The following is a 288,358-nucleotide window of genomic DNA, read 5'->3' on the forward strand; positions in this document are numbered from 1 at the left end:
GAGTAACTGTCATGAAACTAAAATGGTCTCAGATTCCCTGAAGCTGGTCTTGTAGGCAGCACATAGTTAATTGCACCTTATTTTTTTATCCATCCGGTGGCTGGCTGGAAGCACGCTGTGCCTTTTGATGGTGATTTCAATTCATTTACACTTAGAGTAATTATTGATATGTAAGGGTTTATTAATGTCATCTTACTAGCCACTTTCTGGCTGCTTCATAGTTCCATTATTCCTTTTTATCTCTTTCTGCCTATCTTTGTGAACTGGTGACTTTTCGTGGTGGTATGCTCTGATTTCCTTCTTTTTATCATTTGTGAATCTACTATAGGTTTAGCTTTGTGGTTACCATGAGGCTTACATAAAACATCTTTTAGATAAAACAGTCCATTATAAGCTGATAGCTATTTAACAGAATTATATATAAAAGCTCTACCCTTTTATTCCTCCCCTTTAATGTTTTTGATGTCACAGTTTACCTCTTTTATATATTTGTTAACAACCTATAGTAGCTATAGTTATTTTTAATATTCCTTTTTTTTAACCTTTATACTAAAATTAAGTCATTAACACACCATCATATTACAGAATTAGAGTTTTCTAATCTGACTGTATATTCACCCTTACCAGTGTTTTGTATATTTTCATATGCTTTCTTGTTACTAATTAGCATCTTTCATTTCAGCTTGAACTCCTTTCAGCATTTCTTCTAAGGAAGTCTATTGGTGATGAATTCCCTCAGCTTCTGTTTGTCTGAAAAAGTATTTATTTTTCCTTCACTTCTGAATCATAACTTTGCTAGATAGTTATCTTGCTGGCAACTTTTTTCTTTCAACACTTTGAATATATCATTCCACTCTCTCCTGGTCTGTAAAGTTTCTGCTATGTAACTTGCTAATAGCCTAATTGGGGTTCCTTTGTAGGTTACAATCTTTTTTTTTCTCTGGCTACTTTTCAGATTCTCTCTTTTTCTTTGATTTTTGACAGGTTAATATATCTTGGAGAAGTTTGTTTTGAATTGAGAAAATGGGGTGAACTGTTAGCTTTGTAAACTTGGATGTCCAAGTCTTTCCCCAGGTTTGAGATGTTCTCAGTTATTATATCTTTAAAATTTCTATCCCCTTCTCCCTCTTTTCTCCTTCTGGATCTCCAATAATTGTGATATTTGATTTTTTAAATGGTGTCTCATAGATCATGTAGGCTTTCTTTACATTCTTTTTTCTTTGTTCTCCTCTGAGTTATTTCAAAGTTTCACTAACTCACTAATTCTATCTTCTGCTTGGTCTGTTCTGCTGGTGATGCTCTCTATTGAAAGTTTTTTTCCCCATTTCATTCATTGAATTCTTCTGCTGCAGAGTTTCTGCTTGGTTTTTATAAGATTTCTACCTTTTTTGTTAAATTTTTCATTTTACTCATATATCTTTTGCCTGATTTTGTTGAATTGTCTTTGTTGTTTTATACCTCATTGAGTTTCCTCAAAACAGCTATTTTGAAATCTTTATTAGGTAAATTGCAGAATTCTGTGTCTTTGGGTTCAGTTACTAGATGATTATTGTGATCTTTTGATTATGTTATGTTTCCTTCATTCTTGATGTTTCTTTGAGTTTTCCATTGCTGTTTTTTGTATTTGAAGTAGCAAATACATCCTCTAATTTCTACTAATTGCCATCAGGGAGGAGATACTTTTCATTGATCTTGCTTATATCTGGAGCTTTCTCCAACCTTGTATGGGTACACCTGCTCCATGCTTCTTGCTGCCTCTTCTGGCAGAATTCTTTTTTTAAAAAATAAGGGCTTTTAAAATCTACTGACTTAACAGCTTCCAAATATGCAATACAATATTAACTATAGTCACCATGCTGTACATTATATTCCATGACATTTATTTTTATAGCTGAAAGTTTGGTGTTTTGTTTTTCAGATTCCACACATAAGTGATACCATACAGTGTATGTCTTTCTCTGTCTGACTTATTTCACTTAGCATAATGACTGCAAGGTCCATCCATGTTGTCCCAAATGGCAGGATTTCCAGGATTTCCTTCTTTCTCATGGCTGAATAATATTCCTTTTTGTGTGTGGATGTATGTATTTATGTGTGTGTATATGTATATATTATATGTATGTGTATATATTATATGTACGTGTATATATTATATGTACATGTATATATTATATGTATATATGTGTATATATGTATGTATATGTGTGTGTGTGTATATATATATATATATATCACATTTTCTTCATTCATCTGCTGATGGACAGTTAGGTTGTTTCCATCTTGGCTATTGTAAATAATGCTGCAATAAACATGGGAGTGCATATATCTTTTGAATTAGTGTTTTCATTTTCTTCAAATAAATACCCAGATGTAGAATTACTAGATCATATGGTAGTTCTACTTTTAATTTTTTGAGGAACCTCCATATTTTCCATATTGGCTACATCAATTTACATTCCCAACAACAGTGCACAAGGGTTCCCTTTCTCCATGTCCTTGCCAGCACCTCTTATCTCTTGTCTTTTTGATGATAGCTGTTCTGACAGGTGTGAAGTGATATTTCATTGTGGTTTTGATTTGCATTTCCCCAATTATTGATGTTGAGTATCTTTTCAAGTGCCAATTGGTCATGTGTATATCTTTGGGAAAATGTTTTTGATATTAACTCTTTGTTGGATATATCATTTGCAAATATCTTGTCCCATTCAGTAGATGGCCTTTTCATTTTGTTGATGATTTCCTTTGCTGTGCAGAAGCTTTTTAGTTTGATGAGGTTACACTTACTTGTTTTTGCTTTTGTTGCCTTTGCTTTTGGAGTCAGATCCACAAAATCGCTGCCAAGACCAATGCGGAGGAGCTTACTGCCTATGTTTTCTTCTAGGAGTTTTATGGTTTCAGGTCTTACATTTAAGTCTTTAACCCATTTTGAATTAAATTTTATGTATGATGTAAGATAGTGGTCCACTTTCCTGTGCATGTGGCTGTTCGGTTTTCCCAACACCATTTTTTGAAGAGTCTTTTCTTTCCTCCCATTATATACTCTTATTTACTTTTTCATAAATTAATTGACTCTTTATATGTGGGTTTATTTCTGGGCTTTCTATTCTATTCCATTGATCTATGGCTCTATTTTTATGCCAATACCTTGCTGTTTTGATAACTATAGCTTTGTAATATAATTTGAAATCAGAAAGCATGATGCCTCCAGCTTTGTTATTTGTTCTCAATATTGCTTTGACTATTTGGAGTCTTTTATGGTTTCATGAAAATTTTAGAATTACGTGCTCTATTTCTGTTTAAAATGCATCAGAATTTTGATAGGGATTGCACTGAAGCTGTAGACTGGTTTGGGTAGTATGGATATTTTAACAATATTCTTCCAATCCATGAGCACAAAATCTTTCCATTTATTTGTGTCTTCAATTCCTTTCATCAGTGTTTTAGAATTTTTGGTGTATGTGTCTGTCACCTCCTTGGTCAAATTTATTCCTAGATATTTTATTGTTTTAGATGCAATTGCAAATGGAATTGTTTTCTTAATTTCCATGTCTGATAGTTTGCTCTTAGTGCATAGAAATGCAACTGATTTTTGTGTATTGATTTTTGTATCCTGCAACTTTAATGAATTTATTAGTTCTAACTTTTTTTGGTAGAGTCTTTTAGGATTTTCTGTATATAGTATCATGTTATCTGAAAATAGTGACAGTTTTACTTCTTTTCTAATTTGGATGCCTTTTATTTCTTTTTATTGCCTAATTGCTCTGGCTAAGACTTCCAGTAATATTTTGAATAAAAGTGTTGAGAGTGGGCAAGCTTTTCTTGTTCCCGATCTTACTGGCAAAGCTTTCAGATTTTTACCATTGAGTATCATGCTATCTGTGGGCCTGTCCTGCATGGCCTTTGGTATATTGAGGCATGTTACCTCTATACCTACTTTGTTGAGAGTTTTCAGCGTAAATGGGTATTGACTGTGGCAGAATTCTTAAGCTTGTATGTCTTCTCTCAATCTTACAACTCATCAAGCCAGATGATGGAAATCTCTTGTTCCCAAAGGTGGTGCTACAGCTCAAATCTGTGGTTTCTCTCTTGCCTACAGATTCTGAACTGCTTTCCATGCTCATTCCCTGTCTACCAGAGCTTGCTCTCGCTGCTGCCCCTGGAGCCTCACAAGGAGCCAGAGCTCACATAAGGAGATAGCCTCAGAGTGGAGAGGATGTGGGTTTGGCACTTGGAGCTTTGGAAGTATCCATGGGCCAGGTGGGGTGATTCTTAGGTGAGGTTTTTCCAGCAGCTCATAGGCAGGCTTCCCGTCTGAAGTTTAGAATGTGGTCGGCAGAAACCACTTCCCTTTTATGCTCTCTGATATATTATCTGCCTTTTCCCTAGTCTCCTCCCTCCTCCAGTCATGAAGGTTCTACCTCAATACTCTGAGGTTTCACAGGGGACAAATGGCTTTCTTCCATGGTGTCAGCACAGTTGGAATAGCCAGGCGCTAGCTCACTGCTCTCCTTTTCCCCACAGGAAAGGTTGCCACCAGCTTCTTTAGCCTATGCCATGCTAATTAGGAGGAGGCACAGCACTGGCAAAGTTCTTTTTACCTTTTCTAAAACATCCAAACTTGTGTTTTTTTCTCCAGTGGAGTGCTGGCATTTCTACTCTGGAAACATGGAGTTCTACAAAGGGTCTCTCATGTGTGGGTGTCTTCCCTAGTCAGCACTCTCCAGGTGTACCCCGAACACAGCCAAGAGAGGCTGAGGCCAGTTCATAGGCTCCTGTTGGTTCCATAGCCTATACCAAGTTCTATCTGCCTATTACTCAGTGCCCAGATGGGCAAGACTTTTCCCAGGTCCTTTGGTGTGTGGTGATAGATCCCACAACTCTAACAGAGGCACATTTGTTCGTGTATAAATGTTGAGTTTTAATTGTTAAAATGGGGCACAAAAACTAGGGACATCTTATGCCACCATGACACTAATGTCACTCTTTCAATCCAGCCAGACATCTTAAAAGACAAATTCTCATGTCTGCTTTTATTCCTTTATAGTTCATCCCCTCTAAATATTAGAGAACTTGGTTTCCAACATTATTTCTGCCAAACTGCTTGACTGATAGTCACTGATGACTTCATAATCATCTATTTGTAGGCATTCTCTCATCCCTTATCCTATTTTATATCTGCTTATTTGATATTTCCAGATATTCTCTTCTTTGTTTCTTCTTCCACACCATGCAGATATTCTCCAAAGATATATCTTTGACTTTTACTGCACTTGTTCCTTGGAAAATCATATTCAATAAATATAATAATCATTTCTAAATAAATAGCTCTTAAATCTGCGTGTCCAACCTGACTTCTTTATAAAGCTGTAATACTTAATATTTAACTACTTACTAGCTTTCTTTACCTGTTCGGTCTGAAGGCAAATCCAACTCATCATGTTCAAAATTTAAACCTCCTCAGCCTCTGTTTTGTCACTTTTCTCCTAATGACCCAAGTTTTAAATCTAAATGACATCTCTCTACCATTCTTTGATCCTCACACCTCATCAAACACTGAGTTGTTAATTGAGCTTCCCTATTTCTCTCAAATCAAGATTTCCCTCCTCTTCTCACATTCAACAGCTCCTTCTTCAATCTAGTTTACAGGTGGCAGATTAATCTTCAAGCATAGCTCTAAGCATTCACTTCCTATTCTAAAACCTAACATGGCTGTATACTACTCATAGAATAATGTTTGGACTCCAAGTTTGTTATTCATCAATGGTCTGGCTTCAAAACATTTTATAATGCTATTTTCCATAATTGTTCTGTAACACAGAACTATTTGCTCCAAGTACCTATCCCGCACTTCCTCTCTCAGTGTATTGCAAAATGTTGTTCACTCTGCCTAGAATTCCCTATGCCTGCCAACTCCTCCATCCAAGCAGGTCTAGATTCTATTCATTCTTCAAGAGATTAGCTTAAATTCCATCTTTACTGTGAAATATTTCTTAGTCCTCCAGCTGGAAGTGAACTCTCTCTTTTATGAAGTCTTAGATTATTTTTACCTTTTTTCATCTATGGCATCAGTCACTTTTGGCTTTGTACTAGTATAATTTTAATGCAATTTAACAAATACTTATGAAACACATGTACAGGGCACATTGGTAGACACTATGGATGCAAAATTGTATTAAACAGTGTTCAAATTCTCAAGCAGTCTCCATCTGGTAGGTTTATGAATATTTCTTGTCTTCCTTGCCAAATGAAAACAAAAAAGGCATTTTGGACAGAACAGTTACTTCCCAGAAGATGTTTAAAAAATCAGCTGAGGAAAAAATAATAGGAACAAGAACATTATGATCAGGAGAAACCAAAAAATGTTCTTACCTTCAAGTCATTATCACATAAAAATTCTCAGAATATTCTGTTACTTTATATGTCAATCTATACAAAATTTTACCAGTTGAACTTTTTTTCCTCTTCTTCCCTAGTGGCTAAAGTAATTCTTTAATAAATGAAAAGGAAAATTGCTATAATGAATGGCTTTGAAAGTTTCCATGTAAGAGTAAATTGGGGTATACTGCTAAATACAGACTTAGTAATAAAGAAGTGTTTTGTAAAAGATTGGTCACAACTGACTTGTCTAATGAGACATGATATTGATGTCAGTATTCTCCATATCAGTGGTTCTCAAATGTTATCATGCTTTAGAAACACCTGAAGACTTTATTACAGCACAGATCAGTGGGCACCACTCCCAGAATTTCTGATTCCAAACATCTGGAATGGGGCCCTAAGTTTGCATTTTGATCAAGTTCTCAGATGATGCTAATGCATTTGTTCCAAGAACCACACTCTGAGAATCACTGCTCTACAGAATTACTCTGCTCCATGAATATTTTGAAAATCTTCCTAAGAGCATCCAATTACTTTTCATTCCTCATGGGATTTTAGAGAAGAAAAAATTGCTCTATATCATGATCATCTCCTGGCTACTTTGAGAGAAGGAGCCAGGAGATGATCATGATATAGGTCTCTGCGCAGTTAGTTACTACTAATACTGATCAAATTAATAAGCGATAGTTTTTGAAGGCTTATGTTATCACACCATTATGTAATAGCTAATCTCATTAATATAATAAATTTGAACAAATATGTAATATTATCCCCACCTTACAGATATGTAAAAATGTCACACAACATTTAGAAGTAGAGCCAAGAGTCACACAGAGGCCTCCTGACACCAGATTATGAGGCTATACTCCCTCCTTACTGTTTCCTTTGAGATAATAACTTTTATTCTGGTATGTATCACACAATTTAATTGAACAGAGATCATCAATTAATACATTTCTTGGAGATAATCTTCACTGCAATTTTTCAGAGACAAAATTATTTTGCCACTATGACTCCTTTCTTTAATAAACAGTCTCCCTCCTGTTTTGCCAGTGTTCTATTTCACCATTAATAGATAGTGAACTCTTGAAGGGGGCATGTGTTAGTCACTTTCATATTCTCAATGGTAAGCAAGCACATTTTCTGCTACACTGTAGGCACCTAAGAATCATTGATTGAGCTGAACTAAACTTGAGTTATCTCACATTTTATTTTCTAAATGCCAAGTCTTACCATGTAATATCAGCAATGATTAGGTTTAAACACTCTTAGCAAAATGTAAGCAATTTTCTGGAAAAGACTGAAAAAATACATGACTTTATAGGGCATGTATGTTTTTAATCACTTCTTAGATCTCAATCAATAACAACATTTCCTGAAATAATATAACAAAATAAAAACAGATACTAGAGTAAATAAGGGTCTAACCCTCTTACAACAGTGCTTACTTTATGCCCTGACTCTGAGGAAAATTTATTAGTAAGCATTAAATAAAACACTTCATATAAAAGTGTGATTTCCTCCCCCCATACCTGAAGAGCAATCACCATCTTATTCTAAGGGGCCAAAATGTCTATATTATTCATATATTGTCTATATTATTCAATATACTGTAGTAATTATATTTCTATTAATGAGGAATTAAAAAATTCCCTTCATGTCTCCTTTTCAAAGGGATGCCCAGAGAAAGTAGTAAATTTACCATCGGAAGTCACTGGGAAAACAAAGTTAAAATCTTGATTAAAACCCAGATGTTAAAATCTATGGACAAACTCCAAGGCAAAAAAAAAAATTGTATATACATATATAAAAATTTCAGGGGCATGGCTGCCAAAGGAATTCAATTTAAAAACTGGTGTTGACAGGAGACCAGCAGTGAAAGATCATAGGAGGCAAGAAAGCATATAATTAGATACTTGATCTGTGACATATTAAAGTTAAGATGATGTGAACAAAGTTATGGCACCGTTTGAAAGACCTACCATGAAACCAAGGGTAAAAACAAAAGGATCACACAGCCAAAGATCCAAAGCAGCTAATAAACCAGGACATACTCTTGGAGCAGAAATCTCCACTGGTGAGGGACTTGGGGTGTGGGGTCATCATGTCAAGAACAAGCACATCGGAACACAAATAACCTTTGCCAATTTACCTGTACACACATACATATGTACATTATGAAAGATGTGGGTTTTTTCCTTTTTACCTCTTATTTAACATACCCAGAAGTCTGAAAAATTGTAAATCCACCAAACGAAAGCTGCCCTGTACTTGGAACCTGAAGACTTCTGTAGTCATAATGCCTGTATTCGCCAGGCGTACTAAATATCAAACTCCAGGCTGGAGGCAAAAGTCAATAACCTGAGCCGACACTAATCAAAGCACAGAAAAAATCATGGTGCTCTGTGTGTCTACAAGACCGAGCCGGAGCTCAGGTGAATGACAAACAAGTCTGAAGCCAATATTTACACCAGTCCTTTGTCCCACAATATATAATTCAAGGACGAATTTTAAAAAAACATTTTAAGAACATTCAGTTTTCAGCAAATCATTGAGTGGAATGTTGTCGTTCACGTAACTATTGATAGAACTACTGGGGTTTTAAAATGCTATGCCTGAATATTACTCAGCCGTAAAAAGAAACAAAATTGAGTTATTTGTAGTGAAGTGGGTGGACCTAGAGACTGTCATACAGAGTGAAGTAAGTCAGAAAGAGAAAAACAAATACCATATGCTAACACGTATATAAGGAATCTTAAAAAAAAAAAAAATGGTTCTGAAGAACCTAGGGGCAGGACAGGAATAAAGACGCAGACATAGAGAATGGACTTGAGGACATGGGGAGGGGGAAGGGTAAGCTGGGAACATATATACACTACCAAATGTAAAATAGATAGCTAGTGGGAAGCAGCCGCATAGCACAGGGAGATCAGCTCCGTGCTTTGTGTCTACCTAGAGGGGTGGGATAGGGAGGGTGGGAGGGAGACGCAAGAGGGAGGAGATATGGGGATATATGTATATGTATAGCTGATTCACTTTGTTACACAGCAGAAACTAACACACCATTGTAAAGCAATTATACTCCAATAAAGAGGTTAAAAATAAATAAAATGCTGTGCCTAACCTGATTTTTACCCAGAACCTACTCCAAAACATAATTGTTCCCAGAATCCAGGTACAAGTCTAGTGTTTGTCAAAGAATTGGCTTTTAAAACGTATATCTATGGTCTAGATTTAATTTATATGTAAAATAAATTGTAAGGATGGGTGAAGAAAGAAGGAAATATTTCTGCCTCTTCATGTTTAACTGCAACTTATACGACATTAAGTAATGTTTTAAATTATGTAATAAAAATTTTTTTAAAGTATTATAAAAAGGAAATGAGGGATTTGGAACAAATCAGACTTGAATTATTAGATTTTTTTTCTCAGTTATTAGCTGTGTGACCTTAGGCAAGTTTCTTACCTTCTCTAAGCTCCCCCTTCCTAACTTCTAAATAGGATGATAATATGAAATATAACAGATGAGATAATAAAGTGTGTAATTCAATATCTAGCATGTAGTAAATGCCCAATAAATTGTGCTCAGAGTGGGATTTACCGTGCATCTTATAAAGTATGTTTCTGGTCACTTCCTTTGTTTGGGATATCTTCTAAGACTCTGGAGGAAGCCCTAGCAATGTGTAGCTTTGTGTGTATGTCAATTTTTAATATATAAAAACAATTTTTAAAATTATCTCATTGTAAGCAAATTTAACTTTATTAACTAACTTTGTCTTTGTAACATTGTATATATCTTTTTTTCTTAGAAAGCTTCCTAAATTAAAATTTAAGTCCCACAAAATCCTCTGTCTGCCTGTAATTGTGCCTGTAGCTATTACAGTCATTACTAATAATGAGAATCAATTAGTAACACTAAAATTCAGTATAATTTGATTACCTTTCCTAGCTCAAAATAATAATAATTGAGAAATATGAGCTCACAATTAAGGATGTATAACTAGTTCTGTTTTTAAAGTATTTACCATCAACAATAGATTCGTATTTAAGACACTGACTCAGTGCCCATGGGAAGTTAGAAGCCAGGTATTCTTCAAGTCTGTTGTTACAAGTAGGCACTTGTTTTATTGAATTGTCAAGTGTAGTTTTGAAAACGTCAGCACACTGTCAAAAACTGTATCTGGTGAAGAAAGGAGCCCATGTTGTTTTAACCTTTTGAGATGGAGAACAGACACAACACTGGGAGGGAAGAGGCTGAGTTTAAATGATATTGGATCCAGCCCAAAATTATCAAGCCAGGTAGGATGTTTACAGAGGCCACCTGCCCAGAGCCATAACTTGAACATCAAAACTTCAAGAATTAACATAAGAATCCAGTTGCCTGTGTACACTTTATTCAAATATACAAGAGTGAGGTGAGGGAGAAAGAGAGGGAGAGTGTAAGTCAAAGCCCATGTATGGGAGAGAGAATTAATGTGGGGAAAGGTGCAGTTAACGTGGTGCAAGGTGCCTGCCTTTTGCTAGATGAGCCAATGCCTCAGAATGGCAGGTGGGAGGAGTGAATCTGTCCTCCCTTGATGTTCAACCCCATGACCCTCTCATATTGAGGGCATCTTCTGCCCTAGTGTCTGGAAATCTAAAGCATACAACTTAATCCAGTGTCACATGAAGAAACAGCTATACTCCAGTCCTAAAGGAAAACCTGCCTGTGTGGGATTTATTGAATGAGAGCATGCCTGTGTACTGTCTTGTATGCTTGACTTAAGGGATTTTGAGTGATTTTCATTATAAACAATTTTGCTTTACACTCTTGTTTAAGAAACAAATCTTTAAGAAGTGATTCTACTATACCCTGAGATAGGATCACTTCCGATCAGTATTCTACAACAGAAATAGGAGGAAGTCAAGTATATGTAGCAAGTATAAATTATCAGGTCATAACAACCAAATATGCAAAAATAGCATGCCTCCATAGTTTTCTATAAATCAACTCAAACCCCCATCCTACCTGATTTTAGTTAATTCTGATTAAAATTAGTTTATTCCAAATTTAAAGTTAGCTACCCAAGGGGTTCCTCTTCCTGTCCTCCTTTCCCAGGTTCCTGGGTTCTTATATAACTTTGTGGGGATTGGTGAGTGGTGGTGGTAGGGATGGGGGAAGGTTGATTATTGTCATCATCTGGTCACTCATGGACAATTTCACCCTCCCTGGTCCCTGGCATCTCATCCTCCCAGGCTGGCATCCACTGAGATGCACTATCCCATTGGCCATAGTCATTGTTCTGCAAAGTTTATGTTCCTCTCTCCATATAGAGAAGACTTTTCTAGTCTTTTATCCTGCTTTCATCCACTTCTCTTCCACTCTTGAGGCCATGGGATATGTTAATACTTCCCCTGAACCTTTCTGGGGCCACAGGAAAATATCTTGTAGAGCTGTCTCAAGTCTGATCTGCCTATTCACATCATACCACCACTTCTACTTCACTGCTACTGCACCAAGTTGATGTGATATAAGGGCAATCTCAAATTTTTCTGGCTTCTTGAATTCCACCTTAGAAGCAAGCATAGTTCCTTCTTCCCCCCACTCAGTAACAAACTTAAATGGAAGGTATAAAATGTTCTATCATCTGCCTCCACTTGAAACTAACCAGAGGGAATAATAGCATAACCCACTTGTATCTCAGACACTTGCATCCAAGCTTCACTACGTGTACTTTTTTTCTTGACTATTAACTCCCTAAGTCCAACTCAAAGGATCGTTGTCAAGATTGAGAAAAATGTCCCAATTTTTTTATCATGAACTTTATGCTCTGAACTCTTCAGTTTCTGCTTCTGAAAAAGATAAAAGCCCACCCCCTGCAATTCAAAAGTCATTATTACTATTACCTTTGTCTTGAAGTTCAAAAGTCTATTTCAAAATGCAAAAGCTAAGCATCCTTCATTTCTTTTACTCTGCACTTCTGCAGTAACATCTCTACCATGAGGGTAATAAGCCCAGGATGACTTAGCGGATGACCTACCTGCTAAGACAGGGAAGATATTTGATGATGTTCTGAGTGAGGAAACATACTGCTAATGTAATACAATAGCACCTCAACAACAGTTCATCAAGAAAAATGCTACTTGAAAGAGAATGTCTTCTCAGATACATGCTGAGAGGGAATTCTGCCTAATGGAAGACATTTTTATAAGTTGCTTAATTGCACTTCTCCAGCAACCCTAGAGGAGATAGAACTTAGAACTATGATCGTAGCAGAGACCTCTGATGTGGCAAAGAAAACTGAATGAACCTCACTGGATGTTTTTTCTTAAAGTTGCTCAAATGTCAAAGTAATTGGAAGTCAGGGAATTCTTTACAGAATGATGTAAAGTTTTCTTTTATGGAATTCAACTATTAAAAATATCTTGTTTCGAACCTATCTGTGTAAATTAAGATCATGTTTATGAGCAGGCTCTCTCTCTTTTCCACCCTCCCTCCCCTCAAGTCTCTCAGTCTCTCCACAAATGCATAAAATACAAGTAGGCATAGATACACAAGTGCATAAGAAAGCAAATGACTAAAATAGATATGATCAGTTTTATCCCATTCATGTTGATTTGAAATTTCTTCATTCATTGTATCTCTATTTTGTAGTAGTGTATTCCATAACAGTAGCAAACACCACAGATTTAAAAAAACAACAAATGCAAGTAACTTGAAATTGGGAAAATTATGTCTGTGGATTCTTTCCTAGAATCTGGAAAAGGCTGCTGTTAATTGTTTCTTGGTTTCTTGGTTTTCTTTTGGAATCTATTCAGCTAAGAAACACCAGTGGTTTACAAGATTAGTTTGAGAACTACCATGAAACCATCTGATAATACTATATTAACTTCTTCCATCTTTCAAAGATTTGGAAACAACTGTTTTCTACATGTGTTGCAAACAGCTAAAAGTCACAAGTGATTGTGAGACCCCAATATAGTTCATATGTTATTATAAGCAAAATTCTGTGGGCTTTTGCAGATACAGTGCCACGGGGAAGTTTTTTGTGTGCATGTGTGTGCTTTTAAATGCATGTTTATTTTGTTTGTTTGTATTGGTTTTAAGTGAAAGACTGCCAACAACTATGAAGGAAATAGGATTTAGAAAGGATTTCCATCATAAAAGAATGTCTCCCAGCAGCTCTTAGTACAGGCAATATATTTCTTGCCAAAACTCATTCAAAAAGTATTTCAGTCATTCTTGTTACTTGAGAGTATTTGAAAGGAGTTTCAAAGGAGAACTGTACTTCCTGCAACACCCCTTCTTTTTATCAGTTTGAGCAATAGTAGATAGAAACAGAAGAGACAGTAAAATTACACTTGAGAGGATCCATGGAGTTCAGAAAGAAAGCATCTGTCCCTTACAAGCTGAGCTTTGAACAGTTGCAGGCAAACATTTGCTGCTCTCAACGAGCCCCAGATGTAGGATATAGGAGCAAACAATATGAGTCAGAGGCAGAAAGAGAACTAAGAAAAAAGAAGATGTAGAACAGACCAAGAATCAGATAGATACATTATTCTAAATAAGCCCAGTTAGGGGCTTCACCAGTAACAAGAAAAGGGTTGATAATCAGTGGCTGTCCATAGGTAGAAGAGCCATACGGAGTGGCACTTGTGCCATGGATTTGCAATCTGAAGCTTGGAAAAATGCAGGCAATCTGCAAGCAATAATTGTCTTAAACCTCTGTCATCTGTAAATTGAATATTTTAAAGAGTAGATTTTAAGTTTCAAATAATTCTTTTGTTGATCTTACAAAATATCAGGTAAAATAACCTGTTCAGACATTATTAAGGAAGGGCACGTAAATGAGAAGGATCCACATAAGACTGCAGTTACTATTGTGGATCACTGATAGATCTACAGAAATGGAACTGTAACGGGGAACACTTCTGTTGGAACAAGTCAACAAGCAGTCTCTTTAAATTGTGTCTGAACAGAGCCTAAATGTATAAAAGCCAACAAGTACCTGCCAAAAAGTTTACAAAATTATATCTTTGAATCTAAGGTATACAATTACTTTTTTTGTGTGTGGTACGCGGGCCTCTCACCGCTGTGGCCTCCCCCGCTGCGGAGCACAGGCTTCGGACCCGCAGGCCCAGCAGCCATGGCTCACAGGCCCAGCCGCTCCGCGGAGTGTGGGATCCTCCCGGACTGGGGCACGAACCCGCGTCCCCTGCATCGGCAGGCGGACTCCTAACCACTGCGCCAACAGGGAAGCCCTACAATTACTATTTCTAAAATCAATAATGTTAGAACCTTCATGTAGTAGTGGGTTTTTTTCCCCTGAACTACTGTAATTAGATAGACTACATTAACTAAATGATGGCATCTTAAAACTGGAAAAACATGACAGTAGTTTGATAATATCATCAAAAATAGCCCTAAATTTCTCAAAGGACCTTCCCCCCCATTTTATTAAGATATAATTAATATAGAGAACAGTATAAATGTGACGTGTAGAGCATAATGATTTGACTTACATATATTGTAAAGTGATTAATTACCACAATAAGTTTAGTTAACATCCATCATCTCATACAGGTAATTAAAGAAGAAAAAATTTGTTCTTGTGGTAAGAACCCTGTAGGATTTACTTTCAACAACTTTTGAATATACCATACAGCTGTGTTAACTGAAGTTGTCATGTTGTACATTACACCTCTAGTATTTATTTATCTTACAAATGGAAGTTTGTACATTTTGACCACCTTCATCCAACTCCCTCCCCCCACCCCCAGCTCTGGAAACTGCAAATCTGATCTCTTTTTCTATGAGTTGTTTTTTTGGTTTTTCTGTTTTTGTTTTTGATTTGATTCCACATATAAGTGAGATCGTATAGTATTTGTCTTTCTCTCTCTGACTTTATGTCACTTAGCATAATGCCTTCAGTGTCTCTCCATGTTGTTGCAAATGGCAAAATTTTTTTCTCTTTTACTGCTGTATAATATTCTGTTGTATATATGTATCACATCTTCTTTATCCATTCATCCATTGATGGACACTTAGATTGTTTCGAAGTCTTAGCTATTGTAAATAATGCTGCAGTAAACATGGAGGTGCAGATATCTTTCTGAGTAAGTGTATTCATTTCCTTTGGATAAATACCCAGAAGTGTAATTGCTGGATCATATGGTAGTTTTAACATTTTGAGGAACCTCCATACTGTTCCCAACAGTGGCTGCACCAATTTACATTCCCATCAACAGTGCACAGGGGTTCCCTTTTCTCTACATCCTCCAGAACCGTTGTTATTTCTTGTCTTTTTGATAATATCCATTCTAACAGGTGTGAGGTGGTATCTCATTGTGGTTTTGATGTGTATTTCTCTGATTAGTGATGTTGATTACCCTTTATTTACCTGTTGACCATTCATATGCCTTCTTTGGAAGAATATTCCAGGTATTCTGTTCAGGTCCTTTGCCCATTTTTAAATTCTATATATATGTAATTTTGTTGTTGCTGTTACTGAGTTGTATGAATTCTTTACATATTTTGGATATTAACACCTTATCAGATACATAGTTTGCAAATGTTTTTTCCCATTCACTACTTTGTCTTTTCATTTTGTTGATCTTTCTTTGTGTGTGAAGAAGCTTTTTAGTTTGATGTAGTTCCACTTTTTTTTTAGTTTGTTGCTTGTGCTTTAGGTGTCAAGTCCAAAAATTCATTGCCAAGACTCATGTCAAGGAGTTTTTTTCTGTGTTTTCTTTTAGGATTTTTAAGGTTTCTAGTTTTATATCTAAGTCTTTCATCCATTTTGAGTTAAAGACAGGGGTCTAGTTTTATTCTTTCATATATAAATATCCAATTTTCCCAGCACAACTTATTGAAAAGATTCATTTCTCCATTGAGTATTGTAGGCTCCTTTCATCAAATATTAGTTGACTGTCTATGAATGGGTTTTTTTTCTGGATTCTCAATTCTGTTCTATAGGTAAATATGTCTGTTTTATGTCAGTAACATACTACTTGGGTTACTATAGCTTTATAATATAGCTTGAAATCAGAAAGTATGATACTTCCTGCTTTGTGCTTCTTAAGATTTCTTTGACTATGGGGGTCTTTTGTGATTCCATAAAAATTTTATAATTGCTTTTTCTACTTCTGTAAAACATCTCTTTAAAATACCGATAGAGATTGCATTGTATCTATAGATGGTTTTTGGTAGTACTGATATATTAATTCTAACCCATGAACACAAATACCTTTCCATTTATTTGTGTCTTCTTCAATTTTTTTCATGAATGTCTTATAGTTTTCAGTATACGGATATTTCACCTTTTGGTCAAATTTATTCCTAAGTATTATTTTTGTTTTTATGCCATTGTGAATGGAATCTTTTTTAAAATTTCTTTTCAGAATGTTTATTAGTGTATAAAAACACTACTGAGTTTTCTGTGCTAATTTTGTATTCTGCAACTTTATTGAATACCTTGATTAGACTGATATTTTTTTTGGCAAAGTCCTTATGATTTTCTACATATAAAATCATGTCATCTGCCAACAGAGACCATTTTACTTCTTCCTTTTCAATTCTGATGAGTTTTATTTCTTTTTCTTGACTGATTGCTCTGGCAAGGATTTCAGTACTATGTTGAATAAGAGTGGTAAGAGTGGGCACCCTTGTCTTGTTCCTGATCCTGGAAGAAAAACTTTCAACCTTTCATTATTGAGTATGATGTTAGCTGTGGGCTTGTCATATATGGCCTTTATTATGTTGAGGTATGTTCATTCTGTGCCTAATTTGTTTAGAGGTTTTATCATGAACAGAGTTGAAATTTATCTTAACGCTTTTTTGTGTGTCTATTGATGATCATATGATATTTTCTCTTCTATTAATGTGTGTATCACTTTTATTGATTGGAATATGATAACTATCCTTGTATACCAAGGGTAAATCCCACTTGATCATGGTGAATGATATTTTTAATGTGCTGCTGAATTCATTTTGCTAGTATTTTATTTTTTTGTATCTATCTTCAGTATGGATATTGGCCTGTAATTTTCTTTTCTTCTAGTGTCCTTTTCTGGCTTTCATACAAGGGTAGCTCTGGCTGCCTAAAATGAGTTTGGGTCATGGGCTTTTCCTCACTGGGAGATTTTTTATTACTGATCAATCTCCTTGCTAGTAATTAGTCAGCTCAGATTTTTTATTTCCTCCTGATTCAATCTTGGTAGGTTGTTTGTTTCAAAGAATCTTCCAAAAAAAACCAAAGAATCTTCCATTTCTTCTAGGTTGTTTAGTTTGTGGATGTAAGTTGTTCACAGTACCTTGTTATGCTCCTGTATATTTCTGTGGTGTCAGGTTGTAATGTCTCCTCTTTCATTTACAGTTTTTTTAATTTGAGTCCTCTGTTTTTCCTTTGTTAGTCTTGCTAAAAGTTTATTAATTTGTTAATCTGTTTAAAGAACCAACTCATTTTTGTTTTTATTTTCTATCATTTTCCTGTTCTCTAGTTCATTTGTTTCTGCTCTAATCTGTATTATTTCCTTCCTTCTGCTCACTTTGGGCTCTGTTTGTTCTTTGTTTTCCAGTTCCTTGAAGTGTAGGGTTAGATTGTTTGAAATCTTTGTTTCTTAATGTAGGTGTTTATTGCTGTGATTTCCATCTTAGAACTGCTTTTGCTTCATCCCATAGGTTTTTCCATACTGTTTTCCCATTTTCATTTGTCTCAAGATATTTTTTAATTTTCTCTTTAATTTCTTCTTTGATCCATTGATTGTTTAATTTTCATGTATTTGTGACTTTTCTGATTTTCCTCCTGTTACTGATTTCTAGTTTCAAATGATTGTGGTCAGAGAAGATATTTGGTAGGATTTCAGTCTTCTTGAATTTGCTAAGACTTGTTTTGTGGCCTAATATATGGTCTCTCCTAGAAAATGTTCTATGTGCACTTGAGAAAAAAAAGTGTATTCTGATGTTGTCATATAGAAGGTTCTGTATATGTCTGTTAGGTCCATTTGTATAGTGTTGTTCAAATCTGATGTTTCCTTACTGATCCTCTGTCTCAGTGATCTGTTGTTGAGAGTGGCATATTGACGTCCCCAACTATTATTGTATTGCTGTTTATTTCTCAGTTTAGCTCTTTTATTGTTTGCTTTATATATTTATGTACTCCAATGTTGCATGTGGAAATATTTACAATTGTTATATTTTCTTAATGAATTGACCCCTTTATCACTATGAAGAGAGGGAAGATTGCTTGTTTTAGTGCTTTTAAAGTCTACTTTGTATGATAAGTATAGCTACCTCTGCAATTTATTGTTGTTGTTTTTTGGTTACCATTTGCTTGAAATATCTTTTTCTTTTTTTATTTATTTATTTATTTATTTTATTTATTTTAACCTCTTTATTGGAGTATAATTGCTTTACAATGGTGTATTAGTTTCTGCTTTATAACAAAGTGAATCAATTATACATATACATATGTTCCTATATCTCTTCCCTCTTGCATCTCCCTCCCTCCCACCCTCCCTATCCCACTCCTCTAGGTGGTCGCAAACCACCTAGCTGATCTCCCTGTGCTATGCGGCTGCTTCCCACTAGCTATCTATTTTACGTTTGGTAGTGTATATATGTCCATGCCACTCTCTCACTTTGTCACAGCTTACCCTTTCCCCTCCCCATATCCTCAAGTCCATGCTCTAGTAGGTCTGTGTCTTTATTCCCATCTTATCCCTAGGTTCTTCATGACATTTTTTTTTCTTAGATTCCATATATATGTATTAGCATATGGTATTAGTTTTTCTCCTCCTGACTTACTTCACTCTGTATGACAGACTCTGTGTCTATCCACCTCACTACAAATAACTCAATTTCGTTTCTTTTTATGGCTGAGTAATATTCCATTGTATATATGTGTCACATCTTCTTTATCCATTCATCTGTTGATGGACACTTAGGTTGCTTCCATGTCTTGGCTATTGTAAATAGAACTGCAATGAACATTTTGGTACATGACTCTTTTTGAATTATGGTTTTCTCAGGGTATATGCCCAGTAGTGGGATTGCTGGGTTGTATGGTAGTTCTATTTGTAGTTTTTTTTTTTTTTTATTTGTAGTTTTTTAAGGAACCTCCATACTTTTCTCCATAGTGGCTGTACCAATTTACATTCCCACCAACAATGCAAGGGTGTTCCCTTTTCTCCACACCCTCTCCAGCATTTATTGCTTGTAGATTTTTTGAGGATGGCCATTCTGACTGGTGTGAGATGATATCTCATTGTAGTTTTGATTTGCATTTCTCCAATGATTAATGATGTTGAGCATTCTTTCATGTGTTTGTTGGCAATCTGTATATCTTCTTTGGAAAAATGTCTATTTAGGTCTTCTGCCCATTTGGGGATTGGGTTGTTTGTTTTTCTGTTATTGAGCTGCTTATAAGTTTTGGAGATTAAGCCTTTGTCAGTTGCTTCATTTGCAAATATTTTCTCCCATTCTGAGGGTTGTCTTTTGGTCTTGTTTATGGTTTCCTTTGCTGTGCGAAAGCTTTTACGTTTCATTACGTCCCATTTGTTTATTTTTTGGTTTTATTTCCATTTCTCTAGGAGGTGGGTCAAAAAGGATCTTGCTGTGACATATATCATAGAGTGTTCTGCCTATGTTTTCCTCTAAGAGTTTGATAGTGTCTGACCTTACATTTAGGTCTTTAATCCATTTTGAGTTTATTTTTGTATATGGTGTTAGGGAGTGTTCTAATTTCATACTTTTACATGTACCTGTCCAGTTTTCCCAGCACCACTTATTGAAGAGGCTATCCTTTCTCCACTGTACATTCCTGCCTCCTTTATCAAAGATAAGGTGACCATATGTGTATGGGTTTATCTCTGGGCTTTCTATCCTGTTCCATTGATCTATATTGAAATATCTTTTTCCATCGCTTCACTCTGTCTTTGTGTGTCTAAGGCTAAAGTGAGTTTTGTATTCAGCATATCACTGGATCTTTTTTTTTTTAATTCATTTAGCCATTCTATGTCTTTTGATTGGAGAATTTAATCCATTCACATTTAAAATAATTATTACTAGGTAACAGGACTTCCCTGGTGGTCCGGGGTTAAGACTTTGCCTTCCAATGCAGGGGGTGCAGGTTCAATCCCTTAGCTCTCAGGGAGCTAAGATCCCACATGCCTCGGGGCCAAAAAAATCAAACAGAAGCAATTTTGTAACAAATTCAATAAAGACTTAAAAAATAATAAGATAATTATTGATAGGTAAGGACTTACTATTGCCACTTCATAAATTTCTGGCTATATCCATCGTTCCTTGCTTCTTATCCTGCTGTCTTTTTTGTGTGTTTTGATGTCTTTCGGTATCAGTTTGCTTTTACTTATTTATTATGTTCTTTTGTGTAATTACTACAGGTTTTTCCCTTGTGGTTACTATGAGGATTGCATAAAAATATTTTAAAATTATAACCCCCCCCCAAAAAAATTATAACCCCCTATTTTAAACTGATAACAAGTTAACTTTGATATCATTCCTAAACTTTTCACTTTCACTTCTCTTCCCTCTCACTTTTTAGGTTATTGATTACCAGTTTTTTATTGTGTATCCAATAAGAGATTATTGTAGTTATGGTTATTTTTACTAGTTCCTTTAATTTTGAAACTAGCATTGTAAGTGAATTACATGCCACCATTACCATATTACTAACTTTGACTATATATTTACCATTACCATTGAGTTTTAAGCTACCTTCTTATGTTTTTATGATGTTAATTAGTATCCTTTCACTTACACCTAAAGAACTCCCTTTAGCATGTCTTGTAAGACAGGCCTAGTGGTGATGAACTCACACAGCTTTTGTTTTTCTGGAAAGTATTTCTCTGTCCTTTATTTCTGAAGAACAGTTTTGCCAGGTATAGAATTCTGGTTGATAGGTTTATTTTCTTTCAATACTTTGAATAGATCATTCCATTCTCTCCTGGCCTGAACTGTTTCTGTTGAGAAATCCACTGATAGTCTTATGGGGGTTCCCTTGTAGTAACTTATCTCTTCTTTCTTGATGCTTTTAAAATTCTTTTTTTTTTTTTTTGTCTTTGACTTTTAACAATTTAATATATCTTCTACACGCCTATTTGGGCTCAACCTATTTGGGGTCCTTTGGGCCTCGTTGATCTGGGTGTTTATTTCTCTCCCCAGGTTTGGGAAGTTTTCAGCCATTATTGCTTTAAATATACTTTCTGTCCCTTTCTCTTTTCTCCTTCTGGAATTTTCATAATGTGACTTGTTTTGTTTTGTTGTGTCCTATGAGTCCCATTGGCTTTGTTCACTCTTTTTCATTCTTTTTTTCTTTTTGCTCCTCTGATTGAATAATTTCAAATGTTCTATCTCAAGGTCTCTGATTCTTGCTTATAAGTGGTTGAGTCTGATTTCCAAGCTTTGTATTAAGTTTCTCAGTTCATTCAATATATTTTTCAGCTCTAGGATTTTTTACTGATGGTTTCTACTTTGAACATTTTTTGTTCATGCATTGCTTTTCTAATTTTAGTTGTCCATCTGTGTGTTCTTGTAGTTCTCTAAACATCAAGATTATTCTGAATTCTCTGACAGTTCTTAGATTTCCATTTCTTTAGGGTCAGTTACTGGAACTTTATTAGTTTTCTTTAGTGTTGTGTTTACTTAATTTTTCATGATTCTTAATTCCTTTTGTTGGTACTTGTACATTTGAGCAAGCAGTCTCCTCTTCCATACTTTATAGGTTCACTTTCGCAGAGATAACTCCTCAGCAGTCAATTCAGTTTGGGTTTCTGCTAATGCCCTTATGCAGGTGGGGCTTGCTATCAGGGTCTATTTTGGGGCAAGTTCCCTATCAAGCTCTGAGGTGAGGAGGGGGATTTGTGCTGCTGGTGGAGAATAGTTGGATAGGACTGATAGCTTGGTTTCCTGCCCAAGCAAGACTGTAGGATGGATTTTGCTGTTCCCTGGGTCATCAGTTTAGGTTTTCTAAATATTGAGACTAGACACTATTCTCAGCAGTAGGCAAGGCTACAGATTAGTTTTCCTGTCCTGGCAGGGCAGAAAAATGGGCCCCAGGGCTCACACAGCTCATAGTTTGGAGACCCAAATCAGGAAAGATCATGTGCTGAATTCTCTGGCCTCAGATGAGGCCACTGATTTTGCTCGGCAGATGGAGGGAGCAATGACTTATGCTCGCTGTTCAAGTTCCACTGTACAGAGGGCTGCTGGATGGGCTATGCAGCTTTCTGTGTACTCTAAATAGGTTCAGTGGTTGGGTAGGCTGAAGGCTGTGTTTAGCAATGGGCAGGACTACAAACTAGTTTCCCTGTCTGGGAAAAGCTGGAGAACTGGCTTCAAAGCCAAAAAGTCTCTTTGTGGTCCTGACCAAATTCTAAGGCTGGCAATACTCTTTAAGACCTGAAGCAGACAAACCTTTACCCTGCCAAGTTTCCTGGTCATCCTGCTCCACTGTTTTGGCTCCACTGATGAGCGAAGATGTCGAGTTTGACACTTACTTGGGCACTGCAGGTAGGAACTCAGTCTACAGAGATGTGAGTGCTGATTGTTGCAAGCCCCTACCCACTTCTCCATCACAGTCAGATTTCCAGGGGTGAAGCCTCACAGATTGCCCTGCAATCCCATGAAATAAAACCAGAGTGGGAGTTTCCCTGGAGTGACCCACAATGCTGGGGAGGCAGGATGTCTACCCTGGGCTCTCATGTCCCTCTGGAGGAACCATAGGCTTAGGGGAGACTTCTTAGTGTGGTGCTATACCAGCCTGGAGAAGGGGCAATGTCATTAGTGTGGAGTTACTCCTTTTACACTTCTAATACAGTATCTTAGTTGCTGTGGTACAAGGGGCGCTTCAGCCTCACCCCTGTGTTCTAGAATTTTCTCAGGTTATCTTGTCTGTGAACAGTTGTTAGTAACTGTCCTTGTGAGAAGGAAGCAAAGTCAGGAATGAGTTGTGTTGCCATATTGGTAATGTCACTCCTCTCTCAGGATCGTTGGACATGAGGCTTAGTCACCTAGCATTAAGTCACATTTACAAGCTGATGCCTCATAAAGAAGAGTGATTGATGTCCTATTGTGGAAAAAAGTCCATGAATGAGAGGTCAGACAACCTGGGGCTTATTTAGGGCTCTGCATTATTTGAATTTATTTGGCTCCAGTCTTCTAGCAAGTTTTTATTAGATTAAGTTTATAGGTGTTCCAACTCTAATATTCTTGGGTTTTTCTTAGTAAACATCAAAATGTCCACAATACAAGAGCAGTTGATATTTTCATGCAAATCTTTTATAATTCGAAAAATAAATGTACAAATTATCAGATTAAATTTTATTCAGCATGATCTTAATTCTAGGTATGTATTATTTTCATATTTAACTTTTAAAATTGGCCATCTACTTATATAGAAGTTTTTCTTAAATATAATTTGTTATTGACTAGCTCTTTATTCAACCTGGTTTATTTTTTGGATATTACAGACTTGACCTGAGCATGAGCTACCACAAATACTTCATGAAAATTGGTGAAATTTACATTTATTTCTCGGTAAAAATAAAGTAGGCAAATAGTATCACCATAGATTCATCACGAAGTTGTCCAAGTCACTTTATATTCCAATCAGGAGTCTGTCCAAGAATAAACAGGGATCAGTATTAGAGTATATTCATTATACCTAAGGAAATACACAATATTTCCAGAGCACTTAGAAAATTTAATCCCCAAAGCTTGAAATTTACAAATACATCCTGATGTGCTTATCATAGATTGCACCATTAATCTAGCTTTAATCCCTGAAAAATATTAAACACTTAAACACCACTTAGTGGAAAAAAATCATTAAAATGGAATTGAAGTTCACATTGTTATTTGGAGAGGCTTGTATTTATCATGTCCTATAAAAGTTCCAAGAAGACTATAACAAAAATACAGATATTGGCATGGGGCACACCACTTCTTTGCCTGCTTTTAAACAGATGTCTGTGACGAAGTTAATTGACATGAAAGAGAACATTAATAATACCAAATTCTCAAAGAGCATAAAACATAGATCTCTAGTGAAGTGATTTATCAGTTGACGAGCTTTCTCGCTTACCAATGACCATTTCAGAGAAAACAGCAACACTGGCACATCACTGACTGCACCACCTCCATAATATGTTTTCATTCCAAACACGAACAGTTGTATCTGGGAAATATTCATAACATGCCCAAGAAGTCTTTTTTTTTTTTTTTTACAGATATTACAAATTTATGAGTCAGTTCCATAGCAGGGAAATGCTTAAAAGAATTATGAATAGATATTATATTTATAAAGAATTTAATAACATGGGGGGAGAATTCCCTGGTGGCCTAGTGGTTAGGATTTGGTGCTTTCACTGCCATGGCCCAGGTTTAATCCCTGCTCGGGGAACTGACATCCCACAAGCCACGTGACGTAGCAAAAAAAAAAAAAAAAAAAAAGGAAAATGTCATGATATCATGTCAGTGAAAAAGCATAATACAAAGCTGTATATATAGTGTAATGTCCACCATATATAACATCTATAAATATGAATACTAAAAGTACTAAAGGGAAGTTTATTAAAAGGAAATGTACTAAAAGATCATTCACAGTTACATCTTAGTATGACCTTTATTAGGTTCTTAATACTTTGCTATACTTTTCAAAGTATCTTTAATATTCATAGAAAGGAAAGGTGGGTAAGTATATAATACCAAATTTAAAAGTCTTTCTCATGCTGAAAATTTCTAGCCATGATGATTAAAAGTAAAGGCAAAACCATTTAAAGGAGGAAAAAGAGTACTTCCATGCTCAATTTAGATAAATGAGACAGAATCAAATTCAAGTTAGAAAAATACATTTTTTTAATTCAACCTTTAGCTAACCAGAGAAAAGTCTCTTTACTCAAAATGCTTTTCTTCACTAATAATATTCAACAAAAGACAAGAGTCATTGTCTATGCTCAGAATTGGAGTTTCAGTTTTTTCCTTTTTCTGTACCTCATGTTTCTTCCTACAGATTCCTACAACTCAGTGTTTTTCATGTTATTGAAGCTTGTGTCATCCTGCTGAGAAGCATTTGAGGCTATGTTGTAACCAGGTTTATTATGAGACACCGAAACATTGTTGTTAGGTAGAGTCAGGCGCCTATGTTCACATCCTCCATTCAGCACTGAATGCTACCCAGTTTCTTAACTTTTCCTATCTCAGTTTCCTCACCTGTGGAATGGGCATTATAACCTCAGAGGGTTTTAAGATGACTAAAGTGATAATTCTCATTAAGCTGCTAATACCCCTCGCATTTCCCCAAACCTTAATCTTCCCCATCTTATCTCATGCCAGTTCAGTCCTTTCATTGGCTTGGCCCAAGTCCTTGAAGTCATCCTAATCCCTCCTTTCTCCACACCCCACATTCAATCTGTCAGCAAATTCTGCTGTCTCTACCTTCAGAATAAATTCAGGCTCTGACCACTTCTCACCACCTCCACTGCCACCAACTTGGTGCCAGCCGTCATCTCGCTCCTGCACCAATGCAATGGTCTCCTAACTTTCACCCTTGCTCCCCACAATCTGTTCTATGGAAATCACGCTGTAAGCCGCACCATGTCACGCCTTTCCCAAAACCCTTCAGTGGCTGTTCATCTTGCTCAGAGGAAAAAGTAAATTCTCAACCAAGACCTGGAAGGTCTAACAAAAGCTGGTCCATCATTATGCCTCTGACCTTAACCCCTACTGCTCTCCCCTGTGCCACTCGTCTCCAGAACAAAAGGCAAGGCTTGCTTTAGGACATCTGCACCTGCCGTTCCCTCTGCATGGCTCATTCCTCCCCTAGGCATTTATATTGTTTGCTCCCATACCCTCTTCAAACCTTCATTCACATATAATCTTTTCAACAAGGCTTTTCATATTCAAAATTGTAAACCCTCCCTTAGGACTCCCCATCCCATTTCCTGACTCTTTCTCTCTTCAACTTGTATCATTTTCTCATTTACTGTGTAAATTGTTTGCTTATGCTATTTAGAATATCACTCTATGAAGGCAAGAATTTGATATACAAATGGGCCTTTAACAATGCCTCATACCTAGTAGTTAAACTTTTATGAATGAATGAATAAATGGATGAATGAATGAGTACATGCCCTTAGGACAATGCCTAGAGATAGCAAGTACTCTATACATTTTAACTATTCTCATGTTCTGTGAGAATATCATAGAATTGTGAAATCATAAAGTTAGAAAGAACTTAAACCATTTATTTAATCTACATTTTTGAAAGGTGATCATTTGATCTTTAAGTAATCTCTTTCTCAATAAGCCATTTGCTACCAAAGAGCACCCAGTTTCTTTTTTTCTATTTGTTAGCCAGTGACAGGCTGTAATGTGTCTCCTGGTTATATTCTGGTTATATTTATCTGGTTATCTGGTTATATATACTCTGGTTATATTCTGCAGCTACTCTAAGTGTGCCCATCTTCTACATGAGGGAGCATTCTGAATATCTGAAAGTAGTTAGAATGTCCCATTTAAGTCTTTTTCTCATAAATGTTGTAAGCTCATACACATCTTCCATTACACCCAGAAGTGAGCACAGAGGTGGCTACACCAGTATTTTCCATTATTGCAAACCAACCATTAATATTTTATCCAGTGTCATCACACCATTAGCTTATGTTGAACTGGTTGTGGTTTAAGATGGCCAGATGATGTTTATAATTTGTGTATTTTTCCCGACATTAGCTCCTTTTAAAGTTCTCTTCCATTCCATTCTATACATTTCCCACAAATACAGAACAATCTTCATTGAGATCCTGTCCTCTTAAGTTTAGAAATTAAATAGTGTAGTATTACAGTGGTAATGCTATAAACTCTCAGGCTATGAAAGAAAAATAATAAATTTTACCATCTATAATCAGAAACACTTGTTATATATTTAAAGCATCACACAGGTAACTTCCATAAATTATCTTTTTCCACCACACTGTCTTCTGCTAAAATTTTCAGAATTTGTGGTAAAAAGGATCCCATCTTCCGTGAAACATCTTCCCACACCCTCTCAGGAACTCTACACTCTAAACACACCTCATCGGTCTCACTGTGGTAAACCTGTCCTTCTGTCTACCACCAAAGCAGGATCTCAAGAACACATACAACTACAAAAAGACTTCTCACAAAGATTGTGTGATTAAATGATTCTCATGATGTGAACTGAAAATGTTGAGTAGAAACCTTGATTTCATAAATTGCTTTCTTGTGCTATGATTTCTGTAACCTCATTGTTCAACTCCTTTGTTTATCATTAAAAGCATGCTCATAGCATGATATCTAATAATACCAACAGTGGAATTAGATAGCTTTAGTAGGATGCATTTTGAACTCCTTACAAGACACATTATAAATGTATTTGTGAGTTGAAGAATAAATAGATAAATTCAAGCAGTTAAAAAGTGTTTAACAGCAGAACAAACAGCTTATTCCCTGTACTAAAATGCTTTTCATTTTATCATAACCCTCCCAAAGTCAGCTCTCAACATAGCTAAGGAGAAACAGACTTTATTCTACTCTGAAGATTCAATACACATGTTTAGGTACAAGACAAATTAGTAGCCAGGAAGATGACAAAGCTTACACACCCAGAAGCAGAACCATGTATGTTGCCATCAAAAGAGATTTGCTGAATAGATTTTATGCCTCTCACAGAGTTTACACCTAATTATCCAAACCGGATATGAGAGACATGCATACACGCATATAGCCCAGCAGATAATGAAATGTTAATCAAAATATTTTTCATTTTCATTTAAAGGATTTTGGCTAAGAGAAGTTCCCTAGATTTAGCAAATAAATATAGGATGACCAGTTAAATATGAATTTCAGATAAACAATAATTTTTTAGTTTACATGTCTCCAATAGTGCATAAGACATACACACACCAAAAAATTATTCATTATTTATCTGAAATTCAAATTTAAATGTGTGTCCTCTATTTTATCTGTCAGCCTTAGGCTAAGATCAAAGTAACATGACTGTGATTGGAGTCACATCAATGTAAAGGTGTGTAAATAAAGTTTCGGTCCAGGCAACAAAATACAAAATGGGCTGCATGCCAAAGCTAGGGGCCAGACAGAGGGCAGAACTCACAAATTAAAAAATCACAAAAACTGGTTCCACTCTTCTTGGGCCATTCAGTGAGATCAAGAATATAAAAAGGGGGCTTCCCTGGTAGCGCAGTGGTTGAGAGTCCGCCTGCCGATGCAGGGGACACGGGTTCGTGCCCCGGTCCGGGAAGATCCCACGTGCCGCGGAGCGGCTGGGCCCATGAGCCATGGCCGCTGAGCCTGCGCATCCGGAGCCTGTGCTCCGCAACGGGAGAGGCCACAACAGTGAGAGGCCCGCGTACCGCAAAAAAAAAAAAAAAAAAAAAGAAGAAGAATATAAAAAGGGGTCACAGCGTTCAGAGAAAGAGATATTGTGGGGGACTTTTCTATGGAAAAAGTTGGGCTTGAGCCCTACCTCCACTTCCCCAGGGGAAAGGAGAGGAGTTTGTAGCCCCTCATCTCAGTACAAGTAAGGGGTTCAGCCAGAGCCCTTGGAGGGCCTAATTCTCTCCATAGTTGGGGGATTGCATGGACTAATAAAGTGGCCTATTTCAGGACAAAAAAGAGAGGACAGAGCTAGGTTGGCAAAGGAATTATACTTCTACTAGCAAAAGTCAAGGAATGTTTGATTCCCATGGACCAAATTGTGGGCCTGTGGGGAAAGAGGTGCTCTGGAGCACAAGAGAACTTGGGTGCAGCACCAAGTTGGAAGATCACTGAACACTAGGGCTGAGGGCAGAAGGAAGACATTACTCACGCCATGACAGCTGCCACTACAAAGGGCTACTCAGTGGTCTTTAAAGCACCCACAGGAGAAAGTATCAGCTACAACCACCTGCCAAATTAGAGTGAGAAGCCAGCTTATGAAGATCTCAGTCCCCAGCCAGGAAAGAACTTCCCTTTTCTATTTCCCTTTCTTCCCTACTCCCTTTTCAACCATGGCATGGTCAAAAACTATAGTTTGATGAGTCCGAGTTCAGGAAAGTTACCGATAAGTTTCTCTTTCTTCTCTCCAAATGCCCCAGCCTACCATCTACAGGTCTCAGCCTCTTACTCTGGATTAAAAATCAAAATGCTAATTAATATCTTGGATATTGATTATCCAAGATATTAATGGATTATTTGAAAAATTTTGCACCGTGACTGTGTCATATCCCTTAAAGTAATTGCATACTGTAATAATGGGCATAAACACTTTGAGGTCTGCTAAGTTTTAATCTGATAGAGAAAAGTTTTCTCCAACTAAGTAAATTATAAAGGAGCAGTGGGAGACAAAACTAAAACTGCTTAGATTATATCCAGTGATTCAGGTGGTTCATATGGTAATATTGGGACAGAGATGAAAATGCCCTTTCTGTGAGAACCAGGTCGGCTGAAACAGCTTTCAGGATAACTCCATCTGTGTCTACCTGTCCACCATGTTGATTCACCAAGAAAAACACTTTTGTGCCAGTTTCACCCAACTCTTGAGGATTCCTAGATTCCTTTCTTCAAGAAAAGGAACAAATGTTCGACAGATTAACCTCCAAACACTGAGAACAAGAAAGACGTATAAACGTATCTGGAATCTGTACCAAAATCTATTGCAATCATGTATAACACAAGAAAGTCCTGACACAGCCAAAACACGATGCTAGCCAAACACTGCACAATGCTGAAGGCAGCAGTCGAGTTTGAAAATAAAAATAGTAGGTAGTATCAGCATAGACAGAATGCACAAATTCCTGTAATATAATTATCTTACTGGGAATGCAAGAAAAAGCCAAAAGTAGTGACCTGATCTATTACATGCATCTATCTTCTACAATTTGCAAATGTCCAAAATGGATAGAAGCAGCTATCCTGTTATATTTTCTTTGTTATTTTCTTTTATAATAAAAAGAATAATGTCACATTTGGGGGAAAAAAGGGCAAGAGGTACTTTTTAACAAAAGTAAGTTGTATATAATATCTTGTGAGTCCCTCAGTGTAATTCAGATTTATATATCTAAAAGTATTATTTTGGTTTTTCTAATTTTTCATCTTTTACTGAGATATAATTGACATACAACATTGTACTAGTTTTAGGTGTACAACAATGTTTTTTTGTTTGTTTTGTTGTTGGGGGTAGGAGTTTATTAATTTATTTTTGCTGTGTTGGGTCTTCGTTTGTGTGTGAGGGCTTTCTCTAGTTGTGGTGAGCGGGGGCCACTCTTTAGCGCGGTGCGCGGGCCTCTCACTGCTGTGGCCTCTCCCACTGCAGAGCACAGGCTTCGGACGCGCAGGCTCAGCGGCCATGGCTCACGGGCCTAGTTGCTCCGCAGCATGTGGGATCCTCCCAGACCAGGGCTTGAACCTGTGTCCCCTGCATTAGCAGGCAGATTCTCAACCACTGTGCCACCAGGGAAGCCCCCCCAACATAATGTTTTGATATATGTACCTACTGGAAAAGGAGTACCACAATAAGTTTACTTAACATCCATCACCACACATAGTTACAATTTTTTTCTTTTGATGAAAACTTTTAATATCTAATTTTCAAACACACAATAGAGTATTGTTAACTATGGTTGCCATGGCTGTACATTACATCCCCATGACCTATTTATTATATAACTGAAAGCTTGTACCTTTTGACTACCTACACCCATTTTGCCCACTTCCCATCCCCGACCCCTGGTAACCACAAATCTGTTCTCTGTATCTATGATGGTTTTTTTTCCTTTGATTCCACATATAAATGATGTCATACAGTATTTGTCTTTGTCTGACTTATTTCACTTAGCATAATGCCCTCAAGGTCCATCCGTGTTGTTGCACATGGCAGGATTTTTTTCTTGTAAGTTTTAGGGCAATAACCAAGAGGTGGTATTTATTGTGCTTTTAAACATTTCTGAAAAGCTATGCACTAAGAGAGGCCAGTCCTTCAGAAGAAATTTTAAAAGAAAAAAAAAAATACTGTTAGTGGGTTACAAATTAGAAGCCCTGGCTGCCATCTCATAACTTGAATCCTAGTTTAAGTGACTACATACAAACGTGAGAGAACCTGAGAAAATCTGGCGCACGCACACCCACAACCACACTTACCTTTGCTCCTTTCTAAACTGTTTATGGTACAGAAGCATTCATGGCAAAGACAAATTCCACCTCAGAGCCATAGTCTAGAAAGAGTGTCTAATTTAAAACATATTTGTCTGTAATTTCCCCTTACTTCCCACCCTACCCTTTCCCAGTACGAGGTTTTTCAGTGGAATAAGCAAGACTGGATGCAATATAACTGAAAATTCAAGTTAAATTCCAGCTTTCTTATGCAGGTTAATCACGACAAAGTTTTTGAGCCAACTGATTGCAAATAAACTAAGCTCTGCCGCATAACCCTTTTAGTTCTATTATGAGCTTCTCTTTGAAAGCCACTCCTATAACAGCTATAGTAGAACATTAAATTACACTTTTCAAGTGTTGGGACTTTCTTTTGGCCTTAATGGCAATGAGCTTAAGGGGCTCAGGCTCATTTATTACAATTCCCCTTTCTTTCTGATGGTTAAATTTACACTATTGTTATTGCATATAACTTATTTAATTTTTAAATTCAAAACATTTATGAACAGACTTGAAAATTCAGAGAAATAGAAACAAAGGTAAAATCAGTTTTCCTACCAACTACCTTCAATTACTTTTTCTAACAGTTATGGTCTTTTGTCTTTTAAGCCCTTGACAAAAATATGTGCGCTTAAAATAAAATTGTATATATGGCTTTATATCCTATTCTTCTCACTTAGCATTATTCCATTAGCATTTTCCATGTTCTTATATTATCTTTTTAAATATTTTAAGTGGTACATAATATTTTAATGAGTGAATGTATCATGGTTTATTTAATTTTTTCCTTGTTATTGGACATTCTGTTTCCAGTTTCTCACAATTATTAATGATGATCCTATGAACTTCTTTGAATGAAAGCTCCTTTTTATATTTAGGATTGTTTTATTATGGTAGATTCTCAGGGGTGGAATTGCTGTTCAGAGGACATCAGGTTTCTTAAGGCTCTTCGTACATATTGATAAATTGCTATCTAGAAAGGTCATACCACTTAACTCTGCCACCAGCAATAATTGGAGCATTCCATCATATACTTAATGTTTTCATACCAGGCTCATTAGCATCTTTGCTAACATGATAGGTAAAAAATTGAATATCATAACAGGTTTTAGTTCATCTAACAAAAATTAGACATATATGCCCATAAAGACTTAGAAACCTTACAAGGCCCTTTAAGGAAATAGTCATCTTCCAAATCCTTCCCTGCCTCACAAACACCCAATAACCATTTCCTACTTCCCAAAGACAGAACATGTTCTAGCCACTGTCGTTGCCTTGTCTTTTGACTGTGTAACCACAAGTTTATGGGCCTGGAGCAACATGAAATATCTCCCTTTCTATTTTGACTGCTGATCTATCAAGTGAGGCAGTCCACCTTGGCATGACAATGAGAGGAAGGTGTCCTTATGTTGGTGTGCAATAACATGCCCCCCTCATAAGGTCAGGATGTTAAAAAATCTTTTGTCTTGATTCTTGTCCCATGACGTTTCACTCAATCATCTATCCCCGGGCCACTCTCCCAGCCTTGTTCCAACAACCCAGTAACCCATAAGAACAATGATCGGGCCAATCGTCCTTGCTTAGCTCTGCTCGTGGAGCTGATTTTTATCATCTTCAACAGTCCAGATGCATTCAGTTAGTTGAATTACTGCTGCCTTCTCTCAAGAAAACCTTGTAGGTATTGGTCCTCTCCATCGTTTACCTTTGTTCTTCCAGAGTGAAGTACTCAAATAGCACACATCACAATGAGAAAATGCCAGAGGCTGGGGCGGGATGGGAATTCTGACCTCTATTATTCTCTGGTGTGACCTTACTGTCACTTTCTGATGTAACTCTGGGCAAGGTCCCTAATCTCCCTGTAGTTGAATTTTCTTGCCTGAAAAATGGGAATAATAATAGTATCTACCTCACAAGGCTATTGTTATGATTAAATGAGCTGCTATGTATGTGTAACACTTAGAAAATGAGTGTCTCCCACATAAAGCACCATATATTTGCAAGCTATAACTACAATTTCATTCCACTTAATTCCTGCCACCTGAAATGATTCCTAGTTTATAGTTTCTTTCTGTATATGTTTTGTATAACTTAACTCTATATTACCTTCAAGAGTGGCATAGAACCTGGTTATTAACTTTCCTTCTAATGTAACACAGCGGTAAAAGAAGTTTTTTCTCATTGAGCCTGGTAGAGTGGTAAGGGTTTCGTGTGGTGCTCAGCTATTGCAGTCTAAGTACATGGGCTCTGAGACCATATAGATATGAGCTCAACTCCCAGTTCCAAGTTACTAGCCCACTGACTTTGACCCAGTCACTAGATCTCTCTGATTCTAGTTATTTTCATCCTTTCTCAGAGGTTACTCTAAGAGTTGAATAAAACAAAGAAGATGATATAACTGAAGTGATTCTAACATATATTACTTGTTAAATAGATGTTAGGTGTCTCTTTTCCATTTCCCTTCATCTTTAAAACATCACTCTTGAATCTTCACATTTATTTGTTTGACATATGTATAAACTGTATTAAATGACAGCCATTAATTCAGGCACTGAGATAGAAGTTCTCACAGTCTGATAAGAGATTAAACAACTAATTATAGTGTAGTGTAAAATGTGCCTTAGAGTTCAACTAATTCTTAGTGAAAAAATGAACAAATGGTTAAGTGAAAAGCTTAACCTATATTGTGTAACTCTTTCTGGAGATTTCAACTTAAAGTTATCACTTATCCTATATTGGCAAAGACTAAAAATTCCAGTTCATGTATATGTTAGCACAATATGCCTAATGTATATCTGTGGCTAGAATAGAGAAGAGTAAGATCTGGGAGATAGAAAATGGAGTATGTAGACCTTGAAAAGTAGAATGACATCATGGTTTTTGTGCCTCAAAAAAAAAGTGTTTCAAAGTAGAAAAATCTTCAGTAATTTGTTTTTATAAACACCCAGTTCCACATTGGCAGTGTATTCCAACAGTTCCATGAGAAAATGCCATTAGCACAAAATATCTCATAAGACTTCTAAATATCCTTTGACTGTTTCCTTTTCCAAGTTTCCAGTAAGAACTTAATTGTGAGATAAGGCAAAAGCACAAAATTTTTCCAATTTCAGAAAAATAAATAGACATCATTAAAGTTAAATCTAAAAATATATTCACCTATCATCATCCATCTTTACTTAGAAAACAATAGTTGCCTATCCAAACAGAGAATTTGATTGATCCTAGGTTCTCAAAACACACATGAATGGTTTTGGACAGATGTTTCATCAATGACAAATTGGCCTTGAGGGAAATACGACCACCTTGGAAAAAAGCCACATATCCAAATTCTTTTAGTTTCAGCAGCACTCGTTTGAAACTATTTTCTAATCTTAAATTTCTAAGTAAACTTCTGTAAAAATAAATATTAAAGAACTCTTTTAAAATCAGATTTAAATAAATCCTATAAAGGCTAAGATTACGGTTTTAAGTGACCCACTAATCAACTCTCCAATTTTTATGGCAATAATATTATTGGCAAGAGTTTGCAAAGTGGTTGATGGCATCAACCACAGAGCTCTGTTTATAAATACATATTATCACATTAGGGGCACACTGTTTTGATTTTTAGAGCATTCCATTTACGTTCCAACCTTGAACTGATCTGATTAATACTTTTTCTTCTAATCTGATCTACAATACTTAATGATTGTATTTCATTTATGACAACATTCAGTGGCAACAGAGAAAGTATTTCATTTAAAATTAAAGACTAAATATCTAAGATTAGCACTGTTAACACCAAAAGCTGTGAAATTATCTCTTAGACATTCTCCAGAAGTACTGTGGAGGAAAGATCTGTAGTAGCTTTATATAGTGTTTTCAAGAGGCAGCAAGACGAATCCAAGAATTTCATAGCGAGGTAAATCAATAATTACTGAGATGTTTCTCCTGAATTAATGTTAAATGTGTTCTCGTATCATGGTATTAGACCCTCACAAATACATTCACATGCAAACACCACCACCACATATAATGAGGGCTCATTACACTATGAACTTGTTCTCAATCTACCATCTTTTTTGTGTTGCTTTATTATTTCTTTTTATTGTATATTTTACAGCTCCATTATTATTATCTTGAGATCTGTTTTAATGGCATGTTCAAGAAATCACTGGACCAAACCTTAAATGCAAAGGGCAAATGCAGAAACAACAAAATATGTGTAAGATTCTCTTGACCTCATAAAAGTGGATCTATGGATATGTTTTCACATACGGACATAAACGCACATATGCACACACACACACACACATTGTTTTCTTGGGTCAACAGTTCATAATTCAAATACTAAGGAAGATCTAGCAATTCCTGGAGAGTCAGCCATTGTCTGACTTTAAAATTTGTATATTTAATACTTCTTATAGAATATTCTTATGGGGGAGAGGGGATGAGTTGTGATAACCAGGTTTCAGCCTCCCTACTACCATCACTGTTTCAGCAACCTCAGAGCATTGCAGAAATGACTCCCCTTACTAAATTCTGGCCCAGGCCACCCAAGTTCTCTCTCCACCTGCTGCAGGAGATCAGAATGCCTAAGACCTTATATCCAAGGACACTAAAAGGGTCAAAGCTAGCAAGATCCATAGACATAATCAAGTCCAACACTTCTCACTATTTTCTAGAACAGTGACCCTGAGCTTCCCTCCTCTTCACCAGGCTAACACCTGCTCATCCTTCACATCTTTCTCTGGCGTCTCCTTCTCCAGAAATCCTTCCCTGATTGGCAAGTACTTTTCCTGTGAGTTCACTTTGAATTCTTTGTACATCTCTGTCCCTTCCTCAGGGAAATAATATTGAGTAGTCCAGATTTCAACTGCTCCCTCATCCCCATAGTTGAATCACATTTCATCAAAAGAAAAAAAATCACTGTGCAAATTGGTTTACATCACACACTCCACCATTAACAACTTAAAAATTCTGCTTGGGCATCTATCTTCTTCAAAGTCACCTTTTTTTTTTTTTTAACCAGTCTCCTGGTAGCACCCTTGCCTCCAGGATTCTTTAGTATCCCTTATGCAGAACAATTGCACTGTCAAGCATACCAGAAGCATTTCAGTGTTGAAGAAAACAAGACCATGGAAATAACAGTATCTGCCTTCTCCAGAGGCAATTTATCCAGTGTGGTGTTTCCCGATTTTGCTCTTTGAAATCTTTCCCTATCTGACGAAATAAAAGTAACATCAGGATGTTTCAGTTCTTTGCTCTGGAGCTCTACCAATGTGATTTAGCTACCCTTTATGTTTCTACTTTGTCTTCCATCCTACGTTTCTCCAGCAAATGCTTTCTTCACTGATACTGTCTGTATGACTTGTCTCTACCTCATGCTTGCTTGCTTATTTGTAGTTTCTTCTTCCCTCATAACTTCAGCCTCTACATTAGATAATCATGACCTCTCTGACTTTTCAATTTATGCTCCCAATACTGCCTACTTCAACTATTTAAACTAAAAAAGCTGATCTCCTAGGTCATCTTTTAAACCTGGTCCTATCATAGCTCATTGGACAATGGATTGTCCATTTGGATTGGACAAATGGATTGATTGCCTCATATGGATTGACTGCCCTTTGTTCAAGGCCTAGCCTTGGTTGTCCAATCATGTGTCGCTTTGATTATCCCATGGTACAAAGATGATCATCCAGACTCACTCCTTCTGCAGCCATTGCTGCTAGCTTAGTTGTCCTTAAATTGGGCCAGAGGGAAGCAACTATTATGACTGTTGTGAATTATGCCAATTGCAGTTCCTTCTTTCCTATTGCAATAGGTAGGTGGTGCCCAACCCATATCCCCCTTTACGATCCAGTGCACCCACCTCCCTGGTTCCATGAGTGTGGCTGTTAAAGGCTTACAGCAGCCTGCCTTTTCCAGGAAACTGTCCTCAGCTGACAGGAGCTGCCTCACCCCACAGATTACTGCCTTTTCCCCGCTTGTTCACCTTTCTTATCCTGCTTTACTTTACTTCCACTCTTACAGATTTTTTCTGAAGAGCACTCCCTGAAAAAAATCTGCATTTGAATTCTTGTCTCAGGCTCTGCGTCTAAGGAACATAACCTCAAACCTGTTACATAAGTTAAGATCCCTTTGTATTGGAAATAAATAATTCTGCCCACAACTTATGATAGTAATAACTTTGCATTTATGTCTTGAAATCCAGGATTCAGATTCTACTTTGATTTCAGACATGCTGTCATTTAAATGGAGATATAAAGCTGCATAATAAACCTGCTAAAATGATGTGCATGAGGTTGTGGTGAAATAAAATAAAATGAACAATGACAGGCTTCAATTGCATTTGTATGGATCATACTTTTTTTAAGAATCAGATTTCAAGGACTCAAATTCCTTTTTATTATTCAGATATAATTGATATATAACATTATATTAGTTTCAGGTATACAACATAATGATTCCATAGTTGTGTATATTGTGATATGATCACCACAATAAGTCTAGTTAACATTCCTCATCACACAGTTACAAATTTTTTTCTTGTGATGAGAACTAAAGATTTATTCTCTTATCAACTTTCAAATATATAATACAATTTTATTAACTATAGTCACCATGCTGTACATTACATCCACAAATTAATTTTTATTATAAATGGAAGTTTGTACCTTTTGACTGTCTTCATCTATTTCACCCACCACCCAAACCCCCACCTCTGGCAACCAGCAACAATCTGTTCTCTGTATCTGAGGTTTATTGTTTTGTTTTTTTTTTTTTGACTCCACAAATAAGTGAGAACATATGGTATTTGTCTTTCTCTGACTTATTTCACCTGGCAGAATGCACTCAAGCTTCATCCGTGATGTTGTAAATAGCAAGATTTCCTTCTTTTAATGGGTAAATAACATTCCACTCAATTCCATATTTCCTTCATTTATTCATCCATTGATGGACACTTATATTGCTTCCATGTCTTGGCTATTGTAAATAATGTTGCAGTGGATATGGGTGTGCACATATCTTTTTGAGTTAGTATTTTTGATTCCTGTAGATAAATACCCAGAAGTTAATTGTTGGATGACATGGTAGTTTAATTTTTAATTTTTTGAGGAACCACTATACTGTTTTACATAGTGGCTACACCAAATTAACATTCCCACCAAAAGTACACATCCACCTCCTTGGCAACACTTGTTATTTCTTGTCTTTTTCGTAATCTTCAAACAGGTATGAGGTGATGCCCATTGTGGTTTTGATTTGCATTTCCCTGTTTATAAGTAATGTTGAGCACTGTTTCATGTGCCTGTTGGCCATTTGTATGTCTTCTTTGGAAAAATGTCTAGTCAGATCCTCTGCCCATTTTTTAATTGGATTGTTATTTTGCCATTGAGTTGTATGTGTTTTTATATATTTTGAACATTAATCCATTATCAGATATATGGTTTGCAAGTATTTTCTCGCATTCAGTTGGTTGCCTTTTCATTTTGTTGATGGTTTCCATTGCTGTGCAGAGGTTTTTAGTTGGATGTAGTCCCACTTGTTTTTGTTTATATTTCTTTGCATTTGATGTCAAATCCATAAATCATTGCTAAGACCTATGTCAGGGAGCTTACCATCTATGTTTTCTTCTAGAAGTTTTATGGTTTCAGGTATAACATTCAAATATTTAATCCATTTTGAGTTAAATTTTGTGTGTGGTATAAGATAGTGGTCCACTGTCATTCTTTTGCATGTGTTCCAGATTCCCCAACACCAGTTACTGAAAACTGTCATTTGTCCATTGTATAGTCCTGGCTCCTTTAAAGAAATTAATTGACCATATGTACATCGGGTTATTTCTGGGCTCTCTTCTGTTCCATTAATCTATCTCTCTGTTTTTATGCCAATACCATACCGTTTTCATGATTATAACTCCTGTAATATAGTTTGAAATTAGGTACTTTGTTGCCTCCAATTTGTTCTTCTTTCTCAAGATTGCTTTCAATTTGTCTTCTGTGGTTCCATACAAATTTTAGGATTGTTTATTCTATTTCTGTGAAAAATTCCATTGGAATTTTGATAGAGATTGCATTGAATCTGTAGATTATTTTGGGTAGTATGCACATTTAATAATATTAATTCTTCCAATCCATGAATAAGGAATATATTTCCATTTATTTGTGTCTTCTTCAGTTCCTTTCAGTAAGGTCATATAGTTTTCAGTATACAGATCTTTCACCTCCTTGGTTAAATTTATTTTTGTTTCAATTATAAATGAGATTGTTTTCTTAATTTCTGATAATTTATTATTGGTGTATAGAAACACAACAGTTTTTATATTGATTTTGTATCCTGAAACTTTACTAAATTTATTAATTCCAACAGTTTTTTTTGGTGGAGTCTTTTGGATTTTTGATATATATAATAATATGTCATCTGCAACTAGTGAGTTTTACTTCTTCCTTTCCAATTTGGATTCCTTTTATACCTTTTCTTGCCTAATTGCTCTAAGACCTCCAATACTATGTTGAATAAAAATGGTGAGAGTGGGCATTCTTGTCTTGTCTCTGACCCTAAAGCTTTTAGCTTTACACCACTGAGTATGATGTTAGATGTGGGCTTGTCCTGTATGGCCTTTATTATGTTGAGGTATGTTCCCTCTATATCTACTTTGTTAGGAGTTATTATTATAAATCGATGTTGAATTTTGTCAAATGCTTTTTCTGCATCTATTGAGATGATCATATGGTTTTAATCCTTCGTTTTGTTAATGTAATATATCACATTGATTTATTTGCAGATGTTGAACCAACCTTGTTTCCCTGGATAAAACCCATTTGATCATGATGTATGAGTCTTTTAATGTATTGTTGAATTTGGTTTGCTAATATTTTCTTGAAGATTTCTGCATCTATGTTCATCAGGGATATTGGACTGTAATTTTCTTTTCTGGTAGTGTCCTTGTCTTATTTTGGCATCAGGGTAATGCCAGCCTCATAAAATGAGTTTTGAAGTACTTTTATATTTTTTGGAATAGTTGGAGAGGATTGGTATTAATTTTTCTTTAAATGTTTTATAGAATTGACTAGTGAAGCGATCTGGTCTTGGACTTTTTGTTTGTTAGAGGTTTTGATTACTGATTGAATCTCCTTACTAGTAATCAGTCTGTTCTTTTTTTTTTTTCCATGATTCAGTCTTGGTAGATTGTATGTTTCTAGGAATTTATCCACTTCTTCTTGGTTGTCCAACTTGTTGATGTGTAATTGTTCACAGTAGTCTCTTGTGATCCTTTGTATTTATCTGGTGTAGTAAGGTCTCCTCTTTCATTTCTAATTTTACATATTTGAGTCCTCTCTCTTATTCTTGGTGAGTCTAGCTAAAGGTTTGTCAATTTTGCTTACTTTTTCAAAATACCAGCTCAGTTTCATCTTTTCTTTTGTCTTTTTAGTCTCTTTCATTTATTTCTGCTCAGATCTTTATTTCCTTCCTTCTAATAATTTTGTAATTTGTTGTTCTTTTTCTAATTCCTTGAAGTGTAAAGTTAGGTTGTTTCATTTTTCTTAATCTTGATATAGACATTAATCACTATAAATTTTCTGCTTAGAACTGCTTTTGCTGCATCCCATAAGCTTTGGTATGTTATTTTTTAAATTTCTCTTTTGATATTTTTTCATTGACCCATTTTACAGCATAACATATGATCTATCCTGTAGAATTCTTCATATGCACTTGAGAAGAATGTGTATGCTTTTGGATGAAATGTTCTGTGTATGTCTGTTAAGTCCATCCAGTCTTAAACATGTTAAGGCCAATCTTTACTTATTGATTCTCTCTCTGGATGATCTATTCATTGATGAAAGTGAGGTATTAAAGTCCCCTACTATTATCATATTGCCATTTATTTCTCCCTTTAGGCTATTAATAGTTGGTTTATATATTTAGGTGCTTTTATATTGGATGCACAAATATTTACAAATGTTAAATCTTCTTGTTGGATTGACCTCTTCATCACTATATAATGACCTTCTTTGTTTCTTATTACAGTCTTTGTCTTAAAGTCTATTGCTTGATATAAGTACAGGCATTCCTCATTTTATTGCACTTCGCAGGTACTGTGGTGGTATTTTTGTTGTTGTTGTTGTTGTTTAACAAATTGAAGGTTTTTGTCAACCCTGCATCAAGCAAGTCTATCTGTGCCATTTTTCCAACAGCATTTTCTCACTTCATGTCTCTGTCACATTTTGGTAATTCTCAAAATATTTCAAACTATTATTATTATTATATTTGTTATGGTGATCTGTGATCAGTGGTCTTTGATGTTACTGTTGCAAAAAGATTATGACTTGCTGAAGGTTCAGATGATTAGAATTTTTATCAATAAAGTATTTTAAAATTAAGGTATGTACATTATTTAAATATAAGGAGATATATATAGCAAATTTAATAGACTATGGTATATTGGGAATATAACCTTTAATATGCACTGGGAAACAAAAAAAATTGTGACTCACTTTATTGAGATAGTCATTTTACTGTAGTAGTCTGGAATCAAACCCACAGTATCTCCAAGGTATGCTTATATAGCTACTTCAGATTTTTAAAATTTCCATTTACATGGAATATCTTTTTCATCCCTTCACTTTCAGTCTGTGTGTGGTGTGTCCTTTGATCTGAAACAAGTCTCTAGTAGGCAGCATATAGATGGGTCTTGTTGTTTTATCCATTTAGCCACTCTGTATCTTATAATTGAAGGATTTATTACATTTAAAGTAATTATTGATAAGTATGTACTTATTGCCATTTTGTTAATTGATTTCTGGTTATTTTGTAATTTCTTTGCTCCTTCTTCTTTTGCTTGTTTTGTTTGTGATTTGATGTTCTATAGTGGTATGCTTAGATTTTTTTTTTTTCTCTTGTGTATATACTATAGGTTTTTGCATCGTGGTTACCATGAGGTTTACATAGAACAACTTATATCTATAACAATCTATTTTAAGTTGACAACAAATTTAATTTGAACATTTTTTAAAGCTCTGCATATTTAGTCTTCCCCCATAATTTGTTTTTGATGTCACAATTTCCATTTTTAGCTTGTATATATATTAACAAATTATTGTGGTTTATGCTTGTTTTTACTACTTTTGCCTTTTAACCTTCATACTAGCTTTATAAATAATTAACCCATCACCTTACAATATTAGACTATTCTGAATTACTACATATTTACCTTTACCAGTGAGATTAATACTTTCATATGTTTTCCTATTACCATCAGTGCCCTTTTACCTCAGCTTAAAGAATTTCCTTTAACATTTCTTGTAAAGGACAGTCTAGTGGTGATGAACTCCTTTAGCTTTTGTTTGTCTGGAAAACTTTCCTTCAATTCAGAAGGAAAAATTTGCTGGATAAAGTATTCTTGGTTGGCAGCTTTTTTTTCTTTCAGTAGGTTGAATATATCATGCCAGTCCCTTCTAGCCTACAAAGTTTCTGCTGAAAATTTTGCTGCTAGTCCTATAAAGCTTCCCTTATATGTGACAAGTTGTTTTTCTCTTGTTGCTTTTATGATTCTCTCCTTGTCTTTAACTTTTTCCACTTTAATTATAATGTGTCTTGGTGTGGGTCTCTTTGGATTCATCTTTTTTGGAACCTTTTTTCCTTCCCCAGTTTAGGATAGTTTTCAGCTATTGTTTACTCAAAAAAATTTTCTGTCCCTTTCTTCTCTCTCTTATACTTTGGGATCCCTATAATATGAATGTTGGTCCACTTGATGTTGTCCCATAAGTCCCTTAAGCAATTTTCCCTTTTTTTAATCCATTTTTGTTGCTCTGATTATGTGATTTCCACTGCAGTATCTTTGAGTTCATTGATCCTTTCTTCTGCATCATCTACTTTGTTATTGAGCCCCTCTATTATATTTTCAGTTCAATCATTGTATTCTTCAGCTCTGTGACTTGACTTCTATTTAATATTTTCTTTTATTTTCTGTCTCTCTGTAAAATTTATTTTATTTATTCAGTCTTCTGAGCTCAGTGAGCATCTTTATGACCATTATTTTGAACTCTGTCAGGTAAATCTCTTATCTCCATTTTATTAAGTTCTTACTGAGGTTCCATCTTTTTTTATTTGAACCATATTCCTCTGTTTCTTTATTTTCCTTGACCCTGTACGGGTTATGCATTTCTATGCATTAGATAAAATTGCCACCTCCCCCAGTCTTGAAGGAGTGGTCTCCTGTAGGAGATGAATATTATCATTCAACTCTGCCCTAGCTCTTAGGTCTCTCAAATCTTTGTGATTGTCCAAGCAGCCTATTTTATTTTTAGTGGATCCCAGTATTTGAGGTATGCCCAAATCCTGTCAGTGTCCAAAGGGCAGCATCTTAGTCAGCAACTAGATTCAGGCTGATTAGAAGGCAGGTCCTCAGGCAGCAACTTTTAAAATATAAAAATATACACCTTTCAAGGGAAGACTGGGATATGGACATTTCTGTCTCCTCTCTCTGTGCTGAGACCTGGGGTGATAGCCAGTTAAGAATTCCTTCTTACTTTGCCACCATAAACATTGAACCCATAAACATAAGCACGGCTGGCTACTAATGTCAGGCTTTCAAGGGATTATCCTCTGGGCGGCAGACACAAAAGCTGGGACAGCAGACTTATACACAAGTTCCTTTCTTAAAGACACCAATGACCTGGGGTGGAGCAGAATGGGAGTGCTAATATGGTGCCTGCCATCCTCCTCACTCTCTGAGGGGGTTATAATCAGACCCTAGATGTGTGTCTACTTAGAAGCCTACCCTTCAGGCCACAGCTATAAAGATAAGCTAGTAGGCCTCTTTCACAGAAAGACTGGACACCTTACTATATTTCTTCTCTGCTGTGCCCTGTGGGTGGTAGCTGGTTAAGATCTCTTTCTCCATTTGTTAGAGTCCTGTGGGACCCATAAGCCTAACCCCCACTAGTCACCAGAGCCAGATGATCTAGAGGTGTCCCCTGGGTGGCAGATGTTAAAATTGGGATGACAGATGAGTGTACAAGCTGCTTTCCAGGAGATAACAGCAACCTGACATGAGGCAGAAGGAGACCACAAAGATGGCATCTCTTGGCCTCTATTTTAGGAGAGTATTTAAGTAGGTCACTAGATGTTTGTTAAATTGGATGCTTGGTCCTCAGGCTGATGCTTTGAGATAAGCAAATAAGCCTCATTCACAGAAAGTCTGGGTGCTTTTCAGTTGGCTATCATCTCTGTGCTGGGCCTTGGGATGGATGAATCTATGCACGGGAGCCCTTTAAGAACTGTTTCTCAGTTCTCTATAGCCTTGTGGTTCTCTTGGACCCATGACCCATTGGTTTTCAAAGCTAGAAGTTTTGGGGCTCATCTCTCAGGTGCAGGTCTTAAAAGTTAGGGTGCCTGATGTGGGGTTCAAAACCTTTGTTCATCAGGGGGAAGCTCAGGGTTTTGAGTATCCTCCTGATTATGGATCACTGTACCAGGGATGTGGTTTATGGTAAGATTGTGGCTCAGCCTGTCCTACCCACTTCAATATGGATTTGTTGGGGTTTTTTTCTCACTTCTTCAATTTATAGGAGTCACTCAGTTAGCTTTGGGGTTTTTAAAAAAATTTTATTTTATTTTGGACCACAGTTGATTTACAATGTGTTAATTTCAGGTGTACAGCAAAGTAATTCAGTTATACATATATATATATATATATATATATATATTCTTTTTCAAATTCTTTTCCATTTTAGGTTATTACACAATTTGAGCAGAGTTCCCTGTGCTATACAGTAGGTCCTTGTTTGTTATCTATTTTTTTCCAGGGGTGTGTATATTTTTATTAAATTGCCAATATCATTTTGAATATTTCTCAAAGAAATTCTCATTACTGTTTTACATCATTATTATTTGTGAATTTCCTCCCCTTTCCCATCAATTCTTTACTTTTTATTTAAAAAAAATTTTATTTTATATTGGAGTATAGTTGATTAACAATGTTGTGTTCGTTTCAGGCATACAGCAAAGTGATTCAGTTATACATATCCATGTATCTATTCTTTATCAAATTCTTTTCTCATTTAGGTTATTACAGAGTATTGAGCAGAGTTCCCTGTGCTATACAGTAGGTCCCTGTTGATAATCTATTTTAAATATAGCAGTGTGTACATGTCAATCCCAAACTCCCAATCTGTCCCTCCCCGCCATCCTTGCCCTGGTAACCATAAGTTTGTTTTCTAAGTCTGTGAGTCTGTTTCTGTTTTGTAAATAAGTTCATTTGTATCGTTTTTTAAAGATTATGCATGTAAGCAATATCATATAATATTTTTCTTTCTCTGTCTGGCTTACTACACTTAGTATGATCATCTTCAGGTCCATCCATGTTGCTGCAAATAGCATTATTGCATTCTTTTTTATGGCTGAGTAATATTCCATTGTATATATGTACTTTATCTGTTCATCAGTCAATGGACATTTAGATCGCTTCTGTGTCTTGACTATTGTAAACAGCACTGCAATGAACATTGGGGTGGATGTATCCTTTTGAACCATGTTATTCTCTGAATATATGCCCAGTAGTGGGATTGCTGTATCATATGGTAGCTCTATTTTTAGTTCTTTCAGGAACCTCCATACTGTTCTCTAACTTTGTGGGAGAACAGAACTTTGTGGGAGGGTTCCCTTTACTGCACAGCCTCTCCAGCATTTATTGTTTGTAGGCTTTTTGATGATGGCCATTGTGACTGGTGTGAGGTGATATATCATTGTAGCTTTGACTTGCATTTCTCTAATAATTAGTGATGTTGAGCTTCTTTTCATGTGCCTCTTGGCCACCTGTATGTCTTCTTTGGAGGAATGTCTTTTTAGGTCTTCTGCCCATTTTTTGATTCGATTGTTTGGTTTTGTTTTTGTGTTTTTAATATTGATCTTCATGAGCTGTTTATAAATTTTGGAGATGAATCCCTTGTCAGTTGCATTGTTGCAAATATTTTCTCCCATTCTGTGGGTTGTCTTTTCACTTTGTTTATGTTTTCCTTTACTGTGCAAAAGCTTTTGAGTTTAATTAGGTCCCATTTGTTTGCTTTTATTTCCATTACTCTAGGAGATGGAGTGAAAAAGATCTTACTGCTATTTATGTCAAAGTGTGCTCTGCCTATGTTTTCCTCTAGGTGTTTTATAGTATCCAGTCTTACATTTAGGTCTTTAAACAATTTTAAGTTGGGTAGTTTGCTTTGAATTGGTTAAAGATTCCCTGTAATACTGAATTTCTTTTAGCTTAATCTGAAATATAAGAGGTCTAGCTTTTCCCAAGAAGATACCTTCCATTCTCTTCCAGTCTTTCTATACCATAAGGATTATAGAGCTTACATTCTACATTTTGAGTCCCTCTACCTGGAGTCAGTCTTTAAGACAGATTCCCTCCACTTAAGAGATCACTTATGCATTTCATAAAGGAATACCCTTTGTCAAATATTGTCATCAATGAAGTATAAATACACATCCAGTAAGGCAACACACCAGTCATCCAGATAAGTGAGATACTTACATGGTGTGCTCTAATGTTGTTTACCTTATTATAGCTATTTGCCAAAAATTCTCCATCTCATTTCAATACAAAACAAAGAAAACTTTACCAAATACTCCTCTGTTGAATAAGAAGAATTGGTTTACTGGCTCTCTATTCCATCTGCTTTCTAAAACGTTTCTGTGTGGCAGAGACTGAAAAACTAAAAATTGCTTTTCAAACTCCCTTGCAGTGAGGGTTCTAGATACCAGGCAGGGTTTACAAATGAGATCCACTCATGATGGAAGTGAAGTAGAGGCCAGTGATTTGCTGTAGTGCTGTCTTCTGTGGGCAACCACAGCCAAAGACTTTGGGTCTTTCTAAATTGGCACTCTAGTGCCTGGTTGCTGCCATAGAGATGCCCAGCAGCAGTTGTAAAGGTGTTGTGGTAGCCTTGTGATTCCTACCCCTTGATTGGGGTAGAAGGAACGGCTCCTCTGATTGGCAAGTTCCTCATTGTTACTGTGAGGGTCATTCCTGGAGGACCTGCCTAGAGTCTACTCCTTCCTTGTTTTGAATCCTTTTCTGATTCAAATAGCTAAAGTTTTGTTTCTTATAACTGTATTGTGACTGACAGTGTCTCAGAAAGAACAGTTTAGAAAAGTGTAGCTGAGGTGTATTTAAGTCAGAAAATTCCAATTATATGTTTGAAAGCATTTCCAAGAAACTCAGCCATTGAAGTTTAAATTTTGTTGTAGCTTCCAGCACTTGGTGGATGGGTGATAACTGATCAATCATGCTTGATAGGAAGTGTAGCAAGATGCAAAGAGCAGAGCCTTTGAAGTCAGACAGGAGTGCACAGTCTAATGAGTTTCCAGTTAGAGCTATAGTTTCTAGACAGGCCGGCAAAAGAAATGTCACAAAATTAAAGAAGAAACCTAATCCTTTGATAAAGATAAAAGTTCCATGGTCATCAATGACAGTTTAGTGTTCCATGCCTGGTAAAGGTAACCCATGCTAAGCTAGACCATGTGAATAGACTCTGAGGATAGGAAAGAGAGTACAACCTCTGGAAGGCAACAGTCCTGAGGTCTTCCATTAGTTTTGTTACTTATCAGCTGCATGATCAAGATTTCCCTTAGTCTCTAAGCTTTACTTTCCACAGCTGTAAAATGTGAATATGAACCTTGCTTATAGGGTTGTTTTATTAGAAATAAGGTATGCAGAGCACCTGTAGCACCTGGCATGCAACAGGTATTCACAAGTGGTAATGAACTATTATTCCTTCAGCTTTTAATTTAGCCGTGAGTCTAGTCTTATTCACAGAGAAGTAAAAATAATAAAATATGAAAATCGAAACAGAAGAAAGCCAAAAAGATAAACAGCAAGATATAGAGCCAGAAGGGCTAATGATGTCTCATAGGCCCTGAGACACAGGGAAAAAGGAAACATTCTCCTACAGTGAGAAGAAGGGAAATAAAGTAGTCTGGAGCCACAAAGAATCCAGGACAGAGCCCTCCTGCTGCATTAGCGCTGGGTGACTATAAACACATGGGGTCTGCTCTCAGGAGTAGAGGTATGCATAGTGGATTCTATTGTAATTCTGTTTTCACTGAAAACTTGCCCCAAATTTTCTTTTGAGGTGAAACTCTCCAGTATTTTCTATAGCTCAAATTGATTATTTGAAGTAGCATCAAAAGAAAGTAAAGATACTTGTTACTGCAAGGCAAGGAGATGGGAGAAGAGACACAAAATTATAAGATGCCTCTTGTATAAAGTGAACCACGTTAATTGAAATTCAGCATGAGCGATTCTGTGCTCCTTTAAAGCACAGAATATGGACAATACTGACTAAAACACATATAAGGTGAACTCCATATTCTCTGCTTATGTGTGCCAGCATGGCTTAATGTCTACAGCCCACATGCATGGCTTCTACAGTCAACTCAGCCCAAAAATAACTGGCTCATTCAGTTAAATCAATCAAACTGTTGGTCAGTTTAGTTAAACAAAAGCACGACCATTGTTTTACCATGCAAATCAAACTCTTGCGTAGAGACAGATCTACAATCTTCTGGGTAATTTAATTTTCATTATTTTAAAAATCATGTTGAAATAGCATAGTGTATGCATAATTATTATAAACTCTGAGTGTGGATTCAGCTATACTTTTAGAAATGACTAACCATATTTCATGTAGTTCAAGCTCCACCTGGCATCATTTTTCTCAAGTTCAGTCTTCATCTGGTACCATTTTTCTGTAGGAAAGTTTCCCTTGGTCAGTCAGAAGTAGGCAGGAAAAGAACAACTCTCTTGAGTTTGGCTCAGAAATATGACGTTCCCTGGGGAGGCCATGAGCTCCAGACACTTCAGGAGACATCAGCAAGTTATACAGGTGATACGGATACAGCTTGGAGGTCCAGCTTAATTCAGAATGTGGTCCCATGCAGGTGCTTGAACAGATTAGGAATCTGGGAATGAGGCACTAATGCAGAACCATAATGGCATTAAGTACTCACCTGGTTACTGGCACTCTTGAGATCAGCAATCTCACTGAGACAACACGAAGGGGCTATGACATCTTTACTCTTGGAGGCCAACCTCATGCAGAACCATGTGTTGCTTACTGACATCAAGTTCAAGTCCTCAGAAGGATTTCCTGCCATTGATTTCAACTTTTCCCAGGTAGAAACATGAGTCCTCTCCCTTTCACAAGCTAAGGTTTCTTTCCAGCATGTTGGCAGCTCCAGTCCATGGTTTTCCCCAAGCTACTCCCTGATTCATAGACCCTTGTGCTATGGAGCACATTAGTAAGACTCTCACAGAATCTGGTGTAGCCATTTTATGCAAGAATCTCTACCATTTTCTTCCCAGGGCTTCTACCCTGGCCTCTTCCCAGGGTACTTGTGGCCAACAAATCTTATGTGCAATTCACACTATCCCCTCAATCAATCTGCACAATAAGATGGTTGGCCTACAGACTGTCCTGGTGGTAGTACAATCATACGCTGTCTGTGGTATAGACTCCATGCCTGCAGATAGGTCTGCTGCAGCCATTGCTTTCCCAATTCATTAGGGGAAGATGGCAAAATGCTAGCATGATGATGTTCCTTTTCTGGTCCTTCCCTCCCTCCACCTATTCTCTTTTCAGTGTCCTTATCACTTTTATCTTTTAACTCTCCAATCCATCTTAAAACCCATTTTACATCTTAATATTCTATTAGCACTTTAAAATCAGTTGCTTTCATCTGATTCTACCCTGCTTGACATTTTTTACTTAAACTTTAGTTCTATTAAACATTAAATAGTTTGTGGAGTACATATATTATACCATTGAAGTTGTAATTTGATTTGAGACTAAAGAGAATAATAACCATCACAGCAATATTACATATTTGGTCCTTACTGCATCTGGATGCTGTTAAGTACTTTACATGTACAATGATGGTATAGAATAATAATTTAAAAGCAGCAATATAATATCAGCCAACAGAGATTTAAATCCTCATTTGGCACTTTACTGGCATTGTAATCTAGGCAAATCAATGTTTCAAAGGCCTTCAATTTTTTCATGTATAAAATGGAAATCCTGCTGGTACCTACTCCAGGGCTATTCTGAGAATGAACTGAGATATTGCATGTAAAACTCTTAGTGAATGTTTGGTACTTAGCATATTAGCTGTTACTGATACTAGCATTTTTTTTTTCCATTTAATGAGATTGATCACTATAACCCCATTATATAGATAAGGGAAATTAAAGTCCAGAGAAGCTAGGTAATTTGCCCAAGATCATGCAACTGGCAATTGCCTGAAAAGGTACTTATGCCCAGATCTGACTGCGGAACCTGGGCTCTGACACAGCACACTGGTAGTTCTTGCCTCATGTTCTTTAAAACTACAGATGTCCCCAGGTATGCCCATGGGGCTGCAGCTGCTCATAGGTGGCTTTTTATTATTTCCAGTTTCACAGATAACTTTAATAACAGCTAAACAACGTACACTGCTTCCCACATACGAATGAGTCTCAAAGCCTTTCTCATGGTGCTGTGATCAGGATAAAATGAGGAGTATATGAAACTCACTTATAAGATTATAACAACTGTCATGTGTCAAGAGCTATTATTTCCCTAATTGATAAAAGAAAGGATAAATGATTCTTAAGGGTAGAATTTCAAAGGAAATTCTTGGTTGTTGGGCAAAAAACCTTGCACCTGACAAAAGGAAAGCTCATAGAAGACCCCTGAGTGGGTAAAGCAGTTTTTTGTGAGTTATGTTCTAACTCTGAGAGAAAATTTGGAAATTTTTTAGGCAAAAATATTAAAGAAAGAAAAAGAAACACACACATAAAACAAGAACAACAACCACCCAAAAGCTCTTGTTCCTTGGGGCAGAACAAGAATTTGAATCTCTGGGGTGAGTCATGCTATGATGTCAACTGATCTTTTCATCAGAAACTGGCAGTTTCTTTGACTCTGCTCTCTCCTCACATCCAGCATCATCAGTCACTGTACCTCTTTCAATCCAGTTCATCTTTCTTCTGTCCTTTTCCACTGCTTCTACTCTAAATCTCATTAACTTCTTTCCTAGAATATTTAAATATGCTCCTGATCCCATCATTTCTACATGCAGACCACAGCCCAGCTTAAAATTGTTTTTCTAGCTGAAGTCAAGTTTCCTTACTTTGCCAGTCAAGGATATCCATAATCTGTCTCTAGCACTAATTTTCCAGGTCTTTCTTCCCCCCCAGTCATGTATTATTCTCCCTGCTGTGTCTTTGTATTATTACATTCAGTTGATCTTCTCTGCTACCTTTCCACATGTTCAAGCTTTGTCCTGCTTTCAACGTGAACTTCCAAGACCATTTCCTCCATAATTGTCCTGGTTCCTTCAAGTAAATGTGATCTTGCCATCCCATGAACTCATGTCACATGTTATTTATACATTTCTACAAATTGTGGCATTGTGGGGAGGAAAAAAATTTTCCTCTACCCAACTTAGATTCTCCAGCATGGGACCTGGTAAATTAGACTGGCCAGAGACAGATTAACAGGAGAAAAACAAACATGTTTATTAATATTTGTATCATGAGTGTACACATGGGAGCACCTAACGAGTAACTCAGAGGGGTGATTAGAACTTTGGTTTATCTCAAGCTAAACGGAGGTAAAGGAGTTTGCAGCTTCTGAGCAAGGGAGGCAGTTAAGGGAATGTGACCAGGGAAAGCATGGTAAACAAGAATTGCTTATTAAGGTTTGTTATGCGTATTTAAGAAGTGCTTTCTCCATTGATAATGATGTCAAAAACTTGGCCTCTGTGCACTGGTGCCGAATTGAATCTTGGAGACAGAGTTCTGGGTGAAGTAGGAAAGAATAGCTTTATTGCTTTGCCAGACAAAGGGGGACACAGTGGGCTCATGCTCCTCAAAACTATGTGTCCCAACCTGGGAGGATTTCATGAGGAGCTTTATAGCAATGCCTCAAGAGCAGGGTTGCTGATAAGATTAGGGTGTGTGCAGGGCCAGCACTCCTTTAATCTGGTAATCTCTTGGTGAGTTTCTCTGGTTCCTTTAATCTGGCCTCAGGTGGTCTTCTCTGGAATAAAGAACGCTGACATCTTCCATTTGTTGGGGGTTTTAGTTCTGTAAATAGCTCAAAGATATTGTTATCCCTTAAGATGGAACCAAAACCCTGCCCCAAGGCTGCACTATTGTTTCTTGGTGCTCCTCCCTTGTCTCTGCATCCCCTCCTGATTAGCAACTGTTCAAATCGGCTCTTTGGAACTCAGGGAAGGTCATGGAGGCTAGAGTCTATTCCCTACAAACAAGAAACAGGAGACACAGACAGGCTTCTGTGCCCAGGAGACAACAGGGTCCTGCTCAGTTTCACTCTCCCTTTTTCTTTGATACTCCTCAATCTTGAGGAGAACAGATGTTGGACAAGAAAATGAATAATCATTTTGGATAGAGATGTTAATCATAAACTTGGCAGAGGAACTCTGTTTTAGGGAGACTTGGTTTTAATCCCCACTTAGATTTTATCTTTCCCCAAATCTTTCAGGGACAGGGCAATGATTGCTCTGGCTACTTCCTGCTGAAATGGGGTGTAGTCTGCCTAAATTTGGGGGAATGGATACTGAATTAGAAATATTTGAGGTCCAAGTCCTAGATCTGAGTTTTGTATGATTAAGATCTCAATTTCTTTGTCTGCCATTTTGGCACAACAGACCCAGTTAGAGGTAGGAGGAGTGACAATTGGAACTTCAGGAAAATAAGTCTGAAACCCAGTCTGGAACTGGTTTGGGGAGACTTGTTGCCAGTTATTTCCACACCATTCCCTGTAAGGGGGCAAACCCACCAAGGCAATCCTGAAGACCCAGAAATAGGAAGCTGACCACATATCCAGCAGTTAGAATTACTGAAAGAATCAGCATATGAATCTATAGTTTTGTGGGGAAAGGTAAAAGGTATGAGAAAGGATAAGAAAACAGAACTTTCATTTCGCTTGCCAGAACAAATACTTAAGGTTTCCCAAAAGGTGAGATGTCCACTTCTTGGGAATTTGCTCACTGGCTATAGGCAGGCCTGGCTGGTCAGTCTCTGATAATCTTTTTACTCTAGTGTGATGTACCCATGGTTTTATTCCATACAATTTGAGAGGCATGAGTAGTAAGAAGAATGTCATAGGGTCCCTTCCATTTCTCTTCAAGCTGCTGCTCAGGTCCTTGCTCTTTCCACATTTCCAGCAGCACCCAGTATTCTGCTTTGAAGGGATGCAAGGGAACTTCCAGGTGAGGGGGAGACCTCTGGGACACAAACTCATGAGTAGCAGTTAACAGTTGGTCAATCTGTTGTACATACTGTTTAATTTTTACCTCCTGCATGAGAAACGTTTCTCTTTCTTTACTCTTAGAAGCTAAGAATTGTCTCCCATATATAATTTTGTAAGGGCTCAATCCTAGCCTGCTTCTAGGGGCCAACTGTATATGGAGGAGAGCAATTGGCAAGACCTTGTCCCATTTTAGATGAGTTTCCTCCATAGCTTGGTGAGAGTTTTCTTCAGGGTGTGATTCATCTTCTCGGCCTTTCCTGTAGATTGGGGTCTCCATGATGAATGAAGTTTCCATTTTATACCTAAAGCTTTATTTACTGTTTGTGTTATTTCTGTGACAAAAGCAGATCCATTGTCACTCTGAATAGTAGAGGGAAGGCCGTACCTAGGAATAATGTCCTTAAGAAGGGCTTTTGTCACTTCTGATGCTTTTTCCACTCTGGCTGGGAAGGCCTCTACTCAACCTTGATCCACGTATAATCCTCATAAATCTTTAGCCAAAGTCTCGTTGAAGAGGGTGAGGGAATTTTTAAATCCTTGTGGCAGCACCATCCAGCAGTACTGACTTGTTGTTTTGGAATTGGAGTCTTGCCATTCAAAGGCAAATAGCAACCGCAATTTCTATTCTACTGGAATACAGAAAAAGGCATCTTTCAAATCTAATACAGTGAAGTAATCATAATCTCCAGGTATGGTTCTTAAGTAAGGTGTATGGGTTTGGAACTGTAGGATGAATGTCCTAAATTATTTCATTTATGGCTCACAGATCCTGAACGAATAAGTATTCATTGGTATGAAGTTTCTTGACCGGAAGAATAGGAGTATGATAAGGAGACCTGCAGGGTCTGCTTAGTCCATACTTTAGAAATCCGTTTAAAACGGGCTGGATTCCTTGTATGGCCTCTTTCTTAAGAGGGTATTGCTTTTTTCCTTGGATATGAGGCTCCCATTTTTACAGTGATAGAGACTGGGGAGGCAAATCTGGCCTGTCTGCATGCCCCATCAGCACAGATAGCCTTACTCACTTTTTCTGTGATCTTCTCCAGAATCAGAATGGTTGCCTTTTACTGATATTGGAGAGGGAGGCATCTCTACGAAGAGAAATTTCCTTTAAAAATGTAAATTTCCTTTATAAAAGGAAAACTTGTACTTGTTTCTAGAGCTTTTCCTGCTTGTTCTCAATGTACTTTAGTTCAAAATAGTCCATATGCCAGAGAGGTATTTGGGGGTGAAGTATCCTGGTACCCTTCAGCATGCATCATTCATTACCTTATATCTGAAAACATCGAATCTTGTCTCATAGTATTACTATATTTGGATTGTCCTAACACAGATTAAACTTGGGAACATTTCCCTTTCTGCCTCAGCAAGAAAGATGCTTTAAAGGGGGAAAAAATGAGGTCCAGCTCTTTTAAAAGAGCCTGGGTGGGTGGCTGAGGTGGGGTGCACTCTGCAATCACTGAGTCATCATTCCTATCCTCAGGAGAGAAAAGCACTTGGAAACACTAAGAGTTGCTTTACTTAAGGAAGATTGGTGTGACTGGGTGGCCCCACTGTCCTTGGAAAGAAAACAGAACAAAGCCTTTTATGTTTCTTAGTTTAAACTAAGAGCAGCCCCAGGATTGGGAGAGTTAGCAGATGCTCATCCCAATCGTGACCCACCCTCTGAAGCTACTGAAGAGCAACAGAATATGCCACTCCAAAACATACCTCTTGAGCATAAGGATTATTTTTAGCCCATTATATTTGAGGAAGAGCAGACACAGGGGCATCTCTGAAAACAGAATAGAAATTGCGCTTTGGTAAGGGACATTTACATGTCATCATTCCTACCCTCAGGAGAGAAAAGCACTTGGAAACACTAAAAGTTGCTTTACATAAGGAAGATTGGTGTGACTGGGTGGCCCCACTGTCCTTGGAAAGAAAACAGAACAAAGCCTTTTATGTTTCTTAGTTTAAACTAAGAGCAGCCCCAGGATTGGGGGAGTTAGCAGATGCTCATCCCAATCGTGACCCACCCTCTGAAGCTACTGAAGAGCAACAGAATATGCCACTCCAAAACATACCTGTTTAGCACAGGATTATTTTTAGCCCATTATATTTGAGGAAGAGCAGACACAGGGGCATCTCTGAAAACAGAATAGAAATTGTGCTTTGGTAAGGGACATTTACATTTATAAAGGCAATCTCCATTTGTAAGGGTGTCTGCCTCTCTGTCCCAGGAAGAGGAGGGGGACTTTCAATCTCCAGAAATTCTTATCAGTGGAGAAGGCAACAACTTAAATCTGCATAGCAACCCTTACTCTTGTTACCAAGCTTTTCCTGGTAACCTCCCATAACTGGCCTCCCCTTCAAAATGTCTTTCTTTTTGTCTTTTGCTGGAGATGGTATTTAAGATGGCAGCTTTGGCCATTTCTGGTAGTTTTACTCAGTTTTTCTGGGTATCTCCCATGTATACAGGAGGTATACATGTTGACGAAATAAAATTCCTATTTTATGGCAGGATGAAAACATTTTAAATATAACTTATTTCTTTGCCAATTTGGGCCTCATGTGCATCTGCATTAACCAGACCTGCTTAGGAGATAACATTCCTTGCTTCTTAATCACATCAAGGGTTACAACTCCTTAGGAGATAACCTTCCTTCTTAATCTTTTAATGGGCCAGGATGACACATGACCCACTATGTGCTTCTTTGTACATGTAGATCTGGATTGTGTAAAGTGTCAATACATCATTTGAAATATAACCCTTTGTCCCCAAAATGTATACAACTGCTTTGACCTCTAATGGGCAAAACAGTCCTCAGAGCTTTCTGAAATACTGTTTTCCAGGTTATAATCCTCAGGTTGTCTCATATAAAATTTTCCATTTCTTTCTTGATTAACTATTAATTTTTCCATCAAGAATGTTACTAAACTTCTGTTGGTTTTTCTCCAGTTAATCTGTCTTTTATTATGGGGGCAGGGTCTCAGTCAGGAACCTAGAAGGGTGGAAGAAAAATTATGTTTCTTCCCTTACCCTGTCCTGTGGCCTGTGAAGTATAAGAATGGTTTTAAAGAGGCATCATCCCAGTGCACCTGCCAGTGCCCTTAACAGAGCACCCTGCTTAGCCCCTGGGCTCACACGTCCCCGGTGACCCTGCCCAGGAGCTTCAGGAGAGAATGGATCTTAGCATACCTGGGGATCTTAGGGTCTGCACGTTAGATTGCTGATCTAAGGCACTTACTCATTCATTAGGGCAGCATTGGGAGTCTGGTTCTGAGTGTTTAACCCCATAGGACCTCGGGAAGGGAGTTATTTTGGATTTGCTGCTACTCCTAATAGGTAAGGAGAACATTGTCAAACCCATTTTCCCATGATGGATTGGAACCCAACAGTAACAACCCTGAAATGTTGAGGCAAGGGCCACCCCAGTTACAATAATAAAACCGCTTGAGTAGATGGTTTCTGTCTTGTTCAGAGAGGCCAATAGCACCTTGTACACCAGGTGTTAATACTTACTGAACAAAAGTTATACAGTTAGATTTTGGTAATTGATGTTTTACTGTCTTTGATATGCAATTCATCTTGAATTTTTTTTCTAATATAGAGTATAGATGACAACCTTTATATAATAAGACATCAAGTTCTTTGGATGACTCTAAAACATTATTTATATACATTTAATAAAAATATGAACATATATATATATATAAAGAAGTATGCTAGATATAGAATAAGAGTGATGAAAAGCCACAGCCCCTGTGCCTAAGAAACTGAAAAAATATATTTACAGCTTTACCAAATTCATGTATGTAACTTCTATTCATTCAGAAAAAAAAAGAAAAAGCATCTTGCTGTCTAGTCAACACCTGGCTAAATACTGGATAACACAGTCCAGCCCTTGACGTAGCCATTGAACAAGAAAAAATTTACTATATAACTATAAATTCTGATGAGCACCATGAAGAAAACAAGTAAGGTAGAAATTAACCCACTCAGTTAGATTGGTGAGGGAAGATCTTCATGAAAAAGTGAGGTTTCAGCTGAGACCTGAAGGTCACGATGTAATCATTTATGAGAAAGTTGGTCCAGACAGAGGGACCAGTGTGTTGAAGCCTCTAAGGTAACACATACCTTTTAGATAGATCAGGCAAGGTATTATTAGAGCATGAATATTACAGTGATAGTAGTAGCAGGACAGACGAAGAGAAGTCAATTGATTTGAAATATGTTTTGAGATATATCTTGCATAATTCAGTGGTGGGATAGTTAGAAGGAACTGGAAAGAGGATAATCAAAATGACCAATACTTACCACTCGAGCAGCTGAGTGGTACCATTTACTGAATGAGTAGCTTAAGTAAGAACAAATTGAGATTGGGGTAAGGACCAAAGAGCTCCTTTGTGACATAACTTCATCACATTAAATGCTCAATCTTTTTCAATATTAAAGCAAAAAAATTAAATATTACATTCAAAGATTTTGAATGTTTTCTTTTCAGCAGGTATCTACTGCATGAATGCAATGAGCTGAAAATACAACGATGGATATAAATACAAAAAGTTCCTGCTCTCCTGGAACTTACAATCAATCAGGTGAGAAAGACAGACACTCAGCATGCAAACAGATGTGATGACGATCATGTGATATGGTTATGTGGGCATATGCGGTGGTGAATGGATCTTAGCAAGCCTAGAACGACTGGGGAAGTCCTTTCTGGGGAACTGATATTTAAAACCAGGTTGTGAAAGATAAGTAGGCATTTGCTGGGTGAAGAGCTGAAAGCTCAGGAGACTGTCCAAGAAGAGGGAACAGCCCAGGTCTATTGATATGGGTTCTCTGGTATATTTGTCAAAGTGGACAATATTTGTTAATTCAGAGGAAGAATGTACAGGAGTAAATGGGGAGTTCAGGTTTGATGGGTGATAAAGAGGTACTGAGACACTGAATACAGAAAAAAAGCAAGAAATTGCTAGTCAGAGCTGGGTAAGGAAAGGAGTTGAAGTACATTTGAGCCTGATGGGACATTAATTTTTACTGAAAACCTTTGTGTAAGAATTAGGTAGCCTTTCTTATTCCTGTCATCAGGCTAATGTTTTATACTTAATCCCCAATGCATTTTAATTCTTTACAAAATTGCTGTCAATAGGGTACACATTTTGTTTCTTTTCACCCAGAGTTGGTATTTCCTTGGGGGGAAAAATGGAGCAGGTTTTATGAGAACTAAAGTATGTCACAAAACAACTACTACACCTTTCCCCAGAAAAACTTCTAAAGAAATTTTGAACTCAGGACATTTCTGATTTTCTTTTTCTGTCCATAACACTGGGCGTGCATTAGAGTAAGAAAAAGATTGCAAAAGGCAAAGGCATTCTTTCACTTAAAAGCACAATTTGTGGGAAAGAAAGATTAAAATATTTATTGTTTTTCTAAAAGCTTTACCAAGTGATGGGAAGTCCACATGATTAATCATCATGATTTTACCACTGTGACACTGGATTATCAAAATAGTTGTATAATTTCAGAAATCGCTGTTTTTAATGTATTTTTATGACACATAAATGGCCCCGTGATCTAATGGAACATACAAATATATGGAAGCTAAATTATATTAGCACAGCTAAATGCAGCTGATAGAGGTAATGCATAGAAATCTTGAGCCCAGTGCTTCCTTCTCTTTGAAACTATCCTATCTTCCTTGGAAGACCTGCTTACTTTCTGAACTCAGTCCTTCAATACAGCAATTGTAACTGATTCTAATTACTGCTCACATGCCTGACTCCTTCACTAAACTGAGTGACTCAAAGGCAGGGAATGTTTATTATTTATCTTTCTAACCACAGGACTTTAGATGCTCAAAAATATATTTCTGCAGGAATAAATATGAGTGAAGCTATTATGACATACTATTGAGGTTATCAAAGATTGGGCCTTTGTCTTAATAACATGCATAAAACTTTAAAGGGGATGTTCATTTAGAAAGACCCCCACCCCCACCCCGGCAACTAAGCCAACACCCAAAAACCCCTCTTGGCCACTTTGACACCTAGTTCTTATAAATGTTTCCCTTCCTTCCATGTATTCACTCTCATAATCTAGTGAGTGTAAGAAACACAGCCATGTTTAAACATCTGGGATTCATCAGGCTGGTTCTCTTAATCAAAGTTAGGAAATCAGCTCCAGATGTTGCCTAACTAAAGTTACATAAGCATTGTTCATATTTTTAAGTACAATCAGAGTTAAGTTCCCATTATTTGTATAGGTAGGAGTTAGACTCTGCTCTATTTTCTAAAAATTAACTCTCAACTTAAATACAGAGATAAGGCTGATAGATCTCTCTAGAAGTGAATGAGTATCAATGAGAATTCAAGATATATATTTTGAAATCATACATTTAACCATATTAGCGCAAAGATGCCATGAGAAGGAAAGAAAAAATAATACTGTCCAAGTGCCCACTATGTGTAGGGGAGGGAAAATAATTTTCCCTCTGCCCTTCTAGGTTTTTGGCTGCGACACTCCTGTAATGAAAGACAGATTAATAGGAGAAAAATAGAAGTTTAATAACATGTATACCTGGGAGAGACCCATGGAAATCTGAGTATACATGGAAGATATACCTAGGAAATACCCAGAAACACTGAGGAACTCCCCAAAATGGCCTAAGTCACCACCTTAAATACCATCTCCAGTTAAAGACAAAAGAAGATGTTGGGAGTAGGGCAAAGAAGCCAGTTATGTGGTTACCAGGCAAAGCACAGTAAACAAGGGTATGGTTATCATGTGAATTTAAGTTGTTACCTTCTCCATTGATCAGAATTTTGAGAGATTTAGTCATTCTTCCTGGTACAGAGGAAGAGACTTCCCTTATAAAAGAAGGTTTACCTTATTAATGTGAATGTCTCTTACAAAAGCATAACTTCTACTGGTTTTCAGAGCTTCTCCTGTGTCTGCTGTTTCTTAAAAGTAACCAGCTCAAGAAAATCCATATGCCAAAGAGGCATATTTCAGGGTGGTGTATTCTGTTCACCTCCAGCCCAGCTGTTGAAATTTCTTCAAGGAATTTCATAGTACAGAAGTTGAGTTGAAAGACTTCTCCATATCTATCTCATTGAACCAGTATTAGTCTTGAAATAGGTCAGTTCAGTTAAACAGTTGTGTCTCATTTCAGGAGGCAGTCTTGCAGGTGGGCTCCCAAAGTTAGACCTATATGGTGCCAGCAATTAGGTATTAATAGAGATATCCTGAGGTTCCTGCACCTGCAGGTTTACCCAACTGGTAAGAAAACTTTGTCCTTTTAGCAGATGAAAGAAAATTAAGTAAGTTTTACATAAGTATAATATTGATATTAAAGCTTATTTTAAAAATCCTTATAACAATTCAATTTTATCCAGCTTAACAACACAAGATTCTCTCTTCAGAACTTTTAATATCCATTTAGATTGTTATTTATTCTCATCTTTTCCATTCTGAAGTAGCTGGTTGTTCTTGAAGACAAAATTCTTTCATTTCCCTTAACAAAAATGCATCTCCATATCTCATACTTTGTTACCCAATAACATACCCTACTTTCCTTGCATACAAAGATGGAATGGTTTCTCTTACTATTGCTAGTAGTTTTAATTACATTAGAACTCTTAACCTGCAGAAACCTTAATTTCTAGTGAAAACTCAGAAGTAAGCAATTGTGAATGACTTGTTACAACAGTGTTCTTTAGATTGGTAAATTTATGAATACATTTCATAATTTCTAGAAGTATATGCCTTTTTTATAGTGCAGTTTTTCAATGTGGCATGAGACATGTTTACTAATAGACCCAAACATTTTTGGTTTATCTACTTTTTTTATTACAGAGGTACTAATGTTAAATTTTCTTATTTAGAAATGATGTAGATTTCAATGAATTTATATCCTTTAATTTAGCAAAATTTTAAGTTTCAAGTTACTAAAAAGATTTTGGAAGCTTTAAAAGATTTTAAAGGAGACATACCTTATAAAACCTCATCATTGTTGAAAAGTTTATTTATAAACTTCTAGTCTACCTTCAACTATTTCATTTGTTATTAATAATCATATTTTGATTCTTTATGAAAGTTTCATAATTTTCTCTTGCTGACAATTTTTGTAACAGATATAACATGAGCTTAGCTGAGTAGTAAACCCAGGTAGAATAAAAGTTGCACCTCTGCATTGTATTTAATGCTAATAATACTGAAGACATTTCTGTTTTAATTAAACCAACACACTTCAACTAGCTTTCATTTACCAAATATTATTCCAGATCACATATACTTGAAAAACATTAGTTTCTGTATTTCTGTGAGTTTTGGAATACCCAATCCATACAGCGTTTTCCTTCACGCCAACCCAATAGAGTTTTTACAAATTTTGACAGTACCATCTAGAGATAGAAAAATAACACATCTACAACATACATATGTAGACACACATGATCATATAGAGAGATACAAAGAGAAATAGTATAGCTTTTATTCTAAAATTTTAGCCATCAGTCAGGTACAAAACTCACTAATTTATTTTAAAACAAAAACAAAAAACAATTGGATCCAAATTGTGTTTCTGGCAGATGGAATAAGTTTACCTGCTCAGATGGCTGAAGCTTTTTTACTAATATTTGTGGAGAAGACACTTAAGATTTCTTATATGCCCAATTTCTAAATAGCTTTTTTTTTTTTTTCCTCTAGATGAGAATGATTTACCTACAGTTTGCATTTCAAAGAAATGGCTGTCAGCTCCTACAGAAGACAAGGTAGGCACAGAGAGAGTGTACAAGTTTTCTCCAAGACGAAGTTTTTGGGATACTATTTAAAAATGTTTCCTTTTTCTCAAGTGCAGGACAATTCTGTTTCCAGTGTCCTAATCTTTTACAATATCTGCAGGCATCTGGAGATCAATAGGGAAGATTTGGGGATTGGTAAGGATAGGTGGACTTTGAATTGCTTCTAGAGCTACATTTCTGGTTTCGTAAAGATTTTAAAGACAAAGACAGTTGTTTTTAATTCCTCAAGGAATTGGATTGTGGGCTGAATTATATCAAGGTCTGCCCATCCAAATACATTATCTTCAATTTCCTTCTTTTATATCAACAAGATTTCCAACCAAGATGGAAATCAAAAGAATCCTATGTTTTGGAACTTCAGGGTTTAATGTGGTATGCTTTTGTAAAGTCTGTATAAATGCTTACCTTTTTTTCTGCATGTTCAATTCAACCTCAACCAGTTCACCTTAGGATGAAAAGCTCTGCTATTGCTTCTGTCAGCTTCTTAACATCAACCTCCAGCTGAGCCATTTCCTGATCATGTGTAAGAGGGCCTGGGAGAAATTCTGTTCATCTGTTACCTCTGTAAGAGGTGTTTTCCCCAGGGGGCCATCTGGCTTTTCTGTTAACTACAGTAATATAATGAAAGAACACCCCTTAGCAGCCAATCAAGGTCCCCTGTAAGTAGAAATGTGAATGTCCACTGATTTTTTCAACTCTTCTATAAATTTGGTAGGATCTTTTGAAACTGGAAGAAAAAGGGGGGTTTATATAATTTTGTCTTGTTAAGGAAACCCCTAAGGCTAGATGCCATACTCTTTTGTGTCTTCTTTTCAATGTTATCTTTCCATAGGTATCAATAAGACAGTTGTTTACAACTTTTTTCAAAACAACTTTTTTCAAATATAGAAGTTTTTCCAGTTCAAAAGATCCCTCATCTGGCCATTGACAAGTAGAATCCTCAATATATTTATCTCAGTAGTGACTCAAACCAATAAGCCTTTAATTGACTTAACTATGGACACAAAAGGCATTGCAAAAGATAGTGCAGAAGATAAAGCCCCCATAATCCAAAATGTTCACTCCCAGAGTTGGCCTAAGAAAGCAAAGAGACCTTCACTGTCTCAGGTGCTAAGAAAGGCGGGAGGGAAAACGGGTCTTTGGTCTCCCAGAACATGAAATGCCTCTACTTATAGTCCTGCTAATCTGTGACACTAGGCATGTACAATTGGAATGGGACTTTTCAGCACTAACGAGACAATAAAGGCTGAGATGACAAAGGCCCCTTATGGACCAGGACCCCTTAAGACAAATCCCCTGTGAGCCAGCTCTAGTGGACAAAGAGAATGCGGCTTGTCAGTTCATGTCCTGGCCCCTCAGACTGTTTTAGCTGGCAGAGAGAATATCCTCATTTGCCACAAAGCCAAGCTCTCAAAACGTTAAATAAGACAAAAGGAAAATTTCATCTTGCCCATGGTTCTCCTCCTTATAACAAAGGACACAAAAGACAGAGACAAAACAATGACCATTTCTGGGAGGAAAGAGAAAACAAGAGCAATAACAAAAATCTTTACCAGTTGCTATATGCAAGAAACTAGTTCACACAAATATTTTTTCCTGCTAATCTAAATTTAGAAAGGAAGGGACAAGAAATTTTTACCTTCTCCTTTAAACTGGGCATAGAGAGAGAGATTTGGGAGAGCTGACTTTGGTAAGAATTTTTACTTTTTGCCAGCTTCTACCAGTCTTCCAGGATCCCATCTGCAGGCTCTGGAGTGAGTATGGTGTCTCAGCAGGTCCCATCATGGGTCACCAAACTGGTGGGGAGGAAAAATAATTTTCTCTCTACACTTCTAGGTTCTTGGTTGAGACGCCCTGTACTAAAAGACAGATTAACAGGAGAAAAACAGAAGTCTAATAACACGGAAAACTGAGTAACTCCCCAAAATGGTCCCAACCACACCTTTACATACCAGCTCAAGACAAAGGAAGATGTTGGGAAAGGAAGGAATAAGCCAGTTATGGAAGGGTATCAAGCAAAGCGAAATAAACAGGGGTATAGTTGCCTTTTCCATTGAATAAGAGTGGCTAGAGATTTAGTGATCCTTCTCTGCCTGGTATAGAAAGGGAGACACGCTTATAAATGGACATTTCCCTTATAAATGTGCATGTTGCTTACAAAACGGACAACTTCTACTCAATTTTCAGAGCTTCTCCTGTGTCTTAAATATAACCAGGTCAAGATAATTTTTATGTCAAAGAGAAATATTTGGGGGTGGCATATTCTGCTCTCCTCACTGGAAATTGTCATATGTAATTCCACATGTACTATTTTGTTGGCCTTAATTCTTATAATAACTGTGTAAAATAGAAATTATCTCCATTTTACAAATGAGGAAATACACGTACATAGAAGTTAATTACATCATTGAAAATCATATGCATAGTGTCTAACCTGAGATTACAGTGAGATTACTCTGACCCCAAATTTAGTACTCTTTCCATGTGTTGTCTTTCTCTGTAATCTTAGACAATATGGGCCAGAAGGATAACATTGAAAAATATTTTAAAAGTATATCTACAACCTTCTTGGAAACCGTTTTCCCAAGGAAGACCGTAAGTGTGAAACCTATGTCTGCTTTTCATATATAATTTAGTATTTTGTTCATATTTTAGTAAAATAATCAGTTTAATGATTTGATAACATAATTGGATTTTTATGAAGCTCAAAAAAGTCTGGAATACAGGGAAAATAAAGTCAATCAATTTAATCCCACTGCTAGGAGCTCTATAATAAGCACTCTCTAATCCAGAAATGCTGTAGGGCTCTAGAAGAAGCCTATTTGCTATCAAATAAAGGCCATGCACTGACTTTTGATGTTAGCAGAAGGATAGGATAGATGTTCCAAATGGTCCTCCTATGGCAATGCAAGTTGATCCTGCATAACTACAACATACTTGTTTTTTTAAATTAGAGTTGAGCACAAAAGCAAACAAACATAGAAAATCTCCAAAGGTTAAGATAAGGAAGAGAAAAGATATGTGGGGGAAGAATAAAAAGAATAGGGAGCTAAACCCTGAATAGTGCCAGGAAACAAATACAAAACTCAAGCTTCCCCAATTCTAACAGCAGTTCTGGGCTCAGGAGACATCTAAGCCATTCTCTGCAAGGTAGGGATGCTGAATATTAAGGCAGGATGCTCCATAGGAACTAAAGTGGTTGTAGGTATACATACCTTTGGCTCAGTGAAGCAAATCTTCTGTGGAAGAAAGCCACCCTACATTAGACCTTCAGAATTCTCAAAAGTTGTGTAATTAAAATAAAACTTACAGTTTTTTAAAAAAATCACTTAACAATAAATAGAATAGGCTGCATGAGTGAGTCATGAGAAACAACAAAGAATAAAACGGTCAAAACCTGGAGATATTAAAATTGGCTGATAGAAAATATAAAATGATGTTATAAAAGTCTAAAAAATTTAAGAAACACAGTAAAAATTAGTAAGAAACAAGTTATTAAAAATGACCAAGCAGATTGTAATTAAGAATCAAATAGAAGCTTTCTAAATAAAAAATATTTATTGAAATTAAAAGCTCAACTGCTATATTAAATCACACGTTAGACACAGCTAAAGAGACAATGAACTAGAAGCAAGAACTAAAGAATTTGCAGTTGAGAGATGAGGGTATGAAAATATAAAAGAAAGGTTAAGAATCACTGAAGACAGAATAAACACAAGAAGGTCAAACTGCATTTAATTGTAGTCCTTGAGAAAATAATACAGAGAGGCAATAGTGGAATAATTGAAAATCGGGCTGAGAATTGCTGAGTCTTATGAACATGAGAGCCTTATGAGAATTATGATAGACAGAACCATAATAATCACAGGAAAATCTATATGTAAAACTTCAGAACACCCACAATAAAGGAAGTATCTGAAAGTCACCCAGAGGAAAAAAACAGAACTATAATAAAGAAAATTTAGTCTAACAAACAGTATACTTCTGAACAGCTTCAATGGAAGTCAAAAGTCCTTAGAGCAATATCTTCAAAATATTGGGAGACATAATTATGAACTAATGGTGTTACAAAAATTCTTTTTCAAGGTCATTATTTTAATAAAGACATTTACAAAAAGAAAAACTGAGTTTACCACCAACAAACATTTACTAATGTACATTCTAAAAGATGTACTTACTTAAATAAGGAAAGAAAGATTATAGATATAAGTTATGAAATGGAAGAAGAAATGTTGATCAAAGAAATTGTTAAACATGTAAATTAATCTTAAAAATGTAAAAATAATAAACGGATAACTTCTTTGTTAAATGATGAACAACTTTTTGTTAAAAAAAAGACAATAAAAATACTACTGATAGACTACACAGTCCAATACAGTATCTATTAGCCACAAATTACTATTTAAACTTAATAAAATTAAGTTAAAAATTCAGTTGCTCACTCATACTACCTACATTTCTGGTGCTTAGTAGCCATAGGTACTGGAGGTCCTATATAGTTTGTAAGACAAGAGTTACAACAAATATGGAAAAAAACTAAAATGTCACTATTAACAAATGATATGATTGTCTACATGGAAACCCAAAGAATATACCAACAAAATATGAGAATGCTTATCAAAGTGCCTGAATATAATATTTAAAAATTCATGTGTTAATATACACCAGCTACAAATTTAAAGCATAACTTAAAATATATATTAAAAATATATATTATTAATAATATAAAAAATACAATGAAATAGATATTTTAAAAGATGATTTGCAAAAAGTTAAGGAACAAAGACTTAATTTTATTGAAAGCTATTTTTAGAACACAGAAATATAAAAAGAAATATACCATGTTCATAGATGGGAGGAGGGGATAACTCAATATAATAAAAAAAGTTCTTAAATTTCACTACATATTTAATCAAAATTTAACAGGAATTTTGAGGAAATGAGTTAATTCTAAAACTTACTTGAAAAAGCAAAGTCCCAATAACAGGTAAAGCATAACTGAAGAAGAATAAGGTGGGAAAAATTGTGCTGCCAGATACCAAGCTTTATTATAAAGCTATGCCAATGAATAAAATGTGATATTTATTCAGGGAGAGACCAACTGGCCATTGGTATAGAATATTCAATAGATTAGAAAGCCCCAAAACAGCTTAATAGTACTTGGTAATGGCAAAGGTGATATCACTGGAGAAAGGAGCTATGTTAAAAAATAAAATTAATTTTTTGTTTATATTGTACATATATATAAATTACAGGTTGACTAAAAAGTTTCCCTTTGGAATTATTTAAACTTTCAGAAGAAAATTTAGAAGATAATTTTTATGATCACAGAATAGGGTAAATGTCAACCTTAAATGAAAAAATATTGCTAAACTCAATTATATTAATAGAATATTAATAGAAAAACTTGTTTATCAAAAGCCACCATAAAGAAAATAGAGTCCAAACCACAAATTATTTGCAGCATATAGCTTCAACAAAGGATCAGTATACGTTAAGTATAGTTATGCTTATGAAGCAACATGAAAAAGAACTACCCTTCTCCCATAAGCAAAACAAAACACACACACACAAACCAACAACCTCATAAATGACCAAACAGGCATTTCAAATGAGAGAAAATACTAATGATTCAGCCTCATTAGTAATCAGAGAAGTGCAAATTAGTGTCACAATGAAATACATTTTATTTCTATTAAAAAAATTGAATTCTGATATCAATTGCTGGCAAGGAAGCAGAGTGATAAAAAATGTATAAACAGCTTTAGGGGACATATAATTGAAACATCTAATTTGAAAAACAATCATTTTGTAAATCTAAACATGAGCATACCTATAACTGAGGAATTTTACTACCAGAAACAAAAACCTAGAGAATTGCACATGAGTCCCAGAAGATAAGATTAAGAATTGTATAAATGACAATAATAATTAAAACAATAAAAAAAATCAGGTGACGGAAGCATTGACCAAAAAGAAACTGTATACATTGATTATGGCATACTCACTTATAATAGAATGTTATATAGCTGTGAAAATGAGTGAACTATACCTATTGGAACACAATAGATGAATCGTAGAAACAATGTTGAGTGCAAAAAACCAAGTTGAAGAAAATTACACATGATGAAATTATATAAAGCATATATATGCATAATTATATAATTACCTAAGTTATATGCTATAAATTTTACAATGAGCTTCTGATTTTACTTAGGGATTGCTACATATGTGAAGATTTTATTTAAGAGGGAAAGGGACGCGGTTTGGAGACAAGATGGGGAAGTAGAAGGACTTGAGCTCAACTCCTCTCACGAGAACACCAAAATCACAACCATCAACAAAAAAGACTGGAACCTACCAAAAAAGATATTCTACATCCAAAGACAAAAAAGCACCCACAACAAGATGATAGGAGGGGTGCATCTGTGATAAAATAAAATCCCATACATGCCAGGTGGATGACCCACAAACTGAAGAATAATTATATTGCAGAGGTTCCTCACAGGAGTGAGAGTTCTGAGCCCCACGTCAGAATCCCCAGCCTGGGGGTCTGATATCAGGAGGAGGAGCCCACAGAGCATGTGGCTTTGAAGGCCAGTGGGGCTTGATCGCAAGAACTCCAAGGACTGGGGAAAGTAGAAACACCACTCTTGGAGGGTGCACACAAGGCCTCATGTGCAGCAGGTCCCAGGGAAAAAGCAGTGACTTCATAGGAGCCTGGACCAGACCTAACTACTGGTCTTGGAGGGTCAACTGGGAAGGTGGGGGGTGGCTGTGGTTCTCTCTTTGAACATAAAAGCTGGTAGCGAACATATCTGGAAATACTCATCTGAAGGCTGACATCTTGCTTGGGACATTAGCACCAAGACCTGGACCCACCTAACAGCTTATAGGCTCCAGTGCTAGGATGCCTCAGGCCAAACAATCAACAGGGCAGGAACACAGCCCACCTATCAGCAGACAGGCTTCCTAAAATCGTCCTTAGCCCACAACCTGCCTCTAAACACACCTGCTGACAAGGCCCTGCCCACCAGAGGGACAAGACCCAGCTCCACCCACCAGTGGGCAGGCACCAGTCCCTCCCACCAGGAGGCCTGTACAAGTCTCTGGACCAGCTTCACCCACCAAGGGGTAGACATCAGAAGCATGAGGAACCACACCATTGCACCCTATGAAATGAAAACTGTAATCACAGAAAGTTAGACAAAATGAGATGGCAAAAAGATATAATCCAGATGAAGGAACAAGATAAAACCTCAAAGAACAACTAAGTGAAGTGGAGAGAGGCAATTTACGCAAAACAAAATTCAGAGTAATGATAGTAAAGATGATCCAAGATCTCAGAAAGACAAGGCACAAATTGAGAAGATACAAGAAATGTTTAACAAAGACCTAGAAAAAATAAAGAACATATGAAGAGAGATGCACAATACAATAACTGAAATGAAAAATACACCAGAAGCAATCAAGAGCAGCATAAATGAGGCAGAAGAATGGGTAAGTGAGCTAGAAGACAGAATAGTAAAAATCACTGCCACAGAATAGAATACAGAAATAAGAATGAAAAGAATGGGGGACAGTTTAAGAGACCTCTGGGACAACATTAAATGCACCAACATTTGCATTATAAGGGTCCCAGAAGCAGAGAGCAAGAAAGGACCTGAGAAAAGATTTGAAGAGAGAATAGCTGAAAACTTCCCTAACATGGGAAAGGAAACAGTCACCCAAGTCCAGGAAGTGCAACCCCAAGGAGGAACATGCTGAGACACATAATAATCAAACTGACAAAAATTAAAGACAAAGAAAAAAATATTAAAAGCAACAAGGGAAAAGCAACAAATAACATACAAGGGAACTCCCATAAGGTGGTCAGCTGATTCCTAGGCAGAAACTCTACAGGCCAGAAGGGAATAGCATGATATATTTAAAGTGATGAAAGGGAAGAACCAAGAATACTCTATCCAGGAAGGTTCTCATTCATATCTGACAGAAAAATCAAAAGCTTTACAGGCAAGTGAAAGACAAGAGGATTCAGCACCACAAGATGAGCTTTGCAACAAATGGTAAAGGAACTTCTCTAGGCAGAAAAGAAAAGGCCACAACTAGAAACAATAAAATTACAAATGGAAAAGCTCATCAGTAAAGGCAAACAAACATACAGTAAAGGTAGGAAATCATCCACATACAAATATGATATCAAAACCAGCAACTGTGAGGAGAGAACAAATGCAGGATATTGGATATGAATTTGAAATTAAAAGACCAGCAACTTAAAATAATCTTGTCTATATACAGGCTGCTATATCAAAACCTCATGGTAACTGCAAACCGAAAATCTACAATAGATACACAAAAAAGGAAAAAGAATCAAAATGCAACACCAAAGATAGTCATAAAATCACAAGAGAACAAAAGAAGATGGGAATAAAAAAGACCTACAAAAACAAATCCAAAACAATTAACAAAATGGCAATAAGAACATACATATTGATAATTACCTTAAATGTAAATGGATAAAATGCTCCAACCAAAAGACACAGACTGGCTGAATGGATACAAAAACAAGACCTGTATCTACGCTGCCTACAAGAGACCCACTTCAGATCTAGGGACACATAGAGACTGAAAGTGAGGGGATAGAAAAAGATATTCCACACAAATGGAAAAAAGCTAGAATAGCAATACTCATATCAGACAAAATAAACTTTAAAGACTGTTATAAGAGACAAAGGAGGATACTACATAATGATCAAGGGAATCAATCCAAGAAGAAGATATAACAATTGTAAATATATATGCACCTCAATATGTAAGGCAACTACTAACAGCCATAAAAGGAGAAATCGTCAGGAACATAATAATAGTGGGGAACTTTAACATCCCACTTTCTCCATACAGAAAATCAAGAAGAAAACACAGGCCTTAAATGACAAAATAGACCAGATGGATATAATTTGTATTTATAGAGCATTCCATCCAAAAGCAGCAGATGTTCATTGCAGCAATGAACATTGCAGATGTTCATTGTCCAATGTTCATTGCAGCACTATTTACCATAGCCAAGACATGGAAGCAACCTAAATGTCCATCAACAGATGAATGGATAAAGAAGATATGGTACACATATACAATGGAACATTACTCAGCCGTAAAAAAGAATGAAATAATGCCATTTACAGCAACATGGTTGGAACTAGAGATTATCATACTAAATGAAGTAAGTCAGAGAAAGACAAATATCATATGATATCACTTATATGTGGAACCTAAATAGAAAGAAGATACAAATGAACTTATTTACAAAATAGAAACAGACTCACAGACTTCAAAAACAAACTTATGGTTACCAAAGGTGAAAGGTGGTGGTGGGGGGGAAGGGATGAATTAGGAGGTTGGGTAACATATACACATTACTATACCTAAAATACATAACCAGCAAGGACTTACTATATAGCACAAGGAACTCTACTCAATATTTTGTAATAATCTAAATGGGGAAAGAATCTGAAAAAGCGCGCGCGTGTGTGTGTGTGTGTGTGTGTGTGTGTATAACTGAATCACTTTGCTGTAGACCTGAAACTAACACAACATTGTAAATCAACTATACTCTGGTATAAAATTAAAAAAAAAATTTTTTTAATAAAAAAAAAAAAAAACCCAGAACTTGAAATAATAATTACCACTATATAGGTTTTAGGTCACAATTCTAATAAAATGATCATATTTACAAAATAAAAAATGCATAGGGAATAATATATTAGTTATCTGGAATGGTAGTAGAAGAATGGAATTTTGGAGGAATACACACATAACTCACTGATGTCAATAACATTCTAGTTTTTAATCTAAACAGTGAGTTCACCATGTTGGTATTATTACACTTCATAAAGTCACATCAATTATTTATATGTATTGAATATTACATGACATTTTAATCAGAGCTTTTGTGTACTGTTTGATGTACTGCATAATTGGCTTGCTAAAAATGGTAAGAAGGGTACATTAATTGAATTACGTTATGCATGAGTGAACGTAAAATGCGTGAATTTGGAGCCAGATAGATCTGGATTGGAATTTTTGTTTTGATGATTGCTAGATTGAGCTGTATAATCTTGAGTGAGATACTTAAGATCTCTGAATATCGGTCTCTTTCAACAATATTTATCGCGGGACTGATATGTGCTAAGTACTGTTCAGGACACTAGAGGTATAGTGGTAAACAAAACAGGCAGCACGTCCAGGTGCTACAGAAGTATATGTAGAAGAGGTTACACAGAAGCCTGGAATGGCTTACCACCAATAAGGTGAAATTCTTGGTGTAAGATCCATGTCAGTGCCCTCTGAGATGAATTTCTGTGGAAATTATTTCATAGACCTTTTCTAAATTGGCTGTTCTTCCAACACTCCTGGGAATATATGAAATGTAGACCAGGATATTTTATATACTAATATGAACATAAGTAGTTTGTATAAGAAGCTGGCAATCTGCCTTTTTGTCAGTCTGTCAGATTCCTCATGGTGTGAGGCTAGGTCAGCTAGGGTACAAGGGACTGATTCTGTAGAGAAGGCTTTATTATAACTTTATCATATGCTAATAATCCCTGACTCCCTTGCTGTGTGCTCTTCCCATTTATATTCTCACTCCCTAGTGTCACCAGAAAGAGAATTCATTTCTCCCATCTTGCTTTTGCAGACATCAGAATCAGAGTTCACCCCCTTCCTATCTGCCTTTCTCACTTTCTCTATGGGTCTCATTTTCCTATTATTGTCATGCTCCCACTGAGCTCTTAAGATATTCAAGCAGTCCTGGGGCTACCATCATTGATGCTGGTTTACCAATAACCATCTATCCTGAAGTAAAACTTGCTCCAAAGGGCCACATGGCCAGTTTGAGAGCAGAAAAGCTTTCTATCCTCATGTAAGAAGAACCTTAGAGAAAAATAAAGTGAAAATCTGGTAACAGTATGGTTACTATAAAAATAGGATTTGCAAGTATGATATTTATAAGAATGTAATTAAAAAACCCTCATATTTAGCAGAAAGGTAGCTTATGGGTCACACAAAGAACCGTCCTGAAACCAACAGTAAATTCTCACATTCATTTGAAATACAGATATAAAAGGACTGGGAGTTTGGCGTTAGCAGATGTAAACTAGTATATATAGGATGGATAAACAACAAGGTCCTACTTTATAGCACAGGGAACTATATTTAATATCCTGTCATAAACCATCATGGAAAAGAATACAAAAAAAAGGAATGTCTACATGTGTACAACTGAGTCACTGCTATACAGCAGAGATTGGCACATTGTAAATCAACTATACTTTAATAAAAAATTTAAAAAAGAAACAAAGACAATGATCATTAACTTCTCAGCATCTGAAAAGCAGGGGAAAAAAGAGTAATAAAAAATAAGTCAAAGACATTTGTACAAGTCATAACTGGGAAATTTCCTACAACTGTGAGCAAAACAACAAAATGAGACTTGAATATGTATTCAGATAGTTACTGATGGAAAAGTGTGGGCAAAAAACAAGAGATGAGATCACAATCATTTAATTTCCTAAGAAAAGGACATAAGAGAATACATAGTAGAGCTCTTTCAACCGAAAACTCTGGTGGTGACATTGACCTTCCTGAAAGGGCATTCCTCACTCTCAGACACCCCAAAGGGAAATGAACCACAGGGAATGAATCTGTAATCAGGCCACAGGGGAGATTTTAAATATTAAAATTTGCTTTTCAATTGTTTGTTTGTTTTTGCCTCTGGCAATATCTGTATCTAAAACAAGGAGTCTTGCCCCATTCACTATCAAAACAAAATACAAAAGCAAAAAACCCCCACCACTCTGAGTCTATCTCATTCCATTTTTCCTAAGTAGTTAATGATTTCCAATGCATGGGATTAGGAGATCGTAGAACTGTTGGGCTACTAGCTCTACCTTCTCTGAGGTACCTCTACAAAGCAGATCACTGAACATTCATCTACCTTAACTGGTGCCTTAGATTTCTTTCTCCTATTGGAATAAATGGGGTTCTGAGCACAAGCAAGAGTCGAAATTCTGGAAAGCAGAGGCTCCAGACACCATACGCAGCTCTATCAAGAAACTGAGATGATTTTGAAACTGAGATGGATTGTAGCCTATATGAAATTTATTTTATGAACTACTTATTCTAGCACTAAATAATATCTTCATGCAAATTATGCTTTGCTCTAACCTCTGCATTCTTTATTCTCTGCATAATGAAAACAAATCCCTGAAAATATTCGTTTAATTGGTATAGTACTTCATTCCTTTTGCTGTTTTCACATGTCCCAATGGTGCCTTGTATAGACACACTAAAACTTTATCTGCAAAGTATAATTTTCCATCGCGATGAATGAGAGACTATTTACATCTGGGTAGTATGTGGTTGCAATAGCACTGGAAAACAAAAGTCAGATCACAAATCCCTTTCTCAAAGGCAAATACAGATCAGTTTCTACTTTTGATCCAGGCAGAAAGCCAAACCTAGAATAAGAGAAGCCATATGTATGTCTGAGAGAAAGTTGCCTACATAAGTAGGGATTTCCCCCAAATAATGAAGTTAACTTTATGATGGCTTTTGGAGGATGATGAAAATGTAATGGTCAGACTACAAAACTTTAAAAATGTTTTCCAAATACTTGGAGGTAATTTTTTAAAAAGAAGAAACAGCATGATAAAGGGGCCACAGCCTTCGTCAAGACTGATTAATACAAAAAGGGCAGCTATGGTATTTAAAGGTTCACCAGTTTCCCTACACTCAAATGCAGATGAAACTTGTTCCCAGATATTTATATCCATGTCCAAAAGAAGAAATATCTCTGACTAAATAGGAGAGAGTCTGTAAAACTGCCCACCCTCATGCCCTTTCTGATTTTCATTTATGCTTAAAGATCATAAAAACAAGTGAGTAATTCTAGAATTACTATCAGAAACCCTCTTTTAGATACATCAGGTCAGTTCAAGAAGATTGATCCTAACATCCCCAGTCTGGGAAGAGTCTAAAGGTCTTCTAAACAAGTGGTTCTCAACTGAGAGCAATTTGGTCCCTAAGGAACATCTGGCATGTCTGGAGACATTTTTGATGGTCACAGTTGGAGTGGGGGGGAAGTGCTACTGGCATCTAATAAGTAGAGGCCTGGAATGCTGCAAAACATCATACATTGCACAGGACAGTCCTTGACAAGAAAGAATTAGGGCCCAAAATATTAAGTGCAGAGAATAAGAAACACTGTTTTTAGATCAGTGTCCCCTGGATCAGCCCAATCTGTGAGGAAGAACGATCTTACTGATTTCTGACCTTGGAGGTCCTCATTGTAAGCAGACGTTTAGAGCCATGTTCCCCCTGGTTTTGGATGTATTCAACTGGTGGCGTTTCTGTCCCTATTTCTAAGCTGTGTGGTCTTTCTTGTAAGCAACTATTTGGAGACTATTGCCCTACTCCTTCCTTGTAGCAGACCTGTCAGATCCTGACCTGTTGTGGCCTAAAAAGAAAGGCACAAAAGGGAGGCTAGAACTATATTAGCTTATTTATTTGGCTTTTCTCAGCCCACGTAGAATATTCTAAATTAAGAGAAATAACATTTGGAATTTACTTCCACCTCGAGGCCAAGCAGTATGTTTGACCATGACTATAAACAAAAATAAATTTGAAGAATAGTTTGGATATTTAAATTCCACTTCATAGTATGCAATTATATGTATGAATTCCCAAACTGATTTATTTAATCAAGGAAATGATTACATAGCATATAACAAAACCCAAAAATATGTCTATATTTTCCTCTATTTGAAAACATTTAAATATGTCTTTTTTTAAAACAGCGCAAAGTGGCCAATGTTTTTTTCTTGAGAAGAAAAAAAAATATTCTGGGAGAATGTACTGCATTAATTTTGGTGTTAAAGTAATGGTGAAAATAACATCTGTGTATATTTTTTGTCTGTCTGTAACTACCTTGCTTAACAAAATAGTAGATTGGAAACTTTTTGTTGGTTCGCCAATTATTCATTTGAAGTTTGGTCCATGAAACTCCAAATTCTGGAATCACTGTTCTAGTCCAGCCAGCAACAAACACTTCACAACCAAATAATCAGAGTCTTTGCTTAAGCAATTCTAATGGTGAGGAATGTCATATTTGGCCAGTCCTACTGGAAAGTTCTTTATGGTGAGGTGAAACATAATGTTTGTAATCATCTCCTTGCAATTTCTTGGCTATTGTTCTACCCTTCAGGCCCCAGAAAACTATATCCAAATCCTACTTCTATAAGACAGCAATAGGCAATGATGAGGAAGAGTTCATGCCCATCTTGAACTCTGTCTTCTCTGAGCCAGGCACATGACACAACTCGAGTTCCTCTCATCATTCTGGTCCTTGTCCTCTAAACAGCTTCCAGTTTCTATAAAATTGACCACCATAAGCTTTGACTGAAGCAAAGTTGAATAGTACTACCATTTTTCTGTTTCTGACATTTCACTCATACCATTCAGCTTTAGGACAAATTAGGTTTGTTGGCAAGTTTTAGTAGTATTGATACACGAAATTATAGTCAAATCAAATCAGAGATTTAAATAAATTCTTCTTTTAACCCACATGCCCCCTACTGTGTATATATCCAATTATTGTGGTTTCTATTTGATTTAAGGTTAGGATTTTTAAAAATTTACCTCTCCTATTTTTATCTTGTCATTGTCAGCACATTATTCCACCCTGCTGAGATTTTAAAAAATATTTTTATTATAAACTATTTCAAACATATGAAAAATTAGACTAGTGTAATGAAAACCCATGTGCCCAAACTCAGATATGATAAATATTAACATTATTCCATATTTTCTTTTGGTTATTATATTTTTTAGAAAACCAAACATTAAATATAGTTACAGCCCATCTGATGGCTCTGAAAATCCCATCCCCTTCCCTCTCTCCTCAGTAAAACCACTATCCTGAAGGTGCTCTGTATCCTTCTCAACACAGATTTATATACCTAATCCTATATAGAGAGATAGCTATAGACCATATGTATAGATAAAATTTAAATATATGTTATCATAGAATATAAATCACTCTCTAACTTGGTTTTTTAAATTCAACTCTTGCTTCTGGTACTTATCCTTGTTGAAACATGAAGTACCAGCTCTTTCGTTTTCAATTGTCCATTTATCCAGTCTCTTATTTTTTCTATTTCAAACAATGCTAGTGTGAGCATCCCTAAACACATCACCTTCTGTCTCTGTATAATAGTTGCTCTAGGACAGACATCCAGAAGTAAAATTTCTGAGTTGCAGTTATGTATCATCACTGTTAATAGATATTTTCAAATTGCTTTTTAAATCAATAGTACTAATTTATGTTTCCACTAATAGTGACTGAGAATTTGTGTTACTCCACATCCGTGGCAATACTTGATATTATGGATTCAATTGTGTCCTCCTCCAAAATTCATTTAAAAAATCATGTTGAAAATTTATGTTGCAGTCTTAACCACCAGTGCCTCAAATGTGACCTTATTTGGAAATAGGCTCATTGCAGATGAATCTAATTAAGATAGGATCATATTAGAGTAGGCTAGGCTCCTAATCCAATGACTGATGTCCTTATAAAAAGAGGAAATTTGGATACAGAGACATACATACAGGGAGAAAGCCATGTAAAGATAAAGGCAGACAGAGATTGGGGTGATGTAACAGATACCGAGGAACACCAAAGATTGCTAGAGAACCACCAGAAGCTAGGAGAAATCATAGAACCAATTCTCCCTCATAGCTCCCTGAAAGAGCCAAACCTACCAACTTGATCTGAGACTTCTAGGCTGCAGAACTATGAACAACAAATTTCTATTGTCCAAACCATGCAGTTGTGATACTTTGTTACACCAGCTCTAGCAAACCAATACACTTGCTATCGCATGACTTTTTAAATGTAATAGATATAAAAGAGAATCTTATTTTAATTTTCTTTCACTAATGATACTGAGCATATATATATTGCTAATTTGGATTCCCTCTTCAGAAAATTATCTTTTTAATCTCCTTTGTCTACTTTTTAACTGACTTTCAATTTTGATGATATTTTTACACAAATATTTTAAATTATTCAACAATACTTTTATGAAACAGGTTCTTGGTGTCATAGTTAAAAATGTTTCCTATTCTGAGGCTTTAATATCTTCTATAATTTCTTCTAACAATTTAAAGTTTTGATTTTTACAATTTGTTCTTTAATCTACCTGCAATTGGATTTTATATATGAAATAAGGTAGCAATTTATTGTTTTTTACATTTAGATCATCAATTTCCCAAGAACCATTTATAATTCTCAGTTCTTTTTCATTAATTTGTATTAACACTTCTGTCATAGTACGTATTCTTACGTATACATGACCTTGTTTCTGGGCTCTCTATTCTATTTGTCTGTTCATCTAATTCTATTCTAATACTGTGCTATCTTAACTATTATAGCCATGTAGAAAGTTTTCACTGATGTTAAGGAAAAATTATACTATCATTTTCTTCTCAATTTCTAATTTCATTGCATTGTCATTAGAAAACATAACTAGCATCATATTGAATATACAGTAGAATATTAAAATGGGTCTCTTTCTATCTATTTTATTTTATTTATTTATTTATTTTTAACATCTTTATTGGGGTATAATTGCTTTACAATGGTGTGTTAGTTTCTGCTTTATAACAAAGTGAATCAGTCATACATAAACATATGTTCCCATATGTCTTCCCTCTTTCTATCTATTTTAAAAGAGTCCCTGAGGCCAAGAACAAAATGAAGTACCTATTCTGAAGTGAAGGAGTAAATACCTTTGAAACAGTTGTGAAGTAGCTGGTAACACTCAGCCCAAAACCACATCAAGGACAATTATCTTCAGGTTAAAAAGGTAAGGAGAGAAAACTTTCATGGTAAAAATTTTAGAATAGCAATTTTTTCCTCTCCCCGAATAGGTTAAAAAAAAAAAAAAAGAGATGTCCCTTTATGCCTAATGAGGAATTTTAAGGAGCACTGGAGAGCTTGATGCCAGTCTTCTGGAGCTCGAAGAGCAATGCTGCAGAAGGAAGGGAACATTGACCACTAGAGGCAGAAGCTAAGTGTGAAGGGAAAAGGTAATAAGCAGCCAGCCAACGAGTCACTGCCTATACCAGAGAGTCATAGCCAAGTAAGGAACCCCTTGGAACTATTCTCAAGAGAAACGTTCAACTTTGAGCATCCACTGACCATCAATACGGATGTGGAAAATAGGCATAGGAGGCTTTGAAAAGTTCGCACCTATTCCTGGGTATCTAGAAGGCTGCACATATGTTGAGGGTTGTGCGCATGCTCAGGGCTGTCTACGTGCCCCAGAAAGACCTGAGAAAGCCCTCTGCAGTTACCTCTGGCTGACCTTGACTTCAAGGAAATAAAGGGTAAGGCAGAGTTGTAAAGTGCCTGGCTGACTGTGGAAAGCTTGTATGAACATGCACACACAGACCCTTGGCAAAGACTGGGAGACTTATTGGTTCCAGGCATTTAAGGAAATCATTGTCCAATCATAATCTGAGCTTCAACTGAGTAGAGACTTCAGTGATTCCACACAACAAAGATCACAGAATTTACAGAAATAGTTCAGGAACATCACTAAGCAAACAAACACCAACAATGACAAAAAATAATAACAACAAAGTCTGAGGGAGCAGAAGATTAGATTTTCAAAGTTGCCACATTATGCAAAATGTCCAGTTTTCAACAAAAAATAACTATGGGACATGGAACAAACAAGGAAGTGTTGGTCCATACACAGAAAAACCATCAGTCAATAGAAACTGTTCCTGAAGACACACAGTTGTTGTACTTAATAGACAAGATTTAATCAACTATTTTAAATATGTTTAAAATACATATGTTTAAAATAAGAACTAAAGGAATTCATGCCTCAAGAACTAAAGGAAAGTATGAGAACAACTTCTCCCCAGGTAGAGATTATCAATAGAGACAGAATAAAGAGAAATTCTGGAGTTGAAAAGTACAATATTTGAAATGAAAATTTCACCATAGGGACTCAAAAGGAGATTTGAGCTGGAAGAAAAAAGAATCAATGAACTTGAAGATAGCTCAAGAATAGAACTGAGGAACAGAGGGAAGAAAATGAATACAGCCTCAGAGACCTGTGGGATGCATTCAAGTGTTTCAACATACAAATAATAAAAGGAAAGAGAGAGAAGGGCAAAAGAATATTTGAAGAAATAATGGCTGAACACCCCCTGATTTATGAGAAACATAAATTTACACATCCAAGAAGCTCAACAAACTTCAGGTAGGAGAAACTCAAATACATTCACACCTAGACACATCATGATCAAACTGTTGAAAACCAAAGATAAAGAAGGATTCTTGACATTGAGTAATTATTTAGAAAACTGACATTTTTGCTTTAAATTTTTTCCAAAAGTACTAAACATTGAAAATTCAAATATTCTACAAAAGGCATTATATACAAATGTCAAATTATTATGAATGTATTAATAATAGGAAACATTCTGTGTCTCACCCAGTCTGACTTTGGACACCCTACAAATACTGATTGAATCTACCTCACTTGACCTTGATAATACATAGAATCATCTGGAATAGAATCATGTTGATTGCAGAATCTTTTTATCCTCTGTGACAAATGATTCCTACCCAGACCGATCTTAGTCACAGTGCCAATACTCAGTCATAGATGTGTTCAGAGTATGCATATCCTAGAGTACAAACAAGTCCCAGTCTTACAAACAACCCTCCGCCCTACTGCCAGTGATACAATGAACTTTAAAGGGCCCATAGCAAAAAGGACACAGAGGAGGAGCCACATACACTGAGAAAAAAATTACAACATAATTTTACAGTTGGTTCTACCCACTAGAAACAGCCACAGAAAAAGTGATAAATTATAAAGAAGAGAAAATCAGCCCATCCATAAGCCCCGCCCCCACCAAAAAAACCCTCCTGTCATATATTTAGTTAAAAATTAAGCAAAAATTATTCTCAGTGTATTACTTCCTTTATAGGTCCCTTTATAGGTCTTCAATGTCATGTTTCCTTTGTTTTTCTGAACAAATACCATGGATCCCCCTCTATTCAAATATATATTTGACTTTCTTGTGAATATATTGTATTAGAACTCTCTTTTCAAATAGCATCTTTATCTTTTGTTAACTTTTCATAAGTACTACCTTCCCCATCTTTGATGAGCATCAGGACATTTTATCTTTATCTATCTGAATGTCTAGAGACTCTCCACCCTTGCTCCAAAGGCAGAGCTTGCAGAGAGTTTGGGGTATAGTCAGATATAGTAGCAAGCCTGTAATTCTGAATTGTTAAGAAGGATTTGGGGGTTATTATCTCTCATTATTCTATTGGCTAGCATATATCAGCTGGGTGTTTTTTTCTGTTCCACTTGGCATTGTCTGGGATCACTTATTTGGGGCTAGAGTTTCCAAGTTGACCTTATTTGCATGTTTGGTATCTTATGCAAGCTGGGCCTCTCTATCTGGAAGGTCACACTTTTTTAGCTGGTGCCTTAGGCTGTAAGAGAGTGAGTGCAGAAGCTTCCAAGACTCTTAAGGGCTAAGCCTAAATTGGTATAACATTTCTTCTGTTATATGCTATTAATCAAAGGAAGTTATAGTTCAGTTCATTCCAGGAATATAAGGTTGGCTCAGTATATGAACATTAATCAATATAATACACCATATTAACAGAATAAAGGATTAAAAACACATTACCATCTCAATAGATGTAGAAAAAGCATTTGACAAAACCCAACACCCTTTATTATAAAAACACTCAATAAACTAGGAATAGAAGGGAACTTCCTCAACCAGGTAAAGGACATCTATGAAAAATTCACTGCTAACTTCATACTTAGAGATACTAAAAGTCTTTCTCCTAAAATTAGGAAAAAGACAAGGATGTCTGCTCTTGCTACACCTATTCAACATTGTGCTGGAGGCTATAGCAAGAGCAATTAGACAAGAAGAAAAAATAAAAGGCATCCAGATTGGCAGAAATTCTTGAAATTCAACAACAAAAGGACACATAACCCAATGAAAATATGGGCAAAGAAATAATTCTCCAAAGAAGATATACAAAAAACTATTAGGGAAAAGCAAGTCAAAACCACAATGAGATACCACTTCCCACCTACTAGGATGACCGTTATAAAAAAGACGAACAAATAAGTGAAGGTGAAGATGTGCAAACTCTCGTGTATTGCTGATGAGAATGAAAACAATGCAGCTGCTTTCAAAAACAGTTTGACAATTCTTCAAGAAGTTCAACATAGTTAACTTATAACTCTGCAATTCTACTCCTAGGTATATAGCTAAGAAAGATGAAAGCATATATTCTTATAAAAACTTGTATCCAGATGTTTATAGTAGCCAAATATTTCATTAAAGCCAAAATGTAGAAACAACCCAAATGTTCAACTGATGAATAAACAAAATATGGTATATCCATACAATGGAATATTATTCAGCTCTAAAAAGAATGAAGTACTGATACGTTACAACACGGAAGAACCTGGAAGATACTATGCTACGTGAAAGAAGCCAGACATGAAAAACAACATATTGTATGATTTCATTTATATGAAATGTTTAGAATGGGCAAACCCATAGAGGTGGAGAAAGCAGCTTGGTGGTTGCCAGGGGCTGGGGGTACAGGGCAATGAGTAACTGCTTAATGGGTACAGAGTTTCCTTTGGGGGTGATTAAGATGTTTTAGAACTAGATTGAAGTAGTAGTTTCACAGATATATAGATATACTAAAAACCACCCAACTGTACACTTTAAAAGTGATTTTTATGAAATGTGAATAATATCTCATAAAAAAATGACAATGTAAGTTGCCACATAAAAAGGCGGGAGTAATGTGATTGCCTCAATAAAGACAAAAATTTTTTGAAAAACTTCCAAATTAGAAAAAAAAATCACAAACTAGGATGGAAGGAGACCACCTTAACTTGTTAAAGTTTATATTCACACCCACACACAGAAAACCCAACTATGATAAACAGAACATTTACAGGAAAACTTAAAAGTTACTCCATTTTAAAGAACAAGGATGTCCACCGACAACAGTGTCATTTAACATAGTACCAGAACTCCTGGCCAATACTATAAAGTATTATAATAATAGCAGCAACAACAATGATGAGGAGGAGGAACTAAGGTGTAACGCAAGATATAAAAATGTTGTTTGCAGATAATCTCATCATCTACCTAGACAAACCAACTAAATTAAAAAACAGGAAGAGTAAGAGAGTTCAGCGAGGTTGACAGAGACAAACTCAATATACAAAAACCAATGGCATTCTCTACAACAGCAAAAACAAACTATAAAATACAGTATGTATATATCTTTCCAATAGCAACAAAAACTTAAGGTACCTAGGCATTTTCTTTATCAAGAATACACAAGGGTGGGCTTCCCTGGTGGCGCAGTGGTTGAGAGTCCGCCTGCCGATGCAGGGGACACGGGTTCGTGCCCCGGTCTGGGAAGATCCCACATGCCGCGGAGCGGCTGGGCCCGTGAGCCATGGCCACTGAGCCTGCGCGGCCGAAGCCTGTGCTCTGCAGCAGAAAAGGCCACGGCAGTGAGAGGCCTGCGTATCGGAAAAAAAAAAAAAAAAAAAAAGAATACACAAGGGCTTCCCTGGTGGCGCAGTGGTTGAGAGTCTGCCTGCCGATGCATGGGACACGGGTTCGTGCCCCAGTCTGGGAAGATTCCACATGCCGCGGAGCGGCTGGGCCCGTGAGCCATGGCCGCTGAGCCTGCGCTCCGCAACGGAAGAGGCCACAACAGTGAGAGGCCCGCGTACCGGGAAAAAAAAAAAAGAAGACACAAAACTTCACTGAAGTATGTAGATAATTACCTGAATAAATGGAGTATATTCTGTTCTATGGATAAGTCCACTTAGCATTATAAAAATATCAGTTCTCCACAATTTCATCTATAAACTCAACTGAATCCAAAAAAAATCCATGTGGAATATTTAAAGAAAAAGCCAAAAATATTCTAAAACTTACATGAACAAATACAAGTTTGCAAATAACTAAGTTGACCTACATTAAAAAAAGCAAAGATGGACACTTGCTTTTCCAGTTATTATATAATAACCAGTAAATAGACAAATGGACAGATGGATCAAAAGAGAAAGCTTGGAGACAGACCCATGAACACATAGGAACTTAACACATGATAAAGATGGCATCATACATTAATGTACTAAATGGAAGGAACAGATAATTTATTAGATGGTTTGGGGAAAGTTGTTCACTATACAGAGAAAAATTCAAATAAGTTCATTTGTTAATATAATTTGCAAAGATGGAATCATGGTTTATAAAATACCTATATGTAAAAGTTAAATTATAAAACTAATTATCGATGATGTGAGAAACTATCTTTGTGACAGTGGAGTGGAAATGAACTTTTTAAACAATCTTAAAGCATGGAATATCAGACAAAAATTTTTTAATTGCTTAACCTGATTATATCAAAATAATGGCTATTGATTAGGGAACATGATGGCAAAATTAACAATGTCTGAAATCAATCAGAGACTCTTTCAGATGAGAAGTCAGTGAACTTTTTCCATAAAGGGATAGCTAGTAAATATTTTAGGCTTTGTGAGTCATATAATCTCTGTTGGAACTAAACTCTAAACTCCGTCATTGTAGCATAAAGCCAGCAACATACAATACGTAAATGAATGAGCATGGCTACGTTCAATACAACTTTATTTATGGACACTAAAATTTGATTTTATATAATTTTCATGGGTCACAAAGTATTATTCTCTTCATTTTTTACCCTATCATTTAAAAATGTAAACTTCATTCTTAGCCTGTTGGCTGTATGAAAAGAGATAGCAAGTCAGTTTTGGGCCAGAGACCAAGATTTGCTGACCCTTGGTCTAGACTGTAAACGAAGCTTTGCAAATGAACAAGACAAAAGAAGAATAGCAATTCCAAAAAGGCAAAAGGTAAAAGCAAGCAAAATATAAAAAGTGAAATTTAAAAGGCCTCAACCTTTAAATATACACTCAGACTAACTAATAATCAGAAAAATAAAATGAGATATCATTTTATACCCTTCAGACTGTCAAAAATTAGAAAGCTGGATAAGGCCAAATGTTGGCTGGAATTAGAGACATAGGGATCTTCATGCCTTGCTGGTGGAAGTGCAGACTGTGTAATGCTTCTGAGAAATCTGTTAAATTAAGTATATTGATATCCTTCCATCTGGGTATCCTTCTCTTGCCTCTATAAGAAGTAAGTCTGTAAGGTCTGTAAGGGGAAATATATAAGGAAATTTATGCAGATTTGTTGCAGGGAGTTGAACATGATCTGGGTGCCCATTGTTGATAGAATAAATGGATAAACATGGTAGATACATACATACTACTAATGAGAACCAAGCCAATTTTGAACAACAAAATTGATAGTCATATAAGCACAGTATTTTGTGAAAAAGTGAGAAACAGGTGAAGATGTAATTTATGTTACCATTTATGAAAATTAAAAAATAACAATGTACATAAAACAATTCATGTTTCACAGGCATATATACAAACCAAAGGACACCTGCCAAACTAGTTAGAATTGAGCTTGGGATGTGGGAGGGGAACAGGTGGAATAGACAATGAGGATTAAAAGGAATAAATATATAAATCAAACAAAGAGAGTAGGGCCTTACAGGACCATCAGTGATCCTGCACTGTGTATTGAGGTGTGTGATTCCCTCAGTCCTTTGCCTCTGAGGTTGATAGACATACACAAACAAATAAAAAGCACAAATTACTGAAAACATTATAGTGGGGGATATAACAGATAACTTTCAATCTTTAACAGATGAAGCACACAAACAAGAAGAGGAAGAAATAAAAGGTTTTTGCGTAAATAAATAAAGTTAAATAAAAAGATATAACTAACTTCCTATCCTACAAAGGAAAGAAAGACTTTCATATTTTGTCAAGGGACATTTGCTAAAATCAATCATCTCTTCAACCTTAAATAAAACCTTAAAATCTATAATTCTCCATAATGTAAAAAAGTTAAACATTAAAACACAATAAAATAAAGCAAATCCCAACCATGGGAACTAAAACTTAATTTTCTAACCATAAGAACAAAGAGAAAATCTAAAACAACAGCAGTGACAATTTATACAATAATAAAAATGATACTACCATATCAAAAGGTATAGAATGACAAAGGTATAGTAAAAGTAACTTTATATCCCAAATTAACTACTAAAAAGAAATGAAACAAAAAAAGACTTACACCTAACTACCTATAAAAAGAATAAAATTTGTCATTAATAATTGAAGGAGAGTTTTCCAGACAAGCAAAAGCTAAAGGAGTTCATCACCACTAGACCAGCCTTACAAAGCATGTTAAAGGGACTTTTTAAAGCTGAAATGAAAGGTGTTTGGTAAAGAGTAACAGGAAAATATATGAAAATACAAATAAGAATAAAAGAATAAAAAAAGAATAAAAAAGAATAAAAGTGGTACCAAATGTAAAATAGATAGCTAGTGGGAAGCAGCTGCATAGCACAGGGAGATCAGCTCAGTGCTTTGTGTCCACCTAGAGGGGTGGGATAGGGAGGGTGGGAGGGAGATGCAAGAGGGAGGAGATATAGGGATATAGGTATATGTATAGCTGATTCACTTTGTTATACCACAGAAACTAACACACCATTGTAAAGCAATTATACTCCAATAAAGATGTTAAAAAAATTTTAAAAAAAGAATAAAAGTGGAGTATTTACAAATACGTGGAAATTAAACAACATGCTGCTGAGTAGAAGGTCAAAGAAGAAATCAAGAGAAATTTTTTAAATCTTGAGACAAATGAAAATATAAAAGCAACATACCAAAACTTATGGGATGCAGCAGAGCCATTCTAAGATGAAAGTTCCTAGTGATAAATGCCTAGACCAAGAAATAAGAAAAATCTCAAATAAACAACTTAACTTTATACTTCAAGGAACTAGAAAAAGAACAATTGAAGCCCAAAGGTAGTACAGGCACAGCTCATTTTATTGAGCTTCACTTTACTGAACTTCATGGATATTGCATTTTTTACAAATTAAAGGTTTGTGGCAATGTTGCACTAAACAAATCTATCTGTGCCATTTTTCCAAAAGCATTTGTTCACTTTGTGTCTCTGTGTCAGATTTTGGTAATTCTCACAATATTTTAAATCCCCACCAGCAAAAGATTATACCTGCTGAAGGCTCAGATGATGTTTAGCATTTTTTAGCAATAAAGTATTTTTTAATTAAGATATATACTTTGTTTTTTAAGACATAATTCTATTGCACACTTAATAGACTAAGATAGAGTGTAAACATAACTTCCATATGCCCTGGGAACCCCCAAAATCCATGTGACTCACTTTATTGTGATATTCTCTTTATTGCAGTGATCTGGAACCAAAGTCACAAAATCTCCTGAGGTATGCCTGTAGAAGAAAGGAAATAACAAAGTTCAGAAAGGAAATATATGAAATAATAGAGACTAGAAAAAAAAGCAGTGCTATTAGCTGATTTTTTGAAAAGTTAAACAAAATTGAAAAAACTTCAGCTAAACTCCCCAAGGAAAAAAGAAAGGACTGAAATAAATAAAATCAGAAATGAAATAGGAGATGTTGCAACTGATACAAAGGATCATAAAAGACTACTATGAACAATTGTATACCAACAAATTGGACAAAGTAGAAGAAATGGATAAATTCCTAGAAACACACAATCCACTGACTGAAGCATGTAGAAATAGAAAATCTGAACACATTTATTACTACTAAGGAGACTGAATCAGTAATAAAAAGCACCCAACAAACAAAAGTCCAGGAGCAGATGGCTTTACTGGTGAATTCTACCAAACATTTAAAGAAGAATTATTACCAGCCTTTCTCCACAGAAGAGGAGGGAACCCTTTGAAACTCATTTTACAAAGCCAATGTTACCCTGATACCAAAACCAGACAAGGATGCTACAAGAAAATTACAGACCAATATCCCTGATGAACATAGATGCTAAACTCCTCAACAAAGTATTAACAAACTGAATTGAACAACATGTTAAAAGCATCCTACACCATGATCAAGTGGGATTTATTCAAAGGATACAAGGATGGTTCAACATCTGCAAATCAGTTAATGCGATATACCACTTTAACAAATGAAGGATAAAAATCATATGCTTGTCTAATAGATGCAGAAAAAGTATTTGACAAAATTCAACATCCATTTATAATAATAGCTCTCAACTAAGTGGGTATAGAGGTAGCACACCTCAACATAATAAAAGCCGTATACAACAAGCCCACAGCTAACATACTCCATGGTGAAAAGCTGAAAGCTTTTCCTCTAAGATCAGGAAAGAGACAGGGATGCCCACTCTTGCCACTTATTCAACATAGTATTGGGGACTTCCCTGGTGGTGCAGTGGTTAAGAATCCATCTGCCAAAGCAGGGGACACAGGTTTGAGCCCTGACCTGGGAAGATCCCACATGCCATGGAGCAACTAAGCCCGTGCACCACAGCTACTGAGCCTGTGCTCTAGAGCCCACAAGCCACAACTACTGAGCCTGCGTGCCACAACTACTGAAGCCCATGCACCTAGAGCCCATGCTCTGCAACAAGAGAAGCCACCGCAATGAGAAGCCCATGCACCGCGAAGACTAGTCCCCACTTGCTGCAACTAGAGAAAGCCCACACAAAACAACAAAGACCCAAAACGGCCAAATATAAATAAATTCATAAAAAAAACCCCAAAAAATAGTACTGGAAGTCCTAGACAGAGCAATTAGATAAATAAATAAGTGAAATAAAAGGTATCCCAATTGAAAAGGAAGAAGTAAAACTGTCACTATTTGCAGATGATATATAAAAATCCTAAAGACTCTACCAAAAACACTATATTAGAATAAATGAATTCAGTAAAGTTGCTGGATACAAAATCTTTATACAAAAACCTGTTGTACTTCTCTATACTAATAACAAACTATGAAAAAGAGAAATTAAGGAAACAATCCCATTTACAATTGCATGCAAAGAACCCCCAAAATACCTAGGAAGAAATGTAACCAAGATGGTGACAGACCTGTACACAGAAAACTTTAAGGCCTTGATGAAAGAAATTGAAGAAGAGAAACAAAAAGATATTTCATGCTAATGGATTAGAAGAATTAATACTGTTAAAACCTTCATATTGCTCAACTAATCTACAGATTCAATGCAATTCCCATCAAAACTCCAATGACATTTTTTTTTTTTTTTTGCGGTACGTGGGCCTCTCACTGCCGTGGCCTCTCCCGTTGCGGAGCACAGGCTCCGGACGCGCAGGCTCAGCGGCCATGGCTCACGGGCCCAGCCGCTCCGCGGCATGTGGGATCTTCCCGGACCGGGGCAGGAACCTGTGTCCCCTGCATTGGCAGGCGGACTCTCAACCCCTGCGCCACCAGGGAAGCCCCTCCAATGACATTTTCACAAAAATAGAACAAACCAACCTAAAATTTATATGGAACCACAAAGACCCTAATTAGCAAAAACAATCTTGAGAAAGAAGAACAAAGCTGGGGGCATCACACGTCCTGATTTCAAACTATATTACAGAGCTATAGTAATCAAAACAGTATGGTATTGCCTTTATACAGACACATAGATCAATGGAACTGAATAGAGAGCCCAGAAATAAACTCAGATATATATAATGAATTAATTTATGACAAAATAACCAAGAATATACAATGGTAAAATGACAGTCTCTTCAATAAATGTTGTTGGGAAACTGGACAGTCACACACAAAAGAATGAAACTAGACCATTATCTTACACCACACACAAAAACTAGCTCAAAATGGATTAAAGACTTGAACAAAGACCTGAAACCATAAAACTAGAAGAAAACATAGGTGATGAGCTATTTGACTTTGGTTTTGGCAACAACTTTTTGCATTTGACACCAAAAGCAAAGGAAACAAAAGCAAACAACAACAACAAGTGGGGCTACATCAAATTAAAAAGCTTCTACACAGCAAAAGAAACCATGAACTAAGTGAAAAGGCAACCTACTGAAAGGGAGAAAAATATTTGCAAATCATATATTTGACAACAGGTTAATATCCAAAATGTATTTTTAAAAACTCAATAGTAAAACAAAACAAAACAACACTAGAAAATGATTTAAAAATGGGTAGAGGATATAATTAAGACATTTCTCCAAAGAAGATATACAGAAGGCCAACAGGTACATGAAAAGGTATTCAACATTTTTAATCATTAGAGAAATGCAAGTCAAAACCACAATGAGTTAGTATCTTGTACCTGTTAGAATGGCTATTATTGAAAAGATGAGAAATAACAAGTGTTGGCAAGGATGCAGAGAAAGGGGAACACTTGTGTACTGTTGGTGGGAATGTAAATTGGTGTAGCTACTATGGAAAACAGTATGGACTTTCCTCAAAAATTGAAAATAGAATTACCATATGATCCACTTCTGAGTACTTAACTGAAAGGAACAGAAATACTAACTGGAAAAGATATCTGTTCCTCCATGTTCATTGCAGCATTATTTGCAATAGCCAATCATGGAAGTAACCTAAGTGTCCAATGATAGATGAATGGATAAGGAGGTTGTGTATGTATATACAATGGAATATTATTCAGCTATAGAAAAGAAGGAAATCTTGGCATTTGTGACAACATGGATGGACTTTGAGGGCACTGTGTTAAGTGAAATAAGTGAGAAAAAATACAAATACCATATGATCTCACTTATATGTGGAATCTAAAAAACAAATAAAATTGGAACTCACAGATACAGAGAAAAGATTGGTGTGCCAGAGGTTGGGAGGGTGGACAAAATGGGAGGTGGCCAAAGCATACAAACTTCAGTTATAAAATAAATAAGTCATGAGTATGTAATGTACAGTATGATGACTATAGTTAATAATAATGTATATATGAAAGTTGCTAAGAGTAGATCTTAAAAGTTTTCATCACAAGGAAAAAAATATAACTATGATGATGCATGTTATCTGGACTTATTGTGTTCATCATTTTGCGATATATACAAATATAGATCATTTTGTTGTACTGAAATTAATACATTGTTACGTGTGAATTATATCTCAATGAAAAAAGTCTTAAAATAAATAATAATGAAGAATGCATAGAATTCAGAAACAAAAAAGTATAAGGATAAAAACAGAAATCTATTAAGTAACAGAAATAGTAAATATATATAAATATTTATTTATAGAATTTTAGATATATAGAAACATATCTAGAAACAAATTTCTATTCAATTAAGGAGAAAGAAAACATGATTAAAATTAGAAATTATAGCGAGAATAGAAAAACTGATTTGCTAATATAAATTACCAAAATTGACCCAAATGTGAAAGCCAAAAGAACTTGAAAGAAAAATGACTTCATAGTCATCTCATGAAACACTGAAAAAGACAATTGATAAAAAATCTCACACTTACTGGTGCTTAATACAACAGTTAAAATAAATTTCCATTCAAATAGGAATTAGTAAGGATTCCTATTCTGATCCTTATTTCCTTTTTTTATGTTCTAGTGAATTACAATAAGAAATCAGAAAACATAGATGTAACAAAATATAAAAGTGAGAAAAGCCACTTTTATTTCAACAGTTCTCTACTTAGAAACTCAAGGGAATTGGCTGAAAGTTTACTAGAATTGAAATATTACTTGAGTTAAGAATCTGAATAAAAATGTAATATTCACAAGTGAATAATCATTCTTCTAATTTAATGGGAGGAAAATAAGAAAATAAAGGTAACTATAAATGACCTCAATAAGAAACATATTAGGTGTATACAAAATTACAAAATTTTGCTAAAGAATAAAAATTCACATTAAATGATAATGCTAATTACTATAAAGATGATATTTTTCTGTAATAAATTTTTAGGTTAGACTCAGAGATAAAAATATATTAAAATTTATCTGGAGTAACAAACATCTAGTTAATATGTGTTTTACAAACAAACAAAAATATTAAAGGGATGTGCCTTGTATAAAATTCAAATTTATTATGGAGTTACAATAATTAAAGTAATATAAACTTAACCCCAAAATCAATCAACAGAAGAATCACTGCACAATAAAATAGAATTGGGTCATTCTATTTGAGTGGAGCTGGAAAAACTTGACTTGTAGACAATTAGATCACACTGCACCCCCAAATAAATTTCATATTAAAGGCTAAGTATTAAAGTGAATTAGGATAAAACATAGGAGAACATTTTTGCATTGGTTTTGCTACCTGGGCAGAGCCAGGATAAGCAGAATAAAGAAGAAACTTTCCTAGGGCCTCTGGGGTAATATCCAGAAATTGAGCTTGGTTTAGATATGGAGAACTTTCCCACTCATTTCACCATAAATGTGGACTTCTTACCACCTGCACCTGTATATATCAGTTTCCACATGAATATCTCATGTCTTCTTCCAATAACTCATTTCACAAACTTTCCCAGAATACATTGGCCCTGGATATCTACTATGGTGATAGAAAGAATCTCTAGCTAGCCCTTTGGGATTAAGCAAAGGATCTTGCAACAGGACATCAGGGAGAAAACACACCTAATTTTATGAGAAGTTTATTGTTTATGAAATTTTCATAAACAATCTGGCATTTGAGAAACAGGACCTTAAAAGGTAAAATTTGAGTATATTGATATGAGAGAAGGATAGCCCATGATGAATAGCAACGAAAAAAAGCAAAGAATTGGGAAAGTTTGGGAACATAGGAGAGGACATGAAGTAATAGAATGGGCAACAAGATTAGTAAATATTAGTTTACTAGGTCTGCCATAGTAAAGCACTACTTACTGAGTAACAGAAATTTATTCTCACTGTTTTGGAGGCTAGAAATCTGTGATCAAGTAGATCAAGCAGGGCCATGCTCCCTTTCCAGGCACTAAGGAAAAAATCTGTTTCAGGCCTTTCTCCTAGCCTCTGGAGATTTGATTGCCTATGTAAAGACCCTATCTCCAAATAAGGTCACATTCTGAGACATTGGGAGTTAAGATTCCAGTATGCCTTTTTTGAGCGGTAGCAGAGGAGACACAATCAACACATTACAATAAGCAACAGATCAGGAAGGACTTTATTTAATGGGCTAATGGAGTAAAGTACGGCTTAACAATACCTTAGGTAACAACCAAAGTTAAATGATTTTAGTCCAAGGAAGAAGCAAAAATGAGAGGAAGGGAAATGAATCTAGTTATCAAAAGCAAGAAAGTTAAATGTAGTTAATAATGTCAGAATAATTTAAGATATGACAATTTACATACGCTTTGTTATTTCTTCTAGAAATTAGTAATTTGTAATTCAGGTCATGGAAGAACTATACCCAAACACAGATTTTAGCAAAAAGAATACTGGAGCTACCAAGAAAAGTTGAACCAACAGCCTACAAAAATGGACAATAACAAAGAAATCTGCTGGAGGATATATAATCCCAGGAACTTTGCATGCCCCAACAATGAACAGCAGATGGTACTAAGTCCAAAGAATATTGGTAAATAAAATCGCCAACGGTTTCAATCAGATGAAAAACTGGAATGTTAACTCCAAATCCTATGTAAACCAGTTTCCAGAGAGAAATTTTTTTCTTTTTAAGTGAAAACATATTTGCATTTTGATTGCACATTTCTTCCAAGGCTTTCAAAGCATTTCTATGCATAAGTTTTTCTGCTTTATGAGTAATCCAGGGCAATTCACTTTTAAGCTTGTATTGTGTTATTGTTTTCATTATAAATGTTGAATGCATATTTCAGGTACATTGCAGTTTCTGGGGTTGGGGGAGCAGTAACTACCACTGAAAACAGTGTCTCTATATGCACATGAATATAAAATATGAATACATTCTAAGCTATATAAATATGAACAAACTAGGAAATAATAGACATATAAGCATATCACCATAAAAAAAATATCCAGTTCTATACTACTTAATCTTTTTTTTTTTTTTTTTTTTTGCGGTACGTGGGCCTCTCACTGTTGTGGCCTCTCCCGTTGCGGAGCACAGGCTCCGGACGCTCAGGCTCAGCGGCCATGGCTCACGGGCCCAGCCGCTCCGCGGCACGTGGGATCTTCCCGGACCAGGGCACGAACCCGCGTCCCCTGCATCAGCAGGCGGACTCTCAACCACTGCGCCACCAGGGAAGCCCTACTTAAATCTTTTTGCAGTATGTAAAGGGTTGGTACAAATCTATGAATTATAGTAATTATGCAAAAATATCTCATAGAAAACCATTTATATTAACACCACAGTAAAATCATCTCTAACATGGGTTATGTTTTAAAATAAGTGCATAAAGAGAAAACTGCATGTTGTAAAAATTATGCTTAATAGCCCATTAAATAACCATAAACTACACTATGTGATTTTGTGCATTCTGTCTCTACAACATGGGATTGAATTGGTTTTGTTTTTGGCTTTTGGTTTTTTGGTGGGCACCAAATAAAGTAACTAACATATAAAGTTCATTCTGTAATAGGTGATTATAGATGATTTTCTTATACTGAGCACATGTAGTTGAATTTGGATAAGTAAAATGTGAATATGACAGTTCCACTTTCATGATTGGAATTTACTGCATTTTTACTCAAATCAATAAACGATCTTTAGACTCCAAAGTAAAAGCAACAAAAGCCAAAAATAAACAAGTGGGACTACACCAAACTAAAAAGCTTCTGCACAGCAAAGGAAATCATCAACAAAATGGAAAGATAATTTATCAAATGGGAGAAAATATTTGCAAATCATATATCTGATAAGGGTTTAATACCCAAAATATATAAAGAACTCATACAACTCAAGAGAAAAACAAACAACCCAATTTAAAAATGAGCAGAGGAACTGAATAGACATATAAGAGGACATATAGATGGCTAACAGATACATGAAAAGGTATTCAACATCACTGTTTATCAGGGAAATGCCAATCAAAACCACAATGAAATACCATCTCATGATCGTTAGAATAACTACTATCAAAATGACAAGAAATAACAAGTGTTGATGAGGATATAGAGAAAATAGAACCCTTGTTCACTGTTGGTGGGAATGTAAACTGGTGCAATCATTATGGAAAACAGCATGTAAGTTCCTAAAAAAATTAAAACTGATCCAGCAATTCTACTTCTGTGTATTTATCTCAAAAAAATGAAAACACTAACTTGAAAAGATATCTATACCCCCATGTTGATTGCAGCATTATTTACAATAGGCAACACACAGAAGCAGCCAATGGATAAATGGATAAAGAAGCTGTGGTGTGTGTGGGGGTGTGTGTGGAATGGAATACACACAATAGAATATTACACAGCCATAAAAAAAGAAGGAAATCTTGCCATTTGCAACACCATGGATGCACCTTCGGGGCATTTTGCTAAGTGAAGTAGGATGGAAAAAGACAAACACCACATGATTTCACTTATATATGGAATCTAAAAATCAAACCAAAAAACAAACAAAAAAAATGGAGCTCATAGATAGGGAGAACACAGATTGGTTGTTGTCAGAGGTGGGTGAAATGGGAGAAGGTGTTCAAAAGCCACAGACTTCCAGTTATAAAATAAGTCCTGGGGATGTAATGTCCAACATGGTAATTATAATTAATAGTGCTGTATCGTACATTTGAAAGTTGCTAAGAGCATAGATCTTAAAAGTTCTCATCACAAGGAAAAGAAAAATATCTGTATGTGTGGTGATGGATGTTAACTATACTTAACTGTGGTGATCATTTCACAATATATACAAATATTGAATCATGTTGTATACCTGAAACTAATACATTGTTATATGTCAATTACTTCTCAATGGAAAAAATTGTAATAAAAGAAAACTCTTTAAACCCTGACTGACCTATCCCTTCTCTTTCATTTGCTCTCCCACTTATTTTCATTGTCTCTTGGTCTCTCATTAATTCCAACTCTTTATTTTTCTATCTCTTGGATGCCACAGGTCCTATAAGGCTAATAATTCCTATGGGCCATAATGAGAAGAAAGCAGTATTGGAAGCTGTCTCAGGCTTACCCAGATTCTACCAGTTATTAGTTATGAGGTCTTAGGTCACTAGACCTCCCTGATCAATACCATAAAGTCAGAGTCAGTGCCTAATTCATATGGTTTGGGAAGACTAAAGATATAGACCTTATAAACAGACAAACAAGTAAGTATTATAAATGTATAACATAAATGGTGAAACTGAGGCTTAGAGAAATTGAGCCCAACATTATAATGATACGAAATGGTGATTGACTTTTATGACTTCAAAGCCAGAGTTCTTCATTGTTCTATATCTATAATTTAAAAAGCCATAAATACAACAGTATCTTCCTCAAGCTTTTACTACTATATTCAGAACTAAACACATTTATCTAACAACTGAGAGATCCAAGCTCTTTTCTTTTCTGCTTCCTGCCATCTATTTGTGAAGATTCTATGCCTACATTATCACATTCTGCAAATTCCCCCAGTTACTTCAATGGGATGTGGGTCATAGAAAATATGTATGAGAAAGCTAAAATATACCATATGGTGAATGGAGATAAAAATTCAACTTAAATGCAGCAAATAGAAGAAATGAGCCATTTGCTCCACATATATCTCATAAAACTGTTAAGACAATGTTTATAAATCACCTTAGTGTCCCTTCTAAAGGGGCTTCATATTAATTATTATGTGTTATCTTAAATATTCTATTGGTTTCATAAAATATAGTAAAAGAAAGCCCTCAAAATCAGAACAAACCTTAAGCACTGTTCTCAGTAACATTACATACAGATAAAATAAAATAAATGCATGCCAAAATTATCTTAGATAGAAAAACAACAAAAGTTCTGAATTAAGTAAAAAGGAATAAAAGTTTAAGTGTGCCGTTTCCTTTTCATTCCAACTAGCTTACTTTTGCTTATAATAATATGTTAGGATATATACAGAATTTTCCTAGATGCTTTCTGAATTTAGCAATTTCACTCTTTGGCCCTGGTAAATACATAGCAAGGAAGCATGCCATTATGAAAAATATTGAGATTCTAGATGACTGAATTAGTAACAATGGATGTCCCGTTTGTTAACAGCCTTCAGGATTTGTCCTTATTCCAGATAGCACAAATTCCAAACATTAAGGATAATCACTAAAATACATATTCATGGATTTTTTTTCTAATCAAAAAATGAATATGAATGTTCTTCAGGAAAAATTGCATGTTAAAAAATATAACAAGAGCAGTAAAATCCTCCATAATCTCCCCTGAGTAACCCCTATTTCATCTTAAACAATGAAAAGTACTATGATAAAAAACAACTCAGCAAAAAACTGACTTAATTTGTTTTTAAGTAGCTCACAACTCTCAAATCTTAGAAACATCTGCTTTGGAAAATATTTGTTTAGATTATCAGTTAAAATGGCAATACACATTCTTTACCCATTCAACAAATGGTGATTCTTCATTTAACTACTATCCATTCAAAATATACAGATTAAAGACCTACTAAATTTAAGGCACTCTTCTAGGTCATGGGAATGAACCAAACAAATGTAAATTTGTGTCCTCATAGAAATTACATTCTAGTTAAGACTAGAATGGGGGGCAAATAATAAACAGCAACAAAAATTTTTTTCATATGGTACTATTTTAAAAGGTGATAATTGCTTTGAAGGAAAAATAGAGCAGAGAAGGGAACAAGAGACTGCTGAGGAGTAAACAGCGTTGTGATTCTAAAGAGGCTGGTCAGAGAAGGCTCCACTGATAGTATTTGAGCAGAGCTGCAGGAGATGAAGAATAGAGCCATGCCTATGGCTGGGAAATCGGGTTTCAGACATTTCTCACATGTTCTTAGACCCTGTCCCATCAAAGAAAAAAATCAAAAGACATTTTAGCAATAATTATTGATTTTCACTGTTGCAGTTTAGAGTTAAAATCACTGCTTTACTGTTTTTTGGTCAATGAGTATCTCATTGCCCTGTTAAAGTATAAACAATAAGGCTTAACTTCACCTGTTCATTCTCTGCCCATACTGAATCAATTCTTTACCAATCATTTTATTCCTTATGGAAATTCAACAGAACATGGGATGAAATCATAAACATTTCAGCTTTATTGAAATTACAGCTAAAATGTTAGATTCTCATACTTTTAAACTATGAGGAGAATCTCAGGGTGTGTGTGTGGTGATATATGGCAATTGGCACTCAGTACCATGTCGAAGGGACAAGAGAAAATAGGGGGGACTATATTGAGCTGAAGAGGACATGTTCCATCAAGTGTTGGAAACCACTCAGGATTTTTTAAAGAAAAAATACACACACAAATAGACACTTTAACTTATGTATGAGCTATTCTCATTTTTGAATAATGGCAAATTTAAATTAAAAAAATTAATCATCAAAAAATCTACATACAATAAATGCTGGAGAGGGTGTGGAGAAAAGGGAACCCTCTTACACTGTTGGTGGGAATGTAAACTGGTACAGCCACTGTGGAGAAGAGTATGGAGGTTCCTTAAAAAACTCAAAATAGGGCTTCCCTGGTGGCGCAGTGGTTGAGAGTCTGCCTGCCGATGCAGGGGACACGGGTTCGTGCCCCGGTCCGGGAAGATCCCACATGCTGTGGAGCGGCTGGGCCTGTGAGCCATGGCTGCTGGGCCTGCGCGTCCGGAGCCTGTGCTCCGCAACGGGAGAGGCCACAACAGTGAGAGGCCCGCGTACCGCAAAAAAAAACCCAACAAAACTCAAAATAGAATTACCATATGATCCAGCAATCTCACTGCTGGGCATATACCCAGAGAAAACCATAATTCAAAAAGCTCCATGAATCCTAATGTTCATTGCAGCACTATTTACAACAGCCAGGACATGGAAGCAATTTAAATGTCCATCAACAAGGGAATGGATAAAGAAGATGTGGTACAATATATACAATGGAATATTAGCCATAAAAAGGAACAAAATTGTGTCATTTGCAGAGATGTGGATGGACCTAGAGACTGTCATACAGAGTGAAGTAAGTCAGAAAGAGAAAAACAAATATCGTATAATAATGCATATATGTGGAATCTAGAAAAATGGTACAGATGATCTTAGTTGCAAAGCAGAAATAGGGACACAGATGTGGAGAACAAATGTATGGTTACCAAGGGGGACGGGGGGGTGGAATGAATTGGGAGATTGGGATTGACATATATACACTACTATGTATAAAATAGATAACTAATGAGAACCTACTGCATAGCACAGGGAACTGTACTCGCTGCTCTGTGGTGACTTAAATGGGAAGTAAATCAAAAAGAGAGGGTATATATATATACGTATGGCTGATTCACTTTGCTGTACAGCACAGCAATGTAAAGCAACTATACTCCAATTAAAAAAAATAACTAAAAAGAAAAATTAATCACCATATGTTGGTCCTAATAGGCCAGATTTAGCGCTCATGTTTCCACTTGAGAACCTCTAGTATGGATTTGGAACATGTGTCATGAGTAAAAACACATCATCCTTGAAACATGTGTCATGAGTAAAAACACATCTTCCTTGACTCCCAGTGCCTTGACCTCCACCTAGCCAGACCATATAATGACTCTTTGTATTTTATGGAGATAGATCTGGGTAAAGATGAGCTCAATGTGGAGAGTTTCAAAGAACCCCAGACAAACTTGTGGGATCAGAAACTAAAAATGGTATATTTCTCACATTCTAGATAGAGAATGATATCAAGACCATCATTCACCAAACAAGGGGTGAGGGCAAACGCTATAAAATCTTAAAGTCATAGGACTAAGCCTGTATTATCCCACTGTCCCCACTCATGGAGAGGTGTGCTAGAATCAGTCATGAATAGACACATCGTGGACAGACACATTCCCTCCTGGAAAGGGACCTAGATTCCAGCCACCTCATGCATTTATAAAGGAGTTAGACAAGAGCTGAGATCACCATTTTATCTGGTCTTACTGGCAAGCGAAACATTCTATTCTCTGACACCAATTGCCTGCAGAGGTTGCGTATGAGAGACCTGTTGAGGAACCGCTGCTAGCTTGTGAGTAAGATTATCTGGAAGACATGCGGGTTTGTCTCAGGCGACACCCCGTTTCCAGAGGCTTATTAAATTTACATCCTCCCATCAAGGGGATGTACAATATTTTTGTCAACTTTTTTTGACAAGTTTTCACTCTGGGCTACTTCCTGGGACAGTTCTAAGAAGCAGTATGGGGCTATCTATCCATATATAAATTGCAGAGGGAGAAGAAGTTACACATCGTTTAACTCCTCACCCTTCCTGGGATCATCAGGCCTTCAGCCTTGAGGACGAGCCAGATTGTTTGTCTTTTTTTTTTTGGCCACGCCATGCGGCGTGAGGAACCTTAGTTCCCCGACCAGGGATTGAACTCACACCCCCTGCAGTGGAAGTGCGGAGCCTTAACCGCTGGACTGCCAGGGAAGTCCCAATTGTTTGTCTTTTTTTCTGGAGCACTGAACTCTCCAGGAATTGGGTCATTATCATTTCACACCAAAAGTAACCCCAGAAGCAGAGAAGCATGTCTTCAAAGCAAAGATGAGGTTAGAGCTGCTCTTGTAATCAGTGACTATCAGGTACCATCTAATGGAAAAGAGCATCCAAATTTATGTCCATCTAATTGCATTCAATCAAGGTCTAGGTAATGCCAATTTGTTTCCATAGGGGATCTCCTTATGAGTATGCCCTTATAATCTGATCTTAATGACCCCCTACCTGACCATACAACTTAGTCATCATCAATGGCTCATGAGTATGCAAAAACAACACAGTTTAGCTTTCAGCCCATTGGGAAAGAACAGGAAATAGTGGGAGCTCAGGAATATTTGGTCAGCTGAATAGGATGCAAGTATTCTAGGTCGGTAGCAGGGAAACAGAGCAGCATCTACCAGTGCCCACCATGAGTACTTTTAAGTTTTATTCAACTTAAATTGTCCTTTCCCCTCTTAGCTTTTTCCCACTCTTCTACTTCATTTCTTTTTTTCACCTCTTCATTTATCTTTCTTTCTTTTTTTTTTTTTCTCCTGCTGATACCTAAGACTTACCATCCTTGAACTGGGTATCAGAGAACCTAGACTCTTAGGTTCTAGCTCTGTCAAAAATTGGGTGGCCTTGGGAAAGTCTCTTGAGCTCCCCATGCCTTGATGTTTTTATCTGTATGGTTGTAGGGTGGATAAAGTGGGGAGGAGGGCAATTAGTGGGGGGTTTGAAATGTATTTTAGGGATGCTGTGGAGTATAATTGAACTACACGGGTTTAAATCCAAATGCCTCTACCTACAACTGGTGTGATTCTGGAAGACTCACATAATCTGGCTAACTCTCAGTCTCCCAGTTACAAGGGGGAATAATGATAATACCTAAGCTGTCAGGATAATTATTATGATTGTATACATAGGGCATTTAATGCAACACCTGTCACGTACTAAGTTTCCAATAAATGATAGCCAGTATTTTCATTTTTTACTAGCCATATAAATATGTATTATTAATTTGTCTGACCCTCCTGATTTTATTCATAACTAAAATTATTAATTATATTGTTGCTGGTTCCTTAATTGACTAGCTTTGGGAAAAATCACATAATGCCAGAGTATCATTTTTCTTTCACTTTCAAGTTACCACTTTTCCTCGTCACCATACAACCAGTGTCTCCTTCCTTTCCCAATAAGAATGTTCCCTTCAAAATTAGCTTTCTCTTATTATCTCTTTATCTCATTAGCTTTCTGCTCCTTTAGAAGTCTCAGCAACTTGCAAGAATATACACTCTCAAGATCTATTTGATATGTAATTTTCACCTACAAGTCCATCTAATAAATACTTAGTAAGCTCCTGCAGTATCAGTAGAGTGGCAGAGTAGACTAAATAAAGCAATAGAAAATCATTTTTTGTCTGTGTAGGCTGCAGGTGACCAACTAAAGAAAAGTAGCCATGAAGAGAGGAAGGAGAAAGAAGGAACATTAAGCACAGGGTCAAGTACAACATATACAGAGAAGTCAGGAAAAATGTAGACAAAAGAAAGTTGTGGTAGGCAGAATAATGGTTCCACAAAGATATCTGCATTCCAGTTCTCTGAACCTGTGATTCTGTTTGTTACCTTACATAAAAAAAAAAAAAAAAGCTTTGCAGATGTGATTAAGTTAAGGATCTTGAGATGGGGTGATTATTCTGTGTGTTGCAGGTGGATCCAATGTAATCACAAAGGTCCTTATAAGTGAAAGAGGGAGGCAAGACAGTGAGTGTCAAAGTGATGCAGACTGAAAGAGGCTCAACAAGCTATTTCTGTCTTTGAAGATGAAAGGGGGCAATGAACTAAGGAATGTGGGCAGCCTCTAAACATCGGAAATGGCAAGGAAACTGATTCTCCCCTAGAACCTCCAGAAGGAATACATCCATGCAAATACCTTGATTTCAGTCCAGTGAGTCCCATTGCAGACTTCTGACCTACAGAACTGCAAGGTAATAAATTTTTGTTGTTTTAAGCAACGAGGTTTGTTGTAATTTGTTACAGCCGCCATGGAAACTAATATTGAAAAGGTATTCAGTAATTACAGTGACAGTTAGATGGCAGCCAATTCAACAAGAAAAATCATCATAGATGTTACAGTGGCCAGCTTTAGTGTATTTGCTGTTCACCAACCCCAGTCCAGAATGTTGGGCTCCTGGTAGCAACTATGTTTCTATTATTTTACTGCTATCCCTCTTTATGGGAACAAGAAATGAACACTTGACCAAAGATGGGCCAATCAGGATCCATTTTCTAGAAATAAGAGATATCTTTCTTTGCAACTAGGATTATCGCATATGAACTTGAGCACCATTATTTCTTCCCACTATGTTGCTGATAACAAAGCCAGCCAGCCTGTCTGCAGAGAAAGAGAGAAAAAATTCATATACACACACACACATATGGGTGTGTGTGTGTGTGTGTGTGTGTATAAATAGAATAGAATGAGACTATTCCCTAGGCTCTCTATCACCTTCTTCCTGGCTCAAGCTACCCTAAGGCCAAGCTGCCTTCATGCCTTTCACCTCCATGGAAGAGCTGTCATCATAAAATGTTGCATAAACCAACTTTAGGTGTTTTTTTTTAGTTAGAAAGCAAAGCGTCCTAAATAATGCAGGTAAATGAAAACAGGATGAGATGAATTGAGACTTGTATCTAAAAACTACAAGCTAGTGAACTATAATCAACTCACTGTGTAAGAAAGGATTGGTGACCTGAATGAAAAAAGTATGTGACGATGTGTTATTTTTACATTTTTAAATAGATTACAAAGATAAAAATAAAATTTACAAAGGTGAAATGCCAGATAAAAATACAGAACTTACAAAACCGGAGTCAAAACCTTGTCCATGACTCTTTGAACACCATGGCCAGATGAAGAACATCAAGGAGGCCAGAGTAGAAAGGAGATATGATGTGAGGAGATCATCATGTGAAGAGGAGTTTTGGAGACCGCCACATAGCGCTGCAAGACCTGTTTCCTAAGGTGGAGGACTTGCAGAGGTGGCCCCTCACCTCAAGCTCTGGTGGGGAGGGATTCCTTTTAGGCTCTGCAGAGAGCTTAATCTGTGACCCCTGAAGTTGGAAGCATAGTGAACCAGGGTGCTGGTGGGGATAGAAGATGGAGGAATGTTTGGCAGTAGGCTGGAGAATGTTCTATTTGGAGAGAAAACTAGAAGATGCAAGAAGTTAGAGATGGAAGCAAGTTCCTAGAGACTGTAGAAAGAGACTCAAGTCACTACTCAGAGTAGACAATCAGTCTGCTGGGTCAGAGGAAACAGCAGGTAAGTGGTCTCCCACTTGGGATTCTCAAAAGAGCCAAAGAAAGGAACCACAGAGAAAGAGGAGGCTTTAACCATGCCAAGTTCAGAGGACACAAAGCCATCCAGACAACATCTGGGTCCTGTTAGCTCTCCTCTCTTCCCATGCCTTGTCACTGATGGGGTAAAGAACATCCTGTGGAGGATAGAATAAGAAAGACTGTAGATATCATTACACCCTGGGTCTTAGCTGGGAGAAGGTGAGAAGATATGTCTTTGAATAAAGACTCAAGTGTTAATAGCTTGGGCAACATGCTTTTAGCTTTTAAAATGTGATTGTTTTCTGACATAAATTGACTCCAGGACGCTCTATTACTTCAATAGCTCTGTTGAGTAGCTGAGGAAAGTTTTCCCTCTACTGAATAAAGTCAAAAGGGGCACTGAGAGACAAAGCTTTGATCCCGTCCCATGAGTAATGCATTCAATTTATCAGTAACACATACCGATTATAGATAGGTAATCTTCATTATAAATGTTGTGGTTTTGACATTTTAAGACATCTGCAAACAATTGGACATGCTTAATTCAAATGCTAGAGTAAATTTAATCATAACCATACATTTAGCATGTAATGAGTTCTCAAAAAGAAATAGATGGTTCTAAGTCTTCATAGAGACAGTGTAACAGGTACAAGTGATGCATCAGCCCATAACCCCTGGACTCAACTCTAAGCTCACCTCCAGGTGGAGTGGAGGAGTTCCGTGCAGGCTGACGGCTTCCTTCCTCACAATGATACTGTACTATCTAGTGATATAAAAATAATGATCAGAAAAATGTAAACAGAATTATATAAAAAGATAAAAATGTTTCCCTCTGGGGAACAGGACAGTGGGTAGGGAAGAGAAAGGCCAGTAACTACCACTTTACTTATGGAGTCTTGTCTCCTTTTTAAAAAATTCTTTAAAGTGTGTAAGTACACATACTTCCCCCAAAGAACCGTGTGCATGATATGTTATTAAGTTACAACTACAAGGTGCAGAAAAATATTATGTATGTATCCAATTACAATAGAACTAAATGCACACATACACATGGAATTTTACATTCCATAAAATTTTTGGAACTTCTCTTAAAATAAGCCAGTCTCTTTATTTTTTAACAGTTTGATCAACCATTACGGCCCAGAGAAGGTGACAGGACAGATGTCATCTTGGGAAAGAGAAAGAAGTTTCTTCCAAGCCTAGAAGATTACGGAAAGAGGAAAAGATTTAGAGGTAAGGAGGGGTCAAGACCTCCTCCCCACTTTAAGCCAAAATCTTAGGTTGGGGCTGGAGGCATATTTGATAGGTTGAGGGGAAAACTGAAAGTGGAAGGGCTCTTGCCTTGTTTCCCATCTTGGCCTGTGGAAGCCGACCCACAGGGAGCGGCCACCCGACAGTATATACAATGGAATGGTGCAATGGAGGAGAACCAGAGCCTGGGTTTAATCCAGCCACGGGCTTTAGAAGCAGAGCCAGCAGGTTAAGCAGCGATCTCATGGACAACAGTTACCATGAAGCAGAGCCCAACAAGGACCTGAAAATAACTCTGGGACTTTGATGATGATCTGAAACCTTCCCTCATCCCCACCACCTCGGACCACCCCAAGGGCTAAGTAGTCAATTTGGGAAGGAGAAGGGTGAAGGACAGAATCTGAAAAACTATTTACTCAAGAAGGGCTCTGGTACATAAAAAAGAGACATAACAACCATCGGAATTTCACAAAATACACCCTGCGAAGCTAAAAAAAAAAAAAACCCAAAAAGAACAGATCATATATTGTAACTGTCAGAAATGAGCTCAGACATGAACCTGATACATCATGAAATCACCACGGGGGCTGCGAAACACGAAGTTTTCCTCTGAGACTGTAAAATGTACTCAGGTTTTTGTTTGCATTTAATTGGGAACAAAGAGAACGGAGTGCCACCTCACGGCAAGACCTCCCACCCGCTCCTTCCTCAGACCCGCAGCCCTCCTCCCTCCACCAGTCTAGGTCATCCCATTTCCGTGTCAGCATTAGATCATGCATGCATATCAGGGCCCACCAGTGTGAAACCCATTAATCAAAAGTACATAAGGTTTACATTGGGCTAATTAACTTCAAAACAAACATAAATCTTGAGAGCATGTTCTACATAACAGCAGGAGTGTGTGGAACGAGCCAATGTTACCGCCGTCCACTTCAAACAGCCTTGCCCTCTCTGATAGAAGATGACCAGGTTTTACTTTAAAAGTGCTATTTTATACTTAATAGCAAAACAAAGACCTGAAAACTAAAATATGCAATAAGTCAACTTAGCCACTTCCACAATGCAGAGCTTTATTTGTACAGTCATGTTCGTACTGTTTTTCCTACTAAATTGAATGAATTGAAGATTGTTTCAGCACCACAGACAAAACCCAGGTTAAGACAATAAAGCCTATTCCTGCCCTCATTAGAGGTGCCATTGCAGAAGGGCATATAAGCTATAATAAGCCTTGAGTGATTTTCCAGCAGGTTGGAAAATTGGACACAGAAGCAGCTTTTCTGGCAAGAGAAGCCACCTCTGCAGCATGACATATTAACAAGAGCATGGGCTTTGCAGACAAACAGATCTTAGTCATATTTTTAGATTTTGTCTCTTCCTTGGTAAAATAAGATTAATAATGTTAAATGACTTAGATTCTTAGATGCAAGCAACAGACACTGACTCTAGCTGATTTTAGCCAAAAACAGAAACAAAACCCATAAGATTTTAGTTAAAGGCTATTATAATGTGGTTCACAGGATCTCAGGGAAGACCAGAGAACCATGCTCAGAGGCTGACCACCTCCACAGTAGCCACCACTGGCAGACACCTCAGCTTACCTCTAGGATGCCATGCCACATCAGGAAAATGGATTTCCCCTTCTATCCCCGCTGCTACGACCAGTCACAAGTACAGATTTTTTTCTTATGGGCTCTGTTTCATCAGGACCTGCTCTTCCCATTCAAAGCCTGGGGTCAAAGTGCCCACGTCTTAGCTATGAGGAGGCTGAGAAAATGAAGTGGAGGATAGCCCTGCCCATCAGTCAACTACAGATACTTCTTCTGAAGACTTGTAATAAGGCTGAAATTAGGGACTTCCCTGGTGGCTCAGTGGTTAAGAATCCTGCCAATGCAGGGGACACGGGTTTGAGCCCTGGTCCGGGAAGATCCCATATGCCGCAGAGCAACTAAGCCTGTGCACCACAACTACTGAGCCTGCACTCTAGAGCCCACGAGCCACAACTACTGAGCCTGCATGCCACAACTACTGAAGCCCACGCACCTAGAGCTCATGCTCCGCAACAAGAGCAGCCACTGCAATGAGAAGCCCGTGCACCACAACGAAGAGTAGCCCCCACTCGCCGCAACTAGAGAAAGCCCGCGTACAGCAACGAAGACCCAACGCAGCCAAAAATAAAATAAAATAATTATTTTAAAAAGGCTGAAATTATATAAACAGGTATAAATTTCATCAAAGAAGATACTTTGACCCCCAGCTCAAGGCTGGAACGTAATAGCTGTTCAGTAAGAGTTATTAGAGGAATGAATTTTTAAAAGCAATGGATAGACGAACAATATGGGTAAGACTCAGGCCGTGAGGCACAGCCAAGTAATAGTCAAGTAATGCATGTCCTTTCTTCTCCCAGTCTTACAACACTCACCTCTCCGGAAACTATATTATACAAATTCTTTATATTTGGCAATTGGAGAATACGTTTTCTGATTTATGGATTAGTATGTTTAAATGGTAAATATACATTATGTACATTATCAATTTTAAAATAATTAGAATGTAATACGTGTAATTATTGCCACAGTTTTGAATTCAATGAACCCTCTTTTTTTTTCAGACTTAGAAGGCTCTACAGTATTACCCACTGACACTGTTATATATTTAACTAATATTCTGATAATGAAAGTAAAACCACATAATAAAGACTTCTTGATTTTAGATGGTCTACTAAAACAACTTGTAAACATATTCTTTTTTTTCAGTACTTACGATGAAGCATTAACAAATGTTTATTGATCTTTTATGTTTTAACATAGTAATTCATTTTCAAGAGAAAGCAATGCTCTTTTCAAACATGCAAAGTCTGGATAGTTTTTAGGACAGTTTTTAATTATCCTCATTTGTTAGCCTTCATTTGTGCTATGAAATGTTCATGTCCTTTACAGATTATGCTCTTTACTAACAAGTAGTATCATGGACCAAATTTTCACTCTACTCAATCATCAGAATTCAATACCTTTATTATAAAGATGTTACCATTTCTAGGCAAGGCACTGAAAAAGTGGAGGGGAAAGTAATTTACCATAGTAATTCTGAATAGTCTTATCTTTCTACCTCTGAAATTTGGTGGGTTTACAAAATAAATACAAAAGTAATTCAAGATGTTCTGAACCATGGTAAATCAGAATTAAGCAGACCATGTAGCAAAGCTATTTACACAACATAGCATTTTTGGCCACCTGGATCATCTTTAAACTAGACAAACAAAATGATGAAACACACAGGCAGAAGGACCCAATCCCCATGCAGCAAAGCCAACTCTCACCTCAACTCTACCTGTGGCCTCATGGCTCGAAATGACATTAAACCAAAGTTTTCAAGAAAAAACCGCTTGTCCCACACCCTCCCCAAAAATCCCTTATTTAAAAAAAGTATTACACACTTTTTTTTTTTTGCGGTACGCGGGCCTCTCACTGCTGTGGCCTCTCCCGTTGCGGAGCACAGGCTCCGGACGCGCCGGCTCAGCGGCCGTGGCTCGTGGACCCAGCCGCTCCGCGGCACGCGGGATCCTCCCGGACCGGGGCACGAACCCGCGTCCCCTGCATCGGCAGGCGGACTCCCAACCACTGCACCACCAGGGAAGCCCCACACTTTTTTTTAATATTCCTTTAATATAAATTAAAGGAAAAGGCAAATAAAATCAGAATGAAAACCATTGTAATCCTACATAAGTAAATACTGTTAACATTTCGGTGTATTTACCTCTAATTATATGTGTGTGTATATGTGTGTATATGTGTGTATGCATGTTTAGATGTATGTTTGGATACACACTAAAATAGAATTATACAGCATAACCTAATTTCCTCACCTAACAATATTTCTAGCCTCACAATATTCCATTGCATGGATCTACAAATTATTTACCCAACGCTCTTCTTGAGTATTCAGGTTAGACCTAATTCTTTCAAAAGAAACAGAACTATGTTGTACGTACTATAATAAAGAGTCTGACTTTATTCTTGCTGTTGGACGCTGACTGCTTTCAAATCCCATCCCCCCCCCTCCTCCCTCTTGCCCCATATCTGGGCAAGCCCATTAGAAAACCTCTGGCACAAGTGGGGGAATTCAAACCACACAAACCCTTCATCCCAGCCCCAACCCCCAACCACAATAAAAACCAAAGCCACTTGTCCCTCTTTGGTTTAAGCCATTCTGAATGATGCCACTATCTGAGTAATAAAGCTTATCTTATCCTCTTGGTGCATGTATGACAACACCCTTCTCAACATGTGAACCACATTTGAGTGAGGTTGATCCCGCCTGCCACGAGGCCGCCACAATACAACTGGTGCTGTAAAGATGACCCTCTAGGGATTAGATGACCGCCACCTGGCGGTCTTTGTTCTCTTGCATTTGGTTTGCTTACTGGATCATCTGCCTGTGGTAAACATGCACTCTGAGCAGCTGTCTGCCAACTAGCATGAGCTTTGAGTTCTGCTGCTGCCCCCTGGCAAGCTGGCATTTTGAGCTGTCCTGCACGCTGTTGCATTTGTAGAGTCCTACCAAGCCTGATATTGATATAACCTACCTAAGTCACAAGTTTCAATAACTGACATTAGGGGCAAGAATATGGGAATGAGGGCTTCCCTGGTGGCGCAGTGGTTGAGAGTCCACCTGCCGATTCAGGGACACGGGTTCGTGCCCCGGTCCGGGAAGATCCCACATGCCGCGGAGCGGCTGGGCCCGTGAGCCATGGCCGCTGAGCCTGTGTGTCCGGAGCCTGTGCTGCACAACGGGAGAGGCCACAACAGTGAGAGGCCCGTGTACCGCAAAAAAAAAAAAAAATTCTTGTTAAGAATATGGGAATGGGGCTCCCCTTAAAGTGGGCCTGGGTTGTGTGTCTTGGCCAAGACTATCTGAGTGACTCAGATTGAATCAGATGTCTCAATTCCAGCATAACCTGTAACTGATGGTAGGCTTATTCATGCTGTTACTTACAAATTGTTTCATTCTAAATGCTGTCCTCCAACAAAAAAGACGCTAGAATCTATTCAAATTGCTATACGACAGGCACTCTCACTGGCGTCCACAGAGACTTTGCCACTTTCGAGGCTTTGGCAACCTCCTCTCATGCTGCCTAGAGTTTCTAGATTATCCAAGATGGCCATAGTTGCCCATATGCTTCTGGCACAAGAAACTGCCCTCCTCAGCCCCATACTACACTCCATTACAGCAGCAAATACTGTCCACATACTGAACCCTTCTGGAGAGGGAGGCTCTCACAAGCCCTGAGCCTGTGACTCCCCATGCCCAACTGACTGTTCTGCCTTGGGTCATGGGGGCAGAATGCTGAAGGCTCGGTATAGCCAGAGAGAATTCCTTATTCAAATGGAAACAGTACTTACAGATAGAGCCAAACCCGGACCATCTCTTACATTCCACCTATAGGAGGAAGTGGCTTCCCCACTGTCATTCCCTTGGCAGGAGCAACGGCACCACAGGTGGTCATCCCTCTTCAGACCCACTAGCCACTTGGGAAGCCCACAGGAATCAAGTGAGTGATCAAGAAGGGAAGCTCATCCACCTTATGGATGGCACAGGTGATGGGGCTCCCTGCAGAGCTGCTACTATCTATCCCCTAACTTGGACATCCCTGATCAAAGATGGTGCCAAGGGTCAGCATGACTGACCTATTTGAGGCAGTTGTCTTAGTACTGGAGGATGACCTAGACAATGATCAGCCCGCTCTGAACACTTTTTACAGGCTCTTGCGTCATCGACAGTATCCGACTGTATGTTCTAATCAATGGCAATAGCAATTCCTTATTCATGGTTGCTCCCATTGGGACAAAAACTCTGGGAATTTCTTGCCTCACAGACACCCAAAACATAGGTCAAGGTCACACATGTCTCAACACATACTAAAGCCATAAAACAAGACCTCACCAAGACACTCCTTATTCCCTTCAGAGTTCCCTACATTCAGCTCCAAGAGAACAGAGATTTTTGTCTTTGTTTTGTTCCCGTTAGGTGTTATTTTTTATTTTTTCCACTGCTGAATGCCCAGTACCTAGAACACTGCCTGGTCCATAGAGGTAGTCAGAAAATTGTTGAATGAATAAATGAATGGAGAGGGGGAAGATGGCGGAAGGGTAAGATGCGGAGATCACCTTCCTCCCCACAGATACATCAGAAATACATCTACACGTGGAACAACTCCTACAGAACACCTACTGAACGCTGGCAGAAGACCTCAGGCCTCCCAAAAGGCAAGAAACTCCCCACGAACCTGGGTAGGGCAAAAGAATAAACAGAGACAAAAGGATAGGGACGAGACCTGCACCAGTGGGAAGGAGCTGGGGAGGAGGAAAGGTTTCCACACACTAGGAAGCCCCTTCACGGGCAGAGACTGCAGGTGGCGGAGGGGGAAGCTTCGGAGCTGCAGAGGAGAGCACAGCAACAGGGGTGCGGAGGGCAAAGCAGAGAGATTCCTGCACAGAGGATTGGTGCCGACCGGCACTCACCAGCCCAAGAGGCTTGCCTGCTCACCCGCCGGGGCGGGCGGGGCTGGGAGCTGAGGCTCGGGCTTCGGGCTTCGGTTGGAGCGCAGGGAGAGGACTGGGGTTGGCAGCCTGAACACAGCCTGCAGGGGTTACTGCACCACAGCTAGCCGGGAGGGAGTCCAGGGAAGAGTCTGGACCTGCCGAAGAGGCAAGAGACTTTCTCTTCCCTCTTTGTTTCCTGGTGCGCGAGGAGAGGGGATTAAGAGCGCTGCTTAAAGGAGCTCCAGAGACGGGCACGAGCCACGTTTAACAGCGCGGACCCCAGAGACAGGCATGAGACGCTAAGGCTGCTGCTGCCGCCACCAACAAGCCTGTGTGCGAGCACAGGTCACTATCCACACCTCCCTTCCAGGGAGCCTGTGCAGCCCGCCACTGCCAGGGTCCCGGGATCCAGGGACAACTCCCCCAGGAAAACGCAAGGCGTGCCTCACGCTGGTGCAACGTCACGCCGGCCTCTGCAGCCGCAGGCTCACCCCACACTCTGTACCCCTCCCTCCCGCCGGCCTGTGTGAGCCAGAGTCCCCGAATCAGCGGCTCCTTTAACCCCGTCCTGTCTGAGCGAAGAACAGACGCCCTCCGCCAACCTACACACAGAGGCGGGGCCAAATCCAAAGCTGAACCCCGGGAGCTATGAGAACAAATAAGAGAAAGGAAATCTCTCCCAGCTGAGCCTCAGAAGCAGCGGATTAAAGCTCCACAATCAACTTGATGTACCCTGCATCTGTGGAATACATGAATAGACAACGAATCATCCCAAATTGAGGAGGTGGACTTTGAGAGCAAGATTTATTATTTTTTCCCCTTCTCCTCTTTTTGTGAGTGTGTATGTGTATGCTTCTGTGTGAGATTTTGTCTGTATAGCTTTGCTTTCACCATTTGTCCTAGGATTCTATCCATCTGTTTGTTTCGTTTTTACTTTAAAAAACTTTTTTCTTAATAATTATTTTTTTATTTTAATAATTTATTTTATTTTACCTTACTTTATTTTCTTTTCTTTTATCCTCTTTCTTTCTTTCTACTTTTTCTCCCTTTTATTCTGAGCTGTGTGGATGAAAGGCTCTTGGTGCTGTAGCCAGGAGTCAGTGCTGTGCCTCTGAGTTGGGAGAGCCAACTTCAGGACACTGGTTCACAAGAGACCTCCCAGCTCCACATAATATCAAACGGCGAAAATCTCCCAGAGATCTCCATCTCAACACCAGCACCCAGCTTCACTCAATGACGAGCAAGCTACGGTGCTGGACACCCTATGCCAAACAACTAGCAAGACAGGAACACAACCCCACCCATTAGCAGAGAGGCTGCCTAAAATCATAATAAGTCCACAGACACCCCAAAACACACCACCAGACGTGGACCTGCCCACCAGAAAGACAAGATCCAGTCTCATCCACCAGAACACAGGCGCTAGTCCCATCCACCAGGAAGCCTACACAACCCACTGAACCAACTTTAGCCACTGGGTACAGACACCAAAAACAACGGGAACGACGAACCTGCAGCCTGCAAAAAGGAGACCCCAAACACAGTAAGATAAGCAAAATGAGAAGACAGAAAAACACACAGCAGATGAAGGAGCAAGATAAAAACCCACCAGACCTAACAAATGAAGAGGAAATAGGCAGCCTACCTGAAAAAGAATTCAGAATAATGATAGTAAAGATGATCCAAAATATTAAAATGGAATAGAGAAAATGCAAGAAACATTTAACAAGGCCCTAGAAGAACTAAAGATGAAACAAGCAATGATGAATAACACAATAAATGAAATTAAAAATACTCTAGAAGGGATCAATAGTAGAATAACTGAGGCAGAAGAACGGATAAGTGACCTAGAAGGTAAAATAGTGGAAATAACTACTGCAGAGCAGAATAAAGAAAAAAGAATGAAAAGAACTGAGGACAGTCTCAGACCTCTGGGACAACATTAAATGCACCAACATTCGAATGATAGAGGTTCCAGAAGAAGAAGAGAAAAAGGGACTGAGAAAATATTTGAAGAGATTATAGATTATAAACTTCCCTAATATGGGAAAGGAAATAGTTAATCAAGTCCAGGAAGCACAGAGAGTCCCATACAGGATAAATCCAAGGAGAAACATGTCAAGACACATATTAATCAAACTGTCAAAAATTAAATACAAAGAAAACATATTAAAAGCAACAAGGGGGGCTTCCCTGGTGGCGCAGTGGTTGCGAGTCTGCCTGCTAATGCAGGGGACACGGGTTCGGGCCCTGGTCTGGGAGGATCCCGCATGCCGCGGAACGACTAGGCCCGTGAGCCACAACTGCTGAGCCTGTGCGTCTGGAGCTTGTGCTCTGTAACAAGAGAGGCCATGATAGTGAGAGGCCCTCGCTCGCCACAACTAGAGAAAGCCCTCGCACAGAAACCAAGACCCAACACAGCAAAAATTAATTAATTAATTAATAAAAGGTGTTGTTATAAAAAAAAAGACCTGGCACAGCCAAATAAATAAATAAATATATTAAAAAAAAAAAAGCAGCAAGGGAAAAACAACAAATAACACACAAGGGAATCACCATAAGGTTAATAGCTGATCTTTCAGTAGAAACTCTGCAAGCCAGAAGGGAGTGGCAGAACATATTGAAAGTGATGAAGGAGAAAAACCTACAACCAAGATTACTCTACCCAGCAAGGATCTCATTCAGATTTGATGGAGATATTAAAAGCTTTACAGACAAGAAAAAGTTGAGAGAGTTCAGCACCACCAAACCAGCTTTACAACAAATGTTAAAGGACCTTCTCTAGGCAAGAAACACAAGACAAGGAAAAGACCTATAACAACAAACCCAAAACAATTAAGAAAATGGGAATAGGAACATACATATCGATAATTACCTTAAATGTAAATGGATTAAATGCTCCCACCAAAAGACACAGACTGCCTGAATGGATACAGAAACAAGACCCATATATATGCTGTCTACAAGAGACCCACGTCAGACCTAGGGACACATACAGACTAAAAGTAAGGGGATGGAAAAAGATATTCCATGCAAATGGAAACCAAAAGAGAGCTGGAGTAGCAATTCTCATATCAGACAAAATAGACTTTAAAATAAAGACTATTAAAAGAGACAAAAAGGACACTACATAATGATCAAGGGATCCACCCAAGAAGAAGATATAACAATTGTAAATATTTATGCACCCAACATAGGAGCACCTCAATACATAAGGCAAATACTAACAGCCATAAAAGGGGAAATCGACAGTAACACATTCATAGTAGGGGACTTTAACACCCCACTTTCACCACTGGACAGATCATCCAAAATGAAAATAAATAAGGAAACACAAGCTTTACATGATACATTAAACAAGATAGACTTAATTGATATTTATAGGACACTCCATCCTAAAACAACAGAATACACATTTTTCTCAAATGCTCATGGAACATTCTCCAGGATAGATCATATCTTGGGTCACAAATCAAGCCTTGGTAAATTTAAGAAAATTGAAATTGTATCAAGTATCTTCTCTGACCACAAAGCTATGAGACTAGATATCAATTACAGGAAAAATCTGTAAAAGATAGAAACACATGGTGGCTAAACAATACACTACTTAATAACGAAGTGATCACTGAAGAAATCAAAAAATACCTAGAAACAAATGACAATAGAGATACAATGACCCAAAACCTATGGGATGCAGCAAAAGCAATTCTAAGAGGGAAGTTTATAGCAATACAATCCTACGTCAAGAAACAAGGAAAATCTCAAATAAACAACCTAACCTTACACCTCAAGCAATTAGAAGAAGAAGAACAAAAAAAACCCAAAGTTAGCAGAAGGAAAGAAACCATAAAAATCAGATCAGAAATAAATGAAAAAGAAATGAAGGAAATGATAGCAAAGATCAATAAAACTAAAAGCTGGTTCTTTGAGAAGATAAACAAAATTGATAAACCATTAGCCAGACTTATCAAGATAAAAAGGGAGAAGACTCAAATCAATAGAATTAGAAATGAAAAAGGAGAAGAAACAACTGACACTGCAGAAATACAAAAGATCATGAGAGATTACTACAAGCAACTCTATGCCAATAAAATGAACAACCTGGAAGAACTGGACAAATTCTTAGAAAGGCACAACCTGCCAAGACTGAATCAGGAAGAAATAGAAAATATGAACAGACCAATCACAAGCACTGAATTTGAAACTATGATTAAAAATCTTCCAACAAACAAAAGCCCAGGACCAGATGGCTTCACAGGCGAATTCTATCAAACATTTAGAGAACAACCTACACCTATCCTTCTCAAACTCTTCCAAAATATAGCGGAGGGAGGAACACACCCAAACTCATTCTACAAGGCCACCATCGCCCTGATACCAAAATCAGACAAGGATATCACAAAGAAAGAAAACTACAGGTCAATATCACTGATGAACATAGATGCAAAAATCCTCAACAAACTACTAGCAAACAGAATCCAACAACACATTAAAAGGATCATACACCATGATCAAGAGTGATTTATCCAAGGGATGTAAGGATTCTTCAATATATGCAAATCAATGTGATACACCATATTAACAAACTGAAGGAGAAAAACCATATGGTCACCTAAATAGATGCAGAGAAAGCTTTCGACAAAATTCCAAACCCATTTATCATAAAAACCCTCCAGAAAGTAGGCATAGAGGGAACTTTCCTCAACATAATAAAGGCCATATATGACAAACCTACAGCCAACATCATTCTCAATGGCAAAAAACTGAAAATATTTCCTCTAAGATCAGGAACAAGCCAAGGTTGCCCACTCCACCACTCTTATTCAACATAGTTTTGGAAGTTTTAATCACAGCAATCAGAGAAGAAAAGGAAATAAAAGGAATCCAAATCGGAAAAGAAGAAGTAAAGCTGTCACTCTTTGCAGATGACATGATACTATACATAGAGAATCCTAAAGATGCTACCAGAAAAGTACTAGAGCTAATCAATGAATTTGGTAAAGTAGCAGTATACAAAATTAATGCACAGAAATCTCAGGCATTCCTATACACTAATGATGAAAAAATCTGAAAGTGAAATCAAGAAAACATTCCCATTTACCACTGGAACAAAAAGAATAAAATATCTAGGAATAAACCTACCTAAGGAGACAAAAGACCTGTATGCAGAAAATTATAAGACACTGAGGAAAGAAATTAAAGATGATACAAATAGATGGAGAGATATACCATGTTCTTGGATTGGAAGAATCAACATTGTGAAAATGACTCTACTACCCAAAGCTATCTACAGATTCAATGCAATCCCTATCAAACTACCACGGGTATTTTTCACAGAACTAGAAGAAAAACTTTCACAATTTGTATGGAAACACAAAAGACCCCGAATAGCCAAAGCAATCTTGAGAATGAAAAACGGAGCTGGAGGAATCAGGCTCCCTGACTTCAGACTATACTACAAAGCTACAGTAATCAAGACAGTATGGTACTGGCACAAAAACAGAAAGATAGATCAATGGAACAGCATAGAAAGCCCAGAGATAAACCCATGCACATATGGTCACCTTATCTTTGATAAAGGAGGCAGGAATGTACAGTGGAGAAAGGACAGCCTCTTCAATAAGTGGTGCTGGGAAAACTGGACAGGTACATGTAAAAGTAGATTAAATCACTCCCTAACACCATACACAAAAATAAGCTCAAAATGGATTAAAGACCTAAATGTAAGGCCAGAAACTATCAAACTCTTAAAGGAAAACATAGGCAGAACACTCTATGACATAAATCACAGCAAGATCCTTTTTGACCCACCTCCTAGAGAAATGGAAATAAAAACAATAATAAACAAATGGGACCTAATGAAACTGCAAAGCTTTTGCACAGGCAAGGAAACCATAAACAAAACCAAAAGACAACCCTCAGAATGGGAGAAAATATTTGCAAACAAAGCAATTGACAAAGGATTAATCTCCAAAGTTTACAAGCAGCTCATGCAGCTCAATAACAAAAAAACAAACAACCCAGTCCAAAAATGGGCAGAAGACCTAAATAGACATTTCTCGAAAGTAGACTGCCAACAAACACATGAAAGAATGCTCAACATCATTAATCATTAGAGAAATGCAAATCAAAACTACAATGAGATATCATCTCACACCAGTCAGAATGGTCATCATCAAAAAATCTAGACACAATAAATGCTAGAGAGGGTGTGGAGAAAAGGGAACACTCTTGCACTGCTGGTGGGAATGTGAATTGGTACAGCCACTATGGAGAACAGTATGGAAGTTCCTTAAAAAACTACAAATAGAACTACCATATGACCCAGCAATCCTACTACTGGGCATATACCGTGAGAAAACCATAATTCAAAAAGAGTCATGTACCAAAATGTTCATTGCAGCTCTATTTACAATAGCCAGGAGATGGAAACAACCTAAGTGTCCATCATCGGATGAATGGATAAAGAAGATGTGACACATATATACAATGGAATATTACTCAGCCATAAAAAGAAACGAAATTGAGCTATTTGTAATGAGGTGGATAGCCCTAGAGTCTGTCATACAGAGTGAAGTAAGTCAGAAAGAGAAAGACAAATACCGTATGCTAACACGTATATATGGAATCTAAGAAAAAAAACATGCCATGAAGAACCTAGGGGTAAGACAGGAATAAATACACAGACCTACTAGAGAATGGACCTGAGGATATGGGGAGGGGCAAGGGTAAGCTGTGACAAAGCGAGAGAGAGGCACGGACATATATACACTACCAAATGTAAGGTAGATAGCTAGTGGGAAGCAGCCGCATAGCACAGGGAGATCAGCTCGGTGCTTTGTGACCGCCTGGAGGGGTGGGATAGGGAGGGTGGGAGGGAGGGAGACATAAGAGGGAAGAGATATGGGAACATATGTATAACTGATTCACTTTGTTATAAAGCAGAAACTAACACACTATTGTAAAGCAATCATACTCCAATAAAGATGTAAAAATAAATAAATAAATGAATATCCAAAATCTTTGACACTGTATATTTTTTTGTATCCCAGAGACTCTATGCCATCCCCAATACACAGCTGAGTGCTCTTTTTTCAATGTTAGTTTCAGTGACAAGAGAGATTTAAGGAAATATTTGAATAATTTAATTAAAGATCCTCATTTGGCTTCAATTATTTGTCTATATCAGATAAAATCTTTTTTGGCTCATTTCTTCAGAAATTACAAATTTAGTCCTGGCTCTAGAGGACTAGAGTCAGGAAATTTGTAGGAAAAAAAAAAAAAAAAAAAAACAATCCAAATTGATGCCTTTCCTAAATCTTCCCTAAGAAAATTTGAGTTTTCTAGTCATTTCCTGAGAAGACAATTTCTTTTACACTTTCATAGATCTGAGGATAGAGTAATTGTTTTATTTTAGAGAAAGTCTAATAATTATACCACTTCAATCCTTGAGACTAAGTTTTTACTGCTCTATTCAACTTCTGAGATACTTACTTCAGTATTCTGCTAAATTTACCTTCTAAAAGAATTCAGTCCCTACAGACGTGAAAAAAGAGTGCTATGAAAATATAAACTATTTGTATAATACTTCAAATCTGTACTTATATTCCTAGGTCTAAAGTAGAATACAATCTACATGAACAAATGAAGCAGGAGCTACAATCAACCAATACTCATACGCTGATCTGAATAAACTGAGTTCTCCCTGGGCCAAATCAATAGATGAATATTACAGACCACATGCAGCTCAGAGAGTTTATGTCTATCAAGGGTCTCCCTCCCTGTCAACCTGTCACAGAATGGATTGAATAGACTACTCCAGATCTACGCATGTGGGAAATTTGAGAGTGAAAAAAAATATTCTCTAGACTTAAAAAAAGTTGATTGAAAGCAAAATGTGAATTTGAATCACATTAACTTAATTCTCTGCCTTCACCAGCCAACAGATCAAATGAAGTATATTCCATGCCTCCTTCTCTGATTTTAGGTCACTGTTTTCTACACAGGTAGAAATTATACATGGCTCAGTAAATTGTATAGATCTGTTTTAAAAACAAGAAGGTTATTGTTTCATTTTGGCAGTAAGACTGAGTATCAGGTGAAATACTAATCTCAATCCCAAAGACCAAACGGATAAATGTGAAGGGAATTTTACAGAATCAAACTGAGCCCTCAAAGATACTTGTCAAGTATGCTAAGTCCACAAAGTTGTTTGTGCCTTCCCCCAAATACAAACTTTTGTCCACATTCCACTAGTCTATCTCCTTGTTTTGCTTAATTGTTGGGGGTGGGTGGGGAGAGGAATGGACAAAACAGAAAAGAGCTGGGAAGCCAACCCTTCGTACCACAAAAAGGAAGGTTTCAGTTCAAGCCTGTGACCCAGAGAGAGCAACTTAGTGTCTTTTCCTGGAAGCAGGATTGATCAGTGGTGACCGGGAAGAGAGCTTCACTGGGAGAGTTCGGCTAAGGGTCCAGGCATCTTGGCCATTTATTTACATATGCTCTAAGTTGTGGGGAGACTGTGGAGTCAGACAGACATGGGTTTGAACCCTGGTCCTGCCAGCTACTAGCTATTTTTTAACCTTGCTGCATCATCTGTAAATGAGGATAATGTTCCCTACGTCAAAGTATCTTTGTGAATATTAAATTAAATAATATTCATAAAATGATTTACAGCTAATAAGCACTCAAGAAATGATAGCCATTACCTTAGAATGAAAAAGATGCACACACACACACACACACACACACACACACACACACTTTTGTTCCAAAAAGGACAATATGACATTTTAAAAACTGCTTGTTTAACAGTAATATAAATTTATAAAAACAAAAGTAAAAAAAAATTGGGGTAAGGGCAAACTACAGTAAGATAATAAGAGGAAGACAGGTATGACATAAGTTCTCAAAATATGTACAAAAGATTTTAATTTCACTAAATTTGGGCCAGAAATTTTACTTTAAATCTTGCCGGTAGGATGAAGAGGAAACCTGATCATTTTAAAGATTCTCAGGGCCCTAAAAGTAAAAATTATTTGTTCAGATGAAGCAAAACTGTTTGCTTTTGTTTTTGTTTTTTACTTAGCATGATAAACATTCATTTCATCAACAAAACAATGAGCTTCACACAAGTTTGTTTCTTAAAATACCCTTCAAAATCATCCAGTGCCACCATGCTAATACATTTGTAGTATGGAGAGTGACATATACCAAAATATACATCACTCTTTTCAAGGAAAAAAATTGCTCATATTCTAAAGAAGAATGTAGAGAGACAAATATAAACACGTCACTGTGGTGGTCTGAAATAAATCTTCACAAATTCTTTGCTTCTCTTCCCCTTCTTTGACTCCCTTCTCCTTGAGGGGAAGATGGACTTAGTGATTCATTTCTAATAAATAGAATACAATGAAAGCAGTGGTGTACAATTTCAGGGACTAGGTCATAAAAAGGCAGGCTTTTATCTTGTTTTTCTTTTTCTTGTATTACTCGTTCTGAAGGAAGCCAGCTAGCTTGTCTTGAGCTGCCCTATGTAGAGGTTCATGTGGCAAGAAACTGAGGTCTCCAACCAACAACCAGTGATAAACTGAAGCTTCCTATCAACACATGATAGAGCTTAGGAGTAAATCCTCCAGCTCCAGACAAGCTTTCAGATGACTGCAGCCCAGGCCGACATCTTGACTGCAATGTCATGAGAGATGCTGACACAAAACCACTCCGTTGGGCTGTTGTTCTCAAATTCCTGACCCACAGAAACTGAGATAATGAATGTTGTTTTAAGCTGGTAAGTTTTGGGGTGATTTATTTTACCAAAATAGATAAGCATTGCAACTGCCTTGGGAGGGAAAGACTAGAAGATTGAAGCTATTAGTAATTAATAAAGAAATATACTAATACTGGTTTCCCAAAAATGAAAGAAATATTTTTATTTTGAGTCTCTTTCAGTAGGATAAGAACTGCCTGTCTACGAGATTTTGCAAGCTTCTGCTTGTGGAAAAATACAGATATGCACAATTTAATGAGTCTAATTCAAAACATTTTGAGCTTCTTTTCCAGGTCAAAGTGGTTTTTTATTTTCCATTTCCAGCTTTTTTTGAGAGCCCCTTACAATAACTACAAATATTAGAAGATGATTGGATTCAAAGTCTTGGTAGTAAATGTAATTATCTTTTAAATAATATACAACAGTCATATAAAGGGAATGATTTATGTGTAGCCATAAATCTGTTACAAAAGTAGAGACATTAAGTGGTCAAAAAATATCATTCATTGGCTCATCCTCTTAATACAAAACATTTATTGACTGCTACTGTGTCTTAGGCACTGGGCTAGATACTCCTGGTACAGACATAAAGCCTGAAACTCAGGTCAGCTGATTTTTACAGAATTCTATGAAGGCCTAACTGAATAGCTCCCTTGACCATGAAGTCATCTCCAATTATCAAAGGAGATAATTTCCCTCTTGGACTCCTATAGCATTTTGTTTGCCTGACTGCACACCATGTGATACATATGACCTTCATTACATTATTATGGCATTTGCTTATTGCCCCCAACTGAATTATAGATTTCTTGAGCCCAGGGAGAATATTTCCTACATGCTTAAATCTTTCACACTGTCTTACTTAATGTTTAAGACAGAATAGGAGCTCAGTATTTGTAAAGTTTAATAACTAATGCCACATTAGCACTATATAGATCTAAATTTATAGTTAATAGAGATGCAAGACAGGACCTCCCTGGTGGTGCAGTGGTTAAGAATCTGCCTGCCAATGCAGGGAACATGGGTTCGATCTCTGGTCCGGGAAGATCCCACATGCCACGGAGCATCTAAACCTGTGCGCCACAACTACTCAGCCTGCGCTCTACAGCCTGTGAGCCACAGCCACTGAGCCCGTGCACACCACAACTACTGAAGCCCATGCACCCTAGAGCCCACGTGCCGCAACTACTGAGCCTGTGTGCCGCAACTACTGAAGCCTGTGTGCCTAGAGCCCGTGCTCTGCAACAGAAGAAGCCACCGCAATGAGAAGCCTGTGCACCACAACAGAGAGTAGCTTCCGCTCACCACAACTAGAGACAGCTCTAAGACCCAAAGTAGCCAAAAAAAAAAAAACAAACAAACAAACAGAGAGAGAAAGAGAGAGAGGAAGAGAGATGGAAGACAGACAGAAGAAGAATATGAGTATATTCTTGTCTTTTCATGTCTCTTCATCTCCCTTCTGAGTAACGTGGAGTTACAAGTGGAAAGGAATAAAGAAAACTACTTCAGAAAGGACTATTTTGATTTAGCACAGATGAACAAATTTTAGCCAAACTCAGAAGGTATAGAGTAGTTAACACCTCTGGATTTGCCTCACAGTTATACCTATTAATCTCCTTTGACTGAAGATTCCCTGAAACATGGAATCTTATCCTAAGGGTCTGATAGCATTAAGTTATTCTCTAACTTGAAAAAGTGGCATCCCAGGCTGATTCTCCTGACTTAAAACCTGTTCACTATTCTTTGGTGTCTCGTCATTTTATTCTGGGTTCCCGAGTCAACATCCAAAAAATCTGCCCAGATTCATATAATTGGACTTCTGACTTCAAGTTCCACTTCTAGAAATCTCACCTGGGATTCCAGTTTCTTGGCCACACTCCCCAATCTCTGAGGTTGTCTTCACATTTTCACAACATTCACTGACACTGAAGGTTTGGTTCTCTTCTTGAATGCTCTATGAAAAGCTGTGTTTTATTTGCCTGTGCTCAATCCTAGTCCTGCTGTCTCTATGACCCTGGTACTGCCCATAAGTGAACAGGAATGTCCACTGTTCCCTAAACTCACAGGTGAACAGGACATTTAAATATCCACCATTCCCTAAACAACTAACAGAGTTAACACAGCAAATGCCAGGCTGAATAAATAAATTTTAGTTTATTACCCTCTTGCACACTTGACATAAGTTGGGAGTTTTGATAAAACTATTTCAGTGAAAATACAGATGAATCAGAAGTTACTTTTCAATTTTGCCTATGCAACTTTATCATGTACTATAGGCATATCTCAGAGATATTGTGGGTTCAGTTCCAGACCACCACAATAAAGCAAATACCATAATAAGGTGTTCCACATGAATCTTTTGTTTCCCAGTGCATATAAAAGTTATGTTTATATATATATAGTGGTCTATGAAGTGTGCAATAGCATTATGCCTGAGAAAAACAATGTACATACATTAATTAGAAGTACTTCATTGTTAGAAAATGTTAACCATCATCTGACAACGCAGGGTTGCAACAAACCTTCAGTTTGTAAAAAACACAGTAACTGCGAAGCATGATAAAACAAGGTATGATTATAAATGGTTCTACCACTCCTAAATTTAACATCTCTTCATAGGCTGTATCTTCTACACAAAAGACCTGTCCTACTTCAGTGTAACTGTCATTCTCTTTAAAATACTATCTTCCTAGTAGCCCTCTGACCACTCCCTGAAGTGTGGGGTTCTGGGTGGGGGGCAGAGAAATGGTTATGGCATGAGGCAGGGATTGTATAATAACAAGGAAAGGCTGGGCTAGGACCAGGAGTTTAGCTGCACACAGTGTTGACTAAAGTTATCTGAGCCAGATAACCAGAGACCAAGCTTGGAGAGGTCAGAGAGAGTCCCAACTCCCAAAGGGTGATTTTCCGTCCAATCCCTACACAGTCATCTATGGAGCTTTCTAAAATGCAGATGTCTAGTCCCTAATCTTAGCTATTCAGATTCGGTAACTCTGTAGAAGATGCTAGAAAAGGTTACAGGAGTCTGATCCAAAAATAATCTATTCCCAGTATTAACTATCGTCATTATCACTGCACTATACGTTGTATGTCCACTATAGGCCAGGAACTATGCTAAGTGTTTTACCTACATTTATTTCTTACTGAAACCATTTTATATACAAGAAAAATGAAAGCTCGCCCATGACAACCAAAGGTCAAAGTCGGGATTCAAGTCATGCGCCTCCAAACTCCAAAACCTTTCACAATCCCTACTCTATACTGCTTTTCAGTGTCCCTGCCTCTTGCTGCTGTTGCCATAAATACAATCTACACTTTCTGACTTGTCTTAGTTCAGGCTTCTATAAAAGAGTACCATAAACTGGGGGACTTATAAAAAAAACCCTGACCTTTATTCCCCATAATTCTGGAGTCTGGGAAGCCTAAGATCAAGGTGTTGGCAGACTTACTGTCTGGTGAGAACCCACCTCCTGGTTCATAGACAGCCCTCTTTTTGCTGTGTCTTCACATGGGGAAAGGATGCAGGTGCTCTCTGGGGTCTCTTTTACATGAGCACTAATCCCATCATGAGGGTTCCACCTTCGTGACCTAATCACCTCCCAAAGGCTTCACTTCCAAATGCAATCATATGGGGAATTAGGTTTCAAAATATGAATTTTGTGGTGGGCGGGGGGGACACAAAACTCAATCTATAGGCGGGTCATTAGAGTCAAACAATTCACCAGAGGGCTCAACTCAACCATCTCTCCAAATGGAGTTGGCCTACACCTACTAAGACAGAACATAAAGGACATTACGCCAAAAGGCCCTGCAACTCTTTCCCGATGTCATTCTGCAGTTGGGAAACGGGTCCTGCATGAAAACTTACCCCAGTGCCCCCTTCCCGGTAGGTTGCTGACATTTCCTCACGTTCCTCATACTATCCTAACAGCAGTCACACAAAACAGCAGGACAAAAGGTTCTAAAGCTCAAAGTAGCTAGGTTTGTTGACGTTGTTGTTACCACATCTGTATGTTTATGTATGTGTGATAAAGACTTGTGTCTTTTCCAACCTAAATTTATATTTGTAAAATCACGACAAACCACAACAAAGAAAGGAGATTGGAAGTAGAATTTTCTATCATCTGCTTCAGAGTTCTGCAGCCTGGATTAGGATATGTGTTTGTTTAAATTAGAAACCTGTATCTAAGCAGTAGCTCGGAAAAGGGGCTGCTTCTAGTGTGGCCATTTTCAGATTTCAAGGACCCTTACATACGTGTAACAGCCTCAGCAGAGAAGAATGCATCACCAGCACTGCCCCAACCCACCGACGTACCTCATATAAATTGGAAGGTGATCGGGACTTTTTCTCCTACCACTAATGGGTTAAATGCACGTGCTGAATTTCCAGGAGGGACGAAAGAATGCATAGCATGAGAAATGTCTGAACACTTCTGCCCCAGCTTTATGCTGTCCTGTATATTCATCTGCTTCTGAAATGCGTATGTCAAGACAAACAAGCCAATCTTTCTTGGAAACTGCAGCAGCAGCCCAAGCACCATAAGTTCACAGTAGTCCAAGCTGTTCAACTTGACCATGACACAAGGCCCTGATCTCTGCCAGTCTCTCTTCCGTGGGTGATCAGATTTTCTTCATCTGTTAAATCAGGAAACTCTCCTCTGTAGGGACAGGATGATGGATTAATGATCTACCATCTGCCAAAGGAGCATCAGTTTCTCTGGGGGAAATATCCAAAACCTTTATGAATAGCAGAGGACAGAAACGTGCTCTCCTGCTGTTTTCTTTTTTGGCCAGTTGGCAACTACTGAAAGTTTAAGGGCATCAGAAAACACTGCCCCAAAGCCTCAGTATTCCAAAAATGTGCAATCATGGCACAATATTTCATTTGGTCTTCGGTGTGAATACAAATTCTCTCTCTTCTCTTATCCTCTTAGTAAATCTTGTGCAGGGTGAACCCTTGGTCTTTAGAAATTGGACACCCCTGAATGCTTCCAAGCCACAAACAGTAATTTAGGAAATGTTTTTAGAAACACACAAACAGGCCAATGCCCCCAATAGCAATGAAACTCTTTAATAGATTGAGGGTGTTTATTAAACTTCTCATTAGATTCCCACGGGCATAGAATGCTCCAGAAGAATAAGCTGAAGACAGGGGTATGTCCCATGACCACTGGATGACCTTCCCTGCTTTCCAGTTCTGATGCTCTGCTCTATTAGCAAGACACACAGTGTGAAAGGATCCTGGCATTTAAACAGAGGCTGTTTGAACACTCCTTACATGTGACCCCGGAGCTGGAGACTCTGTGAGACACACGTCCTCACTCAATTCACGTTTAAATCCGGGCCTCATTTCTTTTTCTTAAATAGACTGCTTTTTTAAAGCAGTTTCAGGTTCACAGAAAAATTGAGCAGAAAGTACAGGGATTTCCCACATACCTTCTGCCCCCACGTGGACACAGCCTCTTCCACTATCAACATCCTGCACCAACACGGTACCTGTGTTACAAGCAATAAACCTGCGCTGGCCCATCATTACTACCCAAAGTCTATAGATTCATTACGGTTCAATCCTGGTGTTGCTCCGTCGATGGGTTTTGACAGATGCATAATGACATATATCTACCATTTACAGCATCACACAGAATGCTTTCACTGCCCTAAAACTCTTCTGTGTTCCATTTATTCACCCCTCTTCACCCCCAACCCTGATAACCACTAATCTTTTTACTGTCTACATAGTTTTGCCTTTTGAAAAATGTCATACAGTTGGAATCATTCTATACGAGAGCTTTTATCAGATTGGCTTCTGGTGCTTAGTAATATGCACTTAAGGTTCTGCTATGTCTTTTCATGACTTGATAGCAAATCTCTTTAGGGTGGAGTAATACTCCATTGTCTGGATATACCACAGTTTATTTGTCCATTCACTTACCAAGGGAATATTGGTCTGCTTCCAAGTTTCGGAAATTAGGTAGAAAGCTGCTATAAACATTTGTGGCAGGTTTTCGTGTGAATGTAAGTTTTCAACTCATTTAGGTAAATACAAAGGAATATAATTGCTAGATCACATGGTAAGAGTATGTTTTGCAAGAAACCTCTAAACTACCCAGAGGAAGATTGCACTGGGGCTCCCAATTTCTCCTGTTCACAGCACCACCATCTTCACAGGATGCCTCTGAACAGAGCTAGCCTTCAGCCTGGGGAACCTGGGTCTCCTTTCTTACCTCTTGGATCTCTGGGCAGGGCTCCTGGAAAAAGATGCGGGCACTGAGCAGTACACACTAAGCAGGTGGTCAAAAATCCTATCCAGAAACCTTCTCACATCTGTTTCATGTGAGAAAGAAACTGCATCCCAATCACAGTTTAGTCTGTGTAATTTTATGCGCAGCAGTTTTTCCCAAACAAAAGCCAACCTTGAGGATTACAAAGGCTTTTCAGTGATTTGCATGTTGGGCTGTCAGGTTGCTCATCCTTAGTGGTTGGTCATCTTCCCTCATGCTTTTTAGGATGTTCTCAGTTTGAGAAATACCTCATTGTCATTAGCTAGGCTGAGGGGTCTGGAGCAGGAAAACATCTCTAAAGATTCAAACTTCTACTTGTTCAAGAATTCTTAACTGAATGGATGAAGGGACAAACAGAGTCACTCACCACTGCCATCCACAGCACACTCCCCTCTTATGCACCCTGGGAGGCCCTGCTGAGACTGTCTGTCTCACAAACAACAACAAAATGATAAATCATTGTCACTCATACCTACTCAGGATTCTCTTAAAGACATCCTTGCCAGAAAATGTCAACATGTTAATTCCACAATCCAAAGAAATACAGGCGTAAACCTGGGAACATACACAGTAATGAAACCCTAGATCATAACATTCACATCATAATTGTGTGTCCCCTGATTAGCAACTTATAAAACAGGATCTAACTATGAAAGTTGGGATTAGTAAATTTTAAATTCTTTGGCTGGCTTTGATTATGAAAATGTAAGGTATGCTTATATTTGAGGAAAATGATCTTGAGGAGAACTATCTTGTTGATGTAAGTTAAAAAAAAAAAAAAGAAAAAGCCCTGTGTTGAACTGCACTTCTGAATAAGATGCAGAAGACAAGGTAAGAGTACACGGTAGTTGTCGGGGGCCTAACAGCAAACATTTGGCACAATCATACTAGGTATTGAGGAGGTTCATTGATGCGTCCTATGCATAGCTCTGAGCAGAGGACAGCCAGTAGCCTAGGGCAATAGTGGGAGTCACGGCCACACCCAGATCAGAAGGGACAAGGGGAAAGGCAGTTACTGGAACCCAAAGACTTGTGTATCAAGGGGCTGCTGGACAGCCTTGACTTCCAGAGACAAACACAGTCAACCTGCAGCAATAGGACAGGGAGGGAGCTAGGGGAATAAGTATCCCAACCCACTCTCCCAACCTCCAGTAGCCTGCCTGTGCCTCTCCCTGGTAGAACCTAAAAGGGAGACAGAACAAGGTAGCCTATGACGTAGAGATTAGCCAGAAGGAGGAACTATCTTGGTTAAGTTTAAACCTACACAAGCTCTGTTTCTTATTAGCATGATTAAAGCTCTTCTGTTTAATATCCAGCTATTTAACTAACTTTTTGGTTTAATCACAAAGGAATGTGATGCTTAACAATATAGTTTTTGGTGACCACAAATTTTATGCAACATTTGTTATAGGAAATCATACTTATTCACTTAAATAAAAAATGTTTGGGCTTCCCTAGTGGCGCAGTGGTTGAGAGTCTGCCTGCCGATGCAGGGGACACGGGTTTGTGCCCCGGTCCGGGAAGATCCCACATGCCGCGGAGCGGCTGGGCCCGTGAGCCATGGCCGCTGAGCCTGCGCGTCCGGAGCCTGTGCTCCGCAACGGGAGAGGCCACAACAGTGAGAGGCCCGCGCACCGCAAAAAAAAAAAAAAATGTTTGTCATCAGAAGATACATTTACACACTTAAGTTATGAATGTGCTCACCAACATCAACCTTATAATCCATCCACCCCCTGTAAATGAACTCATCTTTCTTGTGTTCATGAACAAGTCATATGGATTTTCTTTTAAGCAGACAGCATGTTGGCTAGCTGCTTCTTGTAGCTATAGAAAGAAAAGTAATCTCACCTCTGACATATTCATCTAAATATATCATGAAGTTACTAAGCTTTTTTATACAAGATAATTCTTTTATGTTCTGTTTGGAGAACTTCTCTGTCCTTTGAGTTTTACATAAGTCATGGTTATACTTCTTGGACCTTGAAACATATAGAAAAATTCTGAATTATCAAGGTTTTACACAGTAAATTGCCTTTACTTAAAAATCACCCAAATAAAGATGACTCTAGACCTCTGCAGGATACCCAAAGCAATTACCTGGAATTAGGCAAATAACAAGACAACCTTTCTGTATGCAAATGTCTGTGTCTTCAACACTAATCTGCCTACAGGAAATGTCAGTGAAAGGGTGGGTTACAGATCCGAAGTGTTCAGTGTCCTCTTTTCTTCTTATGCTTAAGCCTAGTGGCATACATTAGCCCTGTGATAGCAGGACTATGGAAAATTGACTTAGTAACACTCCTTCATATGTACTCACCCAGGACAATAATGTAGGAATATATTCATGTTTATTTGCCTTGGACACTTAGTCACAACAAAGCAAACACATTTGTATTGGAATCAAACATCCTTTTTATGCTTTTATTTTTTTTAAATGCAAACTCTGCAGGTTTCTTTGTATACTTACGTACGACCAAATTAAAAAAAACAGATTATTCTCTGCCTATGTAGTATGGCTCAGCAAGTAGTCGTGGGTCAGTTCTAGAACCTTTTCTCTAAGATCCCACTCTATGCTTATTGAGCCAATTTTCCAAGGTTTCCTTCTCAGTTCAAGTCCTGTAGTCCTAAGATCTTGGAAGGCATCTGGTGGTGGTGGTGTTTTAACAGCTCATTTGCTCAAAGTCAGATATTACTGAATACTTATTTTTCTTCCTCCAACCTCACCTGACCTGATCTTGTACAACCTGGCCCAACCCTTCCTAGGCAGCCAATGTTAAACCCTAGTATGCATCCTTCCACACCTTTCCTCATGATCATAGAAGTACACATCCACACTCACAAACACAAGAATCTAGGTTTGAAGGACTAAATTACACAACTCATTTTCACATTATAGTCTCTACATCTACCATTTCACACTCACACATGGAAATCTCACCAAGAAAGTGAATAAAGATCTATGTATTTTTTTATTTCTTCTTTGATTTCTTCAGTGGTCTCTTGGTTATTTAGTAGTGCACTGTTTAGCCTCCACGTATTTGTGTTTTTTACATTTTTTTTCCTGTAACTGATTTCCAATCTCATAGCATTGTGGTTAGAAAAGATGCTTGATATGATTTCAATTCTATTAAATTTTCTGAGGCTTGATTTGTAACCCAAGATGTGATCTATCTTAGAGAATGTTCCTGGGGCACTTGAGAAGAAAATGTATTCTGCCACTTTCGGGTGGAATGTTCTATAAGTATCAATTAAATCTATCTGGTCTATTGTATCATGTAAAGTCCCCTACTATTATTGTGTTACTGTTGATTTCTCCTTTCATGGTTGTTAGCATTTGACTTATGTATTGAGGTGCTCCTATGTTAGGTGCATAAACATTTATAATTGTTATATCTTCTTGGATTGATCCCTTGATCATCATGTAGTGTCCCTCCTTACCTCTTGTAACAGTCTTTATTTTAAAGTCTATTTTATCTGATATGAGTATTGCTTCTCCAGCTTTCTTTTGATTTCCATTTGCATGGAATATCTTTTTCTACCCCTTCACTTTCAGTCTGTATGTGTCCCTAGGTCTGAAGTGGGTCTCTTGTAGACAGCATATATATGGGTCTTGTTTTTGTATCCATTCAGCCAGTCTGTGTGTTTTGGTTGGGGCACTTAATCCATTTACATTCAAGGTTATGATCGATATGCATGTTCCTATTACCATTTTCTCAACTGTTTTGGGTTTGTTTTTGTGGGTCTTTTCCTTCTCTTGTGTTTCCTGCCTAGAGAAGTTTCTTTAGCATTTGTTGTAAAGCTGGTTTGGTGGTGCTGAATTCTCTTAGCTTTTGCTCGTCTGAAAAGCTTTTGATTTCTCCATGGAATCTGAATGAGATACTTGACGGGTAGAGTAATCTTGGTTGTTGGTTTTTCTCTTTCACCACTTTAAGTATATCCTGCCACTCCCTTCTGGCCTGCAGAGTTCCTGCTGAAAAATCAGCCGATAACCATATGGAGATTCCGTTGTATGTTATTTTTTGGTTTTGCCTTGCTGCTTTTAATATTTTTTCTTTGAATTTAATTTTTGTTAGTTTGATTAATATGTGTCTTGGTGTGTTTTTCCTAGGGTTTAGCCTGTATGGGACTCTCTGTGCTTCCTGGAATTGGGTGACTATTTCCTTTCCCATGTTAGGGAAGTTTTTGACTATAATCTCTTCAAATATTTTCTCAGACCGTTTCTTCTTCTCTTCTCCTTCTGGGGCCCCAATAATTCAAATGTTGGTGCATTTAGTGTTGTCCCAGGAGTCTCTGAGATTGTCTTCAATTTTTTTCATTCTTTTTTCTTTATTCAAAAACACAATGACCCAAAACCTATGGGTTGCAGCAAAAGCAGTGCTAAGAGGGAACTGTATAGTAATTCAATCTCACCTCAAGAAACAAGAAAAATCTCAAATAAACAATCTAACCCTACACTTAAAACAACTAGAGAAAGAAGAACAAAGGAAACCCAAAGTCAGTAGGAAGAAAGAAATCATAAAGATCAGAGCGGAAATAAATGAAATAGAAACGAAGAAAACAACAGCAAAGATCAATAAAACTAAAAGCTGGTTCTTCGAGAAGATAAACAAAATTGATAAACCATTAGCCAGACTCATCAAGAAAGAGGGAGAGGACACAAATCAATAAAATTAGAAATGAAAAAGGAGAAATCACAACTGACACCACAGAAATACAAAGGACTATAAGAGACTACTACAAATAACTATATGCCAATAAAATGGACAACCATGAAGAAATGGACAAATTCTTGGAAATGTACAATTTTCCAAGACTGAACCAGGAAGAATTAGAAAATATAAACAGACCTATCACAAGTAATGAAATTGAAACCGTAATTAAAAATCTTCCAACAAACAAAAGTCCAGAACCAGATGGCTTCACAGGTGAATTCTATCAAACATTTAGAGAAGAGCTAACACCTAGCCTTCTCAAACTCTTCCAAAATATAGCAGAGGGAGGAACACTCCCAAACTCATTCTATGAAGCCACCATCACCCTGATACCAAAATCAGAAAAAGGTATCACAAAAAAAGAAAATTATAGACCAATATCACTGATGAACATAGACGCAAAAATCTTGAACAAAATACTAGCAAACAGAATCCAACAACACATTAAAAGGATCATAAACCACGATCAAGTGGGATTTATCTCAGGGATGCAAGGATTCTTCAATATACGCAAATAAATCAATGTGATACACCACATTAACAAATTAAGGGGAAAAAATATATGATCATCTATAGATGCAGAAAAAGCTTTTGACAAAATTCAACGCCCATATATGATAAAAACTCACCAGAAAATAGGCATAGAGGGAACCTACCTCAACATAATAAAGGTCATATATGACAAACCCACAACAAACATCACACTCAATGGTGAAAAACTGAAAGCATTCCACTGAGATCAGGAACAAGACAAGGATGTCCACTCTCGCCACTCTTATTCAACATAGTTTTGGAAGTTCTAGCCACAGGAATCAGAGAAGAAAAAGAAATAAAAGGAATAAAAATTGGAAAAGAAGAAGTAAAACTATCACTGTTTGTGGATGACATGATACTATACATAGAAAATCCTAAAGATGCCACCCGAAAACTAACAGACTATTCAATGAATTTGGTAAGGCTGCAGGATACAAAATTAATGCACAGAAATCTCTGGCATTCCTATACACCAACAATGAAAAGATCAGAAAGAGAAATTAAGGAAACAATCCCATTCACCACTGCAACAAGAAGAATAAAATACCTAGGAATAAACCTACCTAAGGAGGTAAAAGACCTGTACTCAGAAAAGTATAAGACACTGAGGAAAGAAATCAAAGATGACACAAACAGATGGGGAGATATACCATGTTCTTGGATTGGAAGAATCAATATTGTGAAAATGACTATACTAGCCAAAGCAATCTACAGATTCAATGCAATACCTATCAAACTACCAGTGGCATTCTTCACAGAATCAGAACAAAAAATTTTACAATTCATATGGAAACACAAAAGATCCCGAATACCCAAAGCAATCTTGAAGAAGAAAAACGGAGCTGGAGGAATCAGGCTCCCTGACGTCAAACTATATCACAAAGCTACAGTAATCAAGACAGTATGGTACTGACACAAAAACAGAAATATAGATCAATGGTACAGGATAGAATGCCCAAAGATAAACCCACGCACATACTGTCACCTAATTTACAACAAAGGAGGCAAGAACATACAATGGAGAAAAGAGAGCCTCTTCAATAAGTGATGCTGGGAAAACTGGACAGCTACATGTAAAAGAATGAAACTAGAACACTACCTAACACCATCCACAAAAATAAACCCCAAATGGATTAAAGACTTAAACGTAAGACCAGACACTATAAAACTCTTAGAAGCAGACATAAGAAAAACACTCTTTGACATAAACCACAGCAAGATCTTTTTTGACCCACCTCCTAGAGTAATGGAAATAAAAACAAACAAAAAAAAAACAAATGGGACTTAATTAAACTCAAAAGCTTTTGCACAGCAAAGGAAACCATAAACAAGACTAAAAGACAACCCTCAGAATGGAAGAAAATATTTACAAATGAGACATTGGACAAAGAATTAATCTCCAAAATATACAAACAGCTCATGGAGCTCAATATCAAAAACACAAACAATCCAATTAAAAAACGGGCAGGGGCTTCCATGGTGGTGCAGTGGTTGAGAGTCTGCCTGCCGATGAAGGGGACATGGGTTTGTGCCCCGGTCTAGGAAGATCCCACATGCCACGGAGCAGCTAGGCCCGTGAGCCATGGCTGCTAAGCCTGCACGTCCGGAGCCTGTGTTCCACAACCAGAGAGGCCACAACATTGAGAGGCCCGTGTACCGCAAAAAAAAAAAAAAAAGGGCGGAAGACCTAAATAGACATTTCACCAAGGAAGACATACAGGTGGCCAAGAGGCACATGAAAAGATGCTCAGCATCACTAATTATTAGAGAAATGCAAATCAAAACTACAATGAGGTATCACCTCAAGCCAGTCAGAATGGCCATTATAAAAAAATCTAGAAACAATAAATGCTGGAAAGGGTGTGGTGAAAAGGGAACCCTCCTACACTGTTGGTGGGAATGTAAATTGATACAGCCACTATGGAGAACACTATGGAGGTTCCTTAAAAAACTAAAAATAGGGCTTCCCTGGTGGCGCAGTGGTTGAGAGTCCGCCTGCGATGCAGGGGACGCGGGTTCGTGCCCCGGTCTGGGAGGATCCCACATGCCGCGGAGCGGCTGGGTCCGTGAGCCATGGCCGCTGAGCCTGCGCGTCCGGAGCCTGTGCTCCGCAACGGGAGAGGCCACAACAGTGAGAGGCCCGCGTACTGCAAAAAAAAAAAAAAAAAAAAACTAAAAATAGAACTACCATATGACCCAGTAATCCCACTACTGGGCATATACCCTGAGAAAACCGTAATTCAAAAAGAGACATGTACCACAATGTTCATTGCAGCTCTATTTACAATAGCCAGGACATGGAAGCAACCTAAATATCCATCAACAGATGAATGGATAAAGAAGACGTGGCACATATATACAATGGAATATTACTCAGCCATAAAAAGAAATGAAATTGAGTTATTTGTAGTGAAGTGGATGGACCTAGAGTCTGTCATACAGAGTGAAGTCAGAAAGAGAAAAATACCATATGCTAATGCGTATATATGGAATCTAAAAAAAGAAAAAAGAAAAATGGTACTGATGAACCTAGTTGCAGGGCAGGAATAAAGACGTAGATATAGAGAATGGACTTGAGGAAACTAACACAGCATTGTGAAGCAATTATACTCCAATGAAGATCTATTAAAAAAAAAAGATCTAACTCATTCTTTTGGTCACACATATATATTTGATGCTTTAATGTTAAATTCAACCTCATCTAATATCACCACTCTCATTTTTGTTGGCCTTTGGTCTCTCTTGTCCATCCTCTATTTCCAAACTTTACCATTTCAAGTGTGTTTCATTAAATTGAATGTATCTGTTTTCTTTTTTTAAAAATCCAATCTCTCAGTGTTTATCTTTTAATAAGAGAATTTGCCAAGTCATATGGAATGTGACAATTTACATACTTTACTCCTTACATCTTTGTTTGCTCATTTATTTTTACTTTGTTTTTGCTTACTTATTCTTTCTTCATGCTTTTGCTGTTTTGCTGGTTATTCCCTCTTTCCCCTGTATTTAATTTGAAAATCTGTACTTTTCCAGGCTGCCAGTATTTACCTTTTTTCCAACACTCATAACCAAACTCTTATTTATCTCTTTTTATACGAACCAAAATAATAACTATTTCTCCCAAATGAGATGAGCTTTTTCTCCACTGTTTTCTTTCCCTTCCCCAACAAGACCACTATAAAGGCTTTTCTTTCTCCACTGCTTGGTGGTGAGTTCTGTAGAATGCTTCCCCATTCTTTATTCCACTCCACCAACACCTAAATTCCAAGTTTTTAGGCAAATATTTGGTAAACTGCAGCTTCCCTTTCCATATGTCCCTTCTGCTTTAACAATTTGTATTTACCACTTAAATTTTACATTTCTTGTTACATTATCACTATTCATTTACATACATTTAATAAAATTTACATTTATTTATGTCCACGTACACACATTTTAAAGTTTATTGCTTGCCATTCTTTCTTCTCTTTATATTCACCATGTTGAGAATTCCTCTGATTCAGGGTTTTTTACAAGTATCTTTCCCATTTGGGGTGTGTGCTTGACACGTTCTCTGAATCCTCACATATCCACAAATATTTCCTATGCCTTAGCGAATGAATTACATCAACATTCTCAGCCTGAAGCCCTTTCCTCCCAGTAGCCTATAGCAGTTAGTCCACCATCCTCTTGCTTCCAGAATTCCAGTATCATTTTTCTTCCATTGTAAATAGTCTATTTTTTTTTCAACCAGGAAACTTGCAAGATTTTCTCTTTGTATCTTCCACCTTATCAAACATTTTCTTGGACTATTCTTCACATTTTCTAGCCTTTTTCTATTGTCTTTTACATTTTCCTGAATTCTTCTAATGACTTAGTTAAAACCTTGCTAAACTAAAAAATTTTCAATTTTGAATTGTTTTACTTAACCCTACCCTCTTTCAGCTGTTACCACATTCTCTCTATTCTCTCCTCCCTATACTTCTTAAATGAGAGATATGCAATGAATTTTTGCACATTCATTCACTCTCCAGTATGTGTTTGGTGCATTCTGTGTGTCACGAGCATTTTTAGATGCTGGGAATATAATAATGCATTTTAAAAAGACAAAAATACTTGCCCTTATTGAACTTGTTTTCATTGTCTCATTTTTCATTCATTCTTCTACCCACAGAAATCTGCTTTCCCCCTTCTCCCCCATCCCCCTGTCCCCACTCTATCCAAGGCTGCTCTAGCAAAGATCAGGAATGAACTGTAATAGCCAGACCTATGTCTACCTCAGTAATCTGACATTTGACACTTTTCTCAATGTCTTCTTGATTGTGACAATGCGACTATATCTGTCAGGACGACTTTCATTGCAAATAAAGAAGAACTAAACTAAAATTGGCCTAAACAACAATTTACAAGGTAATATAACCCAAATTTTCAGTTACAGCAGGTTTTAGAGCTGATTTGATTAGGCAGTTCATCAAGAACCTGGTTTCTTTCCTTGTATTCTGCTTCTCTGGTGTCAGTTTCATCCTATGCTGTAATAGTTCCAGTCTTCATATTAATAGGCCACACCTCTCAGAAGGAGGAGCTTACCTTTCAGGAGATCTTTTCCCCCCAAAATCTCCAGCAAATTTCCCATCATGTCTAATTAAATTTAATTGGGTCTCTGCCCCTTCCTAAAGTAATTCTTCTTACCCTAGAAATGTTCCGATTGTCTTAGGCTTGGGGTATTTGAACCCATCATTGTGGCAGTGGTATAGGATTACTCTGAATAGCTGTATAAACCAGGCCTCAACCCTGGAGCTGGGTTTGACTCAGCTTTTGAGGACACATATATATCAGCAGCATAATGGAAAAATGTGTGGATACCCGAACAAAAATCTGGTACTGTTAGGAAGGGGAAAGAGGCGGTATTATTGCTCAGCTGACCACAGACAAAGGCCAATCAGCTTCCCCCTGGACTGTGAATTAAATTTTGTGGCTTTCTAGAATTTCACGTACAGCAATTTTGGGTATTTTCATCTGCTACTTCATGGCTTTAACTACCAACTCTATGATAGGCACTCTCAAATTTATGTCTGAAGTCTCAGCTTCTTTCCTGGCATCTAAATTTGTATTTCTAGCTACAGGATAACTATCTTGGTTCATTAGTATTTCAAACTTAACCTGTCCGATACCTGCATAGACATCACAGTAATCCAAAATAGAAATCTCACAATAATCTTTCACAATCATCACTTTTGCTTGTTAATACTTTCTCCAAAATTGGGGAGCTTCTTGCTATCTGCACCAAATATTTGGATCTTCTTTACCAACGTGCACCTTGCTTAGGTGAATACTAGTCACTTAACACGCATGAGAGATTTGTCAAGGAGAAATTTAACGTTTCAACTTTGCTCCTGACTACATCTTTTGTCGGAAAACTCTATTCACTTTTATAATATCAAGTCAACGTGGTAATCCAGCTTAGTAGCATGGAAAGGTTCATGTCGTTACCCTTTGTTCTTAGGCCTTCCTTGGAGTCTTGACCGGAACTAAGTAATTGAAAATACCTTACTTTTTCATGTCTTTGTAGCACTGTCTGTTCTGCCTGCCTGGAATTTTCTTTTCTCCTTGGGCTCCTGCATGAAATCTTCTCTGACTCACCCCCAAAGCTCTGACAGAGTTACTGACTCTGTCTTTCCAAATCTCTTACACAGACTTAATCCTCTAGTATATAAATTATCTACTATTGTCAAAACAATTATTCAGTTTTATGAGTATCTCCACAGCAGATAGCAATGTCCTTGCTAGGTATGTAAAGATGCAATAAATGTGTGTAAGAATGGAATGAGGGAAGAAGGAATGTGCTGTAGTAATAAACAATAATCTATACAGTGACCTTAGAATATTTTCTTCAATTTTTAGTAGATAGATTTTATATGAACAGAAGAGAATAATTTGAGGATGAAAACAAGGATCTGAATTTAAATTCTTCTATTAATTACAATATGTACTAGAGCCCCTGGCCCAGCAAATTCTCTTTTCTCTCCAGGTCCAACATCAATAATTTACAAATGTGGATAATTCTAATCAGTCAAAATTTTTTGGCTGGCTTTGGAACATTATGGGATATGCAGTTCAGTGAAAATGTTATGACTCAAATGAAGCATGTTACATTGGAAATGTGTATAAGGTTTCACATGCTGCAGTACAGACCTACACAGGCACTAAGAGAGAAGCAAAAATCACAACAGAATAGCAGATATCTTTCCTGCCCTATTTAACAAACACGACTTTTTCTCATTTCTTGGAGATGGAGCTCTTGTTTCACTTCTTTACTGCCGATCAATCAGCTGGAGAAGACATCTGCAATTGTAGTCCCTCCATAAAGACATAAGTCCTGGCAGCAACAGCCAACACTCATCTAAAAGCTCCATCCTAAATTACCTTTGTCAGACTGTACAGAAAGTAAAAGGCACACTTCAGTCTCATTTGATTAAATCAGAGAATGTACCAGCTAACCAAAGAATGGAAAGTCCTTTCCATTTACATGCTCCATTAACTGCACTTCACCGGGAAAATAAATCTCAGTGCAATTCTTTACTTCTGCTCCTCTAATTGCTACTTACAAATTCTTTTCTCGAAATCATGCTATCTCTCATAAATCAGGAAGCCAAAGCATTTGCAGCTGAGTCCCTGGCTCTAATTTAACATGATATGCCACTATTAATGCCAAAGGCAAATAATGTACTAAGTTACCATGGGAACCAGGGCATGAAAAGATGAAAGCCCTCCCAGACACAAGATGGGTGGGACTTCTGTGGAGACCTCTGCCCCACCAACACTAGGGGCCATGTCATTTTGGCAAAACTCCTCAGACCCAGCCCATTCCCACTCCCAGAGATGTGTGCATCTATCCTTCCTCCCTCGAAACTTAACATGTAATTGGTCCATACCTCCAAAGAAGAAAAATTACGGAACAATCACTCACATTACAAACAGATTCTTCATTGTACACTCACTTTCAGAAGCATAAGACTAAATATTAAAAGACCAACTTGCAAAAGAGATCAACTGAAAGGTATTACTACCATTAAAATAGTATATTTCATTTTACATAAGCACTCACTCATCTCAAAGTTCTGTAAATTGTATAGTATCCTTTTATCTTCCAATTCTTATGTATACATAGAAGATAGATACTTTCAAGGTTGAATAAGGACGGGACACTGTTAAAAAGCAATTAGAAATAAAAACCAAATATCTCTATAGCTATAAATCAATGGGAATAAATTATCCCATTTTCCAAAACATTAATTCACACAGTGCTTCAGTGATAAGACTTGTTTCTAGTGATGTAAAACTACTTCAGCACACGCATTCGTGTCTGTGCCCCCTACACACAAGAAAAGAGCTTCCATACAACATTTCTTTGTTAGCCTCCTCACTTGTATCTTATTTGCTCTGCTTTAGCCTCATGCAAACAGAAATTTTCAATTATAAGGAAAGAAATCATTGAATTTCCACCATAAGGAAAACATTTCTCTAGAGAAAGAGACAATGAAAATGCAAGGCATGGTACTAACATGATAATATATAATTTCACTGGAGAAAAGTCAACTCACTTGAATGATGGTATTGAATGATGTCATTCATTTATTTTCCTACAAAGTTTTCTCCATTTTATTCAGAAACTGATTTAAAGAACTGAGCTGAAGTAAGCAACCACATTCTCTTTTGTTCCAGTTCTATAAAACTTAAAGCTGAAATTGGTGCACAGATGCAATGCTGGTTACCAGAGTGGACAAATCTTTGCCACACATGTTCATTTCATTGGGATTCGGATTGTTGCTAACAGCCTTAGGTTCATTAAATTCAAAACGTATTTTATGGAATATTTTGGCCCTCCAAATTTTAAAGCCATGTGTGTTTTATGGAAAATTTTAATTCAGAAGAGTTTGATTCCATTTGAAATCATTAAGATTTAAGTGAACTTCTTGATGATGACCAGTAAGGTCAGATAAACCTACAGTATAATATTGAGTTTGATGATTGGCAGTTAATGAGAGGCCAGAGTTAGAATTAGTGTTCTGTTGCAGGAGTGGAAGCAGTTGTCGACATATATCAAGAAGCTAACCATGAAACTTTGGAGGGTCAGAGTGGATCAGAGGATACAGATGTATTGCAAAGAGTCTTCAAACAATTTGGCACACCTATCTTGCCTTTTTAGTAGGCTAAATACATAATGCCTCTCACATACATCTTTTCTAGTTGTGTGTGTATACACACCATTATATTAATAAAATACAAATGTATTGAATAGGGTAGTTTTTTCAAATTCTTTTAAGTAAGTCACTTTTTTACACAACTGTTCAAGCATTAGGTGATCCATGAAGAGAGCAGATGATATTACATTAGAATTAATACTACTACTAATAATAAAATTTATTGAACACTTTCCATGTGCCAAACACCTTGCTAAAGATCACCCCCAAATCATCCCATTTGATCCTTAAAACAACTCTATGAGGTAAACATATGCCATACCTCATACCTTTGCCAAGGTCACATATACACTTTCTATTTATCCTTTGTAAAGCCTTTCAGAAAAGAATGTAAGAGAGTAGGCTTTACTAAGAGACTTTTGTCTCAGTTTCATCACCTCAAAGAGTAGTCATCCTAGACAATACAGGAAGAAGGAAATGCTATCTATTTGTGCCAGGGTCAAGATCAGATAGTCTGGAAGTGTGTATACTTGACAGATAGCCATATAGTTTAGGTTCTGTACACTACACCAAGCTCAATCTAGCTAAACAAAAAAATACAAGAGATAAGACTCTTGTTTGCAGCAATGTTATATATTGTATTACCATTCAAAACTGCTCCTCTGTGGGAGGATTATATATCCCCATTCTGTTGACAATAGGTTTAGCCATGTGACTTGCTTTGCACAATGAAATGTGAACAGAATGTGACACATATCACTTCTTAGCAGAAGCTTTCAGATCCAGCACATGAATCATGTTTCTAGTTTTCCCTCTATTATGAGCCCAGCAATGCCCCGATAGGAACTTCTCCATCAGCCTAGGGTCAAGATTGAAGACAACAGATGGCAAAGCCCCAGCCAGCCCACGGTGAACATGTACATGTGAATGAGAAATCTACTTTTATGGTTTAAAGCCCCTACGTTTGGGAGGTCATTTGTTACTGCACATTAACTTTGTCTACCCCTACAGATACAAACAATGTAAGACAGTGATTAAGAGGATGAGATCAGCAAACTGCCTGGCTCAAGTCACAATCCCATCACTATTATTCATGCTATTGAAATTCAGTTCCAAAAATCTGACCTTTGAATAAGCCAAAGTGAATGTATAACAAATTAAATTTGGTCCCTTGAATACTCTCACTGACTAATATGGAAAAAACAAGTGGGATAATTTACAATTGGTTTACATTAAGCAAAACAGATTACAAAGCTCATACATCTTAAAGGTTTTTTAAAAGTTTCTCCAATATATAACCATGTTTTAAATTTCAAACAATAAGTGACTTTGGTGCCCAAATTCCTTCCAATAACACTTATCTAGTATTTGTTCAATATTTGAATTGTATATCTATCTTTCTCCCTTTCCATTATTGAAATAATATAACATTAAGACTTCTCTATATCTGATCTTCTTTATACTTTGGAGCCCCATACTCAAACTAATGGTATGTGGTTTTCTAATGTCATTTTGGCATAGTTGATAATTCATTCCCTATCACTGTTTATCATACTTATAAGTTTTGGCAAGGAAAAAATAGAGCATTTGTTAAGGTAATTACACCTTACATGCTTTCAAAATGGTTTGGAGTTGCTTACAGAAATATAGATACTGAAGCAGGGCCAAAAAGGCAAATGAGGGCAAAGGAGAATAAAGGCAGGCCTGTTAGATGGATTTGATACATAAAATGGAATCCAACAGGAGCTTACATGCTTATTAAAAAGCTTTGCAAATTCAACTTTGAGATTCCTAGTGCCCAAAGAGAGAAACATAATCACTTAGATACATAATGACCCCAAAATCTTAAAAAGTAGTGACTCAAGAGAAACACAACTTTTCATGTCATGGAAATCTGTCAGACATTTCCTCTGCAGGTCAACATTAAAAAGAAATTGTGAGAAAGCATCCTTAACAATGTCCTTATCAATCCTTACAAACAAACAGTGAAAATGTAAGAAATTTCCCACTCTGCATTCTATTAAGACTTGAATTTCATCCTTATGACTTAAGGAAATATCCAATCCAAGATGTTCTTCCAAGTTAAGTTATTTATTTACACTAAACATATGTAGCCATTTAGTCTATGTCAAGTTCTTTATGTATAATATTCTATGTGGCATTTTTGAACAAAGTTAAAGGCTGAAACACTGGTCATTGTTTTAGATACTCTGTGGGGTGTGCGCAACAATTTACTTAGACCAAAATGTTGGAAAAACATTCTGGTTTATCTGCAAAAGAATTTTGAGCAAACAAGATTAAATTCTTTTCAATTCAAGATCTTATTCTTTTATTCAATTCAATTCAAGCTCATATTCCTCTAGTCAATCCAACAGTCTCTACATCCCCTGCCATCAACTTTTTCTCCATTGTCATCTCCAATTCCACAGTTATTTTTTTATTTTGATTTTCTGAAACCATTCTTATTCTTTCTATAGCTACCATCACTGGCTGGGTACCCCACTTAAGGTGATGACCACATAAAACTATCCAATGACTATAACTCATTACAGATGTCCTCTATTTTTGTTCATATAGCAACTATACAATAATATTGCCATTGGCACTCCTTTAGAGCGTCTTGCTCTCTATGGAATTTTCTGACCTTGCTTATCTTGCTACATAGATGTCAATTATTTTCAGAGTAAAGTTATGCCTTGTGGAAGAACATCAACAAAGCAGTCTAGAAAAAGGGGGAAAGGACAATCAGCAAAATGAATGGATTTGAGTACCTCTTTGAAATCTCAGACTCAAATTTGGGAAAGGGGTTTTTAGAAGCCATCTAATGAACTGACATAAAAGATCTTCACTTAGATTTATAATTGGTTCTGCTCTTCATTTCTAAATATATAAGGATTTGTAAAATACTTCATTTTGGAAATATAATATTGAGACATGTGGTTCATATTCTTAATGGTTTGTTTGCCCCAGAGAAAGTTAGTTAATCTCCTGTACATCCATTTCCTCATCTTTAAAATATAGATTATAATAAGGCCTATCTCATGGGGTTGTTGTGAGGGTTACATGGGTTAAAATTCCTGGAACACTCAGAGCCATGCTTGGCACATTGAACACTACAAAGTGGCTGCCATGATTATTATTCTTTTAAAAATTAATTTTAAAATGTTTTCAAAATGTTACTGTTCCCTCTATTTTTCCTCATTAACTATTCAATAGCATAAAATGATAGAAATGGGCACCATGAAAATTGAAACATTTTAAATTTTTTAGATGAGTGCCAAATTCTACCTCATTAGGAAGAAATGAAGCTACAAGTTGTCCTTTCCTTGAACACACTGTTTTAATCAGCAGACACCATGACATTTCAATCAGTGATAATTCAAGAAAGATTTGTTTTTGCTAACATCTCTTCATGAATTAGTGCTTTTTGTTAAAGGCCTAAATAAAGCCAACTCCAGTTTTAGATTTGCTTTAATTCAAAGACCCTCACTCTCTATTCAGCTTGTCCCTAAAGGCCCTGTTCACCCATCCTTAGATTGGCAGCAGGTTACAATTAAGAGAGCACTGGTCTGGAAATCAAAAACTTATCCTCAACTGGCTGTGTCACTTGCTGGTTCTTTATATTTAAACAACACATTTTGCCTTATTTGAACTTAGTCTCCTACAGGAGCTGAATGGAGATGATCCCTTATAATTATAAAGTTCTATAATTCTCAGAAGCTTTTCATGTTATCTACATATGTTGGACAATGTGACATTAACTCCTCCAGAGTTATACATCTATACAGACTTGTACAGAAAATAAATTCTCCCCATCTAGATCATTCATATAGTACCCAGATTTTTGTGCTTCCTAGAAAGAACAGAAAATAGTTCATATTTAAAGCTATTTAATACTTAAATAATTAGAATATCCTTAACAGCATTGAAACTCTCACCTCTTTCTTTCCACAGAGATAACGCATAGATTTGACTGTTCTTTTTATGTTTGCAATGTTGTCCAGTTTCTGGCTGCTGCTTCTTGTTAGCTGGTCACAAATACAAGCAAGACAGTCATTGCCAACATTTGCTTCTCAAAATAGAACTTCCCAAATATAGCTTCTTCGCTCTCTTGTATACAAACATGTGGCTGTCTTCTGGAATTCTCACTTGTAAAACCAAATGCCAAGAAGCCATTGGCTTGAGTTTACTCCCAAGAGCCCTAGTATCTAAGAGGTACAACCAATCATTGTATTCGCAACTAGAACCATATACTGCACATTCTTGGACATACCACTGGTGTCACAAAAGGTAGGAGTCCTGTGGTCATCTCTCCTTTGCTGACTTGTCTGTTTTCTTTCCCCTCCCCCAGAAAGAAAACAGACAAGTCAGCAAAGGAGAGATGACCACAGGACTTCCAGGGGTAGGGACTGGGTGAGGCAGAAGACAAAGCAGAATCTCTGACGGATCTCATGAAATGTCCTGGAGCCAGGCCCACAGAGAAAGAGAGTCTAGGCTAAGAAAGTAGAGTTTGAGTAGCAGGCAGACAGAAGGACAGAGGGCTTAATCAACAGGCACCATTGAGAGGCAGAGACCCGAGGCAGCAATGTTGTAGGAACAGCACCAGGAGGGAAAGTAGAGTCTGAGATTCCTCGTCGGAACCATAACTGGGATTAGAGGTCGGAAGTATCAGGAATGTCCCAACCTCCCACCTACCTGCCCAACAGTAGAGGCAAAAGTAAACTCTCCTTGGAGGAAAGTTTCCTAAAATAGGCCCACGGGTCTTGCACAGATGGAAAGCATGCACGAACTTACAAATAGAGTTCACCAAACACACAGAAAAACAAGCCACAATGTGTGAGAATCAGCAGACAAGAAACAAAGGTTTAAATGGAAAGAACTGTAGATATTGTAACTGTTTGACATAACAGAAAATAGCTATGTAATTTATAAAATTTATAAAAGAAAAATGCAATTACAAAGATAAATATACAGTAAAATTATGAGAAATAAGCAGATAGAATTGAAGAGGTTATAATTTACAGGTATAAAAAATATAACTGAAATTATATATGTTAGATTAAAAAGCTCAATCAATGTCAATAAATAGATTAGGGAACGAATAGTAGGTTAAAGGAAACACAGAAGTCAGGGAATGGGGCTGCAGGTTCCACCCTCTAATTATACTTTGGTCTTTCTGGTGACTAGCACCCACCCTGAAGCTATCCAAGGGCCACTGGACATCTTATTAACATACAAAAGACACTCATTAATCTGGAGACTAAGGGCTTTAGGAATTCTATGCCAGGAGCCAGGGACAAAGACCAAATAATTTATTTTTTTATTTTGTAACGTTTTCTTTTAAGCTAATGTTGTCTTTTAGTGTATTTATATTTATGTGATTATGTTTCATACCTTGCAAGTAGGACCTTCAGTCTTTTGACACTTAACAACCAAGAGTATAATTTTTCCATGGCATTGACTGAATTAATAAAAATGAATCTTTTATTTGGTATTGATACACTTAATTTGTATATTGGGACCTACAAAATGGAGGCAGACCCAGTCACCAAGCCCACATCACAAATCTAAACTTAAGCCATCCTGCACTTATGGAAATGCCTCACTATCAAGGAAGGTGAACACCAGTCAGAATCTTCCAACTCAGCTTTAGCTAGCTTACCCCACCCCAGAAAATAGAACTACCTAGCCTTTAAGGAGATCACCCAAGCTCATTGCCAATCATGCCCTGTACCAGAATGCTGCCCCTAACAGTCTCTACAATTTACTCTTGCCCAAAATCCCTTGGGAGGAGTGCTCTACTGCTTATGAGGCACTGCACTCCCCCAATCCACGGATTATTTTCCTCCTAATAAAGGACATCAAACTCGTTACTAAATTGTTTCGGGTTTGTCATTTCACAGTATACTTAGCATAAACTGGGATAGAGTTTGTTTTTCCAGAAAGTTTTTTTTTAAGATATTTGCTCCTTATTTATATGATGAAAAGAAGGGAAGCGTTGTTCAAAGTACTCTTGAGAAGTTTCTCTACAAAGAGATAAATCCCTTTAATTCTCAATGTTTCTGATGTTTTCAATAATTTAGATAAAATATTTAAATATTTACTATTTTAAAGAATTTCCCTATACGTTTATAACCTACAGTAGGAGTTCTTAATGTTTTAACAAAAATTTTTAAAACATTCTAACTGCAATAATTGACATATAATATTGTATTCATTTTGGGTTTGCAACATAATGATTTGAGATATGTATATGTTGCAAAATGACTACCACCATGTTTAGTTAACATCCATCACCACAAATTTGTAGTCACAAATTTTGAATATGTGTGTGTGATGCAAATTTTTAATTAAGATGTACTCTTTCAGCAACTTTTGAATATACAATACAATATTGTTACCTATAGTCATCATGCTGTAAATTATATCCCTAGAACTGATAGCTTGAAGTTTACACCTACTGATGACATTCACCCATCTTACCCACCCCCTGAAAGTTATTTTTTAATGCAATTAAACTTGAGTGAAAGAGTCACAAAATCTCATAAGCGACCTGTGGTACGAAGAAAAATGGACTCCAAAATGTCTATCGCCTAATTCACAGAACTGGTGACTGTTACTTTACACAGCAAAAGGGGCTTTTCAGATATGATTAAAGTTAGGGACTTTGAGATGAGGACATTACTCTGGATTATCAAGGTGGGCTTAATCTAATCACATAACTATTAAAAGTAAAAAATCTTGGTGCTTCCCTGGTGGCGCAGTGGTTGAGAGTCCGCCTGCCGATACAGGGGACACGGGTTCGTGCCCCGGTCCGGGAAGATCCCACATGCCGCGGAACGGCTGGGCCTGTGAGCCATGGCCGCTGAGCCTGCACGTCCGGAGCCTGTGCTCCGCAACGGGAGAGGCCACAACAGTGAGAGGCCCGTGTACCACAAAAAAAAAAATAGTAAAAAATCTTTCCCAACTGTGGTCAGAGAGATGTGATGACAGATAAAGAAGCAGAAGAAAGAAGGCACAAAAAGACAGCCACCTGCCATTGCTAGCTTTGAAGACAAAAGGGCCTACATGTCAAGGAATGAGGCTGGCATCTAGAAACTCAGAATGACCACCAGCCAACATCCAACAAAGAAAGGGGGACCTCAGTCCTTCAACTGCCAGGAAATAAATTCTGAGTTGAATGAGCAAGGAAACAAGATTCTTGACTAGAGTCTCCATAAATGAGTACAGCCTTGTCAACACTTTGATTTTAGCCCAATGATACCTGGATCAGATTTGTAACCTTCAGAAATAAAAGATAATAAATTTGTGTGTTTAAACCACTAAGTTTGTGGTAGTTTGTAATGGCAGTAAGAGAAAACTAATACTTCCTGCACTGTTGGTGGGAATGTAAATTGATACAGCCACTATGGAGAACACTATGGAGGTTCCTTAAAAAATTAAGAACAGAACTACCATATGACCCAGCAATCCCACTACTGAGCATATACCCTGACAAAACCGTAATTCAAAAAGAGACGTGTACCACAATGTTCACTGCAGCATTATTTACAATAGCCAGGACGTGGAAGCAACCTAAATGTCCATCAACAGATGAATGGATAAAGAAGATGTGGCACATATATACAATAGAATATTACTCAGCCATAAAAAGGAACGAAATTGAGCTATTTGTAATGAGGTGGATGGACCTAGAGTCTGTCATATAGAGTGAAGTCAGAAAAAGAAAAACCAGTACTGTATGCTAACACATATTTATGGAATCTAAAAAAAATGGTACTGATGAACCTAGTGGCAGGGCTGGAATAAAGACGCAGACATAGAGAATGGACTTGAGGACATGGGGGGTGGGGGGAAGATCGGACAAAGTGAGAAAGTAGCGTTGACATATATACACTACCAAATGTAAAATAGATAGCTAGTGGGAAGCAGCTGCATAGCACAGGGAGATCAGCTCGGTGCTTTGTGGCGACATAGAGGGGTGGGATAGGGAGGGTGGGAGGGAGGCTCAAGAGGTAGGGGATATGGGGATATATGTATACACATAGCTGATTCACTTTGTTGTACAGCAGAAACTAACATAACATTGTAAAGCAAGTATACCCCAATAAAGATGTAAAAAAAAAGAAAACTAATTCAGGACCACAGTGAAAAGAGAAGTAACTTTCTCAAAGTCATAGAACTTTTAGGGATAACACTGGGGCTAGGACATTGTTTTCATATTTTGGCCGCACAGCAGTATATGGGATCTTAGTTCCCCAACCAGGGCTTGAACCCGCACCCCCTGCAGTGAAAGTGCAGACTCCTAACCACTGGACCACCAGAGAAGTCCCCTATTAATTTAATATTTTTAAAATTTAAATATACCTTTATTTTCCTGGTAATAAATTTGAACTGCTTCTTAGTGGACATTTAGCAAATTAACAGATGTTCTGAAAGATACAGATAATGATGGTTTTAAATTAATGTCAATTAGTTTTCAAGGAAAAGAATCATAAGAACTTTTATTTTGGCTTAGATGAAAAGAATTTCCATTTTTTTTAAAGTTTTAAATCACACATATCACATAAGAAATGTTCATTTTATTGGCTACAGACAGATGTAGGCCTCAATCAAAAGGTTATTTGCTTTGCAACAAAAACAATAAAATACCTAGCAATAAATTTAACCAAGAAGGTGAAAGTCCTGTACACTAAAAACTGTAAGACATTGTTGAAAGAAATTGAAGAGGACACAAAGAAAAGATATTTTACTCTCATGGATTGGAAGAAGAAACATTGTTTAAATGTCCATATTACCTACAAAAATCTTCATATTTGATACAATTCCTATCAAAATCCCTATGATATTTTTCAAAATATAGAAGAAAAAAATCCTAAAGTTTATATGGAACCACAAAACCCCCAAATAGCCAAAGTAATCCTAAAAATTACAAAGCCATAATAATAAAACATCATGATACTGGCAGAACAGACATACAGATCAATGGAACAGAATTAAGAGCCCAGAAATAAACCCATACATATATGGATAATTAATTTACAATAAGGAACAAAAAACATACATTGGAGAAAGGATAAACTCTTCAATAAAAGTCACACGCAAAAAGATAAAACTAGACCACCATCTCACAACATACACAAAAATCAAATCAAAATGGATTAAAGACTTGATTGTAAGACCTGAAACCATAAATTCCTAGAAGAAAACCTGGGCATCATTGACATTAACCTTAGTAATATCCTTCTGAATATGTTTCTTCAAGCAAGGGAAACAAAACAAAAATAGACAAATGGGACATCAAACTAAAAAGCTTCTGAACAGCAAGGGAAACCAGCAACAAAATGAAAAGACAACCTACAAAATGGGAGAAGAGATTTGCAAATCATATATCCAATAAGGGATTAATATCCAAAATATATAAAGAACTTAAAAAACTCAACAACAACCACCAAAAAAAAACCAAACCCCAAACAACCCAACTAAAAAATGCACAGAGGACATGAACTGACTTGTTTACAAACAAGACATACAGATGGCCAACGGGCACATGAAAAGATGTTCACCATCACTAAGCATTAGGGAAATGCAAATCAAAACCACAATGAGGTATCACGCCAATTAGAATGGCTATTTTTAAGTAGGCAAGAAATAACAAGTGTTGGAGAGGACATGGAGAAAAGGGAACATTCATACCCTGTTGATGGGAAGGTAAATTCGTGTAGCCACTAAGGAAAACAGTATAGAAATTCCTCAAAAAATTAAGAATAGATCCAGCTAGCCTACTTTTGGGTATTTATCCAAAATGAAAACACTAATGCAAGAAGATATATGCATCCCTATGTTCATTGCATTATTTGCAAGGTATGGAAACAGCCTAAGTACACATCAATAGATGGATGGATAAAGAAGATGTGGTGTGTATATGTGTATGTGTGAATATATATATATATATATATATATATATATATATATACACACACACACACACACATACATGGATGGACGACCTTGAGGGCATTATACTAAGTGAAATAAGTCAGATCACGAAAGACAAATACTGTATAATTTCACTCATGTGGAAAGTAAATAAATAGCAAAAAAACCCCAAACAAACATATAGACGCAGAGAATAGAGTAGTGGTTACCAGCGGGGAAGGAGGAGGACGGCTGGAGCAAGCAATATGGGCAAAGTGAGTCAACTCTAGGGTAACGGATAGAAACTAACCTTTGGTGGTAAGCATGCTGTAGTGCATGCAGCAAAATCAAAATATGATGTGTATACATGAAACTTATATGACGTTATAATCCAGTGTTACCTAAATAATATTTTTGAAAAAGCTTTTTGCTGCAGTTAGTACTCTGAGAGCAGCAGGTCAGGTTCCCTTGAGAGTTCAGACTGAAACTCTACATAAAGTATTACTTCATTAGTTTAATAAAATAACATATTTTAAAATATTATAAATAGAAGTCAAGAAAATAAAGACAACTTTTTTAAAAACCAAGAGATTGTAGAATTTTAAAATAAGCCATACAGGACTTATTAAAAGTTGGAAAGCCAGCAACCTGGAAGCCAGGAAGTGAACTTGGACTGGGAAGTAAACTCCTCATTGTGTAACCTTGGGGAAAAATTCCTCTGAGACTCAATATTCTCATCAGTAAACTAGTAGGGGACCAAATATGTTCCTGTCTGCATGCCATATTATGTTAAGAACAAAATAATACAATAGAGATGAAAGTCATGTCTAAAGAGATTACAGAAAATATTCTGAACTAAAAGCCAGAAGATCTTAGTGTTACTTCCCAATCTGCCATGTGACATTGTCTAATATCATTCCTCAAAATTTTAGTTCTACCATCTGCAAAATAGAAATAGTAAAACATTCTCTTCCACCATCACAGGATGCCATGGTTGAAAAGTATTTTCAAATAAGAAAGCTATATGTACCTGAGACTTTTTTGGTACATGAAAGGATAACTCACTCTCAAGAAGCCATGTCCAAAGAAATCAAAATACTTTCTGAGTAAATGATGTGATAATGTGTTGTGGATGGAATTGTTCTCTCAGGTATATAAATAATTTTGTGATTCCTAGATGACTATGTGAAGCCACAAGTTTGGATTAATTCACAAAGGAGCTTAAACATTAAAAGAAATAATACTCTTTGAAAGAGAACCATTAAGTATATGCATCAGACTAACAGAGGAGAGACCTAAAGTCAAGTCAAAAAGAAAGGCATAGCACAGAAACTTTCTGGAAGTCAAGAGGTAAACAGTAACAATGTTGAGACACTGAAGAGGCTTCATGAAGAGTGGACTCTGCCCTATGGGTTTTCAGATATACTTGAAAGGGTCATAAAATATCCTAGTAATAAGAACTATCACACAGCTGGCTCACTCATTGCTTTGGATGTAATTTGGGATTTATTACACTTCATTATATTCAGAAACATAAAAGTAGAAGACTTTTTTTTGGTATTTGTTATCTGATGGAAAAATTTTGCCTTACAAAGATAATTAGAAGACTAATATTTATGTTTACAACACAATTCCACCAAATTAATCATACATGCTTAGATAGGCCAGGTACCTCCTCCTTTTTGATAAAAAATTTAAAAGAATGGAGGGTGTATTCTGTTCAGCTGGTCAGAATCCAGAAATTCTCATAATTGCTTATTACTTGTACTTTCCACTACTGAGACCAAAAATGTTGACCTGCTATTGAGAATTTTCCAGAAACCATCCTGGAGGCTATTATACTGTTTCTGGACAAACTGCGATTACTTATCCCTCTCTCCTTGCAGTTATTTACAAACATCAAGCTTTCCATTTGGATTAAATTTTTAATTTCCCAACTAGTAGAGCACCTCTTGGCAAATCCATCATATGAAATTCTTATGTCTTTGTAAAATATAGGGTTTTGAATACAATCACTAGATCACCAAATAGAAACAAAAGAGTAAAATATTATTTTAATTTTAAAAAGAATACTAGTTAAGAAATAACACAACCATAATAATAATTGAATTGTAAAGATGAACAATAAAAATAAATTATTATAATATATTCATTCATACAATGAGTTGAAATGACTCTTTAAAATCCCTGCCATTCATTCCTTATCTTTGGAATTTCTGAGACCTGGATTTAAATCTGCTCTCTGATGCTTATTAATTATAGGAACTTAATCTACTTACCCTTCTCAATTTACAATGCACTTGGTTAGAATATCTACTTAATATGACTGTAGTGAAAATTAAAGATAATATATACAAAGCTCCTACCATAATTCTTGTTACCTAATAACACATCAATAAAAGGAAGATTTTTGTTTGTTTGTTTTCTTGGTCCATAACCACAGGAAATAGAGGAAACTCATTCTACTTTCACAAATTAAAGATCTTGAGAGGTAGATTCTAGTGCTCACTAGTGCTCTAGTGCTCAGCAAAGTCATGGTACTAATCAAAGCAACATTTTAGAACTTTATAGAACTTTATAGAACTTTATCATTTATAACACTTTATAAATATCTCATCTGATACAAATCCATAGCAATAGCCAATTCATACCCTTTTTGAGATAAGACAATTGGGATTCAGAGAAATTAAGTGACTTTTTAATAATAACTGTTAGTGTAGTAGATATATTTTGGTTGCTGAGGACTTTTCTTCATCCTGGAAAATGTCTTGCCTTCCACTTCATTCATAAGCCTCCTGTGAGAACTTCCAAGTCTTAAGTAAATCCATACTCCTGACAACAGCCGATTGGCCCAAGAGTAGGGACAAGACTCAAGCGGAGTCAATAATAGCAGACGACATTCACAGTGGCCACAAGTGATTGGTCCAAGGAGGACCTCTGACGCAATCTGGGCCAAAGGGTCTCTTCTCAAGATTCTTTGGGCTTAAGCCAAGAAAGTTTCTCTCTGATGACAGGGCTTTGATATGTTTAACTCCAGAGCTGCTGGCATCTGTGACTTCTGTAGAATGGGGAATGTTATTCTGAGCCAGAGAAAATGAGGTTTTCTTATACTAAATTCGGTGCTCTTTTCACCAGATGGACTACTAATAGTCACCACTGTTCTCTGAATACCCCCTTTTGCCATTTTTATTCATTTGATTTTGGAGCCTCAGCAGGTAAAAGCTATAAAGGGTGGTGTACCAATTAATTCACACACTATTAAGTATATAAGGAAATGTATATACAGTATATATGAAGGAAATGACAAAACAAAGAGGGACAGACCCATGTCCTAAAATTGCTTCAATTCATCCGGTACACATTCTAGTACAGCTGGTGAATACTGAATTTACTAAACTTGCTCTGTTCCATATAACCCCAGCTCATTCCACATGGTTTTTTTGTTTGTTTGCTTTTTGCTTCTTAAAATGCCCAACCTCCAGTCCACAACCTTGACATCTCTTCATCTAGCTAACTGTTGTTACTCAGGTCTCAGTGTAGAGATAATTTATTCCAGGAAGCCTTCTCTAGTCTCCAAGTTTGGGCTCTGTGCACCTCCTCCATGCTCCATGAGCACCTGTATTAAATCCACGGTAACTCCTATCCTATTACCTGATAAAAGTTCACCATACAATCCCAAGACAGCAATAACCATCCTGCTCAGTACTATATCTTCAGTAGCTGGGATTGTGTTTAACATATAGCCAACACTCCAATTTTTATGATAATCTTTGTGAATAAACTTCTTTGGGGATTTTTATAAAATTCATATCATTCCCCACCTCCAAACATATCATTGATAAGGTATCTCACTTACTAATGAAAACATTTGAGTTACTCAGTTGTGTTGGGAAGGACATTAGATTGAAAACAACTCAGTTGTAAAATGCCTGAAGTCACATAAAAAAATATTAAAGGCGAATTTAGATGGGCAGTGAACTGAGAATTGCCTTCAAAGCATGTTCAGATAATTTTATTTATGATAATAGAGAATGAGAAGTAATATCTATAGTCCACCAAAGGACAATAAGAATGCCAAACACTATACCTGGGAAAGCAATTTGCAACAGGTCAAAACTGAAAATTGTAAAATGGTTCTCATATAAATGGCTATTGACTCTTAAATTTTGGCAATAACATTGTAAACTATGTACCATCAAAACCAAAATGGTTTTCCTTATGTGAGTGGACATAACTATGTAACCACATCTCTCTCAGAATATATTAGAAATGACAGTGATATAATTAAAAAAAACTCAGTTAAAAAAAAAACTCAGTTAAAGAAATATATATACTATTCAGATTTCACCAGCAATATAAATGGTATGAAGCAAATGAACCTCTCACTGGTTAACATCAATCTGACATAAACAATAGCACCAGGAGAGAAACATACCCAAATACACTTCGGTCACAAGGACTTAGGTTGAAGACAGGTAGAATGGAAGCCCAGTGTTTTAGTTTTTATCAACTGTTTGATTCAGTGTTTTCTTCCTATTGCTGATCTTGGCCCTTAGGAATACTCTATGTTTTTCTTGGATTTTTAGAAATAGCACATTTCAAATCACAGGGCAATGTGCATTCTAGGCCAGGAAAATGGCAATGCCTAGTAATGTGGTATGCCTAAGATTTTACTTGGCACATGTGTCTAATAAATACTTGTTGAATAAATGAATGAATAAACAAATCTGTTCACTGCTTCGCTATACACTTTGAACTTAATTCTTTATTTTTGAATATGCCTTTTCCTTTTTTAATTGATTGTTAACAACATCAAAAACAAAAAAACTTGGGCAATGTATGAGAGCAAAGCAGTACTACTCATAACCAGAATTGGCAACTTCTCAAAAGTCTTGAGTTTAACACCCACCCCTCCCAAAGTATGCTCAATATGTTTGTCATTAAAAAACTTTGGGTTTGTTTGCAGAAGAGCATTTGTCAAATCCAATGTTTTCTTTGGATCAAGTATTTGAATATGAATCTATTCATCACTCTTAGCATGAGAAGAGACCAATGGATACATTTCCCCAGAAAAGACCAATAAAAAATAAAAGAGGGACAAATAAATTATATAAGCACCAACTACGGAGCCATAAAGTCAGAAGAAGACATAATAATAATCATTTTATCATCAAACCAATGTGTTTAATAAACTAAGTAAAATGGACAATTTCCTACAAATATGTACTTAGTGTAACTACCTCAAGAAGAAAAAGAAAACATAAACAGTCCTAAATCATTAAAGAAATTATATTGGTAGTTGAAAATCTACCCAGGTAATCAAAAGTATCTCAGACTGTATTACAGATGAATTCTACTGAACAATAAAGGAAAAGATTGTTACAAACTTCACAAGCTCTACCAAAGAAAAAAGAAATACCATGTTTTATCTTTTTTTAGGATAGTATAACCTTCTTACCAATATCACAGTATAAAAAGGAAACTTTAGCAAAACTCACTTATGAACAGAATTGAAACAAAAAGGGGTAATGCAAGTTGGATTTGTCCCATGAATGAAAGAATATTTTAACAATAGAAGATGTTATGCAACACATAAACAGATTAAACAACATTCAGATAACCATATAGGCAAGAAAAGAATTCAGTAAAATTCTATACCAGTTAATATAAAACTTTTATAAAAGCAGGAAGAGAATTTCATTACCCAATAAAGAGGATCTACATAAAAACTAAAAAAAAAACGTAGTTAATAATGAATCATTAGAAGCACCCCCTTTAAAATCAAGAGTGGATTGTTTCTGTCATCATCACTTGTCATCCACTTAGCCCTGGAGATACAAGCCATCACAGTAAGATGGGGAAAATAAGGTTTAAGTGGATAAACATTGATAAGAAAGAAACTAAACAATTATTATTCAATAATTTATAATTATTCATATAGATATCATAAGAGAAAACACAGGCAATGTGTGAGAATTACTAAGAAAATACATCAAGATTGATGGACATAGGTAGATTATTTTTAATGATGCTTATTCCTATATACTAGCAACAAGAGAAAATGAGATTTAAAAAAAAAGCATTTTAGATAATTTTAAAAAACACAACGGGTAAAAATAAACATAAGGGAAAAGCTTTGTGCATGTTCCAGAAGAAGCACAAGGCTCTGGCACTAGCCCCCTGGCTCTAGTCTGCACCTGCCAAGACAGCAGCCCTAGGTACCCCAGAAAAAGCTTCAGTCCATGCTTGTTTCAGCTCCAGCACTCCCACCAAAACTACCAGCTACATGTAGACTGCTTAGGGACACTCCTATACAAGGACATGCCTTCAAGACTGGGATAGTCTAATTTCATAGAGACAGAGAAATTCAAACAAAAGGAGACTACAGAAGAGTATGTTCCAAATGAAAGAACAAGATGACCCTAATGGAATGGAGATAAGTAATTTACCTGGTAAAGAGTTCAAAGAAATGGTCATAAAAATACTCATGAAACTCAGGAAAAGAATAAAGGAACATAGTGAGAACTTCAACAAAGAATTAGAAAGTATAAAAAAGACCAATCAGAGCTGAACAATACAATAACTGAAATGAAAAATACTCTAGAGGGAATCAAAGCAGATTAGGTGATACAGAAGAACACATAAGTGACCTGGAAAAGAGAATAGTGGAAATCACCATATCAGAATAGCAAAAAAAAAAAAAAAAATTAATGAGGATAATTTAAGGGACCTCTGGAACAACATCAAATGTACTACTATTCACATTACAGGGGGTTCCAGAAGGATAAAAGAAAGAGAAAGGGGCAGAAAGTTTATTTGAGGAACTAATGGCTGAAAACCTAACCTGGGGAAACTAACACATGTCCAAGTCCAGGAAGCACAGAGTCCCAAATAAGAGGAACCCAAAGAGAACCATGTCAAGACATATCATAATTAAAGTGGCAAAAATTAAAGATAAAGAATTTTAAAGGCAGCAAGAGAAATAGAGTCACATAAAAGAGAACACCTTTGAGGCTATCGGCTGATTTTCAGCAGAAACTTTGCAGGCTATAAGGTAGTGGCATAATATATATAAAGGGCTGAAATAAAAAACCTACAATCAAGGATCCTCTACCCAGCAAGGTTATTATTCAGAATTGAAGGAGAGATAAAGAGTTTCTCAGACAAGCAAAAACTAAAAGAGTTCATCACCACTAAGCATGACTTAAAAAAGAAAAATAGTAAAAGGTCTTCTTTAGGTGAAAAAGAAAAGGACACAACGAAAAATAAGAAAATAAATTTTAAAATCTCACTGGTAAAAACAAATATATAGTAAAGGTAGTTAGTGGTCAACCACTGATAAAGCTAGCATAAAGGTTAAAAGACAAAAGTCATAAAATAAAGTATAACTATGATAAATAGTTAAGGGATACATATAAAGATGTAAAATATGACATCAAACAATAAAACATGGGGGAAGAGGGAGTAAAACATGTAGAGCTTTTAGAATGGGATTGAACTTGAATGACTATCAGTTTAAAACAAATAGGGATAACATAGGTTGATAAACATGAACCTCAAAGTAACCCCAAACCAAAAACCAACAATAGATACACAAAAAATAAGAAAGAAAACCAAGCATAACACTAAAGGAAATCATCAAACCACAAAGAATGAGACTAAAAGAAGAAGAAACAGAAAAGGACTATAAAAACAATCAGACAACAAGTAACAAAATGGTGATGAGTACATACCTATCAATAACAACTTTAAATATAAATGGAATAAATGCTCCAACCAAAAGACAGAGGGTAACTGGATAAATAAAAATAAGACCCACTTATATGCTGCCTGCAAGAGACTCACGTCAGAGCTAAAAACACACACAGACTGAAAGTGAAGGGATGGGAAAAGATATTTCATGAAAATGGAAATAAAAAGAAAGCTGCAGTAGCAATCCTCATATGAGATAAAATAGACTTTAAACAAAATCTATAACAAAAAACAAAAAAGGGCATTACATAATGATAAAGGGGTCAATCCAAGAAGATGCTATAACATTTTGTAAACATATATGCACCTAACACAGAAGCAACTAAATATATAAAGCAAATAGTAACAAATATAAAGGGAAAAATGGATAGTGATATAATAATAGTACCCCACTTACATCAATGTATAGATCATCCAGACAGAAGATCAATAAGGAAACAGTGATCTTAAATGGCACATTAGACCAGATGAAATTGATCAATATCTACATTCCATCCCAAAAGAGAAGAATACACATTCTTTTCAAGTGCACATGGAACATTCTCCAGGATTATATCACATACTAGTCTACAAAAATAAGTCTCAAAAAATTTAAGAAAACTGAAATCATATCAAGCATCAACAACACTGATATGAAATTAGAAATCAATTACAAGAATGAAACTGGAAAAAAAATAAACATGTGGAGACTAAACAGCATGTTACTAAAAAAAAAAAAAATCAATGGGCCAATGAAGAAATCAAAGAGGAAATTTTAAAATATCTTGAAATAAATGAAAATAGAAGCACAACTTTCTAAAATCTATCAAATTCAGCAAAAGCAGTTCTAAGAGGGAAGTTTATAGTGATAGAGGCCTACCTCAAAAAGCAAAACAAAAAAAATTCTCAAATAAACAACCTAACTTTACAACTAAATGAATTAGAAAAACAAAGCCCAAGGTAGTAGAAGGAAAGAAATAATAAAGATCGGAGCAGAAACCAAAATATAATAGAGACCAAAAAGAAAAATGCCAAAGATCAATGAAACTAAGAGCCAGTTTTTTTTCTGGAAAAGATAAATAAAATTAATAAGCCTCTACCCTGACTCATCAAGAAAAAAAGATAGAGGGCCCAAATAAATAAAATTAAACATTAAAGAAGAAAAGTTACAATTGATATCACAGAAATAAAATCATAAGAGAACACCATAAACAATTATAAGCCAACACATAGGACAACCTAAAAGAAATGGATAAATTCCTAGAAAAACACAATCTTCCAAGACTGAATCAGGAAAAAATAGAAAATCTGAACAGATTGACTACTAGTAATGAAATCGAATCAGTAATCAAACTCCAACAAAAAAGGTCCAGAACCAGATGGCTTCACAGGGGAATTCTGACACACATTTAAAGAAGAGGAAATACCTATTCCTCTGAAACTGTTTCAAAAAACTGTAGAGGAGCTAACACTTCCAAGCTCATTTTATGAGGCCAGCATTACCCAAATTCTAAAACCAGACAAAAAAGCTACAAAAGTGAAAAATTACAGGTCAATACCCCTGACGAACATAGATGCAAAAATACTCAGCAAAATTAGCAAACCAAATTTGACAATACATTAAAAAGATTATACATCATGATCAAGTGGGATTTATTCCAGAGATACAAGGATGGTTCAATATCCACAAAACAATCAACGTGATACACCACATTAATAAAACAAAGGAGAAAAATCACATGATCATGTCAATAGATACAGAAAAAGCCTTTAACAAAATTCAGCATTCACTCATGAAAAAAACACTCAACAAAGTTGGTATAGAGGGAATATACCTCAACATAATAAAGGCCATATATGAGAAACCTACAGATAACAACATATTCAATGGTGAAATGCTGAAAGCGTTTCCTCTAAGATCTGGAACACGACAAGGATGCCCTCTCTCACCACGTCTATTTAATATAGTATTAGAAGTCCTAACCACAGCAATCAGACAAGAGAAAGAAATAAAAGGCACCCAAACTAGAAGAAAAGACGTAAAAGTGTTGCTATTTGCAGATAGCATACTAAATCTAGAAAACTCTGAAGTCTCCACCAAAAAACTATTAGAACTAATAAATGAATTCAGTAGAGCTGCAGGAGGTAAAATTAATATACAGAATCTGTTGCATTTCATACACTAGTAATAAATTATCAGAAGGTGAAATTAACAATCCCATTAACAATCACATCAAAAAGAATAAAATACCTAGGAATAAGTTTAACCAGGAGATGTAAGACTTGTACTCTGAAGACACAAATAAATGAAAAGATATCCCATGCTTGCTCATAGATTGGAAGAATTAATATTGTTAAAATGTCCATACTACCACAATGCAATTCCTATCAAAATATCCGTGGCATTTTTCACAGACCTAGAATAAATGATTCTGACATTTGTTTGGAACCACAGAAGACCCCAAACAGACAAAGCAATCTTGAGAAAAAAAAGAATAGAGCTGTAGGTATCATGCTCACTGATTTCAAATTATACTACAAAGTTAATGGTAGTCAAAACTGGCACATGAACAGGCACAAAGATCAATGAAACAGAATAGAGAGCCCAGAAATAAATGCACTCACATATGGGCAATTAATCTATGATAAAGTAAGCAAGAATATACTACAGGGAAAAGACAATCTCTTCAACAAGTGGTGTTGAGAAAACTGGACAGCTACAGGTTAAAGAATGAAACAAGACCATTTTTTCATACTATATACAAAAATGAATTCAAAATGGATTTAAATGTAAGACTTAAAACCGTAAAACTCATAGAAGAAAACATAGGCAGTACACTCTTTGATACCAGTCTTAGCAACATTTTGTCTGGATCTGTTTCTCAGTCAAGTGAAACAAAAGCAAAGATACAAATGGGACAAGATTAAAGAGATTTTCCACAATGAATAAAACTATCAGCAAAATGAAAAGGCAACTTACTGAACCAGAGAAGATAGTTGCAAATGATGTGTTTGATAAGGATTAGCATCCAAAATACATAAAGTACTTGTACAACTCAATATCAAAACAACAACAAACAATTCAATTTATAAAATGGGCAGAGGACCTGAATAGACATTTTTCCAGAGAAGACATACAGATGGCCACAGACACAGGAAAAAATGCTCAACATCACTAATCATCAGGGAAATGCAAATCAAAACCACAGTGGGGTAACACCTCACACCTGTCCGAATGGCTACTGTAAAAAAGACAAGAAATAAGTTGGCGAGGATGTGGAGAAAAGGGAACACTTGTGCACCATTGGTCGGCATGTAAATTGGTGCAGCCACTATGGAAAACAGTATGAAACTTCCTCAAAAAATTAAAAATAGAACTACCCTATGATCCAACAATTCCACTCCTAGGTATTTATCTGAAGGAAAAAAAACCACTAATTTGAAAAGATATATGCAGCCCTATGTTCATTGCAGCATTATTTTTTTTTTGGTATGGAAAATATTTTAATATTTTTCTCACATTTAAATATATAAGCCTTTTTTAAAAATCTTTAGGCTTTATTCTATTTTTTAGCTGTAATTTTTTTTTCATTTTATTTCAAGCTTTATCAAAAAATAGCAGCCAGAACTTCCCTGGTGGCTCAGTGGTTAAGAATCTGCCTGCCAATGCAGGAGACAAGGGTTTGATCACTGGTCCGGGAAGATCCCACATGCCACGGAGCCACTAAGCCCGTGCGCCACAACTACTGAGCCTGTGCTCTAGAGCCCATGAGCCACAACTACTGAGCCTGCACACCACAACTACTGAGCCCACGTGCCGCAACTGCTGAGCCCACGTGCTGCAACTACCGAAGCCTGCATGCTCTAGGGCCCACATGTTGCAACTACTGAAGCCTGTGCACCTACAGCCTGTGCTCCGTAACAAGAGAAGCCACCACAATGAGAAACCCGTGCACCGCAATGAAGAGTAGGCCCCACTCGCCACAACTAGAGAAAGCCCATATGTGGCAACGAAGACCCAACGCAACCAAAAATAGATAAATAAAATAAAATAGTAGCCGAAAATAGAATGAGTAAAGGAGTAGAAACAATAGCTAATTTCACTAAAGCAAAGTCAGGTTAAGATCTATTTGAAAAAAAAATTGTGAAGAAAGCTGGGAGAGATTACACTACTGAAAAATCCTGGGAGAGCCACAGCTGCTGTTCCTTCAGAGAATGTGAGTGATGTTGAAAGATTAATAACGTTTGGATAACATTAATTAATTAGAGTGATGTTATAAACTCCAGTACTCCAGTTGCCATAACAACCTGCTATATGTTGGTTTTCTTTTTTTTTTTCTTTTTTAATTGGGGTATAGCTGCTTTACAATGTTGTGTTAGTTTCTGCTGTACAACGAAGTGAATCAGCTAAATATATACAAATATCCCCTCTTTTTTTGGATTCATTGCAGCATTATTTACAATAGCCAAGGTATGGAAATAACCTAGATGTCCACTGATGGATGAAGGGATAAAGAAGATGTGGATATATATACAAAGGAATATTTCTCAGCCATTAAAAAATAATGAAATCTTGTCATTTGTGACCTCATGAATGGACCAAAAGGGTGTTATGCTAACTGAAATGAGCCAAAGACAAATATTGCCTGATTTTACTTATATGTGAAATCTAAAAAGCAAAACAAATGAACAAACATAACAAAACAGAAAGAGTTACAGATACATAGATCAGGGCTTCCCTGGTGGCGCAGTGGTTGAGAGTCCGCCTGCCGACACAGGGGACGTGGGTTCGTGCCCCGGTCCGGGAAGATCCCACATGCCGCGGAGCGGCTGGGCCCGTGAGCCACGGCCGCTGAGCCTGCGCGTCCAGAGCCTGTGCTCCACAACGGGAGAGGCCACAACAGTGAGAGGCTCGCGTACCGCAAAAAAAAAAAAAAAAAGAAAAGAAAAGAAAAGAAATTGAAGAGGACATAAACAGATGGAAAGATATATTGTGTTTGCGGATTGGAAAAATTAACATTGTTAAAGTGACCATACTACCCAAGGAAATCTACAGATACAATGCAATCCCTATCAAAATACCAATGACATTTTTCACAGACCTAGAACAAATAATTCTCAAATTTTTTATGGATACACAAAAGGCCCTGAATAGCCAAACAACCTTGACAAAAAAGAACAAAGCTGGAGGTATCATGCTCCTTGATGTCAAACTATACTGCAAAGCTACAGTGATCAACATGATATGGTATGGGCACAAAAACAGACACATAGATCAATGAAACAGAATAGAGAGCCTGGAAATGAAATCAGCCTTATATGGGTAATTACTCTATAGCAAAGTAGGCATGAATATACAATGAGGAAAGAATGCTTCTTCAATAAATGGTGTTGGGAAAGTTGGACAGTTACACTCAAAAGAATCATACCATAAGACATTTTTAAATACCTATATAAGTGGAAGTTTGTACTGAAATGCAGTGTTTCTTCAACTTGACTGGGGCTGCATACTGGAACCACTCGGGGAGTTTTAAGGAGTACTGACACCTGGGCCCCACTCCCTGAAATTATGATTTAATTGGTCCAGCATGCACAAGGGGATTTGGAAGTTTGCTAATCTCCCCAAGTTATTCTAATGTGCAGGCAAGTTTGATTTCTAATGACTTAGTGGAAGCTGTGGTGCCCACTCAGATCCCCAGTGTAGGATAGAAACAGCCATTCTCCCAGCTGCTGGGCGAATAGGCAACTGATAGTTCTCAGATGACTCCTCTCTCTGGGACTTTCCCACAGATATTTTAGCTGAGGACAGCAGGACTGAAGCCCCCCGTATACCACTTCACAGTCACTTCTCTCAATTCCTTGCTCCAAAGATAACCACGAACTTGGATTAGGTGTTTTGTATTACATTTCTTTTTCCTTTTGCCACATATGTCTGTATCCCTAATGATACACAATAGGAGTTATATCATACTGAATATATTCTTCTTGCTTTATTTTTGTTTGTAAGAGTTATTCATATTAATAACTGTAATTCTAATTATTTATCTTTAAAGCTGCATAGATTTCCATTGTATGCTTATACTATAATTTTTCAATTTTTCTGATTCCTTGTATTTAGGTGATTCCATTTTTTCTTAAAGAGGTTGTTAGAGGATTTGGAGTTGCCCAAAACAATTTACAATTTCTTTAAATATACCAGAAGTTCCAGGTGGGATACAAAGTCTTTGAATATGTCACTATAAAAAGGGAGAGAAAAGAATGAGAAAAAGCACAAGAAGTGATTGAGATAAAAGCTAAGTGGGATCCGTGTCTCTGAAGCCCATCCAGGGGACCATTTTCTTACCTATATTTCTATCAAAACTTCATCTTCATTTTTTCTTTATCACAACTAACCTAAAACATTAAAAAAAAAATCTCACCTCTCTTCTCCCAAGGCAGCTCTAAAATGACATGTGAGGCAAACTGCATCCTACTACGGACAACTTCTTTTCCTCCTTACCCTATGTTGTCATATTTTCTCTTGCCTGTACATGGGATTGCAATCCTACAACATTAGCAGAAGAAAACATGGTACTCATAGATCATAGCCTCCATTTTGTAAACGGTGAGAGCCTGTTTTATAGTCAGACAACCTGGGATGAAATGATAATGTGTGAGGGAATTACTTCACAGCCCTAAGTTTCAATTTCCTCATTTATAAAATGGGAATACAATTTAAAATTAAATACTTCAAGGGTTATATGTAGGAAAATTGAGATATGCATGTAAAGTCCTTGGATGCACACCTGGCCCACAGTAAGTGCTCAATAAATGCTAGCTTTTTAAAAGATTGGTCTATATTCCTTGTAAGATCGTACATCAACTAGAGCCACAGAATATTACCAAGTTGTGATTACTGCCATAAATTGACACCTCTAGTGGAGTAATCTTCTTGGATTCAGGGTATGCTGAATTCTGATGTATGAATTTCTTTATCGTCCCCCAGTTGGTCCAAAAGTCATTCACATGTGATGTGAATGTGATGCACATTCACAAAAGTGAACTTAAGGTAACCACTCATGAATTAGATTCATATACATTTTGTATATTACCTGATACACAATGGGTTTTGATCATATTTCAATTGCTTCCACAAGTTATATATTCCTAAATTTATTGTAACACCTTTGAAAAAAGTAATAAAAATCTATTGTGTAGTTTATGTCTTATAGGGCTGATAACTCTAGGGTCCATATTTTCATAGGTGGTTTCAAGGAAAGTGAGACTTCCCTGGACTTGCACGCAAAATTTGACATTTATGTGTATTCTTTTGAAGAGCATTTTGTTAACTTTCATCACATTTCAAAAAAAGTCTGTTACACAAAGTTGAGCAAGTCGTGGTTTACTGAAACTAAGCAATGAGTGATAAGCAATGATCTAGTGTTTCCCTTCTGTGTTGGTCCTGGTGGCCTGTGATTTATAAGGTCATTGCATGAACATGGCATCAATCTATCACCTAGTTCACCTTATGACAGTACATTTCTCCTCTCGTCAGTCACTCTCACTATAGATACACTGTGAAACCACCTCTATACTGTTATGGATACAGTGAACTTCCATCCTAGTTTGTCTGGGACAGTCTTATTTTACACCTGTCCCCCAGTGTAATTATTCATGATACGTCTTTCACTCCTCAAACTGTCCCAGTTTGAATGATATGATTACTATAAACTCAACTCAAGAATGGCTGAGGACAAGGATCTGGGCCTTTGATGAAGCATTTTCGTCTGTTAAAAAAAACAAAAACAAAAGAAACTGAAATCAACTTCCAAACAAACGTAGCTAGTCTTGTCAGCAGCCAAGAGAGATAAGCCACAACCAAGCTCACCAACCTTCAATAAGTCCTTGCCCCAAACAGGGGCTACAGGCCCCCACATCAGATGTTAACTGAGGAGTCAGAATGGGGCTAGGTGGTTGGAAAGAAGCCATTCTCTACACTGCAGATTGTAGGAGAAAGAAGCAGTTCTATGACAGCATGATGAAGGGTCACTTGCCCCAGCACTGCCCTTTCACTGGCAAACTACCTGACCTCTGAACTGATATAGCTACTTTTAGAACTCAAGATTCTCAGAATTCTTTGTAACTTGTCCAGATCCCAAAACTAACTTAATAATTCCCAGAAGGAAAACATGCTGTGAAAATTCCTAAAGTAATACCAGTAGTCAGTCTTAGTTGTGCACTTTATTTATTTTTTTAATAAATTTATTTATTTTGGGCTGTGTTCGGTCTTCGTTGCTGCGTGCGGGCTTTCTCTAGTTGTGGCGAGTGGGGGGGCTACTCTTCGTTGCAGTGCGCGGGCTTCTCACTGCGGTGCCTTCTTTTGTTGCAGAGCATGGGCTCTAGGCGCAAGGGCTTCAGTAGTTGTGGCGCTCGGGCTTAGTTACTCCGTGGCATGTGGGATCTTCCTGGACCAGGGCTCAAACCCATGTCGCCTGCATTGGCAGGCAGATTCTTAACCACTGCACCACCAGGGAAGTCCCTAGTTGTGCACTTTAAATGAAAAAAAAAATCTACTATATTTTTCATGCTACATGTTTCACGACAGTAAGAATGTGCGAATATGAGAATGAAAGCACAATGGATATTGACAGATGGTCAAAACTAAAATATTATCAAGTGAAAGTTGAACATAACATTGTTTTGAAAATTATTTTGACTGAGGCCACAAAAACGAATTAATTTCTACCCTAGTGGTATGGAACTCTGTGATATGAAACTCTTCAAAAACAAAAGAACATCCCAAGTTTCAAATCTATTACCCACAAAAACAATTCACAAAGTAATAAAGTGGTGGTAAATATGAATAAGAAGAAAATAAAGACAAAATTTTATAACCAAATCTAAAATTAGGTAAAATATTATATGCTAAGTGGGGAGATTCCGTATCATGAAAATCTCAGAAAATTTTTTTTCTTTTAGAAAATAGCTAGAGCTGTAAGTAAATTGAATTATGTGAACATCTGATGTCAGTGAAGGTTAGGTAAATATCACTGGAATCCACCTGGCTTAAGGAGTAAAATTCCTCTTTTGAAAGTATTTTATTAAAGGAAGAAAAACATTTAATTTTATAATCTCCAAGGAGAAAAATCCTAATGAATAAGTACCTATCCTACAAAAATCAAACAGAATCTGTATTCTAACAGAAGTACTGATGGTCTCACTGAATATTCATATGCTGCTGAGATTTCCCCTACAGCTTGAAGTGAGTGAAAGTTCACCCATAAGTGGCCCCTAGGGACATGCTCCTTGTTCAAAAATTCAATCTCACTATGTGAAGTAAAACCCAGTTGTATGTCAACCTTGAAGGGATGGGTGTTTTTTTATTTGGCATAAGAATGTGATATGTAGAACATGAGCTGGGAACAAAGTTTAACCTAGTTCCCACCCAAAGCCTAAATCCAAATGAATCTCTCTTGGGTTTTATCTGCCTGGTACAATAGAAGCTCTGTCAAGTTAGAAGAAAGCTGTGATGTGATGGGCTATGTAGACTCCTCCCCACAGCAGTGGAGTCAGTGCCAAAAACCTGGAAATTTAATAGGATGAAACCATATCCTGTCTGGACTTCCCATCCTCATTTATACCCAACCATTCCTTGTTTGGCCATCTGAAGCTATTCCAAAAGACATACTATTCTATCAACAAAATGTAGGCAATGTTATTGACAAATGCCATCTACAAATTTACTAGCTTGTGTTCCTTCCATTTGCTTCCATCCCATTAGACAACCCTGCTTCCTATTATGGTAACATGGGCCAATGTCTCTGACGAGTATGGCGGGTTTAGAGAGGAATGTCTTACTTGGGCATCTTGCCCACCACTGAGCTGGCCTTAGCTTGTCATTTTAAGTCCCTAGAAATCCAAAGCAAGGAGTGCTTCTGATACAATCTCAGATTCATGTCTAGTTTCTAGTTGTTCACAAAGAAGATAGCATTTTTATATATCCACAGCTGAAGCTTTCATTAGTGACTTGGTCTGACCACAGCATGGCGCCTCATGGAAACTAGAAATATCTGATTTCCTTTTTTCTCCAAATATCTTCTCTTTTACATCCTGTAAAACTTAGGCAATGTTAAGAACCCAGTGACTGCATGGGGAATATACCTTCCTCCAGTTTCAGGGGTTATAAATTAGCATCTGAATATTTCAAGCTATTTAGGAACATTAAACAATGCAGTTCTAAAACACATTTAATAAAAATGTAGTAACAGCATCAATGAACAATTGTTTATAATAAAAGTAGGTATTTATTCACATCAAGTATCTAGTAATTCAAGATACAGTTGATCCTTGAACAACATGGGGGTTAAGGGCATCAACCCCAAGCACAGTGGAAAATCCAAGTATAGCTATTACTAATAGGCTGCTGTTGACCAGAAGCCCGACCAATAACATAAATAGTTGATTAACACACATTTTGTATGTTATATGTACCATATACTGTATTCTTACAATAAAGTAAGCTAAAGAAAACAAAATGTTTTTAAGAAAATTGTAAGGAAGAGAAATTTATAGTACTGTACTGCATTCATTGATACCATAACTTTATGTCTGTTTACAACATGAATTATCTGTTAGTACCTACATCAATATTATCTTATATGACACAAAACACTGTAGATGTTATGTGTATTACTAACACTAGACATCAAAAAATGAAAAGATAACATGACAAAGAAATTCATATTTATGGGCTTCCCTGGTGGCGCAGTGGTTGAGAGTCCGCCTGCCGATGCAGGGGACATGGGTTTGTGCCCCAGTCCAGGAGGATCCCACATGCTGCGGAGCGGCTGGGCCCGTGAGCCATGGCCACTGAGCCTGCGTGTCCAGAGCCTGTGCTCCGCAACGGGAGAGACCACAACAGTGAGAGGCCCGCGTACCGCAAAAAAAAAAAAACACCACTCAAAAAAGAAATTCATATTTATTTACAGGTAAAACAGTTCATGCATTGATGAGGAAGCAGGAGTAATATGACTGCTTCACAGTAGCCTAGCCTATATGCTAATGAAAAAATGGCTATAAAATTTTTATGGCATACACTATTACAGTCACATTCATAATACAGTAGTGGAAACATTGTTATATTAAAAAAAATTTACCTGTGATGATAGCTCAATACACATTTTCTCCAATTACTAGAGAGAGGCATACTCTACAGTAACATAATTCTTTGAAAGCCAAGTTATAAAACAGTAAGAAAACCAGCACATTATTAATTTTATATTAAATATCACTCACCTTATGCCTGTGTAAGAATAGGCTAGTATTTGCATACATTTTATACATTCATGACATACCTTTTTCTTAATTTTTTTGCTATTTTTAAGCTACACAGTTAGCTGCAAGTTTTTTCAAATTGTCCAGATCTCCAAAATTTTTTCCAATATATTTACTGAAACAAATCCATGTATAAGTGGACCCATGCAATTCAAACCTGTGTTGTTCAAGATATCTATATGTTGGGACTTCCCCTGTGGTCCAGTGGTTAAGATTCCACACTCCCAATGCAAGGGGCCCAGGTTCCATCCCTGGTGAGGGAACTGGATCCCACATGCCACAACTAAAAGTCCACATGCCACAACTAAAAGAGCCTACATGCCACAACTAAAGATCCCTCATGCCACAACTAAGACCCGGCCCATCCAATAAATAAATAAGTAAATAAATATTTTTTTAAAAAAAGATATCTATATATCTCTATAGGTAGGTACCAAGTATAAATGTTTGTATAGCTACATCTCTTCTTATTTGAAATTTGCTTACTCAGATTTGCCAGGTCCCCAAGTAAATTGAGAAGAACTTTGTTATGTTGTAGATAATTTCCCTTCTACAATGTGGTGGCTAGTTTTATGTGTCAATTTGAATGGGCCACAGAGTACCCAGCTATTTGCTCAAACATTATTTTGGGCGTGTCTGTGAGGGTGTTTTGGATGATATTAACACTTGAATTGGTAGACTGAGTGAAGAAGATTGAACTCTCTGATGTGGTCCTCATCCAATCAGTTGAACTTCAGTTGAAGGCTTGAATAGACCAAAAATGCTGACCCTCCCTAGAGTTAAAAGGGAACTCCTCTGCCTGATGGCCTTAGAGCTGGAACTTCTATATTTTCCTGCTTTCAAACTCAAACTGAAGCATCAACTCTTCTTTGTTCTCAAGCCTGCCAGCTTTTAGACCAGCACTTACACCATCAGCTCTCCTGGTTCTCAGGCCTTTACACACAAACTGGAACTAGACAATTGGCTCTCCCAGGTCTCCAGCTTGCCGACTGCATACCTTAGGATTTCTCAGCCTTCCTAACAACAGGAGCCCATTCCTTACTTTATATATATATATATATATATACACTTTATAAAGGTCAATTCTTTATTATGTGTGTGTGTGTGTGTGTGTGTGTATATATATATATATATATATATATATATATATATCTTGTTGGTTCTGTTTCTCTGGAGAACCCTAATAAAAATATGGAAAACCACAAAAATAATTACAAACCCACCAAATAGTTACAAAACTTAGACTTTGGAATTCAAATATAATCAAATGAATAGATATATTCTTCAGTACCTAGTGAGCCCAAAACTGTTGTTGTAGACACAGAAGGAAAAACAATACTTAGAGTCTAGTGAAGGAAAAAAGACTTAGAGTTCAGCTATGGAAAGAGAAACACTATCTAGCTAAGAAAATAAGACTTACATGAAAAAACCAAGGCAAAATAACATGAAAAAATATAATCAAGTGTTAGATGGTGCAAAAAAGAAAAAAGATTTTCTTTAATCTAAGAAATGGCCTTGGACTGGACAAAGGTGTCATTGGCATAAAAAATTCATTTATTTCACATCTGCATTTAGTATTTCCTGCTTTATCCATATTATTTCATGTGCTCCTGAAATTTGGAAAACTCAGTCATCTACACTATATTAACTGTTAAGAAAATGAAAAGTCAAGCCACAGACTGGGAGAAAATAGACACAATACACATAAATGTCAAAGGATTTGTATCCAGAATATGTAAAGACTTCCTATGAATCAATAATATCAAGAGAGATAATTGGATTTTTTAAATAGGTTAAATATTTGAACAAACTTTTCACAAGAGAAGATTCACAAGTGAGCAACATCATCAGCCATTGAGAAAATGCAAACTAAAACCACAATGAGGGACATCCCTCGTGGTGCAGTGGTTAAGAATCTGCCTGCCAATGCAGGGGACATGGGTTCGATCCCTGGTCCGGGAAGATCCCACATGGTGTGGAGCAACTAAGCCCATATGCCACAACTTTTGAGCCTGTGCTCTAGAGCCCACAAGCCACAACGACTGAGCCCACGCACCGCAACTACTGAAGCCTGCACACTCTAGGGCCCGTGTGCTGCAACTACTGAGCCTGCATGTTGCAACTACTGAAGCCCACACGCCTAGAGCCCATGCTCCACAACGAGAAGCCACCGCAACTAGAGAAAGCCCGCATGCAGCAACCAAGACCCAACTCAACCAAAACTAAATAAATAACCCCCCAACACACACACACAAAAACACAATGAGATACCACTACACACCCACTTGAATGGTTAAATTTTAAAAGGTTGACATTACTTAACATTAGCAAGGATATAGAGCCATTGGAAATCTCATACATTAATGGCAGGAATAAAAATGGTGCCAGCACTTCGAAAAGAGTTTGACAGCTTCTTATAAATATACAACTTATGTGTGACCCAACAAGATATCTCCTCCAAGGTATCAATAAAAGAAATGAAAATATATGTCCACATGAAGTCTTATCTTAAATGCCCATAGCAGCTTTATATGCAATAGTGAAAAAATGGAAAAAACACAAATGTCAACAAGTAAACAAAGATGCAAACTATAGCATATTCATACAATGAAGCAATACACAGTGATGAAAAGGAATGAACTGCTGAGATGTACAACTACAAAGATGAGTCAGAAAAAGTTTATGCTGAGCAAAAGATGGCAGGCACAAAGAAAGACATATTGTATAATTTCATTTTTATGAAACTCTAGGAAGATAAATCTAAATTATAGATATAGAAAGAAGATCAGCAGTTAGCTGAGACTAGTGGTAATAAGTGGCGCTTGGGATAGAATGTAAAGAAAGTTTTGGAGGTGATGAAAATGTCCTGTGTTTTGGTTGTGATGGTGGTAACATGGAATATACGTTTGTCTAAACTCATCAGGCTCTGAAATTAAGGTGGGTACATTTTACTGTGTATAAATTATACCTCAATACAGTTCATTTAAAAATCCAAAGTAAATCAAAGTAGTATAGTCTAAAGTTCTTCCCCCAAATACCCACATGAAGGAGTTTCTCATCTCCTTTGAGTCTTTGTTCAAATGTCATTTTCTCAGCAAGGACTTTCCTAACCACTCCATTTAAAATTTCAGCCCTTCTTTCCAAGTTCTGATCCCTTAAACTACTCTATTTCCTATAATGCTTAATGTCAGCTAATATAGTATATAATTTACTTATATCATATGTTTATCATTTATTCTCCAATGAGAATGTAAGTTTAAGATACTTTATTTTTGTTTCTTGTTTTGTTCACTAATGCATCCCAAATTTTTATATGCCTTACACACAGTACATGGTCAATAAATCTTTGTTAAACAAATGAATGAAATTCCAAAGAAAAAAATTTTTTTCAGAGTAAGCTAATCTTAACAAACCACTAGATAAAAAGTATTGAGATAATATAGAAAAATATGATTTTCCCAAAAGTATTACATCTAGGCAGTCTTTCTCAAATATGCTCTCAGTGTTACTGATTGACTTTGGGCAACAACTGATACATAATCTTGGTATTGTTGTAGATAGACGGGAAGGGCTGAGAAAAGTATAAAGACTGAATAAATATAAAGATCATGGTGCCACATTCAGTGACACAACAAAGGAAGTTACACAATGCATCTTGGTAAAATGTCACTTTAATCATATTTACTCTTAGGAATGCTTTAGAAGTTAATTTACTCTAAGGACCATTCAGAGGGATTTATTTAGTTAAGTGTCAAAGGAACTTTAATATATTTACAATAATCCAATTATTTAACTTGTCTAGATCAGTTTTCTCATCTGTAAAATGAAGGGGGTTTAAGACCACTGAATTTTGATAAAACTTCTTAGAGTCTAAATGGTATTTTACGAGTAGAGTTGGACTTAGGTAATTAATGAAAAAATTTTCAAGCTATGTCATCAAAATGTCAGAACACTAGAGAGAAGATCCGAAGTCCATCTGTTCCTCTTACTTCCCCAAGGCTAAACTGTTCTACTCTTCCTTTGATTCTATGGGTTATCACAGTATTTCTTAAATAACCCTAGTTTCCTAACCAGAGTAATCCTCTGTTGCTTGCAAGCAAGAGTCCTAACTAATAAAGAGGTTAGTCCTCGGAAGTTCCAAACACTAAAATGTGAAAATAACTGCATGGAGATTGAATGACAAACAGTGAGGTTTTCTTACATTAAAGGCTGGGAAAGTTTCAATTCTTGCTATGCTAAACAGAAAAGTTGTTTGATTAAGCAACCATCTGTTGTATTTTGAGACCCAGATAATATGACTAAAGATAAGAATTCCAGGCTGCTGGATAGGAAATGTCAGGATGGTGGAGTGTTTTAGCTACTTCTTTCAGATTTTGATAAAATGTTTCAAGAGAAGGAGGCACAAGGCCTAAGGTATTCCAGCTAAAGGGGGCCAGCAGCAGGGTTACAAAGTTTTGCCAAGAGAGGGCCAGTAATTCGATTGTCAATGTCAGACAGTGTAATAGTGTAATTTGTTTCCTTTGTGTTTTGGCTAGGAATAAATAAAAAGGGGAAGCAGAGTAATTGAGGAAGCTGTCAATAAAATGATCATAGAATTTTACATGGTATAAAAAGAAAAAAATGAAAAGAAACAAAAATTTTATCAGACAATAAAGAGATTTGTGTAATCCAAATAGTGAATAAATTAAAGTCTATGTAGGGGCTGAAAAATCCCATCCTTCCTATTCAGCCAATTAAATTTTGGAAACAAGATTAGAAATAAGATTGAAGTTGAAAACTGGGTTAGAGCTAAAGTTACCAGATTGTTAAATTAAACCATAGCTGTAATTATGAACGTTCAGTTCTCTATTGACAAAGCAAGCAGAGCCCCACCATTAAGAGTAAGATCAGCTTACTGACATTAAATATTTTAGAAAAAAATCCTTCTGGAAGGCACAAACCCAGAACAGATCCTAGGCCCTGTTCCTCAAGTCTTTGGCCAATAACTCAAATCTATGATTGCATCACAATCACCAATGTTGAGCAAGTAATGTCCACTTGTATAAGACATTACATTTTTCCCCTATGTAGTTAGGTGAGTTTGAAACTACAAGAAGTTGTGAAAGCAAAGACAGAAATAATAAGTAAATCAAATCCATATAATTAATTTGGTATAACATTTATAAATAAGTTCTGCAATCATCAATTTTTTTTAGGTTTTTAAATGCTTAATTTGATATTTTAGAGAAATTTATGTATGTATTTATTTTGATAAACAGTGTATTTTATGTAACAGGCACTCTTTTGAGTATTTCAGAAATATTAACCTATTTAAAACACACAGCCAGCCTACGAGAGGTACTGTTATCAGTGCATTTTAGAGATAAAGAAAATGAGGCACAGAGGATTAATTTGCTCAAAGTTATCCAGGTAGTAAGTGGTAAAGCTGGGATTTGAACCTAAGATAGTCAAGTTCCAGAGTTCATACTATGTATTATCTACTATGTGATGTGGACTCTCTATTGATTTATTAGGCATGTTGCCTTACTTGAAATTTTTAAATTGATAGTAGAGATGTGATTTTACTTTGAAAGGTATAAAAGACAGATTGATCGATTTGTACACAGTATTTTTAATATTAAATGTTATATGATTTATTAAATTTATAAGTTTACACAATATTTGTTTAGAAGTAGTAATGAAAGATTTAGGAATATTCTGCTTGCTAGACGTGTAAGTCTGAATCTTTATAGTGTTCAGAAAATTAGGTACACTAATTTTTTGAAATATTTAAAATAACATTGTAGATAAGATTATTTATACAGAGGAATTTAATCTGTTAAATTTATGAGTTAATGAATGTAAATCAAACAAGTAAACGTGTGACTGCTGCCATCACATAGATTTAAGTGAAAGAAAATTTGTAAGTTGTACATAGGGCTTAAGAAAAGCCAGGTTTCAATTTTATATTTTCAATAATTTCAGTATTAGTTAAAATCCTAATAAACGTAAAGAGTCCCTTATGTACACAAATGTTTCCTCATGTATTAAAACTTTCCATTGACATAGCTGTAAAGATGGGCTTTACCACAAAAGTTCATGTAAAATCATTTCTGTGGACTCCTGTAATTTTTACTGTATTTTCTAAGTATTTTCTGTAATTGTCTAACAATATACTAATAAAAAATTAGTACATTTAAATTATAATTAATTTCAATTATCAATCCTAATTCATATTACATATATATCCTCCCATCTCAATCCAAGTAAAGTTTAGGATACTATTAATATAGAAGAGCTTAGCTAATTGTAGTATAAAAGTTCAGATTTTCGCATGGATTAAACATGCCGTGCTGTTAGGACTCTGTGGAGGCATGCTTTATTATCTCCTGCTTCATGTAATCATACCTTTAACTTTCTTTAGTGGTCTTTAAAAAAACGTCACAATCTTCAATTGTTTAAGTAGTTATCTTTCTACCAATCACATCACTATTTCATCGTGACAACCACACAAGAAAATTGTCTCTAATTAAACCTGTGCAGTTAAGCTAAGGTCTAAGGGGATAGTCAGGGTCCAGGTTGTTGTTAAGAAACTTTTTTTTCCCAAACACATATGCATAATGTACCCGATGATGCTATGCAGAGTGAACACAAATATTAACGCTTTTAATCCACATAACAATCTTATGTAGTGGGTAGTAGTACTATGACCCCATTTTACAGATGAGGAAGGTGAAATACAGACAGCATAAATAAACTGCATCTGATCATACAGTTAGTAAGTAGGGGAGCTGAGATTTGAACCCAGGGAGTCTGACTCTGGGATTCAGATTCACAAAGCCCAGATACAAATGTTACAATTCAACAACACTTCCAGCATTTACTACTGGGTTTCAGGGTCTTCTAAAGAGAAAGCCAAAAGACTTAAAGCAGTTGTATTGTCAGAATAACACCAAATCTTAAAGCAGGGCTGTTGCTGCTCTATCTTTATAGCAATCTCTTGGTTAATAAGTTGTTTTATCTGCCTGTAGAAATATACTCTACAAATCCCCACTCACAAGGGGCCATAAAAGAAATTGTTGATTCTTTCCAGTCCAAGACCACCACTAGGAATATCCCTGTAGTCAGACAAAGCTGGCATTATTGATTGACTTATTGCAACAAGGGAAAATACATACCACAGAGAACCATGGGGAGAGTTCCATAAGAGGGTTTAAGAAATCATCCGTAACAGGATGTTGGCTTGTGTTAGGTGATTTGAGAGAAGGTTCATAGAAGCAGAGATTTCTTTGTTCTCTCCAAGAAGTGGGAGTAAATCTATGATTGGGCGTCTTAAAAATTTCTATTGTGAACTAGTCTTGCAACCACAGCACAAATAAGCTGAAAGAAGCTGCTGTTGAATTTTGGTATAGTAGCAAAGAAGGATATTCACAATCATCTGAAAAGGCTACTAAAATACATCTCCCTTTCCAACTACAAATCTGTCTGAGGCTGGATTTTGCTCATATGCTTCAGTCAGAACAATATATTACAAAAGACTGATTGCAGAACATAAGAATCTACCTATATTCTATTAGAGACTTGAAAAAACAGAAAACAATGCCACTCCTTTCACTTATTTTTTCTTTTGAAAGATATAGTTTTCTTTTTATAAAAAAAATGTTATTTGTAATGATATAATGGGTTTGTCATTATATCAGAAAAGTTAATAACTTAAATTTTTCTCAGTTTCAATTTCTAATATGGTAGATATGATCATTCAACCTATGTCAACAAAAGCTCTTTGGGGTTCTCAATCATCTTGAAGTGTGTTAAGGGGTCCTGAGAACAGTTTGAGAATCGTTGATCTGGTCAAAAGGAACAAAACGTGCAAAATTTTAGAGGCTAGAAGAGATGTAACGTCATTGCAAGAACTGAAAGAAATTCAGTTTAGTTTAACTGTTGAATAGAAGGAGGGAAGTTCTGTAAGAGAAAGTGAGAGAGGTTGGCAAGTATTGAAGAAATGAAGAAAAACACCTGTCAATATGGCACAAACTTATCAGGGACCTTAGCATCTCATGGTTCACCATGAAGGTCCATCACATTTAATAGTTCAGCACCCGCTGGTTATGAAGCAATGTCACTGTGAGATCTGCATTTCTGTCACATCATCATCATCATTGTGAAGAACTGCGTTGCCCTCTCCCCACCTCAATTCTTTGAAAGCACACAAAAATTAAGATTTTTTCCAAACAGAGGGTCTTGGTAAAGGGCAAGAGATTGATGAGGCAGAGACATTTACTGTCTGCTTATCAACTATCAATGAGCTAACTTCATGAGAGTATGTTGCATGAAAATAAACATGAAAAGTAATGATTTTAACTACCTAGAATATTACAAGCTAAGCTGTTGACTACTTGAGGTCTCACCTCAACATTTTGATTTTGCCATCAACTTGGGCAGGAACTGAGATTCTCTCTAAATAAATTGTGAAGAGACCAACTTAAATCTCACTGCCTCTCTAGAAGGAAGTGGTAGACAGGCTCCTAAATTTGAGTTTGCTTTCCATATGGGAATGTGAACATATTTCATTGCACTGTAGAAAATAGCCTTGTAGTTTTCCTGTAGCACAACCTAGATAAATTAGAGCAATGAATTTTAGTCATACTCCATTTTTATCCAAGAACAGTGAATTTGTTGCAATTGCTGTTTTTATATTAAGGGATATGGCATTGAACCTGATAAGAAACCAAGATCTACAAGGCTAAAATAGCTTACATGACAAATCAGTGTGACCTTGCCTATGGAAAAAAAATCACCACAGGGGAAAATGTTGAAGACAAAAGTTAACATCTGAAGAATTCTAACAACTTACCTAATACAAGATCTCAAAATGTTTTTACCTTTATGTCCTTGAATTATTCTTATTACTTCTAACGGGAAAGATACACAACGCAAACACGCATTAAGATTAGTACAAATGAGATTAACTGACAGTTATCCGACAAACAATTGCCACATTCTTGTTTACGAACCACTGATTTAAAACATGTAGAAACTGACCTCATCTTACTGATGCCGTTTCCCTGTTACTTCAGTTTTCAGAACTGTTACCATTTTAACCAAAGCTAACCCCCTAGCCTCTTGTGATAATTCTCATTAATCTTCTTGGGAGAAAGAAAATAACCCCTTTTTAAAAATCCACAACACTAATATAAGCCATACGTCTCAAAGATAATGAACTCACTAGGAAAATGAGTTGTGGCAGCGATTTTCAAACATGCTCCACATTAAAATCACCTAGGAGCTTTAAAAAAAAAAACCTATGTTTGAGTTCTACCCAAAATTGTGATTAATTGTCCTGGGTAGGTAGGTGCTTAAGTTTCAGTTCTTTTAAAACAATAGTTCTCTAACCATGTAATGTCAAGCCCAACTCCATAACAATTGGTCAGACTCTCTGGGATTGGCACCCAATGACAGTTGTGTTTAAAAGCTCACCGGTGTTTCTTAATAGCAGCCTAGGTTAACTTCTGGGAGAATTTCTTCTACAAAATTGCTGAGAGAACCCAAACTCACCTTTAGCAGAAGGACCTATAAATAGGTCAGCTCCCTGGCCTTATGTTTGCAGAACATGCTGTGTTCTGCAGGTCAACATGAAGCTGTATTGTGGTCAACTATACAGAAGAGAGTGGGGCTGTCCTATCTAAGGGACTGGACAAATTATAAGCCCATAAGATTTTAAAAATCTAGTGCTAACAAGTGTTATGGTTTACTTAAACATTACCATTTTGGAAAGAACTCACAAAGAAGATACAAAATCCTTAAGGGAAGAGCAGGAGTTGCTGTTACATGAAAACTAAATATACGAAAATAGTAATTCAAGAGATAAATAAGATAATTATAAGAGGAATGCAGTTGAAGAATAGCAGGGGGAAAAAAAGCTTAATCAGAGGACTTATGGCTACCTGACAGTATCGGATAAATTCTCTTAACCTCTATTTCCTCATCTGTACAAGGGGTTAATACCTACTCCAAGCAGCTATGGGAGAATTCCATGCAAACTCACAAAGCTTTACTCCCATGCTACCCAAAGCATGGTCCTAGGATAAGTAACATCAGCATTACCTAGGAACTCATTAAAAAGGCAGAATCTCAGGCCCACTGGAAACATAACTGAATCAGATTCTGTATTGATCAAGATCCTCAGATGGTATGCAGACACATTCAAGTTTTAGAAACTCTTCTCTGTATACCAGCATTATTGTTATTACTAAAGTAGTCATTGTGGGATGACTTCAACATCAAGTCTTCTAATACTGATTCATATACACAAACAAAATAAATTTACACTGAACTTTTCTATTGCACAGATTTTTCTGACGCAGTGAGCACCTGTGAAGTGCTAAGTTATCTGCAAACACATGCTACAGAAAGGGAAATAAGATGTTACTTAAAGGGTACAAAGTTTCAGTTATGCAAGATAAATAAGTGCTGGAGATCTAATGTACAGCATGGGGACCTTAGTTAACAATACTGAATTGTATACTTAAAATTTGCTGAAAGAGTAGACTTGAGAGTTATCACAAAGGAAGGAAGGGAGGGAGGGAGGGAGGAAAGGAGGAAAGAAGGAAAGAAGGAAAGAAGGAAGGAAGGAAGGAAGGAAGGAAATAATTATGTGAGGTGATGAGTATGTTAATTAGCTTGGTGGTGGTAATCATTTCACAATGTGTATGTATATCAAAGCATCAAGTTGTACACCTTAAATATATACGATATATATTGGTCAATTATACCTCAGTAAAGCTGAAAAAATAATTTTAAAAAATAGACCATCTTTTCTAAGGCTAATTGAAAAAAGAGACCAGGAAATGGAGCTGCACTGTGAGCATCAACTTTAAAAACAAAAACTTCATCAGGAAAAGAACAGATAAGGGATTTTGAAGCTCCACAGAAAAAAGAAATCAGAATTTTTAACCCTTAGCCATATCACATTTCTTTCTTACACAGCATTCTTTTCTAAGATTTATTCTTCAGCCAATTACATGAACTACAGTTGTAACCCTATATTTTGGTAGGCAGAGTATCTCTTCAGATTAGAACAGAAGTTTCCTCAGACTAGTAGAAGTTGGGTGTTTTTTTTGAGATTTGATATGAAAAATGAAATTTCTGCATACGTTATGTGACCATCCATTGTTTCTCTGAATAGGAGGAGAGATAAATACACACATACACACACTCCTCCATTTTCATGAACCAGATGCCAATGCCATATGTATCTGAAAATAAACAAACTATTATTTTTTACTAAAATAGGTATATAGAATGGCCATATGGCCACTCGCACAATCCTCAACATGAAAAGAATACCTGACAGGAAAGAAATGTTAAAAGAAAAATACATGTAGTAGGTTAGTAGTATATTAGTGGAAACTAAATATTCTGTGAACATGCTCAAGATCAACTTTATGCATGAACATTTGGCCCGTCCCAAATAAAATGATAAACACTCTTATTAAAGCCTGACTGATCACAAATCTGGATGGGAATTTACAATCTGCTTTGCCTGTAGACAAGCTTTACTTGATTTGACCAGCCCATGAAAGAAGGAAATCCAATTAGACACAGATGGAGGAAAACAGAAACTCACTCTCAGCAGGTTTTTAATTCAAATACAGCCAACTTCATTATGTATAAACATTTGAAGTTCAGGAGGGAAATAGAAAAACATAAAGGTAAAGACTGAGGAATAAGCTTTTGTCTAGGGCTTTGGATTTAGATCTCTAAGAATTTTTAAATTTTAACCCTTTCTCATCAGTAACTCACAAGAATATCTTTTCAGGCTAGCACTTAAGTGCTTTGCTCCCAGGTTGACGCTAGACATAGTCTCCAGTTATTCAATACAACATTCTATTTTTGTCATCGGGTCGAGTTTCTAAATTACTGTTCAAATTTATTATGTACTTAATTGATTTTTTGACTGTTTTTTTTACCAGGTACTGAAAGAGGTATGATACATCCTCCCTAGATGATGATGGATTTTTCCAGTTCTCTTTTTACTTTAATTTTTGTTTTATAATATTTTGTAGCCATATTTTCAGTTCATAATTCTTATTTCTCCCAGGTGAATCAAACATTATTTCATTATGAAGAGAATCCATAAAATATAAAATAAGTTTTTTAAATCATCTTTACAGTCTTTTTTTTTTTTAAACCTTGAAGTCTATTTTGCGTGCTCGTAATTCAGACACTTTGGAATTTCCTTTTTTTCTGGTTAGTATATAATGATATTTTTCCATTTCTTTTTCTTTCAAACTTTTAGTATCTTTTTGTTTCAGCTGATTCACCTATAAATATCACAAAGTTGGATTCTTAAAATCTAGTCTTACAATTACAGTATTGTAACTGGGGAGTATGTTTTATTTGTATTTATTTTGATTACTGATAAATTTTGATATATTTCTACCATCTTATTTGTACTTTATCATTGTCCTGATTGTCCTATTTCTTCTTTTTTCTCCTATCTTGCCTTATTTGATCAATTGGAAGAAGATTTTTTTTCTCAATCCATTACTCCCTCTATTATTTTATATAACATGCTTTTATGCTTATTGTTTTTTTAATAAATTTATTTATTTTATTTATTTATTTTTGGCTGCATTGGCTCTTCGTTGCTGCGCGTGGGCTTTCTCTAGTTGCGGCAAGCGGGGACTACTCTTTGTTGTGGTGTGCGGGCTTCTCATTGAGGTGGCTTCTCTTGTTGCAGAGCACGGGCTCTAGGCACACAGGCTTCAGTAGTTGTAGCACTTGGGCTCATTAGTTGTGGCTTGCGTGATGCAGAGCGCAGGCTCAGCAGCTGTGGCGCACGGGCCCAGCTGCTCCGCAGCATGTGGGATCTTCCCAGACCAGGGCTCGAACCTGTGTCCCCTGCATTGGCAGGCAGACTCAACCACTGCACCACCAAGGAAGCCTAACACTTATTCTTTCAATAAGTTCCATGCATAACTAAATCCAGACCAATTCTAATTCCAGACCAGGTCTTTACTCTCTTCCCCCCCAAATATAAGAATCTTAGGACACATTAATTCTGATATCCCCTGCTAACTCATATGCTATTGCTTTCCAGTGTCTTAGTTCTATCTTGTATTATTAATTCCACTATTACACATTGCATGATATATGTTAGGCTGTATTTCACTCACATAATATGATATATGTTAGACTATATCTCACTATCCTTTTCCCTTAACCTCTCAGTTTTACATTTTTCTGTCTATGCAGTCCAAAAAACTTGAATTATACTCTTACAGATATTTTATCACAACAAATATTTGTTCAGAGCTTTCTCACACAATTATTAACATCTTCGGTCACCATTTATTTTCACCTCTGAGAGCCTCCCTACAGGAAGATGTTTCTTCTGCCTTAAAGAATATTCTTTAGAATATCTTCTAGTGTGGATATATTGGTGATAAATGTTCTCAGTTACTGCTGTCTGAAAATGACTTTATTTTACCAGTATTCTTGAAAGATATTTCCACCAGATATATAGTTTTAGGCTGACAGTTATTTTCTTCAGCACTTGGAAGGTATTTGTTTTCTGATTACTGTTATTAAATAGTCAGTCAGCCATCAAATTGCTATTTCTTTCTAGTAATCATTTTTTTCTTTCTCTGCTTTCTTTCAACAACTTACTTTTGCTTTTAGTATTCTACAGTTCACTCTGACTCATCCAAATTAGAATTCCTTCTTATTTATCTTGTTAATTTTGTGTCTTATCTTTGTCTTTCTTTAATTGAAGGGTCTTTCCCAAATTCTGGAAAATTCTTACCATTTATCCCTCAAATATTGTTTCTTTTCTAGTTTCTCTTACTTCTTCTTCTAGGATTCTAAATAAGTATATGTTAGACGTATTTCACTATCATGTATGTGTGTGTATGTGTGTGTCTTATCCTGTCTTAAACATTTTCTATGTCTTTTTGTATGTGGTCTCAAAAGATTCAATTATACTCTTCTCTTACAGATTACTCACCAAATTTAGAGTGGTTTACGCTTAACATATTTTTTGAAACAAACAGATTACATGAATCCAGGTAGCAAACCTGTGTGAGGATTAACTTGTACAAATCATCAAGGAGATACGCTCTCCTTTCAAGCAATGTCAAAGGTATGTCCTCTTCTGTGTGGCAGAGCTATTACTCATTTTCCATTGCGTTGACTTGTGAGTCTTTGAGGTTCCAGTTTTAGCAGAGTCTTCTATTATATTCTTTACATTGAGAAGGTCCTAGATTTTATTTCCCATACATCAAGCCCTATGAACTTTGAAAACTGGGTTTCAATTCTCTTCTTCCTTTGTTTTCCTCTTTTTAATTTAAAAAATTATTGAATTCCTTCTTCTCATCATCAAAAAGCCATGAGGTAGTCCTAAATGAGATGGTGTCTTAGGGAAGCACTCTCCTGCAGGAGGGGATGAACAGTCAGCAGGAGGAGAACATTGGATATATACAGGGAGATGGAGACCATGGGAATTAGCTTTCTCATCGGAGGAGGAAGTACAAATAGCAAAAAAGGGAAAAGCTAGAATAAACCTTGTATTGTTGGATGAGAACTTGAGATAACCATGTAAACTCATGGCTTTAAATGTACACTGAGTTAAATGTAAATGTATGTTTTCTGCGAATATGTATATGTGCATATACACATATGTTTCTTAACTTTTCCACTGATAGAGCTTGGGAAGAGCGACACTTCATTAGCATCATGCACAAGTCCCACTTAGATCTTGGTTTCTGAATACTGTTTTCCACTAAATGGAATCGGGGTGTTTGGAAAAAATAGGTGAATCCTGGGCTAGAGCACATGAATAGAAAGATGACCTTAGAATCTCTTGTACCAAAGAGTAATGAAGTATGCAAATAATGAAGGCATGGAAAAACAACACAAATGCCAACTTGAAGTCACTCACATTGGCTAAATCTGGGAAAATTAATGTATCAAAACAAACAGTGGAACGAGGGAGGAACCAAGATGGTGGAGTAGAAGGACGTGCTCTCACTCCCTCTTGTGAGAACACCAGAATCACAACTAGCTGCTGGACAGTAATCGACAGGAAGACACTACAACTCACCAAAGAAGATACCCCACATCCAAAGACAAAGGAGAAGCCACAATGAGATGGTAGGAGGGGTGCAATCACAGTAAAATCAAATCCCATAACTGCTGGGTGGGTGACTCACACACTGGAGAAAACTTATACCACAGAAGTCCACCCACTGGAGTGAAGGTTCTGAGCCCCATGTCTGGCTTCCCGACCTGGGGGTCCGGCAACAGGAGGAGGAATTCCTAGAGAATCAGACTTTGAAGCCCAGTGGGATTTGATTGCAGGACTTTGACAGGACTGGGGGAAACAGAGACTCCACTCTTGGAGGCCACACACAAAGTGGTGTGCATATCAGGACCCAGGGGAAGGAGCAGTGACCCCGGGGGAGACTGAACCAGACCTATCTGCTGGGTTGGAGGGTCTCCTGCAGAGGCGGGGGTGGCTGGGGCTTACCGTGGGGACAAGGACACTGACAGCAGAAGTTCTGGGAAGTACTCCTTGGCGTGAGCCCTCCCAGAGTCTGTCATTAGCTCAACAAAGAGCCCAGATAGGCTCCAGTGTTGGGTTGCCTCAGGCCAAACAACCAACAGGGAGGGAACCCAGCCCCACCCATCAGCAGTCAAGCAGATTAAAGTTTTACTGAGCTCTGCCCAGGAGAGCAACAGTCAGCTCTACCCACCACCAGTCCCTCCCATCAGGAAACTTACACAAGCCTCTTAGATAGCCTCATCCGCAAGAGGGCAGACAGCAGAAGCAAGAAGAACTACAATCCTGCAGCCTATGGATCAAAAACCACATTCACAGAAAGATAGACAAGATGAAAAGGCAGAGGGCTATGTATCAGATGAAGGAACAAGATAAAACCCCAGAAAAACAACTAAATGAAGTGGAGATAGGCAACCTTCCAGAAAAAGAATTCAGAATAATGACAGTGAAGATGATACAGGACCTCGGAAAAAGAATGGAGGCAAAGATCAAGAAGATGCAAGAAATGTTTAACAAAGACCTAGAAGAATTAAAGAACAAACAAACAGAGATGAACAATACAATAACTGAAGTGAAAACTACACTAGAAGGAATCAATAGCAGAATAACTGAGGCAGAAGAACGGATAAGTGACCTGGAAGACAGAATGGTGGAATTCACTGCTGTGGAACAAAAGAAAAGAGAATGAAAAGAAATGAAGACAGCCTGAGACCTCTGGGACAACATTAAGCGCAACAACATTTGCATTATAGGGGTCCCAGAAGGAGAAGAGAGAGAGAAAGGACCTGAGAAAATATTTGAAAAGATTATAGTCGAAAACTTCTGTAACATGGGAAAGGAAATAGCCACCCAAGTCCTGGAAGCACAGAGAGTCCCATACAGGATAAACCCAAGGAGAAACACACCAAGACACATAGTAATGAAATTGGCAAAAATTAAAGACAAAGAAATATTATTGAAAGAAGCAAGGGAAAAACAACAAATAACATACAAGGGAACTCCCATAAGGTTAACAGCTGATTTCTCAGCAGAAACTCTATGAGCCAGAAGGGAGTGGTATGATATACTTAAAGTGATGAAGGGGAAGAACCTACAACCAAGATTACTCTAGCCGGCAAGGATCTCATTCACATTCGATGGAGAAATCAAAATCTTTACAGACAAGCAAAAGCTAAGAGAATTCAGCACCACCAAACCAGCACTACAACAAATGCTAAAGAAACTTCTCTAACTGGGAAACACAAGAGAAGAAAAGGACCTACAAAAACAAACGCAAAACAATTAAGAAAATGGTCATAGGAACATACATACCAATAACTACCCTAAACGTGAATGGATTAAATGCTTCAACCAAAATACACTTTCTTCTCAAGTGCACACAGAAAATTCTTCAGGATAGATCACATCTTGGGTCACAAATCAAGCCTCAGTAAATTCAAGAAAATTGAAATCATATCAAACATCTTTTCTGACCACAATGCTATGAGATTAGAAATCAATTACAGGGGAAAAAAACCGTAAAAAACACAATCACATGGAGGCTAAACAATATGTTACTGAAAAACCAAGATATCACTGAAGAAATCAAAGAGGAAATCAAAAAATACCTAGAGACAAATGACAATGAAAACACGACGATCCAAAACCTATGGGATGCAGCAAAAGCACTTCTAAGAGGGAAGTTTATACAATACTATCTCAAGAAACAAGAAAAATCTCAAATAAACAATCTAACCTTACACCTAAAGGAACTAGAGAAAGAAGAACAAACAAAACCCAAAGTTAGCAGAAGCAGAAGGAAAGAAATCATAAAGAGCAGAGCAGAAATAAATGAAATAGAAACAAAGAAAACAATAGCAAAGATCAATAAAACTAAAAGCTGGTTCTTTGAGAAGATAAACAAAATTGATAAACCATTAGCCAGACTCCTCAGGAAAAAGAGGGAAAGGACTCAAATCAATAAAATTAGAAATGAAAAAGGAGAAGTTACAACAGACACCACAGAAACACAAAGCATCCTAAGAGACTACTACAAGCAACTCTATGCCAATAAAAAGGACAACTTGGAATAAATGGACAAATTCTTAGAAAGGTATAACCTTCCAATACTGAACCAGGAAGAAACAGAAAATATGAAAGACCAATCACAAGTAATGAAATTGAAACTGTGATTAAAAATCTTCCAATAAACAAAAGTCCAGGACCAGACGGCTACAAAGGTGCATTCTATCAAACATTTAGAGAAGAGCTAACACCCATCCTTCTCAAACTCTTCCAAAGAATTGCAGAGGAAAGAGCACTCCCAAACTCATTCTATGAAGCCACCATCACCCTGATACCAAAACCAGACAAAGATACTACGAAATAAGAAAATTACAGACCAATATCACTGATGAATATAGATGCAAAAATCTTGAACAAAATACTAGCAAACAGAATCCAACAACACATTAAAAGGATCATACACCATGATCAAGTGGGATTTATCCCAGGGATGCAAGGATTCTTCAGTATATGCAAATCAATCAATGTGATACACCATATTAACAAACTGAAGAAGAAAAACCATATGATCATCTTAATAGATGCAGAAAAAGCTTCTGACAAAATTCAACACCCATTTACAATAAAAACTCTCCAGAAAGTGGGCATAGAGGGAACCTACCTCAACATAATAAAGGCCATATACGAGAAACCCACAGCCAACATCATTCTCAATGGTGAAAAACTGAAAGCATTTCCTTGAAGATCAGGAATGAGACAAGGGTGTCCACTCTCACCACTATTATTCAACATAGTTTTGGAAGTCCTAGTCATGGCAATCAGAGAAGAAAAGGAAATAAAAAGAATACAAATTGGAAAAGTAGGAGTAAAAATGTCACTCTTTGCAGATGACATGATACTATACATAGAGAATCCTAAAAATGCCACTTGAATACTATTGGAGCTAATGAATGAATTTGGTAAAGTTGCAGGATACAAAATTAATGTACAGAAATCTCTTGCATTCCTATACACTAACGATGAAAAATCAGAAAGAGAAATTAAGGAAACACTCCCATTTACCACTGCAACAAAAAGAATAAAATACCTAGGAATAAACCTACCTAAGGAGACAAAAGACCTGTATGCAGAAAACTATAAGACACTGATGAAAGAAGTTAAAGATGATACCAACAGATGGAGAGATATACCATGTTCTTGTATTGGAAGAATCAATATTGTGAAAATGACTATAGTACCCAAAGCAATCTACAGATTCAATGCAATCTCTATCAAATTATCAATGGCATTTTTTATGGAACTAGAACAAATCATCTTAAAATTTGTATGGAGACACAAAAGACCCTGAATAGCAAAAGCAGTCTTGAGGGAAAAAAACAGTGCTGGAGGAATCAGACACCCTGACTTTAGACTATATGACAAAGCTACAGTAATCAAGACAATATGGTACTAGCACAAAAAACAGAAACATAGATCAATGGAACAAGATAGAAAGCCCAGAGATAAACCCATGCACCTATGGTCAACTAATCTTGACAAAGGAGGCAAAGATATACAATGGAGAAAAGACAGTCTCTTCAGTAAGTGGTGCTGGGAAAACTGGACAGCTACATGTAAAAGAATGAAATTAGAACACTCCCTAACACCATACACAAAAATAAACTGAAAATGGATTCGAGACCTAAATGTAAGACCGGACACTATAAAACTCTTAGAGGAAAACATAGGTAGAACACTCTTTGACATAAATCACAGCAAGATCTTTTTTGATCCACCTGCTAGAGTAGTGGAAATAAAAACAAATATAAACAAATGGGACCTACTGAAACTTCAAAGCTTTTGCACAGCTAAGGAAACCATTAACAACACGAAGAGACAACCCTCAGAATGGGAGAAAATATTTGCAAATGAATCTACGGACAAAGGATTAATCTCCAAAGTATATAAACAGCTCATGCAGCTCAATATTAAAGAAACAAACAACCCAATCCAAAAATGGGCAGAAGACCTAAATAGACATTTCTCCAAAGAAGACATACAGATGGCCAAGGAGCACATGAAAAGCTGCTCAATATCACTAATTATTAGAGAAATGCAAATCAAAACTACAATGAGGTATCACCTCACACCAGTTAGAATGGGCATTATCAGAAAACAACAAATGCTGGAAAGGGTGTGGAGAAAAGGGAACCCTCTTGCACTGTTGGTGGGAATGTATATCGATACAGCCACTATGGAGAACAGTATGGAGGTTCTTTAAAAAACTAAAAATAGGGCTTCCCTGGTGGTGCAGTTGTTGAGAGTCTGCCTGCTAATGCAGGGGTCACGGGTTCGAGCCTTGATCTGGGAGGATCCCACATGCCACGGAGCAACTAGGCCCGTGTACCACAACTACTGAGCCTGCGCATCTGGAGCCTGTGCTCTGCAACAAGAGAGGCCGCGACAGTGAGAGGCCCGCGCACCACGATGAACAGTGGCCCCCACTTGCCACAACTAGAAGAAAGCCCGTGCACAGAAACGAAGACCCAACACAGCCAAAAATAAATAAATAAAACAAATGGGAAAAAAAAACTAAAAATAGAATTTCCATATGATCCAGGAATCCCACTACTGGGCATATACCCAGAGAAAACCATAATTCAAAAAGACGCATGCACCCCAATGTTCACTGCAGCACTATTTACAATAGCCAGGTCATGGAAGCAACCTAAATGCCCATTGACAGACGAATGGATAAAGAAGATGTGGTACATATATGCAGTGGAATATTACTCAGCCATAAAAAGGGACATAAAATTGGGTCATTTGTTGAGATGTGGATGGATCTAGAGACTGTCATAGAGAGTGAAGTCAGTCAGAAAGAGAAAAATAAATATCGTGTATTAACACATGTATGTGAAACCTAGAAAAATGGTACAGATGAATCCGTTTGCAGGGCAGTAGTTGAGACACAGATGTAGAGATCAAACCTATGGACACCAAGGGGGGAAAGCCATGGGGGGGGATGGGAGTGGTGGTGTGATGAATTGGGCGATTGGAATTGACATGTATACACTGATGTGTATAAAATTGATGACTATTAAGAACCTGCTGTGTAAAAAAATAAATAATATAAAATTCAAAAATTCAAAAAAAAAAGAAACTCAAAAAAAAAAACCAAATAGTGATAGTAATGGATTATATCCTACTTTTTATATAGGAACCCAAAGTCCACACTAATATAAATTAATAAATAAGTAGAAGCCATCCAATAAATACTGAAGGAATGCTATATTAGAAAAATCACCATTTGACAACCATACTAGTAATAATTAATTCAATCAAGAAACATTAACGGATGCTAAAATTAGTCGGTAAAAGTTAAGAAACAAGATTTTGTATAGTCCCTAGGTATCTCCCCACAAAATAATTATTTAAAAGGGAGGAATATTGGGGGTAAATTTACAGTGGAGACACCTGGCAGGCAACAGCTAAATAAAGTGGTCAAATTTAACACAATCAATAAAGGGATGAATGGACATCATGTGCCACCCAATAGGATTCAATGATATTTGGGGGGAAAAATGTATAATCTAGGACTGATGGTAAAGAAACACAAGACTAACTCAAATTGAGGGGAATTCTACAAAATGACTGGTCTAGAATCTGCAAACCGTCAATGTGGTGAAAGTCAAACACTGAGGTACTGTTCCAGGTTGAAAGAGAAAGACATGACAACAGGTGTAATGCATAATCCAGGATTGGATCCTTTGCTATTAAACAAACATTACTGGGACAATTAGCAAAACTTGAATGGAGTCTCTGAGAGAATGATAAATAGGAGTTCTCTGTGTTATTCTTGCACCTTTTTTGTAGTTTTAAATTATGTTGAAATAAAATAATAAAAACCAAACAACCAGAAGTCTAGGGTCACTTAGGGTGTAGCAGATATCCTCAGGGCAAACCTTCGCTTCCCAGTATTCCTGCTTTCACTTAGGTTTTGGCCTGTGTGGATTTGTTTTCTTGTCAGCTCAGTGATGCATTTGAAAAGATATATTTTATCTAACATTTTCAGTAGAAGAAATATTTAGAGTACACTTTAATACAGTTGACTCTTGAACAACATGAGGGGAAGGGGTGCTGACCCTCTGCACAGTAGAAAATGGCATATAACTTTATGTCAGCCCTCCATATCAGCAGTTTTGCATCTGTGGATTCAACCGACTGCAGATTGTGTAGTAGTTATTGAAAGAAATTTGCATATAAATGGACCGGTGCACTTCAAACCTGTGTTGTTCAAGGGTTAACTGTATATTTTTGTTCTACTTTTTTCATTCTTTCTTTACGAAATATCAATGTGTGTGTATCTCCTTTGACGTTCTGGAACACTCTCTGTATTCCTTCGTTTTTTTTGACTCAATGTTTTCTGGGGTTTTTTTAAATTTATTTGTTCAATTTCCTAGGACCTGTTTTTCATACCCCTAATTCCATATTCAGCGACATCTAGTCTTCAGTTTTCTTTTTGCTAATCCATCTATGTTTTTCACTTCTGATGTGGTTTTGTTTATTTCTCATGGTTCTTTAAGGAGTGCTTCCAACAATATTTTTATTATGTTCTATTGTCTTATTTCCACTTTGAGCATTTATTTCAGGGTAGCCACTATGGAACTTTATAAAGACTCTCTATCCTAATTTTTGTCTGCTTAATGGTAAAATATTTCTCATCTGAACCAATTTTCAGTCCTTTATTTGTCATATTCCTGTTAATATTTTTTCTTACACTATATTGAGAGGTCCCATTCTAGTTACTTTCTGGTTATTACTAGATTTTTAGTGCCAGCTAAGTTGTTGAAAGAATGCGGACAGCCTTGAAGAATGAACTATAGACATACCTCGGAGGTATTGTGGGTTCAGTTCCAGACCACCACAATAAAGCAAATATCACAATAAAGTGAGTCACACAAATTTTTTGGTTTCCTACTGCATATAAAAGTTGTTTACACTATGCTGTAGTCTATTATGTGTGCAATAGCATTATGTTTAAAAAGAAAGTACATACCTTAATTAAAAAAACTTTACTTCCAAAAATGCTAACCATTATCTGAGCCTTCAGCAATTCATAGTAACATGAAAGATCACTAATCACAGATCACCATCACAGATATAATAACCAAAAGTTTGCAATATTGTAAGAATTACCAAATGTGACCCTGAGACATGAAGTGAACAAATGCTGTTGGAAAAATGGTGCTAATAGATTTGCTCGATTCAGGGCTGTCATAAGCCTTCAATTTGTAAAAAATGCAGTGTGTGAAGTGCAATAATGTGAAGCACAATAAAACGAGGTATGCCTATAGTCAGTAAGTAGCTCCAATTTCAGCTAGTTATCTCTGTACACTTACTTCCTCATCAGGTGTCTGCCAACTGAGCAAGTTTCCACTCCAGGAGAACAGAAGTTTTTCCTCACTACAATGACACAATTTATCCCATAAGCCATTATGCAGTGATTTAGCCTACTTCTCTGTAGGAGATAAAAAAAATCTATGGCTACAAGACTAATTACCAGCAGCAGTTTACTGACATAGCAAAAGAAATAAAAGAGGTAGTAAAGATGGCATGTCACTGCATTTGCTCCTTTATCACTGCCCTCGGACACACTGTCGTGTCACAATGGGATATTCATGCAGCACAGTGGACACACAAACACATCTGGACTACACAAGCTCAAAGGACAGCAGGAAGGCCAGAGTGCTTGGAAAGTACTGAGCATATATGAGATGGGGTCAGAGGAGTAGGTTGTGGCCAGTTCACATAGTACCACAGGCCATGACAAGGAGTTTGCCTTAAATTCTAAATAAAGTAGTAAACTATTGGCAAGTTTTAAGTAGGGAAGTAAACCATGCTTTGGAGGTCAGAGAGGACTGCTTGGGGGAAATAACTGTCATTTGAATGACAGTGGAGAGAAAGAGCTTGGCTCTTTCTAGAAGCTTCAGGATGCCTGAGACAAAGAGCAAGGCATGAAATCGTGAGAGAAGAGATGGAGAGGTGAAGGCAGTCAGGGCACTGGAAACCTTTTAAACCATATTCAGACTTTGGTACTTACCCTGAGGGCAACAGGGTGTCAGGGTAGGCTATATAAGCAGGGAAACCAAAAGGTACCTATTTGCCTCCTACTCGTACTTCATTGTCATGAACCAATCACAGACCTCACACAGCTGCAAGGGCTGTGGAGTAAGGTTCCTGCACACCCGGGGGCGGGGAAGAGGAGGGAGTCAGTGAGCATTAGCCATATTTACAACAGGTGGGGACCAATTATATACAGATTACATATTCTAACCCAAGTATCCACATTCATTCTTCTTCAGTGGAAAAGACACAGAGACAAAAGTTTTTTAAAAAATGATCTATTAAAGTTCTGGTCTATGTATATATTTGTCTGCTGCTATAGGATGTAGCCGTAGACAAATATACATTGTCATCAGATCTGTATGTTACATTTGGGATGATTGATCTTTATTACGGGCTCTGCCCCAAGTGCCTGAACAGCTGAAACTAAGGAACATAAAAAGCCCAGTACGGCTGCCAACTTGAAGAGATTTGCCAAAGACAATGTTAAGACACCACTGACAGAAAACCCTGGTTTCAAATCTGATCTCCAAACAGAAAGCATCTACAAGTGTAGATGCTTCAAACTGCTGTGATGGGCTCAAGCTGCTTCTCCCCGTGCAGAGAGAGAGAGAGAGAGAGAGAGAGAGAGAGAGAGAGAGAGAGGGGGGGGGGGGGAGAGAGAGAGAGAGAGAGAGAGAGAGAGAGAGAGAGAGAGAGAGTGTGTGTGTGTGTGTGTGTGTGTGTGTGTGTGTGTGTGTGTGTGTGTGTGTGTGTGTGTGTGTGTGTGTGTGTTCCTCGAAGGGAACAGAATGGGGATTGATTTTTAATGATGATGTGATTTCCTTAGTAACTGTAAAAGCTAGCTAGTTTTTGATATTACAGGGAAAGTCCAAACCATAGCTGATATGAACTCTGTAGACACTGCTTGAACGACGTTACTTTCGCTACTGTTTAGGTGAAGAAACATGGCATGTGCTTTGGTTTGAACAGAAGCCTGATTAACCCCAGGTTCCGCCACTACTGGCTGTGTGGTCTTGGGCAATAAACTTTGTGAGCCTCAGCTTATTCATCTAGAGTCTGATCATAATAATGTGTATTTTACTATGTTGTCTTAAGGATTAACTATTTAAGACCTATAAATCACATAATACCATACTTGCCATGTGGTGAGGGCTCAATTAACAGGAGCTCTTACAACCTCATTTTTTAGTTCTCTGTGCTCAGTTGTAGTTTTTGGATAAAACTATTTGAATTTTTTAAATTTAATGTCACAAATTCAAAATGACTTTGTTCTTACTTTAAATGCACGAAAGAATCATTATAAACTGAAGAATTTTTATAAAGTTCATTTTAATGAACAAATTTGATTTAAGAAAAAACATGAATCCTTTTACGGTCAGATCTTTTTCATAAAGTTCTGACAAGTCAAATCAAATGTTTACCACAGGTTTCCCCACCTGCCAAGAACTACAGATGTCCCGGGCATCTGGTGCAGGGATACCCACAATCATGCCCACAGGCTGAAGGGCTTTAAAATCCTAATGTGTGGATTCAGAACTCACTGTGCTTGGGGGCTCAACAAGGTCCTCAAACATACAGCCCTCAGGCTTGGCTCTGTAAACTGATGATCCCCTTAGGTATCCCCCTACAAATTCAGCACTGGGTGTACTGGAGGCCTTTAAATGCAGACAGTGTGTTCTGCAGAGTCCCCAGGAGACCTGATCCATACCAGGGTTCATGTGGTAGAACGGGTTACAAAGAGAGAGGTACCGAATTAAGTAGCGCCTGCACAAGTGTGCTTAAACAGTAGTTAAGTAAAACAAACCAAAATAAACATAAAAGACATGTCATGTTGAAAAGCACTGCATCAGCATCTATTCAGCGTCACCAGGTTGCTGACATTAGGAAAGAAAGAAGAAAAGGACAATGAAAGCAACTCACACTCTGAAAGCAAGCTTCAGAAAACAGTAAGACTAAAGTAGGTGAAATAACACAATCTCTGAAACAGTGACATTGAGCTAGTGAAGAGATCACTAACCAGTATACTTCTAAAGTCCTTTCTTTCATTCTATTCCTAGTATTTCTGCATATGTGCAGGTAAGAAGGCAAAAAGCCCAACTTCTAAAAACAAGCTGAGGATAAGGATTAACTTCTGCTCTGTTTCTTTCTATATTTGCAAAGATCAAGATTTAGCCTCTCTTGCAAGTTGATATAGAAACGTGTAAAAGAGGTAATTGGAAAGGAAGGCACATGAGTAGGAGAAAGATACACACTTTACCAAGAGCTGGGCTGTAGTCCTACTTTGGTCCCTGATAGAATGTGACTTCACTAAATTGCAAATCTTGTGGCTTCATTTCCTAATACGTACCAAGAGAAGGGTTGACTGGTTGACCTCTTAGTAAACGACCATACATCCGAGAACAGACCCAGTTTGCACCTGTTCTGGAGTTCTTATGGCATCTCCTCTCACACTGGAACATGCCCTGGTTTGGTTGATAAATAATGCTCTCCACCCTACCTCTTGTATTTTTGAGCTCTAAAATTCTATTAATACTTCCATTCATTTATTCTTCTACATTGAGAGCATTTATATTCAGCAATGCTCTCACCAGAAAAATAATAGCTGGTGCATATTCACCTATCTTGGAAAGCATGTTAGCATAACTGTTCCTTGCACATAGGTCTTTTCAGCTGGACTTTTGCTGTAAGTCCAAGATGTCATCTGCTTTGTACAATCAAATTCTGAAAAACCTAATTCACTTGAACTTTTCAATGAGGTAAACAAATGCTAATTATTCATTTTCCTATTAGTGAGACACATCATTTTACACCCAGTGGCCTTCATAGATTAATAAATTATAATGATTAAATTCTTTTTTTTGTTTGTTTGTTTTCTGGGGTTTTTTTTTGCGGTATGCAGGCCTCTCAGTGTTGTGGCCTCTCCTGCTGCGGAGCACAGGCTCTGGACGCGCAGGCTCAGCGGCCATGGCTCACGGGCCTAGCTGCTCCGTGGCATGTGGGATCTTCCCAGACTGGGGCACGAACCCGTGTCCCCTGCATCGGCAGGCAGACTCCCAACCACTGCACCACCCGGGAAGCCCATGATTAAATTCTTAATTCTTAGGCTATGTCACACTTCCAGTTTCCAATTGGTTAACGTACTCGTTAGATTTTTAGATGCCAAAAGCCACTGAAAATATATGTCTATTATGCCATTTTCTGTGGAAGTAAGATTTTAAGAACATTTCGATTTCAAAAAAAAAAAATACTTCGACCAAAAATATATTTAAATAATTAAAAAATTTTTCTTCCCAAGTTAAGGAATATAATGATTAGTAACATATGTTGTAATACGTCAACCAAATTGTATAAATTTTCTGTCTGGAATTTTTTTAAAAAGCTAAATCTCAAACTTACCAATTAAATTAAAAAAAATTTATTTTAGCATTGCATAAGCCAAACAAATCTATTTCTTGGCTATATTGTCCATAATGGACGATCCTTCCTGGAAATGCAGAGTTCCTTATTTCCTTCTCCACTTCTTGGCAGTCGTGCTTGTCTTCTGGGACACTCCTCCCTCTGCCTGAGCCTCCAACACCCTTCCAAGACCAGCCAACTCCATCTCGGGCTTGCCTTTCTCCCTCCTGTACCCTTTAACTGGAGCTGTTGATAATTTACAAATGTGTTAACTGCTTTAAGCAAAGCTGTGTTTTAAACATTAGCACAACTGTGTCGGGGGACATCTACAGGCTGTCTTTGTCCATAAAAAGAAGAACTAAGATGAATTACTTGATTAATCAAGGCCACCTCACTGCCATACCTTGCACTCTCATCTTTTCTCCACCAATTAATCTTCACATTTGACCCCATTCCAAAAGAAGACTCAAACACAAATCTTAATTTATCATCCAAGTAAATCTACAAACTAATCTGTATTTATTACTATTATAATAATTTCTCGTAGTGATTATAAACTCTCTCCAACCCATACGTGTCTCAAAGTATTTTAAATGATTAATTTTGTACTTTAAACTATGGAATATTAACAGAGCTTGACAAGTTATATTTCATATGCAAAGATAAAAATGCTTTGGAAAGTCTAATAGTCTAATAATAAATAACAGAGGAGAACCAAAAATTAAAACAGATGCTTTCAGATACGATTAAAAAATAAATAGGAAATGAGTACTTAAATAATCAACGCTTGCATACATAAATTATTCAGCAATAAAAAAGAATAAAGTATGATACATGCCACAACATGAATGAGCCTTGAAAATATTATGCCCGTGAAGAAGCCTGTCAAGTGAAAGGCCACTGCTTATAATTTCATTTATACTAAATTTCCAGAATAGGCAAATCTATAGAAGTAAAAAGTAGATTAATGCTCGCCAGAGGCTGGGGGGAGGGGGAAATGGGGAGCGACTACGAATGGGCACGGGATTTCTCACTGGAGTAATGAAAGTGTTCTAAAATTAGATGGTGGTGATGATTATACAACTCTGTGAATATACTAAAAACTACTGAACTATACTTTTAAAGTGTGAACTCATGGTATCTCAATTATATCTCAATAAAGCTGTTCTTTTTTCAAAAGCCAATAAATAAATAAATAATCAAGGCTTAAAATAATTCTACCCAACATTTACCAAATACTTTCTCTGGACCAGGTCCAGATCTATGCACCTTCTGCTGCATTATGACCATAATCACCCTTCAGGTTAACTGTTTTACAGATGAGGAAATGAAATCAAAGAGGATGGGAATAGCTTTTCAAAGTTCTCACAGCAAGCAGGTAGCAGAGATGGGATTCAAACCCAGGGCCGACTCCATAGTCCTTGATTTTAAATAATTAAGCACTTCTTTATAGATTCATGGTTTTTAACCCTATCAAATACCCACTTAAAAATAATATTGTCTAACTCCTATTTCAAAATTCTAAAATAAATTTATAGAAAATATAATCTACCTACAGATATAATTAAAACAGACAAAAAGCCCCCCAAAACTCCTTAGTTGTTATACAAAAGAGAAATAAAAACAAAGCAAATTACAGTAAAATAATACATAATTCAATATACAAAAACTCACATTCGAAGAAATAATGACCTCAACAGCCAAAAATGCAGACCAACACAGGTGTGTTGCTTTTTTTTTTTTTTTTTTTTTTGCGGTATGTGGGCCTCTCACTGTCGTGGCCTCTCCCATCGCGGATCACAGGCTCCGGATGCACAGGCCCAACGGCCATGGCTCACGGGCCCAGCCACTCCGCGGCATGTGGGATCTTCCCGGACCGGAGCATGAACCCGTGTCCCCTGCATCAGCAGGCGGACTCTCAACCACTGTGCCACCAGGGAAGCCCGGTGTGTTGCATTTTTGACTCAAGTACCTCAAGCAGTGTTGTCATCAGTGATGAGATGTTCCACAATGATGAATAACCCTCAGAAAAGTTCCAAATAAAACAAAGGGAGACTCTATGTGCACAATGGTTGTATTCTGTCAAATTCAGTTGATGTTAAAACTGCATAAAAATACCATTTGCTTATATGTAAAAAGATCATTTGGTTCTTCCTTCAGAAAATTATAAATAGGTTGTTTACACTTATGAATGTCTGGTGGGACTTCTGAAAGTCAGCAGTACAAAAAGCAATTACTTGTGGCTCAGGACTCTCCTGAACATTGTTAGACATCCAACCTGGTGATTCTCCACTCACTAAATGCCAGCAGGGCCTTTCAATCCCTGGGACAACCATAAAACACCCCCACGGATTTCCAAAACATCACTTAGCAGCAGGACTGCCCCTAATGAGTACCACTGCTATAGAAGAGAGTAGACCATACACTTAGAGCAGAGGAAGCACCACCTCTAGGAGAGGAAAAGAAAGCCCAAATCCAAATATAGATGGAAAAGTCTACTTTAGAATGCATAATCTAAGGCAAAATGATTTTGAACTTTAGATGAATACTGAAAAACAGGCCGGCTGGGGTCTTTGGCGTTTAGTTTGGACACTTTTCGCTCCCTTCTCATCAGCATAAGACATCCCACCTGGCGTAACTGAGAACGCGCCTCTGGTCTGCCTCCTTTTCCAAAAAAATAGCCTTGGAATGGGCTAAGTCTACTCTGTGAAGGAAAGTTTATTTGCTCTTTTTCTTCTCTTTCTGCCAAACTCCATCACCTTCCTTCCTCTAGCATCCCTGTCTTCATCATTCTTCTCTTATTCTTAGCAAGTACACCCACAAAGCAGAATGGGGCTGAAATGAGCCCCAGGAACAAATATTTTTGTGATAAAAGATTAGTTGAGGGATTCCCTGGTGGCGCCGTGGTTGAGAGTCCGCCTGCCAATGCAGGGGACATGGGTTCGAGCTCTGGTCCAGGAAGATCCCACATACCGCGGAGCAACTAAGCCCGTGCACCACAACTACCGAGCCTGCGCTCAAGAGCCCACGAGCCACAACTGCTGAAGCACCCAGGCTTAGAGCCCATGTTCCACAACAGGAGAAGCCACCACAGTGAGAAGCCCGCGCGCTGCAACGAAAAGTAGCCCCTGCTCGCCACAACTAGAGAAAGCCCGCACGCAGCAACGAAGACCCAACGCAGCCAAAAATAAAATAAATAAATTTATTTTAAAAAAAAAAAAGAGAACTTGATGGAGTCAGGGAACGGCAAATAACTCAATGCTACTAGAGGCAGGACAGAACTGACAAGTACTGTGGCTAGACATGTTAGAAAAGGCTAGATCATGCAGGGTCATATCTGTCATGCTGAGAAGATTGGATTTTACCCTGAGTGTCATGGGATCCCACAATCAGGCTTTTGTTATGAGAACTGGTTTTTGCAAAGACCATTCTGGCCCTTTGTGGAGAATAGAGTAGAGAAGGGCCCTAGTGGAAGCAGAAAGACCAGTAACAAGGATCTTGCATTGTTACAGGCTAGAGATAAGGGTAGTTGAGACTGGGGAGAAGTGTCCAGTTTTGAAAGTTATAATGGACATAGGAGTGGATAGGACTAGATGATTGTCTAAACGGAAGGGGTGAGGAGTGCACACACAAACACATGTCTGTCGGCTCAATGGAGGACGGTGCTATTGACCGAGATGGAGACAACAGGTTGGGTGTAACAAGAACGCAGAGGGTGGATTTTGAGGCAAAATACCCAATTGCAGCTCTGTTACTAAGGTATCTAATTTTATCAAAGGACAACTTTTCTGTTTAGAGCTGCTGAATTTTGTAATGATGGAACCAAAGAGGACTTTGGTTATCAGACGTTTAACTTCCTCATTTTAAAAATAAAGGAACTGAGCACAGACTAGGAAAGAAAGCAACTTAATCCAAAATTTACAACGAGTTAATTAATTGAGGCAGAATGTCTAATGAAGAAAAAGACTCAGAATCAAATCTCTATTCTGCTGCTTATCCACTGCATGACCTTTTCAAGCGTCTTTTCCTGTCTGCCTCCACCCCTTAGTGTTGTTGCAAAAGAGATCACAGGTGCAAAATGCAGCACAGTGCTGGGTACAGAGCAAGTTCTAGAAATGTTTTCTTTGTTTCTCATCCCAAAGAACTTGGTCATTCCCTAGATGAAAGGACAAAAGGATGATTTTCCTAAACTTAAGTGTTCACTTGTCCTCTCCCTGGGCACTGGAGTTGGTCAGAATAAGATTTGAAAACAGATTCTGATGCTCTACTGGACAAGTTAACTAAATGTCTTAAATTGATTTCCTTTTCTGTAAATGTGGTGATGCCATCTGCCCTACAGGATTTCCCAAAGATTAAGTGAGTGAACGCATAAACACACTTAAAATATCAATAGTACCGGTCACATAGTAGATGCTCAGTAAATCGTTCCAAGTAGGCATATATAGTTGAAATTTTAAGCTAGCAGTTTAGAAAGGAGATCAGGATGACAGATCTAAATTGACTTCTCTAAATAGACATGACAACAGATAGGAGATTAAAATTGGGGTGGGATGCTGAAAAAGGGAAAATCTACTAAGTCTTAAGGAGAACATATATTTATGAAAGACAGGGGGTGTGGCTGGTCAAAGAAGGAAAATAAAGCCAAGGATTACAGGGTAAAAACAATTAACAGAGTTTAGAGGGGAAGTAGGGATTAGTCAAGTGGTAAACACAGCACAGAAGTAAGTAATGAGAGGAGCGGAGAAAAGACTATGAAGTGTGCAAGCTGGATGGGAGAAGAGGGGGACATTTAAGAGATCAGTTTCAAAGTGCTTGCAAACTGTACAAAGTCAGTAAATATGTACTGCTCTTCAAATATTAATTTCACGGGCGTATATATGTGACTGGGTGGGGTTTTGTGTTTTGTTTATTGGTTTTGGAGTGTGCGTGCTACTTAGTTTCAGAGTCAGAGGAAATGGTTCTTCTCTGCAGCATGTTGATGTTGCCACAACTGTTTTGTTTGTTTGGTTGTTTTGGTTTCTTTCAACTAGGGGAGAATAACCTGGAATTACAGGAGAGCCCCATTGTAGGAGTTCACACCGTTTTTCATTTCTATGTGCCTGATCTATCCTGGCCGATCCTTTTACTCTCAATAATTTTTGTTATTTTACTTTTGTCCTTTGGAAACAACATATATTTATTTTGGGTTTTTTCTCTTTTTTTAAAAAATATAAAACTGTAATCTATCTATATTAAATTATAGACAAATTTGTTATTTACATGTATGTATTTTAATACACCCCTTGTTGATGGTTTGTCCTATAACTTACCTTGTTTCTGTCTTTTCTTTGTGCACTAATGCTATATTTTCTCTATTTTTATCAATTAAAAGTTATCCTAAGTGTTTTCAAAACTCAAAATGTGCTTGAACTCGCTGTTTTCAATGATCAATATTAAGAATGCAAGAGAATCTCTTGACTTTCCCCTGTAAATAAGAAAATTAGCATGTTTGGCTTTCCTTAATTCTCTCTCAGCTACTCAGTTTTTTTATATATAAAATATGAGTTTTTAAGGCATGAATTATTTTTATTTTGTATATTCTCTTTGGGCATATTTTTATATTTGTACTTTTTAAATTTATATTTACAGCAAGAATTTAAACTTATCTACGTGTCACTGGTAGCAGTGTTTCTAATCAATTATTCCTTCTTTTTTCCTTTAGCCACACAACTTGTGGGATCTTAGTTCCCCAACCAGGGATTGAACCTGGTTCAATGTGAAAGAGCTGAATCCAAACCACTGGACTACCAGGGAATTCCCTAAAATCAATCTTTTTATGACCCAATTTGTCCTTTTTTCAGTTTGTTATTAATTTATGTCTTGTTCTAATGTATATTTAATTTTTTAAAAGCAGATGAGTGATACAATTTTTGATTTTATGAGAATTTCTTTCCTTTATTTAATATGTTTCATATTCCATATACTCATATTTTCACATTTCCTATATACCTTGGGAAAGGAAGGGGAAGCTGGGAGTGACACCAGCACCATGGCAGCAAGAGTCATTCCTCTTTTCTCTCCCCTTTGATTAACAGCTAATTAGACATCCATAATGGAACAAAAGTGCCGCTGCACATTATACCAGGATACCCGGAAGGTTTCTACCCACACATGCTTCTGAAAATGGGCAGACAGGACCTCGGTAGGGGCTATGAGGCTGACTTGATGAGCCTGCCCCGCCTTCACTCACCTTGATCACAGAAAGGAAATCTGGAGGGTACAAAACTGGGTGGATACCCGTGGCCACCTGTGAGAAATTTTGTGGAGGTCCAGCCTTTCTGAGGGGAGAATCTGGCATACCACAGAAGCAGGACAGAGATGAGTTTGGATGCAGAAAAGGGAAGGAATTTGCCAAGATGGGAACCCCTCTCCAGGGCAACACTGCAAGTGGCTGGGCTTTTGGCTGTGTCAGTGGGGACCCTTCCCATGGAGGAGGTAAAAAGCAAAAGTGGTGAGTGAATTCCAGGCTGTCCCAGGTGTGCAGGTTGTAGCTGGAGAAACCTGTTTCTCTCTACCAACACCCAGATTTCTGAGGACGAAACTCTGTGACTGGGGAAGGGACAGGAAAGGGAAGGAGGCAGATAACATAAAAGGGCTTTGAAGGAGTGTGTTTCCTGCTGTCTGCTTCAGGACTTCAGCAGGAGGTCAGCCTGTGGGCCTCTGGGAGTGACACACTTGAGGAGTTCATCCCTGGGCTCGCTCGTGGGTACCCCAAAAGTCGCAGGTGCTAAGCTCACACCTCCCCTTACTCTGCTGTCAGCTCCACATTCCCAAGAGCATCCCCGACAGCCAGCTCCAGTAGGAGAAACCACAGACTTGAGCTATCATGCCACCTTCTGGAATACAAAAGAAAGGTTTCTAGTAGACAGTTTGTCGAATTTTAAGAACCAAAGAACCGAAGTTCAATTAAGGATGGGTCTGCTACTTCAAATGCAAAAGCAAACGTGCATACCTTCAAACAGTATGAAAAATCAAGGAAATGTGGTATCATAAAAAGAAAATGATAATTCACCAGCAACCAAACTCAAAGGCATGGAATATTGCAGTCTAACTTATGAAGAATTCAAAATAGCTGTTATGAAGAAATTCATTGAGCTACAAGAAAACTCAGCAAGACAATTCAATGAACTCAGGAATAAAATTAATGAAGAGAAGGAGTTCTTTACCCAAAGACAGAAATTATAAAAAAAGAACCAAACAGAAATCCTGAAGCTGAAGATTTCAATAAATGAAATAAAGAATGCAATAGAGAGCATCAATAACAGGGAAGAACAGATGGGAGAGAGAATAAGTGACTTGAAGGATAGGAATATAGAAATATTTCAATTAGAAGAGGAGAGAGAACTAAGAGTTTTTTAAGTGAAAAAACCCTAGGAAAGTTATTGGATTTGATTAGAAAGGCAAATATAAGTATAACTGATGTATCAGAAGGAAAAGAGAGGTGAAGGGGGCAGGGAGTTTATTTAAAGAAATAATAGCTGAGAACATCTCAAACCTGGGGAAGAACTTGGACATATAAGTCCACCCTGTTGTCTCAATGCAAAAAGACCTTCACCAAGACACATAATGAAACTATCAAAAATCAGTGACAAACACAGGATCTTAAAGGCAGCAAGAGGAAAAAAGAAAGTAACTCCAAAGAATCCCCAATTAGGCTAACAATATATTTCTCAGCAGAAGCTCTACAGATTAGGAGACAGTGTTATGATATATTCAAAGTGTTGAAAGGTAAAAACTGCCAGCCAAGCATACTTTATCCAGCAAAGTTATCCTTCAGATATGAAGGAGATGGAAAGGCTTTCCCAGACAAACAAAAGCTGAGCGAGTTCACCACCAATATACCTACCTGACCTGCAAGGAGGCTGAAAAAGTTCTTCAAGCAGAAATGAAAAGATGTTCATCAGAGCCATATGAAAGTATATTACACTCTGGTAAAGGTAAAAAGTTGATAGAATTAGAAAACTATAATTCTATTATTGATAGAATGATGTGTTAACTACTTAACTATAGTATAAAAGTTTAAGGAAACGAGCATTAAAAATAACTATAGCTACTATAGTTTATGAACAAATATACAACATAAAAAGAGGTAAATTATGACATCAAGAAGATAAAGGGGGAGGAATAAAAGAATAGAGCCTTTATAGGCAAATGAAAATAAATTGCTATTGGCATAAAATGGACTGTTTTATCTATGAGATGTCTTATGCAAGCTTCAGTGATAACCACAAAGCAAAAATCTACAATAAATTCATGAAACATAAAAAAGGGAGGGACTTCCCTGGTGGTCCAGTGGTTGAGACTCTGCACTTCCAATGCATGGGGCGCAGGTTCGATCCTTGGTCAGGGAACTAAGATCCCACATGCCGCACGGCGCAACCAGGAAAATATTAAAAAAAGAAAAAAGAAAAGGGAGACAGAGCATACCACAATGGAAAACCACTAATTTACAAAAGTAAGCAGAAACAGACAGAAAAAGAAACAAGGAATATACAAAACAACCAGAAGGCAAACAATAAGATGGCATTAGTAAGTCCTTACATATCAATAATCACTCTAAACATAAATGGATTGAATTCACCAATCAAAAAGGCACAGAGTGGCTGGCTGGATTTAAAAAACAAGACCCAACTAGATGGTGCCTATAGAAGACTCATTTCAGCCCTACGGACATAGGCTCAAAGAGAAGAGATGGAAAAAGAAATTCCAGACAAGTGGAAACCAAAAGAAAGCAGGGGTAGCCATACCTATATCAGACAAAATAGACTTTAAGCCAAAAACAGTAACAAAAGACAAAGAAGACAATTATATAATGGTGAAGGGGTTAATACATTATTATATAACGATAAAGGGTTAAGATACAACAATTATAAATATATATGCACAATTCAGCAGCGCTCCTAAATATATTAAGCAAAAACTAATAGATTTGAAGGGAGAAATAGATAACAATACAGTAATAGTAGGGAACTTCAGTACCCCACTAGCAGCAATAAATATGTCATCCAGACCAAAAAAAAAAAAAAATATATATATATATATCAATAAAAGAAATGTTGGACTTGAACCATACTTTAAACCAAATGGATTAACAGTTATATATATAGAACATTCCAACCAATGGCAGCAGAATACATATTCTTCTCAAGTGCATACAGAATATTCTCTAGGATGGATCATATCATAAGCCACAAAATAAGTCTTAGCAAATTTAAGATTTAAATTATACCAACTATCTTCTCTGATCACAGTAATATGAAACTAGAAAGCTGTAAGATCTACAAATATATAGAAGTTGAACAAGACATTTTTGGAAAACCAATGGGTCAAAGAAGAAATCAAAAGAAAAGTAAAACATTATCTCAAAATAAAAACAAAATGGAAACACAATGTATCAAATCCAATAAAATGTTACAAAAGCATTCAGAGAGAAAATTTATAACAATAAATGCACATATTAGAAAATTAGAAAGGCTCAAATAAACAACCTAATTTTATACCTCAAGGAACAAAAGAAAAAAATTAAATCCATATTTAGCAGAAGGAAGGAAATAATAAAGATCAGAAGAGAAATAAATAAAATATATGAGACCAGAAAAATGATAGGAAAAAAACCAATATAACTAAGAGCTGGTTTTTCAAAAAGAAAACAAATTTTTGGCTACCGTAAGAAAAAAAGAGAGAAGACTCAAAATTAGAAATGAAAAAGGACACATTAGTCTCCCAAGGCAATAGAAATAAAAACAAAAATAACCAAATGGGACCTAATCAAACTCACAAGCTTTTGCACAGCAAAGGAAACCATAAAAAAAAACAAAAAGACAATCCACTGAAAAGACAATCCAGCAAATGATGGGACCGACAAGGGCTTAATTTCCAAAATATACAAACAGCTCATACAATGCAACAGCAACAAAAAGCAAACAACCCAATCAAAAACTGGGCAGAAGACCTAAATAGACATTTCTCCAAAGAAGACACACAGATGGCCAATAGGCACATGAAAATATGCTCAACATCATTAATTATTAGAGGAATGCAAATCAAAATTACAGCGAGGTACCACTTCACACTTATCATTAAAAGGTCTACAAATAACAAATGCTGGAGAGGGTGTGGAGAAAAGGGAACCCTCCTACACTGTTGGTGGGAATGTAAGTTGGTGCAGCCACTATGGAAAACAGTATGAAGGTTCCTTAGAAAACTAAAAATAGAATTACCATATGACCAGCAATCCCACTCCTAGGCATACATCTATAGAAAACCATGGTTCGAAAGGATGCATGCACCCCTATGTTCATAGCAGCACTATTCACAATAGCCAAGACATAGAAACAATGCAAATGTCCAATGACAGACGAATGGATAAAGAAGACGTGGTACATATAAACAATGGAATAACACTCAGCTATTAAAAAAAAAACGAATGAAATAATGTCATTTGCAGCAACATGGATGCAACTAGAGATTATCAAAGTAAGTGAAGTAAGTCAGAAAGAGGAAGACAAATACCATATGATATAACTTACATGTGGAATCTAAAATATGGCACAAATGAGCCTATCTACAAAATAGAAACAGACTCATAGACATAGAGAACAGACTTGTGGTTGCCAAGGGGGAGGGAATGTGGGGGAGGGATGGACTGAGAGTTTGGGGTTAGTATATGCAAACTATTACATGGATAGTAGAATGGATAGACAACAAGGTCCTACTGTGTAGCACAGGGAACTAAATGTATTCACTATCGTGGGGTAAATCATAATGGAAAAGAATATAAAAAAGAATGTATGTATGTGTATAACTGGGTTACTTTGCTATACAGCAGAAATTAACACAACATTGTAAATCAACTATACTTCAATTAAAGAAAAGAATGGTAAACACTCAAAAAAAAGAAAAGAAAAAGGACACATTACAACTGATAGTACAGAAATATATACGTTCATAAGAGAATGCTATGAACAATTACATGCCAACATATTAGACATCTTAGAAGACATGAGTAAATTTCTGGAAACATACAACCTACATGACATAAGCAGGAAGAAACAGAAAACCTGAACAGACCAACAATGAGTAGAGATTGAATCAGTAATCACAACTCTCCCAAGAGAGGACCAGATGGCTTATCTGGCAAATTATACCAAACATTTAAAGAAGAATTAATGCCAATCCTTCTCAAACTCTTCCAAATAATTGAACAGGAGAAACACCTCCAAACTCATTCCATGAGACCAGCATTACCCTGATACCACAGACAGATAAGGACACTACAGAAAAGAGAACTATAGACCAACATACCTGATGAATACAGATGCAAAAATTCTCAACAAAATATTAGCAAACTGAATTGAAGACTACATTAAAAGGATTATATCCCATGGCCAAGTAGGCTTTATCCCTGAGATGCAAGGATGGTTCAACATATGCAAATCAATAAATATAATACATCACATTAATAGAATGAAAGATAAAGATAACATGATCATTTTAATAGATGCAGAAAAAGCATTTGAAAAAATAAAACATCCTTTCATGATGAAAACCCTCAACAGACTGGGTATAGGAAGAACATACCTCAACATAATAAAGGCCATATACAGCAAACATACAGCCCATATTATACTCTTCCAGGAATAAAACAAGGATGCCAGTGGCCACTCCCACCACTAGGGAGAAGTTCTAGCTAGAAAAATTAAGCAAGGCAATGAAATAAAAGGCATTCAAATCAGAAAGGACGAAGTAAAATTGTCATTATTTGCAGATGATATGATTTTGTATATAGAAAATCCTAAAAATTCAACCAAAAACTGTTGGAACTAATTTAAAAATTCAGTAAATTTGCAGGATATAAAATCAACATACAGAAATCAGTTGCATTTATATATGCTAATTATAAAATATGGAAAAGAAATAAAGAAAACTATCTCATTAACAACAACATCAAAAACAATAAAATACCTAGCAAAAAATTTAACCAAGGAGGTAAAAGATCTGTACAGTAAAAACTACAAGAATTTGTTGAACGAAATTGAAGAAGGCACAAACAAATGGAAAAACATCTCATGTTAATAGATTGGAAGAATATTAAAACATCCATACTACCCAAAACCATCTATAGATTCAATGTAATCTTCATCAAAATAATAATAGCATTTTTTAAAGATGTAGGAAAAAAACCCTAAAATCTTCAAATAGCCAAAGCAATCCTGAGAAAGAAGAACAAAGCCAGAGGCATCACTCTTCCTGATTTTAAACTACACAACAAAGCTATAGTAGTAAAAACAGTATGGTACTGGCATATGAATAGGCACATAGATCAAAGGAACAGAAAGGAGACACCAGAAGCACACAGTCACATAATATTCAACAAGGGAGCCAAGAATACCAGTGGGGAAAGGATAGTCTCTTCTATAAATGATCTCAGGAAAATTGGATAAACACATGCAGAACAGTGGAATTGGACCCCTATCTTACACCATTCACAAGAATTAACTAGAAATGGATCAAAGACTCAAACATGAGATAGGATACCATAAAAGTTCTAGAAGAAAACCTAGGGAAGAAGTTCCTCAACAGTGGTCTCAGCAATGATTTTGAATATGACACCGAAAGTGCAAACAACAAAAGCAAAATCAACAAATGGGAAAGAAGCAGTTAACAAACTGAAAAGACAGCCTACAGAATGGGAGAAAAATTTTGCAAACCATATATTGGATAAGGGGTTAACATCCAAATATATAAATAACTCATAGAACATGACAAAAAATGTTTCAAAAATGGGCCAAGGAACTAAATAGACATTTTTTCCAAAGAAGACATCCGAAGAACCAACAGGTACATGAAAAGATGCTCAGCATCACTAATCAGGGAAATACAAATCAAAATCACAATGAATTATCACCTCACACCTATCAGAATGGATATCATTAGGAAGAGAAAAAGATAACAAGTGTTGGTGGGGATGCTGAGAAAAGAGAAAACTTGTGCACTGTTGATGGGAATATAAATTGGTTCTTCAGCCTCTATGGGACACAACATGGAGGTTCCTCAAAAAATTAAAAATAGATCTATTGTATGATCCAGCAATTCCACTTCTGGTTATACAGCCAAAGGAAATGAAAACAGGATATGGAGGAGACATATGCACTCCCATGTTTACTGCAACATTATTTACTATAGCTAAGGTATGGAAACAACCTAAGTGTCCATCAACAGATGAATGGATAAAGAAGTTATGATATATTTATACAATGGAATATTATTCCACTATGATAAAGAAGGACATCATGCCATCTGTAACAACATGGATGGACCTTGAGCACATTATGCTAAGTGAGATAAGTCAGACAGAGAAAGACAAGTATTATATGATATTACTTGTATGTGGAATCTATAAAAGCCAAACTCATAAAAACAGAAAGTAAAATGGTGGTTACCAGGGAATGGGCATGGGGATAGGACAGATGCTATTTCAGGGTACAAACTTGAAACACGTAGTAAATAAGTCCTAGAGATCTGATGCACAATGTAGTGAATATACACAATATTGTATTAAAATCAAACTTGCCAAGAGATTAGAATTTAGAATTCAATTATCCCAATCTCTAAAAAGAAATAACTATATAACATGATAGAGGTGTTAATTATTGCTACAATGGCAATTATATTACAACCTAAAATTACCAAATTAACATGTTTTATACATTTAATTTAAACAATGTTATATGTCAAAAAAATTTCAACTGATTTTTTTTTAATTTTAAAAAAGAAAGAAAAAGAGAAAAATTGGATCACAATTTCTTCCCAGGAGTGGATGTGTTGTGCCCTTAGAGTCTAACACTAATATAAAGAATTGTAAAAACAGTTTCATGGGCTTCCCTGGTGGCGCACTGGTTGAGAGTCCGCCTGCTGATACAGGGGGACACGGGTTCGTGCCCCGATCCGGGAAGATCCCACATGCCGCGGAGCAGCTGGGCCCGTGAGCCATGGCCGCTGAGCCTGCGCGCCCGGAGCCTGTGCTCCACAACGGGAGAGGCCACAACAGTGAGAGGCCGGCGTACAGCAAAAAAAAAAAAAAAAAAGAAAGTTTCATTTCAATTTATTTGTAATTACCCTAGTTTGTTCTGTTTTGTTTTTTTTCCATCTGGACACTTAAATAGATTGCTCTCTAGCTCTAAAATTTAAAAACAATTCATCAGGATCTGTCTCAGGGTTGTTTCCTTTTCATCAATTTTGCCTGATATTTGGTTGAGCCTACTTTATTTATAACTGGTCTTTAAGTCAGTAAAGCTTTACGCTTTTATATATTTGTTCCTTATTACTCTTCATTTTTTTCTGACCAGGAACATTTTTTTCTAATAGAATTTCCTGAATATTGAGTACGCCCTTCATTGCTTCTATTGCAGCTGTAAATCAAACTTCATCATTTTTAGGTTTTGTGCAGGATTTTCTTATTTTTACCTGCATAGAAGTCACTCCTTTTTCATATTTCTTGTCAAATGTATATTACACTACTATGCTAGCCACCTACATATACTTGTATTCCTCATATATTTTTATAGAATAATTTTCCTGTATTCTATTGAAAACCCAAAGCAGATGGTTTATACAATTTAAATTTGTGTGTTTTACATAATTTTTAGAAGTCTGATTTTTCTCTACGACTTGAGAAAAATAGTGTCATTCTTTAGATCGTAGAATCTTTTCCTAAGTCCAGAGTTCCCTTTCACCAGATTCCTCATCTTTCAGTGAGGAGAGCTCTATTCAGGTTGAGGGTTTCCCACAAAAACAGCCTGAGAACCCAGATTTGGTGCTCTGGTTGATGTGCACAGACTCTAATCAAATTCCTAATGTCTGCCGTTCGTTCTTTTAGAGTTAACATGCTGAATTAACTGTAGCTTGCTGGAGCATATCAGATCATTTGAAAGCCAGTGAAGCCCATAAAATACCCCTCTCACCTTTGCCCCAGGAGGTATTCACCAGCACTAGGCACCTAGATAATCTGAGCACAGATTCTAGAGACCAATTGCCTATGTCCAAATCCTGGCTCCACAATTTAGGAGTTTTGTTATCCAGGTACCTTTGGAAAACACCTTCCAAGACTACGGTGGGAGAAGTATTTCATTAGCTTTGATTTTTTTCATCTCTGAACTAGAGATGATGAGTTTTTCCCTCATAGGGTTGTCGTAAGGCTAAAATGAGTTACCATATGTGAAGTGCTTCAAATAATGCCTGCCACACAGTTACTGTTACATAGCAGGTGTGCTATTTCTCAGAAATGTTAGCTTCCAAAGGGATTGTGTAAGATTGGCAAACTCAGCATTTACATGGATCTATGTGGTATCAAGTAGGAGCTGAAACCACCAGAGCAACCAGGAGTATAAAGACGCTGGCCTAGTGAGCAGAAAATCTCTGTATCTACAGACAGCCCACTCTATACTGGCTGCCCAGAACCGATTCCTCTTTGGGTGTGCTCCCCCAACACCAAGTTCTAACAATTTTGTCAATCCCAGGATGTATAGTCATGCCCATTAAAATCCTCGTGTGGAAAATGTGTCCATAATGATGTAAGTATTCTCATCATCTGGCTGGCAAATGCACAACAATGAAGAAGAGAAAGGACAGCTGTGTTTTGGGAATGAGACATCTGGAAAGATCAAGGAGTGCACTGAAGAGGCCAATGACACAGGAGACGGAGAGATGAAGGGCTGTGGTCTTAACAACGGGACAGACTTTCAATGAAATGATTATTACAGAGAACAATACCCGTGACGTTTCAAAATGACACAATAAAGAGAAAACAGGCTGCAAGAGGAAAAATGCTAAGGAGGCAATGATTCCACAAAGGACATTGAAGGATAGGGTGTGGGTGCTGCCTCACCGCTCACACAAAGGGCACCTTTTGTGCACCAGACACTTGGGAGTTCAAAGCACCACCAGATATAATCAAGGGTGAGTGTAGAGAAAGGGACTGTGCCCTGTGCATACAAAAAGATTCTGTAAGGGAATAAAAATAAGAGTGGTAACAGATTTGTGATGAGGCAGAAGGACAAAGAAGGAAGAGAGAAAAAGGATTATGCCTAGATTTATTTGGCCACAAACAGCCCACTCCATTGTGCTCATGTTACATGATTTTACATGGTAAAAATAACAAGGGTGATGCCTCCCTTGACCATATGCAAAGCAGTCTTTTGTTTCTTTGCCTGATCTTCTTCCCGCCTTGTTCCTCTATTATCAACAGTCTTCTTTTTTGTTTCCAACCTAAGCATCATACATTTTAAGAAAACTAAACAAACTACTTGAATAAAATAGAATTTGATCCATGGATACTGAAGAGTTTAAGAAAATATGGTAGATTTTTTGTTTCTCCACTCTAACCAGATCAAGTACAGGACAAATAGTTTTTCTTGTAATTTTCTTTGAAATTGCTTCCATAATTGGAACATTTCTGGTTAAAACTCCTTTCCATCTTAATCATCTGAATAATTGTCTCAATTCACGTCCCTTTTAAAAACTGCAATGTTTCCTCCTTGATTCAATAAATGGCCTTGCTCTTACGAGTAGGCATGGTTTAGATAGAATCCGTTGCAATTCTCACTGTGTCCACAAGATGGCAGGCGGGGATTTAGACTAAGTTTAAGAGTGCTAGTGAAAGACTTTTCATAGATCTTTTTTTCTGATTCAGATCACCTGTTATTCAATCGATGAACAAATCTTTTTTCTTTTTTCCCCAAATTTACTGAGGTATAATTGAAACATTAAAAGTTTTATATAAGGTGTACAATATGATGATTTGATATATGTACATAGTGAAATGATTACCACCACCAAGCTGATTAACACATTCATCACTTCACATAGTTACCTTTCTTTTTGTGGTGAGAACACTCAGATCCACCTCCTTAGAAATTTCAAGTATATAATATTGTTAACTATAGTCTGGGGACCTAATGTGCAGCAGTAACCATGCTGTACATTAGACCCCCGGAATTTATTCATTTTATAATTGAAAGTCTATTCCATCTGACCATCTCCCCATTTTCCCCATCCTCCAGTTGGCAACCACCATTCTACTCTCTGCTTCTATGAGTTCGACTTTTCAATAAACCTTTTTTGAATACATATTATGTACCAAGGATTATACTAGATTTGGGGTGGCGGGGAATACCATCCAGTTTTAAAGATTACCTTTATTTACCATATGACTTAGAAAAAAACACCAGGTATTTTGTTTCCTGGAGAAAAGGCAAGAACTTTTGGACAGTACATTAATATAATTATATGCTGCACAGGAAGCCACAGCTAAAATGTATGCAAGAAAAGTAGCACATAAAACAATAATCAAGATAGCAGACTGGGTGTGTCTGACAATCTTTAAAAATCCTACCAGGATTACCACAAAAAATCTGAAGATTGACTCCAAAATTCCAACCTTTTTGTTTCTAAAAGTATTTCCTTTGGAATTTAATTTGCTTACAATAATAAAATTGTAAAATATTTTTTTCCAGAGACCAGTTAACTGAGTAGAAATTGAATTATCAATGCTAAGAAATAAACCTTCACTATATTATGAAAGTCAATAAATAGAGCTATATTTTAAAATAAAGGGAATTTGAGAGGTCAAGAGATGCCAGGAAAAATGCTCCCTTTCCAGATCTTGAAATTTAAATCTGATAAATTTTCTTTCTACTATACTGATATTAGGCAATCTTAATTTAAGCAAAATTAGAATCACTGTAAAATGACATATAGTCTAGTTTATTTTAGATATTCATATTTTTATTTTCTTAGTGTTCCCTACAATTTAACATAATTATTAAAAGTAAAATCGTAAAAGGTAAATTTAAAAATTAGTATTCAGTATTAGAGAATACTAAAATTACATGGTTACAAAATGCCAGATGGTGTCATGGATTTAATCCTGGAACAGAAAAAAAGGGCATTAGTGGAAAAAACTGGTGATATCTGAATAAAGTCTGTAGTTTAGTTAGTAGCATAGTATCAATGTTAATTTCTTGGTTTAGACAAATGAACCAAGGATATATGACATGGTATTAGCGCATGGGTGATGCTATACAGGAATGCTCCGTATTTGCAACTTTTCTGTGAATCTAAAATCATCCCGCCAACAACGTTTTCAAAAACTTATTAGCACACTAACAAACGTACGGTAGACAGCTAGTGGGAAGCAGCCGCATGGCACAGGGAGATCGGCTGGGTGCTTTGTGACCACCTGGAGGGGTGGGATAAGGAGGGTGGGAGGGAGGGAGACGCAAGAGGGAAGAGATATGGGAACATATGTATATGTATAACTGATTCACTTTGTTATAAAGCAGAAAATAACACACCACTGTAAAGCAATTATACCCCAATAAAGATGTTAAAAAAAACACAAAACTTATTAGTCTAGTTAACAAGCACTATTGGTCATCCACCATACACCAGTTAATGAGCTAGATGCTGGTGAGTTCATAGTCTAGAAGTGATATTAATATTAAATCATAATCACAAAATATCTTTACCAATGTACTTTACCAGCAAGTACATTCTTCCTTTTATTTGGAAGAATTAAAAATCACAGAGAAATTAATATGGGTAAAAGAGGAAGGAGAAATAGTGTTGTAAGAGGTCAAATAGAGAAACAAAAGGGATCATGGCAGAAGCAAGGAATAAGTGGGTGGATGGAGTACACAGCCTGGTGTGGTGGTGGACATCCTCTCCATCACTGTTTCCTTTAAGACTTGTTCCTGATTAAAATATGCGTTTTTTAAGTAGCTGCAAAACAAACATGACTTAAATAGTGCAATTCCCATGGATAATTTCGTGTGCTGTCTTGTTTTATGTCCTACCATTCTGGCTTGTGTGAGGCCTGTTTTACCCCATCCTCCTAATAGCATGTTTTATAGATAGTGGGGGGTAGGGACAGGAAATAGAAGAAAACAAGCAAACAAAAAAATAAGTTGTGGAAGAGATGGAGAAAATAGAAGAAAAATATAAGGTAGGAAAACAAAAAAAAGGAAAGTCATCTGGCTTCACCCAAAAACTCACTTCCCAAATAATCAAGTTAAAATGCTGGTATAAACTGAGTCAACCCTCTTCATGCTTCAGCTGTCACCATTAACTATCAACAGATCGCCCAGGGGATTAACTTTACACAGAAAGGATTTAATAGCTTTCTGAGAAGGTGGGCTCACAAATTCCAAGAAAGTTACGTTTTCATCCTTCTTTTACCAGTCAAGGATAATTTGGCCTCCTCTTAACTCTTTTCAAAAACTGAATAGTTTTTTCTTAACATACCACAATCGATCAACAGTGATGTGTACGGTATTTAGTACCAGAGGACATGGGATATGATACAGATGAAGTTTATGATCTTAACATTTAAGTTGACTAGCCATCTAGAATTTCACAATAAATAACTATTTTACTGGAAATCATTCCTCATGTCAAAAACTCAGGGTTCATGAAGTGGAAAACATGCACAGAAAGGTAACGACAATGATCAGAGGAGAGAGAAGGCTAAAAGTTCTGGAACACGTAGGTCTATAAGGGTGAGGCTGGACTGTAACAGAAAAATGAATAATACAGTCACTAACAAGGATTAGCAGACTCATTCACCTAATTCTATAATGTTAACATACCCTTCAAACCTGAGTGAGGTGGAGTTAGGAAACATGGAAGTATTGCTTCTTTCAGCTGGGTAACTTAGGAGGTGACAGCAATTAGAAATTTGTAGAGATTAATTCAAAACTGGTTTGAGAAAAAGAATTTTGGCTAAAATATCCAAAGTGATCACCTCTGTGTGTGTCCAGCATTCCTTTTCTAGGAATTGATCTCTCCACAGCCTGGGTAGTTGCTGCAGGAGCTGTCAGGTTACAACAGGTCACCTGCCCGCTAGCAAATGAGTTTTCTTCCTTGGAAATTTGGACCTGAATCAAGAGAACTGAGACAGTCTTTCCTTGTGTCTACACTGTAACACATAGAGCATGGGAGTTGTTGCTGGATGACTGTGTTCCATCATGTAAGTAAGAGCAAACAATAAACCTATACAGAGTGAGGAACAGAGAGAGAAAAGTCAGAGTCTTGACAGGGGTTCAGATCCCTGAATCCTGCCTCTCCTGAAACCTAGAAGCATTCCTGTCTTTGGGTTCCATGCTACACTGAGTGTCCTTATAAAGAAATTTCTGGCCGAAATTCATTTTAGTTGGTTTCTGGTCTTTTCAACCAAAATAATTCCACCTAACACAAACACTCTAAACTATTCTCTTTTTCTCTCTCTCTGATCTTTCCCTTTCTCTTATATCTTCAATTTCTGCGTGTAACCAATATGTATAGCAGAGAAAACAATTAAAAACAGTCATCTCCTTGCTAATCAGTAACTGGAGAGCTTAAACTACAGCTACAGCTAGGTGGATTTCAAGCAGGAGAGGGGGGATAGTGTCATCTGATGATGCAAACAACAGCTAACAAAAATAATGATTTTTAGTGAAGAGTCCAAGTCTGAAGTAGGACTCAGCCTAAAGGGTTTTCTCTTCTTGCCAAATACAACAGAGGTGCCTACAATCTCTTCCAATGCTACACTGCTATCCGGAGAGGTGTCATCATGCAGTGCAGGCATTTAAAAAGAGCCAAGTCTGAGGATTCAATATTTGTACACACCTTATCGTGATACATAGGAAAGAAAATATGCGTCATAAAGAGAGAGTTGTTAAAAGCCATAAACTTAAATATCGCAGTTAGTATGTCACCTCAGGCTCTAGAAAGAAGAAGAAAAAAAAAAAAAGAGTGGCATGACTGGTCTAGGACAAGGAACAGTCCATGAATCAGCTGATGATCCAGAAGTGGTCTTATTGGTACCTAATCTATTCAACAGCATCACTGAACACCTAGCAAGTTTGAATCAGGATCAGCATTTTCAGACCTCTGTCACAGGATTTCACCAGTTCCCTGCGTCATTAAGAACAGCATTACCTTGTACTGACACCTCGCATTTCTAGGGGAAGCAGAGATCCCAGCAAATGTGGCTGCGTGGACTCGATGATCTAAATTTTTCCTTCCAGCTCAACATGCGTCTGTGCTTTTTATATTCCTAAATGTGAAAGTACTTTGTGGGAGACTCCATTAAAAAGCTATTAGCAATGACAGTGGAGGAAGAAGAAAAGTGGTGACAAGGTAGAGGAAATCAGTGAGTATAAAAAGCCATTTATCTCATCAAAAAACGGATTTTTCTTGTTAAAATATTTGATGTATTTAGAACATGTCAGACTCTAAAATATCTCTATGGAGTGGGTATCACAATTTATAAAGCTAGACATCACACCAAACTGACTCAGTTTATTCTCATTGTACATTCACGTGTATTAAGAAATGAATCAAAAACATTGCGTTGGCCAAAAAGTTCCTTCAAGTTTTTCCATAACAGCTTATGGAAAACCCAAATGAACTTTTTGCCCAACCCGATATTTCCACATGTGTGAATGTATGAATGGTTTTTATTTTCATACTTTTTCTACTTTGATATAGCAATACAGACCTGTAGCCTTCACTTACAGTAAAATCTCAATCCTAATTTAGAGTGGATTAGAGTTATTTGGGAATAATAAAATCAACATTTCTTGAGAAGTTACTATGCACCACGCATTTTTCTAAGTGCTTTATGTATATATAATTCTCATGCTATCCCTATGTGCCAAGTACTATGCTTATCAAGACTCTTTTACAGATGAGCAAAGTGAGGAACAGAGAGATCTAACTTGCCCAAGGACCCACATCTAGGAAGTCCCAGGATTGGTATTTGAACCCAGACGTTCTGAATTCAGAGCTGCGCTCATAGATAAGCTGTTGCCCAAATTCTGGGAGGCCAGCATGGATAGGATTTTATGCTTAGGGGCTTGGTACTGGCTCCGTAAGACCATCAGAGACAACAAAGCTGGAAACAACCTTCAGTGCCCCAACTCAGGTGGGAAATGCTGTACAAAAGTGAAATGGGCTGTTCGGAGAAAAGGCAATGGATTTTTGCTTACTTGGCAGACAAACAGCATTGGATAAAGGACCAAGTACAAGTTTAAAGCCAATGCCACTCTACTTATTTTATGTTGTAGCAGGAAATGACAGGTACCAAAAAGGAAACATCTGATTGCTCTCCACGTTGCCCATGTGAAATTCAAAACTATCCTTAGGGTACCAAGACCCACCAGGGTCAGCCCGCTTAGATCATTTAGAGACGGCCCCAGTCACTCACTCACGTGACGGTGAGTAGAGCACTACAAATGTCCTAATGGGACTTGACGTCTGTTTAATACTGCCTGCTGAATTTTAAGTATTTAATAATTTGGGGGTAAATTTCTTATTTTCTTATCACTAACTTTTAGTATTGGAAATTCTATGGAAGTTACTGGTGGAGAGTTAAGGTAGATTTTAGATGCAAGCCCAGCGTATAAAACGTTATAAAAGTGTGGCAGCTTCACTGAAGGGGCTTGGAGTTCTGGAGCATCCCCCCCCTCCACTAGTACATCCCCCTCCTGCCCCTGAGGGAGTGCATAAAGGTCTTTACGAAACCCCTAGGCCTCCAGACTAGAGTTTGTAAACCACTGGCTGTTACCAAGTGGAAAACAAATGGGCAGTATTCCTGAGCTCTGGAGGTGATATGATATGTTCTGAGGATGAAGAATGAAGTCAGGTGTTGATGACTCTGCCAGAGTCAGCCAGTAAAGTCCATTTCCCTGAAGGTCTTCATGGGAACGGTAGGGATGGGAGAAGGGAACACCCATGTCTTTTCCTAAAAGTCAGAAATGCCCAAGCACATGTGATGGGCCAAACATAAGCCCCTTTAATTTAGGGTTTGAGGAGCATCTTCACATCATTCTAAGGAAAGAAAGAGTCAAGCAGAGAAGATTCTATGAAGGTTATTAGCACATATAGGGAAGGGAGAGGGTGGAAGGATGGATGCCCAGGGGCAGAATGACAGTTTGACAAAAATGGTTCCAAATAACTCTAAGGACAAAGAGTGGTACCTGAATTAGATTTGAAGATGACTGCCTAAAGGTGAGAAGGCTAAGGAATGCTGCTAGATGCTGGAAGGGTCATCACCAGTACAGATTTTAAACACTCAGGGAGCATATTGAAGGGAATGAAGCAAATTTTATGATGAATTAGGAATGGAAACCATTAAGAACATCTTAAAGTTCAAAAGATTTTTAGCAAGTGACGGCAGGATAAGCATTGTACGGATGGAAAACCTGGATACAGGTGGTGGTGATGTCGGCGTTCATCCCACTTGAGGAGCCTCACAATACTGGTGTTAAACTTCAGCTCGTTATGGACTTTTGCTCTGGCTAAGATACTTTTTAGGTCATATTTATTTTACCCTAAAATTTCACCATTTCTTCTAGCCATTTATGAAATCTACTTGGTGGGTCTCAGCCAGCATTGTTTAATGAAACAGGATAAAAAAATCAAATGCATTTTATACAGTAAGGGTTAGAATTATTTTGTGTGATTTTTGTTTTCATTAAATATATGTGTTTGTTTATGTATATGCATTTATTATGTGTGTATGAGTGTATGTGTTCTAAATCACAACATAAAGTATTTTTTTTCCTTACTCTTGGGTCATATTCAAGAAAAACTTTAAAGGTCACTAAATTAGATAACCTGGTAGTGGTGATGCTGTTGAAAACAAGGCACTCTCTTACACTTCAACAGAGAAAGTGAAAAGGTACAACTGTTACAGAGGGCAATTTGGTAATAAGTTCCAAGAGCATCAGAATTATTCAGATCTTTTGATCTTGTAATTCTGCCACTCAGAATTTAGCCTAAAGAAGTATTTGATCAAATACTTAGATACATAAAATTTCGCACAGCATCATGAATAATAGTGAAAACCTAGAAACAATCAAGGGATCAAAGGATAGAGTGATGCTTTATACAAATTTTGTGGCAGGTATACGTCACACACCAAAGGTTGCTAGTTGCTATTTATCAATACAGAAAGATATTCGTGATAAGATTACATTACAGTTCAAATGGCGTCACCTAATTGTTAAGTTTTTTTCTTAAATGTGTGTCCATTGAGGGTGTGGAGAAAGGGGAACCCTCTTGCACTGTTGGTGGGAATGTAAATTGATACAGCCACTGTGAAGAACAGTATGGAGGTTCCTTAAAAAACTACAAATAGAACTACCATATGACCCAGCAATCCCACTACTGGGCATATACCCTGAAAAAACCATAATTCAAAAAGAGACATGTACCAAAATGTTCATTGCAGCTCTATTTACAATAGCCCGGAGATGGAAACAACCTAAGTGTCCATCATCGGATGAATGGATAAAGAAGATGTGGCACATATATACAATGGAATATTACTCAGCCATAAAAAGAAACGAAATTGAGCTATTTGTAATGAGGTGGATAGACCTAGAGTCTGTCATACAGAGTGAAGTAAGTCAGAAAGAGAAAGACAAATACCGTATGCTAACACATATATATGGAATTTAAGAAAAAAAATGTCATGAAGAACCTAGGGGTAAGACAGGAATAAAGACACAGACTTACTGGAGAACAGACTTGAGGATATGGGGAGGGGGAAGGGTGAGCTGTGACAAAGCGAGAGAGAGGCATGGACATATATACACTACCAAACGTAAGGTAGATAGCTAGTGGGAAGCAGCCGCATAGCACAGGGAGATCAGCTCGGTGCTTTGTGACCGCCTGGAGGGGTGGGATAGGGAGGGTGGGAGGGAGGGAGACGCAAGAGGGAAGAGATATGGGAACATATGTATATATATAACTGATTCATTTTGTTGTAAAGCAGAAACTAACACACCATTGTAAAGCAATTATACTCCAATAAAGATGTTAAAAAAATTTTTTAAAAAAACTGTCCATAAAACAAGCCCGTCATTGGTGGCCCAGGGCAGAAAGGAGTCCTGCCCCATTGGAATCTGTCCCCACAGCAGCACAGCCGCTGTTGTCAGAGGTACCTCAGTGGCTCCTTGTCTCCTTTCCACAACCAAAGCCATTCCTGCTCCTCTGAAATAGATGGGGCTCCCCCACTTGGAGAAGGAGGAATGGGTGCCCCCCACCAGGCAGGCTAGCTTTGAGCAAAACCTGGGGCGAGGCATCGTAACTTTCTCATACCGTCTCTTTCCCATCCCCAGGCAGGAGACCCTGGGTGTGGCCGCCCAGGCTGGGAAGAGCACACATTGGATTACAGGGTTGAAACAGAAATCAGAACGTGTTCTTATAGAAATAACGTAAGGGAGCACCCATACCAGGCAGAGGTATACTAGTTGAGTTGGTAGACTTTCCACAAGGAATCATAAGCAGAAAAAAGCAAGACGCAGAAAGTGAGTGTAATGTGATCTCAGTTCTGTAAACAATGACTGTGAACGTATGTATGTACATATACATATGTCAACACATGATTATATAAGCACAGAGAAAATAAATTTAATTGTATGGACTTTACCTGATGAAGAGGCTAATAAAAGGAGATGGGATGGGGGAAGGGACAAAAAGGAAAAATCAAGTAAAATTACACTGAAAATTGAAAAAAAAAATGTGTCCATAGAAAAATTTCTGAAAAGGCATTTATACAAAAATTGTAAAATCAGTAACTCTGTGGGAAGTGGGGAGGCATTATGAATGTTTCATTTTTTTCCTTTTCTATTATTTCACTTTTTTCTAAAATGAATATAGATTTTTATTTTAGAAACACTGACACTTATTTCAATCCTGTCCAGTTGGGAATACTATGACTTCCAGAGCCTGTATCCAAAGATGAACCTCTGGTATTCAGCCCACACAATTCCTTATGAGTATCTTGAGTCCTATAGGGGACAGCCTAAAGTGTGAAACAAGAAACGGGAATAGCATATAAAGCAGACAAGAAGAAATTAACCCAGCTGGAATAGAAGATGCCTTTTAAGAATATATTTTAAGATTAAATTGATAAAGGGAAGTCAATAGGATATCAGGCCTTACATGTAGGATATGCAATATGGACTTGATCTTTGTAAAGTATCGAGTCATTTCATAGGAGGGCACTGTCACGTTTTCCTATCAGTACATCATAGCGTCCACTTGGTCTAACTTTAACACTCCGTGGAAACTAACTCTGAAGGGCAGGAGGTCCACACTGCAACGGGATGGTGTTAGTATATGGAATGGAAGTGAAAGTGATGCAGGGAAGTTCTTCATTGAACTCTTTTCTCAAAAAACAGCAGACATTCTTTTCTAGCTACTGTAGCAAGTACTTCAGTTTTTATAACAAGCTAAGGAAAATCGCTGTACAGCTATAAATGTCAGCTTGAGTTCTAAGATTAATATTCTACTTGGAGCTCCATTTCTTACAGGACAAGATCTCTACAGTTTCATTCTTAGCAATGTTCCAAGCATCATGTTTGGAACGCACCATGCCTTAATGAAATAAGACCTATAATAGGCTCAAAGGGAAATAAAAGTCTCTACTTAATACTGTAAAAGATAAGAGTACAAATGTAAGCCTTAGTCTAGAACTTGGCAAACTTTTTCCACAAAGAGTCAGATAATAAATATTTCAGGCTTTGCCAGCCCAATGTTCTGTTGCAACAGTAACGGTAGACAATATATAAACAAAATTGGAGTAGTTATATTGCAGTAACATTTTCTTTTCAAACATCGATAACATGCCCAATTTTTCCCACAGGCTATAGTTCGCTAATCGCTAACTTAGACAATATAAAATAAACTTCACCAAAACACAAATTAATCTACATTCATAAATTTACCAAAAAGTAATAATTAAATGAGCAGAGATTATTTGATCATTTAAATAGTCTACTATTCAAATATTTATTGGTCAATTAAATATTCTACTAGATTCTATGTAAAAATTATTAATTTATACTAGATTTAGTGTGTTCTCCTAGAGCGTTTTTGTATTTTACAAATCCAACAATATAGAGGTAAGATCAGATCTCCTCTTTAGATTTTAAATTTATTAAATATGGAAGTTATTATAACTCTATTGGAATCTACGTGCTTTTTAAGTACATACTTGAATATGAAAATATTTAGGCTTCTTCTCTGTAACTAGCTCTATAGCCCCATTTCTGCTGATGGTAGAAAACGGGTCAACTCTGGATCAGTTCTGGGTCCAGCCCGAGTACTTAGTGCAGGCCTACAGCACAGTCTTGTTATAGTTCCAAATTCCCTCACATGCTTTTGGCTTTTCTACTTCACCCAGTTCCTAAGTTGCATCTACAGTCCTAATATGAGGGAGGCTCCAGTAACAGCTGATGAATCTCTGTCCCACTTCTCCCTGGAGCCTGAGTGATTGTGGGTTCCTCCCATGAACGATGAGGACCCTAGCATCCTGTGTAACTGACTCTACATATTTCCTCCTCCCTGACTTTTGGGATCTATTCAGATTTTGATCAAGTGTCCCTGATAACGTGGGGGTAAACTATCAATACAGTATTCACCCTCACACTTCATCCTGCTTCTAGCCATGGCCACCAGGTGGCAGGCCTGGGAACACTTCCAATTCTTCACTCGCTCAGGGCCCCAGGGAACTCGAGGACCCTTCCAATTCTCTGGAGCTCTGAGAAACTCAGATGGGAGATGAGGGACAGGGCAGTCACTGTCCCTCTGATGCTCAGATACTGTATGTTTCCACTTCAGCTCCCCAACTCAGCCACCGTGAGCTTGGTGCTGTGGGGAGAAGAGGCACACTGCTAAGATCTCAAACAGGGAAGAGGTTCCAGTGCACTTGCTCTCAGATCCTCAAATCCCATGGCAGTAGGGTTGGGGTGGGGGGTTTGAGGAGGTGAGGCAGGGCATCACACCCGCACGAAGTGCTACCTAACACATTCGATTTCCATATGTAGTTCTTTATATCTGGTAGGGAGGACCCTGAGTTTTACACATAAACCTAAGATTTTGAGGCCCTTTATTTTTCTTTTTTGTTTGTTTTTTTTTTTTGGATGTATTGGGTCTTCGTTGCAGTGCGCGGGCTTCTCACTGTAGTGGCTTCTCTTGTGGAGCACAGGCTCTAGGCGCGTGGGCTCAGTAGTTGTGGCTCACAGGCTCTAGAACGCAGGCTCAGTAGTTGCGGTGCGCAGGCTTAGTTGCTCCGCAGCCTGTGGGATCTACCCGGGCCAGGGCTTGAACCCATGTCCCCTGCATTGGCAGGTGGATTCTTAACCACTGCGCCACCAGGGAAGTCCAGAGGTCCTTTATTTTTAAATTGGTCTTTGTCAACTCCCCCTTGGTGTCTGGGGTGGGTGATGAGGGGATTCAGAAACAAAACATGACCTCAGGCATGGAGGCCAAGATCTCCTTTATTGTAAGGAGATGCCAGTCTCTAGTTATAAGCAGCCCAGAGCCCATGGTTGAAAGCTAGTGGGAATATAACACTTGGCTGGAAAAAGGAAGTAGGAGATAAACACTGAAAATGCTCTCTTTGGGACTGTTATGTTTTAAAGCATTTTCAGGAGGAGGCAGGAATGTTATTCAGACACATGGACTAGTGATTTGAGGATAAGGTGACTGGGAAGAGTAGGAATAACAGGAAACTGGTTCTGAAAGGCCACCTAAAGCAGTACTGAACAGTGCAGTTACTATGCTGTTTGTCATACCTTAAGGTGACTCAGCAGTCAGCAAAGTGCAGTTCAGAATCCTCAGTTCCCTTTATTTGTTGTCATGGATGGCCTTCCCAACCCACTCCACTTGTACAATGGATCATTATAATCCCAGCTCTTTGAAGATTTTTCTCCTGAATAATTGCCCTCTCTCTCCTGTATCATTCGTTTCCAGTCTTCTTGAGGTCATTCTTAGCAGCACACTTACATGCTGTATTGTCTGATGTCTTTAAAAAGATAACAACTCCCTCCAGCTATCAACCCTTTGCTCTGCTCCCATTTATAGCAACATTTCTCAAGATCTGTCTGTACTCACTGTCTATTCCTCACTTCCCATTCGTAGGAAGGAATTGGCTATATTTTAATCCCTTCTAAATAAGCATTCATTCTAGATCACCCCATAGAAACCTCACCCACGTAAGAATCTGCTGGTTATTTCTCAAACCTCATCTTCTAAACCCTCTTGGCAGCATCCGGCACAGCTGATGATTCTCTTCTTCTCCAAATGCTTCCTTCAGTTGGCCTCCAGAATATTATATTCTTTAAATATGCCTCTTATCTCACTGGCCCATCTTTCTCAGCTACCTTTGCTGCATCCACCTCCTCAGCTCTTTTCTCTACCATTACTTTCCCTAATCAGTGTACTCAATTCTTGCTTTAAATTATCTTAATATCATTTTTAAGCTGATGATTCCTGAATCTTTATCTCTATTCCTGACATCTCCTCCGAAATGCAGGAAGCCTACTCTACCTGTCTACTCAGATATGTAATAAGCACTTCAAATGTAATTGTTCTGAATAGAACTTAAAATCCTCCCTTAGTCTTAAGACAAAAAAAGCAAAGAAATATTGAACTGTAGCTCACAGCTTATTTTTCACAGTGATATGCATTAGCAATTCTGAAACTATTTTGTATATAGTGCAGGATTGAGCAAATGGGTCAACATATTGAGAATAATAGGAACCAGGTTTCTCACTGGCTGGTTGTTTGGAGAAGAAATTACAAATGCAGAAATGGAGAAGTTAAAAGTATTAGTATAAACTTGGGGTGTTTGACATAGATCAATAGATGATAGACAGATAGAGTAAATGAATATAGAAACACACACACACATACACACAGCTCTTCCTGCTGAGAAGACATAGAAGCACTGACATCCCAGGAACAATAGATCTTGATTTCAAAATGCCATTCCTCACAAAAAGGAGTCAGGATTTCTTGGAAACCAAGGAGCAAGGAAAGTAGAAGGTAAGCCTGGAGCATCTTCCTGTGCCAGAAAGTAAGGAACTGTTCAAAGAATAACGGAGATATGTCAAAAGGACATAACTAGCATGAAGAAACTCTCACTGGCTAAACTTGGGAAGTTTGAACATCGAAATAATTAGTAATGGTAATATATAAAAATAATCCTTTGAATAAAACAAATATCCATGAGATAAAACTAATATAAATACATTGATAAATGCAGGGGAAAGTAAGGCTTTACCTTAAAGTGTAATGACAACTAATAAATGTGAAAACAATGATAGAGTTTGGGGGAGATGGAAATCACCATTTTGCAACCATCTTTGTAAGACTTGATTTAGCAGAGAATCATCAGTGGCTGATAAAACTAGTGGTTGAGTGTTTGAGGAGGAACAGGGTATTTACAGGATATTAATCTCCAAGTAACTGTCTGTAGATTAATGGCAAAGTGAAATACAGTAACTGTACAGTGGAGAGAGGTGGTGGACATTACCTTAACAAAGTAATCAAAGCTAATGTCACCAATAATAGGACAAGGCTCCATTATATGTTTCTTGATATGATGCAGTGAGGACATAACATTTGTAGCATTCCTGCTGAAAAGGCTTGCTGATCAAATCATAAGGACACCTGAGATAAACCCAAATTAAAGGACATACTAGAAATTATTTTGCCTCTCCTCTTAAAAAATATCAAGGTCGGGCTTCCCTGGTGGCGCAGTGGTTGAGAGTCCGCCTGCCGATGCAGGGTACACGGGTTCGTGCCCCGGTCCGGGAAGATCCCACATGCCACGGAGCGGCTGGGCGCGTGAGCCATGGCCGCTGAGCCTGCGCGTCTGGAGCCTGTGCTCCGCAGCTGGAGAGGCCAAGACAGTGAGAGGCCCGAAAAGAAAAAAAAATCAAGGTCTAGAAAGACAAAAATGAGGAACTGTTTCAGGTTAAAGGATACTGAAGATATAGGGAAACTGAAAGTAATGCATAATACTGGGCTGGAAAGAAAAAGAAAGACAATATTGGAAAATTGACTTTGAATATAGAATATAAATTAGATGAGAAATAACATTCAACAGTAAATATACTGATTTGGATAATTTTACTGTACTTATGTAAGTGAATTTCTTGTTCTAGGAAATGCACTCTGAAATATTTAGGGATAAAGGGTGATTTGCAACTTTTTAAAATGATTCATAAAGAGAAATGGAATGTTAAAGCAAGAGAGCTAGAATGTAAATAAGTGGTGAATCTGAATATGAAGTAGAGTGCATACTATTTTCACAACTTTTCTAAAAGATTGAAATTGCATTAAAATTAAAAGTAATGTTTATATCTATGTTGTTTTAGAAGAATCAGGGACTTCCCTGGTGGCGCAGTGGTTGAGAATCTGCCTGCCAATGCAGGGGACACAGGTTCGAGCCCTGGTCTGGGAAGATCCCACATGCCATGGAGCAACTAGGCCCGTGAGCTACAACTACTGAGCCTGTGCGTCTGGAGCCTGTGCTCCGCAACAAGAGAGGCCACGATGAAGAGTGGCCCTTGCTCGCCGCAACTAGAGAAAGCCCTCGCACAGAACTGAAGACCCAACACAGCCAAAAATAAATAATAAATTAATTAATTAGAAGAATCAGGAGTGGCAATAAAGGTCATAAATAATGTCAGAAGCTAATATCAAGTTCAACAAGAAAAGAAACAACAACAAGAAACATAAGTGAGCATATGCTGAGAAGAAGGAGTTCAGAATTTTACCACATAAAGGAAGCTGTTTCCAAGGGTTATGATGTCTAAATCATGGCCTCACTAATAATGGCTGTGAAAAGGGAAGATCAAGATCCTGGCATTGTAACAGTTAAGGCATGAAGAGGCCAGTCATCAATACAATGTTTGGAGTCTACAAAGATGACAAGAGTGATTCAGAGAAGTCTTTGTCTACAACTAAGTGTTGAAGTCATCAAATAAGATGGAATAAGTAGATAACAGCAACGAAGTTGGGGAGAAGGTGGCATTAAGTGAATAACATTGGGAGTCCAAAGAAAGGCATTAACAAGGGTTTGTGGGGAGCAGTGAGGGAGAAGCAGATAAATGGAAACTTAACGTGTAATGACCTTTCCAGGATCAATGAGGGAAGGTAGGAGAAAAGCCCTCTGTTTGAGAGGGTGGCCAGAAAAGCTGTATCATCAGGGAAAACCATGTTTCACTTAAATAAAAGGAATTGAGAGCATTCTAAGGAAATGTCAAAACTGCGGGGTTGTCTCTTCAACAAATGGTGCTGAGAAAACTGATTATCCACATTCAAAAGAATAAGTTGGATCCTTACCTTACAAACTATACAAATACAAAATCAACTCAAATGGACCAAAGACCCAAATAAGAATTAAAAACTATTAGAGGAAAATATAGTGGAAAATCTTCAGGATGTTGGATTTGTTAATGATTTCTAAAATACAACACCCAAAGCATAAGCAATGAAAGAAAAAATACATAAATTGGTTTTCAACAAAATTGAGAACTTATACATCAAAGGACACATTAAGAACGTAAAAAGTCAAGGTACAGAATGGGGGAAAATATTTGCAAACCATATATCTGATAAGGTCTAGTATTTAGAATATAGAAAGAACCCTTACAACAACAAAAAAAGACAATTTTAAATGGTCAAAGGACTTGAATAGACATTCCTCCAAAGAAGATATACAAACAGCAACAAGCACAGGTGCCAAGGGTGGGGCGGCAGGGTGGGGAACATGGAAGTGACCACTTAATGGGTACAGGTTTCTTTTCGCAGTGGTAAAAAGTTCTAGAACTAGATAGTAACGACAGTTGCACAATATTATGAATGTACTTAATGCACTGAATTTTCACTTTAAATTGGTTAAAAAAGTTTTATGTTGTATATATTTTACCACAATAAAAAAAATGCAGGTTATTTTAGAGAACCTGGTAGAAGTAGCTAGACAGGTGTGAGATTCTATCAAGTGTCTGCAGGATGGGGAACAAGCAGGTGGGAAGAGTTGCATGAAGACACCAAAAAGAAACTTTGGAACCAAATTTTGAAAATCTTTGAACATCATATAAAAGAGTTTGGACGTTACTCTAGAATCAATAAAGAACGACTGAAGAGTTTTAAGCAACCTGGTAAATTGATCTGAAGAAGTTCTAAAGTTACTGTAACACTCTTTGAAATGGAGGCCTGATATGACATCTAAACATCTATCAGAAATTCTCTTTTATTGACAGTTTCATTAAATAGACTCGATTAAAATGTCTTCCTCTCTGTCCCCAGAAGCCAGGGTGCTAAAGTCCTTTCCTAGTATATAATTTTTCCAATCTCCTTCTTAAACTGTAAGCCAAAAGTAGCCAGACTGGTGGCCATCCCTAACAAGGTTTTCATAGGTCTCTTAGGATGCTTTTTACAAAAGGATACGAATGCCTCCCTCAACAATTAGTGGATTGAAGGTCTAGGCTATTTTAACGAAAATATTTCCCCTGCTCCCAGGCAGCCCTGAAGCTTCCTCCCAGCTGTGGGATGATCTGTGCCTAAGCACAAAAGCCAGGGCTGCTAACATTTCATGGCAGGAAGTCAACTCCGCAGCCTGCAAGTCTGGCATGTAAGGCATATAGATCTATCTTTAATCAAAACCACAGACAGTTGGCACTTTGGGCACTCCAAGAATGCAGACAAGAATTCTCTGTGATCCAGCCCTGGCCAAAAGCTCCCATGAACACCTGACACTGAGAGACTTGGTAAAATCCATTCTTAACTCTTCACTCTTCGAGCTGAGTTAAATACTATCCTATCCGAGACAGATGAGATCCTAAATCTCACACAGAGGCCTCGTGATCACTGTTCTCCAATCTGTGCCTTTCCTGGATTTTAAGGGGTTATAGCTTCAGATGCAAATGTTCAACTAAAAGATATTTTTTTTATTTTTAAAATCAACCACACATTCACCAGGGTTCATTCAAGACCCTTCATGAATTGTGCATAGTCACTCTAACCTTCTAGACTCATCTCCCCCTGTTTCCCCACAGAACTTTTGCCCACTTATCTCATTAGTTGTGTGTCTTCTGATGTGTCAGTTGCTGAGGATTCTAAGATGGGTAAGGCACGGTTTCTGCCTTCATGGTATTATATCAGCTCAACAGAAAGACAGACACTGGGCTGTCATAGGAACAAGGCATTTGCCAAGAATGTCTCTCCAGCACTGTTTTAGGACCTGTCGAATTTTTTTGCCAAAGATCTTAGGAGCTTTATGAAATTAGTGACACCTCCCCATTCTAGGCAGGACTTGACCCTGCACTGTTTTAATCACAATGAGATGGAAGCTTAGGACAATTAGACCAGCCAAGAAAGCTTTACTGTCCCTTTTTGTTGGACAAAATGTGGCGCCAAGCAGCACCCAGGAAACACCAGCTCTTCCCCTGCTCTGAGCAGGGTGTGTGTCTCCCCACCTGAGTGATCCAGGATTCCTAGGGGTATGTGTACAAATCCGCAGCCAAACCCCATGGCCTTTACCAAGCGATGGCTGCAAAAGGTGAGGGGCTGTTACGTCATTCTGGTGCAACGTGGGCCTCAAACTGTGCTATCGAATCACTACTCTTTTACTTCTTTTGAGTCATAAAGGGGCAAATCTCTTTCTAACCTGTTATAGCATCATTAAACAACATGCAGAATTGTGGACAACTTTACCTCAGAAATGTTTACGAGATAATCATGCTTTCTCCCCTTGTGTGATATGTAGAATGTATTTTATAGTGACTTGTTTAAGAATAAACAACAATGAGCACAGTTTGTTAATCCTATTTGTTTCCCATGAAAAGAGAAACAAATAATTATACGCTAAGTGTCAGGGATTTTGAGGCCATTGGTGGATGGTTACTTGACTGGGCTAAGGGATGCCCAGAGAGCTGGTGAAACGTCTCTCTCCCTCTCTCTCCCGCCCCCTCTCTCTTGGAGCTGGGACATCCCTTTTCTCCTGTCTTCAGACATCAGAGTTTCTGGTTCTTCGGTCTTTGAACTCCTGGGCCTACACCAGCACCCCTACCCCTCCAGGTTCTCAGGCTTCAGGCTCAGACTGGTAGTTACCCCATCGGGCTCCCCTAGTTCTCAGGCCTTTAGACTTGGACTGAATTATACCACTGGCTTCCCTGGGTCTCCAGCTTGCAGATAGCAGACTGTGGGATTCAGCCTCCATGATCATGAGTCAATTCCTATAGGAAACCTCCTCACATAGATCTGTAGATATGGATATAGATCCTATTGATTGTGCTTTTCTGGAGAACTCTAATATACCCTTTAAAGGGGAAACTGACTGAGAAGCTCCCACAGCAAATATCTAGCCAGTACTGAGCATATGGTAAGTTTGTGATGTCACACTAATTTTAGTAGTAAGTGTGCTTCCACAGGAAACAGATTCTCCTTGAATTTCCAAATAGCGCTTTTTTAGTGCCTGTTAGGTCAATTCTATTTACGTTCAGGAATTCTATTACATAATTAGTGACTCAATTTTCATTAATCTCCCCACCCCCTGCACTTTGCAAGCTAACACCCATTTTTTTTTCTATAGGAACAAAAAGTTTGCTTTATTCAGGAGGCCAGCAACCTGGGGGTATGTGTCCAAAAACCAACTCTGAAGATTCTGCTTGACCATGAAAGTTTTTAAAAGGAGACCAAACCAACACCAATTTCTGATGCATCTAAGTGAGTCATTAGGCATACAGTTTCTTGTCTGTTATTTCTACCCTATGAGTCAACCATTCCATACTGCTGGAATGGAATTTAAACAGAGACAGTAATCATTGCGAACTTCGTATGTAGAAAAAAATTACTGTGGGGCACCTGTGAACCATGTCTGAGTGATCATTTTGGACTGCATCAGGGTGAAACATCACTATTCCAAGGCTATTAGAGTCTTGGTGCGTCCCAAGTGGACCAACGTGGAAATCTTTCTCTTCTCCCTGCTCTCCTGGCTGCAAGGCAGCCCAAGATCCTCCACAAAGCTCAGAGAGTCAATTCACTGTCCGCTTTGCAGACCCAACTCTCTCCAAGGCCAGTTCAAGGTCTAGATTTAGATGGAGGTAGTAGGAATTTTGCCTTAATTTCCAACCAAGGAGCCCTCGGCTTTGGAATGATTAGTTCTTGATTTAAAAATAATTTGTTTTCCCTGAATCAGTTTTATATCTATTAGCACTTAGAGGAGAGGACAAGTAATTATTTGGTATCCTAGAATGCCAACAGGCTTAAAATGGGCCATTTCTAAACCAGCTCAGTTTCACTTTCTGGGATAGTTTCTTTATGACCCCAGGGCAAAGGAGAAGAGAGAGTGAACACTGAACTCTCCAGTTCTAACTCCTCCTCTCCCTAAATACACACAAATGCTGCAGTTGAAAAGGCAGATCCAATACAGCCTAGAATATCCAACACATCTTATGGGTCATCTGGTCTCTATTTCTCTCCCAAATAACAAGAGCAAGATCCTGTTAAAGAAAAAATACCAGAAGAAATATGGGAGGAGAGAAGATTAACAGCCATATAAAGTAGGAAGTAAATTTAACCTCAGCAAAAATAAAAATTCTAACAATGAAAATCCTCAGCAAATGAAGGAAACCCATCACTGGAAACATGATACGGAAGGTAGATGGTCATGGCAGGGGGCTCTAGAGAGGATATACAGTTTGACTGAGAAATTAAAGATTCTCTGAAATCCAAATACATTATACAGAAGTCACCTGGCTGCTTGCTGTCCAGCCAAAGTACAACCTAGCATCATGGCTTTCCTTCCCACATAGCAGGAGAAGCCACCAGGGGTCAGTGAAAGCTAGAAAATAAAATCAAGTTTGGGTGTTTTAAAAAAAAACTAACTTGCCTAAATTTACACTAGGAGATAACATTCTGGACATGTTTTAATAGTAATACTGAAAAGTAATGATAATAAAGGGAATATCAAATACAGAAACTCACAAAAATTATCAAAAAAGTTTGTTAATGAACACCATAATAAATGAACTCCCAATTTTTCTCATGATTCCAGAGAATGTCTATCTTAGTTAACCAATGCCACATTGGGAGAGGAAGAAACAGTGCTTCCTATCGATCAGATACACAGCAAAATAGCAAAATTACTTTAATAAACTTGGCCATCAGACGCATTCCCACCTGGGATCACCACAAGCATCACGGGAAATGGGCAGCTGTTGGAGGATCACAGCTTTTGATTAATTCCAAGGAATTTTAACTGGCTCTTCCATTCTCTCCACGCAAATAACCTCGCTCAGATTCTTACTGGAAATTTTAGAGAAGGTTCTGCCTATTTAGGGAATGGCCTCTGCCACAAAGAATCAAGTGAAAATCATCATCTCCCCCTCACCTCAATGGGCCCTGAAAATTGCCATGCTTAGAACAGACTGGCACCTCCCAGAAAATTTCATATTTTTCTACCTCAAGGTCAATGGGTTCTTGTGGGGGCCTCACATGGACTTTCAAATTAGCCATATGCTTGAGAATTAGCTACCCCTCTTTGCCTCAAAAGCAAAGAAGAAATAAAAACCGATATTCTTATACCACTTTATGCTTATAAGACAACATTTTCCCTTATATTTGATATTAACAGCAATCCTGTGTTGTCGGTAAAATAATTCCATGCCCACTTTATAGATGAGGAGATGGAGGCTAAACAATTAACCCAAGTTTGCACATTGGGTTAACTTCTCAGCATCAACTTCCCCACTTGTAAATTTTTCTGACTCAGCTCTAAGAGAAAATAAAAATAAAGAGCCATATGCTCTTAAAAATGTTTTCCGTTTCCACAGAAAATCACCATATAAAGGTAGAATAAAGAGACAAATACCGTTATCCAGCAGAAAAAAAATTAAAACATTCAATACTGCAACTAAAGAAATTTTTGTCAAAATCTAGCTAAAGATATTAAACTTGTCATGAGACTATACCATTGTAAACAAAATAGAAGTTATATATTTATCATATATCAAAATACACATTTTTTTTTATCCATGTCTTTGGCAGGAACAGAGTGGGTTGTGAGCCAAATTCACTTAATGTTTGCTTATAAGGCTTAATTTTATATTTTTAAATTTTAATGTGAAGAAACTAGGAGACGTGCAAAAGTACAAGTTATGGGGATTTGAGAAGGAACCTTAATAATATAATCCATTTACCCTCCTGAGTTCTGAACTAAGCGAGATAAACAGAAGTCGGGCAAATGAGACGACAGATGTCAGCTTCACATGAGCTGTTGGAGAATGTGACTCAGGTGGGAAGCAGCAGCGGTCCCTAATAATGCACCTGAACAGATTTACCCGGAAGCCGGACCCAAGGCAAAGATTTGACCCCAAGTAGTATCCCTGGGCGTTAATCCAAGCAGAAGAGTGAGGGAGTGACAGGGAAGGGAAGAAAGCCAGCAAGGAGCATGTCCTAAAGTCAGTTACCGATATACAAGTGTATAACTGAATCACTTCTCTGTACAGCAGAAACTAACACAACACTGTAAAGCAACTGTATGCCAATAAATATATACTTTTTTAAGTATCAATCAATCAATCAATAAATAAAGTTCCCACCGTGGGCAGCCTGTTCTCAATCCAGCTGGGGAACTCTGGGAGAAAGCAGAGAACACACCTCTGAGAGTTGTCTCACCCCAGTGTCTCTGAAACTAGCTCTTTATTCATCAACTCCCACTTCATCCTTGTTGGAGAGCTGCCTCTAAGGACATCAACTCTAGGGCACTTCCAGCTTGTCCTGTGCATGGGCCAAGTATGTTCCTGTGGCCAGGAACATACGCTAAGAAAGCGCAGGCATTGGTAATAAGCAACCTTCTGCCTGTAGAGGTGAAGGCTGGGAGGAGAGAGATGGGGCACCCACAGTACTTGCTGCACCCGTCGAGTCACAGACAGCACAGGCCAACCTCAGCATGTGACCAAGAGCAGACCAGCCGTTAGGCTCTCCTGAGCCAAGAAAGAGAAAGGGATAAAGTCGTGTGTGCTCAGCTCCTCAACCAAAGTCACATCAGCTAAGTCGCTCTTCTGCCGAGGGGAACAAGTGAGGGAGCAAGAGGGGCCAGGAGTGAACGCTGACGGAGCTATAGGGAAAAAGGGCCCCCATAAGGACAGCTGGGATGAGGTTTACAGCAGGTGAGAATGGTCTAGAAACATTACCTAGAATGTCTTCACTCATCTTTTTACCTCGTTACCAAAAAGAAATCTCGAGCAAGCCACTTTTTCTGGTTTGACTTAGGTTTCACTGAATTATTAGCATAGTTCTACATAAAGACTAGAAAGTATAATTTGGGTACTACAGATCCAAAGCAAATACCTTTAACAGAGTCGACTGGTATAAAAATTACTTTCAGATGTATGTATGTATGTGTATATATATATATATATATATATATATATATCCTCTAAGGGAGAATTCAAAATCATAACCCAATGGTTGGGTAGTAAAAATCAGTCTAGGGCTTCCCTGGTGGCGCAGTGGTTGAGAGTCCGCCTGCCGATGCAGGGGACACGGGTTCATGTCCCGGTCCGGGAAGATCCCACATGCCGCGGAGCGGCTGAGCCCGTGAGCCATGGCCGCTGAGCCTGCGTGTCCGGAGCCTGTGCTCCGCAATGGGAGAGGCCACAGCAGTGAGAGGCCCACGTACCACAAAAAAAAAAAAAAAAAAAATCAGTCTACTTTAAAATATTTTTATAACTCCCAGATACCAATTAAATTGACTTAAAGAGGTGAGAAGTAAATAGGCAGAAATAAACACGACAAACAGCAAAATAGCCAAGAATATAACTTGTCGGAAAAAAAGAAAAGTTTATATAGGGTTATACCATACTTATGCTAGGACTTAAATACTTCTGGATGTGGCAGACCAACATACCATCTAATTTATTTTATTAGAAAAGGGAAGCCTTTCTGACATGAAAAATATATGGCAGCCCAGTGTATGTATGTGTCTATGCATATATACATGTATGTATATATACATACACACATAGGCTTGCGTGTTCACGTATGTGTGTCTATATCACTGACTTATTGGATGGAGATTAAGTAATGGCCTTTGGCAAGTTTCAGCTCTGTAGGAAGTGGAGACAATCAATACAGATCTCTAAAGTTTCCGTAACAAAAGCAAGTGTGTGCTATGAGAAACAATGGACTACCTTTAGAGCCAAAAACCGTGTATTTATTCATTCCTCATTCATTTATTCGTTCCACAGCAACTGAGTGCCTACTTGGCAGATGGAAGATTAGGAAAGAGCAGAAAAGAGGCTGTATACATTATCTATTGCTGCGTAACAAGTTAACCCAAATGTAGTATCTTATAACAACAAAAATGTGTTATCTCACAGTGTCAGGAATCTGAGGGAGGCTTAGCTGGGGACATCCGGCTCAGGGTCCCTCAGGAGGCTGCAGGCAAGGTATCAGCTGGGGCTGCAGTCATCTGAAGTCTTAGCTGGGCTGCTGGATCTACTTCCCAGGTCACTCATGGGGCTGGTGCCCACAGCCCTTGGTTACTCACCCCATGGTCTTCTCCAAAGGACTGCACACAATATGGCAGCTGGCCTCCCTAGAAGCACATGCTCTAAGAGAAAGAGAGCCACCAAGAAGGAAGCCGCCTGGCAACCTCTTTTGAGACAAGTGTATTTGGAGCCTTGAGTCACCATGTAAGAAGTGCTGCTACCTTAAAACTACCATGATGGAGACAGCACATGGAAAGGGCGCATAGACGCAGAGAAAGATGTCCGAGGAGCCCCAGCTGTGGGAGCCCTCGGCCCAGGCAGCAGACCTGTGAGTCTGGAGGCCTTAGAGACCACCCAGACCCAGCCACGGAAGGACTGCAATCCCATGAGAGATGCCAAGTGGGAACCCCCTAGCTGAGCCTAGTCAACTCTCAGCACTATCAGAGATAATAAGAGATTGTTCTAACAAACCACTATTGGAAGGTGGCTTGTTACACAATAATAGATAACCTGAAACAGATCTTACGAAGAATACAATCTCCTTCAACTTTAACCAGAAAAAGGATTAAAAGTCATCGTATATTTGCCTAAAAAGACTGTTGTATTTTAGAAGGGTTTTGGCAACCCTGGAAGCCAGTGATTTCATTCTCCCAGTTTCCCCTCTCCGCTTCATTCTAGGGCCTCCTGCAGCACTTTTTCTAATGCAGAAGCTCAGCTCTGTCAAACCTTCTTCATTACAAAACAAGTGAAACACCACTTTCTAACCCCTCAGTTTGGAAATTCTAGTGGTCCTCACTTTCAGAAGCGGCTATTTCGAGAGAGAAAACTACCAAATGACTACGAAATGCCATTTTACTGGAAGACAGCAGCATCAAAAGGTCACTTTCAACACAGCATGAATGTAAATGTTGTGTCTTAAAGCACGCGTAAAACCTTCCTGGGCGGCCCCTTTTAATCACCACACCGGGAGGTGTTTTACTGATTGAAGGACAACAAATGCAGGCAACTCTCAGTGAGGCATTTGCTTCCCAGATCTGACTTACAGGGTGCTACCTGTGCAGGCAGGGAAGCAGCCGCAGGAATAACAATCACAGCATCTGCCAATGAGGCCAATCACGCCCCTCTCCCTCTTCCCAGGACACTAACTGAAGCGGGAAGCAATGGGGGTGGGTGGTAGCCAGCAAGCAGAGAACAGGGGCTGGGCAGGGCAGGGGGATAGGTGAGGTGAAAGCAAGTGAAACACCCGAGCGCTAACTCATCAACTATTTCTCCCTAAGTCCGTGGCAGCTCTCCTACATGGGAGTTAGAGTTGCCACATACGCTAAATACGAACTAAGTGGCCCGGTCCTCCTTTCTACAGGTACAGAAAGTCAAAACAGCTTTGCTGTCAGATCATGGCCTGAATATTTCATTGGCTCCATAGATCTCAGAGGCCTTTGCTGCAGGTTTTTGATATTTACTTACTGGCCTTTAACTCTGGGCCAGCTCTGCTCTCTATTACAAGTGCAACATAGAAATGTGGTCATGAAGTACTTTGTTGGGTTCAGTCACTCTGTAGGTCAACTCCCGGTTCCTCATGCCAACCCAGAGAGCTTACTTGGCACTGTCATTACTTCCTGAGAGAAGCATTACAGTTAGCTCATTATTTAGGTTACTATGATATGGGAATGCCTAACAGGAGTGTGTTGGATAGAAGGTATGTGTTCAACAAATGCAGTTCATGTGACGATGACACTAATCGGCAAGCCTGATTAAGCCCTAACCTCTGCAGCAATGGTTCAAGTCTAGCAGCACATTCGCATCGCCTAAAGGGCTTTTAAAAATGCTGATGCCAAGCCTGCCCCAGAACAGTTATATCAAAATGACTAGAATTGGGAACGCGGCGCTGGTATTTTTAAGAGCTCCCTCACGGTTCTCATGTGCAGCTAAGTGAACTTCTGCTTTATATTATTTTCATAGTCAATTAATCCTTATTGGTTTCAGAATCAATGTTTTTGAATGCCTTCTCATACTATAGGGCTGACCACCCTTACTGTTCACCTTCAACTGTTGCTACAGGTAGTACTGCAAATGGCCCTAAATCCTTATTAAAAGGAAATTTACCAGTTAAGAAAAAATGGAAGACTATTAGAAAAACGAGAGCTCTTAGAAAAATTGTCTGTTGCTTGAAAGTAGAAATTCTGTACTCAATATTATCCTGAGTCTAGTCACTCTCCCTAAAAATTTAGCAATTGTTTCTAAGTATCTTATGTAACCCAAACAAATCTGGGTGCCCTCTAGACCAGAAGTGGCCTAGTGTTATGTCCATAAGCCAGCACAAATATATCTCCAAAAGGCCTTGACGAAGGGTATAAGTCTTTACTTATATTTCTTGAAAAGTGAGAGAGAAGAAATTATATAGCATGAAACATAGCAAACTAAGCTTAAAAACACCATCTTCCCCAAATCCCACATCACAGCATAGCAAATGTCTCTAATATCTCCTCCCTGCTCTCTCAGAAACACCATCTTTCAAAAACTCGGCCTACTCAGGATTTTCCATTTCTCTCTCCTTCTTCAAATCCACTCTTTCCTCCTACAAATAGCCTTCTGTCTCTATAATATTTCTGTCGTTGTTACCTTTTATGTTTTATGCCCAGCATCCATAATTTCTTATTCTCAGGAAATCACCCCCTTTCTTGAAAGTGTTTCAAATGTAGCCGAGCAAACCTGTCTCCAAGGCTGAGTGCGCGAGCTGGCCATCACCTATAAATCCGCAGTGACCTGTCTGTTCAGGGTGCGCACAGGTCAGCCAGCCCAGTTAGAGGCAACGGGACAACTTCAAGACGGCTTATGCTGTTAGACAAAGACTGTCTCTTTCTTCTGAGGATACCAGCCTTAGAAATACATCTCTAATTGCCCTAAGTGAGCACAGAAGCCTGAGAATGAAACCAACAACAAGGACATAGAACGCAGGGGTGGAAAATAGGTGCACCTGGGTGTGACAGCATTGCTCAAGTAGGTTAATCCCACACCTATTAAGCTTTTGATGGAATCCAGCTGTGCTTCAACAACTACCCTGTTTCACAAATGAAAGAGAAACTATTTTAAAGTATATTGAGTTAGGTTTCTGTCACTTGACACTGAAAGTTATATGCAATACAGAAACCGGTGCTTGGAAATAGGGAATAGTATTATAAATAAGAGTCCATAATGGGGAATTGGCCAAGCTGTGTTAGGTTAGATGGCAGTTAGGAGACCTCTGGCCTAACTAAGCTAAGAAGCTGGAAATGTTTGTTACAAGGTGATTTACCTGTTGCACCTGGGGATATAGAGAACATGTCTAAGAAGGCTGGAATATTAGGGAATTTTGCAGAAAAACTCTAGAATGTAGGGATGTATCGGTTACTCCTTGGCGCCCTCACTAAGCTCCAGCAAGAAAAAAATTTCTTTTACAAAGAACTCCTGTGCACACTTGCCCTTCTGGAAACAGAGGGAAAATAAAACCTTGCTAAGAAAGACCCTTTCTACGTACAAGTAATTTGGAGAAGCTTTCAATTCTGTTTGTATTTTACTTGCAGGGTTAGAGATACTAAGCCCCAGGATAACGTTGGAATTGAAGATAAACGTGGGAGCAGATTAGACAGCAAGAGGAATCAACAGGCTTCTCCCTCAGGCTTCTTAAAACCTGTGAACTTCCTATTTTAAAAGGAGACAATCTACCCCAAGGAAAAGAGCCAGTCATTGGACTGCGGGTTAGGGACAAGGGAAAGATAAGACGGGACTTCTGACCTATCTTGAGACAGAGGCCAAACTGGAGAGTATTAAGCTGATCTCTGGTCAGATGGACAGAACTCACTCTAATCTCAATTCAGGGGCACTGACTTGACAAGATAACTAACTTTGTTTTTACTAAAATTGAGTGGCTGCAAACAGAGCCCAAACCTACTAAGCTTTTAAGGGAATTGTATTTTCAGAGAATCCTCGGTCTATTGAACAAAAGTCCACACATATAGTTTTCTGCAGCTTTTCTTTTTTCAGTTAGCAATGTCTCGGGGAGAGTTTCATATCAGTGCCTACGAGCTTAATAACCCTCTCTAACTTCTACAAATTTCCTTGTATAAAGGTTTTATCATTTATTTATCAAATCCACTATTGCTGACCATGACCTCTACCCAATTTAGAGACAGCATAAAGAATGCTGCACTGAATATCCTTGACTGTACTTATGAAAAGAGGTTTTTTCTAAAAAAAAACAAACAAACACTCAAACCTGGTACCATGGGAAGGGTTGCCATGTCCTAGCTAACAACTTCTGGGAACTCAAACAAGCATTTGTTCAAAAAATGAACTGAAAGCTATCTTTATCACCCATGAGTTTTGTGTTTCATTCCCAGATCCGAGAGACGCAGAAATATCCTCCATAACACTTCATCCAAAGAAAGACCCCAGCTACGAGGAGCGGAGTAACCCAAGGGCTGTGAATTTAAGACCTGACCTTTTGTAACGCTCCAGCATCCCACCAGCACAGTCTCCACACTCCCAATCTCTTTTTCTTCCTGGTTGGTGTTGTCAAACCTCCATGGTTTCCTAGTATGCCAGCAGCGTGTTTGTTTTTCATTTTCTTGCGGCTTATAAAGCCGCAGATGTGGGCGGGTGGCAGGAACTCAGTACTTCCCTTCCTTAGCAATAAGTACCGCCATCAACTGCGTACATATGGCTCCTATTAAAGTAAATGCAAGGCACGTGTCTAACCTGGAGGACAAAATTGGCAAAACTGAAACAGCTGTAGCTGTTGACCCTCTGTTTTGAGTGGGTGCTATAGGAGGTGAATAGTTCAGTCCCTTTTTCTAACCTGCCTGTATGACTTCTTCCTTGCAAAGTGGTCATTTCTTTCTACCTCTGTTCACATACCCTAGGATTTTCCCCACACTTTTCTAGGTTCGGTATTTCTTTCTTTCTCATTATAAAAGAAAGAAAAAAAGCCATTTGGCATAGTCTGTAAACACCAATGATAAAGAACAACTCCCAGTGCCTGCAGAAACTGGGTGACCAGGTATTGGTATATTTTAGAAGTAAATCAAATTGGGAATCTAACTGGGACAGTGGTTGAACGTAAGATTCCTTTTGCCCTCATGTGTCTATGATTCGTGAATTAATGCAGTGAACATATTTTGAGCATCTCAGCGTGCCAGTTACTGGTAGAATCTGGACACACACAAAACAAAGACAATTTATATTTCTAAGGATTTCACATTCTAGAGAGGACAGACAAGAAAACTGCCTCTCACAAGAATCCATGAACAACGAAAGGGCAGAGAAACTGTGCTATTTGTTGTTGTGTTGTCAGTATTCAACAAATATCTGTTGTATGAATAAAATAATTGCAATGTATGTGATGAAACAAACTAGAGACAGTAGAAACACAGATCTGAAAGTTAAAAGAATGGTCCAAACTTGGTTGGAAAATTATGAATCATCACCATAGAGATGTTAGAAAAAAATGTAAAAGTGGGTGAGACTGACCAGGAAGAATATAGGAAGTCTGGCCAGCTTCGGAGCAACTGACCTCTAAGTGACAGATGAAGGGCAAGGAACCACCAAGACACAATCAAAGATGTGGGATGAATATCTATGAAGTGTAATGTCCTAGAAGTCAAGAGAGAGTGTCATAGTTCGTTCAGGCTGCTATAACAAAAATACCATAAACCGGGTGTCTTACTTCCTGTTAGCATCTAAAGGCATCTGCACACCATCACGAATGAAAGGAAAGTTCTCCAAGATTAGGCTTCAAGGTGGCAGAGCTAAGGGAAGGATGCCTGAATACCATCGTCATGATTGGCCAAATGAAACAGCTGGTCTCTTTAGACGGGCTAAAAGCTTGTGATCTCTACTATTAAATATGAAGAGGGGACTGCACCCAAGCCTCTGCACCTGGAAGCAATTGGCCTCCCAGTCTTAGCGAAACTTCTAAGGATGAGGAACCAAAGGCCTTCATCTCATGTGCAAAATGACTCCTGCATCACTGGTATGCTATCATTTTCCACACAACCACCAAGTGAGCTGGATAGACTCCCCGTTTCCTCCACCCTTGGGAGAATTTGCTGGAAGAAATAGACATCCAACTGATTTACAATTCTGGACAGCCTTTCCTGTGTACGTGAAAAACTATTTCTCACAGGGCTTTTCTCAGCTGTTGCCTATTCCTGACGCAAGTGTCAAATGCTCTGGCAGGTGAATTCTACACCCCTGTGGTGGCCTTGGGTGTTGGCACTTGTAAACCAGTATATTTCTGTCATCACTTGCATGCCAAAGCTCAAAAGACAGCTACGTGTGTATTGAAGGAGAATGCAATTAAGAAATGTTTTAGCACACAACCTCAGCATTTCCTTTGGAGAATAAGGGGGAAAGCTGGAGAGCTAAGGGGGTTCCAGCCAGGGGAATGGAATCTCTAGAACTAGATACATGAATCTAAGAAGCTTAAAGAGAAAGCAAGGCAGAAGGGAATGATAAAAGATCAGAGCCCATCCCACGCCTCATTTGGCTCAAACCTTTGTCTGATGTAAAGCCCAGAAACTGCTTCCTTTGATTTCTGTCCGACAAGGGTGAAATTTATTTCCAATGCACTTAATATTGTATAGACATAGCAGGAACCGAGTGGAATCAAAGGAACGAAATGCATATATATCAAGGGTCATCCTACTCTTAGCTTGGTTACCTGTCAGTTGAAACATCCAACGCTTTACTGGAAGATAATTAGGTGCCTTCCCTACTTTACCAAATAAAAGAGAGTAGGAAAAACAATCACTGGGTTGAAGCAACAATTTATACATTGAAAAGAATATGAAATACGAGAGCCAGAAATTATCTTAGAATTAAAATTTCCACACTCCTCATATTAAGTAAGGACACTGAAGCTCAAATAAAGCGAGTTCACCAAAGCCAGCCAGCTGGTTAGTGACAATAGAGACTCTGATGTAGTTACTTAGCAAAAAAAAGTCATTTTTCCAGGCATGGTGCTGGGTACCAATGGGTGCAAAGGGGAAATAAACAAACTACACTCATCACACCAAGAATCACATACGTGTTACAGTGGATAAATGCAGGAGTCAGGAGATCATTCAGGTACAATGTGCAGAGTGAAAACAGGAGACACAAAAGCCCGTCTCCTCATGAGCCACCCAAGGTTCTTTCCACAAGGCCCACTCCAGTCAATACCTTCAAAGGAAAAACTTAATGTCATCTCCACAGCATCACAGTGTAAAATCTTGTGATTTAAGACAGTTTTATGTGAATGTAAAATGTCATGTTTATTACCAAAATGCATTCAGATCTCACACTTGTACTGTTTACTATAAAGCAGATTGGGGTACATAGCCCAAATATCCCAGACTTCAGCACCCAGGAGGTCACATTTCCCTCTTATACATAAATCACAACAGTTGGAACCCCTCATTCTTTCGACATGCATTCTTTTCCAGGTTGTCTTAGTCCATTCAAGTTCAGGATGTTCTAAGAGGATACCATAGACTGGGAGGCATATAAACAACAGAAATTTATTTCTCACAGGTCTGGAGGCTGGAAATCCAAAATCAAGGCACCTGCCTGATTTGGTATCTGGTGAGAGCCCTCTTCCTGGTTCACAGATGGATATTTTTTCACTGTGTCCTCACGTGGTACAAGGGGGCGAGAAGCTCTCTAGGGCTTCTATTATAAGGGCACTAATCCCATTCACGAGGGCGCTGCGCCTGTGACCTAATCACCTCCCAAGGCCCCATCTCCTAAAAGTATCATCATGTGGGTTAGGATTTCAACATGAATTTAGTGGGGAGGGATATAAACCTGCCTACAGCATAGGTTTTCCTCTTTTACCGGTTTCTGAATATCTCAGTATCTTGTGTGTTCTCTAAATCCTCCTGTCACCAGTCATCTGATTCTAGATTCTGTAAGCTGCTTCTTCTCACCCCAGGAGAGCCATCCCCAAGTATAGCAGAAGCCCTTCCCTTTCACTTTTCACAGCCAAGCAGAAACAGGCTACTTTTGAAAAAATAGTGATAATAAAATTATTCTAAAAGTAATTCAAGGGGACTGCACAGTCCCGCCCCTTCTAGGTCCCTTATAAAGCAAGTTTATAACATGTGCTCTACCCCAGGCCACTTACTCAGCCCCAAGGGTTTATCCTATGCCCAGTGGCTGTTCGTGCTCCGGGTACCTCCACATCTCCAGGTCTAGGCCAAAGGGAACCCAGTCTCAGAGAGAGAAAGAAAAGTGTTTCCCTCACCCTGTTCTAAGGCTCATTTAGGAATGACTTCTTTCCAGAATGATCGACAGTTGAAATGTCCATTTCCTTCGGAGGCAAACCCACTCGTACTACAAGGTTGCAGTTGAGCTGTTCACAGGACAGTTCTATGACAACTGATAGCATATTTCCCAAAGCCCATGTGCTTTAACCCGTCCCCAGTTTGTAGGACATCAGTAGCTCAATGGAAATTCGGTGATGCCAAAGTTAGTATTATTCTGTGTGGGACAGAATAATGCCTCCCAAAGATGTCTACATCCTAATCCCTGGAACCTGTGAATATGTATGTTACCTTACATGGTAGAAGGGACTCTGAAGATGTGATGAAGTTGAGGGCCTTGAGATGGGGAAACTATCCTGGATTATATGTGTGGGCCCATGTCATCACAATGGTCCTTAAAACTAGAGGAAATTTCCTGGCTGTGATCAGACATAGATATGACTACAGAAGACTGGTCAGAAAGATGCAACATTACTGGCTTTGCAGTGGAGAAGGGGGGCCACAAGCAAAGGAAAGTGGGCAGTCTAGAGAAGACAGAAGAAGCAAGGAAATGGATATTCCCCTAGAGCCTCGAGAAGGAACACAGGTCTCCAACACCTGATTTTAGCCCAGTGAGATCCGTGTCACAATTCTGACCTACAGTCTGTAAGATAGTAAATGTGTGCTGTTTTAAGCCACTAAGAGGTAATTTGTTATGGCAGCCCTGGAAAAGTAATTCCTTATTACTTTTCAGTCTCTCCTCATTAAGGATACAAAAGCCATGGAGACACAGTCTCACCTAGGAATACACTAGTGATCTGTATTATACTTGTTACCCTTGTAATGCCAGTTTACCCTGGATGTGGTGTGGGGAATTTTGATAAGCAGCAGTTCTGTACTAACTTTAGTCATTCTTGGACTCAAGAAAATGATCTAAAACAATAAAGTTGAAGTCAATTGGAAGAAATTTTAAATCAATTAGAACTAAATTCTCCAACCCAAGGTGTCTCAATTTGGCATTACTGACACCTAGGGCCAGGTCATTCTTTGTTGTGGGAGGTGGTCCTGTGCATTGTGGGACGTTTAGCAGCATCCTCTACCCACCAGATGCCAGGAGCCTCCAACTGTGACAACCAAAAATTTCTCCAGACATGGCCAAGTGTCCCCTTGAGACAAAATAATCTGTGAGTTCAGAACCACTGTTCTATCCCAAAGGTATTTTGAGGGGAAATAAACGAAGCTATCGTCCAAGGATAACTGCTAATTCAGGATAGGGAAATGTTCAGTTGAGAACATACACTGGTAGGATATGTGTCAGTCCCACAGGCCTTTACATTCTCAATGCACAAAACACACAGTGTCGGGGATACAAATAGCTATTTCAAAGTGATTTAGGTATTAGGACCTTCTTGGATAGATTCACTGTACTCTCCTCCACTTTTAATACAAGCTCTTTTTCCATGAGTCAGTCATTTTTCCTGGCAAACTGACCTGGAATGGCATTAAACAGGGTTCAGTGGCTGCACTTGTAAGGGCATAGCGTGACTTCTTAGGAGATCAGACACCAACCCAACCAATTGCAGGTGGCTTTGGGTTACAGGGCACAGGCCGGTGGGCAGGGGGGATGTCGCCATACAGCCACTCCCTGAGAGGGACAGGGGCTTCAAACAGAGCTACATTAACTCGGGCTAAAGTTATTAAATGGGATCTGTTCTCAGAAAAAAAAAAAAAATTCCATTGAAGTAGATGTCACGCCTACAACCGATGCAGTATTTTTACTCCATGCTTTAGATTTAGCTACATTAACCTTAAGTGCTGGGACCTCAGGCTGCCACATGCACAAGAAATCAAAGGTTATCTGTGCTCCTCAAATATGGTAGTGATCTAAAAATAGGGAAGTGATTTAGGAACTAAACAAAGCAACTGAGCTGGTGGTTTATAACCTGTGAATGAGGCAGTGTATGAATTCAGGAGACAACATTTGAAAATGAAGAATTCAGCGAGAGCAAAACTTAATCCATCATCACAATCATATTAACCAAATTAATAAAGTAATAGAACAGAGAGTCCAAGGTTCTATTCTATAGCAAAATAACCAAGAATTTGGGTGACTTTTTTTTTGAGGTTTTTTTTTTTTTTTAATCACTTAGCAAAATGCCCTTGATATCCATCAAAGTTTGTGTATCAGTAATTCACTCCGTGGTACGGATGACAGATAAACCAGTTTGTTTAACCATTCACCTATTGAGGGATATTTTTGTTGTTTCCAGGTTTACAAATAAAGCTGCTATTAGTAATCACCTACAGGTTTTTGTGCTGACATAAGTTTTCATTACGAGCATAATTGCTGAATTGTATGATGAGTTTATGTTTAGTTTTTTAAGAAACTGACAACCTATCTTCTAGATTAATTGTACCATCTTACTTTCTCAACTAGTAATATATGAGAGATTCAGTTTCTCCACACCCCCTGCAGCATTTGGTATTGTCGCTATTTTTTTTTGCATAAACCCATTTATTTAATTTTTTTAACATCTTTACTGGAGTATAATTGCTTTACAATGGCGTGTTAGTTTCTGCTTTATAACAAAGTAAATCAGCTATACATATACATATATCCCCATACTCCTTCCCTCTTGCGTCTCCCTCCCACCCTCCCTATCCCACCCCTCTCGGTGGTCACAGAGCACCGAGCTGGTCTCCCTGTGCTATGCGAATGCTTCCCACTAGCTATCTATTTTACATTTGGTAGTGTATATGTGTCCATGCCACTCTCTCACTTCGTCCCAGCTTACCCTTCCCCCTCCCCGTGTCCTCAAGTCCATTCTCTACATCTGCGTCTTTATTCCTAGGTTCTTTGTGACTTTTTTTTCAGACCATCAATAAGGTCAGCTGGGTCTTTTTTGTGGGATAGAGACTTTTTAAATTGGGATTTTCTTTAAAGCACATTTATGATGTCCAGTTGCCAGATGTGGTGACAGTCTATGGAAACAGTATCTGGGAATGGAAAAGTAAGTTAAAAGTGATAGATAAATGGGTTCTTTTTAGCAGGGTTCTACTTTAGATGATTTTTTATAAATATACTCCCATAATAAACACTACACAATCCCCATTTCTCCTTCAAAATAATTAATTCCTATTTTCCTCTTAGATTCAAGGTGATGTCTCAATTACATTACAGATAAAGGCATTATGGTCACAACTTATAGCTCTCTTTAAATATTTCAAGGTCTGTTACCTTAGGGGGGATTAAGTCCCTATGTGTTTCTCCAGAACGAGGGCCCATGGACAGACGCTTTAGGAAATCAGGTTTCAGAACAAAATACAGAAAGAAACCTCTTGCTGTTGCTGTTTAAGGAGAATGGCTTAGCCACAGACTGAGCTCTACTGTACATCAGCTCTTCCAGCAGGGGCTGCCTCATCACTGATTTAAAATGATTTAAAGGAGAGGCTAGCCTAGCAGCCCTTAGAACAGCCTCTTCACACTGCCGGGGTCTACACTCCAGGATCTGGAGGTGGCCGTCATGTAAGGCTCCCAGGTGGTGGGTTCTGAGATGTCAGATGACTCTTCCAGCCCCATAGGGACCTAGCACGGCACCCCCCCCCACCCTGCCACCCCGGAGCATCAGTGACAGGAGGCTTGGCCTATTTTCTGTGTTGGAGCCACTGTTCATGATGGAGCATGAGCTCTGTCAATAGTGCAGGTTACCAGAGAACGCAAATGGCCCACCTCTACTCTTCTCTGCCCTTACTCCTCTCGCCATCAGCAAAATGGTTTGCAATCCAGTGAAGATCCCATCCCTAATTAGTCAGGTCCCCTTTTGATGTTTTCAAGCCTGCTCAAAATGTTGGCTCAAACCTGTCCCTTGAGTATACTTATAAACCGAAAGCATGCATTCAATAAATTTGTATCAAGGACCTACGTGTAGCAGGCACTGTAGCAGGCACCGGGATTAAAGGGGTGAGCAAGATAGGGGTGGGTCCTGCCTTTCAAGGTGTTAACAAATACGGAAAATATGCAAATAAACAAGCACTAGCATAAATGAAGTATAATTTGGGAAACTGTAGGGCAGTAAAGGAGCATGTGGCGGCAGCCTCTCACCTGTCGGGGTGACAAGGGGCCTGCCAGAGCCAGAGGCCTTCAAGCTGAGACCTGAGGAAGGAGAGGGAATTGGACCTGGAAAAGAATGAGTGTTCCAAACAGAGAACAAAGCACGAAGGCCGGAAGTCAGGGTAGCTATACACTTCTGAGGAAGCGGTAGAAGCTGCCCGTGGCTGGGTTATAGACGATCCCGAGCAATGAGTCTGGAGAGGAGGGCCAAGGTCCGTCGCTCCTTGGTGACTGTGTGGTGTAGCCACATCAACTCAGTTATACTGGGACTAGGGAAAGCCCCACCCCCAAGCACAATGAAACAACGCACCCAATACCAACGCGCGTCTCTTCCTGGGGCAAAGCTCTCTCCCTGCCCAGACATCCCCAGGTGCTGACCTGCTCTGAACACTTCCTGCATACAGTCTAGAGGTGACACTGTGGTAGAGTCAGTGACTGTCCCTCTGCCCTATTTCTCTGCAGTTCCCACCAAAGGTTGCTAGGAAGCTGCCACCCTCTCCCAGAAGGCAACTGTCAACAAGAGAAACATTAGACACCATAGGCTCCAGGTCTACCGCCAGCCCCCTGATTCTGGTACTGCCCTCCTGGATCATTCCCAATAGACAGACGTGAGCAGGGACCTCAGTAGGATACACCTATCTGTCAGCATTGTTCTCAGGGCACAGCCTCATCTGGAGAGGGATGGAGAGCAGGTACTAGTGAGAGAATATGTGCCTTCCATACTGGAAGGGTTTTATCCTTGCTTTTCCCCCTGGGGTTGACTGGAAAGGCCATTCTGGAATGACAGATACTGATTCCAGCCTTTCTGTGCCGCATCCCACCCCTAGGTTGCATGATATGGTAGGGGGCTGGGGGGAGATTATGTGGAGGCAACTGTAAGCCGTGCAGTCTCTCCACCTGCAAGGAGGGTCCCTGCCCACACCTCTGCATCACCCAGCTCACTAATGGGCAAAGAGAAAGCTTTCTGTGATTCCCACGCTTAACCACTACCACTGGTTCCGTGTCTCATGAATGTATGTGGATCTTCAGGGCCCACCCCTCCCCTGCTCCTCAGAGCAGGCAGCTCTCCTGGGCCTCGGCATACAAAGCCCCCAGGGAATGCCCCGAGTTCTGAGTAAAAGTGGATCAACTTGGTTGCCAAACGTTCTTGGTAGGCACATAGTGGCCATCCAGTGTTGGCCACATCCTGATGATTTGCTCTGCAGACCAACCTAGGAAAAGAGGCTGCAGTTTTATGCAGTTAAAAGTATGACGAGTTTCGCAGAATCTGAACACTAACGGATTGATCATGATACTAAGGAAAAATTGTTTATTTTTTAGGTGTGATCATGGTATTATGGATACATTAAAAATAAGAGAGAGATCTTTTAGAAAGAGAGGCCCAGGTGCAACATTTATTAGTAAAATTGTGTGTTGTCTAGGGTTTATTTCAACATAATCTGACAATGGAAGGAGAGTGGGTACATAGATGAGACAAGCTTGGCCATTAACTTATGATGGTTGAACCTCTGATGGAGACTCAGCGTACACAGAAGTGATTACACTATATTTTCTACTTTTGTCTGTGTTTGAAATTTTCCCTACTGTGGAGTTTTAAAGCGTACCCTTAGTAAATATGCAAACTACTAGAAAGGTTTAAGATAACCGAAATCCTTTAAAAAGGCTTTAATAAATGGCATTGCACTAGATGAATAAAGGCAGAGCAAGGTCTCCACAGTCCATGTAGAAGTCAGCAAAGCTAAGACTGCTTTTGAAAGACCTTCTGCTGTGGATTATACGTAAGTGAAAACTTAGGCTCAGAAAATTAAAATTAGATCACATACAAAGAAGGGAAAATCAGTACAGAGATCTTAAGTAGTATATAGTCTCTCTTGGCGATAATACTATTAGATTTACCAGGTAATCAAGACTGAACAACAAAAAACCACATTTATTAATTTTCTGAAAAGTTTTGGATCCAGTTCTGCCAGAGGGGAGAGGTCCAGTTCCAGGGAACCTCCAGGCCTCCCAATTTGGTTTCTGAGTAAATGGGTGAGAACATGAAACCTCTCAGAGTCATTCTTTCTATTCCACTGATGGCAGGTCTGGTCCCCTAAATGGACACAAGTTTTATTATCAAAGGGGTTGGAAATACCCAGGTGTAAGTCTATGGTGTAGAGATACGGCAAGATTCAGGAAGTGAATCCAAACCCTCAGGTTGGGCTCACTCTCAAAATGTAAGAGAAGCGAGGAGAATACAGTGAACGGGTCATTTCATCCTAAGTTAGAATTCAGATGTCTGTCACAATCCAAATTCCTAGTTCTGAGTTCAATGAAAACTGTGCCAAGGGCTTCCCTGGTGGTGCAGTGGTTGGGAGTCCGCCTGCCGATGCAGGGGACGCAGGTTCGTGCCCCTGTCCGGGAGGATCCCGCATGCCGCGGAGCGGCTGGGCCCGTAAGCCATGGCCGCTGGGCCTGCACGTCCAGAGCCTGTGCTCCGCGGCGGGAGAGGCTACAGTAGTGGGAGGTCCGCGTACCGCAAAAAAAAAAAACTGTGCCAAGGTTTTCATGTCACACTTCAACTACCACTGAGGAGCTGAATTAACAGACAGACAGATAGTGACCACTTGAGCAAGTGGTCACTTGCCCCGCCACTTTCGAGTAAGATTAGAGTCTAACAGTGAACTATTGAGTGTCCCCTGGGGCACTAAGCACTTCACCAACATCATCGAATATAAACCTCTCAGCTATTACCTCCCAATTTTACAGATAAGGAAACCAAGGCTCAGAAAGGTTCAGAAAGTTACCTGAGGTCCTACCACTAGTAAGTTGCTAAGCTTGGGTTTAAATCCAGATCTCTCTGACTACAGAACCCAATGTCCTTCACCACAATGCAAGCCCATTTTATTAAATACCACAGAGACTAAATAAAATATATCAGAGAGTATTTTCTCTCTGGCCTTGACCCAGTAAACACATACTCTTTTGCTGATTCATTGGGCAAGTTGTCTAGCTATATCCTTTATCCTTCACTGCAGTTAACCTCTAGTGTTGTGAAATCCCTTTCCTTCCAGAAGCTCATCAGGGCTCCAGTCTGGGATATGACAGCGTCACTTGTACATTTAAAAGTAGCCACTTGCTTTTCACACATACAGGCACACTCAAACACACATTGATTTTGGTGGATTTGAAAGTTAGAAACTAAGGAAAAAACCCCTGAGAAGGATGCCTGTGATCATCAAAAATAACTTCTGATTAGAACTCAGAAGAGCCCCATCTAAGGCAAAGTTGACTTGTTAACTTGCCAGAGAAACTGTGTATTTCCTGCCCAAGGAGGAATTTACTCTAGACCAGCAGGTATGTGGGCAAGATGGCTGCACACGACTTGAGAAGGAGGTAGAAAAGGAGGAATTCCTTTCAAATAGGGTCTTTCTATATTTCTATAAGAGGGAAGGCGAATCTTTCCCCTACAAGTTCAAGCTTATTAACTCTGTGCCACCAACCTCATATGTGACCACCAAAATTTATTGTATAAGTTTTAAGCGAATGCAGTTACAATGTCCTTCTTATCCCTGAAGGACAAGTTCTTTGGCAGGAAAACTGAATATAATCCTTCCTTTTGAGGGGTATAAATATTCATCGCCCTAACACTACTAGTACAACAAACCTGCGGCTAATATACTCTCAATGCAAAGATTTACCACAGCACCTGGCCCATTACAGTCATTATTTCAACAGCATCTTCTCCATGACATAACTTTTGGGCTAGCTGACCAAAAGTATTTGAAGGTAAAATAAGGCATCTTGTTTCCTTGTTTGCAACACTCACATGGGTAGGCTACCTTAAATCCAATTCAAGTACTCCTTGCTTGAGTTTCATATTATATATTTCAAGAAGCTGCCACCTGTTAGGTTTAGTGTTTTGTAGTACTTTGTGCTGGGATTTCTCATGAGTGGTAGTGAAGTGGCTTGTCTATGATGCTAGGTCATAAGACATTCTTAGGTGTAGTAAAGGCCTTCATTTAATTAAATATGTGCAAAGGACAAATAATGGCTCTTCCTCACAGACATCTCACAGTGCTCTGAAGTCAGTGGCACAAATGGTCAATAATTTATCTAATTCATTAAAGTAACTGCAATTTAAGGGGTCAAAATTTATGCTTTTCTTAAATTAAAACAGTCACAGTTTTTCCTATAATGTCACTCTCGCTGGTTTATATTTTGTTTAATTGTGGATTTTGATTGATTTTAAATGAGAAAATTCCAGTCCAGTGTAGCTTAATAAAAAAGGGAATTTATTAGTTAACATAACTGAAGAGTCTTAGGGGAGTAACATCTACAGGTATGGCTTGACCAAGGTGCTAAACAGTGTTATCTGGACTCTAACTCTCTCCATCTTCTGATTTGCTTTCCATTATGTTGATGGCATTTTCATGTAGGCTCTCCCTATGTAGCAAAACAGCTTACCTTATAACTTAGCAACACCAATAGAAAGAAAACCTTTCCTTCCCAATAATTCCAGAAAAACTCTGGGATTGAGTCCCACTATAGTAATAAGGTTACTTGTCCATTCCTACCTCCAGTGGGGATAAAACACACTGGTTTGTTAGATCAGTCACTCACCAGGACGGGAGGTACAGGACAGGTGGTGGGTTTTTAGTCTCACTCAACTACATAGGCAAAGAATAAGATGCTTTCTCAAAGAAAAATTGGGATGCTGTTTCCAGAAAAAAGAAAAATGAGAGCCAAGCAGACAAAACCAAAAGCAGTCAACTCCATAGAGCAAGGTGGAGCTTTAGCAAAAGCACTTGTCAAACATACCTAACAGATGATCCTATCTTACCCTTTACTCTCTTGAATGACAACAGTGATGACTTTGTGGTGGTATTTGTGGATTATAATTTCATAAATTCTAACGATTTGCTTTCTCATTTTCTCGATAGATACATTTTGAATACGAAAGAGACCAAGGGAAAATGCAAAAAGAGTAAGTAGTATCTGCATATCCATACTGACTCTGATACCATTATGGTAAACTTTGCTTAAATTTACATCCAGATTTTTTTAAGTGCCATCTCTCACGTGTGTGAAAGCAGATAAAAGTTTGAGAGCTGCTCTGAGACCTCTGAAGAATGAGCCCTCAGGTATAACCCAACTCTGCAGAAGGAGAGCCTCTAGCTCATTAAAGATTTTTCTAGCTGCTTAGTTTATGTTATTTGGGTTTACTTTGGAATTTGTCCTTAGATTTTCAACCTATACCAGTATATTATGCAGGAATTGCCAAGGATGTTATTGATATCCACAATATAATTTGCAGAACAATCCATGCCTTAAAATGAAGGTAGAAATGAGTGACTTTCATGGCTTTATACATTTAGTTTTAGTGTCCTAACATGATACTATCTTGTTTAACATTGTCATAGAACAAGGTATTCTATATAAGAAGATTTCCTAGATAATTGTTTTAATTATTGTTACTTTGGTATATTTTTCTAAAGTGCATTATTTTATGTAGTAGCTTAGTTAGCATACATATCTGGGTCATAGATAAAAACATCAACTAAGTTAATATGTCAAAAATCAGTGACAGTCTCAAGGCTTATAACTTACTGGGGTTTGTATGGGTGTTTAGCCAATATGTTAGATGACTTCAAACTCACATGCGGTTGGAGTTGTGTCTGCTGTGTCCTCCTGTGGCTTCATAGTGCTGTAAGTATATCTTCCTGGTTGCCATTTCCAACCTGTGGCAGAAGAGAAAATGGTAAGTGAGCTTGTTAGAATTCTTCTAAAATAAGACTACATAGATCATTTGAGGAGCTCTGCAATGAATAAGGTACAACAGTGGCAGTGCATAAACTATTTTATGTTCATCGACCACTACACTCAGAAGTCTAAGACAGCAGGGCCACATCTGCATTCTTAGAACCTACCAGAGTAGATGATATATAATTGGTACTCAATAAATAAATGCTGAATGGCTAAATGAATTGACAGTTTGGCACTTATTTAACTGCTCTGAAACTTTTAAATTTCTTGGCGCTTTCCAGGGACTTCCGGGAAGATGGCGGAAGAGTAAGACACAGAGATCACCTTCCTCCCCACAGATACACCAGAAATACATCTACGCGTGGAACAACTCCTACGGAGCACCTACTAAACGCTGGCAGAAGACCTCAGACCTCCCAAAAGGCAAGGAACCCCCCACGTACCTGCTTAGGGCAAAAGAAAAAAGAATAAACAGAGACAAAAGGATAGGGACGGGTCCTGCACCAGCGGGAGAGAGCTGTGAAGGAGGAAAAGTGTCCACACACTAGGAAGCCCCTTCGCGGACGGAGACTTCGGGTGGCGGAGTGGGGGAGTTTGGGAGCCGCGGAGGAGAGCACAGCAACAGGGGTGCGGAGGCCAAAGCGGAGAGATTCCAGCGCAGAGGATCGGGCCGACCGGCACTCACCAGCCGAGAGGCTTGTCTGCTCGCCTGCCGGGGCGGGCGGGGCTGCGAGCTGAGGCTCCAGCTTCTGTCGGAGCGCCGGGAGAGGACTGGGGTTGGCGGCGTGAACACAGCCTGCAGGGCGTTGGTGCGCCGCGGCTGGCCAGGAGGGAGTCCCGGGAGAGGTCTGGACCTGCCGAGGAGGCAAGAGACTTTTTCTTCCCTCTTTGTTTCCTGGTGCGCGAGGAGAGGGGATTGGGAACGCTGCTTAAAGGAGCTCCAGACACGGGCGCGAGTCGCGGCTAAAAGCGCGGACCCCAGAGACAGACATGAGACGCTAAGGCCGCTGCTGCCGCCACCAAGAGGCCTGTGTTCGAACACGGGTCACTGTCCACGCCCCCTTCCGGGGAGCCAGTGCAGCCCACCACTGCCAGGGTCCCGGGATCCAGGGACAACTTCCCCCGGAAGAACGCACGGTGCGCCTCACGCTGGTGCAACGTCACGCCGGCCTCTGCCGCCGCAGGCCCGCCCCACACTCCGTGACCCTCCCTCCCCCCCGGCCTGAGTGAGCCAGAGCCTCCGAATCAGCGGCTCCTTTAACCCCGTCCTGTCTGAGCAAAGAACAGACGCCCTCCGGCGACCTACACGCACAGGCAGGGCCAAATCCAAAGCTGAGCCCCGGGAGCTGTGAGAACAAAGAAGAGAAAGGGAAATCTCTCCCAGCAGCCTCAGAAGCAGCGGATTAAAGCTCCACAATCAACTTGATGTACCTGCATCTGTGGAATACCTCAATAGACAACGAATCATCCCAAATTAAGGAGCCCTGTGGATAAAAGGCTCTTGGTGCTACAGCCAGGAGTCAGTGCTGTGCCTCTGAGGTGGGAGAGCCAACTTCAGGACACTGGTCCAACTGTGTCCACTGTGTCCAACTTCAGGACACAGGACAGAGGCCTCCCAGCTGCACATAATATCAAACGGCAAAAATCTCCCAGAGATCTCCATCTCAACGCCAGCACCCAGCATCACTCAACGACCAGCAAGCTACAGTGCTGAACATTCTATGCCAAACAACTAGCAAGACAGGAACACAACCCCACCCATTAGCAGAGAGGCTGCCCAAAATCATAATAAGTCTACAGATACCCCAAAACACACCACCAGATGTGGACCTGCCCACCAGAAAGACAAGATCCAGCCTCATCCACCAGAACACAGGCACTAGTACCCTCCACCAGGAAGCTTACACAACCCACTGAACCAACCTTAGCCACTGGGGACAGACACAAAAAACAACAGGAACTACGAACCTTCAGCCTGTAAAAAGGAGACCCCAAACACAGTAAGATAAGCAAAATGAAAAGACAGAAAAACACACCGCAGATGAAGGAGCAAGATAAAAACCCACCAGACCTAACAAATGAAGAGGAAATAGGCAGTCTACCTGAAAAAGAATTCAGAATAATGATAGTAAAGATGATCCAAAATCTCGGAAATAGAATAGACAAAATGCAAGAAACATTTAACAAGGACCTAGAAGAACTAAAGATGAAACAAACAACAATGAACAACACAATAAATGAAATGAAAAATACTCTAGATGGGATCAATAGCAGAATAACTGAGGCAGAAGAACGGATAAGTGACCTGGAAGATAAAATAGTGGAAATAACTGCTGCAGAGCAGAATAAAGAAAAAAGAATGAAAAGAACTGAGGACAGTCTCAGAGACCCTGGGACATTAAACGCACCAACATTCGAATTATAGGGGTTCCAGAAGAAGAAGAGAAAAAGAAAGGGACTGAGAAAATATTTGAAGAGATTATAGTTGAAAACTTCCCTAATATGGGAAAGGAAATAGTTAATCAAGTCCAGGAAGCACAGAGAGTCCCATACAGGATAAATCCAAGGAGAAATACGCCAAGACACATATTAATCAAACTGTCAAAAATTAAATACAAAGAAAACATATTAAAAGCAGCAAGGGAAAAACAACAAATAACACACAAGGCAATCCCCATAAGGTTAACAGCTGATCTTTCAGCAGAAACTCTGCAAGCCAGAAGGGAGTGGCAGGACATATTGAAAGTGTTGAAGGAGAAAAACCTGCAACCAAGATTACTCTACCCAGCAAGTTTCTCATTCAGATTTGATGGAGAAATTAAAAGCTTTACAGACAAGCAAAAGCTGAGAGAGTTCAGCACCACCACACCAGCTCTACAACAACTGCTAAAGGAACTTCTCTAGGCAAGAAACACAAAAGAAGGAAAAGACCTACAATAACGAACCCAAAACAATTAAGAAAATGGGAATGGGAACACATATCGATAATTACCTTAATTGTAAATGGACTAAATGCTCCCACCAAAAGACACAGATTGGCTGAATGGATACAAAAACAAGACGCATATATTTGCTGTCTACAAGAGACCCACTTCAGACCTAGAGACACATACAGACTGAAAGTAAGGGGATGGAAAAAGGTGTTTCATGCAAATGGAAACCAAAAGAAAGCTGGAGTAGCAATTCTCATATCAGACAAAATAGACTTTAAAACAAAGACTATTAGAAGAGACAAAGAAGGACACTACATAATGATCAAGGGATCGATCCAAGAAGAAGACATAACAATTGTAAATATTTATGCACCCAACATAGGAGCACCTCAATACATAAGGCAAATACTGACAGCCATAAAAGGGGAAATCGACAGTAACACATTCATAGTAGGGGACTTTAACACCCCACTTTCACCAATGGACAGATCATCCAAAATGAAAATAAGGAAACACAAGCTTTAAATGATACATTAAACGAGATGGACTTAATTGATATTTATAGGACATTCCATCCAAAAACAATAGAATACACATTTTTCTCAAGTGCTCATGGAACATTCTCCAGGATAGATCGTATCTTGGGTCACAAATCAAGCCTTGGTAAATTTAAGAAAATTGAAATTGTATCAAGTATCTTCTCTGACCACAACGCTATGAGACTCGATATCAATTACAGGAAAAGATCTGTAAAAAATACCAACACATGGAGGCTAAACAATACACTACTTAATAACGAAGTGATCACTGAAGAAATCAAAGGGGAAATCAAAAAATACCTAGAAACAAATGACAATGGAGACACGACGACTCAAAATCTATGGGATGCAGCAAAAGCAGTTCTAAGAGGGAAGTTTATAGCAATACAATCCTACCTTAAGAAACAGGAAACATCTCGAATAAACAACCTAACCTTGCACCTAAAGCAATTGGAGAAAGAAGAACAAAAAAACCCCAAAGTTAGCAGAAGGAAAGAAATCATAAAAATCAGATCAGAAATAAATGAAAAAGAAATGAAGGAAACGATAGCAAAGATCAATAAAACTAAAAGCTGGTTCTTTGAAAGGATAAACAAAATTGATAAACCATTAGCCAGACTCATCAAGAAAAAAAGGGAGAAGACTCAAATCAATAGAATTAGAAATGAAAAAGGAGAAGTAACAACTGACACTGCAGAAATACAAAAGATCATGAGAGATTACTACAAGCAACTCTATGCCAATAAAATGGACAACCTGGAAGAAATGAACAAATTCTTAGAAAGGCACAACCTGCCAAGACTGAATCAGGAAGAAATAGAAAATATGAACAGACCAATCACAAGCACTGAAATTGAAACTGTGATTAAAAATCTTCCAACAAGCAAAAGCCCAGGACCAGATGGCTTCACAGGCGAATTCTATCAAACATTTAGAGAAGAGCTATCACCTATCCTTCTCAGACTCTTCCAAAATATAGCAGAGGGAGGAACACTCCCCAACTCATTCTACGAGGCCAACATCACCCTGATCCCAAAACCAGACAAGGATGTCACAAAGAAAGAAAACTACAGGCCAATATCACTGATGAACATAGATGCAAAGATCCTCAACAAAATACTAGCAAACAGAATCCAACAGCACATTAAACGGATCATACACCATGATCAAGTGGGGTTTATTCCAGGTATGCAAGGATTCTTCAATATACACAAATCAATCAACGTGATATACCATATTAACAAATTGAAGGAGAAAAACCATATGATCATCTCAATAGATGCAGAGAAAGCTTTTGACAAAATTCAACACCCATTTATGATAAAAACCCTGCAGAAAGTAGGCATAGAGGGAACTTTCCTCAACATAATAAAGGCCATATATGACAAACCCACAGCCAACATCGTCCTCAATGGTGAAAAACTGAAAGCATTTCCACTAAGATCAGGAACAAGACAAGGTTGCCCACTCTCACCACTCTTATTCAACATAGTTTTGGAAGTTTTAGCCACAGCAATCAGAGAAGAAAAGGAAATAAAAGGAATCCAAATCGGAAAAGAAGAAGTAAAGCTGTCACTCTTTGCAGATGACATGATACTATACATAGAGAATCCTAAAGATGCTACCAGAAAACTACTAGAGCTAATCAATGAATTTGGTAAAGTAGCAGTATACAAAATTAATGCACAGAAATCTCTGGCATTCCTATACACTAAGGATGAAAAATCTGAAAGTGAAATCAAGAAAACACTCCCATTTACCATTGCAACAAAAAGAATAAAATATCTAGGAATAAACCTACCTAAGGAGACAAAAGACCTGTATGCAGAAAATTATAAGACACTGATGAAAGAAATTAAAGATGATACAAATAGATGGAGAGATACACCATGTTCTTGGATTGGAAGAATCAACATTGTGAAAATGACTCTACTACCCAAAGCAATCTACAGATTCAATGCAATCCCTATCAAACTACCACTGGAATTTTTCACAGAACTAGAACAAAAAATTTCACAATTTGTATGGAAACACAAAAGACCCCGAATAGCCAAAGCAATCTTGAGAACGAAAAACGGAGCTGGAGGAATCAGGCTGACTTCAGACTATACTACAAAGTTACAGTAATCAAGACAGTATGGTACTGGCACAAAAACAGAAATATAGATCAATGGAACAGGATAGAAAGCCCAGAGATAAACACACGCACATATGGTCACCTTATCTTTGACAAAGGAGGCAGGAATGTACAGTGGAGAAAGGACAGCCTATTCAATAAGTGGTGCTGGGAAAACTGGACAGCTACATGTAAAAGTATGAGATTAGATCACTCCCTAAACCATACACAAAAATAAGCTCAAAATGGATTAAAGACCTAAATGTAAGGCCAGAAACTATCAAACTCTTAGAGGAAAACATAGGCAGGACACTCTATGACATAAATCACAGCAAGGTCCTTTTTGAGCCATCTCCTAGAGAAATGGAAATAAAAACAAAAGTAAACAAATGGGACCTAATGAAACTTAAAAGCTTTTGTGCAGCAAAGGAAACCATAAACAAGACCAAAAGACAACCCTCAGAATGGGAGAAAATATTTGCAAATGAAGCAACTGACAAAGGATTAATCTCCAAAATTTATAAGCAGCTCATGCAGCTTAATAACAAAAAAACAAACAACCCAATCCAAAAATGGGCAGAAGACCTAAATAGACATTTCTCCAAAGAAGATATACAGAGTGCCAACAAACACATGAAAGAATGCTCAACATCACTAATCATTAGAGAAATGCAAATCAAAACTACAATGAGATATCATCTCACACCAGTCAGAATGGCCATCATCAAAAAATCTAGAAACAATAAATGCTGGAGAGGGTGTGGAGAAAAGGGAACCCTCTTACACTGTTGGTGGGAATGTAAATTGATACAGCCACTGTGGAGAACAGTATGGAGGTTCCTTAAAAAGCTACAAATAGAACTACCATATGACCCAGCAATCCCACTACTGGGCATATACCCTGAGAAAACCAAAATTCAAAAAGAGTCATGTACCAAAATGTTCATTGCAGCTCTATTTACAATAGCCCAGAGATGGAAACAACCTAAGTGTCCATCATCGGATGAATGGATAAAGAAGATGTGGCACATATATACAATGGAATATTACTCAGCCATAAAAAGAAACAAAATTGAGCTATTTGTAATGAGGTGGATAGCCCTAGAGTCTGTCATACAGAGTGAAGTAAGTCAGAAAGAGAAAGACAAATACCGTATGCTAACACATATATATGGAATTTAAGAAAAAAAAATCATGAAAAACCTAGGGGTGAAACAGGAATAAAGACACAGACTTACTAGAGAATGGACTTGAGGCTATCGGGAGGGGGAAGGGTAAACGGTGAGAAAGCGAGAAAGAGGCATGGACATATATACACTACCAAACGTAAGGTAGATAGCTAGTGGGAAGCAGCCGCATAGCACAGGGAGATCAGCTCGGTGCTTTGTGACTGCCTGGAGGGGTGGGATAGGGAGGGTGGGAGGGAGGGAGACGCAAGCGGGAAGAGACATGGGAACATATGTATATATATAACTGATTCATTTTGCTGTGAAGCTGAAACTAACATACCATTGTAAAGCAATTATACTCCAATAAAGATGTTAAAAAAATAGAAAATAAAAAAATAAAAATAATAATAAATAAATTTCTTGGCTTTGTAGGTTTAGATATGTGGATTCTGCATAAACTGTTACTGACAGTCCTTGTGAGGTGAGAAAACATGTGCAGAACCACTTAGCTTAGTGCTTGATACATAACAGGTGCTCAATAACATAAGTTGAATCAGCATTTTCCTCCATTATGATGCTGTCTTTGTTTGCTTATTTTTTTAATTGATTTTCATTTGTTACAGAATTTTCAGAGAGGTTGCATGGTATAATGGGAAAATCACTTCATCAAAACTGAAAATACCAAGTTCAAGTCCTGGCTTTTTCAAGTATTATTTAATTCTGGCTGTGGGCAGTTAACATAATTTCTCAGAACCTCAGTTTATTTGAGGGCAAATAGAAATAACTATCCAACTGCATAACAGTGTATTGAATCCCAGTCAGAGTTAAGGTCCATAAGATTCAAAAATGATCTATTGCTTTTCTACTTCATACAGGTTCTTATGAAATTCAAATTAGATAATACAAGAATCTTTTGTAAACTATGAATCAATATCCAACAATTAAATGCTATTTGGATTATTTTTCCATGAAGCTTAAGGTCTTTTTTTGTCACTGAAAGCCATTCAAGTTCTTTGGTTTCTTTTTCTTTCACTGTACCCTTCAGAGACAAATCAAAACAAGGACTGCTTTGGGTTTTTTCAGTTTGTTTTTATTTGCAATTGATTTTTCCAAAGCCCAAGTTCTACTCTGCTTTTGGATTTGTTTTGTGGGATTGAGTTACATATTTTATAGATGTTTTGGGAGTGTTGGGGATGAATGTTTGCTTACAGGATCTTAGGGAAAGGTTTACAGGATTTTAATAAGTGGATTTGATTGATCTAGAGATTTTATTTCCTGTATTGATCTAACCAGGAGTCAAGGAATGAAGGATGGATAGGGAAGGTAAGTAGTCTCTTTGAAACCAGCCCCTTTTCAATATTGGGTAGAGATTCAGGGTATGTGCTAGGTTGCCAAGTCTAGCAAATAAAATAGAGGTCCAGTTAAATTAGATTTTCAGATAAACAATAAATGAAGCTTTAGTACAGTATTGCCAAATGTTGTATCCTGTATTTTATCTGGCAATTATAGGTGAGACAACGCCTAGAAGATTCTAAGAAGACTCCTTATTTACTTTAAAGGGTCTATAAGGAGTCAACAAAACAGCAACCTTCAGATTATCTTTACTCTGTTAAAAATTGAGATACCTTTGCCACCTGGAAAAGGGTTCTGTAGGGTGACCAGAGTCATCTGAAAGGTTCTCTCTTATGGTCTCTCATGTAGGTGCAATTCCATGGCTGCTGGGGCTGGAGTGGTCTAATCATGCCAGTAAGCTGCAAACCCAAGAGACCTCACAGAACCGACAACTGACCGGGAGCTCACCTGACAGATACTGAATAAGGTGTCTACATATGGCAAATCCACATGGCTTGGGCATCTCCCAATATGGTGGCTGTGGTCCTAGAGAACATTCCAAGAATGAGTCCAGTGGCCCCCATACCCACAGTTGCCGCATCTGCAGACTCAACTAACCACAGATCAAAAGTTGGAAAAAAAAACTCCAGAATGTTTCAAAAAGCAGAACTTCAATTTGCCATGCACTGGCAACTAGTTTTTTTATTAATTAATTTAATTAATTTATTTATTTTTGGCTGCGTTGGTTCTCTGTTGGCTGCGTGTGGGCTTTCTCTAGTTGCAGCGAGCAGGGGCTACTCTTTGTTGCAGTGCGTGGGCTTCTCATTGTGGTGGCTTCTCTTGTTGCGGAGCACGGGCTCTAGGCACACAGGCTTCAGTAGTTGCAGCACGCAGGCTCTTAGAGCACAGGCTCAGTAGTTGTGGCACACGGGCTCAGTTGCTCCACTGCATGTGAGATCTTCCCGGAGCAGGGCTCGAACCCATGTCCCCTGCATTGACAGGCACATTCTCAACCACTGTGCCACCAGGGAAGCCCACTGGCCACTATTAACATACCATTTACATTGTATTTACAACTATTTACACAGCATTTACACTGTTCTAGATATTATAAGTAACATAGAGATGGTTTAAATATATGGAAAGATTACATAGGTTATATGCAAATACTATACCATTTTACACAAGGCACTTGAGCATCCGTGGAGTTTGGTATCCTTGGGGGTCCTGGAAACAATCCCCTTTGGATACCAAGGGACAATTATATTCCAAGAGCTAAATCCTTTGCTTTTGCTTTCGAACTAAGCAAACTCAGTGAATTTGTTGATACCACCACTATGCATGCTTTAGAGATGATTAATATTGTTATGGCACTTGTTACATGGCTTCTGCTCTCTAGAACACATTTACTTCAATCAGTAAGAATAGAAAGATGCAGGGCTTCCCTGGTGGCGCAGTGGTTGAGAGTCCGCCTGCCGATGCAGGGGACACGGGTTCGTGCCCCGGTCCGGGAAGATCCCACATGCCGTGGAGCCTGTGCATTCGGAGCCTGTGCTCTGCAACAGGAGAGGCCACGGCAGTGAGAGGCCCGCGTACCGCAAAAAAAAAAAAGAAAAGAAAAAAGAAAAAGAAAGATGCAAGAGAGGTCAAATAGTGCATGTGAAGTGAGGATTGAACAAAGGGCAGAAGGACAGGTGGAGGCAAGTTATAAAGACACAAGTGGTGGCAGGGAAATAGCTATCTTAGGTGGATCAGGGTAGTAGGTAAAATGGAAGAGTTATGAATTACACTGGACTGATATACGGATTATCTAGGATAATTCTGAGAGCTGGTTTAATTAAGAAATAAGTTGACCCCTAGGGAAGAAAAACTAAGAACGTGGAATCCAATTAAAAAATCTGCCCCAATATTTTTTATACATTAGACCCTATAAGGGACTAAAACATAGTAGGTTAATGGTTTAATCCTTTTTTAAAAAGTAAAATTTTTGACTTTACACCTGTTTTTCATTTAAGTCTATGCCCAGTTGCTTTAATAAAAGGTTACTTTCCCTTAAACGCACTTAAAAATGTTAATTGAACCGAAAGAACTCACCTCTAACACGGATCTTGGCTTATATTTTGAATTATATGATAACATCCACTGCACTGCTGTTTCCTTTTCATATTTCATGAATGTCCCAAGTATAAGCTGAGAGCCCCAAAGGCATTCAGGAGCCTAAGTGAGTATAAATCGCACTCTATCAACGTTTCTAATCTCAAGTCCTTGACATGCCTAGGCATGTGCAGATGTTTGATTGAGGCTCAGTACGATTGTAGGTGAGCCCCAGAGCTTGCTGTTGGTTAAATAAATATTAGGTCTGTTAGAAGGTCACCTTTCCCAGCCATAACATAGCTGCCTGCTGAGCAAAACAGTTGGTGGCTGGAAAAGTAGTGAATAAGAACATGTCCTGCCTGTTGCTATGAGATGTGAAAGGGGGAGGCTGAGAGCCCAGCTTGCCCTGAGAGACTTTGCAGAATAGAAAGGTCAAGCAGCTCAGCTGTACATTCGGACTAAGATGCAACTGAGTTGTTTCTGAAAGCCAAGCCCAGAGGGAGAACATACCGAGAGGGAAAAACGAGATCATACTGTCCAGTCATTGATTGAAAACTCAGGCTATGATCTTTGGGTCTGTCACTATATCAGAAAACACAAAATTTCACTAATAGCGATCAATAATGGGATCCGGAAAGCCACTTGAGTAGGGAAGAAAAGGTAACAGCGTTGGGGGGGGCGCATTTCATGCTGAATCAGAGTACACAGGGCCCTGGAAGAAAGCAAAATCAAACTGATTGTCAATCAGCAACACATGCATCTTGTTGTTGTGGGCTGGCCACTACTCACTAGAAGAAAGTTTTACTTGGAAAATGAGGATTAGGAATGCAAATGAGTTAAGGTCATAAAGGGCAAGTAACTCATTTGACTCCATACAAGATGAAGGTTGAGCTCAACCTGTCCTAAGACAGCATTTCTGAACAGCCTTTGAAACAGGTAAAAACATCTGAAATTTTAGTCTTCAGTCTCCTTCCCTAAGAACTAGTCTTGCCATTAGAGGCATTTAGATAATGTTGGAAATTTAAGGTGGATCTTGCTACATGAAATGTTGCTTTAACCTTGTATCATCATTGCTACAGAAAGACAAGCATGGTTATTTATAGATGTTTCCAACTTCTGTTACTATTCCTCTCTCACTTAAAGAACAACAACTTGTGAGGTTTATTTAACTTAATTCACAGACTGTCTTTATCTTCCAGGGAAGATCAAAACCTCTTCTTTTTTCCTGTATGTTTGAAGCCAGTTTACCATAACCAGGAAAATTTGCAGCTATGTAGCCAAGTGCCGGCATCCTCTAAGAAGTCTTTCTGACAATATTTCTGCTCTCCTCGGATTACTGCTTTAAAGCATATGTAGAGTCCCCGTTTCTTTTCTCCCTTTCCTGTCTCAGCAAGAGTATTTTAGCAGCTCCATTAAGGTATTCAGATTTCCAAATATCAGACTCCCTGGAGTAGCTTTCCAGGTTGAAACTTTACAGAACAGAGGTGGGTAAACTGACATTTTCAGAGTTTGAGATGAAGATGCAATGAAACACACTGCACCATAAATAAGAGAAGACACATCACGATTCTTTTTAACAGGTCACTTCAACCGCTGAAACTTCACTAGCATCAAAATGACTTACTAAACTTTATCGATGGGTAACACTCAAACGCTTGAACCACTTGGACAGCCTGAGCACTGAATTAAACCTGGGTCTTGAAAGTCCCACTATGTGCCAGGTGTTAATCCCCTGGTTGCTGGACTGGGGGTGTCTAGGGGTCCCTGGGTCAGAGGTGAGGTGGAAAAGCATAACTGCTGTTTACGTGAGTATTTCAACATTCTAGCAACCGTACTAGCTGTGTCTGTGTACACCTGCATCATATTATTCCTGTTTTATGCCACTGCAAATTGTTCATTAGGAGATACAACAGAAAACATGGTATGATCCAGATTTTGAACCTTTGCTGTGTTTCTTAGGCAACTGTATGATTAATCTCATTGTCTTAGTTTTCTTGTGGAAAATAGTTTTTCTAACCTCAGTCATCACGAAAACACAGATTGTGAAAGCTTTCTGCAGGGAAATCTGTCATCAGAAAGCTCTTTATTACTCTCTAGCGTTGTCTGTCTTTGAAATATTCTTAAAGAATTTTTGTCCTGTACCTTTCCTAACACGGTCATTAAAATTGCAAACATACTGTCTTAGCTAGATGACTACCATCATCATCATCACTGGTGCACTGTGTTGACATTATTTAGATATTTTCAGCACCTAATGATGTTCTAAAGAGAAGTTTATGTTCACTTTTTCCCACTATCCTTAAGTCAAATAATTTTAATTGGGTTAAAAATATACTCTCCTCATGTTTTTTACCACAATAAAAAAAAATAATTATGATGTTGGCATCTTAGGGTTAGAGTATATTACAAATCCAGGGACTTCTACTACTAGGACACAAATAGATATTTATATGTATTCAGATGCCTGTATACTAATTGAGACATGACTTGTAAACATCAAGACTGGCATATTAAAATGATTAACATGTATATATAATATATATATGTATATCCTCTACAATATTATCGTATCTGAGGACACATACCATTTTCACAACTCAGCCACTTCCTCAGCAGCTGACTTGAGAATAGCACGTTTGCCTTAGCCACAAGACCCGAACCCTTAGTTGATAAAGGAATGAAAAGTAAAACATGTGCTGAGGGAGAGAGACCTGTTTCTTGATCTCATCCTTTAGCAGCTTGAAAATGTTTCTGAGGGAAGAAAAGGTTGTGGGAATTTGGTTGCATGCGGCAGAGGATGATTTATGAAAGTTCAATTACAGTGCGACCCCGTCTGTGGTATTCGCCAAGAACCAGATGTGAGTGTCTTTGGTAAAGTAGAACAGAAAAACAGCCCTGAACGCATACTGATCTTCAAAACAAAAGAGCAATATAATGGGTGGCTGCCAGATACAAGTCTCCTGAAAGGGCATTATAATTAAAAATACCTGAATAGTTTTTAAATACAATATACAAGGCCATTCCAATAAGAAGGGAACACAGGCACTGACAAAGAATGACAAGGATTCTCAGAAAGCAAGTGCTTGGAAATTACATTGCACATGAAGTTTCACATAGGGGCTTTAACAAACTGTGTCAGAAGAAAGGGTATAATTCATCTCCCATTCTAATTTTATTGTCATGACAGGAGGCAGGCTGCCACTCAAAGGCTCAGAGACCTGCTATTGCTTTTGCATTGCTTATACCTGCAAGAGACGGTGTATAATCGGAAGTAACATTTTGCAAGTCCCAAAACAAAGTTTCAGTCAAAGGGGAAAACTGGACAGTTTACTGATTGGCAGGTTAGGTAGGGCAGACACAGAAGAGAGAAGCAAGTGTTGAGATTTGCACTGGGAAATGTCCGTTTATGTAGCCCATCTTCTACCTGAACCTGTCTTGATCCACATAGCAAATAGCTCATGCTGTTTTGATTATCTGAGCTTGAATCAAGATGCCAGACTCCAATTCTAGCAGCGTGTATTTCCGCCACAACATGGACAAATCATTTCCTCCAGAGCTTCACTTACCTGTCTGTAAAATGAAGATAAGGCACACGTTTTTCCACTTTGAGTTATAACCAGGAGGTGCTTGGATTAGATCCTCTTAGGTGAATAAACTTAACACAAGAAGCAACATAGACTCCAGCAGCACTTCCCTACATCATCACTGAAGCAAATTCAAAAGACACACTAGGGATGTCCTAGAAGCTCATATACACAAGATACAACATAATTCCTTGACCATCATTCTCTTTGTCCATCCTGCTTCAGCCCCATTAAAAAGCAGTTTTCAAAAAGTAGGGAATTATAACCACATTTCAGTTATATGCTGTAATAATACAATTTTTTAGCACTTACCATGTTTTACCAAGCTCGGTTTTAAGCACTTTGCATGTATTACTCATTAATCTGCACAGTAACCCCATGGCTAATACTGTTTTTATAGCCTTTTAATATTTAGGCAAACAGAGTGGATAAATTGCCTTAGATGTACTGGTTTTCTATTGCTGTGTAAGAAAATACCACGAAGCGAACAGCTTAAAACAACACACATTTATTCCCTTATAGTTTCTGTTGGTCAAGAGTCCAGGCCTGAATTAACAGTCCTTTGCTCAGCATCTTGCAAGGCTGCTATCAAGGTGTCAGCTGGGCTGCGTCACCCCGAGGCTCGGCAGGGGAAGAATCTATATCCAAGGTCATTTAGGTGGTTAGTAGGAATCATCTCCTTGCACCTGTATGATGGAGGGTGTCCCTTTTATCTGGCTTCTGGTTGGAGGCCATCCTCTGGTCCTGGAGGCTACCTGCCCCACCTACACTCAAGGGAGGGGATTATGCAAAGGCATGAACCGCAGGAGGGAGGAACTGCTGGGGGGTCACCCCAGGGTCTGTCTGCCAGTACTTCTCAAACTTCAAGGTACACACAAATCATCTGATGATCTTGTTAAATGCAGATTCTGGTTTAGTAAGTCTGGGAGGGGCCTGAGCGTCTGCATTTCCAACAAGCTCCCAGGAGATGCTGATGCTGACAGTCTGGGGACCACCAAGACCCTGTAAAGCTGAGGTAGGAACGAGCAATTTGAGCTCCTGGCCCCATGCTCTTAACCACTTCACTACACCTGTTAAATCTCCCAGGACTGGACATAAGGCTGTTGGCAGCAATGTGTCTACTTTTATTTTTGCTGAGCATTTGTTCTTGGAACCCTAAGGTGTTCCGTGTAGTCGACATCTGATTACCTCTTTTCGCATATATGTGGTTTACAGAACAAAGCTTTAACCACGGGCAAGCTAGCCTTTAAATCAAAGCTTCAGACACCTTCTAGTTGGACCTAGTGTCCTCCATCCCCTTCCTCAGCCAGGTGACAGTCTGCCCTGGCTAAGGGTGACACCCTGGGGAGGGGATTGTGCCTGTTCCCTTTTCGGCGTGCTGAGGAGTGTTGGATAAGCGTTCCCCTAGGTTCTCAACCATCCCCTCCCCTCTCTAAACGAGAGAAGTTTCTTCTTAACTTGTTTTATAATTGGGCCTCCATGGATATTTTTACTTGACCAAGTGTTTTACCAAAAAAAAATTTTCCTTTTAAAGAAAAGGAAAGATAGTACAGGTTTTGAACACTCCTTGGTGTTTTAAGAGAATAAATATTTACTTGGAAGAAAAGACTTACAAGGATTTAAAACATCTTACTTAACTAACTACAAATAATTCTCCCTGGACTTGGTAGTGGGGGAACCATTCTCACCAAAAGCATAAAAATGGTTGAATTAAAGTTTCTTTTTTGGTAATCTCTCCCAGACAGGAAGCTGTTATCTATCTTCTTTTTAAAATGATGCTTAGACCCTTACAACTTAAATTTAGCTCTCAGGCAGCCTCTCCTTCCTCCCTGTGGGGTACAAGTGGTGTTAAATGACAGACAGACCGTTAAACAAGATACCTCCCCACACAGCTGCCTTTGCCTCTTTGAGTAAGCTCTAATCTCTATTTAAAAAACAAAAAAAGAAATCTGAAGATAAGCCTGTCAGAGGGTTCTGAAATTAACATAGCTCAGACCTCCCGCCAGTGTCCTAAAACTTAAAATAGTGAATTTCCAGCTGTCTGCCAGCTAGCTGCAAGGCTTTCAAAGTAAAGCCCCTGTTCTGAGGTTGGAGCAAGTCTGCAGTGCTTACCTTGGCGCTGGGAAAATTAAGGCAGAAGGAAATAAAGGAGAGATAAAGGCCTCCTTGTAAAACTGCACATTGAAGAGCTGACGACCTCCCAGTGCCTAGTGTCACAGCTGCTAACTGCAGTGAAATCACCTTTTCCCATTATTTACTGAGCTGGGCTAACAGCTTTACATTCCATGCCCCATTCCTCCTTACAATAATCCTGTCAAAAGCACATTTGCACTTCCTGTTTGCATAGAGAACTCAGGCAGAGAGAAGCTAGGTAACATGCCCAAAGGTCACACAGCTAGCTGGCAATGGGGCTTAATTTGATCCAAAGTCACACTATATAATACAAACAGAGAAGCCTAAAAGCACAATAGGATGCCAAAGGAAAGTAAAACACTCTGCAAGAAGACTGTGGTGGGTTGAATGGTGGCCCCCCCAAAAGATACGTCCGCATCCTAACCCCTGGAATCTGTGAATATGATATTATTTGGAAAAGGGGTCTTTGCAGATGTAATTAATTTGAGGAACTTGATATCATACTGGCTTATCTGGGTGGGCCCTCAATCCAATGACACGTGTCCTTATATAAGAGAAAGGCAGAGGGCAATTTGACACAGAAAGAAGAGAAAAAGACACGGACACAGAGGAGAGAACCATGTAAAGACAGAGGCAGAGACTAGAGTGGTGCAGCCACCAGCCGAGGAAGCCTGGAGCCACCAGGAGCTGGGAGAGGCAAGGAAGCATTCTCCCCTGGAGCCTTCACAGCGAGCACAGCCAGGCCACCATCTTTTTTTTTTTTTTTTTTTTTTGCGGTACGCGGGCCTCCCACTGCTGCGGCCCCCCCACTGCTGCGGCCCCTCCCACCTCGAGCAAAGGCTCCTGACGCACAGGCTCAGCGCCCACGGCCCACAGCCCCAGCTGCTCCGCGGCATGCGGGATCATCCCAGACCGGGCCACGAACCCGCGTGCCCTGCATGGGCAGGCGGACTCCCAACCACTGCGCCACCAGGGAAGCCCCAGGCCACCATCTTGATTTCTGAACACCAGAACCGTGAGAGAATAAATTTGTTTTAAACCACCAAGTTTGTGGCAATTTGTGACAGCAGCCCTAGCAAAATAATACAGACTTAGGACAAAACAAATCCTTAGGTTAACAACTTGCCGAGGCCCCTGTAATTATCATGCGCACCTGAATCCCTGACTAGGGTGCAAACCCTGAGACACCACCTCGTGTGTCTTGGTACCTCTTACAACCATGATACTTAGCTCAATGAATGTTTGTTGACTTGGGCCACGGAAATAACTGAAGGTCTGGCAAGCGGAACCTGTAGAGACAGCAAGCCTGGAATCACCTGAGAGCAGGCAGAGGAGGCTGTGACCAGTCAGTCCCTTCCAAAGGGCAGATCAGACTGGAATCGCCTGTGTGGCTCTTCCGCAGGACTGAGAAGAAGGACCAGGGACCCTGCCCTCATGTGGGGGGATGCAGAGGAGGCCCCATGAAATTCAGAGCAAACAAATGTTTTCAGTCCTCATCAAATCAAAACACAGTCATGGAAATGGAGACAGATTCCTGTAAATTCTGAACTGGAGAACATAACAACTGGAGAAAATAAGAATAAATCTGAGGCCCTTCTATCATTCACTCTTTTGTCGGTTTATTTTTAATTTACCTTTAAAATAGATTCATTATTAAGGTATACAATGGAATTCAGGAACATCTCCCTCCCCCATCACCCATCCATTCACTGACCAAACATTTGTTGAGCGCCTACCATGAGTGCTCCTCTCGTGTTTTCCAAGTATACGTTCAAATTCTTTGAGAAAAATACCAGATTTCTCTCTTCTGGTCCCACTCTTCTACCTCTAATATCTTTTCTCTAGTCTTTTTTGTCCTTGATTGCTGTCTTGCCATCTCTCCCAAGAATTACTATATCTGCTTTGCGTGCTCCCTTCTACTTCACAGAGGTCAGGTTTTCTGTCTTTACAGTTTTGGCTGAAGGTTCACATTTTTCACCTGTTCTGTGGTAGCTTTTTTCTGGTGAGTGGTCTTTGTTGGTAAGTTTATTGTTCTTTTCCACATATTTTTCTTAAAGTGTCTTTGGGTTGCTACTGTACCATTTTAAAACTTTTTTAACATCACTAAATGAGTTGAATTTTTCTGGACTAGGCATTTAAGAAAGTTCCTGTAAAGAAAGAGGATGGACCAGAGTAGCTTCCAGGTGTTTCAATCCAAAGAACTTTCTGTAGCCACCTTAGAGATCTGCTTCCTGCAAATATGATGCAGCCATTTAATTCTTTGTGTACCCTTACTGCTTCTGCGTCTTTAAATCAACTGCTTTTCAAATTATGGTTTTCTCAGGGTATATGCCCAGTAGAGGGATTGCTTGGTCATATGGTGGTTCTATCTTTAGTGTTTTAAGGAGCCTCCATACTGTTCTCCGTAGTGGCTGTATCAATTTACAGTCCCACCAACAGTGTAAGAGGGTTTCCTTTTCTCCACACCCCCTCCAGCACTTATTGTTTGTAGATTTTTTGATGATGGTCATTCTGATGGGTGTGAGGTGATACCTCATTGTAGTTTTGATTTGCATTTCTCTAATGATTAGCGATGTTGAGCAACCTTTCATGTGTTTGTTGGCAATCTGTATATCTTCTTTGGAGAAATGTCTATTTATGTCTTCTGGATTGGGTTGTTTGGATAGAGAAGATGTGGCACATATATACACGGGAATACTACTCAGCCATAAAAAGAAACGAAATTGAACTATTTGTAGTGAGGTGGATGGACCTAGAGTCTGTCATACAGAGTGAAGTAAGTCAGAAAGAGAAAAACAAATACCGTATGCTAACACATATATATGGAATCTAAAACAAAAAAAAAATGGTTCTAATGAACCTAGGGGCAGGATAGGAATAAAGACGCAGACATAGAGAATGGACTTGAAGACACGGGGAGGGGGAAGGGGAAGCTGGGACGAAGTGAGAGAGTAGCACTTACATATATACACTACCAGACGTAAGGTAGATAGCTAGTGGGAAGCAGCTGCATCACACAGGGAGATCACTTCTGTCCTTTGTGACCACCGAGAGGGGTGGGATAGGGAGGGCGGGAGGGAGAAGCAAGAGGGAGGGGGTATGGGGTTATATGTATACATAAAGCTGATCCACTTTGTTGTACAGCAGAAACTAACACAAGTAAAGCAAGTATACTCCAATGAAGATGGTAAAAAGAAAAACAAAACTGCTTTTCAAAGTTGAAGTTTAGGAGGATTTTGATTGCCAGACCTGACACCAGATTTCTACACTCACTACAGCAAACATGCCATGCAGCTTTTTTTACTACACGGTGAATTGCTTCCTTTCAGAAAATGTGTTTTTACAAAATCCTTCTGCAACCCACCCCTGCAGGCCTTCTCAGTATCCCTCTTGACTTTCTGCTACATAGATTCTAACCAACCTCAGCTAGTTTTAGCAATTATTACACATATGTCAGAGTCTGTAGATTACCTGTGTCCTACTTAACAGAAGATAGAGTCCGAGAGGTTTTTTTAAAAAAAATTGTACCTGTTGCTTTTAGATAATTTCCAGGAAAAGACGGGAAACATCTGGTGTACAAAGCCATGTTCAATGGGCTATTTCAGCATTTTTTTCTCAAAATGACAGCCCTGCACTGAAAGGAATACTTCTAGCACAACAAAGGTTTCAGGATTGGGAATAAATTGTAACTCTGTATGTTACATTCATGCCGGCCTATGATAAGTTGCATGAGTATAATTAGGATTGGCTATTCCTTCTTGGTTTTCCAAACTTTATCTTTCTGTCAGGACTTTCCTTCCCTCAACACATACACATATTTACACACACACACACACACACGGAAGGGGATGTATACAAGATGCTATAGAAAGTTTAAATAAGTTAGAACTAAAAATCTCCCTTGGGTTTGGCAATGAGGAAGTCATCTGTGCCTTGACTAAATTGTTTGTGGGCAGAAACCAGAATTGTGGGTTGAATGGGTTGAGAAGTGAACAGGAGGTCACAAATTAAGAAGTGAAGACTACTTTTTTTTTTTTTTTTTTTTTTTTGCGGTACGCGGGCCTCTCACCGCCGTGGCCTCTCCCACTGCGGAGCACAGGCTCCGGACGCACAGGCTCAGCGGCCATGGCTCACGGGCCCAGCCGCTCCGCGGCACATGGGATCCTCCCAGACCGGGGCATGAACCCGTGTCCCCTGCATCGGCAGGCGGACCCCCAACCACTGCACCACCAGGGAAGCCCCGTGAAGACTACTTTTTAAACATACCTTTTTTCCAGCTTTATTGAGATATAATTGACATGTAACAATGTGTAAGTTTAAGGTGTATAATGTGTTGATGTGATACTTATATATTGCAAAATTATTACCACTATAGAGTTAGCTAACACCTCCATCGGGTCACATAAAGACAGTTGGCATTAAGGAAAGGAAAGTTTTACAGGATCAGAGAGAAAGTCAGGGCTAAGAAACCCTATATTTAGATCTTCTTAAGAAGCTGTTTTCGAGAGTGGTGTCACAAGCTTCCGAAGCCCATCCTTCAAGGTGGGGCGCTAAGCGAGGAGGAGGAAAGGAATTTGTGTCCGACCACAGCCATTAGCAGCCCTGGCTCTGGAGTCAAAGTGTCTGACTTTGATCCCAGTGTTAACTCTTGTTGGCTCTGTGACTTGGCATGACTTAGCTTCCATGATCCAAAATGATGCCCTAATCTACATAAGAGCCCAGACCTTTCTCCTGCGCTCCAATCCGCATCTACTGGATACCTTACCCTGGAGGTCTTACAGGCATCTCCAAGTTAGTATGTCCAGAACTTAATATTTGTCCAATCCCCAAGCTTAGCATTCCCTTCGTATTTTTATTCTTCGTGAATGAAACCACCATCTACCTATCAACCCAAGACAAAAAGCCTGTTCGTCTCAAATGCCTTCATTTCTTTCACACCTAATATCTCATTGTGACCAACGCCTATCAATTCCACCTCTTAATTACACCTGTAGTGCTTATTCCCTCCTTTCCGACTTTACCACTACCATCTTAGAGTAGGTTTTCATCATCTCTTACCTAGATTTCTGCGCTCCTCCGCCCAGCGCCCTCGCACCTGGCCTGGAACTGTAAATCCCTAGTCCAGATTCGAGAATCCGATTCCTGGGGGCGAGGCCGACGGCGGGGGTTGGGGGGGGGGCCGGGAAAACTGGCGGAAAGCAGGAGCAGCCACCCGTTGGCTAGAATTTGGCGCGGTCAGCAGGGCCCACTATCTTTCTCGGTTTGGGAGGAGGGTGGGAGAGGCACTTAGGTTCCCCCACCCCCCGCTGTCACCATAGTAACGAAACTTAGTGGGTGGGGCCGTCTCTCCACTCTCCCACCTCCAGCGGTGGGAACAATTTTGGTCTAGTTGGTGAACTAGTAGGGGAAAGAATTGACTGGAATTTCTGCTTTAGAAGAGCCTTTATAAAGGGGGTGGGAAAGAGACCAGAGAGCCAGTAGAGACCCCCAAACATCCTGCCCTTGGCGGGGGTTGCCTCTGGATAAAAGAAAACAAAAATTATCTCAGCCTCTACTCTTGCCCACTCACCATCCTTGAGTCCATTCTCCATACTACTGACAAAATGAATTTATTAAAACGCAATTCTGATCATGCCATTCTTCAGGTTAAAACTTTACAAGGTTTGGATAAAATCTGTCTTTCTTATCAGGGCTTTAAAGTTCCTCCACTATCTGGTCTTACTTATTTACCTGACCAGCTGCAAACTTCACTGCACTTCCTTCCTCGGTTTCCACTGCAGAAGGATGCAGCATTGCTCTTAAGAGGAGAACCTCTTTTGTTTAGAGATACTTTGTGTCTCTGTAATATGCAGAGGCAATGGCGCCGGCTGGTGGGGAATCAGGAGGTTAAGACAAAGGGAGCTACAGTGCAGAAGTCCCCGGGCAGGTGAGAGCTTGGAGATCCATGTGGCCCAGGCAGGGTGAAGAATGGGGTAGGGGAGAGTCACAGGGAAAGCAGTCAGGGGCCTAAACGGGGAGAGTGTGGTAAGACTTTGCAGACCATTGTGAGGATTTTGGCTTTTACTCTGAGGCAAAAACCAGAGAAAAATTTGAGTTAAGTTTTTAAAGGATATGACTAATGTTGGGAATAGATTGGACAAGGTTAAGAGTAGGGAGACCAGTTAAGGAGACGATGTAATAATCTACAAAAATGCTGATGGTGGCTTGAGCTGCCCATGGTCCAGGTGAGAAGGGGCGGGCAGGTTAATGTCCATAAAGATGGTGAGAAATGGTCAAATTCTAGATACTTCCATTCACACTCATATTTGAAAAGACTTCTAAGATAGCCACTAGACTCTTTCCGTTTACACTGAGTGGAGGGGGATGTAAGTCGTTTTCTTGGGTTATTAAAAGAAAGGGGGGCTTCCCTGGTGGCGCAGTGGTTAAGAATCTGCCTGCCAATGCAGGGGACACGGGTTTGAGCCCTGGTCCGGGAAGATCCCACATGCCACGGAGCAACTAAGCCCGTGCAGCACAACTACTGAGCCTGCTCTCTAGAGCCCGTGAGCCACAACTACTGAGCATGTGTGCTGCAACTACTGAAGCCCATGTGCCTAGAGCCTGTGCTCTGCAACAAGAGAAGCCACTGCAATGAGAAGCCCGCGCACCGCAAGGAAGAGTAACCCTCACTCTCCACAGCTAGAGAAAGCAGCAACGAAGACCCAACGCAGCCAAAAATAAAATAAATTTATATTAAAAAAAATTTTAAAAAAAGGGGACCCCATCAGGCTGTAGTATGTAGGGAAACCCAGCTTACACTCCAGTAAGACATGCTGTTTCCTCCTCCGTACCTTGAGTCGTTAAGCCTCTCTCTGGGGCTTCCTCTCCCCAACCGCCTTCGACTGGACAGCAACCCATAATGCTCAGTTCAATCAGCACCTCTTTTTTGAGGCGTTCCCTAACCCCAAAGATATAACTGATTCTGACCTCAGATATATCCCTATTCTGACCCGTATATCATAACCCAGTAACACCTGATTGCTTTCTTTCTTTCTCCATGTTCTACTGTGAGCTTCATTAGGACAGACACTGGTCAGACTCATCTCTTTTGTCACCCGTCCCCTCCATAGCCCACAGGTGGTGCTTAGTGACTACATGGGTGTACATCAGGTAGTAAGGTAAAAGTAGGTGGCACCAATGGAACCCAGAGACGGGGGTATTACAGAGCTCAGTGGTTTACAATCACTGAGGATCAAATTAGGATCTTAAACCACATTAGGATCACCTGTGGAACTTTAAAAACTACAGCTGGTACAGAGCTGTTACACAGCCGGAGATGTATTACAATATTACAATAGACCCAGTGGTGAAGAAAAAAAGAGAAGTCCGAGCATGGTGACGGGGCTGCTATCCTTCTTTACAGTCTATGAAACACTTTGGTGTACATTATTGACACTCACACCAAGTCCAGGACAAAGAAGATTTTTGCAGGAAGAAACAGGAGCAAAAATTAAATGAATTGTCTCAGCACACACAAAGCTTCTCTATGTGCACTGCTGTTTCAGCCATACATCCTCCAAAATAGGAAGAAAAAGGCTTTTTTCGGTGAAATTCCATAGAGTTACCAAACTATAAAGGCAAGGAGTGAAAAGTGAAGGCAAATGATAGCAAGCTTTGACTATGAGGCTAAGACGTGTTAACTTTATCTGGATGATACTGGGAAGTGGTTAAAGGGTTTTGATCAGCTGAGCGACTTTCAAGGTATAAACATGGGAGATGTGTACAGATGGATTTGCATAGAGCAAAATGAGAAGTAGCAAAATGTATTAAGCAGCTATCGCACTAATTAAGTGGGCGTGATAAGCCCAAACCAGCCATTGATTTCACTTTTTTTCATTGAACTATAGGTTGACACCATCCTAGGTGTGTTATGTTATACTATTCAATGATCAGAGGAGTTAGGAACATGATACTTTAATGGGTATTGTCAGTTTAGGGTGTTAATGAGGTACACTTCTAAATTGTGCAGTTTGGAGTTAATCGATTAAACATGAATTGAACCAAGTTAGTGTTAATAACACAGTAAAGACTGAACAACGTTATTCAAAGAAGAGTGAGTTTCAGTCATGATTACAAGGTCAGTTTCTGAGACACCATTGTTCAGATTTAATTAAATATCATAAGCATTTATCTGTTTGTTTCCTGAATTAAATTAATGTGACTATAGATTGGTAATGGTTTGTGTGACATTTGTTCTCTGAAATTTTCTTTGGTCTCTGGCAATGTATGTAAATTATTATTGTTTATGATGTGAAAGTTTATGTTGTATTATACATATTGAGGTTCGATGTGTTGTCTGTGAACTGAGGTCATTTATGTAGAAGGTGGCATCATTATCCTCAGTAACAGTATAAAGAACAATGTGAACAGCTTCCACGTGGTGCTCTTATCCAGCATATTGGGCATTGTGCTAACTGCTGCACAAACATCACCTCATGTAGACACACAAAGAACGGCGGGGAAAGTCATGTTATTGCCATCAGACAAGGCAACTGAGTCTCAGAGGAGTTAACTCTTGTGGTACACAGATTCTGAAAGGAGATCCAGAATGCAAAATCAATCTGCCTGAATCCATACCTGGGCTACTGGTCTCGACACTCTTGAGACCTGCATGTGAAACGTCTGCTGGAAGCCTCTAGAATCTAGAACAAGGGTTGTCAGCCCCGATGGTGTGTTAGGTTAAGATGGTGCTGGGATCCTACCCAAGACCTGTGTCCAGAGACAGTTTAGCACCAGTGGTAGTTTTTAAAGCTCCACAGGTGATCCCAATGTGATTTAAGATTCTGATGTGAGCCTCAGTGATTGGAAACCACTAAGCTCCATATTCCAGGAGGTTCCAGGAGAGCACCTGTGCTCAACCCTTTGGTTATCCCTACCAAGTAACTGAGACCTCATTTGACCTGCAGCAGGCTGAGGGAACTCTTTCAAACACTGCTTTAAAGGCCGCACTATAAATTACCTTACAATGAAACACTATAAATAAGCGTTCCCTCGCAGCCACCAGTCCCTCCCTACAAATCACCCCACTTGACCCTCCCACCTGAAGACGCATCCCTGCCGTGGGTTTGGCATCAGTCCTGTCCTTGGTCAGACAGAAATATCTAAGGAGCTTTAATTCTCTAACTCCATGACTCAACGTCCAGATATTAATAGCAATAACCACTTATTGAGCTTCCATGGGCCAGGCACGCTGTTCAGTGCTTCACACATGTTACTCATTTGATTCTCACACTGACCCTATGAGGTAGACGATCTGATAATACTCATCTTACAGATGAAAAAAAACTGAATCCTAAGAGAAATTAAGTAACATGATCTAGGTCACCCTGCTAACCTGCAGAGCCTGGATCTTCACCTGGTTCTGCCCGACCACCGGGTCCATGTTCTTGGTTCCTCTCAGTGCTCCAGGTCTCCACGGGCGCCCCAGCACTTCCGCAACTCAAGGGGGAAACCCTCCTTCTCACCACAAATCGTCCCTTCTATCCTTTTCCAGATAATTCACCTCCTCACACCTGTCACTTAAATTGAAACCTCTAGACCACCCCCGATACCCATCACCCTTGGCAACTAGCGGGTCTGATGTGAACCTCAATGGCTCTCAAACCTTTCTCTCTTCTTTCAGATCCTCACTGGGTTCTTTCCAAGATTATTTTTGTAACCCCTATAAAGAGTCTCCCTATCCTAGTCCTATCTTTTTCAAATCCAAACCCCACTTCACTGGTTTTTGATTTGATCGTTTGGTGACGCAAATTTGATAACACATTGAGGTTTAAAATTTTTTAGTGATGCAAGTGAGTCCCATTTGATAAAACACTGATTCCTTAGCAAGGCGTTCTTTGTAATATCGCTCCAACTGACTTCTTCAAAGGCCTGTCCTACTGCTCCCAGGCCCCTTGTTCTTACCCCATAAACACTGTATGCTCTTCTCTAAAGCTTATAAACTGGGGGTCCACAGAATCTGGTCCGAGAACTGTGTAGGTTCACCCAGTACTACTGTGTGTGAGCGTGTGTGTGTGTATTAACTGTCACCACTTAAAGAACCGGGAGAGTTCATGTAAAAATCCAGATCTCTTACTTCTCTTGTGACATTGCTTCGCCAGTTGCCCACAGTCCTCACCACCCCATGTTGTGCCCCAACCCAACTCACCTCATGGGTTTAAATGACCTGCATGATCCTGGAGGCATCTGAGGTTGTGATCTCCACGCGGGGCCATTAGGTCTCTGGGTGTACCGTGCATCTTCATGCCTTATCTTTGTTCACGGCGTTTCTTCAGATTAGAGCGCCCTTTCTCCACCTCGTAGAGTTTTACCTTTTAAGGATCAGATAAAGGACCACCCCTGCTGTGAAGTCCTTCCAATAAAATCAGTCACCTGTGCTCAATGAGCCCATAAAGCTTTATTTCTATTTCTAGTGTAGTTCTCTCCAAACTATTAAGGGCAGTTGTATGCATGTCCTCTCCTGGCTAGATGGGAAGACGTTGAGAGTAGTTTCTGCTTTGTTCAGCTTTACACTCTCCCCGACACTGTCTACCATCAGGCCTCACCCACTGTATTCATTCCATTAGCAGTGAGTTAAGTAAATTCATTTGAAATCAAAAGCCATTTGTTGCTGCCCATTAAAGTCTTTTCATTCCCACTTTTCTGTGAATGAACAAGTAAAAAACGTACTTATTTATGTAGAAAGGATCAATGAAATTATTGTTTCATATAAGCCTTGAGCAAACGTCGGTTTCTAAAGTCTCTTTAGTAAGATTATATAGCTGGTGATGAGAGCTGGCTCCATCTGGCTTCTAAGTGTATCATGCAGAGAATTGCATAAATATAACTTCCTCCCTTCCTTAGTATTGCCCATATGATCAAATAATAACTAGTATTTTTTACAAAATACTTCCACACTTATGACAAATTTCTTAGGTGGTAAATACTTCATTAATCAGGTCTGCATTTTCACCTACAGTTTCTAATCTCATCGTCTCACAGGGAACTCACATTGTAAACTACTTAGTTCACTATATCTTTCTTTGAGACTTTATTTTCTTTTTTTTTTTTATGGTACGCGGGCCTCTCCCGTTGCGGACCATGGGCTCCGGATGCGCAGGCTCAGCGGCCATGGCTCACAGGTCCAGCCGTTCCGCGGCATGTGGGATCTTCCCGGACCGGGGCACGAACCCGCGTCCCCTGCATCGGCAGGCGGACTCTCAACCGCTGCGCCACCAGGGAAGCCCCTATTTTCATTTCTTTTACACCTTCTATTAAAGCAGAAGAATGCTGAACTCTTAAGACTCTAGATCGAGGTTGAGAAAGAAGATATTCCTTATAAGATGCACCGTAGGTAGTATACAGACCTTTCTTTAGGGAAGGAATGCCCAAAGCTGACACGAGGAGGAAAAGGATTTCACACTCTCTTCTGAAGAAGCATGAGTGAAGGACCACAGTTGCTGTGGAAGCAAAATCTCGGAAGGAATGACCAGATTCTTTTAGTAGCTGCCTGTTTTTGCCAAGACTATCTGCTGATAGCCCTAAGCCCAGGCAGCTGACTGCAATGCCTGTTAATATGTGAAAGACTAGTAACATTTTGCTGTTTCCATTCTCTCCCTATAAGAATTGAATGTGGAACAGGTGTGGGCAGGGAAGCAGAAAAGTCCTTGGGGAGTTATAAATTAGCCTGGTCCTGGGTTGAGTTCATGGGCATCTCTGAGGAACCCCATTCCTTCCCAAGGCATTCCAAGTAGCTGAAGGGAATCTAACAGGAACGAAACAGTCTGCAGTGTGTCGACATTCTAAGAAAGAATGCCAGAAATTTCAGACTCAGATTGAAATCTTTGTCATAGTTTTCTTTTCTTGTGATCCAATTTCCTCTTAATCAAGAGGGACTTTGTCTCTGCATTGTCGGACCACAGTTAACATTTTCAGATGCTGCTGAACTCTAAAAACACATCTGACAGATTTCTAGAATAGAGTAGTAAATCGTCTCCCCAATTGTCTTAATCCTGGGAGGTAAATGACCTACAGGATGGAAAACTGACAGCAACATATTTTTTTAAATAAATTTGTCTCACAATCAGAAGTAATTAAAGTTCTTACCTTTTTATGGTCTTAGACAGCGGTTTTCAATCAGTGTGGTTAACTACATGTCAAGATTGGAGGAAAGTATACAGTTAAAAAATCTATAGAACTGTTGTATGAAGAAAAAATTCTATTTGTCTTACTTTATTACTCAGTGTTGAGCCCTGAGCATTTTTACCTGGTTTAGGACACTTAATAGATGGTTATTTTCCTGTCCAAGTGCCCTATCTATCCAGTCCTTTTTTAAAAACTATATTTCAGGTCTTTGTTCTGAGAATTGAAAAAATGGTTTTTCTGCATGAACTTGAAGTTCTGCTAAGGAAGGTTGTGTTATTCAAAACAAAAGTTCGGGTAGGGGTTGCTTCTGATAGCATTCACTTATTTTGTCTTTAAATAGTCTGCTTTAACAAAACATTTGAAAAGATTTGTTGTAATAATCTCTGAAGTTCAGTGTGTGTGTAGGTCTCAATTTAAAGATTTTTTAAAAAAATAATTGGACCAAAATTTTGACTACCGTCTCGTGTATTAATAGGATTTGTCTATAAAATAATTCAAACGTGGGACTATAACACCAGGCCCTTGTCTCCCCCCTTATCTGGGCCTCAATTTTCTCACCTGGTAAATGGAGGTTGGATGGGGTGACTTCTAAAGTCTGTATCGAATAGAGCTGAAGACAAAAAGAAAACGGCTACTTAGGACCCTTGATGAGTAGAGAGAAAAGAGGCACATGCCCTACATCAGACATCTGGGTGTGAGTCTCAGATATTATTCGCTATAGGAAGTTACGTGTCACTGTATTCAGCTATAAAATGGGGACTAAGAGCTATACTGAAAGCTGTTGAGGTTTCAATGGAAACAAGCCTATGATGTTCCCAGCACAACTTGTGCATGTATTTTATGCTCCTATAAATGGTAGGACCATATTTTAAGGTCAGGAAAAACCTAAGGCTGAGCACATGATCGGATCTAGTAATTTCCACTCTGGCACTTGGAGAAGAAAGGGCATGATCCTATCACTGTCTTTTACCAACAGAGATGTCCCTCTGCTCTGATGAAACTGGAGCTGTCAGGGTTTAAAAAAAGCACACCATCACAGGGAAGGCACTGCATCTTGGCAAGAAGTGCTTAACATAGTTTCCACCGTGACCAAATTCTCTTCCCACCCCACGTCCCACTTCTATTTAAATCCCAGGCCCTCCACCGGCCCCCACTCATTTTAGCCAGTGCCCAGGCTAGCAGCAGAGAAGAGGAAGGTAGCATGGCTCCAGGGGAAAAGGAAAGGGAGGAGGGGCCAGCCAAGAGTGCCCTCCGGAAGGTACGCACAGCCACCCTGGTTATCAGCTTGGCCCGAGGTTGGCAGCAGTGGGCCAATGAGAACAGCATCAGGCAGGCCCAGGAGCCCACAGGCTGGATGCCAGGAGGGACCCAGAGCCCACCCCAAGCTTCTGGACCAGTGATCCATCCCACCACCCACCGGAAAGCTCAGAGGGCCCCAAAGTCTTCCTCCCCAAAGCTAGAGGAACACGGAGATGGACCAAGCTCAGAGGAAGCCACCGAGGTGTCTCAGATCAGAAGGAAAGAGGTGACCAAAACAGTGGTCAGCAAGGCTTACGAGAGAGGAGGGGATGTGGGCCACCTCAGCCACAGATACGAGAAGGATGGGGACACGCCTGAAGCTGGGCAGCCAGAGAGCGAAATGGACAGAATCCTCTGCGGCCATGGCTCCCCGACGCGGAGGAGAAAATGTGCCAGCCTGGTATCTGAGCTCATCGAAGGCTGGAAAGAGATGGGACAGGAGGAACGGGAAGGGCCCAAGTGCAGGAGCAGCAGCGTAGACACAGAGGACAGCGGCTACGGAGGGGAGACGGAGGGGAGGCTGGAGCTGGATGGAGAGCGGGTGGCCACTGCCAGAATCAAACGCCCCTTGCCCTTCCAGTAAGTGAATGCATCTCCCAACTCCTTATCCCGCTCCTGAGCCCCAGGCAGCTGCGGGAATCCCAGAGAGCAGGGAAGGACCACCAAAGTCAGAGTGAGAATCTCACAGCTCGGGCAGGCAGCGAGGTCTGGGGAAAGGCACGCCCCTGGGCTAGGAGGGCAGGACCAAGCTCAGCTATGGACCTTTGGGCCAAGGGCCTGCACTATTTGGTTTCTCCTTTCTCTTTTTGAACACTCCAGGTTTAGCCACAACAAATCTGAAGCCACCGGAGAGGGGTATCTGCTTTGGGAAAAATTTTTAAGTCAATTCTATAATGAGTAACAAATTGGCTTATTTTTCTGCAGAGACAAGTATTTACTGGTAGACTGAGTGGAGAAACCTTTCCCTTGTCCAAAATCAGTCTACAATATTTTCAAGAGACACATCTACCCAAATAGTGCCCCTGGAACACGGATTTCTGTGAGCCTGTATACAGGTGGGAAGCTGCTGTCTGACGTCAAAGCAGTCTCTGAAGTCAGACAGACCCAAGTTCAGATTCCAGCTCTGCCCTGACTATAGTTAACAATACTGTATTATGCACTTGAAAGTTGCTAAGAGAATATCTCTTAAATGTTCTCACCACACAAAAAAAGGGCTTATTCTTCTAAACCCATTTCCTCCTTTGTAAAACAATGGCAACAGTAACCTTTTGGAATAAATTCTGTGGTATTGGGAGGAGAGGAGAATTTAGCACAGTGCCTGCACATAAGCTCACTATATGAAGGTTATTACTCCTCATATAGATTTTATTATTTAGCAATTTTTCAAACCTTCAGAAAATTTTGTTCTGCTTATAAACAAAGATAGAAATGCTATAAAAGCTAGGTAATTAAAATATCACAATCCGAAAACAACTAAATGCACGCACGCACACACACACACACACTGACTCAAACTGATACTTTAGTCTGACAAGAAACGCATGTTTTGTTTCAAGACAGTAGCTGCCTCCACGTAACAGAAAGTCAGGATTTCTCATTCAACAACCACAGGATGTCAGAATATAGGAAAAGTCTCAGATGTGGAGAATAATTATAAACCGACTCCTTCTGGGAACGGTTAGATGTGTAGGTGTGTTTTTCAACTTTTATGATATAATCAGAAAGTAAAGAACAAAACTGGTTACCTTATTTGACAAAAAGCTGTCAGTTTGTGACTTTAAAGATGTTTTGAAAGAATTAGCACTATTATATTGAAAGCTTTCAAGAAAAATGAAATGGCAAACGTAGATAATGATAATTCCACGTGCATCTAGTGTGTGCTGTGGGTATCTTACGTGCTTTGTCCTTAGAACTCTCACAATGAGGTAGGTAATATCCCGTTTTAGGGATGAGAGCACTGAAGCTCAGAGGGAAATTTCACTCAGCAAGTTAGTGACCTGAGATGTGTATGCCTGTCTCTAAATGTAATGCTTTGGAACCAGACATGACGCTACTTCTCAGGCAGCACCTTGAGGATGCACTCAGAGATCTAGATTTGTGCTCTATTTACATTCACATAGGAATTCACAATCAGAAATCACTATTCTACCAGACCATATGGAACCATAGTCTAAGTTTTGGCCTTGTGAATTTGGGGGGGGGGGCGTGTGCTACAAAACAAAACAATAGAACCGAATAAACCCAACGGAATAAAGACTAAGGGTGGCACAATGACGATCTTACTGTCAGCATGTTTTGAATTGGCCAGAGGTAGGGAGGTGACAGTTGGGACCAATCTCCAACGCATGTACTTTCTTTGGCACTCTTCTAAGTATTTATTCATTTAATCCTCAAAACATTCTCATGGGGTAGGCACAGTCATTATCCTCATTGGATAGATGGGAACATAAGACAAAGAAGTATTAGCGAATTTGTATAAGATTGTACAGCCCATGGGGTTTGAACCCAGGCACTCTGGATCCAGAGCCCACCCTCTTGACCACTACTCTAAACTGTCTCACCTGGAAGTGAGAACTTCCATACCGGACCCTTCTGTTGGTTCCCCCAAACAGACATGTACATGGACACCTTCTTAGTGTGATAGAGAGATACCTTTGAATG

At 38.2% G+C, this 288,358-nt stretch overlaps 1 protein-coding gene and 1 long non-coding RNA gene across 6 annotated transcripts in view; one reads left to right on the plus strand and one right to left on the minus strand.

The window, feature by feature from the left end:
• Positions 1 to 23,517: 23,517 nt before the first annotated feature.
• LOC137210516 (uncharacterized) lies at positions 23,518 to 145,877 on the minus strand. Of its 5 annotated transcripts, XR_010936592.1 has the most exons (8): positions 145,771 to 145,877; positions 88,099 to 88,164; positions 87,575 to 87,632; positions 65,841 to 65,864; positions 64,265 to 64,484; positions 63,031 to 63,233; positions 60,710 to 61,030; positions 23,518 to 23,994 (listed from the first exon to the last, which is right to left on the minus strand). It is a non-coding gene; the product is annotated as an uncharacterized lncRNA (long non-coding RNA). The 5 variants fall into 5 exon arrangements; XR_010936593.1 differs by lacking the exons at positions 63,031 to 63,233; positions 65,841 to 65,864 and having other exon boundaries at positions 64,265 to 64,421; XR_010936594.1 differs by lacking the exons at positions 60,710 to 61,030; positions 63,031 to 63,233; positions 64,265 to 64,484; positions 65,841 to 65,864 and adding an exon at positions 49,196 to 49,267.
• Positions 145,878 to 285,546: 139,669 nt separating this feature from the next.
• Positions 285,547 to 288,358, plus strand: part of ABRA (actin binding Rho activating protein) — an 8,709-nt gene continuing 5,897 nt past the window's right edge. The window contains exon 1 of the mRNA XM_067711502.1: positions 285,547 to 286,276. Coding sequence (XP_067567603.1) covers positions 285,600 to 286,276 — 677 coding nt within the window. The 5' untranslated portion in view covers positions 285,547 to 285,599. The remainder of the gene's footprint in view (positions 286,277 to 288,358) is intronic.

The sequence above is a fragment of the Pseudorca crassidens genome, chromosome 17, assembly GCF_039906515.1.
Source record: "Pseudorca crassidens isolate mPseCra1 chromosome 17, mPseCra1.hap1, whole genome shotgun sequence".
NCBI lineage: Eukaryota > Metazoa > Chordata > Mammalia > Artiodactyla > Delphinidae > Pseudorca > Pseudorca crassidens.